The 288,358-nt window shown below is 41.2% G+C and overlaps 3 protein-coding genes across 5 annotated transcripts; 2 read left to right on the top strand and 1 right to left on the bottom strand.

Moving 5' to 3' along the window:
- Positions 1 to 7,567: 7,567 nt before the first annotated feature.
- LOC127577446 (putative phosphoenolpyruvate synthase) lies at positions 7,568 to 152,335 on the bottom strand. Of its 2 annotated transcripts, none has more exons than XM_052028665.1 (36): positions 151,692 to 152,335; positions 139,544 to 139,678; positions 137,427 to 137,551; positions 133,775 to 133,843; positions 128,952 to 129,065; positions 116,034 to 116,149; positions 114,145 to 114,200; positions 113,082 to 113,134; positions 111,730 to 111,857; positions 110,930 to 111,086; positions 110,659 to 110,845; positions 108,069 to 108,175; positions 107,832 to 107,870; positions 105,995 to 106,190; positions 102,053 to 102,188; positions 97,337 to 97,413; positions 86,991 to 87,108; positions 86,206 to 86,306; positions 84,718 to 84,789; positions 66,415 to 66,521; positions 59,541 to 59,613; positions 57,174 to 57,269; positions 41,674 to 41,748; positions 39,763 to 39,855; positions 36,197 to 36,325; positions 35,375 to 35,459; positions 34,185 to 34,273; positions 33,573 to 33,635; positions 31,536 to 31,631; positions 24,071 to 24,228; positions 23,637 to 23,772; positions 20,268 to 20,359; positions 19,670 to 19,797; positions 18,407 to 18,586; positions 12,117 to 12,191; positions 7,568 to 9,190 (listed from the first exon to the last, which is right to left on the bottom strand). In XM_052028665.1, the coding sequence occupies exons 1-36, from the start codon at positions 152,025 to 152,027 to the stop codon at positions 9,132 to 9,134; spliced, it is 4,056 nt and encodes a 1,351-aa protein (XP_051884625.1). In that variant the 5' UTR covers positions 152,028 to 152,335; the 3' UTR covers positions 7,568 to 9,131. The 2 variants fall into 2 exon arrangements, with proteins under 2 accessions (XP_051884625.1, XP_051884626.1); XM_052028666.1 differs by lacking the exon at positions 151,692 to 152,335 and adding an exon at positions 141,186 to 141,388.
- Positions 152,336 to 199,049: 46,714 nt separating this feature from the next.
- Positions 199,050 to 243,179, top strand: LOC127577460 (uncharacterized). Its single transcript, XM_052028683.1, has 21 exons — positions 199,050 to 199,394; positions 201,869 to 202,003; positions 203,652 to 203,776; positions 205,038 to 205,097; positions 207,101 to 207,214; positions 210,320 to 210,435; positions 210,770 to 210,825; positions 211,959 to 212,011; positions 213,761 to 213,888; positions 216,544 to 216,700; positions 216,791 to 216,977; positions 217,304 to 217,410; positions 220,535 to 220,573; positions 221,624 to 221,819; positions 226,265 to 226,400; positions 228,352 to 228,428; positions 231,850 to 231,967; positions 233,520 to 233,620; positions 238,333 to 238,404; positions 242,111 to 242,217; positions 243,104 to 243,179. The coding sequence occupies exons 1-21, from the start codon at positions 199,050 to 199,052 to the stop codon at positions 243,177 to 243,179; spliced, it is 2,505 nt and encodes an 834-aa protein (XP_051884643.1).
- A 434-nt stretch (positions 243,180 to 243,613) lies between these two features.
- On the top strand, positions 243,614 to 277,731 carry LOC127577340 (putative phosphoenolpyruvate synthase). Of its 2 annotated transcripts, XM_052028463.1 has the most exons (15): positions 243,614 to 243,707; positions 246,307 to 246,378; positions 248,984 to 249,076; positions 251,373 to 251,499; positions 254,392 to 254,478; positions 255,825 to 255,913; positions 258,324 to 258,386; positions 261,802 to 261,897; positions 265,290 to 265,447; positions 265,526 to 265,661; positions 267,526 to 267,617; positions 270,602 to 270,735; positions 274,574 to 274,753; positions 275,339 to 275,413; positions 276,588 to 277,731. In XM_052028463.1, the coding sequence occupies exons 1-15, from the start codon at positions 243,618 to 243,620 to the stop codon at positions 276,662 to 276,664; spliced, it is 1,569 nt and encodes a 522-aa protein (XP_051884423.1). In that variant the 5' UTR covers positions 243,614 to 243,617; the 3' UTR covers positions 276,665 to 277,731. The 2 variants fall into 2 exon arrangements, with proteins under 2 accessions (XP_051884423.1, XP_051884424.1); XM_052028464.1 differs by lacking the exon at positions 274,574 to 274,753.
- Positions 277,732 to 288,358: the final 10,627 nt, after the last annotated feature.

Genomic DNA, 288,358 nt, shown 5'->3' on the forward strand with positions numbered 1-288,358 from the left:
ACATAGTCACAAGAAAAGAGGGTGTTCATTTAAAACTGAAATGCGCAGAAATTTCTTCTCGTAGACGGTGGTGAATTTCTGGAATTCTCTGCCTCTGAGGATTGTAAAGGCTTGATCATTGGAGGTATTGAAAGAGGAGATTCCTTTTTGGAAGATCACAGGATTCTGGGCTATGGCAACAGGTACAGCAGAGGAGTTGAGGTCTGTAGCAGATAGATGGAGCACATTGATTAATGGGGCTGACTCGAGGGGCTAGATGGCCTACTCCTGCTGCTATTTTCTTGTGGAAGAAGTTGTTAGCAACCTCACCAATGTCAATCCAAGTCCCATCAACATTAACAGGAAATCTAGGCCTTTAAGCACTAGAGAGCTAAGTCGTTTGAACAATGAATTAAATCATGGCCCAATGTGGAAATACCCAGCAGGTCAGGTCACCTCTATGGGAAGAGAAACGGAGTTAATATTTCGGGTCTCGTTTTCCGTTTTTATTTGGGTCTTGAATATATTTATTGATTGAACATCCACAGTCCTTCTGAGGTAGTGAAAACCAAAGAACAAAGATTTTTTCCTCGGTAAAGAAATCACTTCTTGTTCCAGTCTTCAGTGGGGAATATCTGTGGTAGGCTTTGAATCCACAGTTGTTAGGACTCTTGAGGACAGCGTTACTTCCAGGTGCTCCAGTTTCCTCTCTCATCCCAAAGGTGTTCAGTCAGTAGGTTAATTGACTACCATTAATTGGTGCTAGTGTAGGTGAATGGTAGAATCTGAGGAGAATAAAATGGAAATTGTGTCGAATGCTTGGTGGTCAACTTGGACTTGGTGGACTGAAAGACCTGTTATTGCGCTGTGTGACTCTATTGAGCATGTTGATGATCACAGCACCATGCAAGATGTTGGGAAATGGGATTCATGTGGATAGTTATTTGTTGGTCAGCATGGACATGGTGGACCAAAGGGCCCGTTTTCTGTGCTTTGACTCTGACTTTAAATGGAGTTGATTTCTTTCTCCAGGTTAAGTACATCATTTTTTGATGCAGTGGCATATTTCACAACAGTTCTTATGAATCATGAGGATGTAATGCAGATCAGAAAATGTCTGCTGTGAATTTTCAGAGTTTGCTTAATGTTGTTCTATAAATTTGGTGTGAGATGGTTCAGAGAAATAGTGTGACTGGTTTACAAATGGTGGTGTACCAACTTGCCCGCCTAATTACCTGATGGAGCTTTGGGAGAGGTGGTGTTAGATTGCAGAAAACCAACATTCAAATTCTGTATCTCTTGCTGCATCTGTACAATATATCAGTGCCCATATTCTTGAATCAGAGACGGCAGATGCTGTAATCTGGAGCAAAAAAACAGCTGGAGAAATTCAGTGGATCAGGCAGCATCAGTGGAGGCAGAGGGATGATTGGCATTTCGGGTCGAGACTCTGCAACAGTCTTGATGCAGGGTCTCAACCCAAAATGTCAATTATCCCTTTTCCTCCACCGATGCTGCCTGACCTGAGTTCTCCAGCTGTTTGTTTTGGGCACTGATACATTCTTATAGCATTCAGCGCACAGCTTTTAAATAGATCTGCAGCATCCCCATCAGGAATTCACTGGACCTACAAGTGATGGTGAAGACAAAATAAAGAGAAGGCACAATTTGATGCACCTTTCTTTTCAAATCGGCCATTTCACCAAGCTTATGATGGATTTTTATGGATATATTTGTGATTACAGATGTATGAGTCATAAATGGGAGACTGCTTTGTTTGTTCCGGTGTTCTAAATGCCAATTTGGATACACTGTGGAACTATAAACCAGATTTTGTATCTATTAATAAGTTTTATTTATTTGTCAATTGTGGGTGTCAAAGGCAAGACCAGCAGCTATTGTTCATACCTTGTTGCCATGTTAGAGGACACTTGGGTTGGTGTGGAGCTGAAGTATGAGAGAGTGAGAAAAAGAAAATGGGCCCTTTAGCCCACCAGGTCTGAGCCAACTATTTATACTAATCCAAATTAAACCCATTTCTTTTTATATTCTCCCCACATTCTCATCAACTTCCCCACATTCTACCACTCCCCTACACACTAGGGGCAATTTACAGTGGCCAGTTAATCCAACAAGCCACACGTCTTTGGGATGTGGGAGGAAACCAGAGCACCTGAAGGAAACCCACACGGTTACAGGGAGAATGTGCAAACTCCACATCAGACAGCACCTGAAGTCAGGATTGAGCCCAGGTCTCTGGTGCTGTGAGGCAACAGTTCTACTAGCTGGGTCACTGTGCTGCCCTTGAGGATGGCAGAGGGCATTAGAAACCCAGCTTTTTAAAAGACAGTTGCAGATTTTTTTTGTGTGAATTCAATTTCTTAAACTATCATGGTGGGATTTGAATCTAATCTTTAGATTATTGTTCCATTCCCTGAATTGCTTGGGAAATAGTTTGATGTAAACAGTGCTATATGGCTGTTCATCACAGTATTGTATAATGTAGAAGGAAATCATTTGGTCTATTGTGTCCATGATGGTTGTATTAAAGGGCTATCCATGGTCCCATTCTGATATTTTTCAAGCTGCCTTTTTACATATAACCTTCTACAAGTATATCTCAACTTCATTTTGAGTCTTATTTAAATTTGTTCTGGGATGTGGGTAATTCCATCTTGCCCAGATTTCTGGTCTATCCTTTTGCAGTGACAATGATGAATTGTTGCTATCATTAAAATATACAGAATAGAATCTGGAGTAAACTTAACTCATGTCTGCTTCAGTGGAATCTGACTTGTCCATTTTTTTTGCAGTTGATCCCCAAACAGCATCACAAAGGTGAGATGGCCTTCCTCATCTTTCCCAACCCATCTACGTTCTCCGACACTGTTACCATTTAGTATTTCTCCCCCTGAATGGTAGCAGTCAGCAGGTTTCGTTATCTAATGGTAGCAGTCTGCCACTAGAACTGTATTGACTTCTCCTCCCACACCTGCAGGGTTATCTGAGTTGCCCAGTGATCCCTGTCTATTTCCCATCTATACACTACCCCTCAACAACATTATCTGAAAACAAGGGATCAGTGTCCACACATGCACTGTAAACATCCAATTCTATATTATCCCTAAGTTCATCTTCCCTCGGTTGTTGGACTGCTTATTCACCATCCAATATAGGGTGAGTAGGAGGTTCCTTCTGAATAACTAACAGGAAAACCTGTTGTCTTTGTCTCTGCCACAGACTCCAAAAAACCTCCCACTCAGGTGTGGAGTCTGTCAGTACTAGTCCTGAGATAACAAGATGCAAAAGTGACGTGCCTCCCACAGTGGATTGAATGAGTAAATTGATGAGATCTATAGATTGGACACAATTGTACTTCAGGTCATTCTGTGCCTTCCATTTGGGAATCTAGTGGCCACATTGCACGTAACCTGTGCATATTCTGTTGAGACTATCCACTGTCCTTGGCGGGGGAAAACCGATCTTGTCACTGACTTTATCCCTCTCCTGGGTAACTGTCTGAAGTGTAATATTTAACACACCGATCAGCTCCATTACTGAAACTACACCAGTGTGACTTGATCTGATTAAATCTGTCTCTTGGCATTAACTCCTCGAATAACACAGGGTTAATTGACGATAATGTCAAATCAAAAGGTTATTTTGAAAATACAGAAATTTGAATTGTAGTTGTAATCTCTGGCCTCAGTTACCCACTACTCTGATCCTGCTTTTTCTTTATTTTACTTTATCAGATAAAGACCTTACTTTATCTTCAGTGCCCCACCTATAATGATCCAGGGGATTAATTAGTAATAACTACATTTGCTATTCTTTCTTTGCATGTCAACTGTCTACTTCTAGTTAACACAATGGTAGATCTATCCAAGGTCAGCCCTTAGTTGTAACTGCAAACTTCTGCCATTAGATAGAGCTGTAGATCCCCGATATGACTGTTTTTATGGAGACAGGAGACTGCAGCTGCTGGAAATCTAGAGCAAAAAAACAGTGTGAGTGTTTTTATACAGGCAGGTTCATGGTTCTGGAAGAGCAGAGTGGATAAAGAGATACTGGTTCCACTTGCAGAAGGTTTAAGAAATGGGGATACAGAGTTAAGGTAAACAAAACAAAACAAAACACTTTCATTTCAGTAGTTAGCATCTGGAGTGCATTGGCTGACAGGACAGTGAAACAAAATTGACTGTGGCTTTCACAAGGTCCACGGTTATAGGAAAAGGGTGGGGTGAGCAAGCTCTGTTTCTCTTGCAGAGACTTGACATGGACTTGAAGGGCCAAATAGCTGCTTTCTCTGTTGCTACATACAATGGCGGTATCATCAAAAGTGACGCATTCTTGAATTATGTGAAAGTCTAGTTTAACCTTGTTTTAAGTTCCACAATAAAATCTATTATGCAACTGGTAAAATGAGTGTAAAGTTACTTAAGCTGAAGGCCTTCATACCATGTTTGGAAAATTTAAGTAAGTTAACAATTGCTCCAAGTATAACTTTGGATTAGCTGCTCCCACTACAAGTATGCTTTACTGAATAACCAGCTTAAAATTGTAAGATAAAACAGAATTAAATCCGTATTTAGAGACTGCAAACCTTCGATCTTTAAGGAATAAAACAATTGATTAACCAGTTTCGTTCCAAATGCTGGAATTTAACACAATGATCTTGGTTTAGAAAAAACCTCTGGCTGTTGATGTCAGCTTGTGTTATTTTGTTTTGCAGTCTCCACAAAGACCATGCATATTGTGATTTCACAAATGTTACTTTGCACATGAAATTTAGAGCCATTACAAACTAAATAATCTTTAGCTTTTGGGGATATATTTTTTCTGGGATTGTCAGTGAAATGGCAGGGTAGGATTTCTGCTCGCCTACTTGATCCTTCCTGGTTATACAAGGGCAGAGCAGAGCAAAGAAGGAGAAATTAGCTAGGATGGAGCCACATTCCCTACTCACTAGTTTCCATCTCTAGCACTGGAGGGACATCAAGCCTAGGTGTCCATTCTGTTCTCTCAGTTCCTGTGACTGTTCTGATGATGCCACATCTCGCACGTGCATCCAATATGTTTTCCTTTCTCCTTGACCATCAATTTTTTTCCCACCTCTACAATAACTGATGGGGCTCTCAACTCATCTGTTCCTTTTTCTTGCACTTCTGCTTTCCTTTCTGTTGCCTCTGTCTTCACCTGCCATTTCCATCAGCTTGCATATTCAATTAATAATCTTCTGTCATTTCTTTATGCCACCACCAGTTAAAGCTTTCTTCCTTCTTCATCACAACCCCTCCTCACACATGCCTCAAGAAGGCAACATCCATTATCAAAGATTGCCACCATCTTCTCGCAGCTAGTGTTGGGCAGGAGGTACAGAAGCCTGAGGTCCCACACCTCCAGGTTCAAGAACAGCTACTTCCCTTTAACTATTCGGTTCTTGAACCAGCTGGCACAAGATCACAAGAGTTTAGCAACACTATGATCACTTTGCACTGAAATACGCTTTTATTTTGTTCTAATTGTGTTCTTTCTTATGAATGCTGCATATATGTTGCTATATGCCTGTGATGTTGATGCAGGTAAGTAAGTTTTTCACTGCACCTGTGCATATGACAATAAACTTGATTTTGACTTTAACATGTCCTCTATCTGTGACACTCTTTGATCCCTACCACAGCCACTTCTCACGATACCTTCCCATGCAACTGCAGGGAATACAGACCCTATCTTTTTATTTTCCTGAGAGCCCCAAACACTCCTTCCAGATGAAGCTGTGATACATTTGCACTATGCAAGTGTATGTACTACAGCCAGTGCTCACAATGTAGCCTGTTCCACAGTGGAGAAACCAAATATGGATTTGGGGAGGGGATGGTGGTGGTGGCTGCTTTGAACACCCCCTTCAGTCTGTTAGATAGATCCTGAGCTTCCAATTGCCTGTCATTCTAGTTCTCCATCCCACTCCCACTTAGACCTCTCTGTATGTGGCCTCCTACAGTCTTCCAACAAAGCTCAAGGAACACCACCTCATCTTCCGACCAGGTACAATGCAACCTTCTGGACTTGCTATTGATTTCATATAGTCAGCCACTCCAGTCTTGTATCATTTCCAGCATTAATTCTTCTGATAACTTCAGATTTCAATCATCTCCAATTTATACCTCCAATGAAACATGTTACTTAGTGGCCTTAAGCACCACCTTTCAGTGAGTACCACTATCACTTGTGTCAGTGAATCTCTCTTGGTCTTTGCTCTATCACAGAACTTCCCTTTCCTTCCCTCTTCACTTCCTCTCCAGCTCTGTACCTGTTTTACCTCTAACTTCTCCTAGTTCTGATGAAAGGTCATTAACCTGAAACATTAACAGTCTTTCCTCTCTTCACAAATGCTGCCTGACATCCCTGCCACAACTAAGAATTTTCAGCACTCTTCTGTTTTAACTTCAGATGTCCAACATTTGCAGGTCTCTTGTTTTTGTTCTGCAGAGCAAATCAACAGTTGTAGCTAACTAGACTCCAGCACAGTGGCACAGCTGGTAGAGCTGCTACCTCACAGCTCCAGCAACCTGGGTTCAAGGTCCAATGGCTACAAGCATGGTATTTGCTTGTTCACTCTGTGACCACATGAGTTTTCTCCAGGTACTCTGGTTTCCTCCAACATCCCAAAAGTGAGTGGGTTGGTAGGTTAATAGGCACTTGATGGACTTGATAGGCCGAAGGGCCTGTTTTTCGTCTCTCTCGCTCTATGACACACACAGGAAAAGGAAAGTTAAGTTAATCAAGCTGCAGTTGAATGGTGAAAGGTCATTTCAGAAACAATGGCAAAATCTTTGTGGGGAAGGGAGTGGTTCTCTGCACTGATCAGGACCTCAATAATTTGTGTGCTAAGACAAGAAGACCAAAGTTCTTTAGTGGTTCTCAGGCAGTCTGAAACAAGGTAGCAATAACCTAGCTACATGCACTTGGCAGGCTAGTACCACCAAGACAGGGTTTGTACATGTTTTTGAGTTACTATATCAAATCCCTTTATAGTTTTAAACCCATCAATTAGCTACAACCTTAAGTAAGCATGTCTTGTTTATGTAACCTGTTCTCATAATTCAATCCTTTAAGCTTCAGCAACATTCTGGCAAAATTGTGTTCCAGTGCCTCCCTCAGTTGCAATGTCCAGAACTGAATGCCATGTTCTAGGTTGGCTCTCTGACCATTTGACAACTCTCTGATAACTAAAGCAAACTTGCATAGTTTTATATTCCAGCCACCTTCAAAAGAAGACCCGGGGGAACAATTCATCTTTAATCTCCGACACAATACTCCTCTGGGGAGAACAGGCTGTACTCGTTTCTGGATCCATCGTGGGAGGTGAGTCCATCCAGTGAGGATTGTAGTGATTACTGTATGTGCCCTGAATGATGTAGCATACCTGGACACCCCATCCCTCTACATCTCCATTACCCCCAAGGTTCTCACCATTAAGAAAGTATGCTGATTTTTTTCATTCATGGATGTAAAGGTGACCCTGTGCTTCTCCAGTACTTGCCCAGTAATCTCAAACAATTCATGGATGCTGTATACGGTTTTGTTTAATACAATAATATCATAAAAATAATCTTTTATCCACAAAATTGAATGAAAAATATTGGTAACTTTTTGGTATGATTTTACTAAGAATAAGTGTGAATAATTCAATTGTACAAGGCATAAGCAAATACTGTAAGTTATAATAAAGTACATAATAGTATAATAATCCATTACGATTAACCTTGAACATTGATAAATAATTGAGACTTTTTTAGTTTCATGCAGGCATTACCTGCATTCATTGTACATCCCCACCTATGCTGTAGAAGGTGATGGTAAACTGCTGCCTTAAAATCCTGCAGTACGTCTGGTGAAGGTACCCCATTTCCCCCTCCCAAAGTGTTGAGAAGTATGCCAGTTCACTGATTATACATGTTCAATTCCATTCATCACAACTCAACAAATGAAGCAGTCCACACCTGCATGTAGCAACTTTGAGACAACATTTGGGTATGGTTCAATAATTAGCAAGTGCCATCCATGCCATCAGAGTGCCAGGCAATATCATTGGCATTAAATGGCATGACCATCATTGAGTCTGTGCCATCAACATCCTGGGGGTCGCATTGGTCAGAAACTCAACAGGACAAGCTACATAAATACAAGTGTAGGTCATAGCCCAGGTATCCTGCAGTGAGTGACTCACTCCTGATGCCATCTATGAAACACAAGTTAGGAGCAACTCCAACAGCATTCATGAAGCTTGACACCATCCAGAACTGAGCAGCCCACTTAATTGGGACCTCATCCAGCACCCTAAACATTCACTTCCACCACACTAGTGCACAGTGGATGCTGTGTATACCATTACAAACTACACCAATTACTCACTGAGGCTACTCTGACAGCACCTCCCACACCCTAACATCTACTACCCAAAGCAGCGAGGGCAATGGAACACTACCGTCTGCAAGTTCCCCTCCAAATCACTCATGAACCAGACTTAGAAATGTGAAACTGTCCCTTCATCATCACTAGATCTAAATATTGGGACCTCTCCACAACAGCATTGTGAGGGTATCCTCGTCAGAAAGACTGCAGCAGTTTAAGAACCCTCTCAAGGGCATTGGGAAACGGCAATAAATGCTGAGTTTTTCAACAACCAGATGCCAGAAAAGGAATAAATTAAAATAAAAAATGTATTATCCTTCTCTATAATCCATGAGAAGGTCTGTAAACAAACATAGTGTGCAATTTTCCACATTGCTGTTTGGATGCCTGTATTGTAATTGGTTTGGAACAGCTAAACTAGAGAAACAGTTGGTTCTATAGTGGAGGTCGTCATTACTACACTCAGGATGTTTTACCACCAGAGCCTTTGCAGTACCCAGTGCTCTCCTGTGTTTCTTGATAAAGCTTGTAACAAATACAAATATTGTTTTTGTGTGACTATTGAAGAGTTGATGCTTTGAACTGCATTTGCCTTTATATTTTCAAGCCTCTTGATAATAATGTTGCAACTATCAGACATGCTGACATTAGCAGGATAGTTAGAGTATACTAGTTTCCTCTGGTATTGTAACTTCCTGCTTCCATGCCCTCCTGGAGAGTGTATGGAACCTTTTTCAGTTCTCTTCAATTTTCTGCACTGTTCCCTTTGTTCCATTGAGAACCACAGTATCACCTGTGAACAGTAAAAATGACTATTTAATGGAATGATATAGAATATTTTTGCAAAGTTATCAACGTGAAGCTGTTTTAACAGTCCTTGGTAGATTTTTAAAATTATTTTATTACTAGCTGTCAAAATGAAAATTTAAATCAATCTTGAAATTCCTAGGGATTACCCTTGAGTAAAATATTTGCATTTATATAACTACAACTTCCAGTGATTTCTGTAACATGAACCTCCACAGTGTTTTATGGAAACATTCATTTAAAAAAAAGATGGACTTACAAGAAGAAATACTTGGGCAGATGACAAAAGTTTGGCCAGAGAGTGAGGTTTTAAGCTGTATTTTTAAAGGAATGAGAGGTAAAGAGACTGAGAGATTTTGGGCAGGAATTCCTGAATTTAGCAGCTGAAGGCTTGGATCAAGTGAAATAAAAACAGAACGTGCTATAAAAACTCAGCAGACCCCTATGGTTAATGTTTCACCAAAGTGGAAGGTCATCAGACTGAGCCAGTAGTTCTGTTTCTTTTGCCACAGATGCTGCCTAAACTGCTGAGTGGTTATTGCATTGTTTTTATTTCAGAACTCCAGCATCTGCAGTTGTTTTTTTATATATACTTATCAATTGAATTTGGGGTTGCTCAAAAGGCCAGAATTGGAAGAGTGCAATGACCTCAGATGGTTAAAGTGCCAAAGGGTATTACTGAGATAAAATGCCATGAAAGATGTGGTTAAAAAATAAGGATGCAAACTTTAAAATCAATGCACTTCTGAAGTGAGTGCCAATGCATTTGGGTGATCAGAATTACTTGAGAGAAATGGCAAAGATTTTGAATTATTATTTTGCATTGGCCTTCACAGTAGAATAAATTTAAAAGCATGATGACAATCTTTGTAGATAATCAGTGGGGTATACCAATAGGAATTGTGTTAAATTCTTTTATCATGGGGGGGGGGGGGGGTGAAATAAAGTACTAGGGAAATTAATGAGGCCAAGAACAGTATGTCCCCTGCATTCTGGGGTCAGAGAGAGAGTGGATGCGCTAATTGCAATCCATTAAAGTTTGTTGGACTAGAGATGTCCCAGAAAGTTGCAAATGTGATCCCATTATTCGAAAAAAGAGAGATAAAGCGGGAGACTTCAGGTCAATTAGTCTAACATCAGTCACTGTGAAATGTGGGAATCTATTATGAAGGAGGTAAAGCAGGACATCTAGATAATCACAAGAGAATCAAGCAAAGTCAATGTGGTTTTATGAAAGGAAAATCCTGTTTTACAAATTAGCTAAAGTTTGAGGATGTTAGAAACATGTTAGAAAAAGGGAACCAGTAGATGCATTTGCTAAGGTGCCACCTAAAGGGATACTGCACAAGATAAGATTGGCCATAACATATTGGCATGAATAGTAGAGTAGCTAAATAACAGAAAGTTGAGATTTAGGATAAATATGGTCATTTTAGGATTGGCAATCAGTAACTAGTGGGGTGCCACAGGGATCAGTGCAGGGACCTCAACAATGTTGATGATTTGGACGAAGGGACTGAGAGTACTGCAGCCAAATTTGCTGATTTGCATAGATGGTTCAGCAAGTTGTAAGGGGGACACAGCCTGCAAAGAGATGTGGACTGGTTACATGAATGGACAAGAAGTTGGCAGATGGAGTATCTTGTGGAAAATGTGGGTTTATCCACTTTGGAAGGATGAATGACAGGAAATTATTATTTAAATGTTTTGAGACTACAAAATCATTGTGGTACAAAGGGATTTGGCAGTCCATGTACACTAAACACAAAGTGTCAGCATGCAGGTACAGCTTGCTGGAGTACCACGGATCATTTTAATCCCCATATTTAGGGGAGGATGCGCTTACATTGAAGGCAGTGCAGAGAAAGTTCACTAGGTTGATTACTGGGATGAAGCAATTGATGTAAGAAGAAAGATTGAGCAGGTTGGGCCAATACACATTGGTGTATCAAAGAATGAGAGGTAATCTTAATGAACCGTAGAGAATTCTGGGAGAGATTGATAGGCTGGATGCTAAGAGGATCAGTTCTTCTAGTGGGTTTGGGCTGGGGGTTGGAGGGTTATCTAGAACCAGGGAGTTTGGTTCTAGAAGAAAGGATTGCCAATTTAAGGTGGAGATGAGGAAGGATTTCTTCTCTCGGATGGTGGAGAATTCTTTATATCAGAGAGCTGTGAAGCAAATTCATTGAACATATTCAAAGTGAAGATCCATAGATATATAAACTGCAAGGGAGTGAAGGAAAATGGACAGAGAGCAGGATAATGGTGTTAAGGACAAGGTTGGATCAGCACGACCTTATTGAGTGGCAGGGCAAGCCTGAGGGGCTATTTGCCCTCTTCTGCACCTGTCCCTTGTGTTGTAAGGCAAAGGCAGCAGAGGTTTCGATTATCTCAATTTTATGGGCTGCACTGGGTCGTGCTGCTGCCTCGAGCTCCAGCAACCCGGTTTGATCCTGAATCTGGTGCTATGTAAAATTTACATGTTCTTTCTGCGACCATGTGGATTTCCCCCGAATGCTCCAATTTCCTCCCACATCTCCAATATGTACCACTTGGTAGGTTAATTGGCAGCTGCAATTGGTGGCTGATAGGAGAATCAGGGTGAAGTTAATGGGCATGGGAGAAAGAAAAGGAGTGGTAGAAATGGGGTTGCGAAGTCCAAATCGACAATTTATTCAAAATACTCTGCTGCTGTCAATCATTACTTTACTTTTCTTCAAACTAAATAAAGCCAGTCTTCTAGGCCATGAATCTGGGAAGTGAGCCTTCTCCAGGCACGTTGGCAGCAAAAGGAACAACAATCATATGATTGAGCTTCTGGCCCTCAAAAGTGTTCAGGTGTTTTGACAGGGGGCTTGTGGTTGTTGGGGGGGGGGGGTATAGATATTAAAATGGCCTCTTACTGTGCCTACCTGATTGGAGCAAACTTGTTGCATTTCTACAGCTTACAATACATGGCATCCCATATTCTCGTGCAACTACAGCACCTGATTAGGGGGAGGAAAAAAGCAAATAAGTTATTAGAAATATAAATAATTTAACATTCAGTTCCAAATTGCCATTAAAAATATCTGCCAATTTTATGCTTGTTCCAAGTACAATAAGAGGTGCTTGATATTTAAGATTTCCAGAGCAAATGTAAATGTATTGTGTTTCCATTCCGTTGCTAAAATCCCCACAACTCTGCTCTGACAGCTTTCAAGAACCTCTGCACACCGAACTAGAATAACTTGGCTTCCTGGCACATTCAAGCAGATAGGGCTGGTCTCCAGGCTGTCATTGGTCTGGAACAGATTAAAATATCCAACATTTTTGTTTACAAAAAGCTGATGTTTGGCAAGGCCATGATTACCATATGCCCACGGGGCATTTAAGAACCAACCCTGTGATCTATCTAATCTTTCCCTCCCACATAGCCCCCTATTTTTTCTATCATTCATGTGTCTAAGAGTCTCTTAAATGTCCCTAATGTATCTGCCCACACAACCTTCGCAGGCAGTGTGTTCCACGCACCCACCAATCTGTGTTTTTAAAAAAAAACTTACCCCTGACATCCCCCTTATACCTTTCTCCAATCACCTTAAAATTATGTCCCGTCGTGATAGCCATTGTCGTACTGGGAAAAAGTGATTCCAGTGATTTTGGTCGATTCACTTTCAGGAATAGCAACATTTACTGCCCATTCCAAACTGTCCTTGAAGGTAGTTGGAAGCGATCAACGCTTTGGGTCAGGACCCTTCCTCGGGACTGAAGGAAGGAAAAGGGGAAGCCTAGTATATAGGAGGGAAAAGCATTGACAATAGGTGGACAGATAGTGATAGATGGACAAAAGAGGGGAGGCAGGGTGAGCACAAGGTGGTGATAGGCAGATGCAGGTAATAGATAGTGATAGGCAGGTGCAGGGGAGGAGGGGAGAGCAGATCCACCAAGGGATGGATCAAAGGTAAGGAGGAAAAAGGGAGTAGAAAAAGAGAGGCTAGGAAAAGGAAGGGAGAGGCATGGTCAGGTGGGGCGGTGTGGGGATTACTTAAAGTGGAAGAATTCAATGTTCATGCTGTTAGGCTGCAAGGTTTTTACCCAAACAGTCCTTTCAGGTGAAACAGAGATTCACCTGCACCTCCCTTCATATCATCTACTGCATTCGGTGCTCCAAGTGTGACCTCCTCTACATTGGTGAAAACTTACCCCTAGGTGACCGTTTTGCAGAACACCTGCACTTTGTCCGTACCTGTGACCTGCATCTCCCCATTGCCAGTCACTTCAACTCCCCCTCCCACACTTCCACTGATATGATAGTCTTCGGCCTCGTCCACTGCCAGGAGAATTCTGAGCACAAACTGGAGGATCAGCACCTCATGAACATTGAATTCTCTCACTTAAATTCCCCCACCCCCCAACAACCATGCCTCTTTTCTTCCCTTTCCTAGCCTATATCTCTATTTCCTACCCCCCTTTTTCCTTCTAACTCCATCCCCTGGCGGATCTGCTTTCCCCTCCTCCCCTGCACCTGCCTGTCACCATTGCTTGCCTGCATCTACCTATCACCACCTTGTGCCCACCCCACCTCCCCTCTTTCATCCACCTTCACTGCTCTGCTTTTCCCTCCTGTATATTGGGCTTCCCCCTTTCCTATCTTCAGGCCTGAAGGAGGGTCCTGACCCGAATTGTTGACCACCTGCTTTTCTCCACGGATGCTGCCTGGCCTGCTGAGTTCCTCCAACATCATTGTATTTATCACCTTGTACTGCTGCTGGCCTTCTGGTGAAAGAATTCCCACGTTGTTGGTTCCAAGATTTAGACCCAGTCATGTTGAAGGAATGCTGATTATTGCCTGGGTATTCTAGTGCATCCTAAAGGGCGTGGTGCAGTGGGGAAATAATTAAATATTTGGTCAATGTCCCACTGCATCGATATTGAAGCTTAAGACCAAGAGCTGGTTGAGGGATTGGAGACTTGCAGGAACTCTTACAAGGAGTTGTGTGTGATCCATGAGTCCATGTGTGTGTACACATTGAGGTTTGAGAGAGGGAACAGGGATGCTCCAATACTGTTATAGTGGTAAGGGTAAGTATTGGTTTATTATTGTCACTTGTACCGAGGTACAGTGAAAAGCTTGTCTTACAAACCGATTGTACAGGTCAATTCATTACACAGTGCAGTTACATTGAATTGCACAATGGGGGAAAGATTGCACTGGTCCTAGTGTGGGGCAGAGGGAGTAGAAAGATTGTCCTGTCTTGGACGAGTTGGAGATGAGAGATCAAAAGCCAGGAGATCAGCTGGGTGATTTGGCAGAGTTGGGGTAGTGGCACAGATTGGTGAGGCCATTGGGCCTCCTGAAATCAAGTTAGTGCTACCTTCATTACACAATGCAATTTCTATATCAGGATGATGTCTTTTCCCATGCAACAGTGCTTTTGGAGCATTGTGGGGAACCTGGGTACTCCTGAGACATAGAACCATAGAGTCACAGCACAGAAGCAGGAAATTCAGCCCACTCATCCTTGCCTGCCATCAAGCACCTGTCTATATTAATCCCATTTTCCAACACACTGCCCATAACCACCTATACCGTTGTTTTTCAAGTGCTCCTTTAAACACAACTAGCATAAAGGAGGAGGTTGCTGCATCCTTGACAGAGATCTTTGTATCCTCTTTAACCATGGGCAAGGTGCTAAAAGTGGACTATAGTCAATGTTGTTCTTTTGTTTAAGAAGGGCAACAGGGACAAACCAGGAAGTCATGAGCCTTGCATCAGTGGTAGGGATAATATTGGAGAAGATTTTTGGGGACAGGATTTACTCACATTTGGAAAAGTATGGACTTTGAGACAGGACATCCACTGCACACAAATGTGATTGAGTTTTTGAGAAGGTGGTGAAGGTAGGGCAGAGGATGTTGTCTACATGGATTTTAGTAAAGCACTTAACAAGGTCCCTCGTGCTAGGTCGGGCCAGAAGATCGTCTCGTGGGATCTCCAGTGAGTCGGTAAATTTGGCTTGGTCATAGAAGATGGGGTATTATTCCAACTGGAGGTCTGTAACCAGTGGTGTTCCACAAGTATCAATGCTGGAAGCTCTGTTTGTGCTATGTATAAATAATGTGACTCCAAGACATAGGAGCAGAATTTGGCCATTTGGTCCATTGAGTCTGCTCCACCATTCGATCATGACTGATTTATTACTGCCTCTCAACCCTATCTCCTGCCTTCTCCCCATAACCTTTGACACCTTTACTAATCAAGAACCTATCAACCTCTGCTTTAAATATACCCAATGACTTGGCCTCCGCAGCCGTCTGTGGCAATGAATTCCACAGATTCACCACCCTCTGGCTAAAGAAATTCCTCCTCATCTCTGTTCTAAGGGATGTCCTTCTATTCTGAGGCTGTGCCCTCTGGTCCTAGACTACTGGAAACATCCTCTCCACATCCATTTCATCCAGGCCTTTCAATATTCGGTAGGTTTCAATGAGATCCTTCCCCCCCGCCCCCCAATCCTTCTAAACTCCAGTGAGTACAGGCCCAGAGCCATCAAACACTTCTCGTACGTTAACTCTTTCATTCACAGGATCATTCTCATAAACCTCCTCTGGACTCTCTCCAACACCAGCACATCCTTCCTTAGATATGGGGCCCAAAACTGCTCATGACACTCTAAATGTGGTCTGACCAATGCCTTTATAAAGCCTCAGCATTTCATCCTTGCTTTTATATTCTAGTCCTCTCGAAATGAATGCTAACATTGCATTTGCTTTCCTTACTACCCTCAACCTGCAAATTAACCTTTAGGGAATCCTGGACTTAGACTCCCAAGTCCCTTTGCACCTCTGATATCTGAATTCTCTCCCCATTTAGAAAATAGTCTGTGCCTTTATTCCTTCTACTAAAGTGCATGACCATACACTTCCCTACACTGTATTCTATCTGCCACTTCTTTGTCCATTCTCCCATGTGGATGAAAATGTGGGTGGTCTGATCAGTAAATTTTGCAGATAACATGAAAATTGGAGGAGTTTTAAATAGTGAGGAAGGTTGTCAAAGGATATAGATCATTTTGAAATTTGGGTGAAGAAATGGCAGATGGAACTTAATCTGGACAAGTGTGAGATGATGCATTTTGGGAGGGCAAATGCTAGAGGAAAATATACAGTAAATGGCAGAACCCTTAAGCGCACTGATGTACAGAGGGCTTTTTAGGTGCAAGTCCTTAGCTCCCTGAAAGTGGCAACACAAGTAGATAGGGTTGTAAGGAAGGCAATACAGCGTGCTTGCCTTCGTCGATAAGGGCATTGAGTATTAAAGTCGGCAAGTCATGTTGCAGCTGTGTAAAACTTTGGTTAGGTCACATTTTGAGTATTATGTGCATTTCTAGTCACCACATTATAGGAAGGATGTGGAGACTTTGGGGAGAATGCAGAAGAGGTTCATCAGAATGTTGCTTGGATTGGAGTGTATTAGCTATAAGGAGAGGTTGGATTAAATTAGGATTGTTCTCTCTGGAGTGTTGGTGCCTGAAGTGTGACCTGATAGAAGTATATAAAATGATGCGAAGCATAGATAGGGTACGTAGTCAGTCTTTTGCCCAGGGTGGAAATGTCAAAAACTAGAGGGCATAGGTTTAAGGTGAGGGGTGAAAGTTTTTTAGAATAACAAGACCATACTCAATGCAGTCTTGGATCGTATTACCCAAAGCTCATCAATCTCATGGTCCCAGAGAGTGGTAGGTGTGTGGAACCCGGTGCCAAAGGAAGTGGTAGAAGCAGATACGATAGCAACATTGAAGAGGCACTTGGACATGTGAACAGGCAGGAAATGGAGGGATATAGACCATGTGCAGGCAGGTACAATTAGTTTGCCACTGCTTACAGGCTTCCAATTGCAAAAATCACTCTTAACCCATCATCCTATGCCTCCTATCACAGAGCCAATTTTGGATCCAATTTTCCAAATTGCTCTGAACAATCAAATTGATCAGATTGGATCTCTCTGCCTTTTCTGTGCGGATTAATCCTGTCCCTCAGAATTGTTTCTAATAATGTCCAACAATTGAAACGAGACTTGCAGGCTTATAACTATCTTGATTATCTTTTCTGCCTTTAATGAATAAAGTTACCACATTTGCTCTAGTCATCCAGCACTTCCGTGATTAGAGCACCAGCAGTCTCTTCCCTTTATCTCCCACAGCAGCCTGGGCTACATCTTATCAGGTTCCAGGAATCTATCCACCATTAAGCACAACACCATGGTCTACCTAGTATTGTGCTGACCATAGAGGTTTCAGATTAATGAAATATTTACTAAAATCCTTGGTTTTCCCCCCCCCCACCCCCCCCCCCCAACCCTGTAATCCCAAAACACCCCACACCCTTCCCCGTCAAGAGACAGCACATGCCCATGCCACCAAGTTTGGGACCATGAGATTGATGAGCTTTGGGTAATATGATCCAAGACGTGGACTGCATTGAGTATGGTCTTGTTATTATAATAAAATTCACATTTATAATCTTTAGTGTTTTCTTTTAGTAGAATGCATTAATTGTCCTCTTGGATCAGGAGAAATTAAACTTCAATTTGAGAAGCAAAGGACTGCTGGAATCTAGATGAAAAACACGACGATGTTGGAGGAATATGCAACCCACCCAACCATGCTTCTTCTCTTCTTCCCTTTCCCAGCCTCTTTCCTACCCTTTTTTTTAACCCCTTTCTCTCCTTACCTTTGACCCATCCCCCGGTAGATCTGCTCTCCCCACCTCCCTGCACATCACCACCCTGCCTCCCCTCTTTTGTCCACCTATCACTGCTCTGCTTTTACCTTCTGTGTATTGGGCTTCCCCTTTTCCTATTTCAGTCCTGAAGAAGGGTCCTGACCCCAAACGTTGACCGCCTGCTTTTCTCTACCGATGCTGCCTGACCTGCTGAGTTCCTCCAGCATCATAGTGTTAAACTTCTATTTTATTTTGAACAGACTATGAGGTAATTTTTATACAACCTAATGGTGCTGACTGAAAGACCCCACACTTTTGATTTTACACAGCCTGATCCCCAGTGCTGCTTGTATCTGAGATTACGATGTAGATCCCCCACAATAAAGGAAGCGTTCTTCAAAACGCTCTGTTTATTACATCAGCCTGTTTACATCTACCCAAATATTGTTTTTTTGGGGCAGTCAATTTAAAAGAAGGTATTGTTTGCAGATCTTACCATGTGATAGCAGTCCTCCAATTTCTGTGATCAGTCCTCTGAGCAGAGGAAAGTATGGACTCCAGCCTATGTCTGTGCTTGCTGTAATTAAAATATCCCCTTGTTGGATGCAGACAGCTTCCTGAATCGTTTTCACAACACGAGCTGTTCCCTTTACAATCCCTTGGCTCACCGTCATTCCTACAACAAAGATTAATTTAGATTTTCATGTATTTGATCTTCCTAATTGTGACAACTACAACCAAGATAACTTGACTGAAATTGGCTCCTTCAGCTGGGGGGGAAAGGTAAGCAAGAAACCTGCTTCACCTCCGGAAGAGAAGTGAGTTGGGACTTGGACTCTGATGCAGGCACTTGATTAATGTGCAGGACATTAATGTTTTGTATAATGGAGAAGTTTGCCTGTACCATTTAACCCTGAGAATTCAGAGAACTGTCAGGGTTAAATAGTGCAGAGAAACTTCTGGAGAGCTCTCTTTCATTGGCTTCATAAGGAAGGATCTACATTATGTAGACACAAGAGATTGCAGATGCTGTAATCTGGAGCAACAAACAAAATGCTGGAGGAAATCAGCAGGTCAGGCAGCATTTGTGGAGGGAAATAGACGGTCAATGTTTCGGGTCGAGACTCTTCATCTGTACTGTGTATGGTATGCTTGTCTTCATTGGTCACTGTATTGAGTATAAAAGTCAGGAAGTCATGTTGCAGCTGTATAAAACTTTGGTTAGACCACACTTGGCGTACTGTGTCCAGTTCTGGTCGCTGCATTATAGGAAGGATGTGGAGGCTTTAGAGAGAGTGCAGAAGAGATTCACCAGGATGTTGCGTGGATCAGAGAGTATTAGAGGTAGGGCAAACTTGTTTTCTCTGGGAATGTTGGAGGCTGAGGGTTGACCTGATAGAAGTGTATAAAAATTATGAGAGGCATAGACAGAGGAGATGGTCTTTTCCCCAGGGTGGAAATGTAAAATACTGGAAGGCACAGCTTTAAGGTGAGGGGGAAAGTTTAAAGGAGATTTTCTGAGGCAAGATGTTTTACATAGAAAATGGTAGGTGCCTGAAACTTGCTGCCAGGGGAAGTGGTGGAAGCAGATATGACAGCAATGTTTAAGAGGCATTTAGACAGACAAATGAACGGGCGGGGAATGGAGGGATTATAGACTACGTGCAGGCAGATGTGTAGTTTAAATTGGCATCATGGTCAGTACAGACATTGGGGGCTGAAGGACCTGTTCCTGTGCCATACTGTGCTATGCTGTTACCTTTCAGTATGATCTTTGTTCTGTTTGTCCCACTTCGATATTGATCGATTGGCTGAGGTTTACTGATGCTTATTTCCTTGAACTGTAGATCCATTTGTTTCCCCAGTAATTTTCTCCGATGCTGGGCTCTACATTAATGAGATAATACCTGTGTTAGATGACCATAAAAATGGAAATCATAATAAGGCATTCAGCGTTTAGACAAAAATAAAATCCAACTCTAATTAAATATGCGTAACAGGGCAGCATAGTATTGCAGCTAGTAGAGCTGCTGCCTCCCAGCTCCAGTGATCTAGGTTCAGTCCTGACCTCTGGTACTGCCTGTGGTGAGTTTGCATCTTCACCCTGCATCCCCATGGTTTCCTCCCACATCCCAAAGATGTGCAGGTTGGTAGGTTAAGTGGTCATTGTAAGTTGCTTCTAGCAATGAAAATGCTTGGGAGAATCTGGGCGGTGGAGTTGATGGGAGTGTGAGGTTAGTGTAAATGGCTGCTTGATCATCAGAGTGGACTCTGGTTAGCAGAAGGGTCTGATTCTGTGCTGTATGACTATCGGTTTTGCTGACTGCCTAAATAAATTGAATCAATTTGTTTCTCACCTGCTGATCATTGTTGCTGATCTCTGCTGAAGAATCTGTCCAATTTCTGAATGTGTTAGGAAGAACAGCAGGTCCTCATCTGGTAAATAACCCTGAAGTTTCAAGGAAACATTTAATGATGTCCAGTGTCTCTCCAATAGACTCCATCTACACATCTCGCTACCTCAGCCAACATAATCAAAGACCTGTCCCACCCTGGACGTTCTCTCTCCTCCCTCCTCCCTCCTACATCGGGTAGAAGAAACAAAAGCTTGAAAGTGCGCACCACCAAGCTCAAGGAGAGCTTCTATCCTGCTGTTATAAGACTCTTGAACAGCCCTCTTGTATGTTAAAGATGAACTTCTGAACTCAAAATCAACATCATCATGGCCCTTGCACCTTACTTTCTCTGTAACTATATTCTGTTACTGCTTTTCCCTTGTACCACCTCAATGTACTTATGTTTTGAAATGATTTGAGTTTTTCACTGTATCTCTGTACATGTCACAATAATATTCCAATTCCAGATTGTGACTGCTGAGAGAAGTGGAGCTCTCAAAGATAAAAGTCAATGGATTTCTGTTTAAAGGCATGTGGAGCTAAGCTTAGTAAGTTAGGTTGGAGCGCAGATAAGGAATGATTTAATTGCATGGTGAAGGAGGTGTGAGGGAACAAAGTTGTAAACAGATAAAGCTTGTCCCAATTCTTCTGGCAAGAATAACATGTAAGTGGCCAGTTTTGACATATGTCCTAATAATAATGAACTTACTGCCTTTGCCAAGAAATTGCTTATAAATTTTAATGTTCACTTCAGACAAGACCAAAATTTGTTTCCACTGAATGCAGCACACTTTTTCCTTGTTCTGAAGCTAATAAACCTTCATTGTACTGTGCCAATTATAATAGTCTATAATGTGCACAACGGACTATTATAATTGGCTCACACATGCAGAATTTCCCTCTGTGATGTCAACATTTGTAATGCATGTTGGATCCAGAAGTGTATCATCATCTTGCTAAATACTTAATTACATATAACATTTGGGTTTTTCATAAAATTTCAACCACACAGTGCATAAAAGCTTTGTGCTCTGCAGTAGAATTTCTAGATCCATGTTTCTGGCCTGGTTGGACAAAGGAGCTGTTAGATGATCTCTGCTTAGAGGGAAGGAGACCTGAATAAGTCAGAACTCCCCATAATGTCCTGTTCCCTGTATGCCAAGGTCTACTGTTGTTGATCTCTTTATGGGCAGCCAATGTGTCTGGAAGATTCAATACCAGGACTTGCAGGGAGAGATTGGATAAGCTGAGCTTGTTTTCCCTGGAGTAAAGGAGGCATGTAAAATTGTGAGAGGCATAGATATATGAACGATGATAAGAATCTTTTTTCCCATGGTATTGGTATCAAAAACAAGATGGCGTAGGTTTAAGGGGAGAGGAAGGAGTTTTAAAGCGAGTTTGAGGGGAAAGTTTTGTTTGCATAGGGAGTGGTTGATATCTGGAGGTTGCTGCCAAATGATGTGGTGGAATCAGATACAATCAGTACATTTAAGAGGCATCTGGACAAACATAAAAGGATATGGTCCTAATGTGGGCAAAAAGATTGGCATGGTGTAGTGGGCTGAAGAGCCCATTTCTGTGCTGATCACACAATTTTGGAATGATGGTGGACAAAATTACCTGCATTAGCACCAAGAACTGAGAAGTTTAACCAGTGGTCTTTAAGGGGTCTCCTGCAGAAAAAAAGCTAGAAAATTTGAATTAACTAGGTTTTCAGGGCCAGAACAGCAAGAATGCTCTACCTGGCTCCTCAATAATCTTTTCAGCTCTTTACTGACCCATCTACACATATTATCTCCATCAACTATTTGTATACAACTTCCAGTTCAAACCTGCAACTGAGCCACAAGAATTCCAACCCTTTCAGGAACAGTGAGTTGTTTGTGAGTGCTGATACAGAGATCACAGCCCATCATCAGTAATACAATTAGCTTGACCTTTTAGAAAGAATTGAGATAATTTGTAAGGGCTTCAGACATATGACATGAGCCTTTCTATCAGGGGAAAAAAAATCCACTCAAAATATTCGAATGGTAATGCATGTTCAATTTCAAAAGAAAATATTTATTCTGCCACTTCTTTGTGGCATTCTGTTGTGCTATTTCTGCATTACAGCAAGGGACTGGGCTTCAAAAGATGTCTTATTGGTTATAAAGCCTTTTGGGGCATCCATAAGTAAGTGAAAGACATTGTATAAGTTCAAATATACCTTTGTCTTCCAGAGATGTAAAAATTCTACTCCATCAGTTTCTATATGCACAAAAGAATCTTGTTAACTCATCTGATTTTTGTTGCCACAATGCACTATCCTTTATCTTTCACATATACTGACTGCACTAGTACAGCAGAGACAATAGCATCATGTAAAGTGTAAAATGCAGGACCCTTAGGAACATTGATGTACACAGTGATCTTGGGGTGCAAGTCCATAGCTCACTGAAAGTGACAACACAAGTGGTTAGGGTTGTAAAGAAGGCATATGGCATGCTTGCCTTCATTGATTGGGTCATTGAGTATAAAGGTTCGGAAGTCATCTTGCAGCCTTATTTGGAGTACTGCGTGCAGTTCTGGTCACCACACTATAGGAAGAATGTGGAAGCTATGGAGAGGATGCAGAAGAGGATCCAGGATGTTGCCCGGATTGGAGCATGTTAGCTGTAAGGAGAGGCTGGACAAACTTGTTTTCATTAGAGCATCAGAGTCTGAGGGTCAACCTGATAGAAGAATATAAAATTATGAGAGGCATAGATAAAGTAGATAGAGACTTTTCCCAGGATGGAAATGTCATACTAGAAGATATAGCTTTATGGTGAGAGGGTCAAAGTTTAAAGGAGATTTGTGAGGCAGATTTTATCCTACACAGCAGAGAACTTGCTGCTGGGGAGGTGGTAGAAATAGATAAGATAGCAATGTTTACGGGATATTTAGATGGACACATGAACAGGCAGGGAATAGAGACATGCAAACCATATGCAGGCAGATGGGATTAGTTTTGATTGGCATCATAGTTGGTGCAGATATGGTGGGTCAAAGGTCCTGCTGCTGTGCTTTACTGTTCTGTGTCCTATTGCAATGAATCCTTTGCCATCACTGAGAGAAAGTTTATGGCTTTAATTTACCACCCCAATCGGCATAGTGTTTGAAATGTTAAACCTGTGGATGTGTGTCATGGAAGTCAATTGTTCAGTTACTACTTGGGTGCTGGCACAGGATTTAATGCACACAAACCTAGAATTCTTTGGTTATCCATTGCTCATAACCTGCACAGATATAAAATGAAAGTCCCTTTTGCAGAACAGAAGACATGTATAAATAAGTAAGAATCCTCACCTCCTGTACCATAAGTTTGGCTAACTTCCAATAGGCAGTCTTAAAGACATCGTGCATTCTGATTGCTTCAGCCTTTAGTAATTCTCTGTTAGCAACGGCTTTACTTGCTTTTGGCAACACCAAACGCAGGATAATCCTACAATGACAACAATAACATTGTGCATCTGTCCAGCATCTTTATCACAGGAAATATCCTGAGGTGCAATACTGGAGCATTAGCAAGCCATTTCAGAAAGTGACTTGGTCAAAATGATAATTTAAGGTGCAGAGATTATGAACAAAGTTTTTCAGCAGATTGTTGATAATCAACTAGTTCTCTACTTCAGGAAGATTTGCTTCACTTCCAAAATGAAAATCCACCCAAGGTATATCCCCAGTAATTCAAGACCAATATGAGCATATTTCAGTAAGGTATCCAAAGTAATTTAACATACTTTCTAATCCATGTAATGTTAGACTTCAGGGAACCAATTGCTTCCCCTGGAGACAATGTTGGTTTTTCAACACCAGAGTTGGTGCTCTGCAAAGTTGCCTGGATTGCTGGCAGTAGCTTTTTTGGATCACTTTTCCATGACTTTTCGCACAATTCAGCCTGCAAAAAAAGTAAAGAATATGCTTAATGGTCATGATCTGCTGAAATATTAATGTATAGTTAGAATGTGAAACTTGCTATCACATGGAGTGCTGTGATTAGTGTAAGTGGATTTATGCTGAAGTTGGATAAGTGAATCTGAGAGAAGGAAACAGGAAAATAGCACAAGGTTTTACAAAGTGAAAGGTGGCTTGTACAGAGCATAAGCATCTACATTGCCTTGGTGGGAGCTAAATGGTCTGTTTCTGAGATGCAAAGTCTGTTGTGATAGTGGTAAATTGGTTTATTATTGTCACATTTAAATTGTTTTGCATGCCATCCATACAGAATCATTTAATTTCAACAGTGCATGAGGTAGTACAAGGGAAAACAATAACAGAATGCAGAATAAAGTGTTACAGTTACGGAGAAAGTGCAGGCAATAAGGTGCAAGGCCATTATGAGGTAAGATTGTGAGATCAAGAGCTCCATGGAGATTGGAGCTGTAGATGTAAAAGGTCTTTGTTCAGCATGACAAGCAGGCATTCTCTAGGAGATGCTTTCTCTGTAGAAACCCTGCAGTACAGTGATGTTTTATACTTTTTAAACACAAAGATGATAATAAATGATTAACTCAGGTTTCAATGGTTATAATTACCTACAACATTTTGGGAGTAGACAGCTAACTTTGCATAATTGCATATTTACAGTGGGAGCACATCTCAACTGATAGAATCCATTTGAATATTCAAATGCTGGTGGCTAGTTGGAAGGGTTCTGAACACAAAACACTGGACACCCAGAATGTACCACTATTGTTACAGTGTTCAGGGTGGCTCCCTGCATCTACAAGCAGCCAGAATATTAATTGATAAAACTGACATGTCCTGAACTGCATATTTAAATGGTGGGGTTACAGTTTAAACAATGTGTTAATACAGGAGATAACCACTTAATGCCTTCCCTGACCTCATCCTGGGAGTCTCAATGAGGGCTAATTGAGATGAACATTTATTTATTGTTTTCCCCTGAGTAATTATAATGGTACAGAATCAGGATATCCCATGTTCAATGTCTGATTTCAAAGGCTTTAAAATATCAGTGACTATTACTTTGTTTTATAAAGCGTCATTGTACAAGTGTCAATAGAAGAGCATGTCGGTTTCCAAAGCAAATCTTTTAAGTGGCCTCCCACAATGAACCGGCAGCCTGCATTCTTAAAAGACAAAGGTGACCGTTTGATTACTGCAGGGAGGTTACATGTAAACAGATTTTTTTTTGAAGGCTGGTTCTCATTTGAATTAACTAGCTGCTCCACATATTCCATAACTCCTGAAAGATGACCTATGTAAATAATTATTTTATTAATGGGAACTCATAGTTGCACAGAGCCATGACTCTCCAATCTCTTGATAAATTCAAAAATATGTGTTTTTACTGAATCCAACTGATAATCTGAGACTTTTGATTAATCATTAATTTTGTTGTCAGTGAACAAAGAAGTGTCAGCTATGGAAGCTGCTCACAGTTATAATGACAGACATTTCCTCTGAAGTGCAAATCTCAATTAAGCGAACTCCAATCTTTACACGTGGTCAAATATTTCTGCTTCAAGCACTATGCAGTTTTTGCAAATGCAGTTACTAAAGCCTAGAAATTTAACCTGCTTGAAGGCCTTTTTTAAGAAAAAATTGCACATAAAAACCAATTATTACAAATTTTAATGATATCAACTATTTCCAGTGGAAGTCCTGCATATTAGGAAATTGGACAGGGTACATTGTGTACATTTCAACTTGTTGCAGCTGCAATTTTTCTAGTATTATTCTCTAAATATAGTGACATATCAACATACGTGATGTTCATCTGTGCCTCACCAACAGGAATAACGTACAGCCATTACTTTAACTCCCAACAAAATAAGGAGTGAACCCTGCAGCAACCTCTCAACTATATTCAAATTAAAGGGTTATAAATGTTTCGGCCAGAGGTTCTAACACGATGATTTTCTTTTGATGCTTTATTGTTCACTGACAACAAAACTGTATCATAAAACAAAATATAAACTGAAGGTTGACTGTTCTATAAAACCATAGAACCATATAGCACAAAACAGGCCCTTCGGCCCACCATGTTGTGCCGTCCATCAAACCACGCTCACACTATCTAACCCTTTCCTCCCGCATATCCCTCTATCTCACATTCCTCCATATGCCTATCCAACAAACTCTTGAACCTGTCCAATGTATCTGCCTCCACCACCACCCCAGGCAGTGCATTCCATGCACCAATCACTCTCTGGGTGAAAAACCTCCCCTGAACCTCCCACTCATAACCTTAAAGCCATGTCCTCTCGTCTTGAGCATTGGTGCCCTGGGAAGGAGGCACTGGCTGTCTATCTATTCCTCTCAATATTTTATATACCTCTATCATGTCTCCTCTCATCCTCCTCCTTTCCAGTGAATAAAGCCCTAGCACCTTAAGCCTTTCCTCATATTCCATACATTCTAATCCAGGCAGCATCCTGGTAAATCTTCTCTGCACCCTCTCCAACACCTCCACATCCTTCCTATAATGCGGCGACCAAAACTGAACACAGTACTCTAAGTGTGGTCTAACTAGAGTTTTGTAAAGCTGCATCATCACTTCGCAGCTCTTAAACTCAATCCCACGATTTATGAAAGCTAACATCCCATAGGCCTTCTTAACTGCTCTATCCACCTGTGAGGCAATTTTCAGTGAACTGTGAATATGAACCCCCAGATCCCTCTGCTCCTCTACACTGCCAAGTACCTTGCCATTTTCCTTATACTCTGCCCTGGAGTTTGTCCTTCCAAAGTGTACCACCTCACACTTCTCCGGATTGAACTCCATCTGCCACTTGTCAGCCCAGCTCTGCATCCTATCAATATCCCTCTGTAAGTTCCGACAGCCCTCCACACTATCCACAACACCGCCGATCTTAGTGTCGTCCACAAACTTACTAACCCAGCCTTCCACCCCCTCATCTAAGTCATCTATAAATATCACAAAAAGTAGAGGTCCCAGAACCGATCCCTGCGGGACACCACTAGTCACTGCCCTCCAATCCGAGGGCACTCCTTCCACCACAACCCTCTGCTTTCTACAGGCAAGCCAATTCCTAATCCACACAGCCAAGCTTCCCTGGATCCCTTGGCCTCTGACCTTCTGAAGAAGCCTACCATGAGGAACCTTATCAAACGCCTTACTAAAATCCATACAGACCACATCAACTGCACTACCCTCATCAATCTTTCTCGTCACCTCCTCAAAGAACTCTATCAGGCTTGTGAGGCAAGATCTTCCCTTCACAAAGCCATGCTGGCTGTCCCTAATCAGTCCATGATTCTCCAGGTGTTCATAGATCCTATCCCTTAGAACCCTTTCTAACAGCTTACCCACCACAGAGGTAAGGCTCACCAGTCTGTAATTCCCTGGACTATCCCTACTACCTTTTTTGAACAAGGGGACAACATTCGCCACCCTCCAATCCTCCGGCACCATCCCCGTGGACAACGAGGACTCAAAGATCCTTACCAGCGGTTCAACAATCTCCTCCCTCACCTCTCGAAGCAGCCTGGGGAAAATCCTGTCAGGCCCCGGAGATTTATGTGTCTTGATATTATTTAACAACTTCAACACATCCTCTCTCTTGATATCTACAACCTCGAGAACATTACCCTTACCAGCACTCCCTTCCACGTCATCAAGACCCCTCTCCTCGGTGAATACCGAAGAGAAGTGTTCATTGAGAACTTCTCCCATTTCCGCCGCCTCCAGGCACATTCTCCCACCTTTGTCTTTAATCGGACCTACCTTTACCCTAGCCATCCTCCTACCCTTCACGTACATGAAAAAGGCCTTGGGATTTTCCTTAACCCTACTAGCCAACGCCTTTTCATGTCCCCTTCTAGCTCTCCTCAGCCTTTTCTTAAGTTCCTTCCTTGCTACTCTATATTCCTCACGGGCCCTGTCTGAACCTTGCTGCTTATACCTTGCGTATGCTGCCTTCTTCTCCCTAACTAGTCGTTCCACCTCTCTCGTCACCCATGGTTCCTTCACCCTGCCATTCCTTCTCTGCCTCACCGGGACATATTTATCCCTAACATCCTGCATAAGATCCCTGAACATCGACCACATCTCCATGGTACATTTCCCTTCAAAAGGGACATCCCACTTTACAGTCCCAAGTTCTCTCCTTATAGCCTCATAGTTCGCCCTTCCCCAATTAAATATCTTCTTGTCCTCTCTGCACCTGTCCCTGTCCATGACAATTTTAAAGGTAATGGAGCAATGGTCACTGTCCCCTAAACGCTCACCCACTAATAGATCCTTCACCTGTCCCGGTTCATTTCCTAAAACTAGATCTAGCATGGCATTCCCTCTGGTCGGCCTGTCGACATACTGCGTCAGGAATCCCTCCTAGACACATTTAACAAATTCCGTCCCATCTAAGCCTTTGGCACTAAGCAGGTTCCAGTCTATATTTGGGAAGTTGAAGTCTCCCATTATAACAACCCTGTTATTTTTGCTTCTCTCCAAACACTGCCTGCCAATCTGCTCCTCTATATCTCTACCGCTACCAGAGGGCCTATAGAATACTCCTAGTAGAGTAACCACTCCTTTCTTGTTCCTTACTTCCACCCATACGGACTCTAGAGATGATCCTTCTACAACATCCATCTTTTCCACAGCCGTAACAATGTCCCTGACAAGTATTGCCACCCCTCCTCCTCTTCTCCCCCCTTCCCTATCCCTCTTAAAACACCGAAAACCAGGAATATTCAATATCCACTCCTGCCCTGATGTTAGCCACGTCTCAGTAATAGCCACAATATCATAGTCCCCCATACTTATCCAAGCCCTCAGTTCATCTCCCTTATTCCTGACAATTCTTGCAGTTAAGTAAACACACTTCAGTTCATCTACCTTACTACTTTTATAGCCTGTATTCTGCTTCTCCTTCCCCAAAGCCTCTCTACCTGTTTGATCTAACTTTTCCCCATCCCCTTCTTCCTCTGACCTACTCTTCCGGTTCCCTTCCCCCTCACAAACTAGTTTAAACCATCCCGAACCACCCTAGCAAACCTAGCCGCAAGGATATTGGCCCCCTTCTGGTTCGGGTGTAATCCGTCCTCTCTGTACAGGTCCCACCTTCCCAAGAAGAGATCCCAATGATCCAGAAATCTAAAACCCTCCCTCCTGCACCAACTTCTCAGCCACGCATTTATCTGCCACCTCCTCCTGTTCCTGCCTTCACTATCGCGTGGCACCAGCAGCAATCCCGAGATTGCTACCCTTGAGGTCCTGTTCCTCAGTCTTCTGCCTAACTCCCTGAACTCGCTCTTCAGGACCTCATCCCCCTTCCTACCTATGTCGTTGGTGCCAACATGGACCACAACTTCTGGCTGCTTTCCCTCCCGCTCAAGAATCCTGTGGACCCGATCAGTGACATCCTGGACCCTGGCACCTGGGAGGCAACATACCATCCGGGATTCATGCTCACTGCCAGAGAACCTCCTATCTGTTTCCCTGACTATCGAGTCCCCTATCACTACCACATGTCTCTTTCCCACCCTTCCTTTCTGAGCAGCAGTACCAGTCCCAGTGCCAGAGGCCTGGTTACTGCAGCTAGGCCCCTGCAGGTCATCCCCCTCGACAGCCTCCAAGGCGGAAAACCTGTTACTGAGGAGAACAGCCTCCGGGGTTCCCTGCTCTGTCTGCCTGCCTGACTTCTTCTTCCTCTTCCCTCCCCTGACAGTCACCATTCTATCTGCAACCTGAACCTCAGATGTACCTGCTCTAAGGGGGGTGACTGCCTCCTGATGGACCGTGTCTACATAACTCTCTCCCTCCCTTATGCTGCGCAGTGTTTGTAGCTGCGACTCCAGCTCATCAACTCTGAGCTGAAGTTCGTCCAGCCTCAAGCACTTACTGCAGATGTGGCCATCGTGGACCACAGCAAGGTCCACGAGTTCCCACATCAAACAGCTGCAGCATATGACCATGTCCTCCATCTGACTACCTTGTTTTTTTTCCCCCTAGTTAATCCCACCTACAAATCTATAATAGACAACAGGTAACAATGGTTCTGGAATTGGACTTTTTTCTTAATTCAAGTTGCAACCTTTCCCAAATTCTACATTGTTCATCCAGCAGTTTATTCACCAACCAATCCACCATTCATTAAGATCATGGCTGGTCACCTCAGCTCAGCATTCCTACTACTTCCTGTAACTTTTCATTGTCTTTCTTATCAAGAATCCATCTTTCTGTGCCTTAATATGATTAAAAGAATCTGCCTCCACCAGCCTCTCAGGAAGAAAGTTTCAAAGACTCTCACTTGTATGAGAGAGGAAAAAAACCTCATCTCGGTCTTAAATGGACAACCCCTTGTGTTTAAGCAATTCTGGATTTGCCATAAAGAGTAAACATCCTCTCCAAATCAAGACCTCTAAGAATCTTGTATGTTTCAATCAATTCATCTCTCAATCTTCTAAACTCCAGCAAATACAAGCCAAGTTAGTTCAAACTTTCCCCTGAGGTGACCTGCTTGTTGCAACTATCATTCCAGTAGACCCTTGAGCTCATTCCAATGCTTTAACATCCTTTCACAAAAAAGGAAATACACCAGATGTGGTCTCACCATTGCCCTATATAACTGAAACAATAATCTCTTTTGTTTTGCATTCAATCCCCTTGGAATAATCAGTAATATCCTATTAGCTTTCCAATTGATTGTAGTATCTTCATACCGACCTTTTGTGAATCATGCACTAAGACATCTAGATTCCTTACATCTCAATTGTTCTACAATGTTGTACCATTTTCATGTTGCTTCTTTATTTTTCCTGCCAAAATGGACAATTTTACATTTTCCTACATTAATCCCATTAGCCAGATCCTTGCCTGTTCACTTAACAAAACTACAAAAGGGATATAAATTGGTTATGTCCACTTCACAATTTACTTTCCCACCCTCCCTTGCGTCATGAGCAAATTTACCAACCATAACTTCAGTGCCTTCATCCAAATCACTGATAAAAAAATAACAGTGCATTATGAGATCTTGTAGACCAGTTGGTCTACATGGGTCTTCCTGCATCAGACACCTGCCACTCTATATTTACACCAGTCCAAATATTGTTCTAAATAATCTTTTTGCTCTCTTTAATTTCCCAATTACAAAATTGGGTGTAGAAAAAGATAACACAATCACAAATTTCTTCTATGTTTTGTTTGCAAATGCTGTTAAATCAAACACATTGAAATTGCCCACATTGTTTGAATTGTAATAAGACACTTACTTCTCTGAGGCAGCGGAAGCCATGCTTCTGCAAGAAATTCTGAAATTTCAGACCAGCTTCACCACTCTCCCGAGACAGCAGCCAAGATATTGCAGTCTGGTTAAAGAAAGGTTGCAACAATTTGTCCCAATATACTTAAAGCATTAAGTTCTCACATTATTCTCATACATTTGAGAAGGAGACCATTTGACCTATTGACTCTCTGCCAGAATGGTTCACAATCCCATTTCCCAATGTAGTTCCTTGTAATCTATTCTCTCTCTCGCATATTAAATTCTTTGCTGTTGCTTGTACATTAGCAACAGCACTTAAGAATATATTTCCCAATATATTTCCTAATACTCTTGTTGTCCAATTCAAGTCGTGTGAGAATGAGAGGACTACAAAAAATTAAAAGTAAGATTAAAGTAAGGGCAGTCACGGTAGTGTAGCAGTTAGCATAACGCTTTACAGCACCAGCGACCCAAGTTCATTTCCAGCCACTGTCTGTAAGGGGTTTGTACATTCTCCCCATCGCTGCGTGTGTTTCCTCTGGGTGCTCTGGTTTCCTCCCACATTCCAAAGACGTACGGGTTAGGAAGTTGTAGGCATGCTATGTTGGCGCCGGACGCGTGGCGACACTTGAGGGCTGCCCCCAGAACACTCTACGCAAAAGATGCATTTCACTGTGTGTTTTGATGTACATGTGACTAATAAAGATATCTTACCTTAAATTTTGGATAAAGGTTCTTTGCAGAATAAGTTAACACAATAGGATGGCATTGGAACAAGTTAATACTTTCAGCACTGGTATCAATTTTACACTGTTGTAAAACAAAATGTACTGTACATCGGTTCTGCATTATGATGGTTGTAGAGAGGTGTGGTTTCATAAGTTTGATTATTTTGCCATGTTTATTATTCAACAAGTTAAGAAAATGGACTAAGGACAAATTTACAGGATTTTCGTTCACAAAAAGGAATCCTAAAAATGTAGCTTTGAACAATTTGTTTGGGAGATTCAATGAGCATCTCAATGAAATGATCAATAAAATATCTCCATGAAACTTATAAAATATTTACAGGACTCGACAGGGTGGATGCAGCGAGGATGTTTCCCTTGGCTGAGGAGTCTGGAGCCAAGGGTCACAGTCTCAAGTAAAGAGTAAACTATTTAGGACTGAAATGAGGAGAAATTTCTTCATTCAACAGGGGATTCTCCCTGGAGGGTCAGTAATCGAGTTCACTCAAATCAGATGTCAATAGGCTTTTAGATGTTAAGAGGATCAAGTAATATTGGAATAGTGCAAAAAAATGGAGCTGAGGTAGATCTGCTATCAAGTTCATGAATGATGGAACAGTCTCATAAGGGCCAGATGGCCTAGTCCTGGACCTAATTTTTATTTTAAGGACGGAAAATAAATTCTGAACCACTGATATTTTACATAAAGACTACATTTAAACAAGTCATTATTCCTTTTTTTGCATTATTTATTTTTGTAATTTATAGTAATTTTGTCTTTACTGCTGCCACAAAGCAACAAATTTCACATCTTCATAAGTCGGTGATCATGATTCTGATTCTGTTGCCTGAGCAGTAGGTTGTGGTCCTTTTTAGTTAAGGACCAATGGCCAGATTATACACTTAATATTGTCATTTAAGTGCTCTACAAGTATGATACCTATTTCCATTTATGGAGAATATGACATTGTCTTGGGGTAACGTAGAGAGAAATTATTTACTGCAAAACTATGCTTCATTCACACTAATCCCTCTTACTACTAAAGGAGATTTCACAACCTTACAATGTGATGGGAGTAAAGTTCGACTTCAGGTGATGCAAAACTGTCCAGTAGTTAGTCAATTATTTGTTAAAGCAATTATCGCTTTCTATTAACTTAATAATTGCTCTGCAAAGTAAGTTTTAGACAAGACTTAAACTATAAACCAGCCCACTTGACTGACTTTGAAGTGATGTTGCCAAGATACGGTTGCTGCTATTAAACACAATAGATCCACAAGCTTCATTTTATCTGGTATCCAGAACTGCTCTTTACCTCTGCATCCAGCTTGAGAAAGTCGGCACTTTTTCCCTGGGCTCGAATTGCTTCAGTTATTCCCTAAAACAAAAGCAGAAGCTGATAAATTTTTATTTGGAGTCCTAAAATGATGCTAAAACTCCAATTTGCATATTTATGGCATTCAATGCCTCTTCCAGTTTAGCAGCCATTGCACTTCTCAATGTAACCCAGAAGATGGCAACACAAAATAAAAATAAAATGACATATTGATACACAACTTCTTCTGAGCTTTGCCTATCAGGTAATTTCTTCTAGGAATTCCAGTAAAATACAATCTGTGTTGTGCTGTGCTAAATTTATGTATCAAATTCATTGCCAACTTCATGTGAACTTCACAGCTTACTGCAGATCTTGGTTCGTTGCCGACGATGAGAGCTAACTATCCCTAATCCCAACCTCCTTTTATTATCAGTATCATAACAATAACAGCAATAAGTCATTTATTTGTCTTTTTTTATTCTAAGAAACTGCGAAGAAAATATTTCACAATTCCATACTTCCATTGCAACCACCAAAAACCTACTCAGATATTGGAATTTGATTTATTCTTGCTTTTTAATAAAAGGAATAATTATAGATTTTTCTTACCTCTATAGATACTGGAATATCAGCAGACACAACGTCTGAACATGTGCTGTACAATATTGCAACATCTGCCAGAAGTTCTGAAGTCCATTCTGTCAAATAAATGTTAGGAAAGATGTGAGAACTCAGTAGATTATGGAAGCAAACTATAAACTATGTCACAATCCTATCTGCTTTTTGGTAAAACTTCTTAATTATACGGTCTTATAAATCTTTTTACTTCTGCATAGCTTTCTAAATGATGAGAGGGTAGTAATCCACACCAGAGCCTTTCCTATGATCCCACACAGGAGGCAGATGAACCTTAGAATGTACTGTGTTGATGTACAGCCTGTAGTTCCGAAAGGAACTGTTGGCCATCAGCAGTTTGTGCATCATCCCACCTCAGAATTCCATATGTGCTTTGGAACATGGCATTCCCAATTATGGAAGTCAAACACCAGCACATCAGAATGACTTCTCCATCACTAGACCCACCATCGAGTCCAGCAGCAGAGCAGTGAGGTGCTGAGGAGAGTCCATGTACACTTCAATCCAAGTCCCAGCTTGTGCCTCAGAGAGCTGGGAAATGAACAGCTTCCTCATTCATATGAGTGAGCTCACTGAACCTGTGGAAAAAACTGTACATATTTAAACACTCAATTCATTATTCTTAACTTTAATTACATAAGTATTTTAATGCATTTATAATTATATTTTTAATTTGAAAAAAAATCCTCATTAACTTCTGGAACAGCTTTTCAGCATTTGTGAATATCACAGACACAGTTGCCACTGTCAAAGGCAGTCAGTACATTCAGGGTGGGGGTCCTCTGGATATAGCATCCAAGGCTTACTCACTACTTGGAGTCTGTTCCACCTCACGGGACCCCTTTTGGATGAAGAGGATTAGTTCATTGGACATCTGGAAAAATTAGGAGTGGTGGATGGGGATTGCAGGCAGCAAGTCCTTGCAGAGGACTGGGTCCAGACTGAATAGTACAAATGAGATCCTCTCCAAAATGTTAGAGCTTATTATTAGAGGATAAATCCCAACAACTAATAAACTGGCCAAATGATTCATTGTCAAGCTGTACAGGAGAGTTTAGGTACTACCTTGCAACCTGATTTGTTAATAATGAAATTTAGCATAGAGTGTAAATGGTGAACTAAGGGATTGGATGTAAAGAGACACCAGCAAATACTTCACATACTTGTTTTCCCTCCTGACAAAACTGACACAAGAACTGCATTCCACATTCCAGAGCTACTTGACTTTGAAATTGATGTACACCATGCCTAAAGATAATAAAGAAAAGAACAACATTACAGTTCCTGGAAATATATTCCAAGTAAAATTACTCGTGTTTCCACTGTTCTAATAACCCTTTTCATCTTTCATATAGTTTAAATTTCAGTATCAAATATTAGCTGTTGTGGTTTGGAAACACAAAAGACTACAGATGCTGGAATCTGGAGCAACAAACAATCTCTGCTGGAGGAACTGAGTGGGTCAGGCAGCATCTGTGGGAGGAAAGGAATCGTCAACATTTTGGGTTGAAGTGCTGCATTTGGACTGAATGTGGAGTGGAAAGATAGCCAGTATAAAGAGAAGGGGAGTGGTGAGACAGGAGCCCGAGGTGATTGGTGGACTGAGGAAGGATGTAAAATGACAGGCAGATTGTGACAGGTAGGGGATGAGAGATGGTGGCTGCTGAATGATAGATGGAAGCAAAGAGAGAGAGGGAAAAAAAGAGAAAAAAAGCTGCTGTGTTATGCTGTCCACAGTAGATGTTCCTTGATCACAAAGTACCTATTAACACATTCCATGGGTTCTTAGTAAATCATGTAATGAGGTTATTTTCGAGCTACTTACAAGCCTGAAATATGGTCGTCCTCCATGTTGGCAATATGCCCTGTCTGAAGGTGCTTACAATTATTGTAGTACAATGAATAATGCTTTATCACTTACAACAACAAGCAGATTCAAAATGTCACATCACATCGTTGCCATCTGCATCAAACTAGACACCCACCTCAAAATAGTCAGATAGCTGCCGATCTATGTTGAAGTAGAACTCTTGTGCATTGCTTGCGGGTTGAATCTGGTAAGCTTTCATCTTCTTCATTAATATGTTTACCCGTGACCCAGCAGTTAGCATATACTGGAAGTGATGCAAATAAAGTTACTGAATGGTACACAAGCATGCACTTACATTCTGATACATGTAAAGTGCTGAATCTTGTAAGTGAACCATCATCTATGTTACAATAATTAAGGTGTTATTTTTCATCACTATTTGGCTTGAAAAATAAAATCATCTTCCCTGTTTTTCTTCCATGTCATGAAATAAATTGATAAATTACAAGCTGCCATGTTTTCAGTGTTTACAGTGGTCACTCGTCTAATATCCAGCAGCCTGGACAACTTGTTGGAGGCATGTTCAAAATACAAAGACAGATGTGGGACAATTAAATAAATCTTGAATATTAAATCTGGTCTCAGAAGTGGAAACCATTAAACCATGGTTACCACTTACAACCATGTTGTAAAAACCCATCTGATTCACTAATATTCCTCAATGAAGAAAGCTGCCCTCTTTAGAAGGTCTAGCCTAAAAGAAATCTAGATGCATAATGGTGTGACTGACTCTTAGCTGCCTTCTGAAGTGGTTTGGCAGGCCATTCAGTTGAGGAGCCATCAGAGATGGGCTTCAAATATTGGTCAACGTAAGACTATAAGAAATAGGAGTAGTAATTGAACCTTTGATCCCTCATGCCTGCTCTGCCATTTAGTAAGATCATGCCTGATCTGATCCTGGCTCTGCCCCATTTTCATGTATACTCCCCATAACAGACCTTTTAGACAAAGAAGTATATCTCTCTCAGACTTGGATACATTTCGGTGATACTGCTTCCATAGCTCTTTGTGGTAGAAAATGGCAAACATTTTCTTCTGAGGGCAGAAATTCCTACTCATCTCCATATTCAATAGGCAATACCTTATTGTCCCCTTGTTCCAGAATCTCTCATCAGAGTGGAAGTATCCACTCTGTGAAGCCCAATTAGAATCTTATGTGTTTCAATAAGATCACCCCCCATTTTTCATAAGTCCAAACAATACAGTATCAAGCTAACCTGCTACTTTTTTCCCTTATAAGAAAACCCTTTCATCCCAGGAGTCAACCTTCTCTGAACTGCCTCCAGATGAATTCTTTATTAACTAAGGAGACCAAAGCAAATATGGTGTTCCAGACATGGTCTCACCAACACTCTGTCGAGTTGTAACAAGATTTCTCTATTTTTATACTCCATCCTGTTTGGAATGAAGACCAACGTTCAACTTTACTTCTTCATTACTTGTTGCTGACACCCACATCCCATTAACAAGTAAAACATAAACACTTATAATTGTACTATTACTATTAGATGTGCCTAGGAAGTATACTTTAAACATGTCTCTTGTTAAAGGATAAATCACTCAAATACATTGTAATAAAACAAATTATTTTTCTGTATTAAGTATAAAGCCTGTGTTGTTGTTTAGAAAAAGCAAGTTACCTGAAATTGTTGAATTTGATATTGAGTCCTGAAGGCTGCAATGTGCCCAAATGAGGGCCTCGCTGAAATAGTGCGGGAGGCCACAGACAGATAGATCAGAGTGGGAGAAGGATGGAGAATTAAAAGTAGAAGTTCAGGGTTACTTGCGTCTGTGGACACAATACAGCTGCTCTGCTAAGTGGTCACCCAATCTGCATTTGATGTAGAGGAGACCATGTTGTGAGCATCAAGTGCAACACACTAGATTAGAAGAAGTGCAGGAGAATTGCTGCTTCACCTGCAGACATTGTTTGGGCTCCTGGATGGCGGGAAGGTATGAGATAAAAGTTACATTTCTTTATCAATATCACCTTCAACAATTTCACATAACCTGCTTTCTCTGTATTAGTCCTGCAGCAGGTTATCCATCCCTAATATTAACTCAGGTTTTCTCTCTCCACAGACTCTGTCTGATCTGATCTTTTGGATAGTTGCAACATTTTTCTTTTGGTTTCCCTCCTCTGCTGTTGCTCTGACTTATATTTCACAGCTTCTACATGTTCCTTTGTTTTTTTCTCTTTCTTTTTGTCATCCTCTCTGTCTCCCTCCCTCATTAATTTATCCACCAGATTGCTTCAAAAACAATACATCACCATGGCAACTCTGGCATCACCCTATCAGAGATATTCCCTTTGTGCCTGACCATAGCAATTTAAAAAATAACTCTGTCTTTCCCAGTTCTGATAAAACCTGAAATGTTAACTCTGTTTCTCTTCCATAGATGTACCTAACCTGCTGAGTGTCTTCAGCAGTTTCTTTTTTATATTCCAGATTTCCAGCACCTACAGTTTTTTTGATTTTCAATTAAACTTTAAATTATTTAATGTATTATCTATTGAATAAAGATATTTGTACTTGCACATTTTGCTATCATGTTGGTAACATTCCTCAGTCTTCACATTCCTACATTATAGAAAATTTCTAAGAATCATTAATGTTTAATCAGTACTTCAATGATTCTTTTAAATTTAAAACTTTTCAAATTTACCCACCAAATGTTCCTTTGTTCAACAACATTTGATTTAAAATTGGATCAGCATTGGCTTCCAAATGCAGACAGAAATAGGTGTCTTTAGAATTTTTTTTAATTTATATTAACTGCAGCAGCCAAAACTATTGGTTGTGTGAGGCCTTGGTACCTGGTGTGGCTGGTCTGGCCCTGTAACTGACTCCCTGTCTCCTCATTGACTCTTCTCACTTGCCACTTTCAGCTCCACATTTTCAGTGAGCCACTTCCCAACTGCAGTTTGGTGAAAGCTTCACTCCCACTTTAGTTCACATAGCTTTCATTCCTAAATTTCAATAAATGCTTCCATTGCCAGAGATGTCCACATTCTTGTGAACAAATAAAAAGGCCTTTAAAGAGCGATTACATCTCAGGCCTAACTCTCATAACAGGAATGACGTAAGTTACTTTGATGGTAAAAGTGCGCACTGCTCAGCTTGGAGAAGCGGGCCTGGAAGTCAGCTGAAAGGCTTCCGCCAAACAAGACCATGCAATGTGAGTGGCTGAGAGTCAGTAGGTTAGCAAGAGCTTGCTGGAATCCAGGTGATCATGACTTGTGGGATTCCAGCTCACTGCTCACAATACGGAACAATTTTGATCTAGATTTGGAAAATCTATGGAATTATCGAGTATTGAGCCATGAATGCCAATGTATTCCTGAGCATAAACAGTAGAACAATCAAGGTTTTCAAGAATTCTATTGATTTTCTGCAGAATTGGAGAAAGAAGAGTCTAGTTTTCATTCTGCACTGCTTATGTTCAACCTCTTAACAATCATGTTTTTATTTTAATAGAGGCATTAATCCATTCAGAATAAGGAAATGCAACTGAGTTAAACCCCAAGTTAAATAGTGGGTAAAGGATTTAAGGAACAACATTTTTTTTTACAAAAACACAGCGTTTCGGATGCTACAACTCTTATTCTACTTGTTTCTTAGTCACAGCAACAACCTCTATTCAAAACCGGTATTAAAAATGCAGCATAAATAAGCTTACCTGTAGATATCTAATTGCATTGATAACTCTCTTCCATAAGGGTGATTTCCCATAGATTAAAGCAACATCATGTAATGATAATTCATTCAGCACCTATCAATAAAACAATATTTCACATAAGAATACAAGAGATAGCAGGAGTAGGCAAGATGACAGCCTAGTCTGTCATTAATGAAATCATATCCCCAAACTTCTGGCTGATCTCCATAATCTTCAACTCCCCTACAGTTCAAATGTCTGTCTGGCTTGATTCTGAATATATTCATTGAATAAGGCTCCACAGCTATCTGTGGTGGGAGGGGCAGTCCCCAGGGACACCACATTTCTGAGAAAGCACTCCAAAACTGTGTGCTTCATCTTCTAAAATACGCCCAGAGAGTGCTACATGGATTATCTGTTAGTTAAGCAGAGAGCTTGGGGACTTGAATTAAGTCTTCAAGAGTAAGAAATTGGCTGAATCCAAGAACCATAGAATGATACAGCACAATGCAAGGCCATTTGACCCATCTTGATTGTGCTAGCTCCTTGCAAGATCCATTGAATTAAGCTCACAGCGGTGATCAACAAATGCTGATTATATGAATTCCAAATCAAGGTGGCAGAGTATTAGATCCTGGGGTTCCCCAAGGACTAGTGGGGGCACCAGTACTGTTTCCAACTTACGGAAATGAATATATAACAAATAATTAGAATGCAAATCAGAAGAAGTTGTGATCAAACTATTCAAATAACTTAATAAGCTATGAGATATCCAGTTTTAATCAGCAAGGCTCAAGCAAGCCATTTAAACTCAGTTCAAATAGATGCTGTGAGGCTGCTCCATAATATCTCAAGGCTGAGTCACGAAAGACATTTTGGAAATCTTGGTCTTTACAGCTGAGTTGGCATACAGTATAGATCACTTAAAGTTATCGAAAGTTTAAAGTGAAGTTAATTGTGGTAGGTTCCACAAAGAGTAAATGTGATGAATTGGTTTTGTTGATGATTACTTGGCCAAAGAACATACACCAAGACAGCAGCAGAACGCATGGTTTCTTCAAGTGGTGCCATGAATCTTTTAGGTTTATTTAAACAAACATACCTTGTTTTAACACTGTATGTGAGAGAAGCTAAACAGACAAGGTAGCACTCACTTAACACTGCATTAAAATGCCATTTTAAACGAAATTTATTTTCAGGATTTGGGCTTTGTTGGCAAGGCCAGCATTTATTGCCCATCCCTAATTGCCCTTCAGAAGTTGGTGATGAGTTGCCATCTTGAACTACTGCAGCCTTTCTGAGGAAGGTGCTCCCACAAGAGTTTCAGGATTTAGAGCCAGCAACAATGATGTAACCCCAATCCATTCCAAGTCTGGCTAATGTGTGACTGGAAGGGGAAGCTGCAGGTGGTTCCCAGCACCTTTTCCCTTTTTCCTTCTTGGTGGTGAAGATCATGGGCTTGGGAAATACTGCTGGAGGAGCTGAGGCAAGTAACTGCAGTGCATTTTGCAGATGGTACACACTGCAACCACTGTACACTGGCGGTGGAGGGAATGAATAGTTATGTTGATTGACGGAGGACCAATCATATTGACTGTTTTGTCCTGTATTGAATTTGTTGAGTTTTGGCACTGCACTCATCCACCACACCACTGACTTGTGCCAAGTAGATGTTGGAAAGGCCTTGCAGTGTCAGGAAGTGAGTCACTTGGTGCAGGTTATCTGGCTTCTTGCGTACTCTTATGCAGTCAGTCTAATAGAATTCCTGGTTAATAGCAACCTGGATGTCAATGGTAGGGGATTGGTTGATGGTACAACTATGTTGTTGGGAATGGTTGTTGTGGATTGTGGTCTGGGACTTGCACCCATAACTTCACATTGTCTGCATCTCAGAGCACTTTTTTTCTGCACTGTAAATAAATCAAATAGTACCCTTCCCAGCAGTTCAAAGTCATTCATCTTCTTCCTTGTAATGATGTTGTTCTGTTCCATGTTACTATTTATGCTCTGAAAGATAAAGCAAATTAATCAAACTTTTAATTTTGGAATCTTTTTTTCATTTAAAATTGAGTCTGTTGCAATCCCAACTAATTAACTAATTAAGCATTAGATGGGAATTGTATAAACTCATCCTATGAGCAACAAAGTTCCAGCCATTAATTAACCATCAAAGAGTAATAAATCATGTATACAACTGCTGTCCCAAAAAGCAACCTACCAATACAAAGGAGCATTTCTCAATATTTTCATTACATAAATTAAATGCTCATGGAGTAGGAGGCTGGGAAGGCAGAGGTGGTGTGAAGGAGTTGGGAATACAACTTGTGACAGCATTGGTTAAAGGGAAAAAAAATGGCCAAGAAGGATAAATGGGTCGTTTTGGGAATACAGGCTGTAGCTTGTGGGTCATCAAATGGATCGGTTGTGGTGTACATTAATAACTTAAAGAAGAAAGTAAACAAGTCTGCTGTTGATATAAAAGTGGCTGGGAATATAAACAGTTGAGGGTGATGCAAAAATCTGCCAAATTATGTAAACAAGTTAGTGTAGACAAGAAAGTGGCAGAGGGATATTATACGGCAAAATGTGTTGTTTTTCACATTTGCTCAGGGGAATGTAAAAAACAGAATATCTTCAGATAAACAGAATGTCTTTTAAATGTTTACAATGTTCGAAGGGTATCCTTGTACTTGAATCACAGAAAGTCAACATGCGAGTACAAAATGTAAATAGGAAGGCAAGTGATCCAAAGACCTTCGACACAAAGAGGCTGGAGTATAAGAACAAGGAAGCCATAGTTAATTTGGAAGGGGTGAGAACACTGAGTTTTCTGGCAGTTTTGTTTCTGCAAATCAGGATGGATGAGCGTGCCTTGGATACAACACAATGTGGATTCACTAGATCAGCTGATGGAATTAGAGGGTCATCTCATCAACAGAGATTCATTTAGGTTAACCTTTACTTAATGCAATTATACAAGAGCTTTGTAAGACAGCATCTGGAGAAAGTATATAATTTTGGTCTCCTTACCATATACTTGGCATAGAGGGAGTGTGGCAAAGATTCACTAGAGCAGTTGCAGGGATATTTGTACGATGAGAGATTGAGTAAACTGTATTCTTAATGTTTGAGAAGAAAGAGAGGAGATCTCATTAAAACTTACAAGATTTCTTACAGGACTGGACAAGCTGGATGCAAGGAGGATGTTTTCTCTGGCTGAGGAGTCTAAAACCATGGGTCACAGTCTTAGAATAAAAGCTGTTTAGGACTGGGGTTCTAAGAAATCTCTTCATGCTGAGGGTGGGGAGTCTTTGGAGTTCTCTGTTGCAGAGGGCTGCGGAGACTCAGTTATTGAGTTCATTTGGAAGAGAGGTCGATAGATTTCTGTATATTACGGGTATCAAGGGTTATGAGCTTAGTGCAGGAAAATAGTGCTGAGGTACAAGATTAACTATGATATTGATCAATGATAGAGCAGACTCTAAGGGCCAAACAACCTACTCCTGCTGATATTTCTAATGTTCTCACTCTAAGGCATTCGGAAAACTGGGAGGTGATCCCATTAAAACATAAGATTCGGTGACTGTTTGATATGGTAAATACTGAGAAGTTTTTACTCAAGTGGATAATCTAGAACTAGGAGATAATGTCACCAACAGCAACTTCTGTTGATAAATGCCCCAACAAAACAAAAACATCCCAAGAGTTTTCACAGGGCTGTCTTCCAATGAAAAATTGACAGCAACTTAAGAAGGTATTAGGATTGTTATTAAAAACTTGGACATAGAGATAGGTTTATCTTGAAAGATGTAAGAGAGTTAACAAGGCAGAGAGACACAGAAAGGAAATCCAGAAGCTTTGAGGCTGAGAGCCATTGCAGATTCATGAATGGTAAGACAATTAAATTCAGGGATGGACAGGGGGCCAGAATTGGGCAGAACAGATATCTTGAGGATTGTAGGACTGGAGGAGATAAAATGGAATGAACCTAAAGAGGAATATGAAAACAAGAATAAGAATTTTAAAATTGAGGCACTGCTTAATTGTGAACCAGTACAGTTCAGCAAGCATAGGGGTCATGGGTTACAGGGCATGAATAAGGACAGGGATAGCCAGATTTGATTGACTCAAATTTGTGGAGAGTAGCTTGGACGTGGAGGGCAGTCAGAACTGCATTGGAATAGTAAATAGAGTCGAAGGAGGATTTCAGCAGCGGTGGAGCCACATATTATTTTGGACAAGGAAATAAGCAGACTTAAAATTGGCATGAAAATGAGATCTGAAACTTAAATTGGCATCAAACATCACCCCAGTACTGCGAATAGCCTGGCTCAGTTTCACATAGTTGACAGGAAGAGGGATGGATAGCCACTTGAAAATTTAGAAGTTATGATGGAAACTTGAGACAGTGGACAAGCAGTCTGACTTCAGGGATAGCAGAGTAGTAAAGTCAGGTGGAGTAGGGATAGGGGAGGAATGGGGGTTAGGGGAAAGGTAAAGCTGGTGAACCTGTTGATGTTTCTGAGGAGCAGGCAAAAAAATAGAAGTGAAGGCCAGATCCTTGGTGACACCAGAAATAACAGTGCAGGCATGAGAAGTGAAGATGTGGCTGGTGATCCTCCATCAATGACTGGATGGTTAAGAATGAAAAAAACTGGAAGACAGTGGAAAGACATCAGAGAAGGATGTGAGTCAACCACGTCAAAGGCTGAAGGCAAGTCAAGAAGGATAGGGAGATGATAGTTGTCACAGTTCCATTTTGATACTATGACAAAGGTGGAAACCTGATCTCAGGGATTCAATCGAAGAGTTCTGGGTAGATGGCATAAATTTGGGACACTACGACACCTTAAAGGATTTTGGAGAGGAAAGGGAAGTTGAGCATTGGAAGAAATGTCTTTATCTCAGACTATAGTGAAACTTGCAAATCCTTCATATCAGAAGTGCTCATTTATTGCATATATTCAACATGAAAAACAATAGTTTTCAGACTCCAAGGAAATTAAAGGATTGGCAGGAAGGTGGAATTCTGGAGCAAAAAAACAAACTGCTGGAGGAATTCAGCGGGTGGAATTGTCATCCTTACAATGGTGGAATATTTCCAAGAGGCAGCAGGGTCACTCTGCATTGTTTTCTTTTACACTGGATGTTGGAAGTTAATTCATGAGATCATCATGACTTTGGGAACAACTCACAACTTTTACGCTCTGTTGTATCTTTTGGCAGACTTAATTGGCTTTGGAGACATTGTATAACAAGTCTACCCAAGGTACATCAACTGCCATAATTGTCAAGCTGAGACTACATATTTGATCTCCTAAGAAAGCAGATGGAAGCTTAGAAATGTGCTCTATATTCTGTTATTGTTTTTACTCTGTACTATCTCAATGCACTGTGTAATGAATTGATCTGTACAAACAGTACGCAAGACAACTTTTTCACTGTACCTCAGTACAAGTGACAATAGTAAATTAATATCAATACCAATACCAAAATGGCCTGTTGGCTGAGAATGATTAGAAGCTTAGTCTTGCCCGTTAAATTGAAGTCTGTTTTTTGATTCCTTTCTAGTGTAAAATGAATGGGGCGTTCCTGTGCAATTTTTCTTCCCTGTTGCAATATGAAATATAATTTCAAGTTCCTGCAATTTGTTTGTCAAAGCCACAGAAGGAATAAATTTAAATTTTAAATTTTATTTACAGCGTGGTAACAGGCCCTTCCGGCCCAACGAGTCCGCGACGCCCATTTTAAACCCAAAGTAACCTACCCGTACGTCTTTGCAATGTGGGAGGAAACTGGAGCACGCGGAGGAAACCCACGCAGACACGGGAGAATGTACAAACTCCTTACAGACAGCGACAGGAATTGAACCCCGATCGCTGGCGCTGTAATAGCGTCGCGCTAACCGCTACACTACCGTGCTGCCCACTTTCTCTGTAAATTACAGTGGTAAGTATCCACTTGCCACTTTCAATTAATGGCTAGAAAGAGCTTGTTTCAGTTCTTTGGAGTCAAGTTGAATACACCATATTCTTTAAAATGCTAGGTTTCATGTGCTTGTGGGCTGCTTTTTAAAGGTTAGGTACTGTATTAAGTTGGCTGTTTAAGCTTAATAAAACCCAAGGTAAATATGAAAAATGGCTGTATTAACATGATATGAATAATTTCCTGAACGATTGATACTTTTACTCTATGCTTAAAACTTTTAATAACAGATGGGCATGCTATTTATCGGAGATTTCTTGGTTATAGATACTGTTTAAGTTTGAATCAGAATGGGTATAAAGAAATGGTAGAATATCTTCACCCTATAAAATTGTATTCTTAATGTTTTCCACAGACACAACCTATTTTAATGTTTTTGAGAGTGAATTACTCTGATTAACTGCTGGTGCTGAGTAACTGGATTAATTATGCTTACTGAGTAACTGGATTAATTATTCATTGGGCCTGAAGCTACACATATATAGCAATGTCTTCAACCTGAAACATTAACTGTTTCTCTTCCCACAAGATGCAGCCTGACCTGCTCAGTGTTTCCAGCATTTTCTGTTCTTATTTTAGATATCCAGCATCTACAGTTTCTTTGATTTTCTGCTATGTGTTATTCTGAGTTCAAGGTTCAGATTGTCATTGCAGTGTCAAGTTGTGTATTATTTTGGAAGTGATCCATCAATATTTCTTATTCTGAACTGCATTTACTTTTTGTGGATCCCCCACTGATTACTGAAAAGAATTATTTTGCCAGTCCAAGAAGCTTTACCTTGCCAGATTTCTGAGGCAGTGCCTCAATTTGAGCAATGTATTTATTGTTCTAAACAAGCTTTTCCCTCGTTCAAGACTTGTTGGGACTGTGGTTCATTTGGATTGTCCACAGTAATTGCATGTGGGGAGCTCTATGGTTGAAATATGATAAAATCCAACACTTATATTTCCTTCCTGAGATATATTGGAAACTGAAGGATTTTCCATCAAATAATTGGACAAATCTGATGAAGAAACTAAATGTAAGATGTCCAAATTTACAGATCACACAAAGTGGGGAAGGACTGTGAGTTGGGAGAAGGATGTAAAGAGGCTCCAATGTGATTTAGATAGAACATAGAACAGTACAGCACAGAATAGGCCCTTTGGCCCACAATGTTGTGCCGACATAGCTATTCCCTCCTACCTACAGGATGCCCATATACCTCTGTTTTCCTCTCATTCATGTGCCCATCCAAGCCCCTCTTAAAAGCCCCCAATGAATTTGCCTCCACCACCCTACCAGGCAACGCATTCCAGAAATCCACCATTCTCTCAGTAAAAAAACGTACCGCTCACCCCCTCACGTCTGTTCTGAACCTACCCCCTCTCACCTTAAATGCATGCCCTCTGGTATTGGATCGCTCAATAATGGGAAAAAGATATGGCTCGTCCACCCTATCTATGCCCCTCATAATTTTATACACTTCCAACAGATCACCCCTCAGCCTCCACCGCTCCAGAGAAAAGAGCCCAAGTTTGTCCAGCCTCTCCTGATAGCACATGCTCTCTAATCCAGGCAACATCCTAGTAAACTTCCTCTGCGCCCTCTCTAAAGCCTTGACATCCTTCCTATAGTGAGGTGACCAGAATTGCACGCAGTACTCTAAATGTGGCCTAACCAGAGTTCTATAGAGAGGCATCATAACTTCTTGACTCCTACACTCAATACCCTGATTAATAAATGCAAGCATTCCATAAGCCTTCTTAACCAGCCTGTCTACCTGTGTAACCACTTTCAGTGAGTCATGGACTTGCGCCCCAAGGTCTCTCTGCTCCTCAGCACTGTTAAGAGTCTTGCCCTTAAGAGTGTACTGTCTCTTGACATTAGTCCTACCAAGGTGCAACACCTCACATTTATCCAGGTTAAACTCCATCTGCCATTTCTCTGCCCATATCTGCAGCTGATCTATATCACACTGTATCCATCACCAGTCTTCTACACTATTCACAACTCCACCAATCTTGGTATCATCTGCAAACTTACTAACCCATCTATCAACATACTCATCTAGGTCATTTATGTACACCACAAACAGCAGAGGTCCCAGCACAGATCCCTGCAGAACGCCACTACTCACAGGCCTCCAGTCCGAATAAGTCCCTTCAACCACCACCCTTTGTCTTCCACAGGCAAGCCAGTTCTGGATCCACACAGCCAATTCTCCACTGACCCCATGCATCCGAACTTTCTTGATTAACCGATTATGTGGGACCTTGTCAAATGCCTTACTGAAGTCCATATAGATGACATCCACAGCTCTACCTTCATCAGTCTCTCTTGTCACCCTGTCAAAAAACTCAACCAGGTTAGTAAGACACGACTTACTAACAGTAAGTTCATTACTTCTCTGGATATCCAAGGTTCCCTTACTTTCCCATTTATGTCCTTCCTTCTAATCGGGACATACCTATCCTGTGCTCTGTGTATTTGATCCTTAAACACTTTCCACATGCTCGACGTGGACTTGCCAGCAAAAAGGTTTTCCCAGTTTACTCTACCTAGTTCCTGCGTTATGCCTTCATAATTAGCCCTGCTCCAATTTAAAACTCTCCTGCTAGCCCCATACTATCCTTATCTATAGCTATCCTGAAAGTTAATGAGCTGTGGTCACTGCTCCCTGATTGCTCACCCACTGATAAGCAAGTCACTTGGCCAGGCTCATTACCCAACGCCAGGTCCAGAATAGCCTCTCCCCTTGTTGGACTGTCAACATATTGATTTAGGAACCCCTCCTGGATACACTAACAAATTCTGCCCCATCTAACCCCCTTGCACTAAAAAGGACCCAATTTCCCATGTTTATGTCTCTCATGACTACAATCACGTTTCCCTAATTTGTTTGCATATCCATTCCTCAACGTCCCGGTGACTATTGGGAGGTCTATAGTACACCCCCAAGAGAGTGATTGCACCCTTCCTATTCCTGAGTTCATTTCATTTCATTTCATTCTTTATTTGTCATTGTACTGTTGCAACAACAACACAACGAGATTACGATAGCACTCCCTTGCCTAATTAAAACCAAAACAGTAAATTGATAAGAGCAATTATAACTATGAAATAAAACAAACATACTTACACAAATAAAAAGTATATAAAAAAATAAAAAGGCAGTGTGCAAATGAACCATGATAATAATGATAATCAGCAGCATACCAATATCAACATATTAAATAACACCATGATGAGTCCAGCCAGTAAAGGGGGGAAGACATAGTATGTGTATGTATGTATGTATAGGAGGTGTCAGTCCATGTTCAACAAGTTAACAGCTTTGGGAAAAGAGCTGTGTTTCAGTCTTGTAGTGTGTGTATGTATTGTCCTATATTGCCTACCAGAGGGGAGTAGTTTAAAAAGGTAGTGAGCAGGGTGAGCTGGTTCTTGAATGATGTTTAAAGCCCTGCTCCGACATCGAGCCTGATAGATGTCCTCCATCGCTGGTAACTGAGTCCCAATGATGTTTTTGGCTGTCTTGATGACCCTCTGCAGAGCCTTCTGCTCCTTCCTAGTGCAGCTGGCATACCAAGCAGTAATACTGTATGTCAGGATGCTCTCCACCGCACACCGGTAGAAGTTCACCAGAATGTTCTGAGACAGTCTGGCTCTCCTCAATTTCCTCAAAAAAATAGAGGCATTGCTGTGCCTTCCTAATGACAGCTGAGATGTGTATTGCCCAGGAAAAGTCCTCGGTGATGTATGTCCCCAGGAATTTAAAACTGGAGGCTCTCTCCACAGCCTCGCCACCAATGAACACTGGACCAAGATCTATCTTCCTTGACTTCCTGAAATCTACCACAATCTCTTTAGTCTTTTGGGTGTTGAGAATGAGATTGTTGGCGGAACACCAGGCTGTCAGGTTTTGTACCTCATCCCTGTATGCCAATTCATTATTGTTCATGATCAGGCCAATGGTTCTACCCATATGGACTCTGTATCCGAGCCCTCCATTAGGTCTCCCCATAGTGCAGCTGATATATTATCTCTAATTAGTATTGCAACTCCTCCCCCTCTTTTAACCCCCTCTCTATTCTCCCTAAAACTTCTAAATCCTGGTACATTGATCACCCAATCCTATCCCTCCCTCAACCAAGTCTCTGTAATGGCCACAACATCATAGTTCCATGTACTGATCCGTGCTCTAAGTTCATCACTCTTGCTCATAATACTCCAAGCATTAAAGTACAAACACTTCAAACCATTCATCCCATCACATCTGTTGTCAGGAATCTTCCTAATACTACATTCCCTGACATCAGCCCTCCTGCCCATTCCCTCACTTACTGACCTGTCTTTCCAGTTCCCATCCCCCTGCAAAGCTAGTTTAAATCTTCTCCAGAAGCATTAACAAACCTCCCTGCCAGGATATTGGTTCCCCTCCAGTTCAGATGCAACCCATCCCTCTTGTACAGGTCACCCCTTCCCCAGAAAAGGTTCCAATTATCCAAGAATTTGAAACCCTGCCCCCTGCCCCATCTCCCCAGCCACTCATTTGTCTGTGCTATCATCCTGTTCTTTCCTTCACAAGCTCGTGGCATCGGAAGTAATCCAGAGATTACTACTTTTGAGGTCCTGCTCTTCAGCCTCTTTCCTAATTCGCTATACTCATTTCGCAGGACCTCTATCCCTCTCTTGCCTATGTCATTGGTACCAATATGCACCATTACCTCTGGCTGCTCACCCTCCCCCTTAAGAATATTCTACAACTGCTCCGACATCCAGGACCCTAGCACCCGGGAGGCAACTCACCATCCTGGCGTCTCTTTGGCGGCCACAGAATCTCCTGTCTGTCCCCTTAATATGACTATTGCTCTGCCTGACTTCTTCCTTCCTTTCTGAGCCTCAGAGCCGACCACAGTGCTACTGGCCTGGCTGCTGCTGCCTTACCCAGATAGGTCATCCCCCTCAGCAGTATCCAAAGGGGTATACATGTTGGGTGGGTGAGGTTGTTTGGGATAGGTTGGGTGGAATAGGTTGGGTGAGTGGGAAAATGCATGACAGTATGTGTGCCAGCAAGTCCGGACTTCCCCTCCTGCTTTCTACATTGCAAGTTGCAACACACTTGAAGTCCAGTGGAGCACATCTGGCCTCCTACTCCACCCTCGGACTCGCCACAGAGCTGAGGTGCCAGATACACTTCTTTATTCCAGTCAGTCATTTTAACAGGTTTGCCAGCCTTCAGGTCAAGGCAGGTGAAGGTATTATGATTTTTTTTAACTTCACATTTATGAAAACTATTAATTTACATGTTGAATATGGTGTTAAATGATTTTCTAACAATTTTCTATGGATTTTTAAAAAAATATTTAAAGGTTTTGCAAAATCAGAGGCATTTTATAAACATTGGGAAAGGCCTTTTACAAAGAGCTAATGTCTACTGTGATGGGTAGTAGCTTCTCACAGCCTTGTGGAACAGCTACAGCAACAAGGCCAGAGGGACATCGGAAAACGTGTGGGAATCACCATGGGAATCCTGCGAGAGACGAATGTAAACTGTGAGTTGAGTCGATTGATATCCAGAACATTGCTGTTCTCGTGGGTTCCCCTTCGCATCTCCCAAGCAATTCACCATGGGGTTTGCTCCTTGTTTTGCCAAAACAAAGGCCACAGGTCACACATTTCCATCCATAAAGCAGAGGTGAGTGCCATGCATATTGATGATGTCTTCATGTGAACAAAAGATAAACGGCAGCTACACTTGAAAGTTGCAGGCCCAATTTTCAGATGGATGGGGCTGGGTGTAATCATGTTAACACATTAGATTTTGAGCATAACTTGCGTATGATACACAAAAGCTTCATGCTCCAATTTGCTGGTTCTTCAGTCAAGTGGTACAACAACTTTCTGCTTTTAGAAAGTGCGATTAAATTGAAAAAGGTAATAACACCACGTGCACATTTGAAATCAGACTGACATTAAAATGTACTGCTCTCTACCAGATTACCACTACTACACCATTGACCAGTGCATCACACAAATACATGGAATTGTTGGTGGTCTAAAACTGGAAGGGTTCTTCCAAACAAACACTGTTGACCACAAGTCCATCAACCAGTGGTCAGCACAGACTCTATGGATACTGTGGAGTGCTTCACTGAGCAAACTGTCCAAATCATCTGGGAGAATGCCTCATTGCCAGAACTCACCAAGAAGCATCATGACCTTACTTGGCTGGCGGTGAGAGGGGCCCTCACAGTCAAATCCTTCCTGTCCATATGAAATACCATCCCCAACATACGCTGCCTTCGGGACAGCTGCAGTGGGGAAGAGACGGTCACCCACCTCTTTGCAGACTGTGGATTTGCTAAGAGGGTCTGGAGGCGGATGCAAGGGTCCTTGTCTCAGTTCAGTCAAGCAGCTGAGTAACAGAGGACTCTGATCCATGGATTGTTCCCAGGGGCACTCACCAAGACAAACTTCAAGTGCTGCTGGAAGATCACCAACCTGGTGAAAGATGTCTGTAAGGGAATTCCACCGTCTGGCGCATTCCAGGCTGCAGGAGTACATGCTGAGGGATGCACTGAAGCTTGGTGTAGCCAATGCTCAGGCTCTGTGGGGAGGATCACAGTCTAGGCTCCTTCCACTACCACACATAGAGGCGCTGAGTTGGTGGGGAAGCTCCTCAAACATTGAAATGGTGTATCACCCCAGGGGGCCACGAGTGGTTAATACTACTGAATGTATTGACCATGAATGTAAAGAGTTTTGCACTGTTTATTCTTTTGCATATATTTTTATTATGAATAAATAGTGTGGAGGAACAGAGGGATGTTGGGGTCCAAGTCCATAGATCCCTCAAAGTTGACGCTCAAATTGATAGGGTGGTAAAGAATGCGTATGGTGTGCTGGCCTTCATTAGTTGGGGATTTAGTTCAAGAGCCACAAGGTAATTTTGCAGCTCTATAAAACTCTGGTTAGACCACACTTGGAGTATTGTGTTCAGTTCCAGTCACCTCCTTACAGGAAGGATGTGGAAGCTTTAGTAAGGGTGCAGAGGAGACTTACCAGGATGCTGCCTGGGTTAGAGAACATGTCTTATGAGGAAAGGTTGAGCAAGCTAGTGCCTTTCTCTTTGGAGCGATGCATGACGAGAGGCAACTTGATCGAGTTGTATAAGATTATGAGGGGCACAGATAGAGTGGACAGCTAGCATCTTTTCCCCAGGGTGGCAGTGGTCAGTACCAGAGCACACCAATTTAAGATCAGAGGAGGAAAGTTTAGGGGAGATCTCAGAGGTAGGTTTTTCACACATAGAATGGTGGGTGCCTGAAGCGTACTGCCGGGGGTGGTGGTAGAGGCTGATACAATAGGGACATTTAAAAGACTCTTAGATAGGCACGTGTATGTAGGAAAATGGAGGGTTATGGTCTGTGTAGGAGGGAAGGGTTAGATTGATCATAGAATAGGTTTATATAGGTCAGCACAACATCGTGGTCTGAAGGGCCCATACTGTGCTGTACTGTTCTATGTTCTTAAGTTTATTTTTGAAATAAAAAAAAATTGAAAGCCTCACTTGTGATTCTTACAGTGAAATGAAAGTGCATGGTTAACTGCTATTGTTGGCACAGATTAGATCATTTGATCAGAGAAAGAAAATAAGTTTTCCAAGTACAAGAACAAAGGAAAGTAGGAGGAGAGGTAGGTCATCTGATCTGTCAAGTCTGCCCTGCCATTTAATCTGATCGACTCTGACCTCAACTCCTCTTCTGTGTCAGTACCCCATAGCTCTCAATTCATGATCTTTCAAAGTAAGATTCAAGGATGCTTTTTATTTTTGTTTTTATTAATTAAGACCAAAAAATTAACATCCTAAATATTAATAAGGCTACACCATTTGAATCATTGTCAGTCATTCCAAGAATTCCAGCTTAATTAATTGCAGATTTTGTTTTCAGTATTTACTATCCACCAAGTTTAGGAACCCTCTGCCTTCTAATCTGTTACAACTGACAGATGTTCTGTCAATGCGTGAATCATGAAGCAGAATATCTAGAATGCAGAGCTTAAAATTATAAAAGTCATTAAGTTGTCCAATACAGAAACGGCCCTTCAGCCCACCATGTCCATGCCAACCATTTTGCCAATCTTTACTAATCCCATTTACCTGCAATGGGTCAGTATTCTTCTGTGCCTTGCTTATTCAAGTGCCTGTCTAAATATCTCTTAAATGTAGTCATTGTACTTGATTCCACCACCTTGTCTCTCTGCAAGTTCCAGATATCAACCATTCTCTGTGTAAAAAAACCCCTAGAATTCCCTTTAAAACTCCTTCCAATCACTTTAAACCTATGCTCTCTTGTTTTTGATGCCCCTGCTGTGGGAAAAAGATTCTATTTACCCAAGATATACCTCTATCACGTCACCACTCGGCCTTCTTTGCCCTAGGGAAAACAAATGCAGCCTATCTAATTTCTCCCCATAACTCGAGTCCAACAATCCAGGCAACATCCTGGTGAACCTCCTCTGCACTCTCTCCAGTGCAACCACATCCTTCGTATACTGTGGTGACCAGAACTGCACACAATACTCCAAGTGCCATCATACCAACATTTTGTAAAGTTACAACATGATGTCCTAACTATTCTATGCCCTGAACCATAAAGGCAAGCATGCCATAGCCTTCTTCACCACCTGTGTTGGCACTTTCAGGGAACAATAAATTCTCTCTGTTCATCAACCTTCCTTAGTGCCCTACCATTTATATGTCCTATCCCTATTTGACTTCCCAAAATGCATCACCTCACACTTGTTGGGATTAAATTCCATCTGGCAATGCTCCGCCCAACTTTCCATTGGATCTATATCCTGTGGTAGTGCTGGACAACCTTCCTCATTATCACAAGACAAGGGAGCAGAAGTAGGCCATTCGGCCCATCGAGCCTGCTCCAAAACACCACCAATTATCCACAACACCACCGATTTTTCATGTCATCCGCAAAGCTACTGATCATACCTGCTACATTCACATTCAAGTCGTTGATGTACATCACAAACAACAAGACTCCAAACACTGATCACTGTGGTTTCCCCAGCACAGAGCCACACTAACTATCCCTGATCAGCCCCAGCCTTTCCAAATGTACATAAGTCCTATCCCTTAGAATTTTCTCCAATAATTTCCCTACCACTTACATAAGGCTCACCAGCTTGTAGACACCTGGTTTATCCCTGTTTACCTTCTTAGATAAAGGAAAACCAATAGCTAGCCTCCAGTCTTCCGATACCTCATTTGTGGCTTACAAAGATGCAAAGATCTCGGTCAGGACTCCCGCTATCTCCTCCTTTGCTTCCCATAGTATCCTGGCATATATTTCATCCAGCCCTGGGACTTATCAACCCTTACGAACCCATGTCACCCCCTACTTAATACTGACATGGTCCAGACTATCAACATTCCCCCCCAAGTGAACTCACTATCTGTCACGTCCTTCTCCTTGATGAATACAGATGAGAAGTAGTCATTTAAGGACCCTGCCCACATCCCCTGGCTCCACATATAGATTTACCCCTTTAAGGGACCCAATCTTTGCCTGGCCATTCTCTTTCTCCTGATGTATTTATATACTTACAATCTCTTGTTGAAGCAGCAGCATAAATGTTTTAATATTTTGGACTTGGAATATCCAGAGATACCATGGAAAATACAGGAGAGGGAGTAGATCTCAGTTGTGTAGAACTGTTACTAATTGCGGTTCTTTCTTTAAATAAAGTAACCCTTGCCGCATTACAATACAATAATTCCAAGCAAGCTTGTCACCAAACTCCAAGACCTAGGACTTAACACCTCCCTCTATAACTGGATCCTTGACTTTCTAACAAACAGACTGCAATCAGTGAGGACAGGCAGCAATACCTCCAGCATGATTATTCTCAAGGCTGGTGCCCCACAAGGCTGCATCCTCAGCCCTCTACTCTACTCCCTATACACTCATGACTATGTGGCCAGATTCTGCTCTAACTCCATCTACAAGTTTGCAGATGATACCACCGTTGTAGGCCGTATCTCAAACAGCGATGAGTGGGAGTACAGGAAGGAGATAGAGAGCTTAGTGCAATGGTGTCATGACAACAACCTTGCCCTCAATGTCAACAAAACAAAAGAGCTGGTCATTGACTTCAGGAAAGGGGGTGGTGTACATGCACCTGTCTACATCAATGGTGCTGAGGTCGAGAGGGTTGAGAGCTTCAAGTTCCTGGGAGTGAACATCACCAACAGCCTGTCCTGGTCAGATCACGTAGATGCCACGGCCAAGAAAGCTCACCAGTGCCTCTACTTCTTCAGAAAGCTAAAGAAATTTGGTTTGTCCCCTTTGACTCTCACCAACTTTTACTGATGTACCATAGAAAGCATCCTATCTGGATGTATCACGGCTTGGTACGGCAACTGCTCTGCCCAAGACCACAAGAAGCTGCAGAGAGTTGTGGACACAGCCCAGTGCACCACGGACACCAGTCTCCCCTCCTTTACCTCTTGTTTTGGTGTAGCAGCCAGAATAATCAAAGACCCCACCCACCCGGGACATTCTCTCTTCTCTCCTCTTCCATCGGGTAGAAGATACAGGGCACATACCACCAGACTTAAGGACAGCTTCTACCCCACTGTGATAAGACTATTGAACGGTTCCCTTATACAATGAGATGGACTCTGACCTCACAATCTACCTTGTTGTGACCTTGTACCTTATTGCACTGCACTTTCTCTGTAGCTGTGACACTTTACTCTGTAGTGTTATTGTTTTTACCTGTACTACATCAATGCACTCTGTACTAACTCAATGTAAGTGCACTGTGTAATGAATTGACCTGTACAATCAGTTTGTAAGACAAGCTTTGCACTGTACCTCGGTACAAGTGACAATAATAAACCAATACCAATTCTATGGGTTCTTGTCAATTACTTTTCAGCCATTTACAAGTCTGCTTTGTGGTTGTTTTCCATCATGGCAACATCTTTTGGCCTGGAAATGTTGCATTTTTGTATTGCCGTGAGGTAGCACATGATACTGGGAGCTAACACATTCACCTGAGGTCTCAGTTTAAAGTTTCATCAGAAGATGCTAATTCTGAATACATTCCATTCCTCAGCTGTATCCCATATTAGGCGCTTATGGTTTTGTCATGGGAATTAAATCTACATGCATTCCATCTTGATGCCAGGGTGTTACCACTGAGGCAAGATTGGTCCCAATTAATAAGCTACATAACAAAATGCTAGGAATATTGACAGAGTCACATTGGGACAGAAACAAAGTGAATCCAGATTCTGGTCAACTCCATTCTCAATGCCATGCCAATTTATGCTCCCCGCATTAAGCAACTTCAGGTAAGAACATGCATTCATTTTCAATGGGGACTTGTCAAAGCCTTTTAACTTTTTTTGTGTAAAGCCTTTTAACTTGAAACTTACCATCAGATTCATAAACAAGTGGGAACAGCAGATGCCCAGGAACTTATGGTTATATGGTGAGAAGCAGGGAATTCCTCCGGCTTTAATGGAAAATTCCTAGTCAAATAATATTGATGATAAGTGTAAACATTCAACAAAAATGCACTGGTGTAAATATAAACATGAATGAAAAAAGAATTATCAAATCTCTTGATATTTGATTCTCATATAATTAAAGTCTGCGCTGCAAAATGTAGTGCCTGTATTGAAGTTCACACTTAGCCCCTCTTACATCAAAATCAACGTCGAGTTTACTGTCATATGCACAAGTACATATATGCACAGGTGCAATGAAAAACTTGCTTGCAGCAGCATCACAGGCACATAACATCATATAAGCAACGTTCCCATGAAACATCAATGTCGTCATTTTTGCCATTTTCTTTTAATTGAAGGAGCTGAGGTAACAAAACTTGCAGATTTTGGATATATGTCCGATGGCAGAGCAACTTTTATTTTAACCTCATTATTTTTACCAGTCTTTGTCTTCCCCCCACCCCCAACACCAATCTGCAGCCCAGCACCAATGAACCAGATCCAATTAATCCAGTCAATTTTAATTCACTATCTCTGACCACATAGAGTACAGAAGGTTATTCAAGAAACCAATAGGCTGGTAGTGGTATCACTGAGCTCCTCAGTTCCTGATTTGTTAATGGCTTATTGTGAAGCCTGTCAAACTAGTTAATACCTGTATCACCATTTTTCTTCAAGCCAACCATTCCCACTAGTTAGAAAGAAGGAATGGAGAAGTCAGTAGCTGGAATTTTATGACTGATCAGGAAACAGCTCGCTTGGCCAGCAGTGCTTAAGTATTTCCATAGATTAATAAAGTCCTGCAACCTAGATGAGGATCATTTGGATGTTCTTGTTGGAGAGAGAAGCCATGAAGAAATAGCAAGAGGAAGAGTGCAAAATATGCAGCTACACCTCTGACAATGAGCACCAAGAGAATGTGCAAAACAAAGCTTTAAACCACAGAGACCTCCACAACAAAAGGTCTTGCAACAAAATCCTGAGGCTCACATAGGAACTCAAAAAATTTAAGAAATCTAAAAGGATCAAAGCATCTGGAAAGATGTGGCACAGATTTTGGAGTAATAATGATTCCAAAATCACCAGCATAACTCTGTAAAACCAACCACATCTTCAAAAAGTTTGCATGTACATTTTAATGTGGAAATCTAAAATTATTGTGAATGATTCAGTGTGCCTTTAGTGTGTGCACCTTCTCCATTCCAATCAAGGGAAATCATTATCATTGATGTAAATCAAGCTGTTTACAAACTTGTTTCACTAGAAAATACCCTGAAAATCTTCCACTTATTTACATGTACCTCAGAATTTGTCCCCAGATGGTAGTGCCAAACATGTTATATGGTGTCAGCTATGTGTTCTACTCTGCTTTGATTTCCATTTCAGAAGTGGAGTACAATGTCAGCTTGGAAAGAACTTATAGATGTTTGGTTCCAAGAGAATTCAAAGGCATATTCCACCATAATTAAAGTTTAGCAAATTACCTTAACCACAATAAACAAATTTTATGTATGTGCAATTTACTTTCCTTATAAATTTAACTTCCTATAAATCCTTAAAAATTTAAAGGATTTTAATATAATTTTTTAATACTTTTTAGGTCTTAAATATTTCACTCTTACAGAATTCACAAATCACTACCTAAAAATTTGAAATATGGAATAAAATTCACTCTCATGGAATTTATGTGTAAAAAAAAAGCACAATTTTTTTCAACTCGTATTGCTCGATGCATATGTAGATGATGCAGATTCTCATTACAGAAAATTGTAATGAGGAATATTTTCTCGGAATGCAAACCTCCCATAATGCAGGGGTCGCTTGTACTCAAAATGTTTTATAATGGATGACTTTGGAGCATTGATAAAATATCTTTATCAGTTACATGTACATCGAAACACACAGTGAAATGCATATTTTGCATGGAGTGTTCTGGGGGCAGCCCGCAAGTGTCGCCATGCTTCCGGCGCCAACATAGCATGCCCACAACTTCCTAACCTCTACGTCTTTGGAATGTGGGAGGAAACCGGAGCACCCAGAGGAAACTCACACAGACACATGGAAAACATACAAACTCCTTACAGACAGCAGCCGGAATTGAACCCGGGTCGCTGGCGCTGTAATAGCGTTACACTAACACTACTGTGCCATTGAGAACTACTTTGTAAGGATGTTGTGCTTTTAAAGATAATGATCAAATTCTTACTTGGGTTGGAATTTAATTATGAGAGAGTAGATTATAATAATGAAATGAAATTCCACAACAAATACAACCATATCCATCCAACTCACCTGTATTGCATATTCAACGGCTCTCACAAAGGTGCTCATTGTCAGAGGTGAAACAGCTCCAGGCATCATTTCACTGCAATAACCAAATATGACTCAATATGTTGTTTTAAAACCAACAGCCTATAATGACTTCACCAGAGCTACTCTGACTGACAATGGAAGATTTTGCAGCCACCAGTTACTCAAACCCAAGTAGAATACAGGAAGTCCCCGGGTTATGAACGAGTTCCGTTCTTGAGACTGTTCGTAACCTGATTTTGTATGTAACTCGGAACAGTGTCCGCTCATGCGCACTTGGGCCGGGGATCGCAGCCGCACATGGCCCCAACCGCACATATGCGCTTGGCCCGGGGTTGGGCCAAAGAAGGTATACTGCTGCCGTGGTAGGATCGGGGGCCGGGCCCGCTTACGAACCGATGTCGGTTTGTAAGTACGGGCGTTCGTAAGTCGGGCGTTCGTAAGTCGGGGACTTCCTGTACCTCGGATGTGTTAACACAGTAGATTTGGTCCACACATGGAAATATACGCAGAATATGTTAAGCTTTTCACCTAAAAGCAGAAAATACTAGAGAAATAACCAAGACTGTGGAGAGGGAACCAGAGTTAGCACGTTGGGTTTCCCTCAAACACTAAGTTTGTTTTTATCCCCACTAATTCTATTAGATCGACAAAGATTATCCTGTTTTTATTTAAAATTTCCATCATCTTCAGTTAGCACATTTGGCTCACAGGAACAGTGACATGCATCTTCAATGAGAACAAAATTCCAAGCGATTAATATAAGAGTAGGGAAGTTAAAGTCAGATTTAAATCAATGTTCAATGATATAGTGAGTGAAATAGAGCATGAAAACAAGCGTATGGCAGATACCAGTTGTCAACACATGAGAGCTGGGCTGATTACAGAAAGTTCAGTGAGGAGGTGAGAAGGGAAATGAGAGGCGCGAAGTGAAAGCATTAAGAGAAAATTGGAAGAAGATGTAAAAGGGAATTAAAATGAAATCTATAGGTGAATGAATAGAAAAAATGTTAAGAAGAGATGGAACTTACAGAGATAGAGGGAGTAGCTGAGGTACTAAATAAGTACCTTGCACCAACCTTGACTGAGGAAGAGGATGCTGCTGGAGTCTCAGAAAAGTACAATGTAATTGAGATTCTGGATGGGCTAAAAATTGATAAAGAGTTGGGACAAGAAGCTTCACTTCAAGTTGATAAGTGATCTGGTCCAAATGAGACACATTTGGGCTGCTGAGAGAATTAAGGGAGTAAATTGCAGACGCTTTGGTAATAATCTTCCAAACATCCATTGATTCAAATGTGGTGCCTCTCATGATTTTATACACCTCTATAAGATCACCCCTATCTCCTATGCTCAAGTTCCTAGCCTGCCCAACCTTTTTCGATAACCTAGTACCTCAAGTCCTGGCAGCATCCTTGTAAATCTTTTCTGCACTCTCGTGTGGATTGTGGATTGATCACAAAAAGCCAGCACAAACTTTTTAAAAGGCAGATTGTGTTTAACTGAATACAATTTTTGATGAGTTAATAGAGAGGGTTGATTTGAAAATGCAATTGATGTGGTATATATGGACTTCCAAAAAGCATTTTCTAAGGTCCAACACAATATATCTATTGCCATGATTGAAGGTCCTGGAATAAGGAAAGCTCTGAAAGTAGACACAGTCATAGTTAAAGGTTATTTCTCAGACTGAAGGGACTATACATTGGAGTTATCTAGGATTCAGGACTAAGACCACTGGTTAATATGTATTCTACTTGGATGAACAAATTTGCAAATTACACAAAATTTGAAGGTGTAGGGAACTGTGGGGAGAATAGTAATAGACTTCAAGATAAGATGAGATGAGGTAAGATAAGATATCTTTATTAGTCACATATAAATTGAAACACACAGTGAAATGCACCTCTTGCATAGAATGTTCTGGGGACAGCCCGCAAGTGTCGCCACGCTTCTGGCACCAACACAGCATGCCCACAACGTTCTAACCCGTAAATCTTTGGAATGTGGGAGGAAACTGGAGTACCCAGAAGAAACTCACACAGACACGGGGAGAACGTACAAACTCCTTACAGACAGTGGCTGGAATTAAACCTGGGTCGCTGACACTGTAATAGCATTATGTTAACCACTACACTACCGTGCTACCCCCACTCTATACCTTAAAGCAGGTATAAAGACGCTGGTGGAACCAACAAATAGCAAATGAAATGTAATGTTAAAGATGTGAAGAATCAGTAGAAGAATGAGAAAAGGTAACACAAGTTAAGGGGGCAATTCTTAAAAGGGTAGAAGAACAGAACGATCTGTGACTACATGTGCATAGTTCATTGAAAGTAGAAGGGCACCTTGAGAAAGTGGTTAAAAAGTGGGTTTTTCAACTCGATACCCTTTTCAAGGGTACAATAGCAAACAAGTTATAGTGAACCTTCATAAAACACTGATTTATCCTCAACTAGAGTATTTTGTCCAGTTCAGGGCTCTACACTTTAGGAAAACATAAAAGCTTTGGAGACAGCACAGAAGAGATCTATGAACATGATTTCAGGGATGAGCTGAGGTTGTTCTTGAAACAGGAGGTTGTAAAGAAATGTGAGAAGTATTTAAAGTCACAAAGGTTATGGACAGTATTTAGCGAGAACCTATTCCCATTGGCAGAGGGGTCAAGAACTAGAAAATATGGAGTAAAGGTGATTGGCAAAAACAAAACAGAAGAGACACAAGGGAAAAAACCAACTGCTGGAGGAAATCAGTGGGTCAGGCAGCATCTGTGGAGGGAAATGAACAGTCGAGGCTTCAAGTCGAGGTCTGGACTGCCAAACCCAGTTCAACCTGAAATATCAACTGTCCATTTCCCTCCACAAATACTACTTGACCGACTGAGTTCCTCCAGCAGTTTTTTTTTGTTCCAGATTCCAGCATCTAGTGTCTTTTGGGGCTCCAGCTACAAGGAAAAGTTTATTTACATAACAAGCCAGCAAGGATTGAAATAAATTACCAGGAGTAGTAGTGGAGGAATATTCAATTACAATGTTCAAAAGGGAGCTGGGTGTGCAGATGAAAGGAAAGAGTTTGCACAGCTATGAGGAAAGGGTGGGAAAATTGGACAAGTTGGGTTGCTCTTGCTTAGAGCCTGGCTGGAATCGATGGGCTGCATGGCCTTCCATGCTATAACCATTCTGTGAAAGTACAGATTTTCAGACACGATAATGATCGGTGAACCAGGTTATATGATATTCTTTGATGTACAGAAAATTGGGATAAAGCTTTCAGCATTTTTTTTATTGTGTCAAGAACATAAAAAATTAACTTGGTTGCTAGAATGTCTCCTGATGCCATTGTAAAAGTCTATGGAAAAGATAGAACATAGAACAGTACAGCACAGGAACAGGCCCTTCAGTCTACATTGTTGTGCCAAACTAATTAAACTAGTAATTAAATGCCAAAATAAACCAATCCCTTCTGCCTACACAAGGTCCATATCGCTCCATGCTCTGCATATTCATGTGCCTATCTAAGAGCCTCTTAAACATCTCCATCGTATTTGCCTCCACTACCACCCTGGTAGCACATTCCAGGCACCCGGTGCCCACTGCTCTGTGTGTGAAAACAAACTTGCTTTGCACATCTCCTTTGAACTTACCCCCTTTTCACCTTCAATGCATGCCCTCTAGTATAAGACATTTTGACCCTGGGAAAAAGATACCAAGCTGTCTACTTTGTCTATCTTCTATCAGGTCTCTCTCCAGCCTCTGCCACTCCAGAGAAAACAACCCAAATTTGTCCAACCTCTCCTTATAGCACATACCCTCTAATTCAGGCAACATCCTGTTAAACTTCTTCTGCACCCTCTCCAAAGCCTCCACATCCTTCCTATAATGAGGCAACCAGAACTGAATGCAATACTCCAGATGCAGCCTAACCAGGGTTTTATAAAGCTGCAATGAAACTTGCTGACTATTGAAATCAATGCCTCGACTAATAAAGGTAAACATGTCATACACCACCTTTATCACCCTATCAACTTGTGCAGCCACTTTCAGGGAGCTATGGACAACCCCACCTTTTACCTCCCTCTCTATCTTTTCTAAAAGATAGAAAACCCCGGAACATTAAGCATCCAGTCCTGTCCCTTGCTCAACCAGATAGTTAAAATAGTTTTATTCCAAGTGATTACATTGTGGTTTGATGACTCCCAACAACCAGCAAAATATTTGCAAAATCTGAAACCAGGAATGGGTAATACTTTCCTCTGGCTGGAAAACAAGTTGGGATCAAAGCAAAATATTTATTCAGTCATTTCTGGGCTCTGGAAATATTAATGTGCCATAGAGAACTTTTGACCTGAACACTGAATGCTGGCAACACAGAACTTGATGCAGTGCAAAGTTTCATAAAGCTATATTTTTGATGTTTGATACTAGTTTTTATTCAAAATGTTCACAGTAAAAGGCAGATATCAATACCATAATATCTACACATTACTACAGTGGTACAACTGTGGTCAAAATAAGAAAGAACAACTATAGCACCTTTCACAGCCCTAGGTCTTCCCAAAGAAATTCAGAGCCAATGTACAAGTTCTGAATTGTAAATGTAGTTGTAAGGTTGGAAATGGAGTTGCCAAAATGACCACAGCAAGCTCCCACAACATAGTAATGGTCAGTTAATTGTGCTTTATGATGTTCTTTGTGGGATGAACATTGACAAGATATTGAGGAGAGCAATCTTATTCATTTAAGTCTGCCTGAGAGGGTCTAGATTTATAATGTCCCTAGTCCAAGAATTTAACAGTCCCATATCACTACACAATGGCAATATATTAATGTACTGATCACATTGCAATGGAAAATACACTTTAAAAAAATTAACTGTCAATTTGTGACATCGTTTCAGATATTTAAAGGCCAACAAAAACTTTTACTCTGGACTGGTGACATAATCAGACCATTTTTCCTCCACCTAGTAGTCTTATAGCATGTGTGGTACAGCATTAAATTGAGTCAGTCCCAATGGGAGGGCAAGAGCTTTAGGGCTGAGGTGAGAAGAATTTTTTTCACTCAGGGAGTAGTGAACCTGTGGAATTCACAACCACAGAGACTGTAGAGGTCAAGTTGCTGAATATATTTAAGAAGGAGACAGTTACACTTTTGGTTGCAAAAGGCAGCAATAAGGGGGCAAGAGCAGGAATACAGTATTGGATTGTGGATCAAAAGCTCAAAGAGCTAACTGGTTTACTCCTGCTTCTATTTTGTATGTTTCTATGTAGCAAGAACCCTCCTGAAACATATTAATTTCTGTTTCATGAATGCTAAGTTTATGATAAAATTCCATTCTACATTTATTGCTCCGACTGTGTGCGTTAGGTCGACATGAAGGAGAGAATCACCCACGATGCTCAGATCTTTGAGGTTACTAATGGCCTGTCAGATCAACAATTTGAAAGGGAGTGCCAGCAAACCCTCTAAGTTCTCATGAACTTGCAAGGTCTGTCAGGCCACGAGCTCATCTACTTGTAAACAAAGACCCCTCTTCTTTTGACTGTGTAACTGAATTCTGTCGGTCATCTGATTTCCAGGAAAGTTTCTGTTTGAGTGGGCCATATGATTGCTAGGAGCTAGTTTTCCAATCAGACTGAGTTAAATAATTTCCAAGAGTTTTGAACTATCTGGTTTTGTTTACACTTTCCAAAAATTATGCTTTTTTTCAAGGAAAGTGAATTGTGCAATGGCTCTGCTGACTCATATGTGGAACTGTGGCAGAGAGGTACAAATTACTGCTTACCAGATGAAGACACATACAGCACAGCCAAACTCAGCATACAGGCATGCGTGAACATGTCCCAAGGACTTGCTTATAGTCACTTAGCTAATTTGTAACAACATAGGTGAGTATTACTTATAGCTGCACAACTGGATCACTTGAGATAGTTTATAGCAAATAAATGAGTTCTGTGCATGCTTGTTAATAATGTGGGATCACAGAATATAACGGGGTTTTGGATTATTTGTAACCCATTGTAAATTGTAAATAAAACAAATTTTTATTTCCAAAACCTGTGTATTAAATTTTCTATTTCACTTGTATGAATCCTGAAAGCTGTAAGGCTGGCAATATCCAATTCTTTACATCTAACCTTGGTCTCTGGGTTTCCCTTTTCTGTTCCAATCTGAGATGCCCACAAACTCAATGATTCAAGAACAGTTTCTTCCCCTCCATTCAGGTTTCTGAATGATCCATGAACCCATGAACACTGCCTCATTATTCCTTTTTTTTGCACTATTTATCTATTTTTGTAATTTATAGATTTTTATGTCTTTGCACTGTACTGCTGCTGCAAAACAACAAATTTCACCTCATATAAGACTGATAATAAATCTGATTCTGATTACTAGAAGCAAATTATCTGTAGCCATCAATTCAATTGGGTTGAGACATATTTATGTTGGGTGAATCTCAAAGACAGCTTGCAAAAGGTAGGTAGAGGAAAGAGCTGGCCAGGTACCAGTGTCTTAAACACAATCAACAGGTGGCAAAATTGTGGTTATTTGTGTTAAAATACTTGACTTCTGTGGAACTGAAAATTGGAAACTGGCAGCTGATACCCTTACAAGTGTTTAGTGCTAACCGCCAATGACAAGTAACTACCTATACCTCTGAAATGACTCACAACACAATTACTGGATGTAGTTTGCAAGGAGGCAGTGAAATCCATTGAGGGATGAATACTTAAATGTGATTATGGATCTGAAATGTTTATCCGTCAGTCCAAACTGGTTAAATAAAGCCATTACAATGATTTACATAAATACATTAACAACTTTTCAAGAAAGAAAACTGGAGGTAAATTCCCTACCCTATGTTTGAAGTTGTCATCCATTCATAGTCAGTAGCCAAGGGAGAGTCAAACTCGTGTATCAACTCAAACTCTGACATACTGTTAAATGTCGTTATTGGTCTGGCCTGAAGAGGTAAACACAATAACCATAAATACATTGCTTAATGAAATTAGCTGGTTGATCTTACAAAATGGATTTGTCTGCCTGTTATATCAGCATGCATCTAATAGGACTCCATCTCAAGGTTGTAATGTACTTAATACATTTCACAGTTCAGGTTCTCTTTTAAATCTCCCAGTTTAACTCATGTGGGATATCAGTTCTACTGTTCAAAAGTAGAAGCTGGCCACTATAAACTGAATACAATTGCATCACTTGTTGGCATATAAAGCATTGTAAATGATTAACCACATTGAACCTTTTGATGAGGTAATAAAGAAGGCTGATGAAGGGAAAGCACTAGATGTCAACTACATGGATATTCAGATGTTTGATAAAATTTCAAACTGCAGGCTTACTACTAAAATTGAGGCCCCATGAGTCAATAGGAGAATGAATAGGAAATTGTCTTCAAGGCAGAAAGCAAGTGTTGTTTATAATAACAACATTTAAGAGACACTTGGACAGGTAAATAGATAGGAAAGGTTTAGAGGGATACGTAGGCAAATGGGACTAGCTCAGATGGGTATCTTGGTCAGCATGGGTGTGTTGGGCCGAAGGGCCTTTTTCCATGTTGTATTACTCTATGACTAGTCGACAGTTGTTTTTCATACTGGGATCAGGAGTCTGTGCTGGGACCACTACTTTCTTTGGTTTATGTTAATAGCTTTGACACGGGTGTGCAGGGTAAAATTTTCAGTTGTGTAGATGTCACTAAGCTTGGAAATGTGGTAAACAGTGAATTGTTTATTGGATTGTTAAAGCTTGGATGAAAACACAGATTGACTAGATAAATGGGCAGACGAGGAACAGATAGAACTAAACATCAAATAAAGTGAGGTGAAACAGTTAGGCAAAAATAAATGATAATATAAACTAAGCAACGATGTTCAAAATGATGAAATAAAAACAAAATTCTGAAAATAATCAGTAGGTCAGGTTGCACATGTGGGAAGAGAAACAGAGCTCACATTTCAGGTTGAAGACTCTTTATCAGAATTTCAACCTGAAACATTAACTGTTTCTCTTTCCACTGATAGTTTTTGTCCCCTTTGACTCTCACCAACTTCTACTGATGCACCATAGAAAGCATCCAATCTGGATGTATCATGGCTTGGTACGGCAACTGCTCTGCCCAGGACCGCAAGAAGCTGCAGAGAGTTGTGGACGCAGCCCAGTGCATCACGGACACCAGCCTCCCCTCCTTGGACTCTGTCTTTACCTCTCGCTGTTTTGGTGAAGCAGCCAGCATAATCAAAGACCCCACCCACCCGGGACATTCTCTCTTCTCTCCTCTTCCATCGGGTAGAAGATACAGGTGCCTGAGGGCATGTACCACCAGACTTAAGGACAGCTTCTACCCCACTGTGATAAGACTATTGAATGGTTTCCTTATACAATGAGATGGACTATGACCTCACAATCTACCTTGTTGTGACCTTGCACCTTATTGCACTGCACTTTCTCTGTAGCTGTGACACTTTGTACTGTTACTGTTTTTACCTGTACTGCATCAATGCATTTTGTACTAATTCAATGTAACTGCACTGTGTAATGAATTGACCTGATAATCGGTTTGTAAGACAAGCTTTTCACTGTACCTCGGTAGAAGTGACTATAATAAACCAATACCAATACCAATGTGTCGTGACCTGCTTAGTATTTCCTGCATTTTCTGTTCTTATTTTATATCTCCAGCATCTGCAGTTGTTTTTGAGTTTCACCTACTTGTTCTAAAGGATATCCAAAACTAAAGGGTCCTATCCATACGAATGTATTAATCCATGAAAGTGATAGTGTATGTTGAGAGAATATTAACATATGCAGGACCTTGGGATATAGAGGTATTGAATGCAAAAAGAAGAAAGTGATGCTGAATCTGTAGAAAATACTGGTTAGGCCACAACAAGAGGACATTGTCCTATTCTAATCGCCTAACTTAAGGAAGAATATGAATGCCCTAGAAAGGCAGACAAAAAGGTTTACCAGCATGGTTTCAGGGATGAGGGATTTCAGCTAATATCCTAGAATAGAGAAGTTGTGTGTAAAGAGTGTAACTTCCTATAAAGTCCTACAGGAATATTGGAGAAATAGGAGGTAAAAACTTATGCACATGTGACACGGGAAGCTCAAACAACTTATGTACTTTCACAGACTGACTGTAGAAATTTCTATGAATATCGTTACAACCCGGAGACAGTTTGCATAACACAAATCTTAAAGGAGTGACATCATCTTCACAACAATTACTATTCACTACCAATATTGTCTGAGCTACACGGATTTTTTAAAAACATTAGTTTGGCATATTAACAAATATAAATGTAACAGAGTCACGGGTTTTTATGCCAAGGTTCTGGTGTTAGAACATAGAACATTACAGCGCAGTACAGGCCTTTCAGCCCACGATGTTGTGCCAACCACTTTTTAACCTATTCTAAGATCAATCTAACCATTCCCTCCCACATACCCCCTCCATTTTTCTATCATCCATGTGCCTATCTGAGAGTCTCTTAAATGTCCCTAATGTATCTGCCTCTACCAGCACCCCTGGTAGCACGTTCTGCACACCCACCACTCTCTGTGTAAAAAAAACTTATCCCTGACCTCCCCTCTGTACTTTCCTCCAATCACCTTAAAATTATGCCCTGTCGTGTTAGCTATTTCTGCCCTGGGAAAAAGTCTCTGGCTGTCCACTCAATCTATGCCTCTTATGATCTTGTACACCTCTATCAGGTCATCTCTCAACCTCCTTCGCTCCAAAGAGCAAAGCCCTAGCTCGCTCAACCTATCCTCATAAGACATGCTCTCCAATCTAGGCAGCATCCTAGTAAATCTCCTCTGGACCCTTTCTAAAGCTTCCACATCCTTCCTATAGTGAGGCGACCAGAACCGAACACAATATTCTCAATGTGGTCTAACCAGGGTTTTATAGAACTGCAGCATTACCTCACGGCTCTTGAACTCAATTCCCCGACTATTGAAGGCCAACATGCCATACGCCTTCTTAACCACCCTATCAACTTGCATAGCAACTATGCAGGATCTATGAACATGTTTCCCAAGATCCCTCTGTTCCTCCACACTGCTAAGAATCCTGCCATTAACCCTGTATTCTGCCTTCAAATTCGACCCTCCAAAGTGAATCACTTCACACTTTTCCAGGTTGAACTCCATCTGCCACTTCTCAGCCCAGCTTTGTATCTATCAATGTCCCGTTGTACTTGTGTTTTATCTGGACTCAATATTTCTGATGATGGCCAACATATGACAACATTAGTATATGACGATGCTTCTTGAACAGCTGTGTGTTTCACTTCAGGAACGTCTTTGACCTCACAAACTTCTTTGCTCTTCATTCTCCTGGTTATTATAATCATGTGTGAGGACCAAGTGGTCTTTGTGAACTTTTCTGGATTACTCACCAATCTTCACAAGAACTGTACACCTCCACTCTTTCCCCAATATTCTTGCAGATTGGGAATGAGCAGAGGTGGTTTCAGAGAAATAGGAGCGACACATGCTAGTTAGGATGTGATTCTCAAATTCCTCATCTTCCTCAATTATTACATAAACCTCCCTTTTCGTCGTTCTCTTCTGTAATTTTTTTTTCCTTTCCATGGGGACATTGCTTGACCACTACTTTTCCTTGCTGTGCAGCTAGTTCTCCATGTTCCCATAATGCAAATTGGTTATAACGTGATTGATGGTTTAGGGAATACTATTTGCATTACACAGGCTGCATTGGTTATAGTGCAATTGTGATCAGGAAAACCTCTTTAAATCTCTGTCTTGCAGGCAACCTATTATAGCCTGTTCTGCTATAACGCAACTTTCTTTAACACAAAGTTTCTCGGAAACATTATAGCAGGACTATCTATACTCTATTTAGCTATGCATTAAATTACTTGCTCTTGCTTCATACAATTAAAGCATTTGCTCTTCTAAACTGACATTCTTGTGCTGAATGATTCCCATTGTAATGGTAGCAGTGTTTCCCACCACACTTGCTTTTCATGCTCCCAGAGCTTCTGCCATTGATCCAAATGCTGCATTTATGCTAACGTGAGACACAAGAGATTCTACAGATGCTGGAATCTGGAGCAACACACACACAAAGTGCTGGAGGAACTCAGCAGGTCAGGCAGTTTCCTCCGGGTGCTCCGGTTTCCTCCCACATTCCAAAGACGTACAGGTTAGGAGCTGTAGGCATGCCATGTTGGCGCTGGATGAGTGGCAACACTTGCGGGCTGCCCCCAGCACATTCTTAGCAACGCAAAAAGACATATTTCACCGTGTGTTTTGATGTACATGTGACTAATAAATAAATATCTTAATATCTAAAACAATCAACGTTTCAGGTCGAGACCCTTCATCAGGACTTGATGGGTCTGATGAAGGATCTCGACCCGAAACATCGACTGTTTATTTCCCTCCAATAGATGCTGCCTGACCAGCTGAGTTCCTCCAGCACTTTATGTGTATTTATGCTAATATACTGTTTTGGTTGGAATTCCTTCACCTCTTCAGAGGCTGCTTCCACAGATGTAGCTCATTAGTTAATCCACATACAAAATTATCTCACAGCACGCACTCTAAGAATGCAACAAAGTTGAAACATTGAGACAGATATTTCAAATGGTTATGTCTTTGCTAATCATCTCACCTAATCTCATATTACCAGTCCACTTAAAATTCTCCAGCATCTCTAGCAACACTGGGCTAAATTGGCTTTGCAGCTTTTTTGTTATTACTTTGTTGAAATGGAACTTTGAACCACTGAGCACATACAAGTTTACCAAACTTGCATTTGTATTTGGCCCCATTTCTACTAACATTAATTCACTATTCCACTCCAACTGTTTTTAAAGTGGCAGGCAGGCACTTAATTCACTCTCCCACTCCTAGTCCAGCCTTTCTGTATGTAGCTGCCTGCACTGTTACAACATGACCGAACGTGTGCATGAGGAACAGCACCTCATCTTCCATCTGTGCAAGCTGTATCCTACAGGATTCAATACAGAATTTTCCAACTTTAGGTAACTTTTTTTCTCTCTATATCAGAAGTGGCAATTTATGCCAATCATTTTGGCTCACTTTTTTCTTTTTTGCATATAGTCTGACCTGTTGGGCATCTCCACAGCTTTACCATTAGAACACACGACACAAAGAAGCTTAATCTGATTTTAATTGCTGTTTAACTGCCACGTAGTCTCAACCTTGCTCAACCTATCCCCCTCCCTCACCTTCTCTGCTACCTAAAACTAACTTGTTTCACTCTCTCTCCTGTTTCTGACAAAGGGTCTTCAGCTTGACATGTTAACTCTTTCTCTTTCCACAGATACTGTTTGACCTGCTAATTGTAGCATTTTCTGGTGTTATTTCAGATTTCCAGCATCTGTAGTTTTTTTTTGATTTTCATCTACCAACACCATTGTTTTCTTGTGTTCATGTATACCCTTATTCTAAATATTTTCACCTGCACTCTCTATTTCAACAATGTTTTTAATGCCAGGAAATATCACCATCTGTTTGATGTAGAAAGGGAAGGGATTCCACATTCCACACTTGGTCCAATGTAACCAGTGTGGAGCTGGACTGACATTCTGTACTGTCTTCCACCTCTAGAGTTCTTTCTTTATTTAGAACATAGAACATTACATAGGCCCTTCGGCCCCCAATGTTGTGCCGATATTTTATCCTGTTCTAAGATCTATCTAAACCTTCCCTCCCACGTACCCACCCCCCATTTCCTTATCATTCATATGTTTATCTAAGAGTCTCTTAAATGTCCCTAATGTATCTGCCCCTCACAAACTTTGCTGGCAGTGCGTTCCACGCACCCACCACCCTCTGTGTAAGGAACTTACCCCTGACATCCCCCTTATATCTTCCTCCGATCACCTTAAAATTATGTCCTCTCATGTTAGCCATTGTCACTCTGGGAAAAAGTCTCTGACTGTCCACTCTATCTATGCCCCTTATAACCTTATACAACTCTTGTCAAGTTGCCTCTCATCCTCCAACACTCCAAAGAGAAAAGCCCTAGCTCACTCAGTCTTTCCTCATAAGATATGCTCTCCAATCCAGGCAGCATGCTGGTAAATCTCCTCTGCACCCCCTCTAAAGCTTCCACATCCTTCCTATAATGAGGAGACCAGGACTTGAAAAAAAAACTACCAGTGTTGTCTTCTCTTCTTCTGAAGCTCACTCTTGCTATGGTTAATCACAAGCTTCTCAACCCACCCTATCAATGCAACCAAGCAGTGATTTAATGCCCTCAATGATTTTATTGCTTTTAATGGCTGTGATCCTTTGCCTTCTCGTTGCCAATGTAGCAGACAAAGTATATGTGTGGTCAGTGGCTTCCTAACCTTCAAGTCCATTTCAGTGTGTAGACATACTGTATACACACATTACAGAAAGAGTTCACACAAATTATGTATAGTTCATTCAAGGATGCTACCTCAGCCCCCTACCCTAATCCCTATACACTTATGACTGTGTGGCCAGATTCTGCTCTAATGCCATCTACAAGTTTGCAGGTGATACCACTGTAGTGGGCTGTATTTCAAATAACTATCAGTCGGAGTACAGGAAGGAGATAGAGAGCTTGGTAACATGGTGCCATGATAACAACCTTTCCCTCAATGTCAGCAAAACATAAGAGGTGGTCATTGACTTCAAGAAGGCAGGCGGTGCACATGCTCCTGTCTACATCAATGGTGCTGAGGGTGAGAGGATTGAGAGCTTCAAGTTCCTAAGAGTGAACATCACCAATAGCCTGTCCTGGTCCAACTACATAAACTCCACGGCCAAGAAAGCTCACTAGCGCCTCTACTTCCTCAGGAGGCTAAAGAAATTTGACATGTCCCTGTTGACCCTCACCAATTTTTAATCAATGCACCACAGAAAACACCCTATCTGGATGCATCAAAGCTTGGTATGGCAACTGCTCTGCCCATGACTACAAGAAACTGCAGGGACTTGTGGACACAGCTCAGAACATCACATCACAGAAACCAGCCTCCCCTCCGTGGACTCTGTCTACACTTCTCACTGCCTCGGTAAAGACCCCACCTACCCCAGACATTCTCTCTTCTCCCCTCTCCCATCAGGCAGAAGATACAAAATCCTGAAAGCACCAGGTTCAAGGAAAGCTTCTATCACACTGTTATGACTACTGAACAATTCCCTGGTATGATAAGATGGATTCTTGACCTCACAATCTATCTCGTTATGACCTTGCACCTTATTGTCTACCTGCACTACACTTTTAGCTGTTACACTCTATTCTGCATTGATATTGTTTTACCTTGCACTACCTTAATGCACTGTATAATGAATTGATCTGTTATGAACAGATGCAAGACAAGTTTTTCACTGTGCATGTGATGAAAATAATAAACTGATTCAAGGGATCTTCACAGACTGATGTTGCAACTTTCTATAATGTTGCAACCCAGCTGGTCACATGACACAATCCTTAAATGCGTGCTAGTCTTAGAGCGATAATTACAATTCACAACCAGTAATACATATATTACAGTGGGGTTATTCTCCTAAGGACAAAGGAGATGGAAGGAAGGTTCACTAACAATGCACAAGATCATCTGGTGTGGCTAGGGTTCCCACTGGCTACTGACCCAGATCTGCTCCCAGTCACAGAAAATTAGACTCAGATCAGTTTATTGTCATATACAACAGGGTGCAATGAAATTCCTTGCTTAAGTGAAACTCATAGTGTAAATAGAATATATGGTAATAACAAATACAACAATGAATACAGTGACGAATCCAAAACAGCAGAATGGTGCAAAGTACAGTGCTGCCAACTGAAGTAGTGCAAAAAGAAATGCTAAAGTGACAATAACAAAATTAATAACGTAAGTAGGATTAAGAGTTTGAGAACATGGCAGCACTATTGGGAAGGGGATGTGAAGGAGGTGATTGGTTCAGAAGTTTGATAGCAATGGGGAAGAAGCTGTTCTTAAGGCTGGTCATCTGGGCAGATTGAATCCAATATTGTCCCTGGGTTTATGATCCCTGGCACCATGTCCAGGCTGTTCCCTTACTCTTTGGTTCCCTGGTCTAACCACATCGGTTGGGTCCCAGGACCCAAGCTCATCAATAGGTGGGTCCTGGAAACCATGTGTACAACATAGAGAGTTGGGTCTAAACTCCAGCTTGTAGAAACAGCCTCCACATATGCTCAATGATCAGCGATGATATTGTTATGTCTGCTGACCATGTGATACTTACAACATGGTGGTGACTTAACCAGTGTTTCTAAAAAGGAAATCAGATAGTTACTTGAGAGTGAATAACTTGTGGGGCTCTGGGAAAAGATCAGAGGAATAGGGTTAACAGGAGGTCATTCAGCCCATCAAGTTTAAGCTGGCTTCTATTAGTGATTCTGTGACCCTATCACCTGCAGAAATGTCACTTATGTATCTCTCCTGCAGCACAAGCAAAAATGGTAATCTAATGGTTACACAACTGAAGGTGTAACCTCTGCACTAGAGGTCTAGAGAACATGAACTTCATATGGGCTGCAGAAGCTCATGAAGGGTTCTCTCCTCCACCCTCTCAAGGATAATGAACAACATGATTATCCCATGAATAGAACATAGAACAGTACAGCACAGAACAGGCCCTTCGGCCCACAATGTTGTGCCGACATAGCTATTCCCTCCTACCTACAGAATGGCCATATCCCTCTATTTTCCTCACATTCACGTGCCCATCCAAGCCGCTCTTAAAAGCCCCCAATGAATTTGCCTCCACCATCCTATTAGGCAACGCATTCCAGGCATCCACCACTCTCTGAGTAAAAAATGTACCCCTCATGTCTGTTCTGAACCTACCCCCTCTCACCTTAAATGCATGCCCTCTGGTACTGGATCACTCAATAATGGGAAAAAGATATTGCTTGTCCACCCTATCTATGTCCCTCATAATTTTATACACCTCCAACTGATCACCCCTCAGCCTCCACCGCTCCAGAGAAAAGAGCCCAAGTTTGTCCAGCCTCTGCTGATACCTCATGCCCTCTAATCCAGGCAGCATCCTAGTAAACCTCCTCTGCACCCTCTCTAAAGCCTTGACATTCTTCCTATAGTGAGGTGACCAGAATTGCACGCAATACTCTAAATGCGGGCTAACCAGAGTTCTATAGAGAGGCATCATAACTTCTTGACTCCAAACATTCCATAAGCCTTCTTAACCAGCCTGTCTACCTGTGTAGCCATTTTCAATGAGTCATGGACTTGTGCCCCAAGGTTTCTCTGCTCTTCAACAGTGTTAAGGGTCTTGCCCTTAAGAGTGTACTGCCTCTTGACATTAGTCCTACCAAGGTGCAACACCTCACATTTATCCAGGTTAAACTCCATCTGCCATTTCTCTGCCCACATCTGCAGCTGATCTATATCACGCTGTATCCGTCGCCAGTCTTCTACACTATTCACAACTCCACCAATCTTGGTATCATCTGCAAACTTACGAACCCATCCATCAACATATTCATCCAGGTCATTTATGTACATCATAAACAGCAGTGGTCCCAGCACAGATCCCTGCAGAACACCACTACTCACAGGACTCCAGCCCGAATAAGTCCCTTCAACCACCGCCCTTTGTCTTCTACAGGCAAGCCAGTTCTGGATCCATACAGCCAATTCTCCATGCATCTGAATTTTCTTGATTAACTGATTATGTGAGACCTTGTCAAATGCCTTACTGAAGTCCATATAGATGACATCCTCAGCTCTACCTTCAATCTCTCTCGTCACCCTGTCAAAAAACTCAACCAGATTAGTAAGACACGACTTGCCCCACAGAAAGCCATGCTGGATTTCCCTAATCAAGCCATTGGATTCCAGATGTTTGTGTATCCTCGAATAAATTTAGCTTAATATGTAAAGTAATGAATTTGAATCTGAGCCAGCTGGTATTTGTAAAAGTGAGCGTGAAGCTCCAGCATTGTTCTGAAAACATTCCTTTGTAGCGGCTGCTACCGCGATGCGAAAGTAAGACACTAGTCGATGAGTTGCAGAACAAAAACTGATTTATTTTCCCGCCTTGCACGGGCCTTTTAAGAGGAATGGTTCCCGCCCACCGAAAATGGAAATGATGTATGTGCTACGTTAACAAACTTTTCCTGCATGCGGGTTCTCTCCGTCGCTCGGGGAAGACGAAGGCCCAGCGCCATCTTGGGCCTCACCGCTCTGACGACGCGCGACCCGACCGCCTAGCCGGTTCGCTTGCTCGGATGTTGAGACGCTACACACCCGCACCCCCCCCCACCCCCCAGAACCGGTGATATGGTCCCCAAGGTTCGCAGGCTGTGCGAGCCGTTGCTTAGGAGGTCGGACTCTGCGTCACAGTGTTGGGACCTTGACCGGTTGTTGTAGATCTAAATGGGCCGGTTTGAGGCAGTCCTTGATGAAGACTTCTTCCTTGCCCCCAATATCCAAAATAAAGGTGGACCCATTATTCCTGATGACCCGGAACGGCCCCTCGTATGGTCGTTGCAATGGTGCCCGGGGTGAGCCCCTGAGAACGAAAACAAACTTACAGTCTCATAGTTCCTTGGGCTCACAGGACGGGGCTTGACCATGCCACGAAGTGGGAATCAGTGCCAAGCCGCCAAGCCTCTCGCGCAGTCTTTCCAGGACTGCCGTGGGTTGCTCCCCTTGGCCCCGAAGGGTGGGTATGAACTCCCCTGGGACGACCAGGGGCGCACCGTACACGAGTTCAGCTTACAAAGCGTGGAGATCTTCCTTGGGGACAGTGCGTATGCCGAGCAGGACCCAAGGCAGTTCTTCGACCCAGTTAGGACCTTTCAGGCGGGCCATCAAGGCTGATTTCAGATGGTGGTGGAAACGTTCCACCAACCCATTTGATTGAGGGTGGTAGGCCGTGGTGGTGTGCAGCTGCGTCCCGAGCATGTTCGCTAATGCAGACCATAGGCTGGAGGTAAACTGGGCACCCCTGTCTGAAGTGATGTAGGCTGGAACACCAAAACATGAGATCCAAGTTGTGAGCAGCACCTGGTCACAGGAGTCAGTCATGATGTCGGATAGAGGGGTTGCCTCTGGCCACCTCGTGAACTAGTCCACGATGGTAAGGAGGTACCAGGCCCCTCTTGAAACTGGCAGAGGACTGACGAGGTTGACGTGAATGTGGTTGAACCTTCTACGGGTAGGCTCGAACTGCTGTGGCGGGACCTTGGTGTGTCATTGGATTTTTGATGTCTGGCAGTGCAGACAAGTCCTGGCCCACTCACTGACCTGTTAGCGCAGGCTGTGCCAGACAAACTTGCTGGCAACCAGTCGGACAGTTGATCTGATGGACGGGTGTGCCAACCTGTGTACCGAGTCGAAAACGCGTTTCCGCCAGGCTGCAGGAACTATAGGGCGGGGATGACCTGTTGTGATGTCGCAAAGGAGGGTCTGCTGACCTGGACCGACTAAGAAATCTTGGAGCTGCAGGCCCGAGACTGCGGTTCTGTAGCTGGGCAGCTCGTCGTCGGCTTGCTGTGCGTCAGCCAGGGCCGTGTAGTCTACGCCCAGGGACAGGCTGTGGATGGTCGATCTGGAAAGTGCGTCAGCAACGACATTGTCCTTTCCAGAGACAAGTTGGATATCCTTTGTGAATTTGGGAATGTAGGACAAATGTTGCTGCTGATGAGCTGACCAGGGATCGGAGACCTTGGAGAAGGCAAAGGACAAAGGCTTATGGTCAGTGAAAGCGGTGAAAGGCCTGCCTTCTGAAAAGTACCAGAAATGCCGGACCGCCAGGTACAGCACTAGAAGTTCCCGATCAAAAGCACTGTATTTCAGTTCGGATGGTCTAAGGTGCCTGCTGAAAAACGCCAAGGGTTGCCAACTGCCTTTGATTAGTTGTTCAAGTAGCCCACCAACCGCGGTGTTGGATGCGTCCACCATGAGGGCGGTTGGGACGTCTGTCCTAGGGTGTACTAGCATCGCAGCGTCTGCCAAGGCGTCCTTGGCCTTAACGAAGGCAGCCGCGGCCTCGTCGTTCCAGGCGATGTCCTTGCCCTTGCCAGACATCAGCAAGAACAAAGGGCGCATGATACAGGCTGCTGCAGGGATGAACCGATGGTAAAAGTTGACCATCCCCAGGAATTCTTGCAGGCCTTTGACCGTGTTGGGACGGGCAAAATGGTGGATTGCATCTACCTTGGCGAGTAGGGGTGTTGCTCCCTTGCTGGTGATTCTGTGTCCGAGGAAATCGATAGAGTTGAGTCCGAATTGGCACTTGGCCGAGTTGATAGTGAGGCCGAAATCACTGAGACGGGAGTACAGTTGGCGGAGGTGGGAAAGGTGTTCTTGGCGGTCACGGCTGGCGATTAGTATGTCATCTAAGAAATGAACACGAAGTCCAGATCACGGCCCACCGCGTCCGTCAGCCGCTGGAAGGTCTGCGTGGCGTTCTTAAGGCCGAACGGCATTCGAAGGAATTCGAAGAGGCCGAATGGAGTGATGAGCGCAGTTTTGGGGACGTCGTCAGGGTGGACCGGGATTTGGTGGTATTCCCGGACGAGGTCCACCTTGGAGAAGATGTGGGCCCTTTGTAGGTTTGCCGCGAAGTCCTCGATGTGAGGGACAGGGTAGCGGTCTGGGGTGGTGGCGTCATTCAGCCTGCGGTAGTCACCGCAGGGCCTCCACCCGCCGGTGGCTTTGGGGACCATGTGCAGGGGGAGGCCCAGGGGCTATCTGACCGGCGAATGATCCCCAGCTCCTCCATGCGATGGAACTCTTCCTTTGCCAGGCGGAGCTTATATGGAGGTAGTCATCGTGCTTGGGCATGAAGGGGTGGTCCTGTGGTAATGATGTGATGCCGCACCCCATGTTTGGGCATCAAATTTGTAAACTGAGGTGCCAGAACTGAAGGGAACTCGGCTAGGAGCTTGGTGAACTCGTTGCCAGACAGGGAAACGGAGTCCAGGCGCGGGGCTGGTAGGCTGGCTTCTCCCAGGGAGTAGGTTTGGAAAGTTCTGGAGTGCACTAGCCGCTTCCCTCGCAGGTCGACTAACAGGCTGTGGGCCCGAAGGAAATCGGCTCCCAGGAATGGCTGGGCGACGGCGGCAAGGTTAAAGTTCCAGGTAAAATGGCTGTCGCCAAATTGTAACTGAACTGTACAGGTACCGCAAGTCCATATCATCGTGCTGTTTGCAGCTTTGAGTGCGGGACCCTGTTGCCTGCTACGAATGTGGCAGCCGGTCGGGGGCAAAACACTGACCTCTGCTCCAGTATCGACGAGGAAACGACGCCTGGACTACTTGTCCCAAATGAATAGGAGGCTGTGTTGGTAGCCAGCCGCTGTAGCCATCAGCAGCGGCTGGCCCTGGCGTTTCCCTGAAACTTACAGGGTGGGCGGCATCGACGGGCCTCTGCACCCCACCTCTGATGGTAGAAACACAGCTGGTCGCCAGTATCGTCGTCTGTGTTTCTGGGGCGTGGTTGCTCGGTTGCTGGGACTGGTTTAGGTAGGCATTGGGCCTGCGGTCTGGTGATTTGGCCGACGGACGACCCGCTCTCACGTTTAGCCTTCCACAGGACATTGGCCTGGGTGGCTACCTCACGTGGGTTGCTGAAATCAGCGTCGGCCAACAGCAGGTGAATGTCGTCGGGTAGTTGTTCGTGGAAGGCCTGTTCGAATATCAGGCAGGGCTTGTGTCCCTCAGCCAAGGCCAGCATCTCGCTGATGGGGATCTGTCCCCCAGGCCGTCAAGATGAAGCAGGCGGGCGGCGCGCTCGCAGTGGGAGAGGCCAAAGGTCCGGTCAAGGAGGTCTTTGAAGGCTGGGTACTTGCCTTCCTCTGGAGGAGACTGGATGAAGTCTCCGACCTGGGCGGCTGTCTCCTGGTCCAGGGAGCTGACCACGTGGTAGTAACGTGTGGAGTCAGAGGTGATCTTCCTAAGTTGGAATTGTGCTTCGGCATGGTCGAACCACACATGGGGCTGGAGTGTTCAAAAGGTGGGCAGCTTGAGTGCCACTGCATTGGCTGCTGTGTTGTCATCCATTGTGTGGGTCCAAGATCCATTTGGACCGTCGGGGTCACCAATGTAGCGGCTGCTACTGCGATGTGAAAGTAAGACACTAGTCGATGAGTTGCAGAACAAAAACTGATTCATTTTCCTGCCTTGTGCGGGCCTTTTAAGAGGAATGGTTCCCGCCCACCAAAAACAGAAATGACATATGCGCTACGTCATCAAACTTTTCCCGTGCATGGGTTCTCCCTGTCGCTCGGGGAAGACGAAGGCCCAGCGCCATCTTGGGCCTCGCCGCTCCAATGACGCGCGAGCCGACCGTCGAGCCGGTTCGCTTGCTCGGACGGTGAGTTGCTACACCTTCACTAATGTGCTGAGGAAAAGGAAAACTGCCCCCTTACCCAGTGCAATTCCAGTCTTGCAGTATTATTGCTGATGGGATCCTCTGAGGAGATTAGAAAATCACTCAATTGTATCAAAATCATGACAAATTGGCTTGGGTCACAATTTGTTTTAGTTTGCCAGTGACATCCAAATCATGATAATGAACAAAAAATATATGTGGTCCTTGACACCATGGATTAATCATGTTTCACTGTGCTGTAACATTTGTAGAGAAGTATTTTATTCTAAAGGAACAGAATTTGGCTATCGTAGTGGAAATTGTTATTATATGTTACAGAGACACAGATGTGAAAATAGTTCTGTTGTTTGGAGCTCTTAATAGGAAACTCTTATATTGAGTCAAACAAGCAATTTTTTCCAATATTCTGTTATTCTATCTCAATATTGTTTTCAACACAATTCAAACCTTTAGCACAAGGACTCTGAAATTCAATTGCTGATAAACAGGAAATTTCATTTATGGATTCACCCAAGTTCCCTCTGACAGATTTCAATTACTTTCTGATTGACCAGCCACTCTCCTCAGTGCATTAGCTCAGACTGCAGAATTGCCAAGCGACTAGATCTTTTAATATTCCATCTACTGTTAAGAGCAACATAAAAACATGTGAGTGAGCATCCAATAAATTTTAGAGCTATTAAGTGCACATGAACTGCAGCTGGAAGAGCCAGCTTGAATTTAGCAAAGTATGCAATTTGCACAGTGTCGCCATGTTTTCACATTTGATTCTCAAAACTATTGAAATTCAATGCCAAAAAACAGAGCACAATACAATCCAAGTTCTAGGCCTAGAAATTCCAGTACAAAAACCCATGGCACATTGCTGACAGGAGCAACAAAATTGTTTAGATTAATAGTGTAGCACATATTAAATTTAAAAAATATATCATTTTGATTGTATCTCCTGTAGCTGTTACAGACTGACTGACTAACTGAAAACAAATACACCCCTGTTACTGTTTGGGCTTTCAAATTGATAAACACATTGCTTTAAAGCACTTTTTTTTGTAGCAGTGAGTTTATGGTCAGCCAGCTTTTTGGAAAACAACATTCCTTGTGGTGAAGATACCCCATAATATTGTTCAGAAGCGTCTCTGGATTTAGACCCAGCAGATATGAAGGAACAGTAGTAGATTTCCAAGTTAGGATGACTTCAACTTGAAATTGAGGTGATCCCATTTCCCTACTGCCCTGTCCTCATTGGTATAGATTGTGATTTGGAAGAGCCTGGCTGAGTTACTGTGGTACATCTTGTAGTCACAGTACACAAGTGGTGGAAGTAAGGAATCTTTCAGGTAGAGAGTTAAATACTGTAATATTTTCACAGAGATATAAAAGTGGTAATGGCTTATCTTAAAGGCAAAACACCTAAACCATTGCTATACTAAGACTTGAAAATTCCCGCTGCATGCTGAATGTCTATGGCAATGTTACATTGCTACAAAGCAGACACACCAATTGATTCTCCTGTTCAATCAGGAGCAAAGTATGAACACACACGTGGACAGGAGAGAACCGCATGTTCATGATTGAAGATACACTACAGATACCTACTGAGAGGCCTGTTATTTTATGTTGTTAGAGCTGCACATCTTGGCAAGTGATGGCAAAAAGCCTTGGGTGGAACTCATTGCAGCAATATTGGCAATGATTTTTGTTCTCCAAAAACCTCAGCAGTTACGAGTTCTTTCACTCCCATCCCTTCACTGTGTCTAGCCTCAGAACTGTTGAAGTTTATTCACAGAGAAAGGACATGCTGTGCCAGTGTCAACTGGTTAGTAATCACAGACTATTTACACTGCCTTCCCTCATCTTAAATCACAGCCAGTTCTTTGGCTACAAATTACTACTTACTCTTCTGTGAGAAAGTACGATTTTCTTTGCTCCATTAATCTCTGGGCCAAAAATTTCAGTTCTACTAATTCATAAGTTAACTAACAACTAAGAAGAAAAAAATACTTTTCCCGATTGTTCTTCTCATTTAGTGCTGGATTTTAACAGGATGGACAGGGGTCAGGTCAAGGACTAAACTTTAAAAGATCTTAAACCTGGCCCCAAAATGTGTTGGAAGACAAGTTCGCCAATCATGTTGTCTTTTGGGCAGGGACTGGGTTATCGACACATGCTGAAAAATCCAATATCTCTTGGGATCTTAGCCTTTCGTGCCCATTCACACCCCACCCATTTCCCAACCTCACCATACCCCAGCAATGTAAACAATTCTTATTAATATCATTTTTGTCTATGTAGTCATCAAATATCCTTTTCCCTCTTCTTCCAAAGACATTGACTGATGCTTGGAATCAGTCCTTTGTAATTCTGCTCTCTTGCCCATGGTATCTATTCTTTTTTCCCCTGGTATCTCATTCAATTGACCTCATTCCTGTTGTAGCTTTAACAGAGGTATTGCAGCCACCAAACCAACAGCCATGTCATTTGCACTTTCACCAGGAAAGTGACCAAGCGTGCAAATCTGGTTTGATTATCTGAGCTAATCGTGCCACAGCTCCTATTGTTATTTCATCAGGTCCAGGCGGGAACCTGGCAAGGAATCTCCCTCATCTATAAAAATGATTAACCTATACAATGTAAAAGTTGGGAGCAGGAGAAAGTACTACAACCATATGACTAATACTGCCCAGAACAACCAATATTGAAGTCTTAATTCAAAATAGATTCAAATTGGTAGAAACCAAATAATAATTGGAACATTTGATATTAATCTAATAATTGTCTCCATTTGATATTAATCTACTGCCAATTGGAATATGCATGCACAAGAGTGACTGGTTCACGTCTTCTCCAGATACTATTAGCTATTATAGTCTCATACATTCAAAAATCACCCTGATCAACAGACTGCAGCTAATGAATGCATGCCTGGAGTACCACCAATTAAAACAATGAATACCTAAATATCTTTCACTGACTAAAATGCCAACAAGCCAGATGATCAAAATCCTTTAAATAATTTTTCTTCCAAATATAATCAGAAGTAGCAGTTTACAGTCATGTACCATGAGACTTCCCTGTGGTAGCAAGTTCCACTTTCTCACCACTATTTGGTAAAGAAGTCTCTTCCGAATTCTCTACTGGATTTCTTGGTGACTATTTTATATCCCTGTTATGCTCTTTCCAACAAGTGTTCACCCATATTTTAAAGATCCCTGATCTCAAGAGAAAGGAGAAATGTGTGTCCAGGACACTATGTCGTGGAACCTCTTTCCTGAAACACCGTGAGAATACCTTCACCAGAAGGACAGCAACGGTTCATAAAGGTGGCTTGACACCATTTTCCAAGGACAATTATGGATGTGTAATAAATGTTGGCCTTGCCAGTGATGTGCACATCCCATAAAGTGAACAAGTAACAGGAAATAGGAAGATAAAGCAAACAAATACATGGCTAGAGGGATGGTGTGTGAGGAAGGGTTTTAGATTCCAAAGCAAGGTGGGATCTACGTAAGCCACATAGGCTGCACCTCAGGATTTCAAGGTAGAGTTGCATTGTTTTGATCGCACAATGTCATCATAAGGTGTTCAGTGTCAACCTGATGACCAGCTTGGGAAATGATATGGCAAGCCTTGACTCATGGTGGTCTCAAATTACTGCTCTGTGCTCTGAGCGCAAGATGCTCTGCACTGGGAAATTAAGTCCTTTCAGTATGAACAAGGAGTATTTTCTGCTGCTGTTTTATTAAAAATAAAATATTATCTTTATTTTTAAATAGATCTTACCTGAAGTAAGTAAATGCAAGTATCTTTTACTGCCCACTCAATATCTCTTGGAGTTCTGTACATTTTTTGCACCTGGGGTACAAAAACAGAGAAAATATTCATGTATTTTCATCAAATTAAACTCTGAGGTACATGCCTTTGTACATGCAGATTTGATTTTTCCAATGTTATCTCAAACTGGCTACTGTAGAGCTTCCATGAGCTTCAGCTCCTTCAAAACCCTGCTGCCTGTATCTCAGCTTGTACCAGCTCCTAGTCACACACCAGCCCTGTAATCACTCCAGGTTCAGCACCTTGTCAATTTAAAAACCCTTCTTTGACAATGGCCATCCCTATCCCTGTAACTCCCTCCAGTCCTACAATGCTCCACTGTCTCTGAACCCCTAATCGACCTTCTGCCTATTACTGGTTACTGTGTCTTCAGCCAGTTGAATCCTAATTTTTTGAATCTCCTGAACTCTTCTGTCTCTATTAGTCAAATTTTGTTTCAGAATCATCTCCTCTGGACATATGCTGACATTTAATGAAGCCATGTGCTAATGATCTTATTTCATTTTTTATGTAATGACACAGGAAGCTATAGGAGTCTGTGCTGATTTTCAGGGTTGCAATGCCATCAGTTCCATTCCACTCTCCTTATTTCCCATACTGTATCCCTTACACTCTCTCTCACACACATACCTCTTGATTCTTTTTGCCATTAACTTATACTGAGAGATAATCTGCAGTGGCCAATTAACCCACCAGCACACTTTTGGGATGTGGGAGGAAATCCCCACAGTCACAGAGAGAATGTGCAAACTCTGCACAGACAACACCCAAGGTCAGGAACAAAACTGGATCCTGGCAGCTGTGAGTTATCAGTATTAACTGCTGCCCCACTCTGCCGCCCTTGTCATATATTTGTCTTTAATCTCTTATTCCCAAATTCCTTCCCATTCCTTCCCAAGCACGCACAATGTAGAAATATGTAGCAGGCGTAAAAGCTGTCATGGACTGACTGGCCAAATACTTAATGTTTAGAGCTTATAAATAAATCAAAATTAATTGAAATTAATTATATAGAATTATGAGAGGCATAGATAAGGTAGATAGTCATAGCTTCCCTCCTTCTTCTACACCACCAACCCCCACCCCCCCGGGTGGAAATATGAAATAGTAGAAAACAGAGATTTAAGATCCAAAGGAGAGAGTTAAAATGAGATGTGAGAGGCATGTTTTTCTTTTACACAGAGAGTGGTAGGTGCATGGAATGTGCTGTGAGGAGAGGTGGTAGAATCAGATATGATAGCAATGTTTATGAGGCATTTAAACAGACACATGAACAGAAAGGGAATAGACAGGTACAGACCATGTGCAGGCAGATGGGATTAGTTAGATTAGCATCATGGTTGATGCATACATGGTGGGCCAGCCTGTTCCTGTCCTGTACTGTTTCTATGTCCTATGTTCACCAATTCCAAATATTCTGCATGAAACAATACAAACCTGAAAAGCCACTTGTCCTAATCTCAGAATCATATCCTCTGTCATGCAGCATTCTGAAGCATCTGAAACTAAAGTGTTTTTGACCATAACTCCACCTTCACCTGCAAGTATTAAAAAGCTCTGGTAAGTGTTGTGAAGAATATTCCTTGTTTTCTCTATTTAATTTGGGTTCAAACTCTGGTTTCTATTATTTATTAGTTCTGTGGGGAAGGGGGAAGATTGAGAGTAATTGTGGCGAGTTTGGAAGTGATCTTGTGGAGAAATGGGGGTGGGGAGGGAGAGACAAAGACCGATTATGAAGAGGTTCTGTGGGTGATCAGGGAGAGGATGTTTCGTATGCATCTCAGTGTGCAGTTCCTGGTAATGTGCGGCTGAGAGTTTTGCAGGTGATCTCAATGGAGTCAGCGGTGAAGGTGGGAGAAGTCATGAGAGATTGTGACGGTTTGTGAGGTCATGATGGTTTGGGAGTTCATCACGGGAATTGTGGCTGATTGCTAACAGGGCATGCTAATTGCTGATCTGGTTTTTGCTGTGGGAGATTATAAAGTTGAGTGATGGAAGATTTACAGATTGAGCTTGTTGGGGATGGAATTTAGCAATGACTTTGCTTGGTCTGACTCGTGAGTAGTGCCTTTGTTAAAGTGGAACTGTGCAGTTCCCAAGTGGGTTTGAAATTTTTAACATTTTAAATCCTACATCAACCAAACTCACCTGTTTGTGGGGGCTAGTCTCATCCCCCAGAGCTTCTGAAAGCCAGCTGGCACTGGTTTGCCTCCACCACTCACCTGCTTGTCGAATCTGTTGCTGTTTTGTTCCAACCTCCTTCTTGAGGATGTGACATTGCCCCTTCAGACTGCACGAGAGGGTGATAGTGTCAGGTTCAGCAAGGCCACTCACCACAGACTGAAAGAAAATGAGAAAAATACACACAAATTTATCTGCAAATGTCCCCTTTAGATCTACATTGATTAGCTCTTGAGGCCTTGTTATACATTTAACTCTAATGGTCTGTCAGAAAAGCAAGCAGAAAAGCATTATCAGTGACCTAGGCTAAGCTCATTATCATCCAAAACCAAAGAACCCACTTGATTGTCATCACATCTGTCCTCTAAACAGTCATTCCTTCCAGGACCAAAGGCCTGGTTGCTACAGTGTGTGTCATCTACAAAATGCACCGCTGTTACTCACCAAGACTACTCTGAGAGCAGCTTTCAAACCCACAATCTGTACCTTAGGAGGAAAAGGGTAGCAGGCACATGGAAGCACCACTTGCTATTTTAACTCTGAGTCACACATTATCCTGACTTGGAATATATCTCCATTCCTTCATCACTGCTGAATCCAAACTGCATGAAATATATGGTAGATAAACAAGGCATTAAGCCCGATGAGTCTACGATAGCATTTATGCTCCACTTGAACATGCTCTAATTTTTCCTCATCTAAATCTATTAGTGTAGTCCTCTATCCCTTCTTTTTGCATGTTTGTCCAGCCTTCTGTTAAATGTATCAATGCTATTTGCTTCAACCATCACAAGACAAGACAAGGGAGCAGAAGTAGGCTGTTCGGCCCATTGAGTCTGCTCCAAAGAAAAGGGAAAAAAGAAAAAGAAATGAGAAATTCGGGGGGGGGGGGGTGTGGAAACTATTCTAATCCCAATTTCCGGCCTTATCCCCATATCCCTTGATACACCGACTATTTAGATATCTATCTATCTCTTCCTTAAACACCTCCAATGATCTGGCCTCCACTGCTGTACCCGGCAAGGAATTCCACAAATTCACCACCCTCTGGCTAAAGAAATTTCTCCTCATCTCTGTTTTAAACCTGTACCCTCTAATTCTAAGATTGTGCCCTCTGGTCCTGGACTCACCCACCAAGGGAAACAGCCTAGCCACAACTACTCTGTCCAGTCCTTTCAACATTTTAAATGTCTCTATGAGGTCCCCTTCATTCTTCTGTACTCCAGTGAGTACAGTCCAAGAACCGACAAACGTTCATCATACATAAGCCCTTTCATTCCTGGAATCATCCTCGTAAATCTCCTCTGAACCCTCTTCAACATCAGCACATCCTTCCTAAGATATGGGGCCCAAAACTGTGCACAGTATTCCAAATGAGGCCTCACTAGTGCCCCATAGAGCCTCATCAACACTTCCTTACTTTTATACACTATACCTCTCGAAATGAATGCCAACATAGCATTCGCTTTCCTTACCACCGATCCGACCTGGTGGTTAACCTTTAAGGTATCCTGCACGAGTACCCCCAAGTCCCTTTGTACTTCTGTACTTTGAATTTTCTTTCCTTCTAGATAATAATCTGCCTGTTTATTTCTGTTTCCAAAGTGTACAACTGCACATTTCTCAACATTGAATCTCATCTGCCATTTCCTTGCCCATTCTCCTAAACTATCTAGGTCTCTCTGCAACCTTCCTGTCTCCTCAATACTCCCTACTCCTCCACCTATCTTGGTGTCATCTGCAAACTTAGCCACAAAACCATTTACTCCATCATCCAAATCGTTAATGTACAAGGTAAAAAGAAGCGGCCCCAACACCGACCCCTGCGGAACACCACTAGTAACCGGTAACCAACCAGAACGAGATCCTTTTATTCCCACCCTTTGCTTCCTGCCAACCAGCCAATGCTCCACCCATTCTGTTATCCTACCTGTAATTCCATAACCTCTCATCTTATTAATCAGTCTCTTATGCGGCACCTTGTTGAAGGCCTTTTGAAAGTCTAAATACACAACATCTACTGCCTCTCCCTTATCCACCCTAACTGTGATTTCTTCAAAAAATTCCAATAGGTTGGTCAGGCAGGACCTTCCCTGCACAAAACCATGTTGGCTAGGACCTATCTTGCCTTGCACCTCCAGGTATTCCATAACCCCATCCTTGAGGATAGATTCCAATAACTTTCCCACCACTGACGTCAGACTAATAGGTCTGTAATTTCCTTTATGCTGCCTCCCACCTTCCTTATACAACGGAACTACATTTGCGACCCTCCAGTCCTCCAGAACCATGCCGGAGTCTATTGATCCCTGGAAAATTATCACCAATGCCTCCGCTATCTCTAAAGCCACCTCCTTCAGAACCCGGGAATGCACCTCATCCGGTCCGGGAGATTTATCAGTCTTTAGCTCATTTAGTTTTCCTAGCACCTTCTCTCTAGTAATCTTAACTGAACTCAGTTCCATTCCGGGAGACCCCTGACTAACCGGTATATTGCTGATGTCCCCCACAGTGAAGATCGATGCAAAATATTCATTTAGTTCTTCTGCCATCTCTTTATCATCCATTATAATCTCTCCTGCACCGTTATCAATTGGTCCTATATCAACCCGTGTCTGCCTTTTACTCCTTATATACTTAAAAAAAACTCTTAGTATCCTTTCGCATGTTATCTGCCAACTTCCTTTCATAATTCATCTTTTCTTTCCTAACGACCTTCTTAGTTTCTTTCTGCAGGTTTTTAAAAGTTTCCCAGTCTTCTGTTTTCCCACTAATTTTTGCTTCCTTGTATGCCCTCCCTTTTGCTTTTATTTTAGCCTTCACCTCTCTCATTATCCACATTTGTGCCTTTTTTCCATTCAAAACCTTTTTTCTTGGAATATATCTATCCTGCATTTTCCTTATTTCTTGTAGAAATTCCTTCCATTTCTGCTCCGCCGTCCCTCCAGCTAGCTTACTCTTCCAATCAATTTGGGCCAACTCCTCTCTCATACCATTGTAATTTCCTTTGTTCCACTGAAATATCGATGCACCAGTTATCAGCTTCTCCTTCTCAAATTTGAAACTGAACTCAATCATATCAACCTTCTGTTGGATTCGACTGTTTTAATTAGTTTTTTTTTTAACATGTATAGTGTTTAATACACCTCAAGTAGCTGCACAAGGAATGGCCACTTCTTAGCTTATTGGTTCGTCCGTCAGGTGAATATGTGTTTTTTCATTGGTTGGTTTTGCCACAGGTATCTAATAGGTTTCCTGATTGGACTATTGTTAGCTAAGGAGTACCTCTTATCTCAGGTATAAAAGGTGTCATTTTTTGTTAATTACTCTCTTGCTTATTTCTCTCTCTTGCCTCTATCTCTCTCTTGCTCTCTTCCCACCCCCCCTCCCCACCCCCAACCACACCCCCCCCCCTCATCTTTAGTTCCTTAGTTCCTTTTGTCTCGGCTCATCTCCCAGTAGTAAAGCCAGTGCCATGTGCTTTGTGACTGTTTCCTTGTTTTAAACTTTTCCAATAAAACTTTGTGAAGCACCAAGTTGTTTTCAACTCATTCTTGGACTCCTGAAAAAACCTGCGGATTCGAAAATAACTCAATCTGACAACTTTGGCTTAGTCGGCTGGATGGTTATGAAAAACAGAGTTTGAAAGCTCCTCAGACAGACAGAAGGTAAAAGCATCTTCCATTTCTGAATAGTTGGGGAAATCATCGGATTCTGCTTCAGTACACCATCTGATGGAAGTTTAAGAGTGAGAAGAAAACTCTATTTTACCTTGCTATTTGAAATATTTCGGGTTGAAATTCTATTGATAACTGTGATTGACATCTAAGTGAAGAGTATTCATTGAGATTGAACTGAAACAGTGGATGGAGTTGAGAAACAAACCACACCATCTCCAACTGACAGAGAACTGATAACTGGGAGGTTTAAATACTTATCTGGATAAAGTATATGAATTTGATGTGATTAACAAAACAATCTGGAAGAAATGTGCTGTTGATGCCAAGTCTAGTGAAAATTGGCTTATGTTGGAAAGATATGGAATAAGATTCAGAAAATGTGGTCAGGAAAGGCAAAAACTGGCTGGAAGATTGCAGTATTAACAGAGCTAAGAAAGTGTGAGCATGCCGTGTTAAGAAACCAAATCACTGAATCTGAGAGTGAGCGTGCCAACCAGAGAAGCCAAATCACTGAATTTAAGAGTGAGCATGCTGAGCTAAAAAGCCAAATCACTGAATTGTTAGTTAAGGAGTACCTCTTATCTCAGGTATAAAAGGTGTTGCTTTTTGTTAATCACTGTCTTACCTCTATCTCTATCTTGCCTCTATCTCTCTTGATCTCTTCCCCTCCCCTCCCCCCCCCACAGCCCTAGCTCATCTTTAGTTCCTTTTGTCTCGGCTCATCTCCCAGTGTTAAAGCTCATGCCATGTGCTCTGTGACTGTTTCTCTGTTTTAAACTTTTCCAATAAAACTTTGTGAAACACCAAGTTGTTTTCAACTCTTTCTTGGACTCCTGAAAGAACCTGTGGATTTGACACTTCCCTCTGGTAGCACGTTCCACTTACTCACTACTATTTGGTAAAGAAGTCTCTTCCGAATTCTCTACTGGGTTTCTTGCTGACTATTTTATATCCCTGTTATGCTCTTTCCCACAAGTGTTCACCCATAATTTTAAAGATCCCTGATCTCAAGAGAAGGGAGAAATGTGTGTCCAGGACACTATGTCGTGGAACCCCTTTCCTCAGCACTGTGAGAATACCTTCACCAGAAGGACAGCAACGGTTCATAAAGGTGGTTTGACACCATTTTCTCAAGGACAATTATGGATGTTTAATAAATGTTGGCCTTGCCAGTGATGTGTACATTCCATAAAGTGAACAACTAACAGGAAATAGGAAGATAAAGGAAACAAATATATGGTTGGGGGATGATGTGTGAGGAAGGGTTTTAGATTCCAAAGCAAGGTGGGATCTAGGTAAGCCACATAGGCTGCACCTGAGTAGGAACGGGTTCAATATCATGTCATACAGCACAGAAACAGGTACTTCAGCCCACCATGTTCCTGCCGACTACCATGTAACCATCTACACTAATCCCATTTACCAACATGGTCCATAGCCCTGTACACTTTGGTGAATCAGGTGCTCATCTAAATACTTCCTCGAGTACCTGCCTCCACCACCATCTCAGGCAGTGCATTCTGGATTCCAAACACACAGGGTGTAAAGAAATTCTTCCTTGGATTCCTTCTAAACCTCTTAATCCTTACCCTAAACTTATGCCCTCCAGTTTTGGACACTTGAGCTAAGGAGAAAGGTTTCCTACTACCTACCCTTTCTATGTTCCTCGTAGTTTTCTTTATGTCCATCAAGATCCCCCCCCCCCCCCCAGCTTCTCTCCTCATAGCTGAAATGCTCCACCCAAGGCCACATCCTGGTGAGCCTCTTGTACCATCTGCAGTACAATCCCATCCTTCCCACAGTGTGGTGGCCAGAAATACACACAGTACTCTTGTTGTGGCCTAATTAATGTTTTATAAAGTTATACATAACTTCCTTATCCTTGTTTTGGTTTTGTTAATTTTGTTGGAGAGAGTTTAAATTAGTTTTGGCAGAGAATGGGAACCCAAGGGTAGAATCAGAAGGGAGAAAAGCTAAACTGGAAAAAGAACACAGGGGTCCAGGTGAAGGCAATATTACAGGGGTAATGATAATCTGGGAAGGGACAGAGCATACAAGGCATTTAGAAAATCATTTGACAATCAAACAGAATCTTCATGGTTTTATGAAAGTGAAGTTGTGTTTAACAAATTTGCCAGAGTTTTTCTGAGGATGTTGGAGACAGGGTGGATAAAGGGGAACCAGTAGATGTAGTGTATTTAGATAAGGTGCCTCAAAATAGTTTACTGCACAAGACAAGAGCACATGGGTTTAGGAGTATGATAGATGGGCAACGAAATGGGATGGTTATGAACAAATGTGTCATTTTCTTATTGGTAATCAGCAACTCATGGATGTCAGAGCTCAGTAATGGTGTCCCAGGCTATTTACAATTGGAGATAAATGGAACTAAATTTTAGAAGCAATGGACAATGGCCAGCTACCACCATACAACAAGTTTAGTTTCCTTCAGACCATTGTCTTGTCCTCCTCGATTACTATGAGCTTCGGGCTCCATTAGCAGTCCTTTGCTATTCTGACTGTTTTGAATTCTTCTACAGATAGGCTTTGGGTCTCAGTAAGGGTTCATCATTGTTCCACTAATGGTGCAGAAGGAGACTATTCAGCCTATCCTACCTATGCTGCGTCATTTTTATTAATTCATTCTTTGCCCTATCTGCTCCTCTCCTCAGCGGTCTAACTTTGCTCCTCTTCCAGATGTAGCCCATTGTGCTTTTCTTTTATTTCAGTTAATTTCAGCTTCTGAATCAACAGTCCTGATATTTTGCATTCAATTGCTTTCTCCTAATGTGCATCTTTCTCAGTTAATGCCTTTTTTCTTCAGTTTTGCCTGTTATTCATCACTTCTACAATCCCTATTTCCCATTTTTCATTACCCCCTTGCAGGATTGGTATCACAATGCTGTTGTATGCTGATGTAACATTTTAATAATTGAAAAGCAAAACACTGCAGATGCTGGAAATATGAAAAGGTTGGTGATACTTAGAAACAAAGAAAAATTGGAGCAGGAGCAGGCCATTTAGCTCTTGAAGCCTCTCTACTGTTAAGTACAATCATGGCTGACCTTCCATCTTAGTTCCATATTCCCGCTCTCTCCCGTACTTTTGTCTTTTGTGTCTAGAAATGTATCTCCTTCCTATATATATTCAAAGACTTGGTGGAGAAGTCCACTGGTTCACCATGCTCTGAGTGAACAATCGCTTCATCATTTCAGTTCCAAGTGCCTTACCCCATATCCTGAAACTATAACCCTTGGTTCTGGACCTCCACAGCCAAGAGAAATATCCTCCCTGCATTCACCTGCTATCGGAATTCAAAGGCACTGCCATTACTAAGTTCCCCACCATCAACATCCTGGGGTTACCATGAACCAGAAACTCAACTGGACCAGCTACATAAGTACTGTGGTGACAAGAGCAGGTCAGAGGCTGGGTATTATGTAGTGAGTGATGTGCCTCCTGACATCCCAATGCCTTCCCATTCTCTACAAGGCATGTCCAGAGTGTGATGGATTATGCGCCTGAATGAGTGCAGCTTCAACAACTTGATATAATCCTGGACAAATCAATCCACCTGACTCTTACCCCATCCACCAGCTTAAACATTCACTACTGCTGGCACAATGTGGATACACACTGCACCATCCACTAAGTGTATAGCAATTAATCACCAAAGCTAGTTTGACAGCACCTCCTAAACCTACGACTTCTAAGATAAGGGCGTTAGGCAGATGGAAGCAGCATTACCTAGAAGCATCCCTCCACAGTCACACATAATTCTGACTTGGAATTACATCATCATTCCTTTATTTTCTGAGTCTAATTCCTGCAACTGCTTACCCAGCAGTACTGTTACAATTAATGGTGTTCCCATAAAGTCCTGAAAATCTACTGGCAAGATAAGCAAATGAACATTAGCCTCCTTTCCCAGGTCAACACCCCCATCCTTGAGGCTCTGATTACACTCAACCAGCTCTAGTAATAAAGATATTAGTCACATGTAGATGGAAACACGCACGTGCCCCATAAGACTCCTGAAACTGGAACTTGACTCTGAACTCTATCATGATAAGAGATTACCAGTGAGACAGAGAAAAAAACAAGGTGTAGCGGTTGCTACCGCAGAATAAAACAAGACGCTACTCGGAGGATTGCCAAACAAGAACTGGTTTATTTTCCCGCCTTGCGCGGGCCCTTTAAGGGAGACTGTTCCAGCCCAAAACAACCGGCAATGACGTAAGTACTACGTCATGAAGACTTTCCCGCGCGCGGGTTCTCCCCGTCGCTCGGAAAGACGAGGCCCGCCGCCATCTTGGGCCTCGTCGCTCCGATGCCGCACGACCCGACTGCCGAGCCGGTTCGCCCGACTAAACGGTGAGTCGCCACAAAGGCATGTTTTCAAAGCTTCCTTGAAAGAACATAACCCACTTACCCACTCGTGATCAAAATGGATGAGGAACAACCAGACACAATCAGAGCTCTAAATTTCCTTGTCGGGAGAATGCAACAACCCAGTGAAAATGGAAAATAAAAACACTACTTCCCTAAACTACCCACCTGCTCACCTCACTCATGGCAGAGTCTACAGACCCTACACTGGCCTCATTAGCTAACCTTAGAACCAGTCGAACTGGGGTGAAAGGACTGCAGCAGTTCTAGAAGGTAGCTCAACGTTACTTTCTTAAGGGCAGTAAAAGACAGGCAATAAATGTTGGACTTGCCCACAGTGCCCATTTGCAGTAAATAAAAAAAAAATATGAATTTCCTTGCTCTTTATTGGTGTTTAGAGGGCAAACACGACTTTAGTGCAATCTTTCATTTGGAAGACCGTACTTTTGTTCATTTCTGCAATGAACTGTCAACCTTGTGTGTCAGCCTTTGGAAAGGGATTTATTATAGTCGTCTGACTCAGAGGTGCTATCACTTAAATGTATAAAGCCTAAATGTAAGAGTTAATAAATGAGAAGAAATTAACGTCAAAGGAATTTGCAGATGAAAATACTCAGAGCTCGTGATTGAAGCAGAGATCGTGGCTAAGTTAGAATGGTCTGCTTGATTGTTGAAGACAAATAAAATAGGTACTGAGATAAGGCAGGCATAAAGTTGCTGCTCATGAGAAGAATAAATGTCTAGACAGATGTTAGTCTGATTAAGTGTGTCTGGTTTGTAATTCAATGAACAATCATCATCCATAATTTGTGATCAAAATAACCACAAAGCTCGTGGGATTTACCAATATTTATCCGCAAAAAAATACAAAAGCTTCCAGTGTGGACAGATGCACAGTTAAAGACAATCATCCAAAGTTTATTCTCTGATAAATGGCAGGGGAGACAAGAGACTGCAGCTACTGGAATCTGGAGAAACAAGCAACTTGCTGGAGGAACTCAGTGGGTTGAGCAGCATGCCTCACAGCGAAACTTAGTGCCAATACCAAGATGGCTATGTAACTTAGATGTGGATTCATGGAATCATCATGATGGAATCATCATGTCATCACTGGCTTCAAAAAAAGGGCTTTGCATTGTCCAACTCACCACCGGCTAGCAGTTGCTGCATTTGCAAGATGTATATAAGATGGACTTAACTTTCTGTGGGGAATTTAAGTCCAAGTCTAAGAATCTGTTCATCAAGATGCTGTGTTAATTATTGGCCATCATCCTCACTAGCTTTCAGTGTTAACCAGATTTACAAATACACTTACTTTGCTTGTTAATTGTTGTTGAAGAGTCAACAAAATAAATAAGATAAGATTTCTTTATTAGTCACATGTACATCGAAACACACAGTGAAATACATCTTTGGGTAGAATGCTCTGGGGGCAGCCCACAAGTGTCGCCACACTTCCAGTGCCAACGTAGCATGCCCACAACTTCCTAACCCGTACGTCTTTGGAAAGTGGGAGGAAACCGGAGCACCCGGAGGAAACCCACGCCGACACAGGGAGAACATACAAACTCCTTGCAGACAGTGGCCAGAATTGAACCCGGGTTGCTGGCGCAGTAATAGTGTTATGCTAATCGCTACACTACCGTATTAGATTTTTGTTTTAACTTTCCTCTTCTGCTTCATATTTATATTAATCTTTTCTCACTCACTTTATTTTACTTCCTCTACTTGATTTGACATTGAATCAAGAAGTTGAATGACCTCCTTTTGTGCCATAACAATTTGACGATTCCATGAATCCACATCTAAGTTACATAGCCATCTTGGTATTGGCACTAAGTTTCGCTGTGAGGCATGCTGCTCAACCCACTGAGTTCCTCCAGCAAGTTGCTTGTTTCTCCAGATTCCAGCAGCTGCAGTCTCTTGTCTCCCCTACCCTTTAGCTTGTCCTGTTCACTCATCTCATAGATGCTCTGGTTCCCCTGCTGGGGCGTTATTAGCTCAGTGCAACTTGCCACACAAAACATTTAAGACCTAAACTGCAAGACAATTTTAGCCCTCACTGGATATGGTCCGCTGCAACAATTCAAGAATGTGTGTATTAATGTTTTTGTTTGTATGTGTGCATAAAAGAATATAAATAGGTTAGTTTTTACATATTGTCCAAAGTTGCTCACAAACGGGTATTTACAATTATAACTAAGTATATTTATACCTAAACAGTTTTGTGAAAAACTCATCATTGTCAACAGAGTACAAGATAGACCATAACATGTTGGTCAGATGCATATTTTAGGAACAAAGTTGTAGACGCTCACCTCTCCTAGACCATAGTTTGCATTGATAATCATTCTGCCCGAATGTCTTGTGACAGGATGGCACGTAAACAGTACACCTGTAACATTGTTAATGGATACAACATTAGACCTAGGTATTGTTCTTGTTCATTTCTGTTCTGTTCTTCCCAGATGCTTTCCTCTCCAACATTAAAACTGCATCTCACTGTGCTCTGCAGAATGTAATCACTCTCCCCCACTCCCACATGCTTCAAGGTGATGACATTCTCTCTGAATTTCATTGAACTATTTCTTGCTCAGATATTTCCTGATCTGGTAGCTTCTTCTTTACTTGGAAAGTAGTGAAGTTGTCTTATACTTGTATTGAAACTTGGCTAGACATGCTTGAGCAATGTGAACAACTCTGATTGCTCTAACATAAAAATTTATGGAGACACTAGAGGAGGTGCAAAAAAAGAGATTTACAATGATAGCACCAGAAAAGCAAGGTTCTACCTGAGGCATGAATAGACTTGTTCCCTTTTCTCTTGGAGAGAGAAAAGCCTGAGCGGTTTCCCATGAAGATCTTCAAAATTATAGAATTCTTGCTTTTTATTGACTGGAATAATTTTTCTTTAGCTACTGGCAGTAAATGCAGAGAACATTCACCAGCAGATGAACTTACTCTGTACATCTGACTCCATTATTGCCAATTTATCCAAATGTGGGGAGATGATAACAATTGATGCTCTATACCCTTGCATGGGTTTATTGCTTGTGGCCAAAGACAAATTTCTCTCTCCAGAGTGTTTCACTTGTAGAGGAAGCCATAACAAGGGACCATCAACAAATGACAGTCACAAAGGGGTTCGACAAAATAAATTTTCATACCCAGAGAGCAGCATGACTGTGGAATAGGCATCCGCAGGAAATGAATGAGGCAAAGAGTTTACTGATAATTAAATAATATAGGCTTGATAAGCTTGTGGAGAAAGGAATTACAGTGAGTCTGAATGAGTTAGGGCTTGTGTAGAGATGGTAAAGATTACTTGGGTTGTCTTTTCCTTTGCTATTTATTCTAAGTAAATCTATGGAAATATCTGTTTACATAATGCTTCTGGGAATTTTATTTGTTTTAAAATTTGGTAATTGATTGCAAAATAGAATCTGTGGCACAGAGTTTTCAAAGCAACTTGTCAATGAAATGACCTGTTACTATTTACTAGTAAAATGGGTTGAAGGTAGAATGTTGGCAATTACTCAAAAATAACTCTGTTCTTCTACAAATAATACCGGAAGGATTTTGTTTACTAACTCATCCTCCAACACCTTAGGATCCTGTCTATTCTTGAATGCCAGTGTAGATTGTTTTCGTGTCTGATTCAGCTATTAAACAGCTTAAACCTCAAGGTATATTTTACACAAGATGTAAATTTTTCTGAATCAGTGGGTGTTAAGTTTGATTTGGGTAGTCTGATTTACAAGATACTGATTTCTCGTTCTGTGAATTTGTATTCAAGGGAAGACACTTAATTATAGAAAATAATTTTTGATCTACTATGTTACAAATATAGCAAAAGTTTTTATCCATTTTTCAGTATCTGGGGATCAGTGGCTGGACCAGCTTTTCTTTTTAAAACTTTATTTATACAGCACGGTAACAGGCCCTTCGGGCCCACGAGCTCGCACCGCCCAATTACACCCATGTTAACCTACTAACCTGTATGTCTTTGGAATGTGGGAGGAAACCGGAGCACCTGGAGGAATCCCACACAGTCACGGGGAGAACGTACGAACTCCTTACAGAAAGTGGCAGGAATTGAACCCTGATCGCTGGTGCTGTAATAGCGTTACGCTAACCGCTATGCTACCATGCCACTACGGATTTCCATCCCTAACTACCCTAGAGAAGATAATAAGGAGCCATCTTCCTGAACCATTACAATTTATTTGGTGGTACCCCCAGAACACTGTTGGGAGGGAGTTCCGGGATTTGGACCCAGTGATGATGAAGAACCAATGATATAATTTCAAGCCGACTTGGAGGGGACCCTGTAGGTGGGAGTGTTCCCATGCATCTGCTGCCCTTTTCCTTCTTTTGGTAAGGCTGTGAATTTGGGAGGTGTTGTGGAGTGAATAGGTGCAGTGCACCTTTTAGCCAGCCTGACAGTGTACTGACAGTTGGGGGAATAACTGTGTAGGGTGGTGAATGGTCAAACAGCTGGCTGCTTTGTTCTGAGTTCTGTTGGAGCTGTCCTCATCTGGGAAACTGAAGAGGATTCCTTTGCTCTCCTGACTTGTGTTTTGTAGATGGCAGAAATGATTTACAATGTCGGGAGGTGAGTCACTCACTATGAGGTATCTAGCCTCTCACCTGCTCTTGTAGATATAATATTTATGTGGCTGATAGAGTTGAAATTCTGGTCAAAGATCAGAATCCACCAGGATGTTGATGTGAGGTATTTGAAAACAGAAATGCCATTGAATATTGGAAGTTGCAATTTCTTGTTGCAAATAGTCATTGCCTGGCACTTTGGTGACATGAATGATACCTGTCACTTATCATCCATACTGTCTGCATTTTGTCGAGGCTTGCAGAATACAGGCATAGGCTGCTTCATTTGCTGAGGAGTTGCGAATGGAACTGAATCATCAGCAAATAATTGTACTTTTGACTTATAATGGAAGGAAATTCATTGTTGAAGCAAGCTAAAGATAGTTGAGCCTACGATTATTCTTGCAGGTTGCTTACAGATGTGTGCAGGAGATTAATTCTGAGAGATATCCAAGCTTGACAGCTCTGGAGTGGCATTGATGCAGGTGCCTTCTGTTAGATTTGATGCTAAATGGAGATTGTGCTTTCTACTTATTGTGAAGTGAACTACATACACCATGATTTATAGAAACAAATAGAAGTTTTGCTAATGTCCTGCCTAAACCTTATCTATCTTGTTGGAAAAATTACTGTTCATATATTTCATTACAGTTTGTGAAGTCCTGTAATACACAACTTAGCTGGTGTTTCCCAATACTGCAACAGTAGCCTTATATGGGATGCCACCTCCATGGCCCTACACTCATCTCTGGAGCATCTAGACAGTAAAGGCATCTACGTTAGACTATTGTTTATTGACTACAGCTCCACCTTCAATACTATATAGTTCCAAACAAACTCATCACCAAACTCCGAGACCTGGGACTTCCCTCTGCAACTGGATCCTTGACTTCCTGACCAACAGACTGCAATCAGTGAGGATAGGCAGCAACACCTCTGCCACGATTATTCTCAACACTGGTGCCCCACAAGGCTGCGTCCTCAGCCACCTACTCTACTCCCTATACACTCTCAAATGCATGGCCAGATGCTGCCCTAACACCATCTACAAGTTTGCAGATGATACCACTGTAGTGGGCCGTATCTCAAATAAAGATGAGTCGGAGTACAGGAAGGAGATAGAGAGCTTAGTGACATGGTGTCGTGATAACAACCATTCCCCGAATGTCAGCAAAACAAAAGAGCTGGTCATTGACTTCAGGAAAGTGGGTGATGCACATGCACCTGTCTACATCAGTGGTGCTGAGGTTGAGAGTTTCAAGTTCCTAGGAGTGAACATCATCAATAGCCTGTCCTGGTCCAACCATGTAGATGTCACGGCCAAGAAAGCTCACCAGCTCTATTTCCTCAGGAGGCTAAAGAAGTTTGACATGTTCCCCTTGACACTCACTAACTTTTATCGATGCGCCATAGAAAGCATCCTATCTGGATGTATCATGGCTTGGTACGGCAACTGCTCTGCCCAGGATCGCAAGAAATTGCAGAGAGTCGTGGACACAATTCAGCACATCACAGAAACCAGCCTCCCCCTCCATGGACTCTGTCTATACCTCTCGCTGCCTTGGTGAAGCAGCCAGCATAATCAAAGACCCTACCCACCCAGGACATTCTCTCTTCTCCCCTCCCCCATCAGGCAGAATATACAAAAGCCTGAAAGCATGTACCACCAGGCTCAAGGACAGCTTCTATCTCACTGTTATAAGACTATTGAATGGTTCCCTAGTATGATAAGATGGACCCTTGACTTCACAATCTATCTAGTTATGACCTTGCACTTATTGTCTATCTGCACTGCACTTTCTCTGTTGCCATGACACTTTACTCTGCATTCTGTATTGTTTTACCTTGTACTACCTCAATGCACGGTGTAATGAATTAACCTGTATGAACAGCATGCAAGACAAGTTTTTCTCTGTACAAGTGAAAGTGACAATAATAAGCCAATTCCAATTATACTGTAGTTATCATAGTAGTTATGGCTTGAGATACGACACACAAGATGATAAATAAACACAGACTGTTTTTTTCCCAACTATATCGCATTCTTTTTTCACTTTTATTGCCAGGAGGTGGACATTCCTGGCAATGCCACCATTTATTGCTAATTTATCACCTAAATGAAAACAACCCATATTGGAAGGTGAAGGTGGGCAGTTATATATAGGGTAGACCAGTTAAGGACAGCAGATTTACATAAATGAATCAGATGGGTTTTTAACAACATAATGAAACTTTTTATTCAAAATTCATTTAATACTAATTTATTTTCTACATCTATCATAGTGGAACTTGAACTCAAACTTTCAGATCAATAATTTAGACCTTTAACTTCTAGCCCAAGAACACTTCCATTCCATGTACAATTTAAAAGATCTTTAGCCCTTGCTTGACTAATGCTTCAAGTTAGAATTGGCACTCCTTACCTGCTGTCTGGGCTGCTACCATCTGTTGGATGACCACACCCATGTTTGATGGCACGGGTTGTCCCCGCTGTCTGCGATATTGCACAGCTTGGAAGGTGTAGAGAGAGGCCCAGCATTTTCGAACGGCATCACACACCTGGGGCAATGAAGTATTGTCATGTAAATAATAGATTAAAAAAATGGTAAGCTATATAAGCCATGTTTGTCATAGTTTTGAGATGCAGGATGCACAGCTAGGATGACTTCTTGTTAAATTAAGAAAGCACAAAGAAGAGCCATGGTTCTATATTCTGTGACATCACTAAGGCAGGAAAGATAGGGTGTGACAGACAGGTACAGTATAGAAAAACCCTGTGGATGACCAAATCCATGCCAACCACCCATCACACATTTACATTAATCCCATTTCATTATCCCCACATTCTCATCAACTCCCCCCAGATTCTACCACTGCCACTCACCTACACACTAGGGACAATTTATGGTGGTCAATTTATAGTGGCCAATTAACCCTGCCATCCTGCATGTCTTTGGGATATGGGAGGAAACTGGAGCACCTTGGAGGGAGGGTGGGGGCAGGGAACTCATGTAGTTAAAGGGAGAACGTGCAAACTCCACATCGACTGCACCTGAGGTCAGGATTGAACCCAATTCACAGGCGCTGTGAGGCAGCGACTCTTGTAGCTGAAGCACTGTGTCATCCTTTCAATCTTTTCTCAAACAGAACTACCTCACCTGAACATGTATGACCTGACAGAACTCCAGTTAAAATCCCTGCTGCATGAGGGAGCTGAGAATGTAGCACTTCACTGCTGCACTCGAGAGTCAGTCTGGCTTATGCCTTCAAGCCTTTGAAATTTGAACCAACAACTTTCAGAGATAAACTTTCCAATGACTGGGCCAAGCTAACAATTGGATGAAATAGATTGCAACAAAGATTTAGAGAACAACTGGCTTTCAACACTGACTTGTATAAGTTCTCTTGTAAGTCTGCCTACCAAACATCAAACAGGCCCCTAAATGAAAGAGCAAATAAGTAATCAGATAAATGTAGTTAATGTTTACCTGTTCAGGTGCTTTTAGGTTTACCAATGTGAAACAACCTCTATTTTGCAGTAAATAAAATAAGTAGTAAATACCCAAGTTAAATCCAGGAAGATTTAGTTCAGAGGAATTAGCATTTTGTCAGTCATGTATTCTGTGTATTAATATTTGAGAATACAGGCCAAAGAACCTATGATGTTAGCTGGGATAGAAAACTGCCCATATGAAGTACAACTCCATTAGTATATACATTTTAAGTGTTTAAAAAATCTCTACATGCATATAACCAGATATGAAAATGTTATTTCCTGATATGAGAGAACTGAGAATCCAGCTGTTCACTTTCAGTTGGATATTACCTGATTAAATTCAGCAGGAACTTTGAACTGGCAATTAAGCATCTTATTGCATGGCTCTGCACTTAGCCAGATGAATAGCCTGGCTGCAATCCAAGGTACACATGGGTAGATGCGTTTTAAATGTAGGATTGGATGTCAAATTTAGAAAGTTGCAGTGACATTGAAATCAGTTTTAGCTAGGCCATTACAGGCTAATGTTAACAAAGTGTTTGCAAGATGCTTAATACATTCTTCATTATAGTTGATAATACTGCAAAGCTGTTGCATTTGCTTTAACTAGTTCAAGAATGTATTTGCTATGCATCCAATATCACTGACAAAGACACCAAGGTATGTACAGAGCTTGGATAACAGACAGTCTTAGGTGCACATCCATGCTACGTTAAGACTTGGGATCAAACCAAACACAAATCAGAAGATGAAAAGTCATTGACCTGAAATATTAACTCTTTCTCTCTCACCACAGATAATGACTGCCTGATCTGCTGAGAATTTTCAGCAATTTTTATTTTATTTTAGATTTCCAGTTTCTGCAGTATTTTGATTATAGATCATTGTTAAATTCACTGCCACTTCTCCACCAGCAAATGCCCGCCTTGAAGTTCTGCTCCTCTCAACAAAAGGCCATTGAACTGAAACATTCAGACCACATTTGGAGTATTGTGTACAGTTCTGGTCACCTCACTATAGGAAGGATGAGGTAGCAATAGAGAGAGGGCAAAAGAGGTTGCCTGGAATGGAGGGCTTGATTTATAAGGAGAGATTGGATAGGCTAGGTTCCTCACTGGAACATAGGAGGTTAAGGGGTGATCTTATACAGGTTTCTGAAATTATGATGGGCATAGAAAGGCAGAGTTTTTTCCCCAGGGGAGGGGAGTCTAGAACTTGAGGACAGAGGTTTAAGGTGAGGGAGGAGAACCTTAAAGGAGATCTGAAGGGTAGAGGGAGGGTGGTGGTTCTCTGGAACAAGCTGCCAGAGGAGTCGGTAGAGGCTGATACAATTACGATGTTTAGAAGGTGTTTGGACAGATACTAAGATAGGAAGGGCTTTGAGGGATACAGGCCTAATGTGATTAATGTAGACTGGCATGGGCAAGGTGGGCCAAAAGGGCCCATTTCTATGTTGTATGATTCTATAATTAACATGTATTCTCTCTCCACAGATGCTGCCTGACCTGCTGGATACCTGCAGCATTTTCTTTTTTTTAATCACCTATCAGTAAAATTCCTTGCTAATCATAATGGATTAGAATAATCAGCATTACCAATTTACTTACCCACCAGCTTGTATCTCTGAGGTATAAATTATTTATCCTCAATTTAATGTGAAAAGACCACATCTCAATAAGATCCCACTTGAAGTGGAACCATCCCTGCAGTGTTTTATCAGCATTATCTGATTGTCTTTTGCTCACTCAATCAGTTATGGTGGAGCTGATTGCCAACTATATGGTTAAGACCTTTAAAAACATTTGATGTATGAACAAATTACATTACTGAACATATACCGAGAAGGTTGGGCTTGTTTTCTTTGGATCAGAAAAAGCTGCATTCCTGATTGAAGTATACAAAATTATGAGGAGCAGGGATGGGGTAGATAATAAGGAACATTTTCTCCTTGGCAGACACATCCATAACTGGTGACATACAGTTAAATTAAGGGATAATAAATTCACATGGTATTTTTTTCACCCAGAGGCTGCTTGAAATCTGGAACACACTACCTGTGGGTATGGTGGAGGTAAGTACTCTCACAACAATAAGGAAGTATTTAGATGAACACCTGAAACACAGAAGCTTAGAAGGTTACTAGCTGAGTGCTGGAAAATGGGATTAGTATCAATAGGTACTTAATGGCCATCATGAACACAGTGGCTCAGTGAGCCCGGTGCCATGCTGTATAACTCTAGGAGATGATGAATGTACTTAATGACACTGTACTTCAAGACAAATGGAGAAAATTATTTCCTCTGATAGGGTTTTCCAGAAAAAGTGGATACAGCCTTAAAATGACTGCTGATCCAATAAGGAAGCACATCTCCACAGAGATGACAATTCTACTACCCTCATCATCAGCAAGGTGTTGATTGGGAGATACAATTAAAAATTTGATAGAACATGACTGACAGATTTTTGTTCAGTAAGGAGCACAGAACCAGAGCTTGCAGATAGAGTTAAGGCACAGATCAGTCATGATCAAGCAGAATGATAGACTGGACCTAAGAGGCTGAATGATCTCTTGTTCCAATGTTTCCAAACACAAATTCTCCATTAGAGTGAATTCATTCAAAGCAATATTCATGTCAAGAACATGTTTTACTTTTGTACAGTTCAGGTATAAATTCAAAGCTGTGGAATGCAAATGATCTTTTAAAATATTATTATAAATGCCATATTGTGACTTTGCTGCATTAATCACTTAATTCAAATTATTAGCAAATTCTGAACTTTTGAACAGAGGTAAATTTAATAGATTATACCCCGAATCTTTCTACCTTCACCAACACACAGCCATAGATCCACTCTGCATCATTTTCACCTGATCAAAGCCTTTCAATCCCAGTTCGGTGCTAAGCTGCCCGGCAGCAGACGAATCCTCTGCGTCCTCCCCAACTGCACTGGACCTGACGGCCAATCGCTCTTCGGTTCCCAGCAGCTTCAGCTCAGCCAGCTGATCACAAATGGCACTTTCTATCTCTGGAGCCAGTTTGGTGATTTTGAATAACTCGACACATCTGGGGAACATTGAAAGGGAGTTCACGTTCCAAACAATAAAGCTATTTATAGCTCATTGCTCAGATGTTTAAAGAGTGCCAGATTTTTTTACAACAATTTCATCACGTCAAATGATTCATAATCCTGCCTGAGGTTTCTCTCAGTAGCTCAAACCTGCACATTCTTGAGGTACCATAAGCCATCAAAAAAAAGTTTTACATTCTGTCCCAATCCATTATCACATAGAATACATATCCCACACTCTACTATTAAAAGCAAGGCACGGAAGCAACCTTAAATCTATAAGTAGTCTAGCGTAACATTACAGGAGAGGCAACCTGGTGTCAATAAGCAGAATATGAGCATCACTGACAAGGCCAGGCATGTGTTGCCCATTCCTAATTACTCTTATTAAGGTTGGGGTGAGTCATTTAATTGAACCATTGATGGTCTTCTGACTTTGAAGAAATGAAGGAGCAGCAATACTTTTCCAAGTCAGGCTGGTGTGTGACTTGGAGTGGAAGTTGTAGGCTGTGGCATTGCTTTGTGCCTGTAGACCTCATCCCTCTAGGTAAGAGATCATGAGCATGGGAAATAATGGCTAGGTAGCCTTGGCAAGTTGCATTTAAGAGAGCCAAGCAATCCCACAAGCAATAGTTCAGATTAAAGCTCTGCAGTCCTGCCACATTTGGTCATGGTGGACAATTAAGCAGTAGCCATCCCAGTCTGTGCTTGCAGACCATGTTTTTTGCATGATTGATGGTTGTTCCCAGGGCAACGTGATCCAAATTTCCCAGCAAGGTTCCACAAAGAGCTTTGCACAGAGATCAACTTCATCTTGTGGTACTTCTTAAAAAAAAATCCCATCAGGGGTGCAAAGGTGATTCATGATCAGTAAAACCTAGTCAAATTGTCAGAGTGTTGTGAAAAGACCTGGAAGTGGTTGTTAACATGTTTTCCAGGCAAAAAAATCAGTTGAATGATGCTGGAAAAAAGTGGAGTTATGCAAATGAATTCCCGGGCAATAGTTTGCAGAATAAAAGTGGATATAGTAATTTGTAGTTGAAACCTTAACATAAACATAGAATTTTAAACTCCACTGGCTCTAACAGATTTACCCAGAATGCAACACTCTCTCATCTCCACCTCCTATTTGATTGCGAGTCTGGCTTCTAACTCTACATACTCTCTGGGGAAAGAAATGACCATGCTTCAATCTGCCTGATACCACCTGCAGACATGACTTTCCTGAGGACTGGTCTCCTACTCTTCATCCTCATTTGGCATCATCTTGTGTAAAACCCTGCCGCCTGTCTCCTCTCCACACATCTCACTCAGCCATCGTGTCTCTAATCTGACCTGAATTGGCATTCAATTGAGAAAAGCCTCAATTTGGAAATTCTTATCCTTGTTTCATCTTTCTTTGCGGCCTCTTTAAATATTTATAACTTCTGATCCTATGATTCTGACCACAGCATCTGAATTTTGTCCTTCTGCTCATTCTGAAATGTTGGGGTTGTTCCAGTGTTTATAAACTAATTTTACTTAAAATAATTTTTGGCATAGCAGTGCCAAAAATGTTCCAGCTCATCAAAACATTATTAGAAATATGGTGATGTAAAAATGTTGCATTCAGAGGATTTTTTTAAAGTTGTTTTTACCTTTTGCACAGTTCACAAAGGTTTCCATTTTTGCGAGTGCTGTTGAAACAGAGAAAACTACAGTTAAAAGTCATAAAGTGATTGGAGTGACACATATCAAGAATGCTAATATGTTGCTTGAACTCTAGTGCAATATCAATTCTTAAGTATAACTGGAAAGAGCCTTAAAATCAAAGATTAATTATTTAGCTATGGTTTAAGCAGTTTACACTGTCCTAATTAAAGGAAGGACAATACCAGGCCACATCATTGAGTTCTGCCACAGCTTGCTGGAGACTGGTATTCATTTCCATCTGGTATTCTAGGGCTGCAGTAGTGACACAGAAACCTATAGGTACAAAAAACTGGCAGACAAAAAAAGCATATTACTTTATTTTGGGTGAACTGGCATTATTTATCACTTTTATGCAATATCAGAATTAACTAATATTTTCAAGTAATTAACTTGGAACCATCCACTCAAAGATACAAGAATATATGTATTTGTTCTTATAGCACATAAGAGGGAATGTTTCAGGCTGATCTCATTTCAGTGGAACTGCCATTAACTTACATTAATGGGTAACTAACATAAGGCGATTAACTTACCTACTGTTCAGGACGTGGGAGGAAACCCACACAGTCACGGAGAGAAAGTGCAAACTCCCTATCCTGAGCCCAATGTCCAAGCTCAGAATCAAACCTTAGCCCCTGAAGCTGCAAAACAGTAACACTAATTTCTGTGGTACTATGCCATTCTCAGTTGGCACTCCAAATGCCTACTGTAAATAGCCGCCTCCTGAACAAGAGTAAATGTGGAAGGCATTAGGACGTCTTCAGGTATATCCCAGTGTTTACTCTCTCCTAGTTTTTATAAGAGGGTTGGGAAAGAAAAGTGATATTGATAGTGAGTTCTATGCTACGAGAACCAGTACCAGTTTTAGTGTTCACCATAGGGAGAGAGCCATAATTGATAACAAGACAGCTTTTTCAAGCTACCTCTTGAGTGAATAGTCTATTCCATTTCAGGACAAGTAAGCAGTAAGACACTGAGCTGGAGGATCAGGCAACAAAGTCAACAGAAGCAGAACAGCAGAGCAAACGAGGAGGATAGAGGCAGGCATATGTAGAGAGGCAGCACATTTGAAATTCAAATCAGTGTGATTTGAACACTTTCAGCTACCCAGCATTTTCTGCAATGGGAGGCTCTCCAATCTGGTGAAAAGTCAAGATTTCCCCTGCAGGTCATTGAAAATCCATGTTTGCACAAAACTGGCCCTTTGCATTACAATACACAAAACAAAGTTAAGCCCTGACAGTTTGTGTGGAAATCAAGCAATGTTAACTCACAAGTATCAGGGGTCCAATACAGTAGTTAGGCATCAGAGTGACAGGAAATGAGAACTAAAGCTATTCTTTCATTTCTGAGAACTGAGTTAACTCAGTTCTGAATTGCTTACAAAATAGGCGCATCTGCTAAAAGTTCTCAGTTCTATATGATGATCAATGATGATCAGAACATAAAAGGAACAGCAGCAAACTCTATTTTGTTCCCTGGCAGTCAAATCACACATCAAAAATTGGAAATGAAATCAAAGTAATTATAAATGTTGCATTCTCAGAATGTGTTGGCCCTACTTCCTACTCCTCTGGAAACATCAGATGAGAGAAGATTACTTATGATGCCTTGTGCACTAGGCAAGTGCAGGAACAAGTTTTCTGCCCACTTGTTTAAAGAACAGTTAATCGCATTGGCATGGGTTCCTGATTTGAAGACTCAGGAAATCAGCAGATACAGTTATTCTACCAGAACATCTGCAAAATAACACAAGTCATCACCAAGTAATGTCCATAGCCTCCACATCCACTTTCAACATCCATTAAGAAGCTGTGCTTAAAAATGGCATAATTTCTCCAACAATCCCAAATAATGCAATTAAAGGATTTGGCTTAAAATTTATTTTAAAAAGCACGGAAAAGGTTTGAAGTACCTCTACCCAGTATTTTTCCAGACTCAGACATTATTTGGGATCATTGGAGAAAAAGATATAATTCTGGAGACTTCCGACTTATACATATTGGCCTTTATTTCTCTTATAGCCAGGAGGGCTGTATTGCTTAAATGGAAGGAAATTACTCCCCCACTCATGTTCAATGGTTACGGGATGTTATGTCATATCTAAATTTAGAGAAGATCTGTTGCTCTATTTCTGGATCTATTCTGAACTTTCAAATATTATGGGGACCTTTTTTGAACTACTTTCAAGACCACTGATTTGGTGCTTAAAGTACAGATATTGGCCAATACTATTATGTCTTTAGGGTGTTTCTTTTTGTCTTTTTTTTTACCAAACAGCTTCGGTTTTGGTAGTGGGGTTAGATTTTTTTATAATAAAATTATTCCAATTTATTAATATTAATTAGTTATCATTTCTGTTTATTAATACGAAGTATTGTGATTTCAAGTGTGATTCAATATAATCTATTTTGTAACATTTTGTTTTTCCTTTGTTTCATGTACTTTGTATTTTTTTATTTGGAATTAATAAAAATATTGAAAAAGAAAAGAAAAATGGCATCATTTAAAATAAACGCAAGACTCAATAGAATTGCCTTGTCATGAATAGATCATTCAAAATAGCCAGTAAAACTCCTTGCGAGTTTCTAAGTATCTGATTTAAATTCCATCCTTATGATATGATAACCTATTTCAATATTTGGATTGGGGAAAATCTCAGCTACTTTTTTTTATATATTAACCCTGTTTTTACACTTAATGATTGTTTCTTTATCTACCAAAGAGAGACCTGCTGGCAATATTCCAGTTGTATCATACTATTTTGCTCACTTGCATTCTGAAGCATTTCTGCATTTCTGTCAGCTGTGCCAGCTGAGCTCCTTTACCACCCACCACCGCAGGGCATCGGCACGCCTCACTGGAGAATGACAGTACCAGCCTGGAGCCTGCTGGCACCACAGGTTCCTGGAACCTTTTAGCTGGGACTGAGTCTCGCGCCTGTCGACCACTTTCATTTCTAAGGAGAGAAGGAAAACATAATGACCTCAGCTTTAAAAATTACTCAGTAATGATATTGATTGCCTTTTCACAGGAGACGTACCTGTAATGAAATTCAGCTATGCCCCAGCCACGAACAGTTAAATTCAAGCGATAGTTGGCCACACACTCATGGATTTGACTTTCCCATGACAGTCCTCCATACATTATTGCGGAAGCACTCCTATCAATGGACACTTGTAGGTTAAATAGTTGGTTATCTATCATAGGGAAAAAGGAACGCATGAAGGAAAATAGTAATATCTTAAAATCTCATGATATTTCATTATTTAATAATTGTAATATGAAACACATAAAATCATAATCTGTAACCTCTATTTCCACCATAATGGTTCTGACAGGCTTAAATCCAAAATGAAAGTGTTTTTCAGATCTAGATGAGTCGCTGCTTCATTAAAGTATATTTGTACTCAGTAACCTTCCCACAAGTAATGAAATAATGGGTATTCTGTCTAATTGTATCTCTCTCCTGATTAAGACAACTGTATTCTGAAGCAATACAATTCCTGTATTATCCCAGAACAACTATGATTGTTGTACAGTTAATAGATATGGTAGATACGTGCCTATGGTACAGCTCTACAAACCTAATTGTGAAAGTGATCATAGCAAATATAAATATCCTATTGAAAATAGGATCTTTCCTATTCTATCCCATTGGAAATAGAATTATCCTATATTGCTTTAAAGTGATGCAATGACATTTCACTAAAAATGCATCTAATAGAAATGCACCTAAAAAGCCTTCTGTTTAAAGAAGAAACAGATAATTATTTTCTTCAAGGTGAGGCAGACTACTACATTTTAATGTGAATCAGTAGCTGATACATTGTCTTATCTCACCTGCTGTAAAACTGATTCTGTACAGGTCAGCAATGACCCCGTCATCAGCCATGTCTGCCAAAGAGATATCCGACCAGTCAATCCCTGCCTTCTTCCCATTTGGAAACATCACAAAGCCGATTTTCATGCTGGAAGAAGATAGTTAGATTTTTTTTCTAATTGGAACTAGTTTAAACCCCGAAGGCAGCTTTCCAACAAGTAAGACATTACATAAAGTAAATTATACTGATTTCTGCTTTCGTTAAAAAGCAGAATGTATTATTTGGCAGACTACTAATATCCAACAATGCAATTCTGATGTGCTTCTTTTCTGAAACAAGTAACTTGTAGTCTCAGGAAAATTACAAATTAAGCTTTTATACATTGTAGTAAGGTATTCCAATAGGAAATATCAACCTATAGTCTAAATATTTTTTTTGTTGCTATGCCTTTACCCCTTAAGTGCTTCCGGATTGGATACACAACTATTTACTATAAGGGGTTATGATGGGAATAGTGGAATTACCTATTTGGTAATGGAACAATCTCTCAGTACAGACATGAATTGTCAATATACCACATACTATATATTTCACATTTTCCCCTGTATATTCATTTTATCCAACGACAATGGACTGTTTTTCATTCAAAATAATTCAACCTTTTAATGAATTAGATAGTGGAACTATCAGAGACGTCATCATTGTTCCTGGAGTAAACCTGACAGCGATGTCTGACATCTGCACCTGTGCTATTGAATGCACAACCCAGGAAGCTGCCATCCAAGCAGACATCCTCCTTCACAAGCTTCACTGCACTAGCGGCTTGCTAAGAAATACATTATGCAAACATACAAAAGGCATACAGTTGCAATTATTGTCAACCACATTCAAGTGAAACATGCCAGGAAGTGTGAGGATTGATTTCAACGGAATGGAATATGCCCAAGTACAACAAAGGGACAAGATCAATGCACATGTTCAGCAATAATCAGCTAGGGTAATTTTTTTCCAGCTGTCTTTGTCCTTCCTTCAATTCTATCTTTCTGCTCTTTATTTTGCACTGAACGTTATTTTACATCAAATTTAGCAGTGTGGATTATATTTAGTTTAGACTGCATGAGGATCTCAAACAACATTAAGTTGCCAGGCTAAAATCAGAAAGAGTTTCTTGGGTATCTCAAGGTGCAATAAAGTATTATTCCATGGCAGCTGCCTGCAGATTCTGGGCCAATATTCTTTTGATGGAGATTACGGTGAGTACTTTATTAATCCACTTGATCCAATTTGGTTCATCTCCAGACAACCCACTATACATTTGAAATCTTCCAAACTGGTTTTCAATACAAATGTGACTGGAAAATATCAACTTACTTTGTAGTGGTTGCAGAAATGGATAGTGCTATTAAATTCACCGATAATCCATTCTGCAGGAGATAAATACATGGTAAATGATTGGTGTCTTATTTGAGCAAGAACAAATGCCAATACCTTTGGCTAGACTTCACCCACCTAGTAAATGGATGGTCAACCTAATCCATTATATCAACTATAATTATTAACACTAATTTTGTTTTAGAATACAGTTTCAAGTCACTATTGTTTCAGCCCACATAGTAAATGTACCATAAGGTATTTCACAAAACTGCATTCTAACTTATAATAGGGCCAAAAATAATCAGCATCACCTCAAATCTAAGAATGCAGCTCCTCAGCAAACTTGCCAGCAAAGCCCATGTTCCCACAATTAATTTAAAGATAAAAATATGCATTTCAAATAATAAATAATGCAGATTTGGAGGAGTTTACCTACAAAAATTACTAAAAGTTAGTGAATGCAATTACCAAATATTTACTGGGAATCACAAAATTAATTGATGATAAAATGCTATTTGGGTAACAAAAATCTCAATCTGCTGCAATTTTGCAATTGTTAAACCAAGCTGAGTAATTCTGTGTTGCAAAATTAATTAGGCATGGTCTTTCAGCCAGTATTTTCATTACGGACTTAGTTTCCTCCATCTGAGCTAAATTTAGGAAAATAACATAAATAATAAGCTAACCTTTTAGAGATGCCTTTACTGGTTAAAAGTCTTAAGTACTTGACGTTAATTTATAATATGAAACAATATCAATTTATCATGTATAACCCATGAACAAATTCTCTGCATTAGACGTCCCTATCACATTACCAGTACAAACTGAGTGTGTCAACAATTCAGCAGTTTCATGGTCACTGCTACTGGCAGTCAATTTTTTTTTAACATTCCAAATGAATTTTGTTACTTGAGTTTAAAATCCCCAGCTGCTGTGCTGGGATTCAAACTGATTACCCCAGAACAATAAATCAACGAGCTTGCGAACAAATTCCAGTAGGTCACATGAGTAGTGACCCTTTAAATATTTCCACAATTTATTACAACATGAAATGTATTACCTCAAAATGTGCAAGAATCAAAATATACCGATGCATATCAGCCCAATTCCTGATACCTATAATGAAATCAAATAATTAGCAGATTAGAATCCATTTAATAATTTTGTAGTTTATGCATCATGAATACTCTACAGAGTGTATCAGTAATGGCTAGGTTTGTGGTCTAGTTTATTCCCTCTCCTAAGAGATAACGTAGTAAACACTGATGCATAAGAATCCACAATTATATAATACAACTGAATGGACCAAAGATTTATTTTCTCTCCACAGCTGTTTGAAGATTTGTATCAGACATGCAGAAGATCAAATAATAATGCCACTGCTGGAAGGATTTCTTGTCACTGCAGGAAGGATTTAGCAGCATTAGAAAGAGTGCAGAAGAGATTCACCAGGATGTTGCCGAAGGGCCCATTTCTGTGCTGTACAACTTTACGACTCTAAAGTGCAGCTGCTTTGGACAGGTACTTCTGATGATGCAAAGGCAAGCCTTTTGAGAAGGTTTGGAGCAGTCCTTCACCCTTCTGTGAACACCCGTGCCAGTGATGGAAGCCTACACCAATCCAAATTGCTTGTGCATGCTAGAATTTTACAACAGCGGCATTTATCTTGTGTTGCACACCAAGCAACTTCACTGCTGCCTTGACCCACCCTTTTTGCCCAAGTGTAATTGCATTATGCACGTGGAAAAACACTCCGTAGCTTTTCAAAGCGCACTATGTCAACATGGAAGTACGACTTCATTTCAGCAACCAGTGTTAATCAGCTTAAAAGCAAAAGAACTCCAGTTGTTGTGAATCTGAAATCAAAACAGATAATGTTGGAAATGCTCAGCAGGTCAAGCAGCATCCACGGAAGAAAACAGCGTAAATATTCAGGTCAACAATCTTTCATCAGGACCTGGAAAAATTAGAAAAGATGCACATTTTATGTTGCAGAGAAGAGAGAAGTGGAAAGAACAAAAGGAACGTCCATGAAAAGGGTTTTAAATCACGTGAGGGGAGATTTATGATTAACAAGCTTTCACCACCGTCTCTGAGCAAACAGCACCACTTGCATCATTCAGTCTCTTGATCTTCACTCGATCACAGACATTCCTTCTGTTCTTTCCATTTCTTACCTTTCATAGTTCTGATGAAACATCAACCTGAAACATTAACTTGTCTTTACTCTCTCCATAGCCTGTTTTTATAATAAGCATACATGGAGTTACTTGAATAATTTCAAGCACTTTGTCTTAATGCCATTGTAACTTCATTATAACTTCACAACTAAATTTCATGGGAGTCATAGCTATAATTTTCATGAAATATTTCCTCCTTCTTCTAACTCTCGCACCTATCATTACTTTATATTGTGTGCAACATATGGGGAGAAATCATGATATATTTGATAACTGATTTTAAAACTGGATGGAATTCTCTTATCACACGTAGTGAAGCATTGTGAAATAGAAGAACAAACAAATACTGTTTTAATCCTCTTCAAAAATACAGAAGGGCAGTCTGAATGCCTGTCGATCTTGGCATCACATATAGTGCTCTGTGCAGGTAATGTTGACATCTGATCTCAAGAGGTGATCAGAACTGCAATGTGGCCAAGTCACACCACCAAAACACACATGTTGAATCTATTTATAATTCTACGAAGCCACAGCAGTTTACCAATTTGAGGAAACTTGAACTGGTGTAACTGGACAGAGCAGAGTCAGGGTGTATCATCACTTTAAAAAATGTAGATAACGATGTCTGCACATTTTTATGTTAACAACCAAACATGTTGAAAAATTGTTGAGAATTAATTAGATATCGACACACAAAAGCGGGCAATAGATAAAATGGCCAAAAACATACATATTTATCAACAGTGTTAGAAATCGTAATTTTCATTACCATAAGAATGGTCCCTAACTCCACGCAGAAGAAGTTCCTTTCTTTCATATCCCTCAATTTCAATTTCTCCAATGCACTGACCCCACTGCTCATAGTGTGTCTGCTGTTCATTGTACCTGAAACAAAAACAGAGCAATTACTTAGGATTGTAAAGCATTCAAAAATAACACAACCATTCTTAATTTCAGTGCTTAGAAGATTCTTTGTCTCATTTGCAGGACTCAGACTTCAATGTTAGCCAGACCCTTTGTATATATATATTTGTATTATGAATAAAGCTTGTATTTGAAATGCAGAAAAAAAAGTTAAGCTCCATGTGAACCACTGCAGCACTATTACCAAAGGCAATGAGTTACATTGGCAACTGGAAAACAAAAAAACAAAATGCCAACCTTGGAAATCTCAAATAACAATACAAAGAGTGATGCACATTTACTATGTGTGTGGGCCTGTGAATTTGTACAGAGCATGTCTGTGTGCATACAGTGTACTTATATCTGCAAGTAATATATCATATCAGCCTGTAATTGGTAATTGACTTATTATTGCCACATGTACTGAGATACACTGAAAAGCTTTGTTTTGCATGCCATCCATGTGGGTGCAATGATGTGTTTCCTACAAACATTCATATGTATTTACATGCATACAGAGTACTTCCCTTGCTTGCACACACATACAAAATATAGCGATGAACTTTGGAGGCAGAACACAACACGTTTAGCATTTACGATTGGGAATGAAGTTCTACCCACAGACTCTGGGACAGAGCTCACATACACCATAAACACAAAATCAGCTCACATACAATGCTATGCATAGGTACATATATACTTTTCTCATACACATTTCCTCTCTGCATGCACAGAAACAACAGTCAATTTAGGTGTGGAGATATAAAAGATCTTTCAGAATGAACATATGAGAAGCAATTGAGAAAAGCCCCATCGCTTTTAGAAGAAATGAACACAAATGTAAAAAACATGAGGCCAAATGTGTTAAAGGTTTGGTTGGAACATTGACATCATGGAAAGGATAAAATGAAAATTTACTCAGTGAAGCAGAAGTGAAAGATTTTGTGTGAAGTGAAGTGAGGCTGAATGGTTTCTTTTATTTTTCCCTCTGTGGAGCATGCACTTCTCCCTCCAAAGGTACAGAGAGGAAGCTCTGTAATTAGGACCCTGAAGAAGGAATGTGCAAGGAAGTTTTCGCAGTCAGTATACTGAAGATTAGTAAGTCCTTTTGTGCTAAATTGTCTGGCATGAGTTCCACAGACAGTGTGGTCTCTCTGGCCTCTGTTCTCTGTAATAATGGTCTTAGAGGGCACAGATTTTGGAATGGATGCTGACTCTGGACAAGCTGAAAAAGGCTGTGCAGGTGAAATTGTTAAATTCAAAATTAAGTCCTGTAGCTGCAAAGTACCTAGACAGACACTTATGGTGTCCTTGCCCATTGAGTGGAGGTGTTTAGCAGAGTCATATCTCAATCTGTGATTGGCTTGTCTAATGTAGAGGAGACCACATTGGGAGCATCAAATACGACAGACTAAATTGGAATAAGTGCAAGTGTTTTACTATTTCATCTGGGAGGACTGTTTGCCATGGCCTAGAAACCTACTGACAACTGCGGCAAATGGGTAATTAATGGTTGTCGTGGACATAGTAGGCTGAAGGGCCTCTTTCTGTGCTGCACGACTCTATGACTCTAAGAGTCAGACCCCTAGAAGTTGTGCTGGATAAGCCCAGATCTACTGAAGGTATGTAGAAATATGCTTCCAGCAGGTAAAATGGCAAAGTCCATGAACAAAAGTATCACAAGCCCCAACTACAATCATGGACAGACAAACTCAGAACTTTTTGAGTCATTCCACTGCTAAACGTTGTCTACAATGTTTCTTCCTACATTATCACTGACAAGTTCAGAGCTGATAACCGACCCCCCTCAAACCTGCAATGTACCTATCCCGAAGATCTCTGCTCCTCTGGAAAACAATTGTCAGGAGCAGAATCAGGTTTATTATCACTGACTTATAGGTCATGAAATTTGTTGTTTTGTGGCAGCAGTACAGTGCGAAGACAAAATTACTATAAATTACAAAAATAAATAAATAGTGCAAAAAAAAGGAACAACAAAGTAGTGTTCATGGACTGTTCAGAAATCTGATGGCAGAGGGGAAGGAGCTGTTCCTGAAATGTTGAGTTTGGGTCTTCAGGCTCCTGTACCTCCTCCCTGATGGTAGTAATGAGCAGCGGGCACAACCCAGATGGTGAGGGTCCTTAGTGATGGATGCCACCTTCTTGAGTCACCGTCTCTTGACGATGTCTGCAATGGTGGGGAGGGTTGTGTCCGTGATGGAGCTGGCTGAGCCTACAACCCTCTGCAGCCTCTTGTGATCCTGTGCATTGGAGCCTCCACACCAGGCAATGATGCAACCAGTCAGAATGCTCTCCACCATACATCAATAGAAATTTGCAAGTCTTTGGTGACATATCAAATCTCCTCAAACTCCTAACAAAGTAGAGCCGCTGCCATGCCTTCTTTGTGATTGCATCCTGCAATACGTTGATGCATAGGAGCTTGAAGCTGCTCACCCCCTCCATGGCTGACCCCTCAATGACGACTTGTATGTGTTCTCCTGACTTCCCCTTCCTGAAGTCTGCAATCAATTCCTTGGTTTTGCTGATTGTCATGTGCCAGCCATTGTGTGAACACTTGTTTCACCCGTCTCAAACAGGTGAATCCCTTCACAGAATATCTCACACACAAGGCTATACATGCACTTGGATTTTGGGAGATAATCTGTAATATGTATTAGACTGCTCGACAGTCCCAATCAATGCAGAGGGCTTTCCACTAGATCTGGAGTCAGGCAGAACTGCCTTCCCTTCTCAAGTCTTATTCAGTTATCACATGGAGTCATTTTCCATCAGAAATGATATGTCTACCAGGCTGATGATCCAGGTATTGATGTACTCTAGTTATGATCTTCTGATACATGGATGATGTCTCTATTTTTCACTTCAGCACTCAGACTGCATGTTCACAGGCATTTGGGACTATTCTGAATTGACCCTTGGAGCCATTATAGATCAGAGCAGGATGGAGGCCATATTCCTCAGCAGGAGGGAGGAAATCCTTTGGCCTTTTCCCTGTAAATGACCAATGACCTGAGGGGTTCTGGTGATCTGGTTTGGGGCAGCTGGAGGAGCAGACTACCAAGGCCCAACAGAAGTGGGTTCAGTCAATGGGACACTACCTCACCAGAACAGGTAGGAATTTGGTGATAAGGGCTGAGGTATCCACAATGTTGTTCAAGTCAAGCTCAGCACCCCACTCCCGAAAGAAAACATTCCAAGGAAGGTGAAGGTAGGACGTGTGCGCAATGACATTCTGTGCGTGATCCTGATCATGACCTATGTGGGTGGTTCACTCTGGTTGCACATAGAGCCCCAGTGCATAACCTGTGTTATGGAGTGCCACAGTTCCACCCAACCCCCAATCTGAGAATATTGGCCCTGACCATGCAGGACATCCCATCGGGAATCGCCCATCATCATTGTGCAAAGTAGAGATATTTCTGAGGAGGAACTCCTTCCACTACTGAGTTCTAACATAATAGTGGGTCAGAATTACAAACCTGAGGGAAGAGGGATGACTGGATGCAACTGAGCAGGGCCCAATTGCTGGGACTGACTAACAGCAGAGCAGGTAACCAGCACTGTCATGAGGAAGGATCCCCTTACATGTTCTTGCAAAATGCTCGGAACCTTAGCACCACTGCAAGGTGTCCTCAAGACTGCAGTAGGGGTGAGACTGGTGAACAGGAGGTGTGGAGTACAGAGTATCTGTCTCTGTTCATTCATACACAGCTTGATAATATGGCACTCCACGCTCAACTCTCATCAAAGGCAGACCCTGGAACAGCATATCAAATCGATGAAAGAGGTTCCCTAATTTGCCCCCAAAACCTGCTGGTCCTGCAGCTGAACAAACAAGTCCAGGTGTTGCCAGCTGACTCACTCCATGGCCCAGGAGAACGTGTAGCAGGTGCACTCAGTCGAGATGTGACCCACACAAGGGGCCTGTGGCTCATTCCTCCCCTTCCACCTAAGCTTCCTTTGCATAACATATGTGAGAGAACATTGCCTTTGTTTCATGTTTCAGAAAAATGTAAGTATTCTATATACAGCTAGGAATGCATATGTTTCAAGTATGGTGCTTGGAATCTTGGCTTTGCATGATTGCCAAAAAAAATATATTACCTGTAAAATGTTAATTTTATGAAAAGAAAATTATGACGCAAAAATGAAAGTCATCGTTCGAAAGAAAGATCATTAAACTGACGGTACAAAGTGGTTAACTTTCTCAGAAATTACATAACCTGAATGAGAACTTGAGCACAATAGCCTCCCTGTATCACGGCCCGTAACAGACAAACAAACATTCTTTTGGGTATTATAACCCATAATGGAACTCAAATGAAACTATGAACTTTTTACCTATTAGTACTTGCTTTAAAATTAAGTATCATTTTGTACAAGGCATGCAGAATTGTCTTTGTAACTGGTCCTGAGAAAACAAAGAGGATCACAAAACCATAAACTAAAACCAAGCACACTGGTACCCTGCTTAGTGCAACCCTGCAGAGTGCTGATCATTGTTCAACAACAGCTTCTTCCCCACTGCCATCGGGTTCTTGAACTGACATGAAAAACCCTAATTCTACATCGGTCTATATTTCCCTCAACTTGCACGAATGTCATTATGTTTATTTTTGTTTATTTTGTTGTGTAAATTATTTATTATTTATGTTAGTTTAAGCTTAGGTAATTTAGGCCAGGCACAGTAGTGTAGTGGTTAGTGCAACGCTATTACAGTGCCAGCGACCTGAGTTCAATTCCCACTGCCGTCTGTAAGGAGGTTGTACGTTCTCCCTGTGACTGCATGGGTTTCTGCCGGGTGCTCCGGTTTCCTCCTACATTCCAAAGACGTATGGGTTAGGAAGTTGTGGGCTTGCTATGTTGGTGCTGGAAGCGTGACGACACTTGCGGGCTGCCCCCAGAACACTCCAGGCAAAAGATGCATTTCACTGTGTGTTTCGATGTGCATGTGACTAATAAAGATATCTTATATTTATCATGTTTTTAATGTACCGTGCTGCTGCTGCAAAAAGCTAATTTTCATGGCATTTATACCCTGGGTGTGTATGCCCATGACAATAAACTTGAACTACTGCACTCTTGTTCCCCTGCGCTTCAAATAATTGCATCCACTTGGGCCGTGCACTGCTGTGGTGGAAGCCCAACAGGAATCCCTGCCCTTTGCCAACATTCCTGCAGCAATGAATTGGCTGCACTTGATTTGGAAAGCACATCTGTGTGGGTTTGTATTTCAACAGGCGGTGGGGAGTGGCATGAGAATGTGTGGCTCAGGGGTGCCTGTGAACCATTGCTGGGGGCTAGAGGTACCTATTCCATGTGCCAACTGGCCACCTGGATGTTGTGGTCTCTCTCATCACCTCCTGTTGGTGATCACAGAAGCTGCCATCTTCCCCTCCAGACCTTTCTCTACGGGTAATAAGCTTAATGGGAGGTGACCACTATTGAGCTGGTCACCATAGAGAAGTTCCTGATCCAGGGGGAAATGTGCAGCCAAACGAAGAGAAGGGAAGTCAACAATTTCCATCACATTCACCTCACTCTGCCCAACACCAGCCCTCACAGACAGCTTCTCCACACTGAGCCATGCATTGCTGCAAGCAGCAGCAGAGGAGGGGAGGGATTCATACAACACAATGGTACTGTCCATAATGAATCTCTTTCTATATATAACTCTATAATGAACCCTTCCAACACTGATTCCATGAACACACTCATTCCTGGGAACACATCCCTGGTGTGAAATGAGGTACAGCATATATTCGTCCATTGTGTGTTCCCTTATAAAAAGAATGCCTGTCCAAGAATTAAATTCTGCTTCCATACACAGGAAGCCCCTTGACACCATGTTCTCCACCTCCCTGAGATTTCAATCATTTCAACATAATGCTCAACAAATTTCTCATTGTGTGAAAAGTAACCGAATCCTTCTCTGCTACATTCCTGTTTCACCATCTTATTAAATTTAATGAGGGTAGTACTGCTCTGTAACGTCTTCTATCCCTTTGTAGATTTCTCCTGATCTCAGTGAATACACTGGCTCCTGATCAGACAATCCCTCTTTGCCTCTTCCCTGGCCTTCCGTGTAATCTCCTCCAATTCTGGATTCTTGTACCTCCCTGAATTTAATCACTTCACTTTTGCTTGCCATGCCTTCAACTGCCAAAATCCTGAGCTCTGGAATTCCCTGGATTAATCTCTCTGTGTGTCAGCTCCTCCATCCTCATTTAATGCCCTCGATAAAACCTATCACGTTGATAAAGTTTTTCATTCCCACGTGACTTGCCTTCACATTTTGATTTAAAACACTCCTGTGAAACCCCTTGACTTTACTACATTAATGGGACTACATAAATGTACCTTGTTGTTTAATGTTGCTCTTAAGTTTCTTCCAAGTAACATCCCATACACTCCATTTCCTTCCTCTCTACTTATTGTATTGAGACTAAATCTCATGGTAATATCTTCCACTCTTAAATTATTCATTCATAGTACCTCAAACCTATCAAATGGCTAAGACTCCAAAACACCTTCACTAAGAAAATAATTATTAATACTCAAGTATGAGCAAATTACATTCTCCTATGTATCATTATTTTCTCTATATGTGGTGTCCTGCTATGTATGTAGTCAGTTCACCTTCCTAGAATTGCTAACATTTCAATTATAGCTTTGGTAGTGGTTCACTATGGGATGGATTGCTCGACAATTGCTGTCGTAGAATCAGAAAACATCACTGAATCATCAGCACCTACAATTCATATATAATACACAGCAGTTATGAAACATATCAGCAAAATCTTGTGAGAGGCGTATGAAAAATATTAACAATATTTTGTGGCAGGAATCTTATAGTACACAAATCCTTTCTTTTACTTTCTCCATGAATGTTCATTTTTCAAAACCTTAAAATGATGGTATTGAATCAGTATCCAAACACTGACACACATCATTTAGCCCTGGGTGAAAAAGAACACACTGCTGGAAATTGGAAATAAAAACAGCAAATGCTGGAAACTCTGCAGAGCCAGCAACATCTGTGCAAATGAAAACAATTATTGCTTCAGGTCAAAGACCCCTCATCAGAATTGGAAGAGGGAGAAACAAGTTGTATTACGATGTAAGTAAAAGATAGAGTGAAGCCATGGTTACGCAGGAGATCCCAATGTTTATAGAGCTATCTGGTTAATAGCTTACTGAGTGTGTTGTTTGTGTGTGTGTGGGTTTGTGTGTGTGGGTTTGTGTGTTTGTTTTTGTTTGTTGGTGTGGGTGTGTGTGTGTGTGTGTGTGTGTGTGTGCGTGTGCGCGCGCGCGCGCGCGAGAGAGAGAGAGAGAGAGAGATGGGGAGAGAGAAACAGAGAGAGAGAGAGCGAGATAGATAGGAAGAGATGGAGAGATAGATAGATAAAGAGAGAGAGTGAGAGAGAGAGGGAGAGCGAGGGACCTTTTGGTTTCAGGTTTCAGCAACAGGTCTGGCCTGCATTTTACAGTTTAGCAGACCCCTTTGTCTGCATTCTCTCTGTTTGGTTTCAATGAATATTGAGATCACCTGGGCAACACTGACCTCATCCTATCAGAGATATTCGCTTTGACCTAACCATAGGATTAGAAATAGGATACGTGCAATTATGTTGACGGGATTATACTATAGGCCTCCGAATAGCCACCAAGAGGTGGAGGAACAGACATGTAGGTAGATTATGGAAAGTGCAGAAACAACAGGGTTGTCAGAGTGCGGGACTAACTTCCCCAGTATTAACACAAGGTTTAGATGAGGCGGGATTTCTTCAGTGCATCCAAGAGACATCCTTGAAACAGTATGTGGATTGTCCAACTCATCAAATTTAATGAGGGTAGTACTGCTCTGTAACGTCTTCTAACCCTTTGTAGATTTCTCTTGTTTTCAGTGAATACACTGGCTCCTGATCAGACAATCCCTCTTTGCCTCTTCCCTGGCCTTCTGTGTAACCAAAGGAGAGAACATATTGGATCTAGTTTTTTGGAAATGAGCCAGGACAGATGACAGACCTGATAGTGGATGAACATTTTGGGAGTAGTGTGCACAACTCATTTGTTTTAAGATAGTTATGAGTAAGGATAAAATTGGAATATGCAGAAGGGTACTAAATTGGGGGAGGACAAATTCTGACAGGATAAGACAGGCGCTAAGGGGCGCTGATTGGGAGCAGCTGCTGTCAGACAAGTCTGCGTCTGACATGTGGGAGTTGTTTAAAGACCAGTTGATCAGAGTTCAGGATCAGCATGTTCTGGTGAAGAGTCAGGACAAAGATGGTAAAGAAGTGAACCTTGGATGACCTTGGAGGTCCTAAATATAGTCAGGAGGAAAAAGGAAGCATATGTAACGTTTAGGAAGCTGAAGTCACACAGGGCACTTGTGGAATATAAAGATAGCAGGAAAGTGCTCAAGCAGGTGATTAGGAGGGCCAAACGAGGCCATGAAATGTCTTTAGCGAGCAGGGTCAAGGATAATCCCAATGCATTTTATACATATATTAAGAAAAAGAGGATAAACTGAGGAGAGGGTATGTCCACTCAAGGATATTTATGCTTGGAGCCAGAACAAGTGGCTGAGATACTAAATGAGTACTTTGTGTCAGTACTTACCAAGGTGAAGAAATTGGAGGAGATAGTGCTGGGTCTTCTGAAAAGCATTAAGGACCTGATGGCATACATCCCAGAATACTGAAAGAAGCAAGTGAGGAGATTGCTGGGGCTTTCACAAAGATCTTTGTGTCCTCACTAGCAATGGGCAAGGTGCCAGAGGACTGGAGAGTAGCAACTATTGTGCCTTCGTTCAAGAGGGGAAATAGGGATAATCTAGGTAATTATAGGCCAGTGGGCCTCACATCAGTGGTAGCAAAGCTATTGGAGTGGATACTGAGGGATAGGATTGGTATTGGTATATTATTGTCACTTGTACGGAGGTACAGTGAAAAACTTGTCTTACATACCGTTCCTACAGATCAATTCATTACACAGTGCATTGAGGTAGTACAGGGAAAAACAATAACAGAAGACAGAGTAAAGTGTCACAGCTACAGGGAAGTGCATTGCAGGTACATTTGGAAAGGTATGGCCTGCTCAGGGACAGTCAGGCATGGTCTTGTGTGGGGCAGGTTACATCTTACAAACTTGACTTTTTTGAGATGACAAAGGTGCTCGATGAGGATAAAGCAGCGGACATTACTTACATGGACTTCAGTAAGGCATTTGACAAGGTCCCTCATGGTAGGTTGCTTCAGAAGATAAAGATGCATGGGTTCCAGGGTAAATTATAAGTTTGGATTCAGAACTGGCTTGTCCGTAGAAGGCAGAGGGTAGGGGTGGAAGGCTGTTATTCTGGTTGGAGGTCCGTGACCAGTGGTGATCCACAAGGATCGGTGTTGGGACCTCTGTAGTTTGCGATATATATCAATGATTTGGATGAAAATGTAGATGGATGGATTAGCAAGAATTGGTGGAGCTGTGGACAGTGTAAAGGACTATCAAAGAATACAGTGGGATATAGATGTTACAGATATGGGCAGGGAAGTGGCAGATGGAATTTAATCTGGGCAAGTGTGAGGTGTTGCACTTTGGGAGGTCAAATGAAAGGAGAAAGTGTACAGTTAATGGTAGGCCCCTTAATAGCACTGAGGTACAGAGGGATCTTGGTGTCTGGGTTCATAGATCACTGACAGTGGCTACACAAGTGGATAAGGTGGCAAAGAAGGCATTTGGCATGCTTGCCTCCATTGGTAGGGGTGTTGAGTACAAGAGTAAGGAAGTCATGCTGCAGCTATATAAAACTTTAGTCAGACTGCACGGAGTATTGTGTGCAGTTCTGGTCATCCCATTATTGGAAGGATGTGGAGAGGATGCAGAAGAGGTTTACCAGGATGCTACCTGGATTAGCGGGTATGAGCTATAAGGAAAGGTTGGACAAACTTGGGTTGTTCTCCTTAGAGAGTCAGAGGCTGAGGGGAGACCTGATAGAGATTTTTTTATTCCAAAATAAACTTAATTCATAATAAAAGACAAACTATATACAATTGTAAAACAGTGCAAGCCTTTACATTCTTGTCTACATCATTCATTAGTGTTACCTCTTCATATAAAAAACAGCACCGATGCCACACGTGTGGGTCCCCGGGGGCTACCCAGTCCCGTATTTACAATATGTAGGGGCTTTCTCGCCTGACCCCGCCCTTCCCTGTCTAGTGGCAGAAGAACCCTAAACTGTAGTCCTTCCCCACCAAGCCCTTGCGTTATCTGCACCCAGCTTCAGCACGTCCTCCTGCAGCCTGGAATGTGCCAGTCGGCAGCGTTCCCCTACGGACATCTCGCAGTGCTGGAAGACCAACAAGTTTCAGGCAGACCAAAGGGCGTCTTTCACCGAGTTGATGACCTTCCAGCAGCGGTTGATGTCTGTCTCTGTGTGTGTCCCCGGGAACAGCCCATAGATCAGAGAATCCTCTGTTATGCAGCTGCTGGGGATGAACCATGACAAGGACCCTTGCATCTTTTGTCAAACCCTCCTCGCAAACCCACAGCCTGCAAAGAGGTGGGCAACCATCTCATCCCCAGCGCAGTCCTCCCGGGGGCAGCGCGCGCTGGGAGTGAGGTTCCGACCATACAGGAAGGATCTGACTGGGAGGGCCCCTCTCACCTCCAGCCAAGTGAGGTCTTGGTGCTTGTTGGTGAGTTCTGGTGATGAGACATTCTGCCAGATGGTCTGGACAGTCTGCTCAGGGAACCACCCCACAGTATCCATTGAGTCCTTCTCCTGCAGTGTCTGCAGGATGTTCCGTGCTGACCACTGCCTGATGGACTTGTGGTCAAAGGTGTTGGTCTGGAAGAACTTTTCCATGAAGGACAGGTAGTGTGGCAGCGTCCAGCTGACTGGGATGCTGTGTGGCCACGGGGCCAGGCCTATCCTTCGCAACGGCAGGGACAGGTAGAACCTCAGTACGTAGAGACATTTCGTGCCCACGTACTTGGGTTCCACGCATAGAGATTTTTTTTATTCAAAATAAACTTTATTCATAATAAAAGAAACTATATACAATAATAAAACAGTTCAAACCTTTACATTCGTGTACAGTTCAATTCTTAGTGTTACCTTTTTATATATAAAAAACACAGCACCGATGCCACACGTGTGGCTCCCTGGGGTGATACCCCAATCCCATATTTACAACATTTGAGCAGCTTCCTCACCTGACCCCGCCCCTCCTTCTCCTGTGGCAGAAGAACCCTAAACTGTCATCCTTCCCCACCGAGCCCTTGCGCTGGCTGCACCCAGCTTCAGTGCGTCCCTCAGCACATACTCCTGCAGCCTGGAATGTGCCAGTCGGCAGCTTTCCCCTACAGACGTCTCACAGTGCTGGGAAGAGGCATAGATAGGGTAAACAGTCAGAATCTGTTCCCCTGGGCAGAAATGTCAAACACCAGAAGACATGCTTTTAAGGTTAGGGAGGGAAGTTTAAAGGTGACGTGAGGGGCAAGTTTTTTTTACACAGTAAGTGGTAGGTGCCTGGAATGGGTTACCAGGATTAGCAGTGGAATCAGGCAGTTTGGTGGAGTTTAAGAGTGCTTTAGATGGACACATGAATATGAAAGGAATGGAGGGATATGGAGGGACATTTAGTATAATTCGGCATCAAGATCAGCACAACATTGTGGGCTGAATGGACTGTCTAGTTTTGTATTATTCTATGTTCATTCTGCCCACACTTAATATTAACTTGAATTCTCATTTTTCCAGTTCTGATGAAGGGGTTGAACAGAAATATTAATTCAGTGTTCCAGAGAATGCCTGGCCTACTGAGTATTTCTGGCATTTTCTATTTCAATACTGCTCTGATTAATTATAGCAACAACAATCCCACTGCAAACAATGACTAAAGAAGGAAGCATATAGATGGTAAATGTCAAAATCAGAGACAGGGTGAGCGAAACAGTATTAAATGAGGTGGGACAAAACATTTTTAAATCTGCAGGTATACTAAGAATGCAGGATTCTCAAAATAGAATATTAAGTCAACAAGGAATATCCTAATAAGGGATGGCTGTCAGAATAAACAGATTAAGGGATAGAGAACAGTAGGAAGAGTGAAAGATTTCCAAGTACATAGCACTGGACTTAAAAGAACATTGAGGTGTGAGAGTGATTTGGAAAAAAGTTACTGCTAAGGAATAGCTCAGGACACATAAGAGGAAACAGGGTTGATTAGTTATTGATGTGAAATGTCGAAGGATGACACAGTTTAGTGGATTGTTAGACAACTAAAATAAAAAGCATATAAACATAGAGAAAAAGCACAACCAGCAGGGAGAAAATGTCAGTCATATAGTAAGAGGAAAAGAGACTGCACCGTAGACACTCAGAGGGTGACCACTGGGGTTTGGAAGAACAGACTGTGACTATCATCTTTATACAGGATATAAATTACCCAATAAATCTGTTATGCTTGTGGCCTATATAACTGTACCATAGTAGTTTGTTGTAGTGTCAAACAAGCCCCTTAGGTTAGAATGAACTGAACCTTGAATGTAAGAAAACATACAAGTAGTAGATTTTTACAAAGCTCCCTTTCACAAGCGTCTGATGGATCATAGAATATTTTTGAGGTTTCACTTTACACTCTGAAACACTGACATGAAATCTAAAATACAAGTTTAATGTGCCAATATTCATTTTAAAGGCAGGACATAACATTTACAAGATACATTTATGATTGAAACCAGGTCTACTCACGTTCGCAGATTTTCAAGGAACTTTAAACTCCACTTCTCCTTGGCAATGCTCTGAGCGATGGCACTTGGGTGAATATCGGTGTCAAAATCAAAGACAGTGGAAAAGGATGTCCAGCTATCCAGTAAACAAGGAAAGAATAATTTGGTCAGTGCATAAGGATGATCTAAGTATTTACTTTCATGCATCAAGGACACTTTCTGTATCTATAAACACTTGATTACACACCCTTCAATAATTTATTTCAACCAGATTCTTGGCCTACAGTGAGACACTGTGAGTGGGAATCCAGTTCATAGTTTGTGTATCATAAAGCCCATAATTTATGCTTATGCCCCAGGGTGCATCTGAGGAAACGAATGTTTGTCAGCAAATGAGATTCATGTGGGCAACGTGTCATTCACTGAAGAAGAACATGAAGTACTCTCAGTTTTAGCCAACCAGCATCTGTTGGGCAGCATTCCAAAACCTAGATTTACTTATCGTTCACCACAAGTAGACTTGGAGTGTTTTGCTTCTTACCAACCAGCTGATTGTTTTTAAATGTGATAGATGGAAGGTTTCTTTTCAAGAGGACTTAACAAGGAGAAATAACAGATAGCAGCGGGAATTGAACCCTGGTCTCTGGCACTGTAATAGCATCTTGCTAACTACTACACTACCGTGCTGCCTGTCTGTAAGGAGTTTGTACGTTCTCCCCGTGCGTCTGCGTGGGTTTCCTCCGGGTGCTCCGGTTTCCTCCCACATTCCAAAGACGTACAGGTTAGGAGCTGTGGGCATGCTATGTTGGCGCCGGAAGAGTGGCAACACTTGCAGGCTGCCCCCAGCACATTCTCAGTAACACAGGAAGATACATTTCACTGTGTGTTTCGATGTACATGTGACTAATAAATAAATATCTTAATATCTTATCTTATAACTAGGGTTCCCACTCAATTGAGGTTGTTTTCCGAGCAATTTACCAGAATGGTGTAAAAGTGAGAGAATTGCACAATTTTAAGCTTACATTACAATCAGTGCCAATAGAATTCTGCACTGAAACAAATTGATCACAGAGAAAGAAGGCCCTGCAAACAAAACTGGTCGTGGTCCCAGCATGGGAGTTACTACTAATTGCATTCATTTGCAGATCTGTAAAATGACCCTAAAACAGTTGGATTTTTCAGGTTTGTGGACTTTAAACAGCATGTGCTTTAAGGTTTTGAATAAAAAAAACCCACAATAATTCATTAAGGGACCGATCGCTGCACCCCTATCTAACTGGAAAATAACTTTATATTTTTTTAATGTTCATTTTCAGTTATTTAAAATCAGGTTAGACACACATGGCAGGGTTAACACTTTGATTTCAAATCTAAAATATGACAAATCAATGTTCAGTGGTATGAATCAATTCTTTGGAGTTTAAATATATCATAGAATAGTTCTTAAAATTTTCCTAAATTGTATTACAAACTGCTCCCTGGCGCATTGGATGATGCATTCTCTGTTAGGTAAATGAGACTGAAATAGAACTTGAGCATAATTTTCAAAACAAGCTCAATTCTAAGTTGAAAATCAAAAACTACAGATGCTGGAAATCTAAAATAAAAACAGAAAATGCTGGAAATACTCAGTAGGTCAGGCCACATCTGTGGGAAGAGAAAAAAAGTTAACAGTTCAGGCTGAAGACCTTTCACCAAAACTAGGTTGCAGTTTGCAACAGAATGGCCATTCACACCCAAGCAAGAACACAACCCAGAACATAGGATAATAATGCAGCTTTTACTCAACTGGAAGATTTTGCAGGATTTTTGGAGAATCAATGAGTCATGAGAGAGCATTTTTTTTTGTTAATCTATGATAACATCTCTAATTTTAATCCTCTCCTTGTGCCCAGAGAGGTCAGGTTATACCAATCATCACCAAATGAATATTTCAAACATCAGCAAATGCAAGAACTCAGAGGGAGGTTAGTGGTAGCACTCCAAAACATATTGGATACTTTAAAATAATTCTTAAGTCCATGTACCATATTGCTTTCTTTAGGTTCCATTGTTTTTCACAATCAATTCTTAGTTAGGGGTAGGGGAGCTGATACTTGTGTAATATTCTCCTTTGACTAATACAATGATGGTTTAGAAACAAACTTTCTGCCAGAGGAAGATCACATGTTTCCAGAATCTCTGACAGGGTAAGACTGCGCATCATGTCCTATACAACTGGTAGCTTGTTTGCAGCTTTATTTCACTTTGGTGTTCTGAAAGCAATAGGGTCCCATTCTTGTCTTCTGAGGACCATGCATTATTTCCATTTTCTCATTCAAAATAGGGAGATTCATACAAGTTTAGAAAGCCAGTAAAAATGGTTTATGTCTAGAGTTGTTTATCTCTCTTATCAACAATATTCTTTGCCAGTTCTCATTCGCTCCCTTCAAAAATATAAGTGACGAGCTTGTTTTTGGCCACTAGTTACACAGGTAACAATTTGGCTTTACCTCATTGAGATTGTCTATGTGCACCTCTCGTTGGCAATCTTCAAGGGTGAGACATGCTGGCTGCTCTTACACAAAAGTGTCTTGGCCAATAGCTATTCTACATTTCTCGTTACTAAAAGAGATTGGGATACAAGTTTGTTTCTGGTCACATGTGCGAATTTAGTAACAAGTTCACATTTACTTTATTTATGAAACTTGGTTCCTCTCATAAGTGTGCAGAAGTTTTGGGGCATTCACTTGAATGCAGAAGTCCTGATTGTTAGAGGATAGAGAGACGTAGTCAGAGAGTATATGGTTAATCTAAGAACCATTGATACAAACAGGAATCAGCAGTAAATCACAGTGGATCGTTTCCACTGATCAGTAAAATGATAATAGGAGGGTTCAAGTTCAAGCTAAACATAAACACATTAAGGGTTTCAGATAACATTGTTCTTGAGAGTTTCCACCTCATTTTTCAGGCCTACCATTGGGTGTCCATATTGTACTACAGAACCACACTCTTTTTTGACACTTAGAAGCTGTGTAAACAAGCTGTGGCCACACTCTATTAGAAATGCAGCTACTATGTTTCTCAGAGGCAGACACATGACATAAGTGGCCCTAGAAACTAATAAGTAGCCCTAGAAGCTAAAACAGATAGTCACTGGTTTCTCAACAATGTACACATATATAGATATATTTGTTTAATATTACAACAGAGCAAATGTAACATGTACACGAGGCATTCTGGAATGCTTGGTCAAATGTTATGGAATCATCTGGTTAAAAAAATTAATGAGGGAAGTTAGAGAGAGAGAGAAAACTAACCTGGACAACTTTGGCCTCATCCTATCGGAGCTATTCCCTCTGTTTGACCAATAACTCCCAACTCTCTATGCAACGTAAAACTAAATTATTTTGTCAGATCTGAGGAAAGCTCTTTGACCTGAAATATTTACTCTTTCTCTTTCCACAGATGTCTCCTGGCCTGCTGAGTATGTCTAACATTTTCTTTTTTTTTAAATTGGAAAATCTTGACAGCTTTGATAGATGCCAAAAGTTGCCAGACTTCATGTTTTGCAGGCATGTGTTATATCATTGCAAGAAAGTAGTTACATTTATTGTACTGCTTCATCAAAAATTAAACATTGTGATTCTTGGTGGTATCTGGTCTGTTACCTTAAAATAAATAGAATGTACACTGCAGATTTGAGTTGTAAAGTGTAATTAAGTAGAGATCTGGGAATAACAAGACAGTAATGGAACTTGTTCTGGCCCACCCTCATTGCTCATATATATTGGTTGTGATACCCCAAGGTGAGCTGAGTCAGCACAATCAGCCATGCGCATCCAGACCAGGTAAGTTCAAGGAAATGGGAAACAGGCATCATGTAGATCGAAGTTTCTGTACTGTACGGCTCTGATTCTTTGACGATGTGGTCAACCCACCAATTTCCAGGCCATTTACATCGACTTCAATGGAAGTGACTTTTGGAAGCAGAGTACAACTTTCTTTATCCCATACTTAGATAATTCAACTGAGGGAAAATTTCTCCCCTGGTTTATGATCATTATTGTGCTGCTGTTAATGGGATTAGCTAATTGTCTCCTTTGTTTTGACAGTCATTACATTATAAAACTCCACAGATTGGGAGATTCTTTGGGAGCTCCTGAGAGGGTTGCAAAATGTACTCTTGAAATGCAAATTCTTAGCACTTCCTTTCTTCGACGACCAGATGCAGCCATCTCCATTCATTGGCAAACCATCTGGAGCAGAAAATGGCCCCTTTCTTTCCCTCATCTAACGTAGGTGGTGCATTTGCAACCAACAGCTTGGTCTTGATGCATGATGAGTTATGTCAGCATGCATCAAGAATCAAAAATCAAATCTGGGTCTTAGTGGATCAGGAGTCCCCATAGGCTACAATAGTGGCATAGTGATTAAATTACCAAACTGGTAACCCAAACAACTGAGTTCACAATCCCACCATAGCAACTTTAGAAGTTAAATTCAGTTCATAACTTCAAGTTTATGTTTAAAAAAATGATCATTAAGTGACCACAACACTACAGAACTACTGTACAAGTCTAAAGGATTCACTGCCATCCTAGCTGGGCCTGGTTAACATAACTCCTGACCCATCCACATGGTAGACCTTGAAGTGATCCAGGAAGCCCTTCATTTCAAGAGTAGTGATGCCCAGATTTTCAGAAATAACCAACTAAAACAAAATAATACATAAAACTCACAGGGTAGTTGAAAATTTTCATAAGGGTTCAGGCTGTATACTGAAGACACTCCACATTTCTAAGTTGTTTTAATAGCATGTTCTTCAGTTTGTCTTTTCTTTTAATTTACCAAACTTACATAAAAGACATCCTGACATGCAGAAGCTCGCCTTCTTCTTCCATCCACGTATCCCTGTATGGTCCCTTTCTATAAAACACAAGTATAAAGTGAGACAAGTAGATCTGTAAAAATAAGTTCACAGAATGCCTGTGCTTTTTGAATGCTTCATATGTGAAGTAACATGTTTTCCATGAGGGACCAATGAAGATTAAAAAGGAAATGTCAGGGATACTTCCTTGTAAAGCAGTCAAGCCTGCTGCCTCCTACTCTCAGACGCATGCTGTAAGTGGAGCTCTGGTCTTCCAAACTATTTACAATAGGACTGGATAGGTTGGCAATGAGAGATCAGTGTGCTTTCAGTTGGAAAATATGTGCAGTGAAAGTCCACGCATTGTGATCCGCATTAACTGATTAGAGCTACACATGCTGCATAAAGACACCCTACTTATTTAGGCAAGTTCAGAACAGAAATTAAAGCACTCAGAGGAATTTCCCATCTCAATGAAAGTTTTCCCAAATACATTAACCCATTACAGCAATGGGCTAAAGCAAAATACGGTTATAGTTCTCCAAGGACTATATTGTGAATCAATAAGGAGGGATACAGAGATGTTATTACAACAGATGCATTTATACATTTGCAGTTAAATAGTAAAATGACACATGATGATTGAAAGGAATATTAGGAAGTTTTGGTACTGAGGCACATAAGGACGTATTATGAGAGAAACAAAGGACTGCAGATCCTGGAATCTAGGTGAAAAGCACTATGATGCTGGAGGAACTCAGCAGGCCAGGCAGCATCCGTGGAAAAAAAGCAGGCGGTCAACGATTCAGGTCAGGACCCTTCTTTAGGACTGAAGATAGGAAAGGGGGAAGCCCAATATATAGGAGAGAAAAGCAGAGCAGTGATAAGTGGACAATAGAAGGGAGGTGGGGTGGGCACAAGGTGGTGATAGGTAGATGCAGGTAAGAGATAGTGATAGGCAGGTGCGGGGGAGTGGAGAGCAGATCCACCAGGGGGTGGGTCAGAGGGAGAGGAAAAAAAGGGCTAGGAAAGGGAAGAAGAGAAGAAGCATGGTGGGGTGGTGGGGAGTTGTGGGGAAGGGGGTGGGGATTACCTAAAGTGGGAGAATTCAACATATTATGACACCTTAAGCCAAAAGACAGGCTTTAAGGAAATAGAGTTGGAAAAGCTAAGGCAAGTAACTTCAAAGGAACCAGGCAACACAAGTCCAAGCAATGAACATTGGGCTGATAAAAGTCCTGATGAAGGGTCTCGACCCAAAACATCGACTATTTATTTCTCTCCATGGATGTTCCTGACCTGCTGAGTTCCTCCAGCATTTTGTGTGTATTGCTCCAGATTCCAGCATTTGTAGAATCTCTTGTGTCTCCGATTAAAATCATAGATGTTCAAGAGACCAGAATAGGAATGGCAAAGCCATCGCCAGCAATTACAGCACTGGAGAATATTAAAAAGATAAGGCAATGTACTCGTTATCAGGCTGTGAGAACAAACAGGTCTATTAGCTGCATAAAATATTCTGGAGATGAAATTGGACCTTTTCCCAACCATGGCACAATGAACTGAAGCTCCAAAATGGAGAGTAAAATGGGAAACTAATTACTTGAGGGGATAATGATCATCAGCAGCATGCCAAGCTGTTAGGTCACAGAAATCAGTGTGCAATAAGGATGTAAAAATATTAGACATCTTTCAGGAATTATGTGGAAGGCAGGCACTAATACATATGAGAACCAGTTTTCAAAAAAATGTTCAAATATAAATTGCAGTTTGAAATTAAAAGGACAGCTTTGTGAAGAAATAGTACAGTCTACAGAGCATAGGTTACTGGCCTACAGCAGGAGACTGCTCAAGGGATATGATATAACCAGGAGACATTCTCGTATGCACCAGCCAACTGAAAGACAATAGGAGTATGTTTGTTGGCCAACATCAGACCAGGCATTAGACACCTTCAGCTAAGTTAATTTGCACCATTATGACTGAGATCAAGGAAGCTTCCATGTCAGACTTACTTTGTCACTTAGCACATCAAACATATTTGCCCTGTCTATCAATAATTGGGATATGTGTGTCCCCAGAGAATCAGCCCTCACAATACTAATTTTGGGTGCCCAGATTCTCTGTCATCTGAAGCTGTTAGACCATCCATGTGAATTACTTTGTCCCAACAAAGATGTTTTGAATATTCAGAGGTGTCTTGTCAGTTATGAGTGTAAATATGTACTTCAGTGGAACTATTTGTTGGTACTAAAATATTGAAGTAAATAATGTCATTGTCGCTATTGAAATTGTATTGAATCACCTACTGTTATCTTTGTCTTAAGATTAAAACACTTGATGTACTTTGAGTTCAGAGAGATTCTACTGAGAGTGTCTCCAAGAGAATGCCTGCTTGTCATGTTGAACTGCAGGTACATAGTTCCTTGAAAGTGGGAGACACAGATAAACAGGGTGGTGAAGAAGGTGTATGACACACTTGCCTTCATTGATCAGAATACTGAGTACAGGAGTTGGGGCATCATGTTACAGCTGTACGAGACATCGGTGAGGCCACATTTGGAGTATGGCGTCCAATTCAGGTTGCCCTGCTATAGGAAAGATGTTACTAAACTGGAGAGAGTGCAACAAAAATTTACACGGATGTTACTGGGACCTGGGTTATAAGGAGAGGCTGGATAGGCAAAGACTTTTTCCCCTGGAGTGTAGGAAGCTGAGGGGGGACCTTGTAGAGGCTTAGAAAATCATGAAGGGCATATAGATAAAGTGAGTAGTCAAAGTCTTTTCCCCAGAGTAGGGGAGTCCAAAACTAGAGGGCACATGTTTAAGGTGAGAGGGGAAAAATTTAAAAGGGACCTGAGGGGCAACATTTTCACACAGAGGGCGGTAGGGAAATGGAATGACCTCCCACAGGAAGTTGTAGAGACGGGTACAATCACAACATTTAAAAGGCATTTGGACAGACACATGGATAGGAAAGGTTTAGAGGGATATGGGCCAAATGCAGGCAAATGGGACTAGCTCAGTTTGCTAACTTGGTCAGCATTCGCAGGTTAACTAATGGGTCTGCTTCCATGCTGTGTAGCTGTATGACTCTGTGAATAAAGACATTTCACATCTCTAGTGAGTTAGTCACAGTCACAACACACTGCAGCCAAGGGTCAGTTTTAACATTATACAAATTTGACTGAAATGCAGGATTCCTCCAACCATCACTACTGAAAGGGATGATGCCAATGACAGGATTATTTCTTCTGCCAGCTGGTGCAGTTGTATGTGCTTTTATGATCAAATTGTCAGCCATTATTTGTTTGACAAGGTCCCTCATGGGAGGCTCACCCAGAAGATTAGGATGCATGGGATCCATAGTGAATTGGTCGTTTGGATTCAGACCTGGCTTGCCTGTAGAAGACAGAGGGTAGTGGTCGATAGGACTTATCCTGGATGGAGGTCTGTGACTAGTGGTGTTCCTCAGGGATCTATACTGAGACCTCTGCTGTTTGTGATGTATATAAATGACCTAGATGAAGATGTACTGCATATAGGTAGGGTAGTAACTTGTTTACTTCCATCAACTGATGAAGATATGATATTTATGCTGGGAAATGTCACGTCTTCATCAGATGTATCTTTAATACTAACCTCAGAAGTCCATTAAAGAAAATTCGCCATCGCCGATGTGGCTCCAGACATTCCAGTTTTAGACCACCTCCACTCCAGGAGTTCTTGTTGTCCAAAGAACAGATTGTATCTGGGTGGATGGGATGCTGAAAGAAGCATTTTAGCAGAATATTGACAGCAGTACAGAAGTTCACCATGAGTAAATGGAAAAATGATTCAATTACCATCCTGAATGGTGGTAGCCCACATATAGTAATAGTTGATATTGAAAAATCATAAAATGTATTGGTGTATTATTCATTTTAAATACCATTCATTTTGAAATACCTCAGAGATTTAACTCCATTATCTTCAGATATAGAACTCTAAAGAGTACAGGGCAGCGAGGATAGAGGAGTGCTGTAGTTACTGATACTTGTGTGTACCTCTCTGTTGAGAAAGTATTTCAAACTTGTTCCTATCTTGACAAATTTTCACTAGTCAAAGAACATTTTTCCTGAATTGATTCCAAGCTCTACAGACAATGTTTGGTATTTCGATGACTTAAGCACACCCCTCCCAGAACTTCTTCATTGATGCTGGCAGAGCTTTCTGCCCCAGGGAGAAATAATGTGACGTTCCACCTCTTGGCACCTGTCTCCACTCCACTCCCCTCACATCTTTGGAAAGTGAACTCCCAACTTTCTCAATAAATAATGAACACATTTAATATATCCAGCATTAGTCTCTCATAATTACATGAATCAATTAGGTAACTTGTGTTCCTAATATACCTTAACTAAGTTCATTGCATAAAATATGTTAGTTACATAGAAGTTACAGCATAATATAAATTAAACTGAAAAATAAGCAAACTCCTCATTTTTTGTATTCCCCATCTCTATCCCTTTAGCTTTATTTCTCTGTTACATCAATTCTAGATATGACTGACCACATATCTTTGAGAACCATTCAAGCAAGACCTCAGGTATTTTATGCCATCACAGTAGTTGTCATGTTTCTGGATCTATAACCCAGAGATTGTGACGTTACATCCCACTATGCAGTCAGGGAATTTAAATTTAATTAATAAAGTGTAACAGTTATGTAGCATAGGTAATGGTGCACATAAAACCAACAGAACTGACATAAAAAAATCCATAAGGTCTTTCAGAGAAGAAAATCTGCTGTTCATAACTGATTGCTCTCTTAGTGATTGCAGACTCAGAGGAACACAATTTGATTCTTTACTGTATTAGAAGCCAATTAGTTTAATGACAATCAGGGATGGGAAACAAATACCACCTTTTGCAGCATTGGCTACATCTGTAAATGACAAAAAAATAGACAGTGAGTCTGGCAGAAATATTGTTGGACCTTGACCTTGTTCTTAACTTATGCAGTATGACAGAGATGGAGGCCATTTGGACCATCAGATCCATGCTGGCTACTGGCAGAGCAATCCCATCAGTCCCATTCCCCTTCTACTTATTTCAGTATAACTGTGCAACTTGCTCTTTCTCATCAATTCCCATTTGATTGATTCACCATTTACCAGCGCTGAGGGATCATTTACAGGAGGCAATTAACCCACCAGTATATCTTTAGGATGTGGGGGGAAACTGAATCACCCAGGGAAATCTACATGATTACAGCAGGAATGTGCAACCTCTGCACAGGGAGCACCCGCTGTTTAGACTGAACCCAAGTCATTGGAGGCAGTAGGACTAGCTGCTGCACCACTGTGCTGCCCAAATCTCATTCAGGGTTCTATTTTGCAATTAACTGCATAAGCCTGTGCTTATTGTTTACGCCGCCCTGCTGCCTCCCAAGTCCTAAAGTATTTGCAATACTGATTCTGGTGCCAATTAATCAGTCCCATTATAGGCTTGTTAGCATTCTACTGGTTTGCATATCACACTTACATGAACATAATCATAACAAAAGGACTGTGTCATACATCGCACCAACCCGTTTCTCAGTCTTCCTCAGTGGAGATGGTAGCTTCTCCAGCCCTGTACTTTATGACATGTTTATTGATCTTCTGGTTTAAAATGAAGTAGGTGCAGCTGATTTTGTGGAGAGAGAAAAAAAAAACTCGAAAAATGCAAATAGGTTTTATCAGCCATAGCTCAAGACCCAGAGCCATCGCAACCTACCTGGAAACATCCAACTCCATCAACTCGAAGCAGTACCCACATTTCACACAAGTCATTTGGTTTCCGGCAAACACGAACAATGAAGAAGGTTTTATCTGTCTGTGTAAATCCCATAAAGTAAACAGAGTCGATAGCCTACAAAGATATAGAAGTCAATAAGGATCTGTTACCACAGTAAAATAAGAACTTCAAAACTAGGCGATGCCCACATATAGTACAATGTTTGCCCTTGCTAACTGACATGAACCATGCAATAGCTTACATAAATTTACACCAGACACAATGAAATTTTGTGAACAGGTAAACTTCTTAAACCTAGATAGTTTGTACAGGACTGCCTTCCGTAGTTTGAAATTCAAACCTCATAAAGAGCTGTCAACAGTGAATGGTCATTGCTGATTTCCTCTCCATGGTGTTTTATGACAAGTCCATTCATTGTTTTTTTAATTTCCCCACAGCATAGTATTTCATGCCATTTATAACGCAGTTGACACTTTGGTGTAAATTGTGTAAATCGAATACTTAAAGACAGAATATTCAGAAAAATCTTTCTTCTAATAAGGTCTCCTGCAAAGTGTCATCTGCTATATGTTTCATATGGGCTCCCCTGTGCTCTTGGCTACTCATGTTCTCAAACTCTTTAACTTATACTTCAGATGCATATGGAGTTATTGAAACAAGATTGTATGATTATGGCTGCATATCTCCCCTGACATTGAAGTAAAGCTGCAGACGGAATTTAAAGATCACCTCCAACGATGTGCACATTTCACATTTACTCTTAACCTCACAATCTACCTTGTCATAGCCCTTTGCACCTTATTGTCTACCTGCATTGCACTTTCTCTGTAACTGTAAAACACTATTTCACATTCTGATATTGCTTTTTCCTCATACTACCTCAAAGTACTTATATTGTGAAATGATCTGTATGGATGGCATGCAAAACTAAGTTTTTCACTGTATCTGTGTATATGTAACAATAATAAACCAATTACCAATTACTATGAATGAGACTTTACCTCCAAAAGGAAAAGGAGGCAGATTATTTGCATCCCTGTGGTTTTTTTTCAATAGCATTGTGAAATACAGAGTATGAAATAATATGCTGGGGGAGATGAAAAAAACAATGAATAGAACTTGTCAGTAAATACCCTCAAAGAGAAAATCAGCAAAGCCCAATCACTGTTGACTGCCCTTCATAAGGTCTGGATTTCAAACTACAGGAGCCAATCCTATACTATGTAAACATACGTAAGCTTAAAAATTTCACCTATTTACAAAATTATGTTGTGTCAGGTATATATTATTGCAATGTATATGCGACATCATGCTTGGAAATGCTAGGTTTAGCATTTCCAAGCATGATAAGTTTGAAAATGTTTTCCAATTACACTTAAATAACACTGTTGCTGGTCTATAAATTCCTCAAGCAGAATGATTGTTTGGTATTTCCTTAGGAACACTTTAGCTGGACAATAACATTTGAAAAACAACTTAAGTTCATTGGACAACAGTTGTTTAACGTTATCCTTTCAGTATGGGTTTGAGAACCTCAGCAGAAATAAACTACCTCTCTCAAACTACATCTCTAAAATACAGCTCTGGAAGGTTAAATAACATTGCAAATCTGCAAACATACCTGAGTAGGGTCATCTCTTTGGAAGTTATGTTGCACACTGAATTGTTATATAACATCTGTTTCTTGAAGAAAACCCATGTCTTGGGAGGAATCTAAGATTCCAGCAAGAACTGAGTAATGGAAACGTTTCATTATTTATGTTCCCAAAAAAAACATGTGATGCTTCATTTAATAACACCAACTGTAGATGTTTCTGCCTTGAAGCTCAGTTTTGTTTTAGAGGTCGAAGGATGGGAAATGTCACCTGTCCAAAAATACTTCCTTAATAAAAACACAAATTAACAAACTTCTGCATTGAAGATAAACTGTTCCAAGTATATTCAGTCAGATGGAGCCACGCCTATTAATCTTCTTTATCAGAACATTGCCAGCACACATACATAATCTGAGGCCTCACCATGCCATTGGTTGAGGAAGATAATTAAGAGTGGGGACAAACAGCAGACATTGCTTGAGTGCTTTTTAAACGTCACTGAAGCAATGAAGTTGTCCCTGTGACAGGGCTTCACCAAAGTTTTATTAACAAGCATTCTGAACCACTTACCTCTACCTCTTCACGGGTCACTGAACTGAACTGAAACGTTTGCCTTAGCAATCAGTTCCCATGGGCATAACATGACAAACACTCTGTGTGACAACATTCATTCCAGACCTGAGCTCAAGGCTGAAAAGACCTGAAGTGGCATTTTTTCAGATACTTATTTCTCCTGGCTGCTAAGGTTCAATGGGATGACCGTGTGGTAGATAACGATGCAATGTCTGTATCAATGGTGCTGAGGTGAAGATGGTTGAGAGCTTCAAGTTCCGAGGTGTAAACATCATCAACAATTTGTCTCGGTCCAGCCATGTGGACACTATGGCCAAGAAGCACACCTACATCTCCACATCTTCAGGAGGCTAAAAGAATTTGGCATGTCCCCAATGACTCTCACCAATTTTTACAGTGGAGGCAGGTTTAATTGTAGCATTCAATATGGAGCCGGTTAAGTATCTGAAAGGAATGAATTTGCAAGGCCATGGGGATGGGGAGATGGGTGGGGAAGGGACCCTGTTGGATTTTTTTTTTGCATGGCCAGTGTTGACAGGCCAAATGACTTCTTACTTTATAAAAAAATTATTCATAAAAATAGACACAGGAAATGTAATAAGTTCATCTCCCTTTACAATCATTGTGCCATCATACACTCTATTTACTCATTTCTCCTCTTTAAGTAATACATGCATGAAGCATTTTGTCACATACAGCACTGAGACAGTCTACAGCCCCAGAGGAGACTCAGTTAGACCTATAAGATCAGATTATTCCTGTTGTTTTACAAACATAAAAACCTTGTTTAGTCTCTTTCCTCGGTATAATCATTCTGTGATTCTGATACTGTGATTTTTCCTAAGCATGCTGTGTGATAAATACGTTTACATGATGACATTAATAATATTTAAGTAGGATTAGGTTTACAATTATATGAAGAAATTTGCCTTTTTTAATTTGTAATTCATATTTTTAATTTGTAAACTACTTGTGGGTTTACATTGCAGCACTTGGAGCCTATGGCATCCACATGTTTATGATAACTTCTCCTTTTATGTGGTAAAGATATAAGGTTCTGGACATGCTGTCTAAATTGGCTTGGTGACTCGTTATAATGGATTGGATTATTCATACTGCAGATGTCAGTGTTGATAGCGATGGATGACGGAACTAAAGTATTAGGTGCCAATTGGCCAGATCATTCTGTCAAATTGATTGTTGAGCATCTTGAGTACTTAGCTTGATGATATACTGTGACATTCTTGGCTTTATGGCTCATAGATGCAGGAGAAGGTTTAATGGGTCAGGAGGCAGAGGCAAGTGGTTCAGAATAATTTGTTCTATCTTCCTTCCTCAAACTTAAAACTTATGCAAAAGACAGTACAGGTAGCAGGTGATCTTTGGATAGTCATTGCACGAGTGTGCTGCATAAATGCATTGACCGAGTTACTGAAACTGGAAGACATTATAAGTGAGTTGGTAACAAGGTCCCACAAATCTGAGCAGGAAAGCATCAAAGTGGTTCCTGGGATGAGGAGCTCCTTATTGCATGTCATTTCTGCAGCACCCGATGTTCATTCTTTTCCAGTTTTTCCACAGCTTCCACTCCATTTCCATCTTCAACTACCAATGCCTCTACACCCAGCACTGAAATTGGCTGTTGTGACTTTGACTTACTTTAAGTTTGACATGAGCAATGTTGGTTTTGCATGATAAAATCCCGGGTTTTTTTTAGACATCAAGTCTTTGCTTAGACTCAGTGGCAGGCCCCCGAACCCTTAATTCTACCTCTTCCGTTATTGTCACTTTAACATTTCTTTTCACACTACAGTCTGCACTACTATACTTTGCACCATTCCATTGTTTTGTGCTGTATTTATTGATGTACTTATTATTACCATACATACTGTTTACTCTGTGAGCTTCACGTGAGCAAGGAAGTTCATTGCACCCTGGTATATATGATGATAAACATCTGATCCCATTTTTCCTGCTTACTTTACACTGTAAAACAGCTGATTCATTTACAGTTACATTGGATTATCAATTTGAATGAATGGTTCATTAGTTCAGTTGCAGTCCTTTTCCTGGCACTGGGTTTCACAATTGTGTTCTGAAGCAAATCCCCCTGATACTTCTGGATTTAATGGTGATCTCCAATTTTCCCCAATGCTTTCCTCTTTTTTGCCCTGCAATAAACCGCCAACATTTCTTGGACAACAGCTTGGCACTGCTCTTTGCAAGCTTCAGCAGGCTCATACGGTACTTTATCCAATAATGGGAAAGGAAAACTGAGATATAGCAGATTTGGAAATCAGAAAAACAAACAGAAAATGCTGGAAATACTCAGTAGATCAGGCAGCATCTGTGGATAGAGAAACAGAGTTAAGTGTTTCAAGTCGAAGGCTTTTCGTCAGAACTGGGAAGGAGAGAAAGCAAGTTAGTGTCAAGCTGCAGTGAGAGTGGGTAGATGGTTAGGACAAAGGCAATATCTCTGATAGGGTGAGGCCAGGGTTAATGAGTTCATCTTGTTAATGGGTTCATGAGGGCAGATAGGGAGAGAGAACATTGTCACGAAAGCTATGAAATGTAGGTAATTAGAGAGTGAGAACACAGCTACAGATCTGCAAAATGCAGGGCTGTGGGAAATACCCAACGTCAGGCCATGCTATTGGAGAGAGAAAAGCAGAGCCATTATCACAGATGAACAATCTGGCTCGTTCTGAAGAGATGGAGAACATGAGCTACCTAAAGTTGAAGAATTCGGTATTGAGTCCTGAAGTCTGTAACAGATGGAGACGGAACGTGAGATGTTGTTCCTCAAGGTTACAACAGGCCTCATCATAACAAAACAGAAGACCAGAGACATTAGAACAGAATGGGAGTGGGACAGAGAATTAAAGTGACAGGCAACAGGAAACTCAGGGCCACCCCTGCAAACTGAACACAAATCCTCCACAAAGCATTTTGTTTCTCCAGTGTTGAGGAAAGCATTGTGAAAGTCAAAAAAAACTGCAAACACTGGAAATTGAAAATAAAAGCAGAAAATTCAAGAAACATTCAGCAGGCCAGTCTTCGTCAGGACTATTCTGATGAAGGATCTTTTGACCTGTTTCTCTTCCCACAGATATGGCCTGCTGAGTATTTTCTGTTTTTGTTGCAGAGGAAACCGCATTGAATGGATTAGTCTAGATTGAAAGTGCAAGTGAATCACTATTTCACCTCGAAGGACTGTTTGACCTTCTGGATGACGGGGAAGGGAAGGGAAGAGATAAATAATTAGGTGTTGCATCAACTGAAGTTGTATGGGGAAGCACTGGAAGAAAAACTGGTGAAGGCAGAAAAGTAGATCATGAGTTGGAAGGGAACAGTCTTTGGAATATTGAAAGGGGAAGATGGTGGAAAATGAATTTGGTGTTGGAATCTCAATGAAGATGGTAGAAATTGTAAAGGAAGCTCCACTGAATGTGGGGCTAATGGGAAGAAGGGCGAGGGCCAGGGGAACTCTATCCTTGTTCTGTCCAGGAGGAGAGAGGGTGAAAGCAGAAGAGAAGAGAAATATATAAGATGGGTTGTCTTATGAGGTACAATTAGAGGTTAGATGATCTTACTGAAACAGATAAGATGCTGAGGGAACTTGACAGGGTGGTTACTGAGAGGCTGTTTCCCCTCGTGGGGCAATCTAGAACCATGGGACATTTTTTTACTGAACAAGGGGTTGCCTATTTGAGAGGGAGATAAGGAAGAATTTCTTCTCTAGAAGGATAGTGAATCTTTGCAATTCTCGATCCTAGAAAGCTGCAGAGGTTGAACTAATATATTCAAAGCTGAGATAAACTTTTAGATTATATGGGAGCCATGGGTTAAGAAGAAAATGGGCAGAGAAGTGATGTAAACAAAACCAGATCAACCATGATCATATTAAATTGTGAAAAAGCCTTGAGGCGCCATATGGCCTTCTCCTGCTCCTACTTCTAATGTTCCTCTGCTTGCTTTTGATATTATAATCCCTATCTAAACCAATACTCTCTCATACCCCGACTGTTCCCAGATACAATCCATGTCTCCATTTCATTAAATCCAAGGATTGCAGACACAATTGGCTATATTGATTTAATTATTCACTATCAGATCAAGCATGACTGCATGAAAGCTACCGGACCCAGCTCTCATCTACTCAAACGATTCATTATTTGAGGATCACTCTGGAATTGGAAGAAGGCATGCAACTTCTGAAACTGCTTCTGTAAATACTCGACCCTGCCTTATTCTGTCTTGGCAAGATCCGGCTATCTGGTTTGATTCCTTTGGAACCATACAATCCCTCAAGTTGTTCTGGCCTTTAATATGTTCCTGCTTTTTCTGATTTTGTCAACATCTGTACTTTCCTGCCTATTTTTCCTTACCATTTTACTGTTGCTCTCAGAGGTCTTTGGAAATGTTTTTAGATGTTGACATGTGGTCCCATTGTGAATACGTAATTCAACGGAAGCATTTGTCTACACCCAAAATATTGAAACTATGTTTCATCACCTACTGTTATCTTTGTTCTTAAGAGTATAAAACCTCAAATGTATTTTAAGCTCAGAGAGACTTTTCCAGGGGATTCTTCTGCTCTGTCCCCTTTACACGTCTGCTTGTTATGCTATACGTAGACTATCGGCAGTTCCTTGTTGCCTGAGGGATATGACATAACTATATATGAATTACTTAAATGTTAGGCATTGTTTGCTTACTGTCATACCATTTGACATATTTTCTCAATCTGCCATACATGAGCCTATGCCTTTGTAGTTTGCATTATTCAGATTTAAGGTCCCAGTTGGTTTCCTCCCACATTCCAAAGACGTACGGGTTAGGAAGTTGTGGGCAGGCTATGTTGGCACCAGAAACGTGGCAACACTTGTGGGCTACCCCCAGAACACTACACAAAAGATGCATTTCACTGTGTGTTTCAATGTACATGTGACTAATAAAGATATCATACCATAGTTTCAGGTTGAACTAATTTGCAATCTGCATTTCCAAACAAATCTTATGACCACTGATGCCTGAAGGTTCCTTAACTACCAGATCATCAATTAACTTTGTCTCATTACACATCTAAAATTGCCCGTTCTTTCATTAATTCCTCCACATACTGATTTAAGAAACCATCTTATATACATACCATCTATTTATCCTCCACATTATCACTGGGACTTTGCAGATGAGAACAAAACCAGATCAACCATGTCACACTGGGTTATTGTACTACCCTTGTTACACGCCCCTTCAATTTCCTGATTTATGGTATGTTCAATTACTTTGTGGGGCTGTATATATAATTGCTAACAATATTTTCTACACCCTGTTGCTTCATAAGCTCCTTCCAAACTGGTTCTACAGAAGAACACAACAATAGAAGATATAGAAGCTGGAGTAAGCCATAAAACCCTGCAAACTGTTCCCCCATTCTTCGAGGTTGCGGCAGCAATGCAGGAGTACCTTCGCCAGCCAAACTGCAGGGGTTCAAGAGGTGGTTCACTGCCATCTTCCCAAGGACAGTTAGAATCAAAGAATAATACAGCACAAGAACAGACGCTTTCGGCCCACCTTGTCCATGCTGATTGTGATGCCCATCTACACTAACGCCATTTGCCTTTGTAAGAATGGGGAATAAATACTGACCTTGCATGCGATCCCCAAAATATAAAAAAATAATAATCTATTAGAAACTTCATAAAATATTTTGGAAGACTAACAGAGTATTTTTATATCAAGAGCCTATTTATAAGCCTTTTTATATTGAAAATATACCTACCAAACGTTCTAACAGTCAATACAAGAAATCTATTACTACAATTATACAGAGATCATATCTGTGTAATTTTTGTCTCTGTGTCTAATAAAGGATATATTTGTCAAAGAGGGAGTGCAGTGAAGTTTCACCAGATTGATTCCTGAGAAGGCAGGACTGTCATCTAAGAACGGATTGTGTCATCCAGCCCTGAATTCACTATGGTTTAGCAGAATGAGAAGGGGGTCTCATGAAATGTGCAAAATTCCGGCAGACTGTATGTGGGGAGGCTGTTTCATCTGGCTGAGAGATCTAGCACCAGGGGGGTCACTGTCTTAGCAAATGGGGTGAAGAAATTTAGGATTGCTAAAAGAAGATATTTCTTCTTTTATCAATCCTGCAAAATTCTCTTCCATACAAGGAAGTGGAGGCCAAGTCATTCAATATATTTATGTAGGAAATAGATTACTAAACACATCGAGTGATTTGGGAGAGAACAGGACAATGGTGTTGAGACAGAGGATCGTATTGAATGGCAGAGCAGACTTAAAGGGCCTAGTCCTGTCTATATATTCTACATTTCCATGACCATTATACGTCTAGGTACAGAAACATAAGTACAAGGAGTAGTCCTCAAGTTACTGCTGCTACTATGAACACCAGGAGGAATCAGTATCGGGACACTGCATGCTACACAGCAGTGAACTGTCAACAGCAGCTTCAGGATTTCAATATTTTCTTGCACATGTGCCAAAATGGGGAAGAGAGGATATTGTAACTGCACTAGCTGAAGGGAATGTGAGGAACTTGACTCTGCAAAATATTCCCATCCTCCATGAAGTACGAGTCAGGAGTGGGGTGGAATTCCATCCACTGGCCTCGGTAAGGGCAGCTCAACGGCATTCAGTCTGATATTTTCTGACATAAATCCATGTTCTGTTAAAAGTGTAAAGGGATTGGTCAGACTTGGTGGAACCTGATTATAATGATTGAGGAATGCAGAAGGACAGGTATAGCTTAATTTCAGAAGATTTAGAACAGAGTGGAGACACAACTTTTTCCTTTGCATTGTAGAATGAGTTGTAGAATGCAGCACTGGAGTTTGTGATTAAAGCAAAAGTCATTCTAACAGGATAAGAAGCTGAAGAAATGGAAATTAAGTAGATTTGGGAATAAAACTGATAAACTATTAGGAGCTGTTTGATGGATAATCTCATGGCTCATTTGGTTCAAGTGACTTGTTTCAGTATTGTAATTTCTTCTAATTGCTTGAATTCTTCTGGCAATATGTGATTATTTTGCACGTTTTTATTTTAGACATTCTGTTATCCAAACACCTAACCTTCTGGATGAGGTACCATCCAACCCAGCAAAGAAAGAAACTGATGCAACAGAAGCATGAATTTTTTTCATCCACGCTCCTCCCTACACCTGGACTACAAGTAATGACAATTACTTGGTTCTTCATTAATGGAATGTGGGCATTGCTTGCAAACTCAGCATTAATTTAACATCCTTAATGGTCTTTGAAAACATAATGGTAAGCCGCCTTCTTGAACTGTTGCTGCAACTACAATCAAGGTTCTCCCTCAATGTTGTTTGATAGGGAGATCTAGAAATTAGACCCAGCAACAATAAAGGAACATCAGTACATATTAATGTCAGGATGTTGTGCGTGTGGTGGGATTCCTTGGGCCCACTGCCCTTGCCCCCCGAGTACTGTTTGAGCTGCATCCCGCCAGGTAGAGGGAATTTTATCACAGCACTGACTTGTACTTCATACGTATCAGTTGATAGGGTGGTAAAGATGACATATGACATACTTGCCTTTATTAGTCAAGGCACAGAGTTCAAGAGTTAGGAAGTTATGTTCCAGCTTTATAAAACTCTGGTTAGACTGTATCTGAAGTATAGCATCCAGTTCTGGTCGCCCTATTAGGGGAAGGATGTGGAGGCTTTGGAGAGGGTGCAGAAGAGGTTTACCAGGATGCTGCCTGGATTAGGGTTGTTTTCTCTGGAGCAGTGGAGGCTGAGGGGAGATCTGATAGAAGCTTATAAAATTAAGAGAGGCATAGATAGAGTAGACAGCCGGTATCTTATTCCCAAGGTTGAAAGGTCTAATACTACAGGGGATGCATTTCAGTTGAGAGGGGAAAAGTTCAAAGGAGATGTGTGGGCAAGTTTTTTTGTTTACACAGAGAATAGTGGGTGCCTGAAATGCACTGCCAGGGGTGGAGGTGGAGGCAGATATGATAGAGGCATTTAAGAGGCTCTTAGATGGGCACATGAATGTGCAGAGAGTGGAGGGATATGGACCACGTGCAGGCAGAAGTGATCAGTGTAATTAGGCATCATTAGCTCAATTAGTTCGGCACACATCATGGGCTGAAGGGCCTATTCCTGTGCTGTACTGTTCTATGTTCTAAGTGACAGTAAGTCTTTGCATCAGGAAGCGAGTCACTTGCCAAAACATGCATACTCTGTCTCTGACCTACTCTTTAGGCTGATCCAGTTAAATTCCTGTGGATTATATGTCTGCAGATAAAATTGTAGCAATCTTCATTCCTCTCTATCCAATTACCACAAGAAGCAAATTTAACAATGCCAACTAAATCACCTCATAAGAAAAAAATCTGCTGGAGGAACTCAGCAGGTCAAGCAGCATCTGTGAGGGGAAAGGAAGTGTTGACGTCTTGGACCTGTGGTGCACCTAGTCCTGAAACAGGGCTTCGACCCGAAATGTCAACAATTCCTTTCCCGCTCACAGATGCTGCTTGACCCACTGATTTCCTCTCGCAGATTGTTTGTTGTTCCTGATTCCAGAATTTGCAGTCTCCTGCGTCTCCAAAACATCTTATAGCTCTGATCCTAATCAGCATAATGCTTTCTTCCTGAAGATCCCAATTGGAAGCTCCACTGCACAATGATGACTGCACTGCACATTACCCTATGCAGCCAGCAATAAATAAATGGGCCTACAAATTCCTGTTTGACCCAGATCAGCAAACCCTCCAATCTCTAACAAAAACAAAGAGCGGCAGGTAGTATCAGTGGAGCGAGAAACAGGCTTGACATTTCAGATGGTTTCAACAGAACTGGAAAAGAAGAAGACAAACTGATTTCAGTTGCAGACTGGGGTAGCTGGAGAGAATGGAGTGCAGACCAAAGTTGTCAAGGTAACAATTACCTTAAAAACCAGCACAGTTGGAAAAACAATGATACAGGCATCAATTTTAATACAATAAAACAAAACAAAAGGTAGAGTCTTATCTGCAAAATAATGGGTGTTTAACTGAAGTTGAGACACAAGACACCGCAGATGTTAGAATATGGAGCAACAAGCAACCTGCTGGAGGAACTCAGTGGGTCGGGCAGCATCTGTGAGCGGGAAAGGAATTGTCAACATTTCGGGTTGAACCCCTGCATCAGGACTGAGAGTAGAGAGGAAGATGGCCAGCATAAAGAGGAGAAGGGGAGGGGTGCCACAGGATTCTGAGGTGTGACAGGAGTCCGAGGTGGTTGGTGGAGTGGGGAGAGGTGAAAGATGACCAGCAGGTTGTGCCATGTAGGGGAAAGGAGGGGGTTGGAGTTGGGAGACAGTAGCAGGTGGATGATAGATGGAGGCAGCCAGAGAGAGAGAGAGAGAGAGAGAGAGAAATGAGAGGCAGATGGAAAACCAGCGCCTGTTTTTGTGCTGAATTACTCTGTGACTCTCATGCTGAACCTCACTGAAGCAATGCAGGAGATGGAAATCTGAGAGATCAGAGTGAGAGCCCGGCAGAGAATTAAAATGAAAGGTGGCTGGAGGCTCAGTGCCAGTCACTTTAATTCTTTGCCCCACTCCCACTCTGATCTTTTTATCTTGATTTAGTCACACCAGTGTAAACTCAAGGAACGGTGCCTCAAAGAAATTTATGTTATGCAAGATACACGTCAGATTCCATCGCCCATTGGGAGCAGCGCCATGCACTTGAAAACAAACCCATAAAATGAAAGACAGAAATGAGTAATCCACTCAGTAAAGCGATAGGCAGAGAAGGTAAAAAAAAAGTAACATGATCAGAAACCCGGACCGACTGTCAGGAAGAGATAATCGCACCACAGACAATCACAAATAAGTGTTATTCTGAATTGATCCAGATGATTTTGGTCAAACGCCGTGTGAGATTCGGGGTGAACGCGTCAGAGAGAGACTTACGTTGGGATCCTTTACTAACTTCTGTACGCATTCCATTTCTTCCACAGAGGACCGAGAACTTTTGCCAAGTCCACCACCACCTCCAGCGACTCTGTTCTCAACCCGAATGTCCGCTTTGCGACTTCCCAGCCCCATCTTCTGCCGTTCTGAGTTTGCAGGATTCTTCACCCGGAGCAGGCGGTAATGGTAAAGGCACAGAACCAACACCTTCTTCAGCGTGTAAAATCGACCCGGGACGGCATACCGCCCATTCAGCGGCTCCGGCTCTGCTCGCAGCAGCAGCTTCACCACATAGATGCAAAAGAAAGCGACAGCGATGGACACCAGATAGATCATTTCCAAGAGTTTCTCTCTGTGTTTTCTCGGCTGAAGGTTGGCATTAACTGCAGCACACGCAACGCCCAAAGTCGTCGGCTGCCCCAGGTGTACGGCCCTAGCTTTCGATTGAGTATCGTAACTAGTCACTCCCCTTTTGAGTGGGAACGACAACAACGTGTCTCTATGTTTATTTGTACGTGTTTTTGTATTATATTTATTGAATGTTTTATTTCTATGTAAACAAACTGGGTATGTCCTGTCCCAGGATAGACCAGCAAATGCAGCAGTACAGTGGGATACAGTCCTTGAGGGAATTTTCCTGGGAATTCTCAACATTGATTCTGGATCCCATGGCATCTGGTTAAACTTAAGCAAGGAATCCTTCAGCAGCTTAACACCCACTGTTCCACCCCCCCCCCCCCCCCCCCCCACCGGGCTGATGAATCAGTACCACTCCCTGTAGAACACCACTTGGAGGAAGCACTGAAAGTGGTAAAGGGGCACTTTGTACACTGGGTGGGGAACTTCAATGTCCATCACCAAGAATGGCTCAGTAGCAGCACTACTGACTGAACTGGTTGGGTGCTAAAGGACATTGCTGCTAGTCTGCGGCAGATGGTGAGGGAACCAGCAAGAGGGAAAAAACCTACTTGATCTCGCCCTCCCCGATCTACCTATTGCAGAGGCATCTCTCCATAACAGTATCAGTAGGAGTGACCACCACACAGTCCTCGTGGAGACAAAATCATGCCTCCACAGTGAAAACACTCTTCATAGTGTTGTGTGTCACTACCACCACACTGGATGGGCAGACTGCAAGCAGATCTAGCAGCTCAGGACAGGGTATCCATGAGCAGTAGAATTGTACTCAAGGCCTGGCATATCCCCCTGCTCTGCTGTCACCATCAAACCAGACCCTGGTTCAATGAAGAGTGCAGCAGGGCATGTGAGGAGTAGCACCAGGCATACCTCAGAGTGAGGGATCAACCTGGTGAAGCTACAAGACCAGACTACTTGCATGCCGGACAGCATGAAGATGAAGGGTCTCACCTGAAACACTGACAGGCCATTTCCCTCTACAGATGCTGCCTGACCCACTGAGCTCCTCCAGCATCTTGTTTGTTGTAACATAAACAGCATGCAGTGGACAGAGCTAAGCAATCTCATAGCCAATGGATCAGATCAAAGTTCTGCACACATCCAGTTGTGAATGGTGGTGCACTCACTGCAGCAGTCTCCACAAACATTCCCTTTCTCAATGATGGGGAAGCCCAGCACATCAGTGCACAAGAGGAAACTGAAAAGTTTGAAAGATTCCTCAGCAAGAAATGCCAAATGGATGATCCTCCGGTTGTCCTCAGCATGATGGATGCCAGTCTTCAGCCAATTTGATTCACTCCATGTGATATCAAGAAATGGCTAAAGACATTGGATACAGCAAAGGCTATGGGCCCTGACAAACCTTTCTGCAATCATAGAGTCATATTGTTATGCAAGACGGAAACAGGCCCTTCAGCTCAACAAATCCATGCTGACCAAGGTACCTTCCTGAGCTGGTCCCATTTGCCTGCATTTTGCCCATATCCCTCTTTCCTGTCCATGAACCTGATCCAAATGTCTTTTAAGCATTGTAATCATACCCAACTCTACAATTTCATCTGGCGGCTTATTTCTTATACACACCACACTCGGTGTGAAAAGCTTGCCTCTCAGGCCGCTTTAAATCTTTCCCCTCTCACCTTAAACCTATGTGCTCTAGCTTTAGACTCCTCTATCCTGAGAAAAAGAAAGCGACCATCTGCCTTATCTATGCCTTGTATGATTTTATAAACTTCTATAAGGTCACCCCTCAGCCCCCTTCACTCCAGGGAAAACAGCCCCAACCGATCCATTGTCTCTTTCTAACTCAAGTCCCCCAGTCTCGGCAACATCCTTGTGAATCTTTTCTGTATGTTCTCTGGCTTAATCGTATCCTTCCTATCGTAAAGTGACCAGAAGCGCACACAATATTCCAGGCGCGGCCTCACCAATGGCTTGTACGACTGTAACATGACGTCCCAACTCTTGTACCCAAAGCCCCATCCGATGAAGGCAAGCATGCCAATACGCCTTCTTCACCACTCTGTCTACCTGTGTTGCCAATTTCACGGAACTATGTACTTGTACCCCTAAGTCTTTCTATTCTACAACACTCCCCAGGACCCTGTCATGGTTTAACTTCCCAAAATGCATCACTTCACACTTGACTGTGAAATTCCATCTGCCATTCCCTTTCCTACTTTCCCAGTTAACTTAGATCCTGCTGTAGCCTTAGACAACCTTCTTCATTGTCCACCACACCACCAATTTTAGTGTCATCTGCAAATTTACAAATCATACCAACCCAGGGTGAAAATGCCTAACACAAAGGGGGGCATAATCTTAGGGTGATTGGAGGAAGGTATAAGGGGGATGTCAGAGGTATGTTTTCTTTTACACAGAGAGTGGTAGGTGCATGGAACGCACTGCTGGCAGAGTTTGTGGGGGCAGGTACATTAGGGATATTTAAACGATTCTTAGATAGACACATGAATGATAGGGAAATGGGGAGCTATATGGGAGGGAAGGGTTAGATAGATCTTAGAGCAGGATAAAATGTCAGCACAACATCGTGAGCCGAAGGGCCTGTACTGTTCTATGTTCTATGTACATTTTCATCCAAATCATTAATATATAATGACAACAACATGGACCCAGCACCGATCACTATGGCACACCACTGGTCACTGCCTCCAATCTGAAAAGCAATTCTCCACTAGCACCCTCTGATTCTTACCAAGTCAAAGCTGTAGCCAAATGGCTAGTTCACTCTGGACCCCATGTGATCTCACCTCCCAGACCAGTTTACCATGTGGGACCTTGTCAAAAACCTTACTAAAGTCCATGTAGACAAAGTTTACTGCCCTGTCCTCATTAATCCTCCTGGTCACCTTTTCAAAAAAATTAAACTAAATTCATGACATACGATTTCCCATGCAAAAAGCCATGTTGACTATCCCTAATTGGTCCTTGCCTTTCCAAATGCAAATAAATTCTGCCTCTCAGAATCCCCTCCAATGACTTTCCCACCACTAATGTGAGGCTCACAGGCCTGTAGATCCCTAGCTTGTTCTTGTAGCCCTTCGTAAATAAAGGCACAACATTAGCCACCTTCCAGTCTTCCAGTATTTCACCTGTGTTGAAGAAACAAAAATCTCTGCCAGTGCCCCAGCAATTTCTTCCCCGGCTTCTCACGATGTCTGAGGATGCACTTGGTCAGGCCCCAGAGATTTATGCATCATTTTGCGCCTACACCTCCTCTTTCATAATATCAATATGTTTCAGGACACCATTCCCCTTCTCTACAGTAAATATAGATGAGAATTCTTCATTTAAGACCTCACCCATCCTCTGTGGTTCAACACATTGATAACCACACTGATCCTTAAGTGGACCTAGTCTCTCCCGAGTTAACTCTTTGCTCTTATAATAGAATCTGTTAGAAATCTCCTTTACCTTAACAGCCAAGCATGTTTCATGTCCCCTTTTTGCCCTCCTGATCTCCTTCTTAAGTGTATTTCCACATCACTTATACTCCTGAAGGGTTTGCTTGATCCCAGTTGCCCAGACCTGATATGTGCCTCCTTTTTCCTGACCAGACCCTCAAATTCCCTTGTCAGCCAGGGTTCTCTAATCGTGCCAGCCTTGCCCTTCACTGTTACAGGGACATCTCACAGTTGGCATGACCTCTCCCTATTTTACTTTTAAAAGTGTCCCTTTACCTGCTAACAGCCGCTCCCAATCGATCCCTGCCCTGAGCTCATCTGCCTTACCTGTCAGACTTCTTGCATTAAAATAAATGTGGTTTAGCCTATTGGACATTCCTCGCTAATGCCATCAAATTTAGCCGCCCCAATTTAGGACTTTAACTGCAACAAACAATCTACTGGAGGAACTCGGCGGGTCAGGCAGCATCTGTGGGAGGAAAATTGTTGAGATTTCGGGCCGACATTCCCGAAACCTCGACAATTTTTCTCCTCCCACAGATGCTGCCCGACCCGCTGAGTTCCTCCAGCAGACTGTCTGTTGCTCCAGATCCTAGCATCTGCACCCTCTTGTGTCTCCATTAGGACTAACTTGTACATCAATCCTATCTTTTTCCATAAATATCTTAAAACTAATAGAATTGTGGTCATTGGTTCCTGAATATACTGACATTCTATCCACTTACCCAGCCTCACTTCCCACGAGGAGATCGAGTGTTACCACCTCTCTAGTAGGGACATTTACGTATTGCTTGAGAAAACTTTCCTGGACACTCTTAACAAATTATGCCCCATCTAATCACTCAGCACTATGTCTGTTCCAGTCAACATTAGGAAAGTTAAAATCACCTACTATTACAACCCTATTATTCCTACAGCTATCTGCAATCTCCCTACATATTTGCTTCTCTAATTCCTGCTGACTATTGGGGGACCTAATACTACATCCCATCAGTGATCTTATTTCTAAGTTTTACCCATATGGACTCACTGGACATTCCCCCAGGAATATCCTAAGTATGATTGTGAAGTTCTCCCCAATCAAAAACACAACTCCTTCTCCTCTCTTACCTTCACCTCTATCGCACCTGTAGCATCTGTACCCTGGAGCTGTCAGTCCTGCCCGTCCCTTGACCATGTTTCTGTGATAGCCATAATATGCCAGTTCCATGTGCCGATCCATGCCTGAGCTTCTCTGCCTTACTTGTCAGCCTTCTTGCATTAAAATAAACGCAGTTTAGCCTATTAGACCTTCCTTGCTCTCTGCCCTGCCCCTGCCTGTGCTGGATACTGGACTTGATTATTTTAATATCTATATTTGCCTCAATTTTCTCATCTGCCACACCAGTACTACTTTGGATCCCACCACTCCCCCCCCCCAGTCAAGTTTAAATCTTCCCGAGTAGCAAATCCCCTCATCAAGATAGTAGTCCCCCTCCTGTTGAGGTGCAACCTGCCCCTCTTGGCCCCAGAAGAGATCCTAATGGTCCAAGAATCTGAATCCCTCCCTCTTGCTCCATTTCCTCAGCCATGCATTCATCTCCCTTAATCTTATTTTCCTATCACTCACTAGCACGTGGCACCGGGAGTAATCTGGAGATTACAACTCTTGAGGACCTGCTTTTTAACCTTCAGCCTAACTGCCTGTATTCCTGTATTGTGGGCATGCTATGTTGGTGCCAGAAGTGTGGTGACACTTGCGGGCTGCCCCCAGAACACTCCACGCAAAAGATGCATTTCACTGTGTGTTTCGATGTACATGTGACTAATAAAGAAATCTTATCATTCTGCATAACCTCATCCCTTTTTCTACCCATGTCATTGAACAACGTATACAATGGCCTCTGTCTGCTCACCCTTCCCTTTGAGAATGTTTTGCAGCCACTTGGAGACATCCTTGACCCTGGCACCTGGGAGGCAACATAACATCCTGGAGCCTTGTTGCCAGCCACAGAATCTCCTGTCTGTCCCCCAGACTATCGAGTTTCCTATCACTACAGCTGTCCTTGTTTCCACCCTCCCCTGATGTGCATCAGAGCCAGTCGTTGTGCCACAGACCTGGCAGCTACTCTCCTCTGAAAGGCCACCCCGCCCCCCCCCCCCACCCCACCAACAGTATCCAAAATAATTTCCCTGTTACTGAGGAGAACAGTCATAGGGGAATCCTGCCCTCCCTGTCTATCCCCATTACCTTTCCTCCTGGACACCTAACTATCTGCTGCTTGTACCTTTGGCATGATCACCTTACTAAAGCTCCTGTCTATAATGCTCTTGATATCACGGATTCTGAAGATTTTTGCTCCAGAACTTGCCCTGCCGTTGGCAAAGCTGTTCCAACATAGCTATAACGCTGCCATCTACCTAACAATGTGGACAAATCCAACCTAATTACTGCCCCATTAGTTTACTTTCAATCATCAGCAAAGTGATGGAAGAGATAGTCAATAGTGGACATTTCTTAGCTACGAACAGCTTACAGAAGCTCAGTCTGGGTTCTGCCAAGTCACTCAGCTCCTGACCTCATTTCAGCCTTGGTACAAACATGGATAAAAGAGCTGAACTTAGAGGTGAAATGAGAGTAACTGCCCTTGAAATCAAGGCAGCACTTGATGGAGTACGGCATCAAGGAGCCCTGGGAATCAGGGGGGAAAGCCCTCTGCTGGTTGGAATTGATCCTAGCACAAAGGAAAATGGTTGTGGTGGGTGGAGGTCAATCATCTCAGCCACATCCTCAGGGTAGTATCCTATGCCCAAGCCTCTTCAGCTGCTTCATCGATGACCTTCCTTCAGTCATGAGGTCAGAAGTAGGGATGTTCACTGATGATTGCACAATGTTCATCTCTATTCCTGATTCATCCGATAATGAAGCAGTCCACAACCAAATGCAGCAAGACTTGGACAATATCCAGGCTTGGTCTGATAGATGGATAGTAACAGTCATGCCAGGTCATGATGATATCCAACAACTGGAGTAGCCATTTGCTCAGGGGCTAGGAATCCTGCAGTGAGTAACTCACCTCCTAAGTCTCCAAAGCCTGTCCACCATCTGCAAGGCTCAAGTCAGAACCATGATGGAACACTCTCCACTTGCCTGGATGAGTGCAGCTTCAACAACACTCAAGAAGCTCAACACCATGGAACAGAGAAGCCAGTTGATAGGTACCCTATCCACAACTATTCACTTACTCCATCACTGACACGCAGTACCAGCAGTTTGTACTATCTACAGGATGCACTGCAGCAACTCACCAAGGCTCCTTAGACAGCACCTTCCAAACCCATGACCTCTACCAGCAAGAAGGACAAGGACAGCAAAAGCATGGGGTCACCACCACCTGGAAGTTGCCCTCCAAGCCACATGCATGTGAACCTTTCCCTCACCTAGAAAGGACAGTTTGGGTCAAGGGAACCTGTTTAAGTCTGTTTAGGTCCAGAAGCAAGAGGCACTTGCTCTGGAGAAGAGAGAGAGAGTGCGAGGGAGAGAAAGCAGCTTCCAGACAAAGCAGGCTATGGCTTGTCATGGACCTTGTACCCATTGTGTTTCCGGATAAGGAGCTGAGGGAGAACTACAAACATAAACCTTTGCAGTTTGTGGTCGAACAGCCACCCTATTCCATCTGCAGATCACACACAAAGCAAGGTCTTCCTAAAATCTTAGTTTGCCTCAGCACAGACAGATCCAACTAAGGCAGGCAAGAGCACCAATTCCACAAGCTTATCCTAGTGCTAGAGTCCAGATCAGGTGGGGAATATCCCAGTGACAGGTGGTGCTGGGTAGCAGATGTTTACATATCAGTGATGCAGTCAAGAGAGATTTGACCACTGCAGGCTTAAGAAGTGTTGTTGGGGGAGCGTCAGAGTAGGTGTGAGGGTGCCAGGATCCATTGGCAGTGACATGAAGCTTCTTGTGCGTTTGCCCTCTAAAGCTGCTGTGTTGGCTTCTGCCTATGGCTTACAGATGGAGTTAGAGAACTGGCAAAATAGCGCCACCCACAGATTGCAGCGAGTCTGCAATTGAGGATTTACTGTGATAGGAAGTCAGATTCTTGTCCTTATGCCCCAAGGTGACAAACTGGAGGGCACAATGAATCACTCCAAGGAGCTCAGGATCTGCCGCCGCACCTCTCAGTGAATGAGACAGGTGTGGTCTAAGTGCCTGCTGTTGCAATCTTTCCAAGAGCCAGCACCATTCTGGGTTCTGATCTTCCAGCCACAGGCATTGCACCACTTGCCCACAACAGGCATCAGAAAGAAAGCTTAGATCCCTCTCCTCAGATAGATACCAACATATGGCCACCAGCACCAAAGCCCTCGACTCATCAGCCTGCCAACTTACTGCCCCACCACAATTTTGGCACCAGTGCTGAGAGATGACAAGGAATTGGCTGAGTGAAGTCTGACGAGACACCAGGATCAACCGTAGTGCCTCGAGGAGGTAGAGAAGAATTTAAGTCTTAGCTCTGTGTCTCCTCCCTTATCATGCATGGGAGAAGCCATCTGACTGGACCATCTGTGACTATCACTTTCATTCGCACTGTTTGATAAGTGATTGCTGCCTAGGCAAGCACTTTTTGTTTCACTTCCTAAAAATGTTTTTTTTAAAGGAAGCTCATAGTGGCTCCTTTCCTTCTGATCCCTGCTTAGTTTAATTCTTGAGGCTTTAGATCTCAACCAAACCCTTTGTGAGGGACTTATTTTGACCTTTGAAGCATTAATGTCCTTTTAATTTCACTGGCTGCTGCTTCTGGCAATAGCACAAGAATCCAAGATTCAATACAGGAACCCATCTTTCATCTCAAGTGGCTCTCGATCCCAGCAAATTAGTTGGGTGGATTCAGTGAGGATGGGTGGTGTCAAACATCTGCATGACTGGGACGACACGCCAAAGAGGACAACCCCACCCTGGGTGTTCCTGTGCATTTATTTTGCTGGATAGAAAGCCAGCATCTTTATCTCCTATCTGTCCAAGTGCCAGCCCAGGCTGACAAATAAACTTGCTACCATTGCCCCGAGGAATGATTCCCAGATGTTTGCAGGATGAATAAGCCCTCCACCATGTAATCAGGTGAGAGGAAAGAACCCAGGTCAACATTCTCTCACTGGGTGGCTCACTGATCCTCAGCTTCGAATAGAATGCTAGGTGTAGCTTTTTATAAACTGGTTATTTTTCTTTAATGCTAATTTTAGCCCTTCTTATCTGGAGCACTAACCTTTTAGTGTAAGTTACAAACAAAATTTAATATAAATCAAGCCAAGACCATTGCCTGGATCTTGTAAATTTCACTACATGACACCAGCCAGTGTTGGTGATCCACTGCATGTCTTTCGGGACAGAAGGAACTATTGTGTGGAATGTAACAGAACCGAAGGAAGCAAATCTCTCTGGAGACTACTGATGCTGGAATCTGGAGCAACAAACAAACAAACTGCTGGCGGAACTCAGTGGGTCAGGAAGCATCTGATGAGGGAAAGGGACAGTCAACATTTTAAGTTGAGACTGTCCACAAATGCTGACTGACCCACTGAGTTCCTCCAACAATTTGTATTTTGAAGCAAATCTATTTGGCGAGATTTCCTCCTGCATCCAAAGATGTGTGTGCTGATAGGTTAATTGGTCATTGCCTCTAGTATGTAGAATGGTTAAATCTGGTGGCGGTGGTGGTGGTGGTGGTGGTGAGGGGGTTAGAGAGGAGTTAAAGAAATGTGTCAGAATAAATGGTATTACTGTAAATAGGTGCACGATGGTTAGCACAGACTTGATGGGCTGAAGGCTCCATTTCCATGCCTATATGACTCTATGACTTCTAAACTGAAATGAGACAAAAGAGATACAACTCCCACATCCAGAAACCTTGAATGTAAACGGTGAAGGAAAAGCAGGCCAAGAGAAAATCCTTCTAAGTTCTTGCTATCCTGACTGTTTTCCAATGGCTAAATAGTATGCACTATTTAATTTATTCAATTCTGTGGCATCTTAGTTAAGTGGTTAAATGAAATAAAACAGAAAATGCTGGAGAGAGTTAGTAGGCCAGGCAGCATCTGCAGAAAGATAAACAGCATTAACATTTCAGGTCAAAGACTCTGGCAGAATTGGGAAAGTGAGGCAACTAGTTAGTTTTAAGTTGCGGGGAGCTGGAGGGGTGGAAAGGACAAAGGGAATATCGTTATGGTGAGCCCAGGGTTGCCATGGGAATAAATTGTAGAGTCAACTGACTGATGGGTTCATGGGGGCAGTTGGAGAGAACACAAACAAAGGAAGGTGAAAAGGTATGAAATGCAGAATTGTAGAACACGCCTAGCAGGTCACGCCTTGCTTATGGAGAGAGAAAAACTGATGCAATATTACAGACGAATGACTTGCAGCAGAACTAACAGACAGGGAGAGCGAGTTACCTGAAGTTGCAGTATTTGACATAGAGTCCATACTGCCACACCGTGGCCAGACTGAAGATGAGGTGCTTTTGTCAATCTTACCTTGGGCCTTGATATAATGGTGCAGGAGACCACAGGTGGATGGGACATATTTCCTTATGCTATAGAAGGAGGTTTTGGGATGTCACCAAAGACTCTTTACAAATTTCTATAGATGTACGGTGGAGAGCATTCTGGCTGGCTGCATCACTGCCTGGTATGGAGGCTCCAATGCACAGCATCGCAAGAGGTTGCAGAGGGTTGAAGACTCAGCCAGCTCCATCACCGGCACAACCCTCCACACCATCGAGGACATCTTCAAGAGGCGGTGCCTCAAGGCAGCATCCATCACTAAGGACCCTCACCATCCGGGACATGCCCTCTTCTCGTTACTACCATTGGGGAGGAGGTACAGGAGCCTGAAGACCCACACTCAATGATTCAGGGACAGCTTCTTTGCACTGTACTGCTGCTGCAAAACAACAAATTTCACAATATACAAGTCAGTGATAATAAACCTGATTCTGATTCGATTCAGCCTATTGAATCTATGCTGGTTTCCGGGGCAGGAGGTAAAATCATAGGTTTCATATCACCTACAATTGCAAGGGAAAGTGCCTAGGATGAGGAATGGTTGTTGTGGATGGAAGAGGCGGCTAGGGACTTGCAAAGGGAATGGTCCATTTGAAATACTGAAAGGGAAGGGGAAGATGTGTCTGATGTTTGAAAACTGGCAGAAATAGTGAAGGATGACCTATTGCATGTGAAGGCTGGTGGCGTGGAAAGTGAGGACCATGGCAACCCTATCCTTGCTCTACCCAGAAAGAGGGCAGGTGAGGTCAGAGGTGTGGGAAATGGACGAAATGTGGCCAAGGGTTCTGTCAACTGTGGTAGACCTGGTTCAGGAAGAAGAGCCACATCAGAGAGGCACCTGTTTGTAAATTCATGTAGTTGGAGCAAACGTGTCAGAGACGGGAAAAGGGAGAATGGAATAGAATCCTTACAGGGGGCAGATTTGGAGGAAGTGTGGCTGAGATAGCAGTAGGGTATGGAGAAATACTCAAAGACAACATGGGCCACCCCTATTAAGGAATGGAGGCTGGCCCAGAATTTCCAGGGCAGCTGGTGTACCAACTTTTTGTTCATTTTTACTTTCTTTATGAACTTTCCAGCTATTTTCCCTCAATATTATTAAAGCCTCGGAGATCCTTTATGTACTTCCCATCCCACCCTCTCCACCCACTATTGGATCACGTACTGCAAGTTGGGATTTACTGGTTTACAGCACTCTTTTGGCTGGGAATCAAATCCACTTCAATCAAAGACTTTAATGGGACCAAATTTTGGAGGTCATGCAGGGTATGTTTAGTGCTATTGATTGGGAATGAATTTATAGGCAAGTCTTCAAGATAAATCCAGTATTTTACCAAGTTAAAGAATTTAATAAAGGAAATATGATAATATCCACTGTTTCAGGAAGGATAATGACTGAATTATGTTAGGAATTTCAGGGCATGGATCAATCATCCAGAAATGAGAGTTTGTATTGTACCATTCCCACTGGGACAAATAAATGTGTCAGTAAATAAATTTGGAATAAGGAGTCACAATTGGAACCAGAAATTGTGAAGCTATCAGATTGACAAAAAAAAATGTCTACTAATATCTTAAATGGAAACAAATCATTGACCTTATTTGGTCTGGCCTATCTATGAGAAGATCTATACAGCAGAGTTGACTCTTAAATGCCTCCAAAAGCATTCAGTTCAAAGGGTAGATCATGATTAGGATTAAATGCAGACCTTGTTGAGAAGGGCCTCATCTCATGAGCAAAATTAGGTTCTCTTCCATTTTAATCCAAGTGGCAACTTGTTGTACCATTTCATATCTTGCCTTAACTTGTTCATTTTTTATTAGTCCATTTACCGTTCAAGCTTAATAACTTGCTGGATCTAATTAAGGATAAGCATTTTCAGTAACAAGAATACTTAATAGGCATGCAATGGCTAGAACTTTGATCAACAGTTCTTTACTACGTGGCTTTCATGCCTGATAAGATCGCCAGTAAGATTGTTATTATCGTTCAAAGGTCAGGGAGACTACCAGTTCATTCAGTTTCACGTGGACTCAGTAATGAGAGAAAGAGAGAGAGTCACCAATTTCTAACAGTCATAGAGATGTACAGCACAAAAACAGTCCCTTGGGTCCACCATATCCAGCTAATCTTTTTATACATCTACGTTAGTCCTATTTCCCACATTAGGCCCACATCCTCGTATGCCTTGCCTATTTAAATGTAATTGTATCTGATTCAACCATTTCCCCTAGCAGCACATTCCAGATATCAACCACTCTCTGTGTAAAAAACTTAACCCTTGGCTCCCTTTTAAAACTCCTTCCTCTCACCTTAAATCAACGTTCTCTTGGCTTTGATGACCCTACCATGAAAACCTGTCCATGCCTAACCTAACCTATCCATAGGTACCTTGAGTACCTATCCATGCCCCTCATAACCTTATATAGTTCTTTCAGGTCACCCCTCAGCTTCCTTCATCCCAGGGAACACAAGCCCAGCCTATTCAATCACTCCCCATAACTAAAGTCCTCCAATCCAGTGCAGTGACCAAAACTGCACACAATACTCCAAACATGGTCTAACCAGTGTTATGTAAAGTTTCAACATAACATCCCAACTATGAAGCCAAGCATGCCCAGTCATCTTCACCACCCTATTTAGCTGTGTTGCTGCTGAAGTCAAAAACTGAGGCCATACCTATGAGTTATTTGAAATCGCCATCAACTTCAAAACCGAATCATAATTAGCGCTGATCACTTCAACTTGCACATTGCCGATGCCTGGGAAATATCCATGAATCATTCGTTAATGTGTAATACAGGAAATCAGTACAACTGAGCCATAGGAATGTGGCGGAATGCCAAGTGCCCCACTAACATTAGACACAAACGAGGTCAGAACTGGGAACTTCCAAAACCAGGAGTTGCCCCATTCCTTCTGCCTCAATTGTAACAGCCATAGGTAAATGTGATCCAATACTTACAAAGGCTGCAACACACACTATATGTACTTTCCAGTGGGGAGGCCACTAGATTTTCTGACAAATTGAAGCAGGCAAGTGACTGAGATATGTAGCTGAAATTTGGAGCTAAAATTAAAATTAACTATATCGTTCAACACATCCGAGGTGTTGCTCCCAAATATTCATCTTTACACAAGCCTAAGTGCCCTTAATATACTTTGAAAATGGAAGTATTTAATTCCACAGGGTAATGCAAAACTGAATTTACCTGACATAAAGAGTAAATGAAGATTTCTTAATACCTTGCACTTACATGGCACCTTTAATATAGAAAAGCATTCCAGAGAGACTTTCCAGAGACATAATGAGACCAATATGGACGTCAAAAGAAAGAAAGAGACACTGAGGCATGTGCAGTGATCTTTAAAGAGAGCCTGAAAGAGGGGTGTGTGGAGAAGTAAACAGATTTAGGAAAGACAAACCTTAAGCTTAGTCAACCAAAGGCACAAGCATCAGTAATGGGGCAAGTTACAGATTGAAGTGAATGCTCAAGCAAGCAAAATAGAAGAAGTGTATGAAGATACAACGGCCTTCTCTTGTAGCCATCCCACTGCAGTCTTTGGTAAGGCAACTTGAGCAGGCACGGAAGTCACATGACAGGAAATTGCAGTTTCAAACCTGTGGGAAGTCAAAACTTATTGACCTCTTTCTCAGTTGAGCTACTTGATTTAAATGCACGTTCAGGATCTGGGCATCACCAGGCAAGGCCTTCACTTATCGCCCATCCCTTGTTGCCCACAAGGATGCAGAGGTGAGCTGACTTCTTGAACTGTTGAGGTCCTTCTGGTAAAGGTACTTGCATTGCTTTGTTGGGTAGGGAGTTATATTCCATCACAACTCCTGACTTGTGCCTTATAGATTGTGGAGAAGACTTGCACTGTCAGGAGGTGAGCAACTTGCTTCAGAGTACCCAGCATCTGACCTGCTTGTGTAGCCAGTATATTGACGTGGCAGGTTGGGTAGAATTTCTGGTCGATGGTGCCTCCTAGGATATTAAAGAAACAAAGGACTGCAGATGCTGGAATCTGGATTAAAAACACGATGATGCTGGAGGAACTCAGCAGGCAGGTGCAGGCGGTCAAGGTTTCGGGTCAGGACCCCTTCTTCGGGACCGAAGATAGGAAAAGGGGAAGCCCGATATGTGGAAGGGAAGAGCAGTGATAGGTGGACAAAAGAGGGGAGGCGGGGTGGGCACAAGTTGGTGGTAGGTAGATGCAGGTAAGAGATAGTGATAGGCAGCTGTGGGGGAGGAGGGGAGAGCAGATCCACCGGGGGATGGGTCAGAGGTAAGGAGAGAGAAAATAAAAGGGGGTGGTAGAAAAAAGCGAGAGAGGCTAGGAAAGGGAAGAAGAGGCATGGTTGGGAGGGGTGTGGGGGGGGGGGGATTACTTAAAGTAGGAGAATTCAATGTTCATGCCGTTAAGGCTACAAGGTTCCAAGACGGAAAATGAGGTGCTGTTCCTCCAGTTTGTGCCTGGAGTTCTCCTGGCCGTGGAGGAGGCCAAGGACTGGCATATCTATGATAGTGTGGGAGGGGGAGTTGAAGTGACTGGCAACAGAAAGATGCGGGTTGCGGTTATGGACAGAGCGCAGGTGTTCTGCGAAATGGTCATCTAGTCTCACCAATGTAGAGGAGGCCACACTTGGAGCACCGAATGCAATAGATGATATTAAGGGAGGTGCAGGTGAATCTCTGTCTCCCCACACTCCACTCCTTCCCCCAACCATGTCTCTTTTCTTCCCTTTCCTTGCTCATATCTTTTTTTTCTAACTCCCCTTTGTTTTCCTCTCTCTTTACCTCTGACCCATCCCCTGGTGGATCTGCTCTCCCCTCCTCCCCCGCACCTGCCTATCACTATCTCTTACCTGCATCTACCTATTACGACCTTATGCCCACCCCGCCTCCCCTCTTTTGTCCACCTATCACTGCTCTGCATTTCCCTCCTAAATATTGGGCTTCCCCTTTTCCTATCTTCAGTCCTGAAGAAGGGTCCTGACCCGAAATATTGACTGCCTGCTTTTCTCCATGGATGCTGCCTGGCCTGCTGAGTTCCTCCAGCATCATAGTGTTTCTCATCCCCCTAGGATATTGATGGTGGTAGACTTGGTGACGATAATGCCATTGAATGTCAAGGATGGGTGGTTAGATTCTCTTTTGTTGGAGAAGGTCATGGCATCTTTGTGGCACAAATATTTCTTGTCATTTATCAACTGCTACTCTATGACTCTATTAAGAGACATTTGGATAGGTATATGGATGGGAGGGGTTTGGAGGGATATGGTCCAGGTGCAGGTGGATGGGACTAGGTAGAAAATCAGGTTGGCATGGACTAGATGGGGCGAAGGGCCTGCTGGGGTACTCTATGACTCTATGCTGCTGGAATGCTGTCCAGGTCTTGCTGTATGCATGGATTGATGAAGATATGTGAATGGGAATGGAATATTTTGCAATCTTTGGCAAACATCCCTATTTCTGATCTTCTGATGGAGAAAAGGTCACGGGTGAGGCAGTTGAAGATGGCTGAGCCCTGGACACTGCTCTGAGGAACTGCTGCAGTGATGTCCTTGGGATGGCATGATTGCCAAGTACGTCTATCTTCCTTTAGGCAAGGTGTAACTCCAACAGCTGGAGTGTTCTCCCTTTGATGCCTATTGATTTCAGTTTTATCAGTGCACCTTTATGCTACAGTCACTCAAAAGTCATCTTGATATCAAAGACAGCTGTCCTCACCTCATCTATAGAATTTCGCTCTTTGATGTTTGGACCAAGGTTGAGATGAAGTCTGGAGCCGAGTGGTCCTGGCAAAATCGACACTGAGCATCCATAGGTAGGTTATCAGTGAGTAACTGCCGCTTGATAACACTGTCGACAACAATTTTCATCACTTTATTGAGAGTGGACTAATTGAGCAGTAATTAGCCAGATTGAATTTGTCCTTTTTTTGTGTGAAAGGGACTTAGCTGGGCAATTTTCTAGATTGACAGGTACAGTAAATGTCAGTATTGTAAGTGCACTGGAATAACTTGACTAGAGGCACAGCTAGTTCTGGAGCATACATCTTCAGTACTACAGCTGGGATGTGTCTAGTCCTGCAGCCTGTGATTTACCCATGCACTCAGCTATCTTTTGGTATAATGTGGAGTGAACAGAATTGGCTGGGGCTGGCCTCTGGGATGGTGAGAGCCTCAGGAAGAATCCAAGATGGGTCATCTATTTGGCACTTCTGACAGAACAGGGTTGCAAATGCTTCTTTAGTGCTCACCTGCTCTGCTTTGTCATTACTCAGAAAGGGAATGTTCTTGGAGCCGCTTCCTCCTGTTAGCTATATAATTGTCCATAACCACTCATATCTAGAGGTGGTAGGACTGCAGGGCTTCAATTTGGTCGCGAGATCAATTATCTCCGTCTGTTGCATGCTGTTTTAAAGGTTTAGCATGCAATTAGTTCTGCATTGCAGCTTCACTAGGCTAATGCATCATTTTTGGTTATGTCTATTGCTACTCCTTTTGCCCTCTTCATTGAACCAGGATGGATCGTCTGGCTTGCTAGTAATGGCAGAGTGAGGAATAAGCTGAGCCATGAGTTACAGATTGTGATAGTATACAATTCTACAGCTGCAGATTATGGATGACCAGCTTTGAGCTGCCATATCTATTCTAAGTCTATCCCATTTAGGATGTTTCTAGTGTCATACTCATTGTGAAGATGGAACTGTGTCTCCACAAGTTCAATGCAACAATCACATCTACCAACGCTGTCACAGACTCATGCATTAGTGAACTCTGGGATTTTCCACCGTCTAGCAACAACAGGAAACGAGAAATAAAATTCCACAATTGTTGCAAGATGCAATGCATGTCCAGTCATTTTTTGATTCGCCAAAACAGTAAAACAATTAATGCTATTTACAGCTGGGCAGCCTCTGACCAAAAGGGGAATTTAGCTTCTTAACTGACGATAAATTCAGAAATGTGGTTTTGGAATATCATCCATTCCAATCACATCATCTCATTTACGTAACTAATTCTTCAAATCAAAGCTAGTCAAGGAATGTATTGACGGAATTAGGTAATTCAAAATGATTTTATTCAAAATACTTCCGTTATCTCCTGTAATTTGTTTAATTTGCACAAAAAAATTAAAACATCCAAAATAATAAACAGCTAAGTAGGGTCACAATTCAAAAAAGAAGTTTGACCTTCTAAGAAATTTGCAAAACGATTTTGAATTAAGCATACCGTGTAGAATTTAGTTATTAGCAATTATAAATCCATAACCCATATATTGTAGAATATATCTTTTGCAACAAACTAGCTTTTTGTCTATATCAAGCTGTTTGGAAGACCTGCATGGGATGACTGGAGAAAATACTGAGGATGTGTAACTACATCAGCAATAAGAGCATGACAAACTGTGCCTATCTTAACAGAGGCAGGTGGCTGTATCCTAGAGGCAGTTGTGGCCTACGTATCCAGAAATTGAACAAAACTTAATACCCCAGCTTGCCATGACAGAACTAAAGGCTCTGTAAATGTGGCTGTTCAAAGAAAAAGGTGTGTATTTGATGTTGTTAACCATGTTTTTTTCTTATTTGATCTCAGACTTTGACCAGCCACTAAAGTGTTGAATTTCACAAGTAATAACCAGGGTTCCAAAATGTTGAGATTCATACTCAAAGCCTTTGGGAACATTCAATGTTTGATTCATTGCTGACTCAAAAACACCAACAGAGAGCTACTTGAAACAAAACCCTGTTCTTCCTCAAGGACTAATTAGTTTACTCACACAGTGGTATTTTGTCAATACCCGCAGTCTGGCGAACTCAGGCTACCACAACAACACAAAGGCAGCAATTCAAAGCAAAGAGGGAGGTAGTGGGAAGTCTTGGAATTTATGTTTTCTCATTTGAAATGTCACTGCATCAGAACTTGTATTTTTTCTACTTAAAGTGTAACCCCATTCTATTTCTGCATTCTCACACCTTAAATGTAATACAAACTGTTTTATATATGACTTCTTAAAATTGAATCAGATACCTGATACAAAAACCAACCAGTTAAAGTGGGCGGAGGTATTGTTCGGGCTGAATTCCTGTTTACTTAAGCTGGGAAAGGGGTGTAAAACCTAATATAACATCAGAGGAGAAACTCCAATTCGATCTGAAAGCTGAAATTGGTTTTTACCATAATAGTAAGACCTTTGAGCAATGAGCATACTGCCATTAGGTTAACCTGATCAGTCACCAGAAGTCACGCTTCATCAGATCATCATCAGATTGACTACTGAAATGCTTGAGAGTTTTAGAACTCAGCTTGTTATATATAAAAAAAAGAGAAAGGGTAATGAAGGCCTGGTGTTACATTAAAGTTCCTATAACCACTCAAGCTATTGTCTATCACCACAGGATTTCTGGTTTCTTGTCATTTATTAAATCCCTGGGTCTGATAGTTCAGTCAATGTTAGTTCAATCATTGGCCCATTGTAAACATAGGTATGCAGAGGGCTGCATTATCTAGGCTGACTATATTGAAGTTGTATACCAAAGACATCTGAGTTGGGAGCATATATATCGATAGCATTAGGATTTGGTGTAATTGTATATGATTAAAGTTTTTAGAACATAGAACAGGACAGCATGGGAAAAGGCCCTTCAGCGCACAATGCTGTGCCGAATTAATTAAACTAGTAATTAAATGCCTAACTAAACTAATCCCTTCTGCCTACACAACGTCCATATCCTACCATTTCCCTCACATTCATGTGCCTATCTCAGAGCCTCTTAAACGTCTCTTATCGTTTTTGCCTCCACCTCCACCCCTGGTAGCACATTCCAGGCACCCACCACTCTCTCTGTGGGGGGAAAAAACTTGCCCCGCCCATCTCCTTTGAACTTACCCCCGCTCACCTTAAATGCATGCCCTCTAGTGTCAGACGTTTCTGGGAAAAAGATACCAGCTGTCTATCAATGCCTCTCATAATCCTCTAAATTTCTATCAGGTCTCCCCTCAGCCTCCGCACTCCAGAGAAAGCAACCCAAGTTTGTCTAACCTCTCCTCATAGCACATGCCCTCTAATCCAGGCAGCATCCTGGTAAACCCTCTTCTGCACCCTCTCCAAAGCCTCCACATCCTTCCAATAATAGGGCACCAGAATTGAATGCAATACTTCAGATGTGGTCTAAACAGAGTTTTGTTTTCCTTTTACTTGCTAAATGAGTTATTTTTCAGTATGTTTTAATGGGTTTCTCATGTCTATGTATGACCTTGCTGACACTGTGCTTGAGTGTTTACTAAAGATGCATGTCATTTGTTTACAACTTCAATGTGGTCAGCCTAGATTATGCAGCCCTCTGCCTACATATGTTTAGTATAGACCAATAATTGAAGTAAGAATGACTGAACTATCAGACCCAGGGATTTAATAAATGACAAAAGACCAGAAGTCCTAATCTTATCCCTTTATGACAAACATAATTATCTCAAACCTCTTTTAAGCAATATTCAAACACAGAAAGAAACAACAGTGAGGTTCATTTCCAACCAGGGAAGGATGACATTTTTCAATGAAAAGTATTGTTGAATTATGAGTTGATTTGAAAATGTAGTCAAATAATTAGTTGGACATCCATAACCCATGTGTGGGATATCTTTTTGCCATACACTGGCCTTTTATCTATGTCATGCTGTTTTGTGAATGCACAAGAACCGACAAGGGAAGAGAGTGAGGATGTACTGCAGGAGGCTGATTGCATAATCTGGGCTGAAAATATTGAGCCTGTAACAAGTGAGATCTCATGAAATGTCATCTAAGTAAAATATTCTCTGTTTTGTTCCCATAGATTCTTCTGGACCTGCTGGGTATTTCCACTGTATTCTGTTTATATTTCAGATTTCCAGCATTTGCAGTTACTTGCTTTTTGATTGACATTTTGTACGTTTGCCCACTGTTTCTCATGTATGTGGGTTTGGTGAGTATGAATCAATGGAGAAAGCTGTAAACTTCTGTTTTCTGGAAGATTTCACACTACTTTCTGGCAGAACTTATATTTTGTACTTCTCACACTATCTGTGAATGTGTAATTCTCATTCAGTTACGTATTCCAAACCAGCAGTAGGACTGACAGCCACAAAAGACACTTCCCAATGACTCATGAATACGTGTTGAATGATACCAATGCTATTACCATCATGCTATCCCTGCTACAAAGGAATAATACTTATGTTAAAAGTAATTTCAAAATATCTGATGGGAAAACTATAGAAAAGCCATCACTATCAATTTCTTCATTGTGTACACTCAAATTCAGACACTCAGTAAAGTGCATAGTAGGATGAAAGTAAACATTCTCAGGGACAATCAGCGAGGGACAGTGGTACTTCAAATACTCTGAGGTTGAGAAGCTGCCCTGGATTTAGTATCACTGCAGGACGTATTTGAAGCTCACCCACTGGTCAAGGAGTAGGTGAGAGACACCAAAGTGATGAACCAGGCCCCACTGGTCTGTAAACGTGCAGATTACCCAGCTTTTACTGCTTATGTGGCCCCATTTAAGCTGAGGGTGTTTTTCACATTTCATCTGGCACAGTGGCACAGCAGGTAGTGCGTGTGCTTCACATCTCCAGGGACTTGAGTTCAATCCTAACCTCCCATCCTGCCTGTGTGGAATTTTGTATGTTTTCCCTGAGACCATGGGGGTTTCCTCCAGGTGGTCCGGTTACCTCAACATCACTGAGACTTGCTGGGTGGTAGGTTAATTGGTTACTGTAAATTACCTTTAGGGTAGGTGGGTGGGAGTCGATGGGCATGTGAGACAGAGTAGATCACATGATATAAGTGGAGAAGTGGGACTGATGTTATTGCTCTGAGAGCTGACATGAACTTGCTGGAATGAATAGTCTCCTTCAATGTTGTACAAAAGTAATGAAATATCTTCCAGGTGGCCAATATTCAGCTGAGGTAACATCAAGTGATGAGTACAGGTTACGAATGCCCACCTTATGTTCAGCCTGTACATATGAATGAACATTTGAGAGACTGGCGGGAAGGATTTGCCCAGCCGCTGCGGGACTGCAGGCATCTTCTGCTGCCTGAGAACTCAGTCCGTGGCTACATTTCTGACTTGCAAACTATCTGGGTTACGAACAGTTCACAAGAACAGAACCTTGCTGTAACACGAGGAGGACCTATAATGTTGTCTGGTGCCTTTATGGGAAATAGTACATTAAAAAGGTGAACAAGATGATAAGAGGCAAAGATCAAGTGGACAGTCAGAGACTTTTTCCCAGGCCAAAAATGGCTAATACGACAGGGCATAATTTTAAGGTGATTGGAGGAAGGTATAAGGGGGATGTCAGGGGTAAGTTTTTTTTTACACAGAGAGTGGTGGGTGTGTGGAACACACTGCCGGCAGAGGTTGTGGGGGCAGATACATTAGGGACATCTAAGAGACTCTTAGATAGCCACATGAATAATAGAGAAATGGAGGGCTATGTGGGAGGGAAGGGTTAGATAGATATTAGAGCAGGATAAAACGTCGGCACAACATCGTGGGCCAAAGGGCCTGTACTGTGCTGTAATGTTCCATGTTCTAAATATATTATTGATGGAGTTTACTGTGCTGGCAACATAATCCTTCCTATTTCACTGATAGCGCCTTCTTCACATTTGCTCCCTCCCCTCTTCCCCTCAAAGTACTGTGGACTCAATGCCAATTGATTTCTTTGCTGACTGATTATTAATAAATTCACTAAATGGGTGGAGGCAGCCCTGTGCAGAACAAACACAAACTCTCAAATGCTTGCTATTGAGTGAGGTGATCTGCAGGTGAAAATGATCAAGATTCACACTTCACAGGGACAATGTTGGAAGAATTATATGAAGTACTGTGTTCGCATTAGACTTTGCATTACTGATCATTCAATCGTCAAGCCTGGCTGAAAAGTGAAACAACATTCAAAATTATGTTTAAAGAGTTTTGTTGAAGCTTCCGATGAACCGTCATCAGCCTGAAACATTAACTCTGTTTCTGCCTTCACGATTGCTGCATGACCTGCTGAGTATTTCCAGCAATTTTTATGTTTATTTCAGATTTCCATCATCCACTGTACTTTGCCATTGGATTCAGAAACAGATTTTGAATTGCAGACGTGACAACATGATGATGACTGTGCATGCAACTGGAAAATGTGGTGACAAACATGTTTGAGCGAGGTATCTCACTTTTGCTGATGGGCCCATAAAAAAGTGGTTGTACAAGATTGCTCATCATTGATTCTCACAATCAGGGTATACCGCTGTAAGTCAACATTTCTGGTTGTCAAGGGAAACACCTTGAATGGGATCAGAGGAGTTTTCCTTGACAACCATACAATTAAAAATAATGGCAACTTCATCAATAGCTTAATGTTTGGCATGGGCCCAAAATCACCACCCTTGCTGGCTGCTAACAATCCTTTATTATAAAGGATTTCCCTTACTTCAAAGGAAAGTGTACTGATCCATCTAAAATTGATGCAGGACAGCAGTTTAGGATTTTCCCATCCCAGGCACCCAATCCGTCCAGTCCCAAACAAGGAAATATACAATAGCCATCAAAGTAACTGAAACTTACTTTGTAATGATTCTCGGAGGTGGGCACCCGGAACAGCCGAAGATACTGGCTGGGTGGCAAGCCCCATGTCTGTCAATATTGCTGCAGCTTCCAGCAATTGTACAGTGACACTTTGCTAGGTTAGGACATTGCCTGGGCAGCTATCAGTGACTTATAAGAGATTGCTGCCACAGGAGGAGGGAGTGAAAGGAAAGGCAGGGAAGAGAGGAGGGGGAAAAGAGGACAGAGGGAGGGAAGAGAGTGAGAGAGAGAGCGAGAGAGAGAGAGAGAGAGAGCATTAGCGAGAGCGAGGAAGAGTGAGAGAGAGAGCAGCAGAGAAGATGGGGGAGAGAGAGGAGAGAAAGAGGACAGGTATAGGATGAGGAAAAAGATGGGGAGAGATGTAGGGAAGAGGTGGAGAACTGGGAAGGGAAGCGCCGAAGAAAATAGATGAGGAGGGAGAAAGCCAAGGGAGGAGAGGGGAAAGGAGGAGGAGAGGGAGATGAAGGGAGGGACAGTGGGGGCAGAAGGAAGTAGAGGCAGACTCAGAAGTTGAAAGTGAGGAGATAGAAGGAGGTAGTGAGGAGATGGAGGGAGAGGGCAAGTGAGGGAGGAGGGAGATGGGTAAGGAGAAAGGGAGGTAAGTGGAGGGTGGAGGGAAGGAGGAAGAAGCAGATTTACCAACATTGCAATATTCAACAGATGGTCTGCATTTTAATGGAAAACTGCCTGCCCCATGCAATATTAGTACAGGATGCCTATTTTCCCATACAGTCTTCCAGGCCTGGAGATCCAAGATCAAGAATCAAGCTGCAAGCTGAGAGACTGTAGGACACTATTTGTCTTAGAGTCATCTAACAGACACACAGGTCCAATGAACATTACCAATTTGCTTCAGGGTATTGTAAGAGGTCACATAGTAAAATCTTTAAATGAGTAGGTCTATTTTGAAGTGTTTCTAATGTGTCTTAGTTTTAATATAGTTTCTATAATGAAACAGTGTTGTAAAGATTGGAAAAGTAAATACAACATGCATTAATCAGTATTACAATAGCTTAAGGTTGAGAAACAAAGCAGGATGGTTAGATAAGTTAAAAATAATGCTGACTGAAAAGTATGTGATGAAACAGAATTATGTTTAACATTTGTAGAATGTTGAAGTCAGCGCATGAACTTCGAAGTTGGTGTCATGTTGGAAGGAGAAAGGCAGTCTGGGACAGCATTCGTCCATTAAATCTATCAGGGACATATTAACGGAGGATGTTATTTGAAATACGTACATCAGGGGCAGGACAACAATTAAGAGGCAAAGAGAACAAAGGAGGGGTTGAAATATTCAGACAACCACGTCACTGCATCAAGCAGTACTTGTGACAGAATTCCAGACAATTAGTGCGAGTTCCCCATTCCAGGAGAAGCTCAGTCTGTAAAAGAGTAAGCAAGATGATAAGGAGTGACTCAGTCTGCAAAAGAGCCAGCAAGAAATGAAGCATTAAATCTATTTTTGAAAGAAACAGGGATAAGTTAGCTCTGGAAATTGATAGTTAGCAAGTAAGACAAAAGAGAAATAGCATACAAAAGATGGTATCAGGGAGAGATAGAGCATGCACAACCACAAGCACAACTCATCAACAGAATACAGCCCAAGGTAAAGAGGCTGCACCACAGTCACTCAGAGTGTGAACCTCTTAGGCTTTGAGAAACAGACTATGACTGTCATCTTTGTTAAGTACTTTGTACTGATTGCAACAATAAATAAATCTGTTGTGTTTATTACCAATACCCCTGTATCCCTGGTGGTTTATTATAGTTACAGACAAGTCCCTTGAGATAGTTTAAATTAAATCTTGAAAGTGAAACAAACTACTGATCTCATCGTACTCGCACCCAATCACTGAATCCATCCTGGAAAAGCAGAACAATTCCTGGTCATGCTGACAAACTCCGGCCTTGACCTGCCCAATACATCCTAATATTGGCAAATCAACCACCATGACTATACATAGTAGGTTGGATATGCAGGGACTATTTGCTGGGCAGAAACTCCCCAGGGTTTCTAAAAGTGTGGTGCTGCTCCCAAAATGCTTCTGAGAACTGACATAACTCTGACTGCAGCATTTCAAGCTGTCAAAGCTGCCAGCACTTTTATATGTTAAAATTGAAGAAAATAATTCTAAAAATAAATTACATTTTAAATAAAAGTTAAGTTGAACCAAAAATATCTGAAAGGATTAAGTGATTAAAAGCATGAAAATAAAGACAAATAATTAAACATAAAGAAAGCTAGCTTCCCATTTATTATTAGCAGGGTCACTGATTCTGAACCACGTGTAACTTGGTACAGGATGCAAAAGCCAATTCCCTAGTGAAATGGAACATAATGGAGCTTTGCTGCTGGACTCTACATGGATTGATCTCACAGATCCCACACCATTGGGAAATTCATAATTTCCAGGTCTGACAGCTCACATACAGAAATTCCACAGCAGCTTCCAATTAATTGAACCACCAGCATTTACCAACATAATCCAGGCCAGAAGTACTGCTGGTTTAGGAGTCAATATGTGTGGTCAAATTACCCATAGGTTTTTCCCTCTGGGATACTTTGTCCTGCCACATTAGATATCAATAAGCTATTGTGAGAATTATATTTATGTTCACTTGTGGTTAACTACAACTAAGCCTTGGAATTGGAATAGATATAGCCTCTATAGGTGCACAAGTCAATAACTACAAGGTTGTACAAAATTCTCAAATAAAAAAAACAGTAAAGCCAATTACAATCTCCATTAATACAGCACCCTTAACATTGCCTGATGACACAAACAGTTTCACAAGAGTGCTGCTGAGTAACAGATGATCAACCACGAAATCAGATTTCAGGGAAAATGTTAAAATCCTGACCAAAGAGGAAAATAGTAAAATGAACTTCACAGGAAAAAAATACAAATTATAAAGATGAAGGGATGAAATTCGAGAGCTGAGTTGAATGCTTGACAGCCAGTGATGCAGTGATTGAATCTGGAGTGATTAAGGACCCAAATTAAAGGTGTGCAAATATCACAGAGGCTCATAAGGATTAAAGGAGATTACAGAAATAGGAGGAGGAAAGACGACAAACAAATCAGAAAACAAGGATATGAGAGCCTATGTAAGTCAGCAAACACAGAGGTGGTGGGTGAATGTGACTTGACATAATTTAGGATATGAGCAAAAGATTTTTACAAACATACAATATTATGAATTAGGAGCTGGAGTAGGCAACTTGGTGCCCCAAGTCTGCTCTGCCATTTAACAAGATCATGGCTGATCAGACTGTCACCTCAACTTCATATTCATGGCAACCTTTCGCCCCCTTACTTATTAAGAAATATCTATTTCTGCATTAAAAATATTCAAAGACTCTGCTTCCATCACCCTTTCAGGAAGAGAGTTCCAGAGACTCATGATCCTCTGACAGAAAATAACATCACTCCGTCTTTGTCTTAAATGGGCAAACCTCATTTTTAAACAATGATCCCTAGTTCTAGATTCTTTTACATGAGAAAATATTCTCTCCACATCCACCCAGTCAAGAGCCCTCAGGATATTATATACTTCAATCAGCTCTCCTCTCGTTCTTTGAAACTCCAACAGATACAATCCTAGTCTGTCCAATATTTATTTATAAGATAACCTGCCCATTCCACTTAACATCTTTCCTTAAATAGAGACCAGTGCTGTATACCATCCTTCAGAGATGATCTGACCAATAACCTATATAACTGAAACCTCACTACTTTTTTTATTCCATTTCCTCAGCAAAAAACAATAATATTCTGTTAGCTTTCCTAATTGCTAGCCATTTTGTGAATCATATACAAGGACTGCCAGATACCTCTGCATCTCATAGCTCTGCAATATATCACATTTAATAATAGGCTTCACTTTTATTTTTTTTTCACCAAAATGGCCAATTTCACACTTCCCTACATTGAACTCCATTTGCTAGATCTTTGTCCACTCACTCAATCTATCTTTGCGTCATCAGCAAACTTAGCAACCTTCATCCTAGTCACTTACATAAATAGTAAAATGCTGAGGCCCCAACACCAATCCCTTTAGCACACCATTCATTATATCTTGCCAACCAGAAAAAGACCTACCCGCACTCGGTCAGAACTTAAATATTCCATCACTTCTACCGCCAGTTCTAATTCCCACCTTGCTCTCACTTCCACATGGTCCATCTCTGGCTCTTCCCTTCTCTTTGTTGATCTCTCCATCTCCATCTCAGGGGATAGGTTAGCCACAAACATTCATCACAAATCCACAGACTTCCATCTTGACTATACTTGCTCCCATCCCACCCCCTGAAAAGACCCCATTCTATTCTCCCAGCTTCACCTCATTGTGAATGGTGGTGGACAATTAAATAGCTAATGTGAGGAGGATATTCCATGAACTCTGGAAGCTGCCATTTTCAGAAGCTTCATCAATGGCCTCCCTTGTATTATGAGAGAAGATTGAGCAATGATCCATTTTGTTCTCAACTCTGAGCAAACAAAGCAGCCCATGCCTGCATGCAGCAAGACCGATACAGTATTCAAGGAAGAGTTGACAGGTAGCAAGTAACAATTGCGCCACAACAGTAGCAGATATGACCATCTTCTATACAGACTTACGGACTAACCATCTACCCATGACATTCAATGGCATAACCATTATCAGGCCCTCCACAATCACATTGTTTAGAGAGTGAACTGGAACAGTTACTTAAATACTCTGGCTACATGAGTAGGTCAGCACTGAAAGCAAATGATTCACTTCCTAACACCCCAAAACCTTCCCTCATCTACAAGGCATAACTCAGAAGTGTGACGGAACATTCTTCACTCTCCTAAAATGAGTGTAGTAAAATGCTGAGGCCCCAACACCAATCCCTTTGACACACCATTCATTATATCTTGCCAACCAGAAAAAGATCTTCCCGCACTCGGTTGGAACTCAAATATTCCATCATGCACATGAGCAGCATTCCATTGAGCAGCATCTGTGGGAGGAAAGGAATTGTCCATGGAAGCTAAATGAGCTTCAACAACACTCAAGTAGTTTGACACCAACGGAGACAAAGGAATCTGCTTGATTGGCATCACATTCATCACTCTAAACAATCACGTCCTCCTTCACTGGTGCCAAGTGATGCGATTACCATTAAAAAGATGAAAATGAAAGAACTGCAGATGCAGGAAAATTGAATAAAAACAGTAAATGCTGGAGTCATGGAGCATCTGTGGAAAGAGTAACAGAGTCTGATGAATGTTCTGATGAAGGACCTTTGATTTGACATATTAACTCTGTTTTTCTTTCTACAAATATGCTTGACCTGCTGAGCATTTGCTGCAATTTCTGTTTTTATCTTTAATCATACAATTTGCTGACAAAAGATTTAAGGCTATTTGGGTCAATGGCACTAAAATGAGTGGAAAAGCAAATTGTGCAGATTGTTACGGACTCAGTGAAAGTCCCTTTAAGATAGAGAGTGTGTGTGTTTGTGTGTGTGGGGCGTGCTTACGTCAATAGAAGATAAAGGACGTAATGACGTTGTTGAAGAAGTTAGAAGGAGAGAGAGAGAGAAGGGAGAGAGACACCAGCCTGCTTGTTTTCTCTATCGATAGATGAGAAACAATAACTGTATTTGCCACTGAAATCCATGTATGGAAGTTGGAAGTAATCCGGTGGAGTTCACTTTGTTGCTGACCTGTAGAAGGAAACAGGTATTTGTGTGTGGACGACCACGATTCGGATGCTTTTCGGGGTGAGGAAGTCACTACCGAGTAAACACTGAAGTGTCGTTTGGGGTTCCATCGTGGAACATTTGGATTTCGTATTTACTCTCCCTATGTTCTCTACGTCTACGTCTTATCTTCAGACAACGGTGGTTGTTGAAGAAGCCCTTGCTCATGTTTCACCTTATGGCTTGCGGAACTGAACTTTAAGAACCATTCCTGAACTTGGAGTTTGGGACTTTGTCACACACACACAACGAGTTTAGTTTTGGGGTTAACATTCGAGGTTTAACATTTTTGAATTCTAACATACTAACGTTTTTACTTTTATTTTACGTATTATCATAAGTAGTGATTAATAAAATAGTTTTTAACACTGAATCAGGCTCAGTGTGTTTCTTTTGTTGCTGGTTCGTGACAAGATGCAGAGAGTCTGCACAGAGATATAGATAGGTTAAGTGAGTGGGCAAGGGTCTGGCAGATGGAGTACAATGTTGGTAAATGCGAGGTCATCCACTTTGGAAGAAAAATAGAAGATCAGATTATTATGTAAATGGTGAAAGATTGCAGCATGCTGTTGTGCAGAGAGACTTGGGAGTGATTGTGCATGAATCGCAAAAGGTTGGGTTGTAGGTGCAACAGCTCATCAAGAAGGCAAATAGAATGTTGGCCTTCAATACTTGAGGTGAATCTGAGTCCACAACCAAATCAGCCATCATCTTATTGAATGGCAGAGCAGGCTCAATGGGCAAGATGGCCTACTCCTCCTATTCCTTACGTTCTTATGTTCTTAATTCCTTATTTTCTCTCTCTCTCTTTATCTCTAATAGCAATGTGGCATTTGTTATCTTCTGCTGGAAGATCATCGCTAAGGTATACATTGCCTCTGCAGCCACCTATTTTAAAACCTGGGGATCCCCATATTTAGCAATCTGTCACATTTTATTTTCTTTTATTACCCTACTTTCTCTTCAGTTATAGTAATAGCTTTATGTTCCTCACGCTCATTATATCCTTGGTCAGACCAATTCATTCATCACTCCTGTGCACGCTAGCCTGTTTTAACTCTGGATTGATAAATACCTTCAATTTAAATTCTCAGCCTCGTTTTCAAATCTACCTGCTACCCTGCCCCACCAACCCCTTAACCCCACTAACAGTGAAAATATTGAAACCTCCAATCCTATAAGACACCTTGGTTTTTCACTTCTGGCTTCTTGAGCATCCCTGAATTTAACCATTCTACTGCTGACTGCAATTCCCTCTCTAAAACTCTTTGCTTGGCTAGCTTTCTTCCCTCCCTATAAAAGCTTCTTGGAACCTCTCTCTTTCACCAGCTTTGGTTATCTATTCTATTATTTCTTAATGTTGTTCAGTATCATTCTTCTTCTCTGACAACTTTTTTGTGAAACCTTGCGGGACTTCTTGTTCTGATAATGTTGCAGCATAAATGCACGTTATTACAATTGCCATTTATTCTCATGTTTGTCAATCAAGTAGCAGAATTATTTGTTTCTCAGATAACTGTAATCGTAGCTTTATTAAAGGTGTGAGCAATTGATGGGATTGGCAAATCATGAATGAAACATCAGAAAGGAATTTCTTCTTTCCTGAGAACATCTATGGAAAGGAGTTGGTGCAATTCATACGATTACCTTTGTTTTCACTTAATGAAAAAAATAAAGGTTATTCATTACCAGGAAGTTTTAGTGTTTGCTATATGTGAGTATGACTTTTGTAATATTCAGGCTTATTGTTTGCTGTGGCAACAGGATGTGGGCGATTTGTGTCTCTTAATGTTAACATGTGATTGGAATAAAAGCACTTAGAATGACTGACCAATCTGCTGGAGGAACTCAGCCACTCAAGTAGCATCTGTGGGAGGAAAGGAATTGTCAACATTTTGGGTGAAAACCCTGCATTTAGAGTAAACTGGCATCCATTGTTTCTCTAGTGTATTATATACCATATTGTCTGACAGATCATAATTAATTATGACACATTCTGCAGATTCATTTGAATAAAAACATCTCAAGTTCTTCTCAGAAAATCTTCCTTATCTCTGCTGAACAATTCAGTGAGTCTCCCTTGAGAAGCCATTCACAAGCTCTAATATGCAATTTCCTATTGATGGAATGGTAACATGAACAAAGATTCATGGAATTTCTAAAGCATAGAAGGTGGCCATTTTTCCCTTTGAGTCCCTGCTGGCTCTCTGGAAGAACAAAGAAGCTCACCCCCTCCTTGCTCTTCCCGCAATTTTGTTTCCAACTACCAATCAAATAGTCTTTTTGAAAATCACAATGGAACCTGCCATCACCACCCTGTCAGCCATAGAGTCATATAGCATGGAAGTAGGCCCCTTGGTCCAGCTCGTCGATGCCGACTGTATTGCCCAGCAAGCTAGTCCCATCTGCCCACGTTGGGCCCATGGTCCTCTAAACCTCTCCTATCTATGTACTTAATCTGGATGGCTTTTAAATGTTGCTAATGTGCTCACCTCAACCATTATTTCTGGTAGCTCCTTCCAAAAGCCAATACATCCCAGATGCTGACCACAATCTCTTCATTAAGCCAGCCAAATAGGCAGGCACGGTAGTGTAGCAGTTAGTGTAATGCTTTACAGCACCAGCGACCTGGGTTCAATTCCAGCCGCTGTCTGTAAGGAGTTTGTACATTCTCCCTGTGTGTCTGCGTGGGTTCCCTCCGGGTGCTCCGGTTTCCTCCCAGATTCCAAAGACTTACAGGTTAGGAAGTTGTGGGCATGCTACGTTGGCAAAAGATGTATTTCACTGTGTGTTTCGATGTACATGTGACTAATAAAGATATGTTATCTTACCTTAGAGGGAATGCCATGTTAGATCTAGTTTTAGGAAATGAACCGGGACAGGTGAAGGATATATTGGTGGGTGAGCATTTGGGGGACAGTGACCATTGCTCCATAACCTTTAAAATAACCTTTAAAATTGTCATGGACAGGGACAGGTGCAGAGAGGACAAGAGGTTTTTCAATTGGGGAAGGGCTAACTACGAGGCTATAAGGAGAGAACTTGGGAGTGTAAATTGGGATGTCCTTTTTGAAGGAAAATGTACCATGGAGATGTGGTCAATGTTCAGGGATCTTATGCAGAATGTTAGGGATAAATATGTCCCGGTGAGGCAGAGAAGGAATGGCAGGGTGAAGGAACCGTGGGTGACGAGAGAGGTGGAACAACTTGTTAGGGAGAAGAAGGTAACATACGTGAGGTATAAGCAGCAAGGTTCAGACAGGGCCCATGAGGAATATAGGGTAGCAAGGAAGGAGAGCTAGAAGGGGACATGAAAAGGCTTTGGCTAGTAGGGTTAAGGAAAATCCCAAGGCCTTTTTCAAGTACGTGAAGGATAGGAGGATGGCTAGGGTGAAGGTAGGTCCAATTAAGGACAAAGGTGGGAGAATTTGCCTGGAGGCGGCAGAAGTGGGAGAAGTTCTCAATGAGTACTTCTCTTTGGTATTCACCAGGGAGAGGGGTCTTGATGATGCGGAGGGGAGTGCTGGTAGGGGTAATGTTCTCGAGGTTGTTGATATCAAGAGAGAGGATGTGTTGAAGTTGTTAAATAATATTAAGACAGATAAATCTCCGGGGCCTGACGGGATTTTCCCAGGCTGCTTCGAGAGGCTAGGGAGGAGATTGCTGAACCACTGGTAAGGATCTTTGAGTCCTCGTTGTCTACGGGGGTGGTGCCGGAGGATTGAAGGATTGCGAATGTGGTCCCCTTGTTCAAAAAAGGTAATAGGGATAGGCCAGGGAATTATAGACCGGTGAGTCTCACGTCTGTGGTGGGTAAGCTGTCAGAAAGGATTCTAAGGGATAGGATTTATGAACACCTTGAGAATCATGGACTGATTAGGGACAGCCAGCATGGCTTTGTGAAGGGAAGATCTTGCCTTACAAGCCTGATAGAGTTCTTTGAGGAGGTGACCAGGAAGATTGATGAGGGCAGTGCGGTGGATGTGGTTTACATGGATTTTAGTAAGGCATTTGATAAGGTTCCTCATGGTAGGCTTCTTCAGAAGGTCAGAGGCCAAGGGATCCAAGGAAGCTTGGCTGTGTGGATTAGGAATTGGCTTGCATGTAGAAAGCAGAGGGTTGTGGTGGAAGGAGTGCCCTCGGATTGGAGGGCAGTGACTAGTGGTGTCCCGCAGGGATCGGTTCTGGGACCTCTACTTTTTGTGATATTTATAGATGACTTAGATGAGGGGGTGGAGGGCTGGGTTAGTAAGTTTGCAGACGACACTAAGATAGGTGGTGTTGTGGATAGTGTGGAGGGCTGTCGGAGCTTACAGAGGGATATTGATAGGATGCAGAGCTGGGCTGACAAGTGGCAGATGGAGTTCAATCCGGAGAAGTGTGAGGTGGTACACTTTGGAAGGACAAATTCCAGGGCAGAGTACTGGGTGAATGGCAAGGTACTTGGCAGTGTGGAGGAGCAGAGGGATCTGGGGGTTCATATTCACAGTTCATTGAAAGTTGCCTCACAGGTGGAAAGAGCAGTTAAGAAGGCCAATGGGATGTTGGCTTTCATAAGTCGCGGGATTGAGTTTAAGAGCCGCGAGGTGATGACGCAGCTTTACAAAACTCTAGTTAGGCCACACTTAGAGTACTGTGTTCAGTTCTGGTCGCCTCATTATAGGAAGGATGTGGAGGCATTGGAGAGGGTGCAGAGGAGATTTACCAGGATGCTGCCTGGATTAGAGAGTATTGAATATGAGGAGAGGCTTAAGGTGCTAGGGCTTTATTCACTGGAAAGGAGGAGGATGAGAGGAGACTTTATATGAGAGGTATATAAAATATTGAGAGGAATAGATAGAGTAGACAGTCAGCACCTCCTTCCCAGGGCACCAATGCTCAAGACGAGAGGGCATGGCTTTAAGGTTATGGGTGGGAGGTTCAGGGGAGATGTCAGGGGGAGGTTTTTCACCCAGAGAGTGGTTGGTGCATGGAATGCACTGCCTGGGGTGGTGGTGGAGGCAGATACATTGAACAGGTTCAAGAGCTTGTTGGATAGGCACATGGAGGAATGTGAGATAGAGGGGTATGCGGGAGGAAGGGGTTAGGTAGTGTGAGGATGGTCTGATGGACGGCACAATATGGTGGGCCAAAGGGCCTGTTTTGTGCTGTATGGTTCTATGGTTCTATGGTTTTATCCATTGTTATCCACCTTCATTTTAATAATCTCTTCTGTGGCATCATTCCAAATATATCTGGACGTTTATTGGTAAAAATAACTTATGGAAATGTTGAACTGTATTTGTAAAACATGATTTATTCTTCGCAACTCCAAACAAGCTCCTACTGGTCACCTCGGCTTGTCCTGATACTCAACTATTCTGTATCTGATGTCAGATTTCAGTCATTTCTGCCATAAATGACGTTCTACTGACAAATATATCATTCCCAATTTAAACAATAAATTCTTTTGCCTTCATTTCCATTTGAAACCTGGCAAGTTTTCAGCTTCAGCATTGATCTGCTGACTGAGTCAGCATTTATAAACAATGTGTGGGGTTTAACACAGTGGCTTTGCCATTAACAGAGTCAGCAGTGATTGCCTGGATGTAGAACGTCAGAAGTTATGGCACAATGATCTACTTATAATGAATTTACCAGCCGAATTTGCAGATGTGGCGCAGTGGCTCAGCAGGTGGAGCTGCTACGTCATAACTCCGAAGACCTGGGTTCAATCCTGACCTCTAGTGCAGTCCATGTGGAGTTTGCATGATCTCCCTGTGACCACATGGATTTCGTTCTGGTGTTCTAGAGATGTGCTGCTTGATAGGTTAATTGGTGTGTGTAGGGTAGGTGATGTCTGAATCAGTGGGGGAGGGGAAGGTTTATGGGCATGTGAGAGGGAATAGGTTACAAGTGTTAGGGATTATTCAGGAGTTATGGAATGATGTGGATGGCAGGCATTAATACAAATGAGAACCAGTCTTCAAAAAACCTGTTGAAATGTAAAGTGCAAGCAGGAATTAGTTTTGAAATTAAAAGGCCAGCAATGTAACCGAAACAGTACTATCTGCAGAGCACAGATTACTGTTCCACAGCTGGAGGCTGCCTGCTGGCTGCTCAAGATATATGGTTTGTAAACTGTCAAGATCATGAGACATTCTCGAGTGCAGCAGCCAAACATACTGTATAAGGCAATAGGTCTATGTTAATTGGCCTACATCAAACCAGGCATCAGCTACCTTCAGCCAAGTTATTTTGTCACTTAGCACATCAGACATGGTCACAGGCATATTTGCTCTGTCTATCAATAATTAAGATACCTGTGTCCCCAGAGAGTCAGCCCTCACAACACTAATCTTGGGTACCTGGGTTTTCTGTCCTCAGAAAAGTTTTAACCATCCATGTGCATTACTTTGTCCAAACAAACATGTTTGAATGTTCAGATGTGTCTTGTCAGTTATAGCATGCTCCCACAGTAAATATATACTTCAATGGAATCATTTGTTTGACATAAAATTTTGAAATAAACATTGTTATTGTAGTGTTTGAAATTGCATTGAATCACCCGCTGCCATTTTCGTTCTTAAGAGTATAAAAATTCGATGTACTTTGAGTTCAGGGAGTTTCTACTGAGAAGGCCTCCAAGAAAATGTCTGCTTGTCATGTTGAATAACAAGCTTCTACATCTACCATTTTCTCCAGTCTCTTCAGTGACTTGGTCACAGTCACTGCAACAGGGAAATCACTGGGAGAGGGCATTGAAAGAATTGCTCTGAGAGCTAGTGTAGACTTGATGGGCCATACAGCCTCCTTCTAAGTTGTAAGGAAATATGAAATTTATATTCAATAGCGGAAGGATAATTTCATCAGAAAGTAGCTCCATACATGAGTTAATAATAAATACAGAAAATGCTGGAAATACTCAGTAGACCAGGCAACATCTGCAGGAAGATAAATAATGCCAGCTGTTGTTCCTATGCTTTGTGGTAAGATCATTGATAAAAACACTCTTTGTCTCTCTGCACAAACGCTGCCTGAAGTGTGAAATATTTCCATCATTTCCTTTTTTTTTACTTCTGATTAAAAGCATCTGCACTTTTTTGGCTTTTCAATGAATTAATAAGAAGAAAGAAATATTTTATGTCCTTTATGTCTTCAGAATGTCACAAGTGTATTGGTTTAAGAGTCAATGCTCTGGATGAGGTAGCAGAAGCAATCTATTCACGAGGTAGATGATACTGTGTTATTATGTGTTATTATGTAGATATAATGAAGAACTACGGTTCTCAGTAGTGAAAGATACGGTCTTCAAAGGGAACAGGTTTGTGATTCCAGTGTCACTACGCAAGGAGATGCTCCAGAAGATACACAAAGGGCATCTTGGGGAGGAAAAATGTAAACATAGAGCACGTGAAGTGATGCACTGACCAAGAATGAACCAAGACATCAGCTGGACCACTGCTTCCTGTGAAATATGCCTTACCTACAAACCAAAGCAGCAAGCAGAACCACTTACATCACACCCTGTAGCAGATAGGCCATATTTCAAAGTTGGAGTGAATTTGTTAGACTGTAATGGGAAGAGCCATATTGTTGTAACAGACTACTCTTCCAATTACCCAGAGGTTGCGACACTGCAATCAACATCCAGTAAAGCAATTATTATGTTCCTGAAAGCTGTGTTTGCGAGGCATGGAGTTCCATGTGAAGTAGTATCAGACAATGGTCCACAATTTTCGAGCTGTGAATTTGAATCCTTTGCCAATGTTTGGGGGTTTCGACATATAACCTCAAGCCCACATCACCCAAAATCTAATGGCCTAGCAGAGAGTTCATTTAAGGTGGTGAAGGGCCTCATGAAGAAAGCGCAAGGTGGACGAGAGGACTTCCACAGAAGTCTAATGATTTACAGAAGTGTGCCACAGCAGAATGGCCTTTCACCAGCCCATATGCTGATGGGTCGATGCATATGCACTAACCTTCCAATACATGAAAACCTGTTGACACCTGAAGGAACACACAAGGTCAAACAGGCTAGAGAGGAAGGGAAAGAAAAACAGAAACAGAATCACGACAAGACAGCGAAAAGCCTACCAGTCCTGAAGCCTGGGGATTAAGTGTGAATCCGAGATTATGATTCTGGCACATGGTCCATGCAAGGAGTTGTGCAAGAGGAAGTAAATTCACATTCATACCAGATCCAGATGGAGTGAGGGACACCTCTGAGGAGGAACTGCGTGGATCTACGACGACAAGCTCCAACCCATGGCTGTGGTCTGTCCCCTGTCAGTACACCAAAGGGGCCAGCATATGGAGAAAGTGAACATGTGGACCAGAGTTCCCAGGAAATCACCAATAGTAATGCAGCAAATGAAAGCAACACACCTGCGAAAACAAGTACCAGCCCAAAAAGGACCATTAAACCACCTCAGAGACTGATTGAAAGCTGCTGAGTGGACAATGGTTCTTGGCAGGTTTATAAGGACAAAGTATTGTGTTTGTTTTTCTTTAAAGGGGGAAGATGTGTTATTATGTAGTCATAATAAAGAACTACAGTTCCCAGTAGGGGGAAGAGGAAGTGGCTGTAAAAAGAGAGGGAAAGCAAGCCACTCTGGTGTTCGTTAATAAAATGTTCAGATGTTACACCCACGCGAAGTTTGTCTCTTGATAAAGAACAAACATAACAGATACAATAGGGGCTGGAGGGCAAAATTATTTTTATTCTGAATGGGCAGGATAAAATTGCTTCCCTATTCTTTATATTTCTGGTGAAGACTTGCGAAAAAATGTAACAAAAAATGGCTGAGTAACTGAAAAACTACCACATGGGATTTCAGCATTTTGTTCAGAGTCTCAATTTAGTGGCTGTTCTTGGAAAAGAGAGGAAGAAGTATCCACGTTGCAGATAAAGTTGGGGGGGGGGGGGCTAGTGGGAGGAGGAACAAATGGGACATAGATGTGGCCAGGGTTGCTGTGGAGGTGAAGTTGTAGGGATGACTTCAACCTGAAACATTAATTCTGTTTCTTTTTTCACGAGTGCTTCCTGACTTGCTGAGTATTTCGAGTGCTGCCTGTTTTGTTTCAGATTTCCAGCACCAGCATTTTTATTTGGTTTCATCCATTTACTGCTCTTACTGTGTAAGGTCAAATTATTTGCATGGAGCCATCAGAGCTGAATTTGACTTTGGTCTAGACTAAATGTCCATAAAAGGAGACAGAAGAAATGGCAGATGCTAGAATCTGAAGCAACAGACAATCTGCTGGAGAAACTCGGGGTTGAGCAGCTTCTGTGGGAGGAAAGGAATTGTCGACATTTTGGGTCAAAACCCTGCATCAGGACTGCAAGTGGACAATTCCTTTCCTCTCACAGATGCTGCTTAACCCCCTGAGTTCCTCCAGCAGATTGTTGCCCCAGATGTCCACAAAATGTACATTTGTGCCACGATGCTGGATAGCTACCGGCAGCAGCCATTTTACCAGATGCTCCTTCTACCTAAATCATGAGGATTAAGCAGATCCACAGAATCCAAACTGCTACCTTTAAAAGGATTAACACTCTATAAACTCACTGGATACTTAGAGCCACAGCGCTCACTGTTTACTATTGGTTTGACTGCTGCTTCAGAGAATGTCCACAGGTTTGCATATTTTTTATTAGAAGGGGGAAAGTAGTGGTGAGAAGAGATGGATTTAGTGTCCGGGGAGAGGAAAGAGATGGGGGAACATTGGGGGGGGGGGGAGAGGGTTAGGTAAAGGGAAGTAAGGGGAGACTGGAAGGAATCAGTATGTGAACATGGGGAACAAGAACAGGAACTGTCAAAAGATGGAATGGACAACGGTGGCTGGGGAGACAACACTGGGAATGAAGAGAGAGGGAGAATTCTACAGGCAGGGAAAGGGGAAAAAAAAAAAGTCACGAACAGTAAAATAGGGAAGACAATTGGCAGAAGCATTGAGAGCAGGAAAAGGGCAGGAAATTCACAGTTCTGGCAGAGAAATAAGTGGAAAGCAGGAAAAGCCAGCAGGAAGAGTAAGCAGCAAGGTGGAAAAAAAAAGCAGACTGCTGGAGGAACTCAGCTGGTCAGGCAGCATCTGTTGAAGGAAAAGGACAATCGACATATCGGGTCGAGACCATTCATCTGGACTTAAAGATAAAGGGGAGACAGTCAGTGTAAAGAGCAGAGGGGGAGGGATGGGGCACAAGCTGGCAAGCAATAGGCGGATCCAGGTGAGGAGGAGTGATTGCCAGATCGAGGAGGGAAGAGCGGAGAGGGTGACAGAGGCTGGGAGGTGACAGGTGGAGGCAGCAAAGGGCTGCAGATGATGGAATCTGACAGGAGAGCAAGGTGGAGCATGGAATCAAATAAGGGAGGTGAGCCCAGTGGGAGGGGTGTGTGGGTGATGGGCAGATGGAGTGGGTCCGAGAGAGGGAAAGAAACAGGATGGTAGGAGATGGAGGTGGTGGGCCGGATGTAGGGGGACTCAACGGATCAGGAGGGAAGAGAGAAAAGAGGGACAGAGGGAGAGCAGGTGACGTGAAACCTGCTCCCCATCTGTTGCCTTTATCCTTTCTCCTGATCTACCCAGTTCCTCCTGCACACCCACCCTACCCCTGTCCCCTATCACCCTGTTTCTTTCCCCTCCTCCACCCACTCTATCGTCCCATTACCCACACACTCCTCCCACTGAGTCCCTTCCCACAACTGTTCCCATCTGCCCATCCCACCCCCCCCCCCCCCCCCCGCCCCACCTTATTTGGTTCCATGCTCCACCTTCCTTTCCTATCAAATTCCACAGATGCCACCTAGCCCCCTGATTTCCTCCGGCAATTTTACTTTGCTCCAATTCCAGCATCTGCAGTCTCCTGAGTCTCCAGTAAGGTACTGAGGCTAGGAGGAGAACACAGACTAAATGTGCCAAATCTAGAGAAGAGAGAGAAAATAAATTCAGTGAGGACACATGATACACTAATTAAAACAGTCCACTGAGCCTTCTCTGCATTCTCTCTGAGGCAAGTATATCCTTTTTTTTAAGGAAAGGAGACCAAAACTGCATGCAATACTACAAGCGTGGTTTCACCAAGGCTCTGAATAATTGTAGCAAGATATCCTTGCTCCTGTACTCAGATCCTCTTGTAACAAAGGCCAAAATATCACTTGTCTTCTTAACTGCTTAATTCACGTGCATGTTTGCTTTCAGTAACTAATGTAAAACAACACCCAAATGTCTTTGTACATCAACACTTTCCAATTGAATATCTAAACCCTTCTGGTTTTCTTACTGAAGCAGATAACATCACATTTATCTGCATTGTGTGGCACTTGCCAAGTTTCTGCCCACTTACTAACTCTGTCTAAATCGCCTTGAAGCCTTTTTGCACCCTCCTCACAATCCCACCCAGATTTACATTGTTGGCAAGCTTCAAAACATTACATTCTTTTCCCTTATCCAGGTGATTGATACATATCATGAAGAGCTGAGGCCCATGTACTAATCCCTACAATACCTGACCAACTACTGCCTGCCACCTGGAAAAGACCTACTCTTTGTTTCCTGTCTGTCAATAAATTGTCAAACCATGCATGTATATTAACCCTAATGTATAGCTATTCATCTTACAAACTAACCTTTTATTTGGCACTTTAGCAAAGGTTTTCTGAACATCCACACACACCACTGGTCCTTCCTTATCCATTCTACCAGTGACTTAAAAAAAAACTTCGGTAGGTTTCTTAAACACAAAAATCAATTTGACCTTTTCTAATACTGTTGATTGTTTCCAAGTCATAGAGTCTTATAGCATGGAAATAGGCCCTGAAGCCCATTGAGTCCATGCTGAACATCAAGCACCCATTTACACTAATCCTGTTTTATTCCACCCCCCCCAACATTCCCATCAATTTCCCTTAGGTTCTGCTACCCACCTACACTAGTGGCCAATACACGTGTCCATGGGATGTAGGAGGAAACCCATGTGGTGACAGGAAGAATGTGCAAATTCCACATAGACAGCCCCAACGTCAGGATCGAACTCAGATCACTGGGGTTGTGAGGCAGCAAGCTTTACTAGCTGTGCCACTGTCCTGTTATTTCAGCCTCCAGTATTTTTCCCATGATTGACAATAGGTTGAAATGTCTGAAGTTTCCTACTTTGTCTCTCCCCCACTTTTTTAAATTGTGGATTACATTTGCATCCTCCAAACTGCAGGAAAACAATAGCTGAATGGGTCTTTCATGACAATCCAGCCTTTTCAAGGCAACAGTTACTGAGACTATAAGGGAGACTGCAGATGCAGGAAATCTGGAGCAACACACACAAAACGCTGGAGGAGCTCAGCAGGTCAGGCAGCATCTATGGAGGGAAATGGACAGTCGCCGTTTCGGAACAAGACCCTTCATCTTTTTCTCATAGTGGGGTATCGAAATCAAGAGTGCATAGTTTTAAGAGGAGAGGTAAAAGAGATTTAAAAGGGAACTTGGGGCAAGTTTTTTTTACACAAAGGTATCCGGAAGGCATTGCCAGAGGAAGTGGTGGAATCAGATACAATTGCTGCATTTAAAAGGCATATAGACATTCAGTTAAATAGGTAAGGCATAGAAGGATACAGTCCTAATGTGGGCAAATGGGATTAGTGTAGATGGACAATAAGGTCAAACTTGATGTGGTGGACCACAAGGCCCATTTCCATGACTCTGGTATATTTAAAAAATTAATGCATGTCTAAAACATAACTAAATAACACAATCGCTTAAGTTGCTTTAAATAATCTTCAATAATTGAAAAGAGTCTCTGCCTCTTACTGCTTTCTTTCCCTTGGTTAACTTTGCATCCATGGTGTCACCATTTCTAAGTTCCTATCACACGTGGTAGATGAGTATCAACTAGTCAGATTCTGCCCAGGAGATGCGTAAGTTATCCTGGTCACTGAAAATGATATTGGTTCGCTTGAAGTATAGGGCAATGGTAATAATACCAATTTGTTATCTGGTCCTTTGTTAAATGATTTTCAAAGTCCTTTCACCCATTTCACTCTTATCAACTTGTTCCATTACATTATTAAAGTGCTCAATCGAGTTAAACAAAGGTGTTTCCCAGCATCAGAAACACAGCCAAAAAACAGTCAACTGCACCTTTAACTGTTGTGCTTGCTTTGGAACCACAGAGTTGCTGAAAATCAAGCAACATCAGCAGGACATCGGCATTTCCCCAAGAATCCTAGCCATGTAGGCATTCTTCCATTCCTTTGACACTGAACTTGTATTCAAGAAGGATCTGAACATTGACCAGACCCTCCGAAGTCTCCATCCTTACTTTCTTCCCTAACTAAGGATTTTTACGATACAAACCATATGATTATTTTCCTTTATGCAATAAAATTAATTGCATGTGCTGAATATAAAGGTGGGTAGAGAGAGTCTTCTTTCCAGGATGGAAATGTCAAATAATAGAGGACATAGATTTAACGTGAGAGAGGGAAAGTTTAAAGGAGACATGTGAGGCAAGTTTTTTTCAGAGAGTGGTAGGTGCCTGGAACACACTGCCAGGAAAGGTGGTAGAAGCAGATAAGATATCAATGTTTAAGAGATGTTTAAACAGGCACATGAAATGGCAGGGAAGGGAGGGACATAGACAATGTGCAGGCAGATGGAATTAGTTTGAATTGGCATCATGATCAGAATGAACATTGTGGGCCAAAGTGTGTACAGAGTTAGCAGCTTCAAATTCCTGGGTGTTAACATCTTAGAATGTTCTGTTCTGGGTCCAGGACATAGATGTAATCATGAAGAAGGCATGCCAGCATCTCTACTTTTTTAAAAGCTGAAGGAGATTTGGCATGTCACCAAATATGCTAACAAAATTCTCCAGAGGCACTGTAGAAAGTATTCTGACTAGTTGCATTATGGCCTGGTACAGCAGTTCCAATGCACAGGTACATGAGGTTGCAGGAAGTAGTGGATACAGCCCAGTCTATCATGTGCATAGACCTCCCCACTATTGAAAGCACCTACATGAGGCACTGCCTCAAGAAGGCAGCATCTATCATCAAGGATCTCCATCATCTGGGCCATGCCCTCTTCTCGTTGCTAGAATCAGGCACGAGGTACAGAAGCCTAAAGTCCCACACCACCAGGTTCAGGAACAGCTACATTCCTACAACCACCAAGTTCTTGAACAGACCTGCACAACCTTAATCCTACCTCAGCAACAGAACACTACAGACCACCTCTTGCATTACCATGGACTTGTTTCTAATTGTGTTTTTTGCAATATTGTTTTGCTTTGCACTATTGTCTTGCTTACACAGTCTTCTTTCTTTCTTAATTTCCTGTATAATTTATACATAAATTATATTCTGTGTCTGAATTTATGTGCCTACGATGCTGCTGTAAGCAAGTTTTGCATTGTACCTGTACCTCACTGTACTTGCACATATGACAATAAACTTGTGCTGTACTGTTCTATGTCCTATGTACAGCTGGAAAGTGCTAGAAATGCTCAGAGTTAATGTCCCATGTCAATGACATGAGAGGTTCTGATGAAAGGTCATTCACTAAAACGTTAACTCTGTGCCTCTCCTCACAGATGCTGCCTGACCTACTGAGTATTTCCAATATTTTCTGTTCTTAATTAAGGTGCCTAGTTATTAGCTCAGTCGTGCCATCTGCCCGCAGAAGCTTTCCTTTCTAATTCTAAATGGGTCCTAATCTTCGTTTGAGAATGCTTAAATTATTTACATAAACACATTTGTGGTCCTTTTCTGGCATCTACCACACTCTAAATAACTTGCCTCACAAGCCTCCTTTAAAATAACCCCTCCCACCACCCCCCCCCCACCTTAAAGCCATGCCCTGTAGTATTTGACATTCCATTCTCTGAAAAAGACACTTTCTACCCTGGCTACGCCTCTCATAATTTTATATACTTCTATCAAGTCATGCCTCAGTCTCTAACGCTCCAGAGAAAACAGTCCAAGTTTGTCTAACTTCTCCTTTTAGCTAATACTCTCTAAACCAGGCACTATCCTGGTGAACCTCTTCTGCACCCTCTCCAAAGCCTCCACATCCTCCACATCCTTCCTGCAAATGTGGCAACTAGAACTGCACAGAATACTCCAAATGTGGTCTAACCAAAGTTTTGTACAGCTGCAAAGTGACTTCTCAACATTTGTACTCAACAACCTGACTGATGAAGGCAAGTATGCCGTATGCCTGATGTACTACCCTATCTACTTGTGTTGCCACTTTCATGGAGTTATGAACTTGCACTCCAAGATCCTTCTGTACATATTATTGAGTGACTCTGCAGCCTTGAGGTATTTCATGTCCTACTGCTGGTCCTAATTCATACTTAAAGAATTCCAAAGATTCATAGCCCTCAGAAAGAATTTAATGACTCTGAAATTGTTGATTTCTCAATTCACAAAAAATAACTTTATGACGTACCTTCATAAAGTCTTCTAGCTCAATTGACAATACAAATCAAACAATTTAGTGAAATACTTAAGCTATATATTTCCAGAAACTAAAATTCATTGGTTAAAACACAAATGTGAAAACCTATCTGCATACAATTTATTATTTTTAAGTACTGGTGAAGATTTAGTTTTGGAGTTTAAATTGAGAGATGAAGGCTGAAATGTAAACAATCTAAAATTGTCAGTTTGTTTTATTAATTAAATTTCCATCGAAGAAGTAACAAAATGGAACTGGTATGATACATCTGACAATATATCCAATGACAGCTCTCTAAGGAATAAACATAAGAACATAAGAACTAGCAGCAGGGACAGGCTTTACAGCAGCTTTAAGATTAAGGCAGATATGATCTTGTACCATTTTGCTGCCTGTTTCCCACATCACTTGATACCCCTGCAGTCTAATAATGTCGTCTCAACCTTGAAAGTATTCAGTGATTCAGCCTCCACAGCATTCTGAGGTTTAAAAATAAGGGATCACTATGCAAAAGATGCATTTCACTGTGTGTTTCGATATACATGTGACTAATAAAGTTACCTATCTATCTATCTTGAGGCAAAAAGGTGAAGCTTTTCCTCTCAACACAAGCTCTCTTCATTAAACATCATTGGGTCTTTGAGCATATTTAAGGCAGAAGTAGATAGTTATTTGATAAGCAAGGGGGTGAAATATTGTGGATAGGCAGGAATGAGGTGTGGCTGCCTAACAGCCAATGGCAGATCAGCCATGAGCTTATTAAATAGGGGAGTATCTTGTGTGGTTGAGTAGCTACTCCTGCTCCTGATTTCTGTGCAGAATTCCAAAGATTCACAACTCTCTGAGCGACCAAGATTCCCATCTGAGCTCGTCCCATGTCCCTCTGAACCTTTCCTATCCATGTACTGTCCATGAATGTTTGTAATGTACCTGTCTCAACTACTTCCTCTGACAGCTCATTCCATATACTGACTACCCTCTGGGTGAAAAAGTTGCCCCTTAGGTTCCTATTAAATCTCTTCCCTTTCATCCTAAACTTATGCCCTCTAATTCTTGATTCCCCAACCTTGGGAAGAAGACTGTGGGCGATCCTGGCTGTTACAGCGGATGGAACGAAGGTGCTTGACGAAGCGATCCCCCAATCTGTGTCGGGTCTCACTGATATAGAGGAGGTACCGGGAGTACCACTTGCAATAAATAACACCGATATGACACCAACACCCATGGGGTGTTCTGTGGGGGTCGATGTTGGGTCTGCTTCTTTTTAAGTTACATGTTAATGATCTAGATGACGGAATTGATGGCTTTGTGGCCAAGTTTGCGAATGATACAAAGATAGGTGGAGGGGCAGGTAGTGTTGAGGAAGCGGGGAGTCTGCAGAAGGACTTGGACAGGTTGGGGGAAAGGGCAAAGAAGCAGCAAATGGAATACAGTGTTGGAAAGTGTATGGTCATGCACTTTGGTAGAAGGAATAAAGGTGCAGACTATTTTGTAAGTGGGGAGCTAATTCAGAAATCGGAGGTGCAAAGGTACGTGGGAGTCCTTGTGCAGGATTTCCTGAAGGTTAACTTGCAGGTTGAGTTGGTAGTAAGGAAGGCAAATGCAATGTTTGCATTCACTTCAAGGGGATGACAATATAAAAGCAGGGATGTAATACTGAGACTTTATAAGGCATTGGTCAGACCACATTTGGAGTACTGTGAGTAGTTTTGGGCCCCATATCTAAGGAAGGATGTGCTGGTGTTGGAGAGGATCCAGACGAGGTTTACAAGAATGATCCTGGGAACGAAAGGGTTAATATATGAGGAGTGTTTGATGGCTCTGTACTCACTGGAGTTTAAGAGGGGGGATCTCATAGAAACCTATCAATTATTGAAAGAGTGGACATGGAGAGGATATTTCCAGTAGTGGGAGAGTCTAGAACCAGAGGGCACAGCCTCAGAAAAGAAGGACGTCTCTTCAGAGCCAAGGAGGAATTTCTTTAGCCAGAGGGTGGTGAATCTGTGGAACTCATTGCCACAACTGGCTGTGGAGGCCAAGTCATTGGGTATATTTAAAGCAGAGGTTGATAGGTTCTTGATTGGTAAGGGTGTCAAAGGTTACAGGGAGAAGGCAGGAGAATGGGGCTGAGAGGGAAAAATAAATCAGCCATGATTGAATGGTAGAGCAGACTTGATGGGCCAAATGGCCCAATTCTATCCCTATGGTCTTATACGTAATTATATCTAATAACTCTCTATTAGTCATGCACTAAATATATAACTAGATCTAACCTTTCAAGACTTAACTGTATAGAAATACATGCAGTCCCTAGAGAATTAAGATACTTTGTGCAGTTTTAGATTTCTCATAGAGTCATAGATTCATACAGCATGGAAACTGGCCCTTCAGCCCAACTGGTCAATGCCGGCCAAGATGCCCATCTAAGCTAGCCCCATTTTCCTGCATTTAGTTCATATCCCTCTAAACCTTTCCTTTCCTATAGCAGGGTGACCAAAGCTGAACACAATATTCCAAGTCACCCTCACCAACATCTTGTACAACTGCAACATAAACTCCCAACTTCGACACTCAGCGCCCTGACTGATGAAGACCAGCGTGCCAAAAGCCTTCTTCACCACCTTGTCTACCTGTGATGCCACTTTCAAGGAACCATGTAGCTCGTTCTATTAGGTTTCTTCTATGAGCAGTTGCAGAACATTCTCAAGGGGGAGGGTGAGCAGCTAGAAGTCATTGTGCACATTGGCACAATGTGTCAGGATTTCTGTTAGGTTTTGGTTAGGCTTAGGTTTCTATGGCAAGCCAAATAACCTCCTTCTGTACATGATTCCTAACATCTTCCTATGAGATGAATATCTTATTACACCAAGAACTATAAAAGTGAACAGTGTGATAAAAAAGAAATGCTAATTTTTTTCAAAGCTAAGAGCTGTTACTGGCCAGTTAAAGATTAAAAGTCAGCAGGAGAGTTGACAGTTGTGTCAAAACTGTAAAGAGATGCAATTGCCTATTGAAACCATGTTTCTTTCCCAAGTAAGGCATTCAGTGGACAATGACATAGAGCAGATGGATCAGTGTAATGTGTCAACACTCAGCCTGAGTCATTATGCAACCATCAGCAATATATTAGACACTGGAGTGAAAGGCAAGTGTAGACTCTAGTGAACATGATTGGTCTTTTGTTAATCATCTTGCTTATTCTTTGCATCTATATAGCAAAGAATCTGCTGGAAAATGACCCAATGCCTTTAAATGGCAGGTATTCTGTTCCAGGGAGATGGTATGAATTGAAAAAAATAACATTTATAATCCTTTACCATAGTTTCAGGTGGACGAATTGGAAGGACAATCATGAATTTGCCTTGGAGAGAAAGAACTTGGTGACGCGCCGCAGAGGAGAAGAAGAGATATATATCGGAACTGGTGGACTTGAAAGCAGAGAGCTCCAGTCACTGCTGGGTTCCAACTTGGAACAAATGGAATATCTTCCAAATTTACTCAACCACCCACAGGTACAACCACAATATTTTAATGCTGATTTGATGCTTCACAGTACCTGAATTGTCATCCTTCTACAATGACAGTGTACTTTAAAAACTATTATGACTTTTGTAGCGTCTTCTGTTTACAACTGTTTTGTTCTAACAGCTTTAAACAATTCTACATCTCCAGTGTTGTGTAGCTTAAGTATTACTGAATGATTGCTTATATAACTGATATTAAGATCTCAGATTTGTACAATGTTCCAGTAAATGTCATTAAAGACAAGCCACTGGATTACAATTCCACATTTACAAACTCCACAATTATCCAATACTAAACCCCTAATAAAATGCAAGAGGGTGGCAGGAGAATCAGGGAAGAGTTGATGGGCATGTGAGAGAGAATAGGTTACAAGGAAATATGTTATTATATATATTATACGTTATTATATGTTACTGTTTTTATCCTGTACTACCTCAATGCACTCTGTACTAACTCAATGTATCTGCACTGTGCAATGAATTGATCTGTAGGAATGGTATGCAAGAAAAGTTTTTCACTGTACCTCGGTACAGGTGACAATAATAAACCAATACCAATGTGGTGGAATGGCTCTGAAGGGGATTTTCCAAAAGCCTGCATAGACTCAGTGGTTTCCTTCCTTGTTGTAAATATTTATAAACAAAAGAACTCTCCACAAAGGATGTGGAGAGTCTGCAGAGAGATATAGATAGGTTAAGTGAGTGGGCAAGGGTCCGGCAGATGGAGTACAATGTTGGTAAATGTGAGGTCATTCACTCTGGAAGGAAAAATAGAAGATCAGATTATTATTTAAATGGTGAAAGATTGCAGTGTGCTGTTATACAGAGGGACTTGTGCTTGTGCATGAATCGCAAAAGGTTGGTTTGCAGGTGCAACAGGTTATCAAGAAGGCAAATGGAATGCTAGCCATTGCTAGAGGGATAGAATTTAAGAATAGAGAGGTTATTCTGCAACTGTACAGGGTACTGGTAAGGCCACACCTGGGTACTGCGTGCAGTTCTGGTCTCCTTACTTGGGGAAAGATATACTGGCTTTGGTGGCAGTGCAGAGGAGGTTAACCAGGTTGATTCCAGAGATCAGGGAGTTAGCCTATGAGCAGAGATTGAGTCTTCTGGGACTATACTCGCTGGGATTCAGAAGAATGAGAGGGGATCTTATAGAAACATATAACATTTTGAAAGGGATGGATAAAATAGAGGCAGGAAGGTTGTTTCCACTGGTAGGTGAGACTAGAACTAGGGGACATAGCCTCAAGGTTCCTGGGAATAGATTTAGGACGGAGATGAGGAGAAACTGCTTTTCCCAGAGAGTAGTGAATCTGTGGAATTCTCTGCCCAGGGAAGCAGTAAAGGCTACCTCATTAAATATATTTAAGACACAGTTAGATTGATTTTTGCATAGTAGGGGAATTATGGGTTATGGGGAAAAGGCAGGTCGGTGGATCTGAGTCTACAGCCAGATCAGCCATGATATTATTGAATGGCAGAGCAGGCTCGATGGGCCAGATGGCCTGCTCCTGCTCCTATTTCTTATGTTCTTAGAACTGCTATACTTACACTCTACTCTGTCTACATTGTCCTCTTTTAAATGATCTTGTACCTTCCATCCAAATGAACATAAAACAAATGTACATCGCCAACTCTACAGGCATCAGTTCTATTGCATTCAAGAGACACTACCCAAGTAAATATGAGAGTCTTCAGAGCAGACACTTTGATAACTCATAAGAGCAGGTTGCTAGAGGAGAATTTAGAATGCCACAAATAATGTCCTAGGAACCAGGAAGAATTTACTTCCAGGACAGATTAAAAAGCATAGCAATAATTAGTTTGTTCATGTTATAGCCCAAGGTTGACCTTTGGTTCGGATTTATTATCTAATTACACTGTGGGTTAAAGCTCATTGCCCATTGATGCCAATTGTGATCAGAACCAATGTTAATATCCTTATATCTGAAAATCCCATGCTTAAATCTACTAAATTTTTAATCCATAACCACAAAATTTAAATAAGTACAGATTTAATTAAGGAATTGTATCCTTGTTCTTTAACCCTTCAGTGTAACCAGGATTGTTATAATGGCCACTTATTTAAAAGACAGCACATTCAGGCCTTCCTTGCATAACTAGGAGTACACAGAGTAATAATATAAATGGTGCTAAGACAAATCTAGAGGAAGAAATGAGGGAGAATAAAACAGATCCATTGATAGGGCTAGACAAGGTGGAGTGAGAGGAGGTACAAGCAGAGCATAAAGACCTTGATCAAAATGTGGACTGGAATGTGTGCTGGTCTTTATCCTCTGCTTGAACCTCCTCCCACTCTATCTCGTCTAGACCTGTCTATGCATCCTTTTTTTTCTCCCCCATATACTTATCCGGATTTGTCTTACCACCATTTATTCTGTACAACAATACCATAGAACCATATGATTAAACTTTTTTTTCTTCTTTTTTTTCAGGCTACTGATGCAGTACATTTTATGGGATTCAGTGAAACAGATAAAACCTTATTTATGCTAAGTATTGGCCAAAGACCAAAAGGCTTGTGCGAAATCTGGCTGTTCCTTAGAGTCGATGGAATTGGAATCTTTGAGGTAAAGAGCATTGATTCTGATCATAGAGTCATGGTGTTACGCAGACTGAAAACAGGCACTTTGGCCCAGCTCGTCAATGCCGATCAAGATGTCTATCCGAGTTAGACCCATTTACTTGTGTCTGTCCCATATCCCTCCAAACCTTTTCCATCCATGCATCTGTCAAAGTTTCTTTTAAATGTTGCAACTGTACCTGCCTTTACTGCTTCCTCTGGCAGCTCATTCTATATATCCGCCACCCTCTACGTGAAAACGTTTCTCCTCAGGTCTCTTTTAAATCTTTCCCCTCTCACCTTAAATCTATGTCCTCTGGCTTTAGACTTATCTACCCTGGGCAAAAGAAGATGACCATCAAGCTTACCTACGCCCCTCTGGATTTTATATCCCTCTATAAGGTCACTCCTCAGTCTCTCACGCTCCAGGAAAAAAGTCCCAGCCTATCCAGCCTCTCCTTATAACCCAAGCCCTCCAGTCCTGATAACATCCTCGTGAATCTTTTCTGCACCCTCTCCAGATTAGTGACATCCTTCCCATAGCTGGGTGACCAGAACTGCACACAATACATGTGGTCTCACCAATGACTTCGCACAGCTGCAATATGACATCCCAACTCCTGTAGTCAATGCCCTGACTGATGAAGACAAGCATGCCAAACACCTTCTTCACTGCCCTGCTTACCACTTGTGTCACCACTTTCAGCAAAATTACAGGAAATGGTAACATAAATAAGAAATTCTCAAATTGCTGTCATGTCATATTTATTAGACAATACTATTTTAGAAATTGACACATAATTATAGAATGTTAAATTTAATATATCCTTTAGCAATAGTAGTGATAGCAATAGTAGTGATACCAATGTATACAGTTTATTTCTCATACCTATTAATATCTTTGGCATCATTTCATCTCAAGCTATAACATTACAAATCCTGATACTAATTCTATATAGGAGAAAAGACCAGTACAAAAAGAAATTAATGCAATAATTATTTTGTATTGCCTGTAAATTCACTTGAGAAGTTTATTTTTCAAAACTGTATTTCTGTCACATAATAACGTGCTCCCATATGTCTTATTGCTTACGCAGGAAACAAATAACTTTTGAAAAGTTAAATGAACAAATGTAACCACTAACTGTGCTCCACAACCAGCAAATTATATCAATTACCAGCTAACCATTTGGTGGTGAAATTGGCCCGTATACCAGAAATTTCCTATTATCCTTTGCATATAGTCCTTTACATTCATTGTATTAGGCAGATGGCATCTTAATTAAATAGGTCACTCCAAATTGTAATGATCATTCAATACTAATTGTGGTGTCAACCTTGAGTAGGGGATTCAGCTCAAATTAAATTTCAGAAGTAAGGGGTGCAACTGAAACAAGGTGAGGCTGCCAGGACTGATTTGTGTAAGCAGACTTTCGACAACGTAATTTTACTGCATCATATTATGTGCTTAATAGTTTTTATAAAGGACAGTTAAGATGCTAAGTTTGTACAGAAAGAAATCGATGCGATGGCTTTTGTGTATACATTGATAAACCTTGGTTTGATTTACCTCCTTTCATAGAGCATTGTTAATTACTTTTTCCATTGAGGTGATGTCTAAATATTCTCCTGCTGATAGTGAAGCTTTCTTTCAGTCTCCAGTCCAACTTGATGCACTTGTAAGTGCGGAGAGTGAGAAATGTTGGCGTGGAGGTGGTCTAAAACTGGAATGTCTTGAATCACATCGTCGATGGCACATTTCTTTCAATGGGCTTTTGAGGTCAGTATTGATCAAAATCTGAGAATTTTCAAGGTACCATGATGTTGATTAATTCATTAAAGAATTTGTATGTTAAAATCATTGCCAGGAATTTTATTTTAAACATGGCAATAGATGTAAGACAGTGATAAACGTTGCTGGGAAACATAGACAGTTCCAATCATATCGATAGAAATGCCACCAAGTCTGGGACTGTATGTGCCCCCAAACATGGAAGCTGCAAATCTTTCGGCAAATGTTTTCCAGCACCCACAGACTATGCTGTGACATTGCACTGCTAACAGAGTCCAGTGGCTATGTGCAGAGCTATTCCAGCACTTAAAACCACCCTGACAAAATTTGCTAAAGCAAGGTATGTTTTAGTTAAACTAAAATAATTTTTAGAAACATAAATGATTTTGCTTGTTTTTAAATGTTTTCTGCATATTGCTTTTTCCATATTTTAATAATTTTGTTTTTTAATGGTTTATTTTGTTTAATGATTTAGAAAGCCAAATATATATTCAATACCTTTCAAGCATCTTAGTCACTTTGCAGTCAGTGAAGCCAGTAGTGTTGGTTGGCTGAATGACAAAGCTTTTTCAGCATATTTTGGTCAGGGTATTCTGACACGTCCTTCTGAAATGCCTCAATTAGTTGATCTCCAGGGAACCACTGTGGGAAAACCTGGACATTTACTGTAAATCACCAGTAAGCACAGTTTATTTCCTGCTAACACTGAAATCCTGTCCAATGTTTAACAAACTGCTAGCTATCTTACAAAATGAATTTCACATGTGAACCACTAAATAATATTTTGTGGTTAATCAATATTTTAAGTCTTGAAAACATTTGTCAAATACTGAAGAGAAACTAAGCAAATGAAAGATTTATACAGATCCTTTCACGTCCTTGGGATGACTGAAAATTGTTCACAGTCAATGAATTATGCGTGACTTGCAGTCACGCGTGACATAGGCAAGTACAGAACTCATAATGCAGAGAACAATAAGACCTTTTTGATCTTTTAAGTATTCTTGGTTGAGGGACATTGGGAAAACTCTCCTTGAAAAGAATTTTTTGGATTCACCTCAACAGGTAGATAGACTGGGCAGCCATCATTAAAACAAAACCTATGTGCTTACTATAAATATTAATACTTCCTTGATGTACTTAGCATAGCCAGAAGTGACCATAGAACATTAATAACCCTTATGTTGGCAAATAGTGTTAATGGCAGCCAGTTGTTATGCTTACAGAATTTCATAATTTTTCTCTGCAGAAAGCCACACAAGTGGAATGAAGAAGGAGAAGAATTTCTCCATGTCAAGTTTGGATTTATGTACGCTAAGTAAACCACCAATTAAAAGTCATCTTAAAAAACACACTTGATTTCTATGTTACAGATAACAAATATGCATGAACATATCTCAAAAGGGAGTCTGGCCATTATTATTTCACAATGGCATTATTGAGGACCACACTTCATACTTTTGTGTGGAAATGGAGTAAAATAAATTATTAGCAATAGATGTACCTTTGTACCTTCTGTTGGATATCTAATAACATAGTTAGAAATGTCCCTTCTGATGAGGATTACTAACCTGAACTGTTAACCCTGTTTCTTTCTTCATAGATGCTGCATAACCTGCTGAGCAAATAAACCTGCTGTTTATTTCAGATCCCTTCTTTACCTCTGCTGTTAGGATGTGCACATAAGACCCAAAAAAAGATATTGGCTTTTCATCCGTTCTATGGGGACTCTAGTTAAGCCATTGATTTGTCAAAGGATAGTTCAATAGCCATTTGTATGTCCTCTAACACAGTTATGGGTCAAATTTGCTGGAGGTAACTATTGTCTTCAACCAGTCAACCTCACCCCGACAGTGCAGAAACAGGTGGCTGGGAGGATGAATGACTGGAACAATATAGAGCATCGCACTACTAAGAAAATAGGAATTGACCTGCATAACAAGCTGCTAGTGAGCACACAACAAAGGCACATTAACAGAGTGTAGGACTTTGTAATTCATCAAGGTTGTTAGTTCGACAGAAGATGCAAATTGTGTGCCATGGTTGAAAGACCCTGAGATGGAGCGGTGGGACACCAGAATCTTTGAATCATTCAAACATAAGGAAATCATTTGGCTCATCATTTGTGCCAGCTCTCTGAAGAAATTATTAATTATTCCCTCTTCCTTGTTCTCTCCCATAGTTCTACTTATTTTTTAAAGCTACATACCCAATTCCATTTTCAAAGTTGTAATTTAAATTGCTTGTACAATGTAGAGGACTGCATCTCAGATCAGAATAACTCACTGCCTCTCCATCTCCCTCTGTTAAAGCATTAGAATTCAGTCATACTTGAAGTGATGAAAGTGAAGAAACACTTTGCTGATGCAATCACAGTTTCAGCCACCTCCTTACAGCAAGTGTAAACCGTAAACAGAGTGCATTTGCTGAAATCCCTCGTGATAACCTTGAAGGAGCTGGAGATAAAAAGGCTGAGAGATAAAGCAACCGTGGCAATGCCAGGCTGGATGTGTCAATGGGTTACATATATAGTGGCAGGGAGTGATACAATCTTATCACCCCACCCCTAGCAAAACATAACCTCTTTATCTACTGCTCCTCAGTGAAGTGCAGATATGTTGTCTTGGCCTACATGCTTTATTTTGGAAGTTAAGAAGGTCTGGGAGACATCTCCTTCAATTTGCCTCCCTTCAACCTTGTGGTACCCCACTCCCCAAACTTCTCCTCTCCCTCATCTTACAGCCAGTGACCCGCATCAAAAAATGAGTGGATTGACAGAAAGTGTTCAGACCACTGTACAGCCCCTATTGAAAGAATTTAAAAAGCAAATTTGTTTTTTTTTTAAATGAAGAAAACGGAGTTGCAAAACAGTACAATATGTTCATCTGGAGCATCTCCTGAATTCCATTCATTAATTAGACCCATGCCTGGTTAGAAAGGCTATTCTAACTATTTAAATTGAAAGCCACACGAAAACTGAAGCAAGCAGAAGTCTTAAAATAAATTGCCAACTTAACCCTGTCATTCAATTTTGATCTCTTTCGCTCACGTGAATGGAATAGCAATGAGAAAAGAATCACTCCCAAAATGGGCAATAATATTGTTATTAACGGAAGAGGCTGTACTAATTATATTCTTTGAATAAAACAGATTTGTATTCCTTCCTACCTTGATCAAAGAACTTTTTCCTTTAAACTTTACACAATATTTTACTGGTTAACACTATCACTTGTATGTAAAGCTACCAAATCCAATGTGCAAAATAATTATAAAAATCATCCTATTAATCAACTTTATACATTTTTCCCACAGCTGGTCAGCTTTCTCCAGTGTGTTTGATTTTAAAAACGATATTCACCCCTGTGCACTTGCTCAGGGTTTTGCGAATGAGAAGTGGAACAGACAATTCGCTGTAAATCTGGCTATGTGAGTACTGTGCTTTTCTATTTAGAGGAAGTTTAATTAAGTAACTAATTGTGTGACTAAAGATCTGAAAGCAAGTATCATGGGGGAAAGTACACAAAAAAATTAAAATAATAAACATTATTTCGATAGGGAGAGACTGCAGAGCTCTGAGATAAATGGGGATCTGGTGTACCAGTGCACGATCTGCAAATCCTTCTGGGGCTGTGTCCTTTCCTTTCTCGGTAACATCCTCCATAACTATAGCCTTCTAGGTCTCTGCATCTTTCCAATTCTGGCTTCATGGTCATCCTAATTTTAGATTGTCCACTAATGGTAGTTGACTCTGCTGCTGCCTTGCTTATTGAAGTGCGAGCCACAAATGTAGATTGTCATTGTAACTGATTGAGATTTCATTGTCAAGAATGAAGAAATAGGTTGAAAATTAGATGCTTAAATAAACATTACCTATAACATATATCGCAGATGGAAAAAAAGTCAGATAAACAAATATTTCTGGTTTTTCAAGTTTATGTTTACATTTATTGCAGTTACATTGCATCAAGACTACCCACCTGGTGCATTTTGGGTCTAGTTTCTGCCTTTTACTGATTCAAAACTTGGTTATCAATTATACTGGCATTTAACATAAACTTGCACATAATCCACAGGAGAAGTTTTGAGTATTAGCAGTGGAATGCTGCAATTTAGAGCACACTCTAATCAGGCTTGCCCTGTGCCAATATTGAATTTCTTGTTACAAATGAGAAAAAACTCTTCAATTTGGACCACGATGTTTTTACTAAATTGTTAAGGGCTTTCTAAGTTCTGTGTCTCTGCAATAGTTACTTTTTTCAACATTGAATAGAAATTAAAAAGAGCTGTGTATTTTTCAACATTTTCCCACGTATATATATTTAGCACTATCTGTGCAATCTTTTTTATCTTGGCAGCACTGCTTTAGTTATCCTAATTCAGGGAATGTCGAGTCAATCCAGCGTGGGTGCAGAACTAGCCCTGAAAAATGTGTTTTCTGTACTTTGTGTCACGTACAAACCAGGGCACATAATGCACAACCCACTCCTTGTAGTGTTAGCCCATGCAAAATCATTACCAGCCTTTATACAATCCTGCAATTTCCTATCCTCCGAATTCTACAGACCTTGTTGGATTGGTAAGAATGAAGTATAACTAAATTCCCTAAATACATAATATAAATTTTACATTCAAGTTAAGTCTACAAACTAATTTACAATTGCAAACATGTAGGTGTTCTCCCTGCAAGGATACTGCATTATTTTTGGTTGTAGAATTATATGTTAAATTTGAAATTTTAACTTCCTGTCACAAGTGGAATTTTGTAACAATGAGCTTTGTCTGTTGAAGAGTCCCATTACAGTTTGATTGCTTTGTTAGATTAGATAATAGTTATTATTTAGATACAAAGGCAAACTGTAAAAATGGAAAATATGGCATCTACTTCATATTTGTTCTGGAACTGGATGTGGGTAAATATAGGATCAGACTTCAAACGATTACTCCGGCATATTTGCCTATCTTGTCTATTTTTAACTGTGTAGGATGATTTGCTTGTGTGCTAGTCTTGTCATCCAGGTCAAAAGGAAACATCTAGGAACAGGAAGGTTTGAGGAAATTGGTTGGAAACTTTTCTGAAACCTTTACACATATAGCACAGCCACTGGGCTTTGACAAACATAATGGACATAATCCAAACAAAAAAACATTTTTAGGTGCAGGAAATCTGAAAATAAAAAAAAAGAAAATGCTGGAAATAGTACAATCATTCCATTCCAGTCTTGTAGCTCTCAATTCCAACATTCAGCTTGTATTTTACTTCCCTCTCCTGCTTAATTTGTCTCCTCCCGTTTCCCATCCCCCTCAGACATATCTTACCATCCTCTTTCAGCTGACACCATCACCACTTTCTCCTAGTCTCCACACTACTTCTCTGCAATTTTAAATTGGAATTGGAATTGGTTTATTGTTGTCACTTGTACCGAGGTACAGTGAAAAACTTGTCTTGCATACCGTTCATACAGATCAATTCATTACACAGTGCATTGAGGTATTACAAGGTAAAACAATACAGAATGCAGAATAAAGTGTCACAGCTACTGAGAAAGTGCAGTATTTAACTTTGCCCAGTTCTGATGAAAGAACTGAAATGTTAACCTTGTTTCTCTCTCCAAAGACCTGCTGAGTATTTCCAGTATTTTCTGTTTTTATAATAGATTATATGTGGTTTTTATAATTATAATTTTTACTATTTTGTTTCAAAAGCATTGTTTCTCTTATTTATTTACACGTCTTGTCTATTTACAGGTAGTACAGCATGATGTTTTATGCTAGACTTTCTTGCATTGATTATGTCCATTATTTCATCTTTCTTGAGCAAAGTCTTTACCCTGATTCTTGCAATGAGAAGCCAACATTCGCATCTGCCTGCATTTAAGTAATCCACTGGATGGAAACTCGTAAGCCAAACAGAGGCTAAAGAGCGGCTTTGCACACCTGATAAGCAAGACAGCAGTGCTATGCCAGTGGACTCCTCGTGGAATCTAATGGGACAGCATGGACTTGCTCTGATTTCCCAACTCTTTAGGCCAGGAGATTTTCCCCCACTGAATAAGCACCAGGTTAGAGCTAGGGCCAGTTAAGCAGCACCATTGAAATGATTGGGTAGAAATGGCTGTACACGGAAAGGGACACAAATCTATTTGATTCAGATGTTAAACATATTTAATTGCTTTAAGTGCCTTTGATTGCCTTTTTAAATGATACACTTTGACTTGGAGATCTACTTCTCCTCATGCCTCACTGCAGACTTTAGGGATGTGTTTTTTGCCCCTTGCTCAATAATGGGGGCAGATTCACTATTTCCTATTACTTCTTTCCTCTCCACTCTGTCGTCACCCACCTATTTCAAAACCAGATTCCACATCAAGGTATCACATGTAGGGCATAAGAATCTCTCAAGTTTCAATGATACAACAACTTTGGGACAGAAACCAGGAAACAGCTTGAAGAACAAAGACAGCAAGTGACAATAATAAACCAATACCAATACCAAATAGTTACACTGTGCTTTCAATGATTCTATGCCTTTAGGTTCCAGCAGCAACTGTCTCACTATGAACAGTGGGGTCAGTTTGTGGGGGATCTAGAAATTGAGGGACATGAGAAGAAAGAGCTTCCGCTGAGAGGACCAAAGAGCCGTTTATCTGGTAACAAAAATAAAATGTTAACCTATCTGAATTCATGCTTGAGTTTAACATTAAATCAGATGTCACTGATTGTTCACATTCTGCTTATTTACATTAAATTCCTTTGCAATTTTATTGGAATAACCAAATGAGTGTTTGCTTCAGAAAAATGAAAACCTACTCTGAACCTAACTTATGTCATCACACAAATATATCATTTGATATCTACATATTGTGCTAAAATTAAATCTGTAATATTTATCTGGACTTTGACTTCCTCATACAGCACTGGGGAATTGCCTTCCGTGTCAAAGTGTTAATACTAAAAATCAAATTTATTTCTATTACCTCTTAGGAATCTGGAATTGGTCTGTTATCTATCGCTATGTGGCATTTATTGTGCACTTTGAGGTAAGAGATTAAAATGTTTTTGACAGCTAATCACAGAGTTCCGCTTCTTATTTCTGTTAAGTTTAAATATTGTGTTTGTGGAATGACTTTCAGGTATTTAGTTCCCTTTTGGTATTATTCGTAGATTATTTAACACACTCATATTAAAACCTGTGGGCAAAATTTAAGCACATCATTTTAAAAGCTGGTTAAAAAATAGATTACCTGCGATAACATTGAGTATTTCTCTGAGATAATTCCTGCCAGAAATTACAGATACTTTACAATACTATATCTTTCTCAGTGACACCAAACTTCATGCCAGTTACATAAGGCCTTAATGAAATAGTTTAGCTACAATTATTAATAGAAATAAAATGATAATGAATAGTAATAATTTAATTCTCATGTTGAAGATGTTAATCCACTTACTTTATTCACCCAATGTAAACCTATAGTAGATAAACAGATTTTTATACATTTATTACATTGACCTTTGGGTTTCATTATGTTAAGCCAAAATCTTAAGGTACTTTATACTTAAAATCTGCGGGCAAAATTTAAGCATGTCATTTTTGCAGCTGGTTAAAAAATAAATTACCTGTGCTAATATTGAGTATTTTCTGAGATTACTCCTCCCAGAAATTACGAATACTTTCCAATGTTATATCTTTCTCAATTACATCAAATTCATGGAAGAAAACTTCATGCCAGCTACACAAGGCATTGTATTCTGATTTGCTGCTTTATGCTTCTTTTCAATGGCAGCTTGCTTCACTCACCTCTGAGGAACCCTCCATCACCCTTCATGAACACTGCTGAACCAGCTCCTAAATCTTCTACACCTGAACAATACCTTACCCTATCTCACTTCTCTGATGCTATTATTTAAAGCAGCTCAACCACTTTCAATCGATCTATTTTCGCCCTCTATAACTCCTCAGTGCTTGTCAATGTTTGTGAGGTGTGCAGATTCCCTGGCAATGGTAAGGTCAGGCCTTTAATTAACACCAGAGCAGGTCACATCCCACTGGCTAAGACCAACATCAGTGTATGAGACCTGTGACATCAGCTGTATGTGCAGTACTATGGTCTATGGTGTTTTATTTTGGATCCTGTACAGTAAAAAAGGCTGTGCTTTTTTTCTCCTGCAGACTGGAATATCTGTGCATTTGCTGTGCATTTCCTTTCAAAACTCTATCACACAGTAAGTATCAAACACAATCTCCAGTCATTTCAAAGCACCTTACTGCTAATGAACTAACACTGGTGCATAGTCACCATTACAGCTTCATCCTCAGGGAAACCTCACAGCTGGACATTTGCAGTGGGCAGCACTGTTTGAACAGATGCATCCTGGAGACAAGGGCTACTCTATACTCCCCTGTCTTCTCAAACCAATTCACTCCTACAACAGTGGCTGAGCACTGACAGAACAAGGGTCATGCTAGCACCAGAGTTGTGGAAAATATCACTGGTGTTCTAAAAGTTAGATTCTGTTTCCTGTATCGGGGGGGGGGGGGGGGGGTTGCCCTACAGTGTACACCGACTACATGCAGAGACTTCCTCCTGATCTGATGCATGCTGCACAAACTAGCAAACCAAAGACAACAGCTGATGCCAGAAGAAAAGCAGCAAGGAGACTTGGAGCCCGAGGAGCAGGCATTGTCTGCACTGTATGCAAGGACTCCTTGATAGGGCGATGCTTCTTTCAAGAAGCCTCCGACTAAACAGTCCAAATGAGCCCTCTACACACCACAACAACAGTATCGACCAGCAATCTGGTTCTGGAGCCCCACCTGCAATTATTAAGAGAGATTAATAAACAAATCCCTAATCCAATTACTGAAAAGACTTGCAGGAACATCTATTTGCATGTTGCTTGAATGTATTGGGGTTTTTCACATCTGGAGGAGGCAACTGCAGTCATTTTTTGCCAGGCTCTTCAGGTGTTGATCCTAGTTTTTGTCCTGGGCCGCCTAATAGATCTGATTTTCCTCCCTAACATTTACTTTACTAAAAAGAATGTCCAGGTCTTTTTCAATAAATCCTGGGGCTCTCTCCTTCTGCACTACAACCTGTTTCTCTTCAATAGCAACTAGTGTGTTGCTATGTGTGTGCCAATGGGTACTTATGTTTAAGACCTGTTTCCCTTCGCAAATTGCAGTACACCAAAGTACTTCTACAATGGCTGTGGTCTTGTCATACTGGTCCTGATCTACACTATTTTGAACATCCTTTTGGCTAATATAATATTTTTTTGTATGGGGGTCCCAAATACACAATAGTACTAAATACAAAAACAATTTGATGCGCCAAAAATGACCTAAATCCAACTAGTAAGCTTCTATTAACAATGCAGCACATTTTAATCAAATTCTGTCAGTTTCTATTGATGTTCATCCTTTCAAGTTCTGAGCCAGATAAGGGGAAAATTGTTAGCATTCCCTGGATTTGTCTTCAACTTCTGTAATGTTTGTAAAAAAGATAAAAGCCAAAGGTAGTCAGCTCTATAAACAAGGAAACTAACTTATACAAGTGGTCAAATTAAATGCAAGAGTTCACTTTCTGTAAATCTTTACATTTTGTTTACTGTAAAAAAAAGCAATTACTTGAGAATAACCATTTTTGATTCAGAAATTTGAGTTCTATTTGAAAATGAGTGCATTGAAAATATGGTATTTATTTGTTGCTTTTGTAAATCAAATCTCCAGTAACCTTGAAATTAACTTCTGGGTTTTGCACAAATAGCACTACACTCTAATCTCGTTCAATGTTTCTTATCCCACTCTCATTTCAGTTGATCAACATCTTAATATAGTCATGATGTTATTTTGTTTAATGCTGAAATTTTTTAAAACAATAATTTGAACTTATATGGGACCTTGAACATCAATCAAAATCCAAAGATGTGATATTCATTCAACTTACAAATGTCTCAACGATGTTCTTCCAGTATGAATATAGGCTATGTTACATTTCCAAATGGGAAAAAGGCTGGGATTAGCTGGTCAGATGCTTCTTTGGCTGACATTGCTGATGATGGCATCATTGAAAACATCTACCAAATAAAATTTACATCAGGTGAGACAAAAGAACAGGTTAGTTGGTGAATTTACTTTTGCTCTTAAATAAGAGGAGAGTGCTCCTGAGAATTGAGAAAAATGATTATGCTTCTGTCAGACCCATTTTAGGTTCTTTATTATTTGCCATCAACTCTAGTTTTCTCTATTTTTATGGTAAACATGCAGTTAATTTCATCAACATTATATGGGTTTTCATAAGTCAAACAACCCCTTCTAATCTGAGGACATTCTTTGGTTCTTACAATCAAAAAGTTATTCCTATCCCTCCCTCTTTCTGTAATATCTCAAACAGTTTTTCCTGTAATTCAGTTTCTTGGAATTATTTGAAAATGGAGCAGAGGGAATACCCACAGCCACTTTTCAGGAGTTAACCAATGCTTCTTAAAATCTCAGTTGTCTAAAATACTAGTTTTTAGGTTATTTGGAATTGGAATTGGTTTATTATTGTCACATGTACCGAGGTACAGTGAAAAACTTGTCTTGCATACTGTTCATACGGATCAATTCATTACATAGTGCATTGAGGTAGCACAAGGTAAAACAATACATGATGCAGAGTAAAGTGTCACAGTTACAGAGAAAGTGCAGTGCAGGTAGACAATAAGATGCAAGGTCACAATGAGGTAGATCGGGAGGTCAAGACTCCATCTTATCGTATTAGGGAACCATTCAATAGTCTTATAACAGCAGAATAGAAGCTGTCCTTGAGCCTGGTGGTATGTGCTTTCTTGCTTTTGTATCTCTGCCCGATGGGAGAGGGGAGAATAGAGAATGTCCCAGGTTGGTGGGGTCTTTGAGTTCTAACTTTCTAGTTAGAGGTTGGAGCAAGTCTTTTCACCTATTGCCCCGAGGCTGAGTCTACCTGCTTTTAAAGATTAAACATTTATATATTCCTGAAGGCACTATAGTCACAAAGCATCTTCAATGCCAAAACTGTGTACAGTTTTGGTCGCCCTGTTATGGAAAAGACATTAAACTGGAAAGAGTACAGAGAAAATTTACGAGGACATTGCCAGGACTAGAGGGCCTGAGCTAGAGGGAGAGGTTGGCCAGGCTAGGTCTTTATTCCTTGGAACATAGGAGAATGAGGGGCAACCTTATAGAAATGTTTAAAATTATGAGAGGCATAGATAAGGTGGATGGTAACAGTCTTTTCCCCAGGGTAGGGGAGTCCAAAACCAGGGAGCATAGGTTTACAGCGAGGGGGAAAAGATTTAAAAGGGACCTGAGGGGCAACTGTATCATGCAGAGGATGGCGAGTATATGGAAAGAGCTGCGAGGGGAAGCTGTTGACGCAAGTACAATAGCATTATTTAATAAGCACTTGGATAGGTATGTGCAGGGGAGGGGTTTAGAGGGATATGGGCTTAATGCAAGAAATTGGGACTAGCTAGGTAGGTACCATGGTCGGCATGGACTCGTTGGGCCAAAGGGCCTGTATCTGTGCTGTATTGCTCTATGACTCTAAAGCTTAAAAATGTAGATGATTTAATTCCCCAAACAGTCAAGTGGGTTAAGATTGTGTTTAAATCAGAAGTTGCAGATTCATGTTCTTGCTGGTATTGTGTGGGCTCATCTCTATTCAGGACCAGGAGGATTGCTATAGTTGGTTTCATTAGCCTTAGATTTTGTGTGCACAGTGATCTGAATAAAGCACAGGTGTGGCTGAATTGCCAAAGTCCACTCCAGCTGTCCCAACACACAACCTCTGCACACACACGATGGGTTGAGGGAGGTAATGAGAGGCTGTGGAACTTTAAATTGGAAAGAATCAACGACACCAAGAGGGAAGGGATGAAAATTAACCCAAGGAAAATCAATGGAGTGATTTTAATAGCACTCACCCAATAGAAAAAGAGCAAATCACCCTACCCACATGCTTGTGTGAAGGTTTCTGTTTATATATGCCCAGCTGCTCAAGTTAATCAAGGTCCACCTTCACATGTATATCTAGCAAGACTATGCTGTCACTGGCACCAGAATGACATTCCTACGTGGCAACCTGAGTGCAAAGTGGCAGTATTCCCCTTCCAGCCCCTGCACAGAGGAATAATGGATTGAGACCAGAATAGCTTCAAAAACATACACCCACATTTGTCAAAATTTGAATGTTAAAGGCATAAGGATTGAGAGCTTAAAAAAAACACACAAGCCCCCTTCATTGTAGACTGAACCTCGACAGGAAACACTCAGCCCACACTCCACACATCTTCACTCGCAGGGGTGCCTCAGCGACTAATCAGCTCCTACACATTCCATGGGGCCTGGGCCACAATATTTCCCTCTGCTTGCTATTGTTTCCCTGCATGATAAAGGTGGAGGATTTTGTCAATGGGGTAGAAGTGAGTGCTAGGATTTAAAGATCAGGGCCAGCAAAATATTGCTGAAAATGCTAGAAATACTCAGGTCTGGCCGCATCTGTGGACAGAAAAGCAGGCCTAAGTTTTCAGATCAATGATCTTTCACACAAAAGGTCTCCAGCCTGACACATTAAATCAGTTTCTCCCTCCACAGATGTTGCTTGACCTGCTGAATACTTATAGGATTTTCTGTTTCTATTACATGGTTTCAATGGAAAAGTACGTTGCATGAGTCAGACTTTGAAATGTTTTGCTCACATAGAGAAAAATAATACACCTTGTCCTTGTTATAGATGGAAAACATTATAATCTGACAGTAAAGGTGGACAAGAGTGTTTGTCCTGTGCAGGATACTGGATTAGACTGGGAAGGCAAAATCTACAACTATACAGCTGACTACCGCTTGAATGTAATTACTCGAGGAAGTGGATTAATTCAACTTTATTATCTGTAAGTTATTTTTGTAAAACAACAGCTGTCTATATTATTCTTGCATACATAATAAACTGCTCTCACTTGACTAATAATTTTCTTTGTTAGAAATGAAAATGGACGTCAGGTTCCAGATTTAGTTCCAGTGGAAAGATTCCAAGAACCTGTGGTGCCAGCGTGCTCCAAGTTGGTTTTGGCATTTTCTGATGAAGCTTGCCAGTGTGCCAAGGTGGTGGGTGGCAAAGGAGCACAGCTGGCACAGCTGACCAAAATGCAGAAACGTTTTGAATGTCAGGTGCGTACAAAGAACAACATTCCCTCCTTGCTCTTACAGTGACCATGTCTCATCAGAAAGACCAGGCCTCCAACAGTGCATCACTCCCTCAGTAATGCACTTGAAAAATCAGCCTAGGTTTTCCAGTTTAAGCTTCTTGAGCAGGACGGGAACCAAGAGCCTCTGTGTCGGGACTGAGGGTACTGGCAACTGTGATACAGCTGACAATGACCACTGGGCCAAGGTTGAGGATGCCAAGGCGGTTAACGTCCCGAGGACAGCAGAATTAATGAAAAATGGAAAAGATCTGTATATGTGAAATAATACCCTGCTTCTTTGTCTTCCAGTTTTCTGTACCCAAAGGCCTTTGTGTCACTATTGAAGCTCTGAAATTCCAGATGAGAGTGGACAACAGTCTCCAGGAAGCTGTGGCAGAGTTAAACAATGTAGCTTGGTACTGTCAGCCTGAAGTAAAATGCATTTTTGTGAAACGATACAGAGGAGGTTTGAAACCCCTCACAGAGTACTTGAAAATCAAAAAATACTGCAGCTGCTGGAATTCTAAAAGCAAAAACAGAAAATGCTAGAAATACTCAGCTGAATACTTACAGAATTTTCTGTTTCCATTACATGGTTTCAATGGAAAAGTACATTGCACGAGTCAGACTTCGCTCACATGGAGAAAACAGAGTTAACCAATTTCCCAGTTCTGATGAAGGGTCTTCAACCTGAAAGGTTAACTCTGTTTCTCTTCCCACAGATGCAGCCAGATCTTTTGGATATTCCTAGCATTTCTGTTTCTATTTTATCACATGGTACTCTGTCAGAACAGTTTCAGCACGTGAGGGCCTGGGAGTGAAAGTCAGCTTCTGACCAGGAGTGTCACAGCCAGCAACAGACTTACCATTGGCCTATTCACCCTCCGTATCTGATGACACTCTTCACTGAAGCCACCACCAAACAATATTGAACATGGCTTAAAATGGAACAGACCACTGAACTCCCACTGAAGCTGAATTTCACCCCCTGTACCTCTGATCAACTGACAGAGTTAGCCTACCCCGAGTGCTTCTGTCATTTTCTGGTTTTGGTTTAACGCATCCATCACCTGCAGATTGTTCTCTTTGCTTCCCGATCCATTCAATTCCTCAAGCACTGTTCACATCTCAAGGCAGTCACCACTTATGTTGCTTTTATGCTGCACTGCAGTCAATATGGTTACATAGCAAGGTCCCACAAACTTCCAATGAGGTAACCTATCACATGTGCGTGGTGTTGTTGAACAATATTGAGTTAAGACAAAAGCTGAGGTAAAGGGAGAAGGTAGAGAGTGTTGGAGATCAGGGGAGTGGGGAACCCAAATCATGGAAGAAGCACTACCTGGGATCCCCACAATGACAAAAGACAGTCTTTAACAAATTTGATTCACTCCATGTAATATCAAGAAACTGAGTGTACTAAACCTGGCAAAGGCTATGGGAGCAGATGAGATCCTAACTGTAGTACTGAAGATGTGTGTCCCAACAGTATCTGCACCTCTATCCAGGCTGCTCCAGTACAGGTTAAACACCAGCATCTACTCAACAATATGGAAATTGCCCGGGTATATCCTGTCCACAAAGAGAACCACAGATCCAATCCAATTATCACCTAATAGTGTACTTTCAAACATCAGCAAGATGATGTTGTTGACAGTCCTATCAGTTGACACTTACTCACCAATAACCTATTTGCCAATGCCCACTTTGCATTTCCCCAGGACCACTTGGCTCCAGACCTCATCAGAGCTTTGACCCAAACATGGATAAAGGGTTGATTGCCAGAGGTGAAGTGACAGAGACTGCCTTTGAGTTCAGGGCAGCATTTGACCAAGTGTAGCATTAAGGACCGCTGGTGAAACAAAATTTTATGGACATCATGGGGAAAATATTCATACCTTGGGAAATTAAGCCAGTTACCATTGTTGGAAGTTAATCATCCTAACGTGACAACATCAATGTACGAGTTTCTCAGAGCAGTGTCTTAGAACCAACTATCTTCAGCTGCTACATCAAAGACCTTCTTTCCATCATAAGATCAGAGATGGGGATGTTTGTTGATGATTGTGCAATGTTCCATTCCATTTGCAACTCATCAGTGAAGTCCCCCATACCTGCACACAAGACCCATACAAATCTAGGGATGTTAAGTGGTAAATAACATTTATGCCACAAAAATGCCAGGCAAGATCATCTCCAAGGTAAAGTCTTATCAGTCACCCTTGGCAATAACCATTGCTGTCCTCTCCACCATAAATATCTTGGGATTAGCCTGGCAGGAAGGCTTTGGGGTATTGGGATGAACAGCCACACATATACAGTTCAACTGGGTATCTTGTGGCAAGTGACTCACCTCTTGACACCCAAAGCCTTTCTACTATCGACAAGTCAGGAGTGCAATGGAGCACTCTCTCCTTACCTAATCCAGTACAGCTCCAACAACACTCAAGAATCTGAGAATCATGCAGGCCAAAGCAACCCACTTGAATGATACACTATCCACTACTCCAAAAGTTTATATTCTTTACTACAGGCTACAGTACCCACAGTGAGCACCAACTTCAACACATAATTACTCATCTACTCCCAAACCCACATAATCACCAAGAAGGACAAGGGCAATGGGTTCCAGGGGAACACCACCACCTGTAAGTTCCCCTCCAGATCATACACCGTCTTGGCTAAGTACCACCATTCCTTTGTCATTGCTAAGTGTACATCCTGAAACCTGTCCCCCAGCAGCGTAGTGAGAGTACATTCAGTAGAACTGCAGCAGTTCAGGAAGGTGGCTCACTGCCATTTTCTCAAGAGTATTTAAGGATGGGTAATATACCTTGGTTTTACCAGTGATACCCAGATGCTGAAAAATGAATAAACTAAAGAAAAACTTACATTGTCCACATCTGGACTGATAATCTGATGCAAGACTCTCCTGGAGCCAATTGTGACCCATGTTGGGCCAGGGCAAGCTTCAGCCATAAAGCTCCTCTGGAAAATATTTGACTGACAGAAAAGCCACACACCCTGCTTTGTATTCTGTCAAGGGTGCATAAACTTTGCAATACTTTTAAAATGAAAAAATATATTTAACAAAAAAAATCTAAAACACATTCAAACATACACAAATAACTAATCACATTTCTCCAAACACAGTAATTCTATTAATTATTTTTTCTTTCCTTTTTTTTTTGCAATTGTAAGATCTCCATTGAAATGAATGGGCTTAGCGATCCTGTGGGAGGTCTAATCTAGTGTAGAGTATGAAAGCAGAACCTAGTGAAATGACAGAGAATTCCAGCAAGATCCTGCTCCACTACAGGGGTCCAAATGATGTGCTGCAGTGGAGTGCAGGCAGGAAAATAGCAGAAAGATTGACCACCTAATTCAGGACATCCACACCCATGCAGAACTCCCAAACTCACTAGTATTTCCGAGGTTACATGATGATAGTTCCAGCTAAACCCAGGAAAATCTGGATCATTGCCTATCTAAATGTGTATGTTATTCTACATTTGTTATCATTTCTTTGTGTTCCAACAGCACGATAAAGAAAGGAAACCTTCAGGAACTTTGCAACAGGTAAAATTGAAAAAAAATCAGGGAAGTTTTGCCCCTACTTAGCTTCATGTTGTTTATTTTACAAGAAATTATTGTGGGAATATTTCATACAGAAGTTTGGTTATGCAGCACTTTACAAACCAGCAAGGTCCAGTAACTGGCATTTCAGAGACAGCAGGTGACCTGATGGATATACAGCGACAAGGGACTAGCTGGGCCAACATTGGGGCAGCACCAAGGGAATGCCTGGGCAAAAATGGACCGATAAGGACAGGGGGCATAGCTGGATGATGGAGTGGCTGTGCTAACAGTGCACCTAGGCACATTTGATTAACTGGCACCCATGAAGTCCAGTGCCTACCAGGTATCTGAGTTTTGCTGATGTCAGTCAATCTGTACCACATCTTATTTCTTATTCAGAACCCACCAGAACAGACAAATGGTGTGCTCAAGAAAGTTGGATTCCACAGAATGGGCCAAGTATCGCTTCATCCGAAAATACCAAACAAAAACATTCTTTTGAACTCAATTAATATGTTTCACCATAGTTCATTAGCAAAATTTCCATTTTGGATCTCCTCCATTTTGAAAAGGAGGATTGCATAATTTAGATTTTGTCTATAATACTAAGGTCAGATCTGTGATTGCATTGCTAATGGAACATCCATGCTATCATGGTCTGGAATACTGCCTAATATTTTTTTCTCTGGAGATGTGAGGTGATAGTTTACATGAACATCTTTATGACCAGAGTGACAAAGATGTTAATAAAAAGAACAGTATTTGAGGGAACCTGACTATAAAGACAAGTATAAAGACCATTACCTGGAAATTTTAGGATGCTGTAGAATGGTGCAAAAGGTGGGTGTCACAAATCTTTTAGTCATTAGCCCACTGAATAAAATTTAATTTGTATTCAAGACCTCACAAATAAGGCATTGCCTATCCACATCAGTAAAAATTGGCCAGCTGCTCCTCATTAGCAAAGGCTAGGAAATATCTATTGTTTTTCTCATGAAGTGTTCGCTGCTGTGGGCTTTTGTACCCAAACTGTCTTTCAATGTTCCCCAGATGTATTGAGTTGTTCAGAGGCACCAAACTGGCTCCAGAGATAGAAAGTGCCATTCGTGATCAGCTGGCTGAACTGAAGCTGCTGGGAACCGAGGAGCGATTGGCCATCAGGTCCAGTGCAGCTGGGGAGGACACAGAGGATTCGTCCGCTGCTGGGCAGCTTAGCACCGAACTGGGGTTGAAGGGCTTTGACCAGGTGAGAAGATAAAGTTTTCTCTGGAGCATCAGTGGCTGAGTGGCGACCTGATAGAAGTATGTAAAATTATGAGAGGCATTGGACAGGGTGGATAGTCAAACTCTTTTTCACAGGGTGAAATGTCAAGTACTAGAGGGCTTAGCTTTGAGGTGGGATAGGGAAAGTTTAAAGGAAATTTTTGAGGCTTTTTTTTAAAACAGCAAGTTGTAGATGCCTGGAATGAGTTGCCAGGGGAATGGTGGAAGCAGAAATGATAGAAACATTCAACAGACATTTAGAGACACACATGAAAAGGTAGGAAATGGAGTGATATGGACCACATGCAGGCAATTGGGATTAGTTCAAATTAGTATCATGGTCTGCACAGACATGGTGGGCCAAAGGGCCTGTTCCTGTGCTGTACTGTTGTGTTCTATAAAACATTAAGACTAAACATGATAACATTAATGGGTGAGGAAGAAATTAATTTTTGTTGGCTCAATAGATGCAAGTGCAGCATTGCTAGGAAGTTGCTATGAGAAAGCTTCAGTTTGAAATTCCTGATTAATGTTCAGACAAAATTATCACTAATTTGTGACAAAAGTGAAGGAATACTTTCATCAATAATCGGAAGAATCCAATCAGATATGCTGGCTACCTCATCAATTCTCTGACTGACGTCCAATCAAGTAGGCGGCCATGTCAAGTGGACAGCAATAAATTTTACCCAATGAACATCCACTTTCACGGATGGATGGACTGTGTATAATGTAGAAAACCTTCAAACTCACCTGACACAGTTCTTTCCACCTCAGTACAGTAACGTGAAAACAGAACAGACACTTTAAACAGTTGAATGTGCTCTAATATGAAGGAATACTTTAGTTTTATAACTGAATGCCGTTATTAGTGAAGTAAATTAATACAGTTCAGTCATCTCACCTTTTGCTGACATATATGCAATGAATTACTAACAAGGCAGAGTGCCAGACCACCGCAGATGAACCCATGGAAGTGACTAATGGGAACCAAAATTAACCCAATGCAAGTTAATTGTGCATGGGTTAAAATTTCCATGGAAACATCTGATAACATTTGCTTTGGGCTTTTCATGTACTTCTGCACGTCAGTCCTTCTATTCAGCTCGGGGCTTAAGTGATGCCATGAACTGTTTCTGAAATTATTCATCCCTCACAGAGCTCAGTACCAGATTTTGTTTAAAAAGCTGGTTCTTTTCCAGTACAATGCAAACATTCTCATTTGGGACGGCTCCCTTCTGTTGCTAAACGGAAACACAAGAGATTCTGCAGATGCTGGAATCTGGAGCGACACACACACAAAGTGCTGGAGGAACTCAGAATTTATGGAGGGAAGTAAACAGTCAACGTTTCAGTCGAGACTCTTCATAGAGTCATAGAATAATACAGCACAGAAACAGGCCCTTTGGCCCATCTAGTCCATGCCGGCCTGATCTTCTGCCTAGTCCCATCTACCTGCACCCAGACCATATCCCTCCAAACCCTTCCCATCCATGTACCTATCCAAACTTCTCTTAAATGTTACAATTAAACCTGCATCTACCACTTCCTCTGGCAACTCGTTCCACACTCGCACCACCCTCTGAGTGAAGAAGTTTCCCCTCAGATTCCCCTAAAGCTATGTCCTCTAGTTCTAGTCTCACCCAACCTTAGGGGAAAAAGCCTGTGTACATTCAACCTATCTATACCCCTCATAATTTTGTATACCTCTATAAGATCTCCCCTCATTCTCCTGTGCTCCATGGAATAAAGTCCTAACCTATTAAACCTTTCCCCATAACTCAGGTCCTCAAGTCCCAGCAACATTCTTGTAAATTTTCTCTGCACTCTTTCAAGCTCATTGATATCTTTCCTGTTGGTAGGTGACCAGAACTGCACACAAGACTCCAAATTTGGCCTCACCAATGTCTTGTACAACTTCAGCATACCATCCCAACTCCTGTCCTCAATGCCCTGATTTATGAAGGCCAAAGTGCCAAAAGATCTCTTTACAATGCTATTTACCTGTGATGCCACTGTGGATCTGTATTCCCAGGTCCCTTTGTTCTACCGCATACCTCAGAGCCTTACCATTTCTGTGCAAATCTTACCCTGGTTTGTCCTCCCAAAGTGCAACACCTCGCACTTGTCTGCATTAAATTCCATCTGCCATTTTTCAGCCCATTTACGTAGCTGGTCAAGATCACGCTGCAAGCTTTGATAGCCTTCCTTGCTGTCCACTACGCCCCCAATCTTGGTGTCATCTGCAAATTTGCTGATCCAGTTTACCACATTATCATCTAAATCATTAATATAGATGATAAACAACAACAGACCCAGCACCGATCCCTGTGGCACACCACTAGTCACAGGCCTCCAGTCAGAGAGACAACCATCTACTATCACTCTGTGGCTTCTTCCGCTAAGCCAACGTTGAATCCAATTGACTACTCATCTTAAATGCCAAGTGACTTAACCTTCTGGACCACCTCCCATGTGGGACTTTGTCAAAGGTCTTGCTAAGTCCATGCAGACAATGTCCACTGCCTTTCCCTCATCGACCTTCTTGGTAACCTCCTCGAAAAACTCTAAGATTGGTTGGACGTGACCTACCATGCACAAGGCCATGTTGACTATCCCTAATCTGGCCCTGTCTATCCAAATACTGATATATCCTGTCCCTTAGAAAACCTTCCAATAATTTACCCACGACTGACATCAGGCTCACCAGCCTATAATTTCCCAGTTTATTCTTAGAGCCTTTCTTGAATAACTGAACTACATTAGCTATCCTTCAGTTCTCCGGCACCTCACCCGTGGCTAAGGACATCTTAAATATCTCCGCCAGGGCCCCTGCAATTTCTGCACTAGCCTCCCACAAGGTCTGAGGGGACACCTTGTCAGGCCCTGGGTATTCATCCACCTTAATTCGCCTCAAGACAGCCATCACTTCCTCTTCTGTAATCCAGATACGGTCCTGACCTCACTACTCTTTTGTTTCAGTTCTACAGTCTCTGTGTCTGTCTCCAGAGTAAATACAGATGCAAAAAATTAATTTAAGATCTCCACCAATCTCTTTCAGCTCCATGCATAGTTGACCACACTGATCTTCAGAAGTACCAACTTTGTCCCTTGCTACCCTTTTGCTCTTAATATGGCTATAGAAATCCTTGGGATTCTCTTTCACTCTGTCTGCCAGAGCAACCTTATGTCCTCTTTTTGATCTCCTGATTTCTCTCAAGTGTACTCTTGCATTTCTTACACTCTTCAAGAGCCTGATTTGATCCTAACTTCCAATACCTGATATGCGCCATGATCTTTTTCTTTACCAGGGCCTGAATATCCCTCAATTACCAAGGTTCCATAAACCTGTTAGCCTTGCCTTTTATTCAAACATGAACATACAGACTCTGTACTCTCAGTATTTCACTTTTGAAACCCTCCCACTTACTAAGCATCACTTTGCCGGAAAACAGCCTATCCCAATGCACATCTGCCAGATCCCTTCTGATGCCCAGTTGGTCTTACTCCAAATTAGAATCTCAACCAAAGGACCAGTCCTATCCTTCTCCATAAGTATCTTGAAACTAATGTAATTTTTGATCACTAGATCCAAACGGTCCCCCTACACACACTTCTGTCACCTGCCCTGTCTCGTAAGGGAGATCCAGTATCACGCTCTCTCTAGTTAGGACCTCTACGTATTCATTAAGGAAACTTTCCTGAACACATTTGACAAACTCTATCCCATCCAATCCCTTTACAGTATGGGAGTCTCAGTCAATATGTGGAAAGTTAAAATCGTCTACTATCACAACCTTATTTTTCTTGCAACTGTCTGCCATCTCTCTACAAACTTGTTGCTCTAAATCCCGCTGACTACTGGGAGGTCTATAATATAATCCCATTAACATGGTCATCCCTTTCTTATTCCTCAGTTCCAACCACATTGTCTCAGTAGACGAACCCTCCAGACAGTCCCCTCTGAGCCACACCATGACATTTTCCCTGATGAGTAATGCCACCTCACCACCCCCCACCCCCCACCCCAATACCTCCCTCTCGATCATGTCTAAAACATCGGAACCCCGTATGAAGGGTCCTGATGAAGGGTCTTGACCCAAAACATTGACTGTTTATTTCCCTCCATAGATGCTGCCTGACCTGTTGAGTCCTCCAGAATTTTGCACGTGTCCTTTCTGTAGCGGACACTGTTTGGTGCTTTCATTAATTACTCACAAATCTTACTTAGGAAAGCCAATTCAGAGAACTTGTTACCCTCCAACACCAACCCTTAATGTTCAGGTTGTAAGGTGCATACTGCTCTTTTAGTTGTTGCGCTAAGTTCATGTGTTGTTTTTCTTTTGCCCAACTGTGCAAAACAGCATTTAATGATGGGATCAATGCAGTTGTGTAATTTTACACAATGATTTTATTGTATTTCCTCAGGTGTGTGATGCTGTTCGAAAATGCTGGGCCTCTCTCTACTCTTTCCAAGCTGTGCAATATCGCAGGCAGCGGGGACAACCCGTACCATCGAACATGGGTGTGGTCATCCAACAGATGGTAGCAGCCCAGACAGCAGGTAAAACTTGTTCTTGCTGTTCAGAGATTAGCTCAACAACAGATCACAGCCAACTAGACTGGATTTCTCACCTGAAGTTCACTGAATTAAAGTCAGTAAACTCTACCAATTTATTGCTCAAGGGTTAAAGGTGAAAATTAGCCTCCAGGAAGCACAAAAGTGACCTTGGGGCTTCAACAACTTTGAAGTGGACATTACCTTCATTAGAACCTGTTAAGGCTCACAGGCACTTGTGGTAAACATGTAATTTAGGAAGAGCTGTAGGTTGGACTCTACTTTTGAAATTCATTACCACTGACTTCATTGGAGCCAAATTTCAGAAGCTGAGTCCAAGCACACAGACACATTTACGCCTAGCAACTAAAGATCAATTTCTAGAGGCATAGATTGTATGGAAACAATTTGTTATTTCTAGATATATGTAACAGAGCATAGAAATTAAAAATTAATAATCCAAATTAATTATTTTGTGCTCAAAATTTGTCCTCTAATTTGGATGACTCCTTTGGAAAGCACCTGTATTGAAGTGACCCTGAGCTTCCAGTTGCCTGTCACTTTAATTCTCCATCCTTCCTTCACTATGACTTCCCTCTGCCTTTGGCCTCCCTACACTGTTCCAACAAAGTTCAACTTAAGCTCAAAGATCGGCATCTCATCTTCCAGCTTGATACATTACAACCTTCAGCACTCAACATCAAATCAAACAACCTCTGGTAAGCAGGCATTCCAGTCTTTTGACTCACATTTCTATCACTCAGATATATTTTCTCTTTCTGGTATTTCAAAGATTTAAAGTAATTGCCAGAAGCATCAGAGGGAAGATAAGGACATTTTTTTTTTCACCCACTGAGTGGCAAGGCATTTGAAACTCACTGCCTGAAAAGACTGTTGAGGCAGAAGCCCTTGTATGTTTAAAATACACTTGATGTATACTCGAAAAGCCATGTCCTACAGGGCTGTGGAGCTTGTGCTGGAAGGTGGGATTAATTTGGCTAGTTCTTTTACAACCAGCACAGATACAATGGGCTGAATGGTCTTTTGTGCTGTACACCTTCTTTGATTCCATTGTTTGTCCTATTTATATCCCCTCCAGACATATTTTAGCCTTAACCAGCCTTTTATAGCCAGAACCACCAGAATATGTGTCACTTAATTACAGACCTTCCCTTTTATTCTCGCCGCCTCTTCTCCCTTCCTCTGAAATTGAAAACATGTTTTATTCCTAATTTGTCTCAGTCCTGTTGGAAGGTCATTGACCTGAAACGTTAACTCTGCTTTTCTCCCCACAGGTGCTGCCTGACATGCCAAGTAAATAAAATTAATAAACCTAATCCAAAAATAGAGAATGGAGGCATTTTCCAAGCCATTTGTAGTTTAGTTTGCATTCAGAACAAGTGACAGTTGGAGAATTTTTTGACTAGCTCTTTGAACCAACTGGGAAAAAAGGGGACAGGGTTTGGAAGGTAAAAGAATCGTGTAAATATGCAGGTGGATAAATATTCTAGTTTCAGCTTCATTACTTTTACAAAATATTTATTGACAATTCTCTTGGGAGATTAAATAAAGTTCATAATAATATTGGGGACATAGCAGGATCATAGGGAGTTATTTATGATAAAGAATGGGCTGAGTCAATTGCTCTTTGAACACATAATATGTACAACTTCACCTGATCAGTGGAAGAAACATGCATAATGATCTTAATCCCACTCAATAGAGCCAATTAAAATATTTCATTAGATTAACCAATTGCATTTCCATATGGTTAACCCCAGTTACATTTCTGGTTTACAAGATTCTGACTTTTCACAGTCATTGTCAGTCACTCAGAACTCTTAATATGAACATAACATTTAAAAACATAATGTTGATCTCAGCAAGAATTTTTCCATGCATCACTAGTGTAATCATTTTCCTTTCTTATCTTGCTTGTTCCATGACTTTGTTACAGGTGTAATGTTTACCTGTGATCCTCTCACTGGACATCCAGGCAGGTTGATTATCAATGCAAATTACGGTCTGGGAGAGGTAAGAAAGTTCAATTTCTGTTGCAGTCCTGATGTAAGATTAAAGTTAAAGTCAAGGAGCTTCAGAATGGCTCATACCTCGTTCAGTAACTCAATCTCACTAATAACATTTGGTTAAGGCAGTTATTGCACAGTGGCAGAGCTAGTACAGCTGCTGCCTCACAGATCCAGCAAATCAAGTTCAAACCTGACCTCTGGTGGTGTGTGTGTGTGTGTGGAGTTTGCATGCTCTCCCTGAGATTGTATGGGTGTCTCCTAGATGCTCTGATATCCTCCCACATCTCAAAGACGTGTTTTGGTAGGTTAGTTGGCCACTAGCGTGTAGGTCAGTGGTAGAATCTGGGAGGAATTGATGGGAATGTGGGTATAATAGATTACAGGGAAAATCAGTAGGAAATAGGATTGGTTAGTTGGTTAAATTGGTTTAATATTGTCACGTACCAAGGTACAGTGAAAAACTTTGTTTTGCATTTGCAATTATTTTGCATTTGAATTGCTCTGTAAACTAGCATAGGCTAAAACGGCCTCCTTCTATGTAATAACAAAAGAAGAAACATGTATACAAATTTATAAATGATAGCATACAACTGTCTATTAATCCCTCTTGTGTATTCTTGTGTGTCTCTTGCATCCTTCTCTGTAATTCAACTCAACCTGATATATGATCTATATATAGTCTACATTCCCAAGAATGACTGCTTTCTTATATTGGGTGGGACCTTGCCACCTACAGTCCACTCACTCTGACCAGACGTTTTCCTTACTTGTCCTTGACAGTGAAGTGGTGCTGAGGCCCAACCCCACCCCTGAAACACCCAAGAAAACCTTTGTCACAGCTACAAAAATTATGCCCCCAGTTTTGGGTGTCAAAGCTTGAGGAATAATTTTTCTAGGTCTGGAATAGTTTGAATGTCTCTGTATTCAAGGACATTTAATAGTATGAAATTTAAGTAAATAATTTAAAATAATTAAAATTATAAATTAAAAAATATATATTTAGTTAACTAAAACAGTTAAGTAATTAAACATGTTAAATAAAAGGAAAATGTTTTATCTTCTCCCATGCCTTCTAAATCTATGGTCCACAATCCCATTGAATCAGTTGGTTCTCAGAGCCTGTCTCAGGCTTGACATGGTTTTGGACCACAACTTTTTATAACATTGGCCGGGGGGGGGGGGGGGGGCACTTGTCACATTAGTTGGAGCTTAGCACTGCAATATAATTGTTTGCAAAAAGTTTAAATATACTTCTGCTGTCCCACTAAGTATTGCCAAATTGCAGTTTTAAAAAATAATTCTTTGTTTCTTGTTTAAAAATAATTTCAAAAGAGTAAATTAACAAATATTATCATCAAATATACCCTTCAGCTTTGAGCAGTAAGGCCTTTCTATAAAAGGTGCTTCAATTGAAGCAAGTTCATAATGACTCGTCTATACTTACTGAGAGCCTTAAAATAGATTAACAAAACAAATAAAATGCATAGCAGCAGCTCACGGGCTTCCTGTTTAGCACCTCTCAAACCTGTGTCCTCTACTACCACCTAGAAAAAACACAGGCAGCAGATAGAAGGGGATATCACCACATGGGGGTTCCCTTCAAGTTACATATGGTCCTGACTCGAAAATATATCCTATTGTTCTGTCTGCATTGAGTCTAAACACAGGAATCCCTTGTCCAACAGACCGATAGAAATACCTTTAGCAAAGAGCCTAGAATATAAAAGCAAGGATGTACTGCAGAGGCTTTATAAGGTGTTGGTCAGACCACATTTGGAATATTGAGAGCAATTTTGGGCCCCGTATCTAAGAAAGGATATGCTGGCCCCAGAGGAGGTTCACAAGAATGATCCCAGGAATAAAAGGCTTAATATATGAGGAGTGTTTGATGCTTCTGGTCCTGTACTCGATGGAATTCAGAAGGATGAGGAGGGATCTCATTGAAACCTACTGGAGTTTAAAGGCCTGGATAGAGTGGATGTGGAGTGGATGTTTCCACTAGGATCTGAGAGCACAGCATCAGACTAAAGAGACGTTCCTTTAAAACTGAGATGAGGAGGAATTTTTTCAGCCAGAGGGTAGTAAATCTGTGGAATTTATTGCCACTGAGGGCTGTGGAAGCCAAGTCATTGGGTGCTTTTAATGCAGAGATTGATAGGTTCTTGATTGGAAAGGGGGTTAAAGGGAGAAGGTGGGAGAATGGGGATGAAAAAAATCAGCCATGATTGAATGGCGGACCAGACTCACTGGGCCAAACGGCTTAATTCTGTTCCTAAATCTTATGGACTTATGGGACTTCAGTAGTTCCAAAATGTGACACATGATTTTAAGGGAATTAAAGATGGATAATAAATTTTAACCTTTCTAGCAGGGATTGTAACGGGTAAATGAACAATAATAAAGATTCTTACCTAATTTATAGTCAAAGCCAAATCACAAAATAATGACTCAGCATTGCTTAATTACAGACTTCAAAGCATTGGTGTTCTTTCTGTTAACCACTCCTGCCTGACTAATTGAACTGCCTTTTCATATCTTATGAGACTATAGTCCAGCTGCTGTGGTCCATCCTCAGTTCCAATGTTAAGGAACTATCCAAACTCTCAATAATTCAGTGGAACATTGCTGAATTGCGAAACCATTTTCAGAAAATTATTTTCTGCTTCATCATTTAGGATAAAAAGGGAGGTGTACCGAAAGAGTAAAAAACAAAATGCTGGGAGAACTCAGTGTGTTGAGAGCAGTATCTGTGGGGGGAAAGGAATGGTCGACATTTCAGGTTGAAACCCTGTATCAAGACCAATGCAGGGTTTCAACCTGAAATGTTGACAATTCCTCACCCCCACCACCGCGCCCCCACCCCACAAAGATGCTGCTTCACCCGCTGAGTTCCTCCAGCAGTTTGTTGTCTGCTCCAGATTCCAGCATCTGCAGTCCTTGTGTCCGTTTATTGGAAAGAACTTAACCAGTTGGAAGATGTCTTTGAAATCCAGATTTGCGATTGATTTACCATATGCTGAGTGGAAAATAATTTCTTGGTCTGAGCTGTTCAAAACAAGGATTATATATGAACCAAGAGCTATTCTTGGAGAGCCCCAGGAATGGTGTGTGGTCTTGTGCTCAGCAGTAAAATGTAAGACCCATTTTGGTCTTCCATTTCACTTCACCTGAAATTCCCATACCAACGTGCTCCAGATCCTGATCATTGCCAAGTTCAAACAGGAGAAAGATGCTTTGATGATGGTCCTACCTCAAAACACATTGCAATGCATTTCTTGCCACCATGTATCTATTTATCTATCAATTCCCTCTTCCAGAGCAAAATCAAAACAATTTCAAATGTTTTTCTTTGGCCTTAAACAGAGGTAATTTCAAGGGAGATCTTCCCATATAGCTGTTGACTCTATTTCCTTCTCTTATTTCAGTCTGTAGTTAGTGGCAGTGTGATGCCAGACACCATCATCCTCTCCCACAGTCGTAACGGTTCATGCCAAATCATCAAGGAGGAAACAGGATCAAAGAAGCAGCAAGTGGTGCAAGCTCGTAAGTAAAAACAAAAGATTTGCATTTATACATTACTTCCCATGATCTCAGGATGCTCCGTAGGTTTTACAGCTGATGAAATACTCTTTCTGTGATAACACTGGAAGCAAGGTAGCTAATATGTATAAAGCAAGCTTCCACAATTAACATTAATGATAATGGCCAGATGATCTGGTTTATGGCAAATATTATCCAGGATAAAGTAAATAACTTAGAACCATACAGCACAAAACAGGTCCTTCGGCCCACCATGTTGTGCCATCCATCAAACCACCCTCATACTACCTAACCCCTTCCTCCCACATATCCCCCCATCCCACACTCCTCCATATGCCTATCCAACAAGCTCTTGAACCTGTTCAATGTATCTGCCTCCACCACCACCCCAGGCAGTGCATTCCATGCACCAACCACTCTCTGGGTGAAAAACCTCCCCCTGACATCTCCCCTGAACCTCCCACCCATAACCTTAAAGCCATGCCCTCTCGCCTTGAGCAGTGGTGCCCTGGGAAGGAGGCGCTGACTGTCTACTCTGTCTATTCCTCTCAGTATTTTATATACCTCTATCATGTCTCCTCTCATCCTCCTCCTTTCCAGTGAATAAAGCCCTAGCACCTTAAGCCTCTCCTCATATTCAATACTCTCTAATCCAGGCAGCATCCTGGTAAATCTCCTCTGCACCCTCTCCAACGCCTCCACATCCTTCCTATAATGAGGCAACCAGAACTGAACACAGTACTCTAAGTGTGGCCTAACTAGAGTTTTGTAAAGCTGCATCATCACCTCACGGCTCTTAAACTCAATCCCGCGATTTATGAAAGCCAACATCCCATTGGCCTTCTTAACTGCTCTTTCCACCTGTGAGGCAACTTTCAATGAACTGTGAATATGAACCCCCAGATCCCTCTGCTCCTCCACACTGCCAAGTACCTTGCCATTTACCCAGTACTCTGTCCTGGAGTTTGTCCTTCCAAAGTGTACCACCTCACACTCCTCCGGATTGAACTCCATCTGCCACTTGTCAGCCCAGCTCTGCATCCTATCAATATCCCTCTGTAAGCTCCGACAGCCCTCCACACTATCCACAACACCGCCTATCTTAGTGTTGTCCGCAAACTTACTAACCCAGCCCTCCACCCCCTCATCTAAGTCATCTATAAATATCACAAAAAGTAGAGGTCCCAGAACCGATCCCTGCGGGACACCACTAGTCACTGCCTTCCAATCCGAGGGCACTCCTTCCACCACAACCCTCTGCTTTCTACATGCAAGCCAATTCCTAATCCACACAGCCAAGCTTCCTTGGATCCCTTGGCCTCTGACCTTCTGAAGAAGCCTACCATGAGGAACCTTATCAAACGCCTTACTAAAATCCATGTAAACCACATCCACCGCACTGCCCTCATCAATCTTCCTGGTCACCTCCTCAAAGAACTCTTCTTTGAAGTAAAAATAAATTTTGACTTTTTTTGTAATGTTGCTTTAGATAAATGAAATCTAAAACCTTTGCAATTTATTGTAAATTGATGGTATTAATCTGCTTTAATTCCAGTTGAAGGTGGGGTTGTGTATGAAAATACCATAACATCACAAACTACGCAGTGCTGTATCAGTGAGGAGAGCATTCTGCAGTTAGGACAAGTGGCACTTCAGGTTTGTAATCCAATTAATTTAGATCCCAAAACATTATTTTTCACAACAGTAATTTGTGTTGAGACATTGATCTTATAAATACTTATGAAATATGAAAATATAGCAATATAAATTTTTAATATATCACAATTAGAGATGCAGGCAGTAATAGTAGAAATTGCAGTGTGAACTGCGTGTTGAGGAAGTCCAAGACATTTTGCGTGTCCGAGGAGATCACACATACAAACAACTGTCTACAGTTGTCTATCCTCAGACTTAAGGCTTCAAAATAAGGGAGAGAAGTACAAGACCACACATCAGGCTGTGAAGAAGCTACATAAACATTCAGAAAAGAATAGGTAGGTAAGTTGGCAATGAAAAATAAATATTGGGCAGAACACCAGTGCTAACTTCCCCCTTGTTCTTTCAAATGGAGCCATTTGATGTTTTACATCCACCTAAGAGGGTATATGAAAACTCGGAAATAATGTCCTACCCAAAAGAGATGATGTTCAACAGGATAACTCTCTCAGTAATGCACTGAACTATCAGCCTAGATTGTTATGCTTAAGTCACTTGAAAGGATTCAAATTTATATGTTTCTGACTTCCACTGAGATAAAAGAATAGAATGATAAAATACTAAATGTCCAATAATGCATATGATGCAATTGTTTTTAAGGGGCATCTTGCAAAGGTATTATTAATTAGATCACGACTTGAACATTACGGAGACTCGCAAGAGACTGCAGATGCAGGAATCTGATGCAAAAAATTAGCTGCTGGAGGAACTCAGGGTCAGGCAGCATCTGTGGAGGGAAATAGACAGTCGATGTTTCAGGTCAAGACCCTTCTACTGGACTGAAAAACTAGAGGGGAGATAGTCAGAATAAAGAAGTGAGGAAAAGGGGTGGGGCAAAGGTTGGCAAGCGATAGGTGGATCCCAGTGAGGGGTTCGTTGGCAGATTGGAGTCAGGTGGGGAAGGGATGGGTGGAGAGATCATCAGAGGCTGGGAGGTGATAAGTGGAGACAACAAAGTGCTGCAGATGATAGAATCTGATAAGAAAGGAAGGTGAAGTTTGAACATTGTGCCCAGATTCAGGGCTTGTCATTTATATAGGATGTCGAGACCATATAAATGGTGCACATGGTGCATCACCCAAGGGGGCCACATAAGTAGCAATGGTGCTATGGTTCTTAAAAAAAATAAGTTAACACTACTGAGTGTAAAACCCATGAATGTAAAAGTTTTGCAATGTTCTTCTTTTGTGTATTTTTTTATTATGACTAAAGTTTATTTTAGAAATATAAAAAAAGATAATAGCTGAAATGAAGCTGGGTGACAGACTGAGGAGGAAAAAATGGGCCCCTATTGTTTGAGTAAACAAAAAAACAGACTTGTGGTTCTATAAAACTTTTACACGCTCAGGTCACAAAGAAAAATCTCACAACCAATCAAGTCCTTTTTCCTCTATATTTCTGCACAAGATGTGGATGTCACTCGCAATGTCAACCTTCATTATCCACCCCCAATTTCCTGTGAACTGAATAGGAAACTAGGGGTGAACCATATTGATTTATCTGGAGTCACATATGGACCAAAGCCAGCTAAGAATGGCAAGGAAGAAGGACTTAGTAAACCAGATGGGCTTTTACAACAGTTTGCTAGTTCCACGATAACTAATTCCAGATTATTTTGTGTAATCACTTGAATTTGAATTCCCCAGTCACCATGGAGGAACTTTTCAACACATCTCTGGATCAATTATATAAAATACTAACTGCTAGTCCAGTAACCTGACCACTATGCTTCTTGAACTGTGGCCATCGTTGTAGAAAACACTGTAGTCAACGAGCACTTAATGAACTCCACAAACAGCAGTAGTAATGAGGTAAAAAAATGTGAATGAAACCAAGTTCAAAAATGGACTCACAAGGGAGACTGCAGATACTGGAAATCTGGAGCAACACACACACAAAATGCTGGAGGAACTCAGCAGGCCAGGCAGCATCCGTGGAGAAAAGCAGGCGGCCAACGTTTCGGGATCAGGACCCTTCTTCAGGACTGAAGATAGGAAAAGGGGAAGCCCAATATATAGGAGGGAAAAGCAGAGCAGTTATAGGTGGACAAAAGAGGGGAGGTGGGGTGGGCACAAGGTGGTGATAGGTAGATGCAGGTAAGAGATGGTGATAGGCAGGTGCGGGGGAGGAGAGGAGAGCAGATCCACCGGAGGATGGGTCAAAGGTAAGGATAGAGAGGAAAAAAAGGTAGAAACAAAAGGGGCTAGGAATGGGAAGAAGAGAAGAAGCATGGTGGGGGGGGGGGGGAGGTTGTAGGGATTATTTAAAATGGGAGAATTCAATGTGCTTGCCATTTGACTGCAAGGTTCCAAGACGGAAAATGAGGTGCTGTTCCTCCAGTTTGTGCTTGGAATTCTCCTGGTAGTGGAGGAGACAAGAGGACTGACATATCAGTGATAGTGTGGGAAGGAGAGTTGAAGTGACTGGCAATGGGGAGTTGCAGGTTATGGTTATGGACAGAGTGCAGGTGTTCCGCGAAACGGTCACCTAGTCTGCGTTTGGTCCCACCAATGTAGAAGAGGCCACACTTGGAGCACTGACTGCAGCAGATGATATTAAGGGAGGTGCAGGGAATCTCTGTCTCAGCTGAAAGGGCTGTATTGGTCCCTGGATGGAGGTGGTGTAGGGGCAGGTGTTGCATGTTTGGAGGACTTAATGAATACTTTTTCCAGAAATCCAGCCAGTGCAAGTGTAATGAGCTCAGTAGTTTTCTTCTGTACTTTTATCCTTTTATTCTACAGAAAGGAAAAATTATATAATTATAGAGATATCATGTAGGAAAGAAGTGATAGTCCAGATGAGTTCAAATTGAATACAAAACACATAGAATCATTGAGTCATGAAGAGAAAGAGCATCAAAACAGGCCCTATGGCCCACACTGACCATCTGGCAATCAATTTATCCTAGCTCATTTTATTTCAGATAGTCCTTTGTTCTGAACTTACTGAGAAAAAGTTTTGTGACCTTGATGGAACAGTCAATTAAAATTATGTAGGGCAAGAGAGTTGCTGGTGGTTCTGATTAGAACCACTGGTGTTCAGCCATTGAAGTTGAAGTATGTCTTGGACTTCTGTGAACAGTCTGTGAAAGTGGATGCCTGGGACTTACAGATTTGGAAGGTCAGTCAGCTCGCTGCACTGCCGGATTCCACATGGAGTCCAGTAATGAGGATCCAATCTTGTATCAGACCTCATCAGGATCTGAGACATCCATTCATTTAATTGGGGATTGTAGTCAAAGATTTGTGAGGCAAAGGGGAGGGCATATTACATCTTTAAAATTATTTTGTTTTAATGTTTTTATTACTTACATGTGTTTGAATCTTTCATTTTATTTTGTTTAAATATTCCTCTCATTTACTTCAATTTTAATTATTTTTATTGTCACTGAAATCAATGACAGCTTTCACAGCTAAGTCAAAGCTTGCAGGTATCGAAGATACTTCAGGCCTTTTAATGGAAGGAGCATCTCCTGAAGTCAGTTGATGTGGTGTATCCTATGTTTGGGATGCAAGGTGACAATCATATTTTATGTCTTCTATTGAGTATAGAGGGTCAGTGAAATAGGCCTCTTTAAATCCAGTGCAGATTGTGGGCTTGAGCAGACCACAGGAAGCAATTGCAGGCCTGACCAGGTTAGATCAATGCAGCCTGTGCAATATTACACACTCACTTAATTTTGTTATTGCAGGAATGTCATTGAATTCCTGTTCAGTCCCTCCAAACTCTGAAATTTATCATTACCAGGGACTGAATGGAGACGAGGTAGCTCCTGCAACAAATCTTAATGGACAGGTATAAATTTACATTTATGACACCCCAGGATGCCATTCCACCCATCTGGTCCATGCCAGTTTCCAGCAGATCAAGTCCATCAGTCCCATTACACCACTTATTTCCCTGTAACAATGCAATTTATTCTCTCTCACAGACTCATCAAATCCCCTTTGATTCTTTTGTCACTTATCAACACTAGGGTAATATACTGGAGCCAATTAACCTACTTACACATATTTGGGATGTATAGGAAACCAAAGAAATGCAGGGGAAACCCATGCAGTAACAAGGGAGAACGGGCAAAGTCCACACAGACAGCACCAGAGGTCAAGATTGATTCAGGTCACTGAAGCTGTGACCCCGTGCCCAGTTCATGTGGTGTGTTCCATGGTTTGTACTCATGGCTACAATCATATTTTGGGTCATCCAGGACCTTCCATTGGTGCAGCAGATGGGTACATTTGGATAATGAGTTATGTCTGTTGCTTAAAAATTGGTACTGTTTCCTTGAAAGGCTAATGTTACTTAGAACAATTTTGTGGTGGCTTTGCCGGTATCACCCATGATTTTATCCCTCTTGTGGGGAACATTGGAATTGCGGCAAAAGCTGGGCAGAACATTGTTGACAAGCCCCAATAACTGAATTCTGTGTCAGGAATGAGCAGAATTGTTAACTTCCCACAGGCTACAGAATTACATTTATTGAATTTAAACCATTTTTTGCAACAATGTTGAATCTATATGTACAAAATAATGTTGTTGTAATTGAAAAGCTATACATGCTGAAACACCTTAAAGTAAACATATTTAAATGATGTAATCTCATAATTGATTAATAATCATTTTTGCCATTACAATGTTGTTTTGTATTCCAGATTCAGAAATTTCTTGGCAACTCAAAAGATATCGAATGGGCAATAAAAGACACACACATATATTTACTTCAGGTGAGGAACTTACTGTGCAAGTTGAGAGAGTTCAAGTATTGTGAAAACACAGCATCACTGGACTTCTGGTCAGACAGTATCTATGGATATAGAAACAAAGTTAAGATCTCAGGTTGATGGCCTTTCATCAGAACTGAAGAAAGGCAATTAACCTGAAATATTAACCCTGTTTCTTGCTTCAGAGAACTGCAATTTCCAATCATTACTGTTTTTATTTCAAACCTCCAGCATTCAGAGCATTTTGCTTTTGTATCAATGATAGTTGTTTTCCTGAGATTTCCACAATTTTGCCAAGGTTATGAAAGGGGAGCAAAATGGTCTTGTAATTGGCATATTAACTTAAAAAAAATGAAATGGAAAGGATAAGGAGACGGCTTACTTGGAAAGCAAGAGTCTTGGAGGAGCAGAAGGGTAAAATTTTAGTGCAACAAGTGTACTGAAGGTAGAGAGTTAAGGAGGGATACAACTTAAAAGCAAAAACATCATGTTATGTAGAATCTTGATCGTACTACAGTTGGAAAAGGGTGAACAGATCAAGTCTGCATTTAATTTAAATAGGTATTGATGCATTTGAGAAAGATAGATTTACGAGGATGATATCAGAACTGAAAGGTTAGACAAGAGAAAGTCAAGGGGTTAACTGACAGAGGCCATGAAAACTATAAATGGGTTTGGTAGGATGGATATGGAGTAATGCTTTCACTTGTTTTTGAGACAACTAGTGATCAGAAAAATGAGCAAAGCAATTTTTCAGTTTTTATCTTTGGTTTTGGTTCAGTTGGTAGTGATGGTGATGATAGAGCGGTGTGCAAATGTCAGTTACTGGCACTTCGTGGCAAAATTGGATATTTTCAGTAATTATAAAATTCAAGCAAATACTTTCAGTTTCAACTGTAAAGCACAACTAAATTAGTAACATATCTGTAACATTAGTAATATACCTGCACTTGCAAAGCCACCTGTTCCTTTTTACTATTTCTCAGTTTTTCCCTCTGACTCCCAGCAATACATTAGACATAGAATTATGTCACGGCCTCTCTTCCCAGTTCAGATATTCTACGTTTGCAAACAAATGTGATTGTTCAGTAAGCTTACACGATATCAGCAATTTGAGGTCTTTGAGAAAACCTCACAGTTTACATGATAAAATTGAATGCCAAAACATTTTTTAAAATCATTTTCCAACTTTACTTTCAATTTGGTGTTTGGGGTGCTTCTTTGCTTATTATCAGCTAAAACAAAAAAAAGCATAAAACCACTAGCTATAAGCTAATCACTACTGGTTCAAATTCAGAGGGAACTTCTTTACCCAAAGAGTGGTTAGAACATGGTCTGCTACTAAATGGAGTTGTGGTGAATACCCAAACTTCTGGGCTCAGTGGGCTCTTTCCAGGAGGGAGCAGAAGATATTGCTATTGCTTGCACTTTCATGCAGCATTTCATGTTCACGACTTACTAATACATTGAGATCAATGGGGTTGTGCAATGATGTCAAAAGATGTACAATGCTTACTTGATGTCAACATACAAAGTTTCATGGCTCCTATAATGCCTGCAAGGACAGTGGAGCAGGTATTAATTGAGAGCTGAAATCTGATTCAGCATTCATAGTCTGCTGGAGAGTCTGAATAGTACATTTTATACAGGTACTTTCACTGTTATTGCTATATCCCTTGGTAAGACCACACCTGGAGAATTGCGTACGGTTTTGGTCTCCTTAACTGAAAAAGGTTAGACTTGCTCCAGAGGGAGTGTCGTGAAAACTCACCAGTCTAGTTCCTGGGATGGTGGGACTGTGATTTGTGGGAAGATCGAGTAGACCAGGCCTCTATTTTTATGTTATAAGAATGAGGTGTTACCGCACTGAAACATACAAAATCCACAAAGGGCTCAACAGGTTGGATGTTTCCCCTGGCTGAGGAGTCTAGAGCTAGGAGTCACAGTAAGGGGTTGCTCATTTTGGACTGAAACGTGGATAATTTTATTCTTTCAGAGGTTGGCGAATCTTTGGAATTCTCTATCCTGGAGGGCTGTGGAGGCTTAGTCACATTTTATTTTCAGAACCAAGATTGACAGATTGATTTATGGTTGAGAGAGGAATCAAGGGATATGGGAATAGGCAGGAAAATGGTGTTTGAGGTAAAAGTTCTTGTTAAATGGTGGATAAGGGTTAAGTGGCCAAATGGCCTACTCTTGCTCCCATCTTTTAAGTACTGAACCACCAGGCTCAAGGACCGCTTCTATCCTGCTGTTACAAGACTATTGAACAGTTCCCTAAATACGATGAGATAGATTCTTGACCTCACAATCTCCCTTGTTATGGCCTTGCATCTTTTTGCCTGCTTGCACTGGCACTGCACTTTCTCTTTATCTGTAACACTTTATTCTGCATTCTGTTATTGTTTTCCCTTGCATTACCTCAATGCACTGTTGTAATGAAATGACCCTCTATGGGTGGCATGCAAAACAAAGATTTTCACTGTACTTTAGTACACGTGAGAATAATAAACCAATTTACCATTTATTGTTTGAACCACCTCAATTAGATCACTCCTCACCCAAGAAAACTCAGCAAAATATAGGTAAAGTCCATGGAACCTATCGTCTTAATCTACCATTTAAGCACTGCTGGTGCATTTGCTCTGTATCCACTTCAAGGCTAATATATCATTCCTTAGGTTCAATGGCTAATACTGGATGCAATATTCTCATCAATCTGGAAAACTTTAGCTCAAGGTTTCTGGCCTCTTCAATTGGGTGGAGGTACAGAGGAGCAAATCACTCAATAACCAAAAAAAAAGAATTGGCTCCTTACACTACACTGCACACATCAGTGGAGCCAATTGAGCTAAGGCCATAATTTTGAAGTCTAACTCCCTTGAGATAAAAGGCACTATTCCTTTAGTTTTCTTGAGTACTAACTGTACATCAGAACAAATTTTAAAATATTAATGGTTGAGAGATATAAATTGATGTTGCTTCTCTATAGCTCTTCACCAATAAGGAACTATTCCAATTTTACTTTGTTACTTTAAGGGTACTATTTGTCCCATCCTGATAATTGGAACATGTTCCCTTTTTCCCAAAGCTCTGACCTCTCAACCATTTACCAACACGTTTAGTAAAATTGACTTTGACATGGAAATTGTTTTTAAATTATTTCAAAAACATTCATCATCAGACTATAAAATCTGGAAAGAAGTTTTTCGATGTTTGAAAAGCAAAAGACTAGTTTTCTGCTGTGATTTTTATAGGATTGCTGCACTGATATGCTACATAAATGCAAATGCACGTTGTTGTCTGTATAAACTTTCATGTTATATTTTTCACAAGGTGTGGCACAATGGCCACAGCTGGTAAAGCTGGTGCGTCACAGCTCCTGGCTTTGATCCTGACCCTTAGTGCTGTCTGTGTGGAGTTTGTATGTTCTCCCTGTGACCGTGCAAGTTCTCCCCGGGTACACCGGTTTCCTCCCACATCCCAAAAGTGTGTGGTATGATAGGTTAATTTGCCATTATAATTTACCCCTAGTGGGTACATGATGACTAGAATCTGGGAGGAGTTGATGGAAATAAGAGGGGAATAAAATGGGACAAGCATAGGATTAGTATAAATGGTTGTTTGATGATCGGCGCAGACTCAGTGGGCTGAAGGCCCGTTTCCTTGCTGTATGATTCAATGACTCTAAAACTCTATCTTTTGTCAGGCGAGGCCAGTGACAACTCTTGATGCTCCGTCTGAGTTTGAGCTGATGCACGAGTTTGATTCTCCCTTTCCAACAGACTACGCATGGATTACTAACACCAATGTGGGGTATTAGTGGTTTCTCCTTTTTAATTGTTTATTCACTTAAAAGACTGTTTTGATTAACAGCTGCAGTGCTAATCTGCAGAGCTGCTGTCAATTGGAAAGTCCCAGTCTAAATGTTCAGGCACGGTAGATGCTGCCAATTTCTGCTTTTAATAAATAAAAAAAACTGGAATCAGAGATGTAAGACCATGTTAGCCATTGTCCTCTGATCTTTAATGTGAACTTCTCTGAAACTTCTCAGTAAATGGGTTCCACTGAAACAGACGTTCACATGGCTGAGCCTGTAAAATGTCAAGTCTCAGTACAGAGTTAAGGTTTACAAAATGTCCTTGAAAGGGTAGAGATTCCACCCATCTTTAGAAGGTAATTGGCAATAGAAAGATGCAAGACATGTGAATGAATATGTTACATCAAGGAGTTCCATTTTCCATTCTTCATTCAGGTGGTCAAGACATCTACATCTCCAAAATAGTGTTCGCATACTTCACAAACTGTCCCCTGAAAATTTACTGAGGGAAGGTTAGTATCCTATTTCCAGAAGAGACTGGGCTTCCAACTCTGGCCTGGCAAGTTTGAGTCAGGGTTATTTGTCTCTTCATTTGACAGTTGAGAACTGCCCAAATGACCAAATGCTCAGTACTCTTGGTTCCTCTCCCTATGCTGCAGATTTCAACAGGATTAATGGAATAAATTGCAGGTTTAAGGCCTCTAACTGCATTCAATCCCCACACCAAAAGTAACACACAAGGGATCAGTCACACATTGTTACTTTGGGGTTGAAATATATAACAATTGCACCTACATCTTCAACACTTTAAATGTTCAAAATACAGTTCTAATGCCTGGGGAAAAATGCTTGAATAATGTACAAATAATTTAAATGTTGCAGTGAAGTTTTCCCAGGAGCTGCTACACCTCTAACCCTGAGCACCTTTGTCAAAGCCATCGATTATGCATCCTGGTGAGTTTTTAATGAAATGACAAAAGGTTACAAGTTCAATGTGCTTAAATTTAAGTTCGACACAAAGAAGACCTGTCACCTAGTATAGGTAAATATTGACTAGATGAATGAATTGGAAGTAAATTATTCAATGGTCTAAGTAGGGAATGAAAGGCAAATAACATGGCTGGTGTAAAAAAATGTGCAGGATTGGTCTTTTACTATTTTAACCATCTAATGCTTTGCATTTTTTCTATAGATAAATTCTCCTAAAGAGTAAATCCTGCAATTTAATGCATTGAATGATTTGTATATCATTGAGTTAACATTTACTTCATACATACATAAAAAAATATAAAATGAAAGAATTTTGTCTGCAAATTTTTGTTCTCAATTTATGTACGATTTTAGATAAACTACAAAATAATGTAACACTTTTTCTTTATTATTTAACCAGAAAGTAATGGATCATTTCGGAAGCATAGACCAATTATTTCCATTTGCTCCAACATTACACATGAACTTCTGTGGTCATTTGTTCTTCAATCTATTGGTAAGTTTCAATGTTACAATGGGGAAAATTATTTTTCAGACTGTTTAATTATTTGGTCCTGTTATGTAGGTAGCTGGGTTCAGCATTAATATTTTATGCCCTTCATTAAGGTCTAAAATAAATCAACAGGAATTCCTCATTTGCCTTTTTGCTTTTGTTCAAGTTACTTGAATCAAAGAACTATGTGGCTTTATCTAGGCTGACACCTCAGTATAGGGAGTTCTGTATTGTTGGAGGTTTTTGTCTTTTGAGTGAGACGTTAATGGAAGCCTCCTTTTCAGGTGAATATGAAAAGATTCCAGCACACTATTTGAAAGGACAGCATGTCCCTGAATTTCTGATCAAAGTTTATCTCTTAAACATGCTAAAACCCAGTGATGTTTGGGGACTGTCCAAACTTCTGAGCACATTTCTTGCATTGCAATAGTGGTTACAGAAGATTGATTTTAAAGAAGTATGAATAAACACTTTGTAAATGCAAGTTTTCTTTAAATTACAATTTTTCAGAAAATATGAGAGAAATCTTAATAGAAATTGTTGAATAGGTTTGGATACCTGTGGTAAAAGAGAGATATTGACAAAATGGAATCCAGGTGGTTAGGTATAATTGGGTGTCCAAACTGAAGACAGGTTCAGAGCCAGGGATTCATGTTTTCTTAAGCAACTAAGACTTATGGGTACGGAGTTCAATATTGACATTAGCTAATGACTCCAAATTGAAGTTTGTAACCCAATGATAAGGTCGTTGGTCTGGGCAAACAGTTGGCTAACTTGCATGATAATGTATTTTGGAAGGAAAGCCAAGAAGTAGGTATAAACACAGTGGAAGGGTGTAAACAAAAATGTGAAGGAACGAGAGAGAGAGAGAGAGAGCGAGAGAGAGCGAGAGCGAGCGAGCGAGAGAGAGAGAGAGAGAGACACACACACACACACACACACACACACACAGGTGCCAAGCAACCGTTTCCTTTGCGCTTTGCCTATTTGGAGGCATTTGAAAACCAGAAACATAAGCCCCCAATGATACTGATTGAAGCTATTTGCCAGACACTCTCAATCCACCAACAATTCCCACAAAGTCAAAAAAAATGTTTCATCTAATCAAATACCTCGCTTCTCTCTATTGCTGCGTCCTTATTCCTCATGGACGCACTTGTTTTCTTTGTTCATTCATTACAGCTTGACACCACAGTGCCACGTCCTGGTATAATTGGAGGTTGATTGTGGTTGTGGCCAGACTGCAGTCATTTCCACCAGAGAACAGAATCACAGAGATAATCACATACTTAGGCACACACTGGTTGGCATGTTAATTGGCTATGATAAATTACCACTTCTGTGAGCTGGTGGTAGGAGAATTGGGGGGGGGGGGGGGGGGGGGGGAGAGAATTTGATACATATGGGAGAAAATAGATTTCAGGGAAATAAGGGGAATTGATCAGAATGCTCTGAGAGCAGAGGCTTAGTGGGTCAAATGGCCTCTATGTAATGAGAAATAAGAATTAGCAGATTGCAACTAATTTAGACAACTTATGCTACTTAAACATTTTCACCCATCACAAATGCTATAAACTCCATAATTGAGAGACATATTTTTACATCATTTCCGCTTGCAATTAAAGAAATACTTGAACTACATATCAGGTGAATTGTTCGTAAATGTTAAATCACATAAAAAGACATAGCATTCCAAGGGTTCACAAAGGTGAAGATTCCTGATGGACTCTCTTTAAACCGAAATAATATGTTCATTTTGTACAATAGTTATGTGAATGATTCAGAGATGCCGGTTTAAATCCATCAGAGCAACTGGAAAATTTATATTCAATTAACCCCTGTTGCACGAGAGGAGGAAAAGCATTCTGCTTCTAGGACATATCTTTGCATATAATTACACAGACAAGTCCAAAGGAGGCTCTTCATCTCCAAAGCAAGGTTGCTTCATGATCATCTGAATGGACCAAAAAGATTTTTGCCTATCTTTGCACTTCGAATAACAAAAATTCATCTTCAGAGCACCTGTTTATTCAACAGATATTTTTCAGAGTGGCATGCTTTTCCTATGTTAAACACCAGAAATGTCCAGTAAGATTATTCGAGTCATGCTATCTAAGCCAACAATCTTAATGCCCCAAAGTTCCATCTGCTTGAACTGTTATGATTCCTACCACTAATGGGATGGAAATTAGCACTGGTGTTTTTCTCAATTCCAAAAAAGGCTACTGTGACATCAGCAGAAGATCAACCCTTAAGTAGGCTTGTAGTTGGCTTTTCTAGATTTGCCTGGGTAATTGGGAGAATTTACAGGATATTAAGGAAATTTTTGATATAGATTTATGGAGCTCCCAGCCATCCAATGAAACTTTTTAAATACGATTTTATGTAGATGACTGCTATATTGCAGTTGGAGCAAAACCCAAGATTACTACTCAAAATATAGACTTACAAATGTGGTCTTTATTGGGACTGTTGATTGCCAGTGATTCATAGGGAAATGTATTTATGGTCGTTTCATTTCAATGTACACGTTCCCTGCTGTGGACACAACATTCTCCAACAGCAACACAGTCACAAATATGCATATTGTTTCATTTCCCAGTTCATATACAAAGGAAAAGAAATGAATTTCTGTGGTGGAAAGAAAGAATTGGACCTTTCACTACAGGGAAGTGTAAGTTTTTGCAACAGTTTAGACAATATAACGTTATTTATGGTCTTGTTAATGAATTGAAGTGAAAGTGTCGCATATATTTCCACAGTGGCACAGCTGGTAGAGTTGGGGCCTCACAGCTCCAATGATCTGGTTCAATCCCAACCTCTGGTGCTGTCTCTGTGGAGTTTACATGTTCATCCTATGACCGCATGGGTTTACCCTGGGTGCACTGGTTTCCTCCCTCAACCCAATGATGCGCAGGTTGGGAAGTTAATTAGCCACTGCATATTGCCCCTAGTACGTAGATGACATTGGGGGATTTGGGAGGAATTCATGGGAATGTGGGGAGAATAGATTACATGGAAATTAATGGGAGAATAGGATCGTCCAGTCAGCCAGCATAGGTTCAATAGGCTGAAATGGTCTCCTTTTATGTTGCTTGGAAAATATCAACGTAGCTAATAAAAAGCTGTTCATAAATGACTTTTGAAAACTTCCCTGGAATTGAACATTTAATAGGGCAACTGCTCTATAAGTAAAGCTTCCAAATGAGACTTTATTTAAAAAAATGACCTAACAAATTTGAATATTCAGTGCGTGATTTGTAAAATTATAGAATCACAAAAACTTACAGCAGGGGTGGAGAACATTTAGTTCATTTTGCCACTGCTGATTCCTTAAAGGAGCAAGTATCAATAGAAAATGTTGGAAACGCTCTCCACAGATGCTGCTTGCCCTGTTGAGAGGAGAGTTAAAATCTCAGGTCGACGATCTTTCATTACCTTTCCTGATGACAGGTCATTGACTTCAAATGTTAACTCTGATTCTCACTTCACAGGTGCTGCCAGTGCTGCTGAGTGTTTCCGGCATTTTCTGCTTTTATTTCAGATTTTCAGCATCTGCAGATTTTTGCTTTACATTTTTTTTAAAGCAATTGTGGTCAGTCCTAATGGCCCACTTTTGCCTGACCAGTTGGTTGCAGGACAGTTGAATGCTCTATGTGATGTTTTGCTGTAAAGTATCAATGTCCTGTTGTGACATTACCAGGTTGGTTGAGGAATGAAATTCTTCTGTTGCTGATAGAATAGAAACACAAGAAACAGAAGGAAGAGGAGCATATACAGCCTCACCATTCAACAAGATCATGACTGATCCTGTGATACAAATCCACTTTGCCTCTCAACTCCATATCGATTGACTGTGCCCAAAGTTCTTTTAACCTCAGCCCATTGGGATGGAGAATTCTAGAGTTGCATAAAGGAACATCTCCTCATATCAGTCCCTAACCTCTGGCCTCCAAATCTAGAGTCTCCAAAACACTGCCTCCAAATCTAGAGTCTCCAGCTAAAGTCGCCTTCCATTTGGACAGGTGATTGAGTAATTTTTAGTAATTTTTTGGTGCATCTTCTCTTATCCGTAAGTTCTTCCTCTTTTAGAATAACTATCACACCATCCACTGAAGCCAGATGCAAAATTTAACCTTTTAGTTGAATACTAGCAATTCCGTGGTAAATGTAAATGCAAGCGAATTCACAACTTCGGCATATGCATTTGCAAGCACGAAAGTCCCAAACCCCTAAATGGCTTCCCAACAGCACGTGTCCATACACTTTGCACGGCTTCCAAAAGCAGAGTAGAAGTTTGCTAAAAATTCCCAACATTTACACTGAGGAATCTGTTCTTGGATCTTGTGCCAGATTAAACCCATGACCCCATTCATTTCAGTGGAGGTTTTATGACTGGGGGGGAAGAAGGGTAAGAATAAGCTAAGTTGTGTGGTATGTGTTTGTAGTTATGATTCTAATTCTTTGTGTTTTAGTCATTTTACTTCACGTTTTTGTATAATATTTCTTTTATCTTTTTTCACTTTAAAATGCCTCTGTGTGCCAGGGAGCTTCCAAAAGATTGACATATGGCAAAATGGAAGCACACCTTTGTCGTCTCTCAGGGGTTTTCTCAGCAATACCATGGGCAGAGCGTTCTCTGGCCTACCAACATAATCCAATTACATTATGCAAGGTCTGCACAGGGCCAGCAGATGCAGTCCAGGATACTGACAGCTGGCAAGTTCAACCTTGCCGATCTGAATAAGATAAATACGGGATGACATTCGAGTGCGGACAATGGGTCCCACTTAGTGCCCTCTGCCTCTACATGCAGATTTGCCTAAACAAGCCAAACTTCTTCTCCAGTTAACTCTTATGATTCCTATGTTTACAGAATATTTTGGGTTCAATTTTATATGACCCACTCATCGTTTCAGTTACTAAGTGCTGTCTAAGTAAGCTAGCAGGGTAGGTACGGTAGTGTAGCGGTTAGCCTAACGCTTTACAGCGCCAGCGACCCGGGTTCAATTCCGGCTGCCGTCTGTAAGGAATTTGTACGTTCTCCCCATGTCTGCGTGGGTTTCCTCCCACATTCCAAAGACATACAGGTTAGGAGCTGTGGGCATGCTATGTTGGCGCCTGAAGCGTGGCAAAGCTTGCGGACTGCGCTCAGAACACTAAGCAAAAAAAAGATGCATTTCACTGTGTGTTTCAATGTACATGTGACTAATAAAGATATCTTTCCTCAAGTGTTACATTTAATTATAGAATTAATGTAACATTATTTTTTCCATAAGATCATAAAAGAAATAACCATGGAGGAAGTTACTTCAATTTTTGGGAAGACACCCTGGTGGGAAAAAATTAAGAATACGATAATGCATTTAAAGGTAGTCTATGTCTCTTGTATTTTACACTATTTAGCTTTGTTCTTGTTGATCAACCACTTTTTTGTTTGTGATCCATGAGAGTAACTAATCAAATTAACCAAAAGAGTCAAAGTGTTATTCCTGGCCTGAATGATCACTTGTGAAGAAAGAATGGACTAATTCTTCATGGCTTTCCATAATTCATTATAATGCATGGAAATGTGCATAGCGCACACCCACAAATTCCTAACACTGTTCTCCAGAACCCTTGGTTGAACTTGATGGTGAATATGTCTATGTAGCAGGAGCTAGTAGGTCATGATTAGAGCAAAATAGCAAAAGAGCCAGATTGCTTCATCACCTGTCCTACTGCTAGCACCCCCAACCACCAACCCACACAAATGTGGCGAGGTTTCTGCTTCACCATGCATTCAGGCTGCCAATTGTAGTCATCCATTATTTTTATAGCTGTGCAGCACACAAACAAGCCCTTTGGCCCACTGTGTCTATGCCGACCATCATGCCTGTCTATACTAATCCCACTTGCCTGCATTAATTCCATATCCCTCTATGTCTTGCTCATTCATGTACCTGACCAGATGCCTTTTTAATGTTTTTGCTGTTCCTGCCTCAAACACCTCCTCTGGCAGCTCATTCCAGACACCAACTACGCTTTGTGTGAAAAATTTACTCCTCAGATCTCTATGAAATCTTCTCCTCACTTTAAACACAAGCCCTTTAGTTTTAGACACCTCTCCCATGGGAAACAGACTCTGGCTATCTATCTTATCCTATCTATGCCTCTCATAATTTTATACACCTCCATCACGTCACCTCTCAGTCTCCTGTGCTCCAGGGACCCAACCTATCCAATCGATGCTTATAACTCAAGCCCACCAATCTGCAACCTCTTTAGCTTAATCGCATCTTTTCTGTAGTGTGGCAACCAGAACTGTACAGTGTACTCCAAATGTGGTTGAACCGATGTTTTGTACAACTGTAACATGATGTCCCAACTCCTAAACTCAATGTCACCTTAATCTTCTGCTCTCTAGTTTTTGAGACCCTTTCCTTGGGAAAAAGACTGTGTGCATTCACCCCAACTATGCCACATATGATTTTATACACTTCCATAAAATCACCCCTCAGTGTCCTATGATCCAAGGAACAAAGTTCTAGCCTGCCCAACCTCTCCCTACAACTCAGGCCCTCAAGTCCAGACAACATTCTCGTGAATCTTCCTTGCACTCTGTCCAGCTTAATGATGTCCTTCCAATAACAGGGTGACCAAAACTATATACAATCCTCCAAGTGTGGCCTCAGCAATGTCTTGTACAACCACAACATAACGTTCCAACTCATGTGCTCAATGCCCTGACTGATGAATGCCAGACACCTTCTTCACCATCCTGTCTACCTGTGATACCGCTTTCATCAAACGGGGTACCTGTACCCCTAGATCCCTCTGTTCCACAACACTTCCCAGGGTACTACCATTCACTGTACAAGTCCTTCCCTGGTTTAACTTCCAGTGCTGGCCCTGAACTCTTCTTATATCAGTTTTTAAAGCCTCCCACTTGCCAGACCTAGGAGTACAGGTACACTGTTCCCTGAAAGTTGCAACACAGGTAGACAAGGTGATGAATAAGGCACTTGTCACACTTGCCTTCATTGGTCAGGGCACTAAGTACAGGAGTTGTAACGTCATGTTGCAACTCCACAAGTCACTGGTGAGACCACATTTGGAGTATGTTACAAAGACTAGTGGGCTTGAGTTATAAGGAGGGGCTGGATAGGCTGGGACTTCTTCCTCTGAAGCATAGGAGGCCGACAGGTGACCTTATAGATGTATACAAAACTATAAGGGGCATAGATAAGATAGATGGTCACGGTCATTTTACCAGGATAGGGGAGTCTAAAACTAGAGGACCTAGATTTAAGGTAAGAGGGAAAGATTTAAATGGGACCTGAGGGGAAATTTTTTCAATATAGCGTGCATATGGAATGAGTTGCCAGAAAAAGCTGTAGAGGTGGGTAAAATCACAGTGTTTAAAAGACACTTGGACAGGTACATGGATAGGCAAATAGGACCATCTTGGATAGCCATCTTGGTCGACATGGATGAGTTGGGCTAAAGGGCTTGTTTTCCAGGCTGTATAACTTTACGCCTCTAACTAGAGAAAGTCATCCTTACTTTTGTACTTTGTTGAAAATATATGCTATGGATTTTTTTTTACTAATGAGCTGTGTTTGCTATTGTAATGAACTACTCCTAAAAGTAATAATGCAATAGTAAACACGTTTGGATCACTTCTAGTTTATCCAATGTCAACGTAGCAGTGAAGTGTCATTCATAAAGAAGCTGGAAACATACCAGATCTCACCTGCAAGCACAGCCAAAGGATTTTACATAAACATAGATCGGGAACTCCCAGAATTCTATAAGGGTAAGAAATTGTTGCTCTTCAATCTCAGATGATAAAATGGCAACTTAGTAGAAGCCACATTCATTAATATATTTAGGTCATATAATTCAATGACACAAGATAAAGAAAGCCTAAATAAATGCCTCTGTATATTACCCTGCAGTGATAAACTTCCTAGATATGGTATGGTGTTGATGAAGTGGGACAACAACCATTTTGGTCACCATCCCATTACATCAAAGATCAGATGTGACTGAGACTGAGGTTGCAAATTACCATTTAGGTCCTTGGCCTGGGGTGTTTTTTTGGATCTGCAACCTAGTGCAATCAGTAGCATTATGGAATAGATGTCTTGTGTTGGTGTTGTGAGATGGAGGAGAGGGAAGGAATCAAACTCTTCCTGTAGTTGGGGTGGGGGGGGAGGATTGAATTTTTTTCTGCAGTCAGGATGGTGGCCAAGTGGGAGATTCAGCTCGGCATCCATGGGGTCGGGGGATGCCAATTAGATGGGAGAGCTAGAAATGTTCTGGCAGGGAGATTGGGAGTGCCCAGGATGGGAATCTCCAGGAAAACATGTTGCATGTTCCCTGTACTGCTGCAAAAAGACTGTCACAAAGGGAATGATGTCGTCATATGCATTTATGATGCAACAACATCATTTCCTTAATGCATTAAGATTACAAGGCTGAATTCCATGATTGGCGTGATTTGATAGACGCAAACAAGACTTCCCCTGGGTTTAGTTCTTATTTTAAACACACAGAGCTGTAAAAACAGATAATGCAATCCAATTTCTGGGCATATATCATCTCCATGAAAAAGTTAAAAAAAGATAAGGAGTTAAATGGAGTTAAGGTTCAAATTATCATGATCCAAATGATCAGGGAAGCAGTCAGAAGAGACAGAACAGCCATCCCTGTTCCAGTGTTGTCAAGATCAATTTAGTGGGCATTGGGTGGAGTTAAAATCTTTTTTCTCACATTACTGCTTTCTTTTACTTCAAAGAGAAGAACAGCAAATTAGGCCAGGGTATAGAAGTGAACCTTCAGTTGAACTATCAGAAGGATCCTGTGGTGGTGGAGCCAGACTACTCAATTAAACCCAGTTTTCATAGCATTTCTGGGTAAAGCAAGGTGGGAGTGTGAGGTAATACATTTTGGAGTGGCAAATACCAACAGGACATACACAGAAATGGCAGGGACCTCAGGAATGTTCATGTACAGTGGGACTTTGGGGTGCAAGTTCATAGCTGAAAATGGTGACACAGGTGGATAGGGTATTGAAGTAAGCATATGGTATGCTTGCCTTCATCAACCAAGGTATTGATCATAGGAGTTGGAACATCATGTTATAGTTGTAAAAAAAAAAATTGGCTGGGACACACTTAGAGTATTGTGTGCAGTTCTAGTTGCTACACTACTGGAAGGACATGTAAAATTAGAAAGAGCACAGAAGAGATTCACAACATGTTGCCTGGAATGGAGGGCTTTACTTATGAGTTGAGATTGGATTGGCTGGGTTTAATTCTAACCGGAAAGCAGAAGGCTCAAGGGTGACTTTATTGAGGTTTATAAAATTATGAATGGTATAAATAGGGTAGATAGTCATAGTCTTTTCCCTTGGGTGGATGAGTCTAAAACTAAAGGGCATAGGTTTTGAAGAAAATTGCATTCATAAATTGAGACCTCAGACTTGTTACTAAACTCATGGACGATCGAGCAGCAATGATGTTCACCCTCCTGCATGCTTCAGAGATATGGGCAACCTACAGTAGGCACGTTAAAGCATGGAGACATACCATCAATGTTGCCTCTGCAATTTCTGCAGTATTGTCTGTCTGACAATGTGGAAAACTGAAATAAAAACAGAAAATGCTGGGCAGAAAATGGAGTTAACTCAGGTGTGATGAAACCTGAAATGTTAATTCGGTTTCCTTTTTCACAGTTAATGTCTGACTCCGAGTAGTTTCAGAATTTTCTGTTTTTACTTCAAATTTCCAGCATCTGCATTTTTTTTTGCTTTTCTATGTGAAAAATTGCTCTGCTCTATCTTGTTCACAAAGGCAGAACAAATACAATCCAGCTAACCACCACCCAATGAGTCCACTCTCAATCATCTAAATTAAGCATCAAGGGAAAAACTTGCCAGTGGGTGGAACCATTATCACATTATCTCTCCACCTATCTCCAGACTTCCATATCAAACACACTATTCTACTCATGGTAAGGTATTTCTGGAAAGAAAAAAATGTAACATTTTCACTGACTCATGGGAGTACATGACCCAGGACCACTCAAGCTGGCAGAAAAGAATTTGGTAGCGCATTGATTGCTGCGAGTTTCTCCACTGGGAGCATGTGGAAATCAAGCAAAGGCAGTGGATGAAGTGTGCAAGCCAAACAACCCTGCCACTTGCAGCAGTGTCTGAGCATTCTGCATGGGACTGATTAGCCATACAGAACATAGGGAACTGGAGTGGACACAAGCTACTTTTGATCCTGAGGGACAGCCCAACAAGACACCCTGTTGGTAACACATTCTGCATTGTAACCATTCTCTGGAGTACCAGAATGCCTCCCAAATTCTATGTGGAAGTTATAAATGACCACTTTGTATCAATGGCCCCTAATTGTGGATTCCCCCATTAGTTGGGAGTTCTCCTTTACATCTATTTTATCAAACCCTTTCATAATTTTAAAAAACTTCTGTTAGGAACATTTTACTTTCATTTAAAACTAACATACTGCCAATTCATCATTGGCTGTTTCACAAATCATTCATGTGAAGGTTTTACTGACACCATTTTCAGTTCAAGGATTGTTTAAATTATTTATAACTGCACATTGATTACAATCCTATTGATAAGATATTTCTGTAATCGCAAACCTGCAGAGATGTTTATTTTCTTTCCAGGCTTGGGTCACCTCACTAATATTGACCACTGAATCTGCAACATGGAGTCATATTGTCATGAACATTTTCAAACAAGGAAAATTTAGTAAGACATAAAAACATTACTTGCTGTTCCAAATGAATCTCCGTTGGTATTTTGGATAAACTATAGACAAAAACAAATGAGGCCAGAATTTTCCATCCAACTCTACTTTTAGTGTACACCAGAGATTGTTACAAAAGTTTATAATAAGCTCTTTATACCATTTCTGTGAGGATTTAGTCAATTGTTTAATGATCTAAAGGTGGAAATTCATGAAAGTTCCCAAGAGACATGTGCTCTTCTCTGTTGTATCTTTATTTTGTCTTCCTTTTGTTTCCTTTCATAACATACTGCCCAATGCCTGACACATTCTTCTCTCATTATTACCTCTCCTTCTCTGGCCCCTAAAGGTCTATATTTAGGTCTATATGTCTCAAGGCTGTTAAACAGAAGAGAAAAAAAACTCTTTTTCCTTTCCACTGAAATTCTGCCTCCCAAATGGTGATCAAAATTTTAGAAACTTAGAAATTTCATCTGGCTCCTTCTATACCCTTTCTTCTAAACAGATATCTCATCTATTCCTGAATGGTTCCTACTTCAATCAGTAACCGGCAAAACATTCCATAGCTTCAAGAACTCTAAATTATTCTTCTGTTTCTTTACTGACATCTGTTCTGCCTGGTATGCTTAATTTTATGTCAATGATATTCTTGATTCATAATCTTCTCTTCCAATAAAAATGTAACAATCTTAAACCAAAACCAGGACGACCTTGGGATATCTTTAGTCCACGTTATGCTGTGTAGGGAAAGTGTTCAGATTTTCATCTCAGCAAATGTTTGTTTCAATTATCAGTGCTGCAATCTATAACTTGGAGGTCTGCCGTGAAATAATGGCAAGGAATTTTGATGGCCAATGGCTCTGGATGAAACTGCGAAAATTCCCCATTTAAATGCCAGCAAGTTCAGGATTTCTGTGCTTGCATGTGTAAAGGTCTAAGTCCTGAACTGTTCATTGGGGAATTCATTCAAAAAACCTATGTTATTTGCACCTGGTGCACAAACTTCTCCTGCACTGAATAATTGCAGTAAGAGACTAAGTTTTATCATTTTAGATTTTTTATAACAATTTTTAAAACTGTTTTAAGCACTTATGAATTACTTTCAAAGATTTCTGAATATTTTTTAAAAGCTTAAAAGATTTGTAATGTTATTTTTCCAATGTTTCTGAATGCCACAATTATTCTGAAACATTCAATTTTGGATTTGTTTGACAGCCAAGCCAGGGAATGTAGTTTAGATGCTGTCAAATTTGTTTCCAACCGTCATGTGTGTGAGAAACTCATTGTGAGCTTTGTAAAATATACATAAAAATGTACTAATATTACTTTCTAATTAATGTTCTTCCAGCACTCACACCTAAAATGTCATCTGATATTGCTGCGCTATTCAGCAGTTGCCCAAATATTTTGTCCGCTGATATCCCAAACTTTCTGGAGGTAAGGAGAAGTTTGATAAATAAAACCAAGCATAACAGCAGAAGTTTGAAGAAAGTGCACAATCCGCAAATAGGCTCAATGAAAAGTGCTGACACTCACCTTGAAAGGTGTCTGGTTCATCAAAGATCAAAAGAAATATGATAAATGTTGGAATTTTATATAAATATAATGCAAGTAGGTATTCTGTCATCGAAAAATTGAAGGATAATTGTCCGGGGGTTGTGTGGAGGTAGATGGGGAGAGTTGAAGAGGGCAATGTTCATTTTTGTCAACACAAATTTAGTGAGATCCTGGAATAGATCACTCTTGCATGCAGTTGAGTTTCCATTTCTATTTAATCTAACGGAAGTTCACTAAATCTTATGAACAACCTTATCCCTCTGGGATTCCAGTCGATATCTTCTACAAACCCACTGACTCCCACTTTTACCTTGACTACACCTCTTCCCACCCTGTCACTTGTAAGATGGCATCCCCTTCTCCCAGTCCCTCGACCTCATCTGTTCCCATGAGGCTTTCCATTCTTTTTCAGTAACCAGGGTTTCCCTTCCATCATCATCAATGCTGCCCTTACCCGTATCTCCTCCACTTCCCGCACGTCTACCCTCACCCCCTCCCTCCACCGACATAACAGGGACAGGGTTCCCCTTGTCCTCACCTACCACCCCACGAGTCTCCGCATCCAACACATCATTCTCCGCACTCTTCCGCCACTTCCAACGGGATCCTACCACTAGGCACATCTTCCCCTCACCCTCTCTCTCCACTTTCTGAAGTGACTGCTCTCTGCGCGACTCCCTTGTCCACTTGGCCCTCCCCACTGATAACTCCCCTGGCACTTGCCTGCAACCACACCAAGTGGTGCACCTGTCCCTACACCTCCTCCCTCACCACCATTCATGGTCCCAGACAATCCTTCCAGGTGAGGCAGTGCTTCACCTGTGAGTCTGAGGGTGTCATTTGTTGCATCCGATGCTCCCGGTGTGGCCTCCTGTACATCGGTGAGACCCAACACAGATTGGGTGACCACTTTGTCGAGCACCTTCGCTCCGTCCACCGCAACAGCAAGGACCTCCTGATGGCCACTCACTTCAATTCCACATCCCATTCCCATACTGACATGTCCATCCACGGCCTCCTCCACTGCCACGTTGAGGCCAGATGCAGGTTGGAGGAACAACACCTCATATTCCATCTTGGGAGTCTCAAACCTGATGGCCTCAACATCAATTTTGCTGACTTCCAATAACAACACCCCCCCCCCCACTCCTTTGTCTTCCCTTATTCCTGTGGCTCCCTTTCCTTGCCTTGATGATCTGCCCGTCTCCTCTCCTCGCCTCCTCCATCCTTTATTCCATGGTTCACTGCCCTCTCCTACTGGATTCCTTCTTCTTAAGCCCTTTGCCTCTCCTACCTATCACCCCTCAGCTTATTACATCTTCTCCCCCTCCCACCTACCATTCCCCTCTCACCTGAACTCACCTATCACCTGCCTGCAGGTGCTCCTCCCCCTCCCCCCTTCCCTTCCCCCCCCACCCCCCCCCCCCCCGCCTTCTAACCCTATCTGCCCCCTTCCTTTACAGTCCTGATGAAGGGTCTTGGCTCAAAACGTCGGCTGTTTTTTTTCCCTCCATGGATGCTGCCTGACCTGCAGAGTTCCTCCAGCACTTTATGTGTATTGCTCCAGTAGATTTATCAATGGGTTTATAACCTAAAATATTATGCGATTTTAATCAGTTCTCTTGGTTGTGTTGACAAGCTATGGTGATCAAGACACAAAGTGTTAGAATACCTGAGAGGGGACTTTCCAAATTCTCCACAAACTCCCCTGAAGAATGCCACTGGAAACTATCTGCCCTAAATGTGGTATCACAGTCTTACAAAATGTTTGAAATTCCTGAAACACAAGGAGAATTTGAACTCCACTTACAAATCAGGTTACATATTCCTTATATTGTTATCATTTATAAAGTGAAGCAAAATGTGCAGCAAATAATGCTGCTACCTCACTTTTCCAGTGACCGGCACTCGATTCTGACATTCAGTACAGTCAGCGTGAGACTTGCACTTTCAGGGAACCATGCACCCGAACTCAAAGGTCCCTCTGTTCTACAACATTCCCCAGAGCCCTATCACTCGCAGTGAAAGTCTTACCTTGATTTGACTTTCCAAAATGCAACACTTCACACTTACCTGAATTAAACTCCGTTTGCCATTCCTCAGCCCACTTACCCAGCTGATCAAGATCCCACTGTAATTCCTGATGACCATCTTCACTGTCTACGATACCACATATTTTTGTGTCATCTTACTTTGAGATCTGGCATAGACCTGATAGACCAAATGGCCTCCATTTGTGTCATATAAAATATGATTTATTTTTAAAATTTTATGCCATTGCATTTTACAGGCCATCAGCAAACAGATCAAAGTCCAAGGTGAGGCTGAAGAATTTCTGAAGATGGATGCTCAGGTAAGAGACTGATGCAGTTACAAAATTCAATCACTTTTGCTTTTAAGAAATTGCATTCCCAATTTTGACCTTTAAATAACAAGGGACATTTAAGGGGAATTCTGGTTCCCAATCCACAGGGAACTCCACTTGGGCATGATGAGAAAAATTGCGATATAGTCATCTGTCACAGGAGCCGAGAACAGAAGTGGACTCTACTCAGATGTTGTTCACAGAAATTATAAGATTATAAGACCATAAGATATAGGAGCAGAATTAGGCCATTCAATCATGGCTGAATTTTTTTTCAACCCCATTCTCCTGCCTTCTCCCCATGACCCTTAACCCCCTTACCAATCAAGAACTTATCAATCTCTGTCTTAAATACACCCAATGACTTGGCTTCCACTGTCATTTGTGGCAACAAATTCCACAGATTCACCACCCTCTGGCTGAAGAAATTCCTCCTCATCTCAGTTTTAAGGGGATGTCCCTTTATCCCGAAGCTGTGCCCTCGGATCCTAGCCTCACCTACTAATGGAAACATCCTCTCCACATCCATTTTATCCAGGTCTTCCAGTATCCAGTGAGAACCCCCCCCCCCCATCCTTCTGAACTCCACTGAGTACAGGCCCAGAGACATCAAACACTCCTCATACATCAAACCTTTCATTCCTGGGATCATTCTTGTCAACCTCCTCTGGACCATCTGCAAGGACATAGAACCACAGAACAATGCAGGACAATACAGGCCCTTCGGCCCACCATGTTGTGCCGACCTTTAAACCATGCCTAAGACTACCTAACCCCTTCCTCCCACATATTCCCCTACTTTAAATTTCTCCATATGCTTATCTAATAATCTCTTGAATTTGACCAACCTACCTGCCTCCACCACTACCCCAGGCAGTGCATTCCATACACCAACCACCTTCTGGGTGAAAAACCTTCCTCTGATATCTCCCTTGAACTTCCCACCCATTACTTTAAAGCCATGCCCTCTTGCACTGAGCATTGGTGCCCTGGGAAAGAGGCGCTGGCTGTCTACTCTATCTATTCCTCTTAATATTTTGTACACCTCTATCAAGTCTCCTCTCATCCTCCTCCTCTCCAAAGAGTAAAGCCCTAGCTCCCTTAGTCTCTCCTCATAATCCATACTCTCCAATGCAGGCAGCATCCTGGTAAATCTCCCCTGCACCCTTTCCAATGCTTCCACATCCTTCCTATAATGAGGCGACCAGAACTGGACACCGTACTCCAAGGGCCAGCACATCTTTCCTTAGATACGGGGCCCAAAATTGTTCACAATGTTCTAAATGCAGTCTGACCAAAGCCTTATAAATCCTCAGCAGTACATCCTTGCTTTATGTTCTAGTCATCTCAAAATGAATGCTAACATTGCACTTGCCTTCTTTACTACCAACTCAACCTGCAAGTTAAGCTCAAGAGAATCCTGAGCTGGGACTCACACGTCCCTTTGCATTTCCGATTTCAGAATTCTCTCCCCATTTAGAAAATAGTCTACACCTTTATTCTTCCTGCCAAAGTGCATTACCCGACACTTCCCTACACTGTATTCCATCTGCCACTTTTTTGCACACTCTCCCAACCGGTCTAAGTCCTTCTGCAGACTCGCTGCCTCCATGACACAACCTGTACCTCCACCAGAGTAAGGAATTCTAAAAAATCTCTGGGTCATGAGGTACAGAACAGCACCACAGAAACTTGCAGGATTGTAACTCTAAAGTACAGCAGTTCTAGAATTTACTGTCCAATATATTCTGCTTATTTATTGCCGATCTCAATTGCCAGAAGTAGTTGAGGGCATTCTTCTCATTTTATGCATGGAAGATGGAACTTGGACTTATGCCTCACCTTCAGAACATAGGATGTCCCACAGCACTTTACAACCACTTAGGTACTTAAATAGAACATTATTGTAATGCTGACAAGGAAAATGTGACAGCCAATTTAAGCACCACATTCACTTCAATAGCAATGAAATAATGACCAGTGAAGAGATAGCAATACATGCCACAAATGTCTTGTGGCTTGACAGGGAATTTAGGGATTTGTGGCAGGCACTGAGATCAAAATTGCCACACCCACCGTTCACCCACCATCAGTGGCTCTCTGTCATGCAGGCTTGGCACTGATTGGAGAGACCTACTTCTGCAAGTCCCAAGTAAACAAGAAGCCATTTCCAGAATTTTGCCTATGCTTCAAGAAGACACTTAGCAAATCTGGATCATAAAGATTGTGTTACCAACAGCAGAACATGTCTCTATCACCTCCCACTTATTTGGCTCTATGTCTTTCACACAACTATGCAGACCTTCTACAGTATCAGCCATAATGCTGGTCTTAAATATGTGACTGTTAAAGAGATTAGTTCACACAGCCAATACATTAATCTCTTTTTCCATTAAGCTCCAACGTATTCTGACAGTACTGAATTTTCTAAAGTTAAGGTTATCACTGGTGGCTGCCAGCTGGATTGTAGTCTCCTGATGTTTTTCCTTCCTATGTAATTTATAATTATTTTATCCATCCATCACTCAGTCTGGTGTTTGTCCACTCATGTTTGTCCTGGAGAGAGGGATTAAAATGTGGGACAACAGGAACTTCTTGCTGTGAGTTTATATGTGGCAAGGTTTACTTGGGTTTTTCCAGCAAGCTGAATAAGCAGCAGGAATGGTCTGGGGGCTGGTTCCACATGTCCAAGATTCATTGCCCTTCATGACCTCTGCAAATAGGTTGATCGCTAAGCAGGACAAGGCCGCATGCAAGAGTGGGTCACAGCTCTAAGCACCTTCTTCTGCCAAAGTTGAAAGGAACTTGCTCACATCAGATGACAGCAAAATTGTGATTCTTCTGGGACCAACTCCAGGAAAACCAGAACATGGAGCACAGAACAGTACAGCACAGGAACAGGCTCTTTGGCCCATGAAGTCTGTACCAAACACGATGCTGAATTAAACCAAATCTCTCTGCCTGTAAATGATGCATATCCATCCACTCCCTGCACATTCATGTGCCTATCTAAAAGCTTCTTAAACGCCACTATGGTATCTGCTTCCGCCACTACCCCTGCAGGCTGTTCCAGGCAACTACCACTCTCTGTGTAAAGAACTTGCCCTGCACATCTCCTTTAAATTTTCCCCCTCTCCATTTAAATGCATGTCCTCTTGTACTTGACATTTCTACCCTGGGAAAAAGATTGTGACTGTCATATCATGGACTTGACTTCAGAAAGATGTTTCTGACTTCAGAAGCCACTGAGATTGATGCACAAATATTCCAGCTTCATTTCTGAAAACACATTGCCACAATTACTAGCATCATTGTAATAATATGAGCTACACATCTATTTGTTAATTGAATTACTTTTGAATGCACTGTGAATAACTAGTTTAACCACTTTTTTCTTAACCAGACAGCTGCAAGCTGGCTTTTGTCTCAGCAAAGTGGAGAAAGTGGCAAGAAGTTTCAAAGCTTCCTGCAAAAGCACGGCTATCGATGTCTCAGAGAAGTGAGCTTACAGTTGTAACGTTCATGTGAATGTTTTTTGAGCCTCTCTCGACAAGTTTAAAATTCTTATAATCATTTATGACTACAAACGTTAGAATTTTACTTTCCAACACTTGTCCTCTGCCTAATTTATATTCCTATCATCTTGTGTTCAATATCCATTGTTATAGTCATCATTAACAAAGAATTATGTGAAAATTAGAATGGTTACAGAGTTACAGAACCTGTTGGTTACCCATACATTTTAGGTCAGTGACCATTACTATCAGAGAATTATAGAAAATGAAGATACTACTTTCTAATCAAGATAAGGCCAACTAGTGGTGAAAAGTCACTTTGTCTGTCTCAGAATCAAGTCACTGTAAATGAAAGAGAACTTTGGTTGTTGATGAATACAACTTCCACTTTGGCTGAGAGGAACAGATGTCATATTTCCAAGTTTACTGATGATACAAAACTAAGTAACGTTGTGAATGTGGATGAGCATGTAAAAGAGGTTTCTAGGGGATACAGACAAGTGAGTGAGCAAAAATACAGCAGATGCAATATAATGTGGCAAACCACTTTGGTGTACAAAGGAGAAAAGTTGATTTTTTTTTTAAAACTGGTGAGAGATTGGGTAATGTTGATATTCAAAGAGTTCTGCATGTACTCAAATCAGTGAAAGCCAACATGTAGGTGAAGCAAGAAATAAAGAGAGCAAACAGTATGTTGGCCTTTATTGTGAGAGGTTTTCAGTGCAGGTGTAAATATGTCTTACTGAACTTATACGGGGTCTTGGTGAGACCACTTCCAGTGTATTGTATACAATTTTGGTCTCCCTACGCAAAACTGGATGCATTTGCTACAGAGGAAGTCAACAAAGATTCACTAGAATGGTTCCTGGAGGAATAGCAGGTTTGATATACAAAGAGGTGTTAAGTAGACCAGGTCTGTACTCTCCAGAGTTTAGAAAAATGATAGGATATCTCATTGAAATTTTCATCTAGGGTTCAACAAGCTAGATCCAGGGAAGATCTATCCTCTGGCTGAGGAACCAGAGGTCACAATCTCATAATAAGCAGAAGGTCATTTAGAAATGAATTAAGGTGAAATTTCTTCATGGGGAGGATGGTGAGTTTTTGGAAATTCCCTACTCAGGAGTACGGTAAAGGCATAGATAGATAATATTGATTTCTGGATATTAAAACAATGAAGGGATTGCAAGAATAGTGCACGTAAATGGCTTTGAGGTCAAAGATCAACCACAAACTTGATGAATGGCAGAGCAGGTTTGAAGGACCAAAATGGCGTACTCTTGTTCCTCTACCTTATGATTTCTGCAACCCAGGTGACATGGAAAACATCCATGCCTATGTAAAAGGGTTAATGAGTTCCTGCCATTGTGAGGAGGAGTCTTGCAAACATACTGAATATTCTTATTTTAAAATCAACAACAGAAATTTCCAGGTAACTCTGCATTACATCTAAAGCTGTAGTCAGAGGTATATTTTAATAGTCTGTATAACAAAGTCCAGTAATTAACATGCAGTAGTATTTTAGGCATTGGATTTCAACACAGGGGGTGTTGTGGATAGTTTGGAGGGCTGTCAGAGGTTACAGAGGGACATAGATAGGATGCAAAGTTGGGCTGGGAAGTGGCAGATGCAGTTCAACCAAGGTAAGTGTGAAGTGGTTCATTTTGGGAGGTCAAATATGTTGGCAGAATATAGTCTTAATGGTAGGACTCTTAGCAGCGTGAAGGATCAGAGGGATCTTGGGGTCCGAGTCCATAGGACGCTCAAAGCGACTGCACAAGTTGACTCTGTGGTTAAGAAGGCTTATGGAGTATTGTCCTTCATCAATCAGGGAATTGAATTTAGGAGTCGAGAGGTATTGTTGCAGCTGTATAGGTCCCTGGTCAGACCCCACTTGGAGTATTGTGCTCAGTTCTGGTTGCCTCACTACAGGAAAGATGTGGAAGCCATAGAGAGGGTACAGAGGAGATTTACAAGGCTGCTGCCTGGAATGCGGAGCATGCCTTATGAAAGCAGGCTGAGGGAACTCGGCCTTTTCTCCTTGGAGAGATGGAGGATGAGGGGGGACCTGACAGAGGTGTATAAGATGATGAGAGGTATTGATCGGGTAGATAGTCAGAGGCTTTTCCCCAGGGCTGAAATGGTGGCCACAAGAGGACATAGGTTTAAGGTGCTGGGGAGTAGATATAGAGGAGATGTCAGGGGTAAGTTTTTTTTACTCAGAGAGTGGTGAGTGCGTGGAATGGGCTGCCGGCAATGGTGGCGGAGGCGGATACCATAGAGTCTTTCAAGAGACTGTTAGATAGGTATGTGGAGCTGAATAAAATAGAGGGCTATGGGTAAGCCTAGTAATTTCTAGGGTAGGGACGTGTTCGGCACAGCTTTGTGGGCCGAAAGGCCTGAATTGTGCTGTAGTTTTTCTATGTTTCTATGTTTCATTAAGGAACCATACAAGTTTTTCCAGAAATATCCCCCAGGAGTTTATGCACTAGGGCACAAATAAAAGTTCAGGAACCAAGAATTAAAAAAAAGAGTAGGAAGAGTTTCACAATTGCAGAAGACGGTAAGACATTTATTGTCAGCAATTTGAGAGCATTTCATAGACTGATTGCTTTGGCAACACCAACTGCATGCACAAGAAGAAACATGAAATCAAGTCCTTTGTTTTCTTTAAATATAAAAGATAACCAAATGTAATTCTACAGCAATAAAGGATGGAGAAATACAGGTTAAATTTAAATTGTCTCCATCCCCACTGAAAGACTACACAAATTAGGAGCACAATTTAGACAATGGGTGCAACTTTGTTTCTGATCCACATTTGTGTTAAGCAAAGCATTCCACAGGTATGCTGATTGCCTCTGTTACTGAGAAGGCAAATGTCAAAAACTTAATACGTCTCTAATAATTACCTGTCAACCTGGGTAAACATACGCAATCATGGAGAACACATGCAAATTCTGCAGAGAGAGTATCTAAGGTCAGGATCGAGTTGGATCAGAGTGCCTGTTTCTGTGCTGTCTAGCTCTTTGACTGTGAATGCAGGTCCCTGGAATTGAAGCAAAGTGAACAGAGTACAGCACAGGAACAGGCCCTTCAGCCAACCAGGTCTGCACTGACCATTATGCTAATCTAACTAAGCCCATCTACCTACACATGGTCCATATCCCTCTATTTCCTGCCTGTTCATGTGTCTGTCTAAATGTCTCTTAAAGGTTGCTGTTGTAACTGTTTCCACCATGTCTCCTGACAGCACACTCCAGACACCTACCGCTCTCTGCATCTTCAAATCTTTCATCCCATCTGTGTTGTTGCATGTAACTCTTGTCATAATTATTTCACACTTTTCCAGACACTGTTTTTAATATTCTCGTAGGCTGAACTGTATGTGAAGTGCTGGGAAGCGGAACCAACCAAGCTTATTCCAGTCATCAAGGCAACTTTAAGGAACAATAACCCTGACACCAAAAAGGCGGACAAGATTTCAGAGGAAGCCATTGCTTCCATAAAGTCATCACTTTCAAAGTTCCAAAGGTACAAGAAACTACAGTGATATTTCATGAGAATATGTTATGGCTGGAATGGGCTGACAGAACTCTTTTTCTCTTGTAGGTTTATCCTGCACTTTGCTTTACCAAGTGCCAGAAAAGGGATCATTCACAGAGAATTTGGAAAAGCTGGAGCAATTAAGATGACTGACATTTTTAGAAGAGCCTATTGGAAACTGGCTACTCTCATGGTGCAGGAGGTGTGTACATACATTCACTTCATTATAATTCTTCACAACATTATTCTGAAGGGTCCATTACAGTTAATTGAGCTTGTTCCTTAATCACAGGAGCATATGGCAGTTTTATGCAGTCTCGTTTCCAGGGATCAATGGGTGGCAACACGCCTCTGTTTAGTATTCATGGGATATCCAGTATTTTTAAAATTGTTTGGAATTAGGATGACAAAAACACTTGTCAAAGTCTCCAACTGTCAGCTTGCATCATTCTAGGCTCACTTTAAACTGTCATGGGAATATCCAATGCAAAAATAACATCATTCAGGTTGATGACCTTCCATCAGAGGTTTCAACAGAATATTGTCTGACCTGGTGAAATAATTAATATAGTGCTTTTAATATAGCCAATCCTCCCAAGCTGCTTCACAGGAACATAGAACATTACTGCACAGGACAGGCCCTTTGGCCCATGATGTTTTGCCGACATCTTATTCTGCTCTAAGATTTATCTAATCCTTCCCTCCCACATAGCCACATGAATGACAGAAAAATGGAGGGCTATCTGAGAGTCTCTTAGATAGTCTCTTAGATAGAGGAGTGTTATCAAACTAAGCCTCAAGGAGATATTAGGGCAGATGATGAAAAGCTTAGTCAGAGTAGATTTTAAGAAACTTGCTTAAGGAGTAAGGAGAGTTATAGAGGCAGAGAAATACAGTAAATTTAATTAATCCAACACAGTTGGGACTTTGCTGGTGTTGAACTAGCAGATTTTCTGGACTATCAGATGTTATTTTGTTAATACTCCAACACACTTTTAATTCAATTTTTTTTAAAGATGTTATACAGTAATGTTTCAGTTAACCTGGTAAGTTGAAAGGAAACATGGGGAACAGAATCAGTTAAGTTTCAAGGGAGCATGAGCAATGGAAGAAGTGGGTTTAAAATGAGTGCAGGAACCAGGGGCCTAAAAAGTGATTGGGGGGGGGGGACAGTAATTGGAGCCCCGGTGAGTGCATGGGGAATGCAGCAAACATTACCTGGTGAGCAGATGCCAAGCCCTCAGGATTTGCAAAATGATCAGACAGCTGATTATTGGAGGTTTACTGTACAAGGTGGATTTCCAGAGGTTAGAGTCTTGGCAGTTGAAGGCTTAGTCAGCACTGGTGGAACAATTAAATTCAGGGATGATGAACAGGCTAGAACTGAAGACTGCAGGTTACTCCATGGGTTATAGGGCTGAACGAGATTATAGAGCGAGAGAAAGGAAAGATTGTGCAGGGATTTGAAATCAATGGTGAGAATTTTAAAATTAAGGTAGTGCTTAACTGGGAGCTAGTGGCCATCTAGTCTTTATCAGGCAAGCACATTGGGCCTGTACAGTGCTGTAATGTTCTATGTTCACATTCCCACATCCACAGTAATGAGAACTTTCCTTTCAGATGATCCACTCTGCCTACATTTATTTGACCTGGAATAAATTCCAGTTCTGGGAGACCAAAATTACTCTGTGCATCCTGCCTAATGGCCACACAATGGCGGCTACATATCGCTGCAGCTTCTCTCTGGTGTATTCTGCCTGTGCCTCAGGGCTTGGAGAGGATATTCCAATGCCCACATAGACCCGAGATCACTGCACCTGACCAACTCTAGGATAGGAGGAGAGGGCCTTGGCTTGTCAGGATAGGAAAACAAGTACAGCTGCACAGGATCTGCTGTCCCATCCAGATTATCCACTAGTTTTAGAAGACTTTTCAGTAACATTGTTGAAACCTTCGTTTTTACAGGGTTAATCAATGGATTCAGTCCTTCACTCGTTCAAACTTTTAGTTTGTGAAGGAAACTCATTGATTATTACATGCTAATTTACAATCTGCTAATATCTCAGGGATTTCTGCCTGATGAGGACTTGATTTTCTTCCTAACCCACATGGAAATTGGAAAATTGCTTCTACACAGATCACCTGCCTTGATCTCCAGGTATGGAGCTTGTTTGAAAATGAGCTGAAATGGTGTTGGTATACTTTTCTGGCAAGGTGGCAAAGTACTTTGACTTCTTGTCTGATTGGCTTTCAATTCCTACTAACTAATCTAGAAAAAATGGCTTTAGTAAATCTGTGGGTTCTTTGTCATTATTATTTAAAAAAAAGGTAAAAAGCAGAGGCTCAGCTACCAACAAAACATCCTTTATTGAAGGCAGCCAACTTTTAACTCATACCACTAGCTGAAATAACAATGTATCACGCCACATTATTCACTCGGTTCTTAAAGGAACACTGTTCCTCATACATATTGCACAGATAACAAAATGATGCAGTTATGTGGGAACTTCAAAGTAATCCTGAACAGAACTGTTGATGATAAACATTGTCTGGTGGGTGAGTCCAGGACTAGAGGGCACAATCTTAGAATTAGAGGGTACCAGTTTAAGACAGAAATGAGGAGAAATTTCTTTAGCCAGAGGATAGTGAAATTATGAAATTCTTTGCCACAGACAGCTGTGGAGGCCCAATCACTGGGGGCATTTAAGGAGGAGATTGATAGGTATCTAATTAGTCATGGTATCAAGGGATATGGGGATAAGGCTGGAAATTGAGGCTAGATAGGAATAGTTTTAGTTTAGCATATGGAGCAGACTCGATGGGCTGAATGGCCTACTTCTGCTCCTTTGTCTTGTGATCTTCTTCCACAAGGATCATTTACTGAGATAGTGGGTTCATGATATTTTTGTAAGTTGGACCTGTTTCATGCCCATATAGCAAACATCATACTACACCATTTTCTTATTTAGGATTAGGTCAGCCCCAAAGATGTTCCAGTCTACAATGGATAAAATAGTTCGATCAATCCACAGATATCTGTGTAATCAGGATGATATCCTCATTGCCAGAGAGACATAATAAGAACTGAAGTTACTTGCAGAAGTACTCAAAACGTTACAGAAGCACAATGTGCCACTAACGTGGAACAAGTATGGATTTATGCAGTCTTAAGTTGTCTGTTTGGGCTTCAGAATTAGAAAGAATGAAGAGATCATTTGAAATAGCCAATTTATAATAGTCTGTACAGCTCTTCAAATTATGCTCATCATCTTATTCAAAAAACATGTGATTAATAAATTCACACATCAGTGCCAATGAAACTATTAAACAACTTTTTTTTGTTAAAAAAAGAGGTTTACGGTCATTTTAAATCAGGTTACTTATGGGCTAGAAATTATGCTGCAGCAATACAAAGCTCCAGTTAGCTCACATGCAGAAATACCATGAGCATTCATTGGCCCTGGAGGGAGTGCAGCATCAATTTGCCAAAAGTATACTTGGGCTCAAGTGGTTACATTATATGTAGAGATTCCATAATAAGAGCTGAGTTTTCTGCAGTTTAATCCAAGTTTTCAAGACAATAAGGGGAACAAGGCAGACAAAAACTTTTCTTGTTGGCCAAGATAACTTGCATCACAGCACATGGCCTAGCAGTTGGAGACAGGCCTTTCCGGAGTTAAGTATAAAAACACTAACACGCAGAAAATGGTGGAAGTTTTGAACTCTTTCCCACAAATGATAATTGGTGCTTGGTAACGTGTTAATTTTAAGCCATAGATTGATTTATTTTGAATAACCAGTGGCACTGAGTGATAAGGAAAGACAGGCATAAGACATTCAATCACAGATAATCCACAGACTCATTGAATAGTAAAATGGGCTTTCGGGTGTGGGAGATCTATTCTTGTTGTTATATTCCAGGGCAGAGAACTGGTCAAATATTAAAAATGCTTATGGTTGGTTATGTATCATTTCAATCATAGTAACAAAACTACATCAGGCTATCCCTCTAATCATGGAGTGCTTCATCATGGGAATAAAACATAAAATATAATTACAATAATTATATTTTATTTACCTCTCCAATTGTGCTGGATCAATGCAAGGTTTTTTGCCTGGAAACTGGAGTTCATCTTCAATACTGTGGTAAATGATTGCTGTATTTAACCCTAACATCCATTCAGGGGGCCTCAGAAAATTGCAAAATTGTGAAAATGTTCTTATAAAAAAATCATTAAGGTGGTTCTGCATTAAAATATGACTTGTGCTGTTTCTGATAACAGCTGCCTGCAGAGATTGCAAAGATTCATGGGAAGAGAGTCAGAACTTAATAGCACCAGTTGCCTTGGCAGCCAAAGCAACTGTAAAAGTAGTGAGGAAAATCTCGGGGAAGGGGAAACATGACCTTCCATTGCGTGTGGCCACAACACTCCCCTGCCATGTGATTGTCCTCACAGATTGAGGCATGGTCTCATTATGCAGGCAGATGTCACAGGATATCTGTGTTGTGAATGATTCTGAAGGTGTTTGATAAGCACTGTGAGATCCAGCAATTATGCAACAAATATGCGCAACATTTAAAACTCAGGCACATTCATGTGTAAATCAAAACCACTTAATTCACATCTCCAGTTGACTTGCTGCAAGATTTGCTTCTTGTTTCACTGGGCGTTATAAAGAAAGGTTGTAGGTTGCACATTATTAATCCAATTTCTGCTGGTTAGGCAGAGATCAGTGTTGCACTTGTTGACGACACTATCACACGTGTGGATGGCATTGGGTAAATGTCGGGTACAATGAGGTGATTCATGCCTGGAGATGTCCAGTCCAATGTCCCAACATGTGGGACTTCCACTGGAAATGCGTGCAATTGCATTATAACATGCCCAAAATGGCAGTTGTGCCCAATATATCTGAAAGACAAGTGCTGGTTGCTCTCATTTCTAGGTTTAGTATTTCTGATTACACAGACAGATTTCAGTGGAAACTCACCATGTAACCCAATGAGGTAAATTTTATGTGTGCTCAAGTCACTGTTTACCTACATCTTGTTTATATTCAGTGTCCATCTTTATAGAAAGACAGAGCAGGTCATTTGCCAATACAGTCACTTTCCTTTTAACATCCCAATGCTTTATACAGAGCTCAGCGTCGAAGAAGACTACTGGAAAAGCAAATGCTTTTAAAATTTAAGGAATTAAACAATGGCAAACCTGTTCCAATTGACAACAGTAGTAAAGCTACTGAGAACACGACAACAGGTCTCAAACTAACAGGTAAGCAGATGTCACTGAACACGATGGAAGGTATGAAGATGGTTGAAGCTTACCATTAGTGAAACAATGCTGAAGCTTGTAATTAGTTGGCAATGTATGGATCAACCAAGGACAGGCATCTTGATCTGTCAAAGGAAGAAAGTATTTGTCAAATCTAATTCTTTTTGCATTAGCATTTAGATAAAGAGAATGCAGTAGATACAAGGTCATTACATTTCAAAATGAATTTTAATAAGTTGCCATTAAAAACACCTAGAAGAACTTAAGCATTTGGTATAAAAGAAATGTGCAAGTCAACTTTTATTTCCATCTTTCACCTCAACTTCCATCTATGATTTTGCTGGGTCTGCTGCTATTCTACAAAGCAATTTGGTCTTGCATATAAAGAACAAACAAATCTCAAAATTAACATAAGGCTTTAGGAAGACAGATAAACACGTGACATCATGCGCTCCATCCACAATGACCATCCTGAGCTCCCGGTTGCTAGCCATTTCAACTCCGCTCCCTATTCCTACATAGACATCTAGTTTGCATTTGATGAGGCCTGCTTCCATGTTGTGTGACTCTATTCTGCAACCCAATGGCATGAACATTGAATTCTCCAATTTCAGGTTACCTGGACCTCCGCTGTTCCTTCCTCTCTCCTCCTGATCCACCCAAGTCCTCTTGCACAAAAGCTCTCGACTTTGGCCCTTGGTTTCCCAGTTTGTCTCCCCTTCCCCACCAGGTCTGCCTATCATCCATACTCCATACCCTCTCAGTTCCCTATCCACTCCACTCCGCCCATGTTTGCCTCATATCCCTCCCTTATCTAATTCCACTCACCATTTCTTATCAGATTCCATAATCTGCAACCCTTTGTTGTCTCCACTATTACCTCCCAGCCTCGACCACCATCTCCACCCGTCCCTCCCCCACCTGGCTCCATCTGCCCATCGACCCCTTCTCAGCTGCATCCACCTATTGCTCGTCTCACTCTTCCTCCTCACTTCTTTACTACTGGCTACCTCCCCTTTGCACCCTCAGACTTGATGCAGGGTCTCGACCCAAAACATCGAATATCCCTTTGCCTCCACAGATGCTGCCTGGCCTGCTGAGTTCCTCCAGCAGTTTGTTTTCTGCTCCAAATCCCAGCACCTGCAGTCTCTTGTGTGTCCAGACATCTGAAAGGTTTTTGTGAGAAAGTGTGAGCTAATGATCAAAGTGTGAGCTTATGGTCAGTGAAAAGACAATGGTGAAGAACCTATCAAATCAATGTATTCTCTGAAAAATAAAAACACGGGTCAACAACGATATATAAAAAATTGTTTCATTTTATTCAAAGCCTAGATCCATGGGCAGCAGTGGACAGATTAGGGCTCAGGGATGAAAAAAGGTGCTGCTGTAGTAAGAGTGGAGGACCCATTTTCCAGAACAGACATCAATAGCACGTTTGTGTCTTGGGTACCATAGTGAGAATGGGCTCTTACCACAGGGATGAGGCAATTTGGGTCCAGATTGCAGGATCAAAAAAGGATCACAATGGGGAGATACTTGGGGGACTGTATTGTGATGCTGGATCAAGGTCTTAATTGTGAAGGGAACAAGACATGATTCTTTTAAATTAAATTTTTTTAAATTTTATTTACAGCGTGGTAACAGGCCCTTCCGGCCCAACGAGTCCACGCCGCCCATTTTAAACCCCAAATTAACCTACCCGTACGTCTTTAGAATGTGGGAGGAAACCAGAGCACCTGGCGGAAACCCACGCAGACACGGGAGAACGTACAAACTCCTTACAGACAGCGACGGGAATCGAACCCCGATCGCTGGCGCTGTAATAGCGTCGTGCTAACTGCTACGCTACCGTGCCGCCACCCCCCCCCCCCCCCCACGCTACCGTGCCGATTGGACAAAGGGATCTAATGGAGCTGGCCAAAGGAGCAGATGAACATTGGGATATTTGTTGGGAGGATGGTAGTTAAAGTGGAGATCTGACGGTAGTGAAAAAATAAATCTGGCATTGAAGAGCTAGTCTTTTCAATGCCAGATTTATTTTCATTAAAAACTCTTCTGGTTCACTGATGACCTGCAAGGGAGGAAATCTGCCATCCTTACCTGGTCTGGTCTATACCTGACTCCAGGCCAATGAATATGTTCAACTGTTATAAAATGAAAACAGGCAGCTTAATTATAATATTTAAATGACCAATCCATTTCCCACAGGCGGTTGGTCACCTGTACTTAGGAACACAAGTACCCAAGAAATAGGAGCAACAGTTTGCCTCAAGCTATTCCATTATTCAGTAAGGTTATGCCTGATCTGATCCCTTCCCATCTCCATTTCAAATGGATTTCTGAAATTGTCTCCCATTATTAATTTCCCCACAAGGGGCCTTTTCTTGATGCTGCCATCAGACAAGAGGTACAGGAGCTTGAAGACTCACACCTCAAGGTTCAACTATGGTTTTTTCCTCACTGCCACCAGGTTCTTGAACTGACCTGAAAAACCCTAATACTACCTTGGACTACATTCCCCTCAATTTGCACTCTTGTTGTTATGTTTAGTTTTATTTTGTCAGGCAAGTTATGTATAATTTATGTTAATTTAAGCTTATGCTAATTTATGTTTATCATGTTAGTAATGAAGCTGTGCTGCTGCTACAAAAAGCTAATTTTCATGGCATTTATACCCTGGGTACGTATGCCCATGACAATAAACGTGAACTTGACTTGATGTCTCACAGCATCTACTTTATTACAACACCACAGAATCCTTAATTTCAATAAGATCACTTCTCATTCTTCTAAACTCCAGTGAATACAAGTACAACCTGCTCAACCTTCCCATAAGACATTCTCTTCATCCCAGGAATTAATTTATTGAATCTTCCCCAAAATGCTTCCGAAAACATTTAGCTTACTTCAGATGTGGCCTCACCACCAATGACTTTGACAGCAAAATGTCTCCACCTTTTCAGCCCATCCCATTTCCATTCTAATTAATTGCTGTACCTACATGCTAAATTTTGTGTTTCATGTACAAGAATTCCCAGACAATACATAAAAGCATTGTCATCTCTCTCAATTTTAACAATATTCAACTTTTCTATTTTTCTTAACAAAATGCCTAATATCTCCTGTCAAAATTTTGCTTACTCACTTCATCTATTTTTAACCATTTGCAAACTCTTACTTTTTTTTACAACTTGCTTTCAAATGTATCTTTGTACCATCAGATTCAAACATTTGCCCCACCTCTGGTAAAACCAGAATTGAGTGGAGTAAGCCTTATTTAGTTCATCTTCCAGATTCAGGAGCCTAATTAGAGAATACAATTTTAAATCTACAAAATGCACCCAGTGTAGATTTATCAAGAATCTGTCAAGTTTAAAATCAATTGATGGGCAATAATACAAACGACTCAACTGCAACAGAGAAGGCCAAGAGGAGATGTAATCGAGGTGTTTAAAATGTGAAGAATTTGAGTAGATGGACCAAACAATCTTTTCCTTTGCTGTTTTCAAATTCTCTGTCCTGTGTTCAAGGACTTCACCAAGTTCTGCTTATGTCCATTCATAATCATAGCATTCATAGCTCAAGTTACACATAAAGTGTAAAAATATAAATCATTTTGGACCCAACAGGAGCATGGTCCCTCATGGGTGACTAAAGGTACAGGCTGTTTCTATCTTATCTCAGTAAATTAGCTCTTGGCATTTCCTTTTACTATTTAAGCTATAAAATGTCTATTCATGTTTCTAAAGAGTAAAAATGTACAATTTGATCTGGGACACCTCACACTCGGATTGGAAAGAACCACAGGCAAAAATGTTGAAAATTATTTGCATTACAGGTATGATAGTGAGTCAAGGAATTGTGAAGGGAACAGCGCGTGTTGTGGAAACTAGTCTGGAGCTGGACTGCATTCAACAGGGAGATATTTTAATTACAACATACACAGATATAGGCTGGAGTCCCTACTTCCCCTTGATAGAAGGACTGATCACTGAGATGGGAGGAATGATATCACATGGTAAGTTAGCAAAGAACCGTTTGAGCCAATGAAGGCATGAATAGGAATCTCAGTGGCAATAGGGTAGATTACATTTTACACGATGCTGCTGAAGCTATGCAGTCTAATTAGCATAACAGGGAACTACTAGAATTTGGGACTAAGGAATTTATGGGAATCAGAAGGATCACTTCAGCTTTAGCAACATCATTTTTCTTCAAACACATACTTTTCTCTGGTACGTTATCAATAATTCATCATAATAAACATTAATCCCAAATACTAAACATTCACATTTATGAGGAAAAGATTAACATGATAACTTAAATCACACCAGGAAGCATATGAGGAATTTTCATTGGCATGACATAAAATTGTGTGTCAGAGACAGAGACATAAAATTACAAATGCCAATCTGAAGCCATCCTACACGCTCCATGTACATACGATTTACTATGTAGAAAATATAGCCTATCACAATATATGTTCTGCAATCTCCTCCAGGAATGCTGGTTGTTACTTAATTTCTCAGTACTGTCACTGACAAGGGCAGTTTGCTTCTCACACAGTTTTATCTCGATTAATCACTGTGTTTACTTTTCATAGGTGCTGTAGTAGCACGAGAATATGGAATACCATGCATCGTGAGCTGTGCAAATGCAACAAGCCTGTTGAGATCAGGTGTGTACTTTGCAATTCTAAATACTGACTTACCAGCATAGCTCTGACCCACATTATGAAGACTGACTCCTGGTGGCTGGAGTATATGCAGCCTATTTTTATAATGCCTAACTCACACATTAAAGCAGTTTAGTGCATGTTTTAACATGATGACATCCATTTCAGATGGAACTACACTTCCAGGCGCTAATACTTTTCTGGTGTCATTCAACACAAATTGCCCTCATCTCTACCTCACTGATATAAATTGGAACAATCATATGCAACTCTCAATATTTGTTTTTAACTCCTGGTAAAACAAGGAGCAAAGCCACAGCAACTCAGCCAGAAGACATGAATTAAACTGCTTTAACTAGGGCACTGACATGCAGCTGACTTCATATGCAAGTTAGCAGCACTGTACATATTTGCTACTTTGCTGCTGGGTCTCAGTGCTCATTGCAGACTTTCAAAGTAATTCTTTTCTTAATCATTCATTTCTTTCCACTTGTATAGAGAAAAAGTTTTAGAGTGGTACCACACAGCATGGAAACAGGCCATTCGGCCCACCATGTCCATTCTAACCAGTGGGCACCCATCTGCATTAATCCCACCTTCCAGCACTTGGCCCATAGCCTTCCATACCTAGGCGATTCAAGAGCACAGGTTTGGTCTCCATCTTGTGAAAAAGATATACAGGCACTGAAAAAAAGTGCAAAGCCTTGAGCTAGTTATTCATGACTGTATTGAAAATGAAATAACTATTGAGAGACACCTTAATATTGCAGATATTAGAAACACAAAATAAAAACAGAAAATGCTGGAAATACTCAATTGGTCAGACAGTATCTGTGGAGAGAGAAATGGACTTAATATTTCAGGTCAGTAGCCAGCTCATTCGTTTTTAAATCTTACCTCTTTTTCTTTTAGTGCAGCTGCCCCCTGACCGGCTGAGTATTTCCAGCATTTATTGTTTTCACCACAGGTTATGAACAGTAGATTAGCATTTAACACCAATTTGCTTCATTTATGTATAGTGTTTGTTTCACGTGTGAAAATAAAAACATAAATTGAATCCCATTCCTGATTTCATTTCTAGGCAAGCTTTGAGAAATAGAGGATTGTATCCGTACATAAAATATTGTATTTTCTAATAGCATTTTGAAAATAAATGCTTTTTTTTCTCCTTTTTTAGGTGACATTGTGATTCTCAATGCAGAAGAAGGATTTGTGGAGAAAGTTGGAGAGTCTGGAAGTACTGATAGTGTCTAGAAGACCCGGACTTATTCCAGTCAGGTGCCAAACATTTCAGTCAGAATCTAGTTAAATTAGTATATTTTGAGAAAAGAATCAGTGTGTAGGTGAGGACAGTGCTTTTTACATAGCTATTAGTTTGTGATCTGGATTGTCTCAGATGAAAATGTGGTGAACCAAATTTATTTTCTAAAAAGGAATTGTGAAATTCAAGTATCATGGAAAAGAAAAGCAGATGTCTTGTTGCCAAAATGCCGAAGCTTCTGCTTTAAACAACATACCAATGGACAAATCCCTTTAATTTCTATAAAGAAACCATGTGCTGCCTTAAAGATTTTTTTGGTACTTATTCAATTCAACAACTTATATGAATTCTTTAATAAAAAGGCAACTAATTAATACTATTATCCAAGTTAAGTTTGGCTTTAGAGGCTACTGTTCTCTTACAGATATTCTTTGGGACTTTATATAAAGATCTGGGCTGCCCCCAGAACACTCTATGCAAAAGATGCATTTCACTGTGTGTTTCAATGTACATGTGACTAATAAATATATCTTATCTTATTTTTTTTAAACACAAAAGTAGACTATTGTAAGTTTTCTTGCAACTAACATCTGAATGACTTGTGATATTACTCCACTTAAGTTGATAAGCTCACCATGTGAAACTTGGAAGATTTTGCCAATCCCCATTAGAGGATGGTAATACTTTATTTTGTAATACTTTGTCTTGTTTCTACTTCCTTGTAATTTTAACCTTCTAAACTACCCTAACAATGTAACATCAATTGATGCAATGTCAATGTGGAATTTTGGGAACAGAACCATCTCCACCCATTTATAGATAGCCATGTAGGTGTTGCTTTCAATGAGTATCTGGTATGTGATCAGAGCCAAAGTCTGGGATGCCAGCAGCCAGGCAGCACGTGTTTTGCTGTGTCTTTCATAGGAGAGCCACAAGTGAGTTAAGTGCATAAGCACTACTCTCAATCACTTGACCTTCAGCAACGAGTCTCTGGTTCATGTTCTGTACGCTTAACCATATTTTCTGCTAATAAACAGTGCTAGAATTCAATTGAATTGTGCGTATGCATGTAATCTGTTTTCATTCAACTCCTACACAGTATTTTTGGAGAGGTATAAAGTAAAATAGTGAACTGAATTGATACTAGTAAAAGAAGAACCATTGGGTATATAATCTAATTACACTTGATTAATTCATAAAATCCTTTTTGTCTCTAAATCATTTTTATTAATTCAGAGAAGAGAGATGAATGTGAACTCTGCTTAGAGATTTATCTCTTCTGTCACTCTCAAAACATATCATAAATACCTGTGTCAAATAGGATTCTTTAAATAAGTTTACTTGCAATCAAGTTAGAAAGCTATTTCTTAAAAATAAAAACATTTAACTACATACATTTTCTAATTAGTAACCTTTTATCTCCTATGATCTATTTAATAACTCATTTCATATTCTATTATGTTTACCTGAGGTCTATTTAAATCTGATGTAAAAAGGATTAATAATGGCTATCTTGATAGCAATATGTGCCTTGCTGAGTCTATTGGTTAATGTAATACAGCAACTTTTGACTTGAGTAAATGGAATTAGAAGTAATGTTACCATTAGCCAGATTTAAGCAAAGCACAAGGAAAATAGCTCTCAACAACTGCAATCAATCACTTTAATGACAGTGGATAACAGCAGGAATTCTTCAGGGAAGCATCTCAGGACAGCTGCTTCATCATCAAAGAATGCCCCTTAATCAGAAGATCAGAGGTAAGGTTGACCCACACCTTCCCACCCAATGGCTGTGCTATGTTCAGTTCCATTAGTACTTCTTAAGATAATGAAGTATACCAGGACCTGGACATCAACCTAGCCATGTTCCACATGGGTGAAATCTCCATCAAGAGAATCCAACTGCTAATTCTTAAGATTGCTGAATCCTCCATCACAAGCATCCTGGAGTTGTCATTCATAAGAAATCCAACGGGAGGAGTTATATACACTATGCATTTTCTGCAGTGAGTGACATATGCATTAGAAGCAGTCACAGAGCACTCAGACCCTCAAGCCTGCTCCACCATTTAGGCACGGTAGTGTAGCAGTTAGCATAACGCTATTACAGGGCCAGGGACCCGGGTTCAGTTCCGGCCACTGTCTGTAAGGAGTTTGTACATTGTCCCTGTGTCTGCTTGGGTTTCCTCCAGGTGCTCCCGTTTCCTCCCACATTCCAAAGACATACAGGTTTGGAAGTTGTGGGCATGCTTTGTTGGTGCCGGAAATATGGCAAGACTTGCAGGCTGCCCTCAGAACATCCTACGCAAAAATGCATTTCACTGTGTGTTTTGATGTACATGTGATTGATAAAGAAATTTTCTTATCTAAAATCACAGCTGATCTGATTGCAAACTCAGCTCCACATTACTATTTTCCCAAGGTAACCTTTCAACCCCTTGTCCAGCAATAATCTAAGTCTGCAAAGATTCCCCTTCCATATCTTTGAAGAAGAGAATTCCAAAGAGACACAAACCACAGAGAGAAAATTCATCTCACGTCCATTTTGAAAGAGCACCACCTCACAGTCAGAGACCTGGGTGCTGTCTGTGTGGAGTTTGCACATTCTCCGTGTTTCTACTGGATATACTGGTTTCCTCCCACATTCCAGAGATGTGCAGATTGGTAGGGTGAATCGGCTACTGGAAATTGCCCCGAGTACGTAGATGATCGATTAAATCTGGGGGGGGGGGGAGCTGATGAGAAAGTGGGAAGAATAAAAAGTTGGATTAATGCAGGGGTGGGTCGATCGTCAGCGGGACAAGGTGGGCTGAAGGACGTTTCCCTATGTAATTCTCTATAACTCTAGAACAATAGAAATCTTTGCCAATAATTATTGAAACATTGTAAGAAAAAAAATAGGTATAGGCCTTTTAGGCTCTGTAACTCTTCTCATCATTCAGTAAGATCCTGGTATATCTGCACCTCAACTTCATTAATACACTTGTGTTCTTTATGCCTTGACAAACATCCAATAAAAACTTTTGACCTTAGTTTTAAAATTTCAACTAGGGGAATATTCAGATTTCACTTTGGGATGCTTGAGAAGCTACACGGTGTATCTACATGATAGGTCAGCTTACAGACTGCTGCTTTTGTTTTAACTATATGGACATTTATCACTCATCTGTAATTGTCTGCTGTTATTTTGAGGCAACCAAGTGGCACTGTTTTCATTTACAGCAATAACAATTTTTATAGTAATTTCTTTCTGTTGCTAATCCACAATTGACCTGATGTATTGAATTCAGTTTTATAATGAACCATTAATGAACTTGATCTCACAGCTGCTATGTTACTAATCCAGTTCCATAACCACTGCAGTACACCACCTCCAGTTTTGCTGACATAAGTATCATCATTTCACAATGAGCTCAGTAAATTAATCTCATCAATTCCTTTTCTATGACTCCTTTCAATTAATTGGGCAATTTATGGATTTGCTGCTAACCATAATTTGGCCAGAATTCAAATAATTCTGAGTAATCTAATTGGACGACTTTTTTCAGTGGTTCTAATATTATAGAACAGAAAACTATAGTCCATACAGCTGGACATCACTTTACTGTGAACAGCAGCCTCAGGGAGAAAACAGATAAATGGACAAAGATTTTGATATAACCATAGACAAGCTTTCTACAATTAAAATAGCTCTATCATGAACTCATTTTATTATAACTCATTTTATTAGACAATAGACTACAATTTGCATTTATGGAAAGTGGTTATACCTCAGTTGAACAGCATCCAGTGGGCTTCTTGGCATTCTTCCAGCCTCAAATCAGTACCTATAAATAGCGCCTTATATTCCATGTCATTTCAACATAAGGGCTGATTCCATAATACAGCACTGCCAGCAAAAACTGAAGCCACAGGCAGTGCCTTTCAATAAATCATACCATTGCAGCGTAATTTTCTGCCATTTATCTCAATGGATAGAAAAATCAGGGATTATGCTATGTGCCCAAGACTTGCTGGAAAGAACTTGGGATAAGTGGTTTACTGGCTCCCCAGACACCATTTCCTCAAAGGAAAATCTGCATTTATATAACATTTTTCACAACCACAGGATGTCCCAAAACGCTTCATAGTCTATTAGGTGGACCATACTTTGGAAGTGTAGTCATCGTAACATGTAAAATGCAGCAGCCAATATGTACAGCACAGGTTGCCAAAAGCAGAAATATTTTTAATTCATTAGATGCTGGTTGAGGGATAAACTTTGGCCCAGGATAGCCATAATAATGCTCTTCTTCAGGATTGTATCAGGGATCACTTATAATCACCTGGGGTGGTACTTGAACCCACAAACCTCTGACTCAAAGGCACAAATGCTGCCAGCAGAGCCAGGTACTCCTACAGTAGATGAACCAAGCCTTCAGCCTCAATTATTATAAAGTCTTTTGGCATCCTTAGTCCAACCTTACTTAACTGCAAATTAACCTTAATCTCTCATAATTTCTTTGGAGGAAAAGGAAACACAAGTGAGTCCAATAAATCTCTTCTATTTCCCAAATCATTCATAATTGTTAATCATAATGTAAGTCTTCCTCCAGGGAGCAACCCCCGCTCCCCATACCCGCTCCCAACCCAACAGGAAACCTTGTAAGCAGCCTTTGATTATCTCTCCATTAAACTTTATCATCTATATTTATAGTCTATCTGATGGAATTTCTTGACATGTACACCTAGTGAAATGAAAATCTGCATCATTAGTGGTCAAGCTAAATTCTTTTCTCATTTCTCTCAATTCCCTCTCTGTCTCCCTCTCTCCAGAAATGCATGAGATTCTCTCTTGAACTTTTAAAAAATTCTCTCCATGAGGTTTTCCTGATAAATTGTTTTCGAATATCGCAAGCATTCCATGAACTCACGTTGTTACAAACGCCTGGCTTATAAAACCAAAAATTTTAAGTGATCAGATTTTCAGGAAAGTTAATATTTGAAGATAAATATGGATGGAAAAGATTTTGTTTTCACTCAATGGGTTTAGTTCCAGCACCAGACTGGAATCTCTCAGTTTTGCAACTGCTTCAGGAATGTCCATGTAAGAAGTCAACTTCCTTGAAGAAATTATTTGGAAGAAAAAAATGCAGGGCTATGGGGAGAGGGCAGGGTAGTTGGAGAAGCTTCAACATTTTTGTGGCCAAGCAATTTAAGTTTATCTTTAGAGAACTGCATCAAGGTTTCCAAAATAACCTGCACCAGTTCCACTTAGGACTTCTGCAAGGATCCTTTCCTGATTTAGCCATTCCTCTAAATGAGTACAAGGACAGCAGGGTTATGAAGTCACAGAGTTGTTCAGTCATGCAGCATGGAAACACGCCCTTTGGCTCAACATGTTGGTCATTGTGTACTTATCTACAATAATCCCAGGGTCTGGCACTCAGCCCGAAGCCTTATGTGCCATGTTGTTACCAAACATTGTGAAAATACCTGATTCCACTGCCTTGAGATGTGTTCCAGATTTCAACCATCTTCTCCTATAGTCCAAAGTTGGACTAAGGACACCAAAAGACTTTATAATAACTGAGGCTGAAGGTTTGGTTCATCTGCTGTAGGAGAACCTGGCTCTGCTGGCTGCACTCATGCCTACGAGTCAGAAGTTTGCGGGTTCAAGTCCTACTCCAGGAACCATATGCTCCGCTCAGTCTCCTATACTCAAAGGAAACAAAGCCAGTCTATCCAGTCGCTTATCACTGAAAATTCCATTCTTGGCAACATTTTGATGAACCTTCTTTGCACTTTCTCCAGTGTAATTACATCATTCCTATAGTATGGTGACCAGAACTGCACACAGTACTCCAGCTGTGGCCTAACTTATGTTTTAAATAACTGTATCATAACTTCCCTGTTCTTTTATTCTATGCCCCAGCTAATGAAGGTAATTATCCCATATTCTCTCTTAATCATCTTATTCTGTCACCTTCGAGCATCCTTGGTCATGTCCCACTGTTCCTCAGTACCTCCTAGATCCCTCCATTCATTGTGTATGCGCTAGTCTTATTTAGTTCTCCCAAAACATATCACGTCACACTTTTTCAGTATTAAGTTCCATCTGCCATTTCCTGCCCACTTTACCCCCTCACCAATATCTTTCTGCAAAAACTGACCCTCTCACTGTAAATAACATCACCAACCTTCCTGTCTTCTGTGAAGTTAATAATAGCTACTGCATTCTCCTCCAGAGAATTACTGTATACACCAAACAGCAAGGGCTGCAGTAGTAATCCATGTCATACATCACTGGTCATAAGCTTCCTATCACAAAAGCAATCCTTGACCATCATCCTCTGCCTTCTATCACCAATTTGAGATCCAATTTGCCCCAGCAATTTCCTGATCGTTTTCCCAAAGTAACCCGGGATATATCTTGCCAAGATCTGGTGATACATCCATCTTTAAGCCTGCTAATACATCTAACACCTTTTTTTTCAAAAACTGTAATTTGTCTGAGAATTCCACCACCCCCTCCCTGAATTCTCCACCTAAAATGTCTTCTCCATAATGAATACAGATGAGAACTATTCATTTAAAACATCACTATGATACAGATTGCCACTTTGGTCCCTAACAGACTTGCTCTTTTTCTGGTTACCATCTAGCCCTTTACAGAAATAAATTAATTTGGGGTTTTCCTTAGTCGTGCCTGCTAGTGTTATTTTATGCTCCTTCTTTACACTTCCTAATTACCTTTTTAAATACCCCACTGCACTTTCTATAACTCCCGTTGGGCTTCCCCTGTATTCAGTTTTCTAAACCTGCCAGAAGCTACCTTTTTTTTTCTTCCTCCAATCCTCGCTATCCCTTGGCAACAGGATTCCTCAGGCTTGTTGGCATGTATAGCATCTCCACATTCTGTGCAATTTGAAGGCATCACAGATCATGTTGTCAGTTCTTGCAGAAGTAGCCTGTTGTTGAATAATCAACTGAAGGTCAAAGCAATAAGCTCCACTGCAAATTCTGTGAGACGATAGGGAATATTTGCACTGGAACCCTTTCACACATACAATGAATTCCTCCTAAAAATATAGAAATGGGTTGCTGCACATTGAAGGCAAAATGTGTACCAGAAATTATCTGGCTTATAAGGTAGGATGATGAATGATATATGCTCATGAGCCTCATTTGTTTGTGTGTATATGGTTCAGAAAATCACAACAATATTCCAGAGACGCGCACATATTTAGTCTGACACTCCAGCTCATCTGGCAGACGTGCCATCTTTCAGATGATAATGCTAAACCCATGCCCATTTACCCCTTCAAGTGGACATAAAGGATTCCACGGCATTATCTGAAGAGCAGGGGAACTCTCTTCAGTGTCCTTCCCACTATTTACCTACAAAATAAACAAATTATTTAGTCATAATTTAACTGTTTTAACAAAATACTGCTATGCATAAACTAGCTGCTGCTGCTTTGTTAATGCAAAATGCTTTGGGATGATTGAAGTTGATTAAGGCAAATCTTTCATACAACTTCAAAAAAGCATCTCCATGTATACATCATTCCATTTTTGTTCTGCTTGAATTTCCTTCTGTAAAATTTGCACTTTTCTCTTTCAATCCTTTGCCGTTACAATTTCTGAATATTTTGAGCTTTAATTTTGGGAAAATATAAATGAAATAGTTCAGAATTTGAATGCATTTTAAATGTATTTGATGCCTGTGTAATGTTTATCTCAAATGTTTACAGTATACATTGTATATGTAAATATTTTTAAAACTTTTTCCCCACAGTTGATAACCATTTCTAATGGAGCAAATTGATATATAAGAAAGCTAGAAAATGGTCCGAAGAAAATATAACCCTTCAAGATTTTCTTGCACATCCCTGATTTTCATTACTCCACTTCTGGTGTTTGTGGCTTCATGAGCCTTGACTCTAGAATTCAATCCTAAACCTTGCCACTCTCAATCTCACCTTCTTCATAATGGTCCCTAAAACTTACCTCTTTGACCAAGATGTTGGTTCACTGTGCTAAATTTTGTTTGAAACACTCCTGTACAGCAAATTGGCATGTTCTATCATGTTAAAAAAAACACATAATTGTAAACCATTGTTTTGCTATAATCCTTTGAAGTTATTTATTCAGAAAATGTAAAGCTGGAGTCCTTTTCCTGAGAGATGAAATGATGCACAAGTTCCACTGAAACTTCAAGTATGAAAGGGAATCATTCAGCATGGCAACATCCCTATAAGACAGTGCAATCAGTTTCAAGGTCTGCAAATGGATTTTGTTGTTGAAATTTAAACAGATGGGATCCTAATGACAGATATTGCTCAATTAGTAACATCGTCACCTTTCACTTATGGGCAGTGGATGTTCCTAGAAGACCAAATTTTATTGCCTGTTCTAAATGCCCCTGAAAATTAATGATCAGCTGTCTTCCTCAACCACTGCAGCCCATCTGATGAAGGAAATACCACTGTGTTGTTGAAGAGGGAGTTCCAGGGTTTAAACACGATGATGATGAAAGATCAGCAATATATTTAAAAATCAGTGTAGTTTGTGACTTGGAGAGTAACCTGTCAGTGGTGATGTTTTTGAGTACCTCCCATCCTCGTCCTTCTTGGTGGTACAGGTCACGAGTTTGGGAGGTGTTGTTGGTGTAACCAAGGCAAGTAACTGCAGTTCATTTTGTAGATGGTGCTTAGCGCAGCCACAGTGAAGGAGGGAGTGGATGTTTAAAATGGTAGATGGAAAGCTTAGTTCTGGATTTTTGATTATCATTGGTGCTGCGCTCATCTAGACAGGTGGATTTCATCACTTCCCTGACTTCTGCCTTGTGGGAATCAGGAGATTCCACTCATCACAGGACACCCTGCCTTTCAGACACAAGAGACTGCATATGCTGGAATCTGGAGCAAAAAAACAAGCTGCTGGATGAACTCAGTGGGTCATGTAGCATCATACAGCCTCACCCACTGAGTTCTTCCAGCAGCTTGTTTTTTTTTTCCACGCAGTCTTTGGCCTGCTCTTGTAGTCACAGTGGCTGCTGCGGTTAAGTTTCTGTCATCATACTTGTCTCTTTCTCACTTGGAGCCCCATCCCACCAAACTGTGAGGAGGTACAGAAGAATCCGAGGTTCACCTTTGAATCTGGAATTAGTTATGCTGGGACTGAAACTAAAAAAAAATCAGACACTTCTTTACTTGATCCGAACCATTGGTGAGTTACTTGATTGACTTATTAACCCAGAGAAACAATTCAATTTTTACATATTCATTTTTCCCTCAATTTAGACAATATTGTGTGGCAATATATCTTTACTTTGACTTTCAATATTAATAAACTTACATTTATTTGAAGTGATATTGCTTGCATTAATCCTGTGGTATAAAGTGGCATAAGATCTGCTGCAGACCATCACTTTTGCTGCATTTCTTCTAAAAAAAATTGAAGCAGTCCATGCCTGGATGCAGCAAGATCTGGACAACATTTCTAACCTTGCCACTGATAGCCACATCCCAATCAATCAATAAATAGACAAATAAACAAACACACAGACACACGAGCATGGAGGATGCAGGTGCTGTTTTGAACGCAAATATAAACCAAGGTATTGCAGGTGGAGACATTCTTTGTAAGTCTGTCGCAGTTTGCCTTATGTCTACTTCAGTTATAAGTGTTTTAAAATTAGAGGAAATGTGAAAAATGGGAGGAATTGAAATGGATTCTTTGCACTGTACTTACCAATTACTGAGGCAAGGACTACAGACATTCTACTCCCAGCTGTTCCAACAGCAAATACTGTACATACCAATGTATTTGATGGGACCAAACTCAGCCCAGCTACTGCATTGCAAATGTAGTTGGAAAGTACTGCAGTGAAACCACAAGCAGGATACAGTGGGTAGTAGGTAAACATTAAATCTGTACCCTCTACTGCAGCAGCAGGGCAGTAATGAGAACATTTCAAAACTACCTTCTTTCTAGCCAAACATCAGTTGGCTCTATTTCCTTTCTCTAATAGCTAATAAAAGTTATCTTAAGTACTTAATGTACGAAGTGCTCCCGACCTGCAAGTCCCACTCTCTGGTTTCCTTTCCCAATCTCTGGTTTTCAGTTCCATTTGTGGCTTGATTCTCTGCAGCATATGGTTTCTCTGAGTATTTAACTCCACTGGTATTGGAAGCAGCACCAAATGAAAATGATTGATTAACTGCAAGGTACCAGGGCTGGCTTTTATGTGGGTATCCTGACTGTCTTGTAGCTGAATCTGATGCATTACAGCTATGAATTGTTTTAACCAGTCATATTATATGTGAGCACAAGCAACCATTTTATTCCTGACAAAGTCCAAGCAAAGTGATGGAATGAATAGCCAGTTATTCTGCCTTGGTGGTATTGGTTGAACCAACAAAAATAACAATGTAGCTCCTTTATCAAACAAACACTGACACCAGGCTGTATAAAAAACACACTAGAACATGATTAAACACTTGATAAAGAAGGCAGGTTTTCAATAGTGTACAAAGGGAAGAAGGTGAGTTAAAGTGGAGGAGGAGGTCAGTGGGGGGGGGGCGGTGGTAATGCAGGGATTTGAAAATAAGGAGAAGGATTTTAAATTGGAAGTGTTCTTGGCAGCTGAAAGCACTGGTGGGAACGATGGGGAAGTTAAATTCAACATTGTATGCCTGAGGAAATTATAGATGAGGGGGAGGGGTGTGGTAATGGAGGGATTTGACAATAAGGGGAAGAATTTTAAATTGGAACATGGACCAGTGTAGGTCACCAACAAAAATAATGAGTGTAAGGCACTTAGTGTAAGATAGGGACAGCAGAGATTTGGATAAGTGAAACTTTATGGAGGGAGATTAACTAGGACAAGTATCCATTTAAAAGTCAAATCTAAAGGTAACAAAGACATAGTGAAAAGAAAAGCCTTGGATAAGTTAATAGGACTGAAGACAAATAAATCCTAAACCTTATGACCTTCACCGAAAGGTTTGGAAAGCAGTGGCTTTGGAGTTTACAGATGCACTAGCTGTATTTTCCAAAGTTCTAAAGATTCTGCAGTTCCCACAAGTGGAAGATAGCAACTCACAACTTGAGGGAGAGAGAAAACAAGGAACTATAGGCCACTTAGCCTGATATCACAGGTAGGGAAAATGCAAGTCTATTTTAAAGTAAGCAGTACAGCCCACTTAAAAGAAAAACAATAGAATTGGGCAGACCCAATATGTATTAATGAAAAGGAAATCATGCTTAACATATCTGCAGAGATTTTTTTTAAAAAAAGATTGTAGCCAACAAAAAATTTAAAGGCAACACTCCACCCCACCACCACCAAACCCCAGTGGATGTGATGTATTTAACTTTGAGAAGGGGTTGAACACGGCTTTATTAAATAAAATTTGAACATATGGGGCTCAGGGTAATAAAATGACATGGATTAAGAACTAGTTAATAATATTCCTTTTTATTTCAGTTTGCCAGCATCTGCAGCGTTCTGTGTAAGATTGTTTTTTCCCCTCTCCTCTATTTTCCTTCATCTACTTCTATTTACACCTCCTCCAGACAGCTCAGCTTCAGTTAACAAGACTGTGCTGGTACACTGAAGGCACTGGTGAAGCTAGCGCCAAAGGAATCCTCCTCCTAACAAAATGCTGAAGTACAGTTTTGTCATAACTAATATGTTG

The sequence above is a fragment of the Pristis pectinata genome, chromosome 13, assembly GCF_009764475.1.
Source record: "Pristis pectinata isolate sPriPec2 chromosome 13, sPriPec2.1.pri, whole genome shotgun sequence".
Lineage (NCBI taxonomy): Eukaryota > Metazoa > Chordata > Chondrichthyes > Rhinopristiformes > Pristidae > Pristis > Pristis pectinata.

Coding starts and splice junctions, on each gene's coding strand:
- LOC127577446 (XM_052028665.1), bottom strand. CDS start 152,027: ATGATCTATCTGGTGTCCATCGCTGTCGCTTTCTTTTGCATCTATGTG. Junction 116,150..128,951: donor TTCCTTGAAAATCTGCGAAC/GTGAGTAGACCT, acceptor TTTTTGTTTCAG/GTACAATGAACAGCAGACAC. Junction 41,749..57,173: donor ACTTGTTTATGAATCTGATG/GTAAGTTTCAAG, acceptor TTTATCTTTCAG/AGCATAAATAGTAACATGGA.
- LOC127577460 (XM_052028683.1), top strand. CDS start 199,050: ATGATTGGTCTTTTGTTAATCATCTTGCTTATTCTTTGCATCTATATA. Junction 216,701..216,790: donor TTAATTCAACTTTATTATCT/GTAAGTTATTTT, acceptor TTTCTTTGTTAG/AAATGAAAATGGACGTCAGG. Junction 220,574..221,623: donor CTTCAGGAACTTTGCAACAG/GTAAAATTGAAA, acceptor AATGTTCCCCAG/ATGTATTGAGTTGTTCAGAG.
- LOC127577340 (XM_052028463.1), top strand. CDS start 243,618: ATGGATCATTTCGGAAGCATAGACCAATTATTTCCATTTGCTCCAACA. Junction 261,898..265,289: donor GCTATCGATGTCTCAGAGAA/GTGAGCTTACAG, acceptor ATATTCTCGTAG/GCTGAACTGTATGTGAAGTG. Junction 274,754..275,338: donor GGGAGGAATGATATCACATG/GTAAGTTAGCAA, acceptor TACTTTTCATAG/GTGCTGTAGTAGCACGAGAA.